This window comes from Urocitellus parryii, chromosome 6, assembly GCF_045843805.1.
Source record: "Urocitellus parryii isolate mUroPar1 chromosome 6, mUroPar1.hap1, whole genome shotgun sequence".
Lineage (NCBI taxonomy): Eukaryota > Metazoa > Chordata > Mammalia > Rodentia > Sciuridae > Urocitellus > Urocitellus parryii.
Genome location: NC_135536.1, coordinates 107,838,240 through 108,126,597, shown reverse-complemented (window position 1 = coordinate 108,126,597; position 288,358 = coordinate 107,838,240). Strand labels below are relative to the sequence as shown.

General features: G+C 40.2%; 4 protein-coding genes, 1 long non-coding RNA gene, 1 other non-coding gene and 1 pseudogene across 8 annotated transcripts in view; 2 read left to right on the top strand and 5 right to left on the bottom strand.

Annotated features, from left to right (window-relative positions):
• The window catches only part of Usp3 (ubiquitin specific peptidase 3), a 93,444-nt gene extending 80,047 nt beyond the window's left edge, over positions 1 to 13,397 (bottom strand). The window contains exon 1 of the mRNA XM_026384786.2: positions 13,105 to 13,397. Within this exon, the coding sequence (XP_026240571.1) occupies positions 13,105 to 13,195 (91 nt within the window). The 5' untranslated portion in view covers positions 13,196 to 13,397. The remainder of the gene's footprint in view (positions 1 to 13,104) is intronic.
• A 684-nt stretch (positions 13,398 to 14,081) lies between these two features.
• Positions 14,082 to 17,530, top strand: LOC144255258 (uncharacterized). Its single transcript, XR_013343690.1, has 2 exons — positions 14,082 to 14,135; positions 15,179 to 17,530. It is a non-coding gene; the product is annotated as an uncharacterized LOC144255258 (long non-coding RNA).
• Positions 17,531 to 48,804: 31,274 nt separating this feature from the next.
• On the bottom strand, positions 48,805 to 120,563 carry LOC113179992 (lysine--tRNA ligase pseudogene; annotated as a pseudogene).
• Trnav-cac (transfer RNA valine (anticodon CAC)) lies at positions 112,463 to 112,536 on the bottom strand. The gene has a single exon. It is a non-coding gene; the product is annotated as a tRNA-Val (tRNA).
• A 179-nt stretch (positions 120,564 to 120,742) lies between the features above and the next one.
• Positions 120,743 to 170,402, top strand: Ca12 (carbonic anhydrase 12). Of its 3 annotated transcripts, XM_026384897.2 has the most exons (11): positions 120,743 to 120,827; positions 125,267 to 125,287; positions 151,981 to 152,160; positions 153,004 to 153,149; positions 156,070 to 156,165; positions 157,015 to 157,078; positions 157,330 to 157,487; positions 158,992 to 159,132; positions 166,184 to 166,199; positions 169,551 to 169,638; positions 170,333 to 170,402. In XM_026384897.2, exons 1-11 carry the CDS (start codon positions 120,743 to 120,745, stop codon positions 170,400 to 170,402), a joined length of 1,065 nt encoding a protein of 354 aa, XP_026240682.2. The 3 variants fall into 3 exon arrangements, with proteins under 3 accessions (XP_026240682.2, XP_026240683.2, XP_026240684.1); XM_026384898.2 differs by lacking the exon at positions 166,184 to 166,199 and having other exon boundaries at positions 158,992 to 159,118; XM_026384899.2 differs by lacking the exons at positions 151,981 to 152,160; positions 166,184 to 166,199 and having other exon boundaries at positions 158,992 to 159,118.
• A 10,740-nt stretch (positions 170,403 to 181,142) lies between these two features.
• Positions 181,143 to 209,873, bottom strand: Aph1b (aph-1B gamma-secretase subunit). Its single transcript, XM_026384856.2, has 6 exons — positions 209,709 to 209,873; positions 208,043 to 208,213; positions 203,376 to 203,446; positions 202,195 to 202,317; positions 190,802 to 190,929; positions 181,143 to 183,711 (listed from the first exon to the last, which is right to left on the bottom strand). Exons 1-6 carry the CDS (start codon positions 209,819 to 209,821, stop codon positions 183,544 to 183,546), a joined length of 774 nt encoding a protein of 257 aa, XP_026240641.2. The 5' UTR covers positions 209,822 to 209,873; the 3' UTR covers positions 181,143 to 183,543.
• Positions 209,874 to 216,614: 6,741 nt separating this feature from the next.
• Positions 216,615 to 280,623, bottom strand: Rab8b (RAB8B, member RAS oncogene family). Its single transcript, XM_026384890.2, has 8 exons — positions 280,439 to 280,623; positions 232,560 to 232,620; positions 228,500 to 228,560; positions 226,226 to 226,303; positions 225,236 to 225,325; positions 223,849 to 223,914; positions 221,635 to 221,685; positions 216,615 to 220,860 (listed from the first exon to the last, which is right to left on the bottom strand). The coding sequence occupies exons 1-8, from the start codon at positions 280,560 to 280,562 to the stop codon at positions 220,768 to 220,770; spliced, it is 624 nt and encodes a 207-aa protein (XP_026240675.1). The 5' UTR covers positions 280,563 to 280,623; the 3' UTR covers positions 216,615 to 220,767.
• Positions 280,624 to 288,358: the final 7,735 nt, after the last annotated feature.

Below are 288,358 nucleotides of genomic sequence, written 5' to 3'. Positions count from 1 at the left end.
AAAATAGAGGACCCATTCAGGATACCTCGCTTTCAATTAATAGGAATTCCAGAAAGCAAAAAGAACAAATTAGAAATGTAAGTATGATGGGAAGAGCATGCTATCAAATTTGTAAGTAAAAATTTAAAAAGGAACAATGCCTTTATTGCTCTAAGGAGAAACTGTTTTCTAATATTCTGTATTCAGCCAAGCAATCAAGTACAAAGGTAGAATAAAAATGTCAGACTTGCAAGGGGTCGAAAATTTACCTTGATGGTAAGGGACCTAAATAATGAAATAATGAAATAAACTGAGAAAGACAGGGGACCCAGAAAAGGGAAGGCCTAATGCAACAGAAGAGTAAAGGGAATCACAGGATTAAAAACTGTCCAGTAAACAGAACAAGGTGGTGCAGGCCTGTAATCCCAGCGGCTCAAGGGGCTGAGGTAAAAGGATCATGGGTTCAAAGCAAGCCTCAGCAAAAGTGAAGCACTAAGCAACTCAGTGAGAGTCTGTCAGTGGTTGAGTGCCCAAGTTCAACACCTAGTACCAAAAAAAAAAAAAAGTCCAGTAGGCCTAGAGATCAGTTATTTCAAATGGGATCAGAGGACAGAGGGCTCTGGGAAGGAGGTCTTCAGGGAAAAAAAAAAAAAAGGATTACTTTTTTTTAAAAAAGTCTAAGACTGTGGATGTAGCTCAGGGGTAGAGTGTTTGCCTGTCATGTGCAAGACCCTGGGTTCCATCATTAGCACCACAAAAAAAAAAAAAAAAAAAAAAAAGAGGAGGAGGTGGTGGTGGTGGCTAGGGGGAAAAAAATGTCTAGGGCTGGGGATGTGGCTCAAGTGGTAACGTGCTCGCCTGGCATGCGTGGGGCGCTGGGTTCAATCCTTGACACCATATAAAAATAAAATAAAGATGTTGTGTCCACTGAAAACTTTAAAAAAATAATAAATATTAAAAAATTCTTTCTCTCTCTTTAAAAAAAAAAGAATTAGAATAGTAGTTCATCATTTGGGGCCAGGCATTTATTGAATTCCCTGTACTTCGAGGCTAATTTGCAGAGCTAATGGCATGTGTCCTCCACTAGCAAATGTAATTTCAAAGCTGGCCAAAATTTGTCATCTATATATTAACAGATCCAGATACCTACAGAGCCAGAAAAGAGAGGGCATCTGGTCCTGCTGACTTCCACATAGAGGCAAATTCTGATCCATAAGGCAGATCCTTCCACTGGCTCAAGCTTTTTACTCTATTTTTACATGGATTTTTAAAATCGGTTTTCAGCATCAAATGGAAACAACATATAGAAACGTGTGTGAAACAACATATTCTCCAAAACTGTGATATATGAAACAAATTTATTCCTCCTATCCAAACTCAAATTTGTCCAGTCCAACTTTGATGAAAAACACCTATTTTATGCTACATCTATTATATCAGTCTTCAGCTTACATATTGAACTGTGGCCCTACCACCAAACAAAGTGAAAAAAAAATAGTAAGAGGATGGATCAAAACTACTAAAGTCAAGCAGATTATTAAATCAGAGTCAAAATGGGCCACTTTTGCCTTTGGAAAATCAGACACAAATAGCTAGAAAAAAAATTACCAGGAGTTGATATTGTTTTAAAAATAACCTCACCTTTGATGCTGATTATATAGAGAATGAAAACAAAAGCCATGAATCACCTAAGTTCTGACATCTAGTATTTCCATTTATTTAACATAGTAAGATGTATGCAATTCCATGCTTTTGCTATCAACCCGAGTAAGCAATTTCACAGTTAAACAGTAATGGCACTTCAAAAGAAATTAATAAAAATCATAAATGTAAGCACCAAGCAACTATTATTTCAAAACAGCAGCAAATACATGCAACAACAAAAAATTATATATATTTTAAGGAAGCACTCCCTCCCATAAGTAAATAAAATAATTATGAGGTTTAGGAACCTCTTAATATCAGACTTTTCTCAGAGAACAATAGGTTTAATATCTTCATTTTGTAATTCTCTTTATAATTTCTTTTGATTGTGTAATAAAGATTAGCATTAAAGCACAACGTAGAAAAAATTCCATATTTGTAATTACTGATGGGCTAGGAAAATATTTTTTTGCATTACAATCCTTAATATACCACAATTTATCATGTCTCTGTATATAAGGTATTTTAACACCAAATTCACATATTCATACATGTATTTTGTATAATGATGAGGGTCTAGGAAACTATTCTTTTAAAATTTAGGACTATCTGTGAAGAAAAAGAATTGACAAAATACAATCTGTGTGTGTGTGTGTGTGTGTGTGTATAAATATATTTACATGCTGCCTAAAGAGTCAAATACCTAGTATTCCAGGAAATAGGCACCTGCAAATTCCAAAAGTTCTTTAATATTCAAAGGAAAAAATGTCTGAAAATACATATTTTTGAAATGAGCTCTAATACAACCACACACAAATAAAGCACTCAAAATGAATAAAAAGAAACTAATGTGTTTAAGCACTCAGAATTACATTTTCATGGCTGAATGTTGAGCTCTGGCAATTACTTCACACACACAAGATGAAGCTTTATCCTTTAGTTGTTGTAAAGCAATTTCTTAAAAATGATAAACAATCTCACTACTAACATCCAAAAAAACTCACATGGAATTGAGAGTTCATCTCAATTAAATTAAAGGACATTTTATTTAAAAAATTAAAATTTTCTAACAATAATACAAGCATTGACCCCATGGTCTCTAAGTTATATGGCATTTAAAAACAAATATTAGAATATTTTTCTAACATGTTATCACAGGGAAGTATGTCATAACTAGAAATGTCAACTTGATCTTCAAAAACTTTGATCAGAATATTAACATCCTAGCCAGGTGCAGTGGCACACTCCTGTAATCCCAGCATCTCCAGAGGCTGAGACAGGAGGATTTCAAATTCAAAGCTAGCCTCAGCAAAAGCAAGGTGCTAAACAACTCAGTGAGATCCTGCCTCTAAATGAAATACAAAATAGGGCTGGGAATATGGCTCAGTAGTCAAGTGCCCCTTAGTTCAATTCCTAGTACCAAAAAAAAAAAAAAAATTAACATCCCAATATTGTATAACAAATGTTCAAAACAAAGGAATGGAACAATAATGTATTATTAAAAAAAAAAAAAAACCTGTGCTTGGTCAGCAAGGACAAAGATTTAAAGGAGCTAAAAGAGTAAGTGTGTTATCCTGTTATCAGTCAAATTAAACCTGAAAGAATATGATAGTTAATTGTCAGCCTTCTCTTCCCGGTGATAAGATACAGTATAAGCAGTCCCTAAAATTAAAGGTCTTTAGGAGCAGTCACAGATAAACAGGCAAACAGATTTCTACAAGGAAGGCTACCTTAAACCCAGCTAAAACAAAGAAAAAATAAGACAGAACACCTGCCTTGGAGAATGAAAAATGGAGAACAGTTCATTGAATCAATTTCTCAATCCTAAAGTAGAGTACAAAGTTTCCAGAAAAAAAATCCAGTTGAATAATAATGTTTTAAAAGATATTTGGTGGGGGCTGGGGTTGTGGCTCAGTGGTAGAGTGTTCGCCTCACATGTTCAAGACCCTGGGTTCAATCCTTAGCATCACATAGAAATAAATAAGTGAAATAAAGGTATTGTGTCCAACTACAACTAAAAAATAAATATTTTTTTAAAAAGACATATGCTGGTTTATCTTAAAAAACTCAAAGGATCTTATAAAATTAAATTAGATAGCACTAATTGTGAAATCCTTAATTGTGAGACATATGCCTAACACAAACAAAAAGTAAACTTCACTTTTCAATGTCCATATTTGTGTGTGTGTGTATGTGTGTGTGTGTGTGTGTGTGTGTGTGTGTGTGTATACACTAAGGATTGAACTCAGGGGTACTCGATCATTGTGCCACATCCCAGCCATATTTGTATTTTATTTAGAGACAGGGTCTCACTGAGTTGCTTAGCGCCTCACCATTGCTGAGGCTGTCTTTGAACTCATGATCATCCTGTCTCAGCCTCCCATGCTGCTGGGATTACAGGCATGCGCCACCTCACCAAGCTTCCATGTTTAACTTCTACAGTAGTTTTCAAACTCTGAAATTGCCTTCCTAAACTCATCTGGATTTTATGCATCTGCAAATAGCACACATGTATACTTTTCCATATATCTTAAGAGGGAAATTTGTTTTAAGCTCTGCAACCTAAAAACTATAATTTACTTTTACAGGAAATACAACTGGAAAATCTTTTAGAATATAACTAAAGAGAATCAACAAAGTATGTTGCCTAAAAGCAGATTCAAATAACCTCTGAGCTACCAGAGGCAAAAGCAAAATTTTCTACCTTAAGAATTCTCTCCCTCCTCCACTCAACAGCAAACCACCTCCAAAAAGAATCTCCTTTACCAGAAATAAACTGAAAAAATGGGAGGGGAAGCTCAACTGAAACATATTTTAAATAACCAAAAGCTATCAGCCATGGCTTTGTTGAGGAGGCTGGCTTATTATGTTTGAACTAAAATAATGTGAATTTTGGCCTACATAAAATTAGATCTGAACCCAAATAAGCTGATGTTCAAAACAGTTTTCTTCCCTTTTATTTGTTCTAATTTGTCAGAACTTGAATCAATAATTTGGGTTATGGGAGTCAAATACCAAATTTTAAAAAGAGTTATTATTTTCAAGATATTTTAGAGTTATTTTCAATTTAAAATATATTTCAAGATATGGAATTTAAAAAGTATTTTCATGTCAAAAATATTCAGAGGAATTACTTCAAGTATGTTTCCCACCACTTTAAATCCTCTAAATTATCATTAAGTAGGCTGGGATTGTGGCTCAGCTGTAGCACACTTGCCTGGCATGTGTGAGGCACAGGGTTCAATTCTCAGCACTGCATATAAATAAATGTCTATCAACAACTAAAAAAAAAATTTAACATTAAATTACTTTAAATTATCATTAAGTTACTAAAAGACAAAGATCTTGCTTTTAAAAAGTCAGGTTAAAAGTTTAAATGGTATTTGAGTTTAAGCTTTGGGCTATCTTTAATACCCATGAGTATCTTGAGCATCTTAACCTTTGTCTTAGTTTCATAATCTATAAAACAGGAAAACCTACAAGGATGTGTAGTTAATTAAATTAGTCAGGATTAAATACTAGCAAACTGCTTTGAAGTTACTTCATGTTGTTCTCAATTCTCCTCCTACTCACTAACACTAACAGATGAGAAAACATCTGGAATTATTATAGATGATAATAGATGATAACATCTGCAGACTCACACAACAGTTAAAAAGATGATCCATTTACAAGGTTCTAAGCCAAAGTTCATTCAACAACCCCCAAAATTTTTAAGAAATGATTGCAATGAACAATTTTTAGGTGAATTTCCTTTTCAGCCTCAAAGATATCCATACTTACAGGGTACTACACAGAAATTTCACATCATCTTGAGAGGTCTTGGCACAAAACAATTGTAGGTAAAATAAACAAGTTGTTGCTGTCCTTAATGCTATTCTCAGCATTCTGAACTGCCAATCAAGGTAAGCTTCATCACAAGTATTCCTTCCAAAAAGTACTAGCCCCCACTGAGAATCTATCAAAGTACTTCCTTCTAAGCCATCTGTCCAGGAAAACTCCATTACAACACCTAGAATTCAGTTTTTTTTTCCTGTCTGAGGCTATGAATAAACATAAAACACTAAAGTAGATTACACTGTATATTATTTTCCACTTCAAACACTGAGAAGCTAAATCTATTCCAATGCCTAGGCTGAATGCAAAACCTGTATGTAATAGGTTGAAAACTGCAGCTTAACCAAAGACTATTTTTTTCTTCAAAAAAGAAAAAAAACATATAAAACATATTGAAAAAAACAGCTAGGGCTGGGTTTGTGGGTCAGCTGTAGAGCACTGGCCTAGCTCGTACAAGGCACGAGGTTTGATCCTCAGCACCACATAAAATTAAATAAAATATATCGTGTCAACTACTATATACATACACACACACACACACACACACACACACACACACGCATACATACATATATATGTAGAGAGAAAGCAGTTAAGGGGAAGTGTATATACATTATTCCCTGATGGAAAAGGGACTCAATTAAATTTTAAAACAGGAATTTAAATTACTAAGCTACAAACTACACATTGGTTTGCTTACTGAGCTGCAAACACTATACAAGCATAAGTTTTTCTACTTTTAGTTGGAAGAATCCAAAACTAATCTTTTACATTCCAGTAGAGAAGAAAATTGCATAAATTTCAATGAGGAAAAAGTAGCATGTTATATATAAGAGCTTAATGCTAATGGTGTAAAAACTAAGAATGATGAAAAGAAATTATTCTGAGGATAAATGAATAACAGGAAAAGAAATCAGACTTTTAATTCTCCCCTCAACTCCATTCTTCCTTCTGCTGAGGATGTTCTTTTTACAGTAAGTATACTACCTAGGAAATAATTTCTGATCAATGAACATATCAAAACTTCTTCACAAAAGCAATATGTGCTCTTTTTCTGGCTGGAACCATGGAGGGTGCTGAAAAAAAAGAAAAAGAAGGCTCCTGCTGTGCCAGCAGAAACCCTTTAGAAGCAGCAAAAAAATTTCACAGAGCTGAATGTAAAGCACCTGAGAAAGAAGTTTGCCCAAAAGATGCTTCAAAAGGCAAGAAGGAAGCTTATTTATGAAAAGCCAAGCATTACCACAAGGAATACAGGCAGATATACAGAATGGAGATTCAAATGACTAGGATGGCAAGAAAGCTGGCAACTTCCATGTACCTGCAGAATCCAAATTGGCATTTGTCATCGGGATCACAGGTGTCAATCATTTGAGTCCAAAAGTTTGTAAGGTGCTACAACTTCTTCACCTTTGTTGATCTTCATTGGCACCTTCGTTAAGCTCAACAAGGGTTTGATAAACATGCTGAGGATCATGGAACCAAATGTTACATGGGGGTACCCAAACCTGAAGTCAGTGAATGAGCTTATCTACAAGCGTGGATATGGCAAAAATCAGTAAGAAACGAAAAAAACACTTTGACTGCTCAATCTCTTGGTAAATACAGCATCATTTGCAAGGAGTATCTGATTCATAAGATCTACACTGTTGGAAAACAATTTAAATTTATTGTAGTAACATTACCAATGGTCATTTGGTTACAAACCAGCCAAAATTTACTGGCTAAGACACTGAGAGCTCAGGCTGGTGAAAACATTCTGGGGGGAAGCTCACTTGCCATTTATTTTCAACATAAACTTAAAAAGACTGTTGCAGCTATGATTTAAATGGGGGGAAAAAAAGCTTACCCAGCTGGCACAGTGGCATACACCTGTAAAATAACTTTCTGTGGCCCTTCAAATTATCTTCTCCAAGAAGAGAAGGAAAAAAACCAGCCATTTTGTAGAAGGTGGAGATGCTGGCAACAGGGAAGACCAGATTAGATCAGCAGGCTTATTACAAGGATGAATTAAGGTATCTACCATGGTATTTTTGTAATCTGATCAGTTAACAAAACAGTACTTGCTCTCAATGTTAAAAAAAAAAAAATGTTAAGCTCAATCCCTAGACTGCAGCCTCTTCAACAAATGGAGCACATTCTAAATGTGAGGTGTTTCTCAGCAATTATAAGTTATTGAGAGACTACCGGAATAGGCTGAGGCTACTTAAAGGTTCTGAGGGACAGAATAGGAAAGGAATACCACCCAAAAGTCAAGAAAGACAACTCCATTTCACTTAGGCTTTTCAAATATTCCAATAAAGTTTAAATTTTTCAAGAGAGAATGTAAAAATTAAATACCAATCTTCAGTATTAATGTGGGAAAAGTGTCACCAGTGCACTGATTTTAACTACCTAATCCTCATTTACAACTAAAATGTCCTCCTGCCTATCCATAAACACAGAATGTCAAAAGAATACAAATTTACTATAGTAACATTACCAATGGTGAAAGCATTCTTGGGGGAAGCTCATTCGCCATTTATTTTCAACATAAACTTAAAAGACTGTTGCAGCTATGATCTAAGTGGAAAAAAAAAAAAAAGTTCACCCAGCTGGCATGGTGGCATACACCTGTAATACCAGGTATTCAGGAGGATGAGGTAGGAAAATCTGCGGCCAGCCTTGGGAATTCAGTAAGACACTCTCTCAAAATAAAACGCACTGGGGTTATAGGTAGGTAATAGAGAACCCCTGGGTTCAATCCCCAGTAACTCCCCTAGTCCCCCCCCCCCAAAAAAAAAGAAAGTAAGTTCATCCAAGTAGACCAGGGGCATACGCCTGTAATCCTAAAAACTCGGAAGGTTGAGACAGGAGGATTGCAAGTTCGAGGACAGCCTGGGCAATGTAAGACCCTGTCTCAAAAAACAAAGAAAGGGCTGGGGGTGTACCTCAGTGGTAGAGCGTTCCTGGGTTTCAATCCCCAGTACCAAAGGTGGGGAGGGTCATCTGTTAAACATATGTTTGCAGAGTGTCCTATTAAGTGTAGGCACTTAATAACTAACACACCACGGAACATTACTTAAAAGCAGTAAATGTATTTGACCTAATGAACAAAATGATGGATCCCATCTAGGAAATTGAGTCCACTAGATAAACTGGAGTCTTCTTTAAATGTCAATTGTGATAGAATTATACAAAATAACCCATCACTCCATTAAGGTGAGTTCTTACCTTGATCACAAGTTGACCAGTTCATTACAAATTTATTACCACTGACAAACAACCAATAATCAGCATCTCATCCTACTGAATGGACCTTTTTAAAAATTTTTAGTTGCATATGAACCTAATAACTAATTTTTTTTAATGTGGTGCTGAGGATCAAATCCAGGGCCTTACACATGCAAGGCAAGTGCTCTACCACTGAGCCACAATCTCGGCCCCTGAATAAATCTTAAAATATATATATATATATATATATATATATATATATATATATATATGTGTGTGTGTGTGTGTGTGTGTGTATTTTTTTCCAATATCCACTCAAACTGCAAGACATTTACTTGATCTACACTTAAGTTTTCATGAGTAGAATAATAAGAAGACAAGTATGTACTGAAAACTTAAAGAGGCACCCTCAAATGTTCAGAGAATAAATCAAAGGAGATTGTTCATGCCTTTGTTATTAAAAAATATCTCCAGTTTAACCTGCTATTTAACCTAAACCTCTGAAGTCCAAATGCTTGGTCTTTGGCTTTCCTTAGTTATTAAAAGTTGTGGTCAGACCATTTTTTTTAAAAAGCAATTCATGTTTTTTCCCTGTCTTTTGCCACTGGCTAAACTCTTTTACCCACAAAAATAAGGAATGCCCAAGCTTCCAGCTTCTGAAAATAACATCTGGTATGTGCACCTAACAAAAAGCTTGAGAGAATGTCCTGTTTTTTTGTTTAAAACTTTTTCATTTAAAACAGAATACCTTTAGCAATGATTAGACATAAATCTTTTTTTACCTTATTAGGAAACTGCTAATTTCAACATTTACCTTAAACCACAACATGGATTTATCTTCAGAAGTTAGCTTCCTGTCTCTCTCCCAACTACATTAGACTATAATTTTTTTTGTTTTGTTTTTGGCTAACAAGGAACTATTAGACCCCATAATATGTTTCCCAGCTAATATGTTTCAAAAATTTAAAGATTCTACAAAGGCATAAATATTGCCAGCCTTAAGGATCTCTCTAATTTTTAAAGGTATTTTAATAAGCACAGGTATCATTAACTGTTAAAAACTTGTACACCAGTGGGTCCTCACGTTTGGTCCTGAACTCCTAAGAGTTTCCAAGACCCTTTCAGGGGATCCAGAAGGTTAAAACTATTTGCATGAACAATAATAAGAGATTACTCTTATTGTTTACTCTTGTTCTCTCAGGAGATGGAGTTTTCCCAGAGGCTATATGAACTGTAGTATCTGAGAAATAGAATGCAGAAACAGATATGAGACTCAATCAGCTCTTCTATTAAGCTAAACAAAAGGAGTTGCAAAAATTTAAATTAATTTCATTCTTTACTAATTTTTGCTTTGAAAAACACTTTACATAAACTGTAATTTATATTAACAGATACTGAATCTATTGTTACTTATAAGTAAATTAACAAAACAAATTTTTGCTTTAATTTCTAATAAAGCAATATCAATAGGTATAAGCCACACATGGGCCTTTAGGGTCTTAAAATTTTTTAAGACCATTAAGTGGTCCTGAGAACAAAAAATGTAAGAAGCACTGTCGTATACAATTATATAACACAACACACAGTGCCTTCCAGGGATAAGAAGCTCAAGTTAATTCTGAAATATAATTACTACTTACCACCCTAATCTTGTTGAGTTCTGTATCTCCTTGTAAAGCATAATTCAGCATAAAGCCAGTCTGTTCTGGGCTCCATTTAATGGGCTTTAGATATTTAATTACTCAGGGTCTTCTTTATAAAAATGTTCTAAGCTGCAATTCCACCTATTATCTGGACAGTGTAGAACAGTTTCTGGATGTTTTCACAAAAATTACTTTTTTTGTGAAAAACAGCAACCTGTGAAGTAAATGCAAAATAATACTTCCTCTCTTTTAACAGATGACACAACAAATCTGATACTCAAAGGAATCAGAACTACTTGTCCAAGAATGTATTGCTAGCTAGTAGGGCCTACGATGTTGGTCTTTTGCAATTTGCTTGGCTATCTCGCTCGGGTATAATTGCAAGCTCCCAAAGAAAACAAGGCAAGGGCATTACTTTTATTGTCCCAGAGCCAAAACAGGGATTTTTCCTCTCCTTAATAAGAATGTAATCAGACTTCAATATCCAGTCACAGCATTATTCAACACACTGACTACCCATTTGGTCCTCTACCAAAAAATAAATAAATAAAATTCAAGAGTGTTGGAGGAAAAAAAAAAAACAGAACACAACGCTCCAAGATGATCAGTTAAAGACTCCCAGATTTACCAATCATTTAATCATTGAAACAACAGGCAGGCAAGAACAAGATCAAGCTTAATACAATAACACTAGATTATATCAACAAATGAATGCCAACAGGCTAAAATGGGAAGCACAGATGGAAAGGGTTCAATTCACAATGTGGACAGAAGACAAAACCCACACAAGGTTGAGAAACTAGCTTAATTGGTTTATAAATCCAAGCAAGTGACTAGAATCACCTTTGCAAAGCAGTGTCGGAGGCAAATTTTCTTGCAAGATGCAAAAATGCCATTCTATCCCTTGGACAGAAATCACTCATCCTTTAATTTTAACATACTAGTTAATTCTTACCATCAGAATATGTCTCTCTGTTTTGCTCCTGCATCTCTATTCCACAATTAACTAGATTCCCTGATAGAGGCAAGACAGACTAACAACAGGATATTTGCCACTAGCATAATTCTTGTCTTTTTTTTTATATATGATTGTGTCAGTGAAGCCATTTTTAAGTTTGATGTGATTTTACCTATAAAAAGTCAAAAGTGTGCTAGCTGTCCACTTTGTATTGAGCAACAGTAATTGCTCCATTCCTTGGAAGGTATGTTTTCCTAGTATTTTATTTCCTTTTCCAAATCTCTTTTGGAAAAAAAAAAATTAAGTTCCAGAGCTATAGCTAATGTGCCACCAATCAATTTGAAAAGCAATGTGATACACCCTATTTTTTTTGTGTGCCACACTCAACATTTACTGTTGAAGATATATGTACAGGTTAAGAGTTAATTTATCCAAGTTTCTGCATTCTCAGGAAAGAACTACAATACTACACTGTGAAACCAATTAACTAGTTAATTTTTAAAGCCTGCATGTAGAAAAAGATGAGAGTTTACAACACAAGCAAAGCATCAAACGTCCGAGAGTTTCAAAAAACTGCATTTATTTCTATTCCTTAACCTAAAGTATGTTTTTCTTTGTAGCTACATTTTCCCAAATACATAATCATCCTTTAAGAAGCAATCTGCGAAGAAGAAACCTGCCAAAAGTGTTAAGCATTCTCTAACCTATCTTCCCAGTCCAACCCAAGAGAAGTGTCACACAGCTAAATCATACCATCGCTATTTCTATATTTCTTTAAACTCGAGATTTCTGAAGTGTACAATTCAAATGTTAACGCTACAACCCTGGTTAATAGTGATCATCTTAAAGCTAATAAACAAAGACTAGCGGCGGCACTAGGGCCCTACCAGGAAGTAATCAAAGCAGGGTGGCCGGTGCGATCCTAAGAAGTCGATAGAGCAGACAATGAGAGGGCACTAGGGGTTCGAAAGGGGCCCGCAGAGGGAGTTAGAAGCTTAAGCTACTCAAAAGCATTAAATAAACCTAGTAACTGTTTTACAAAAACTCGAACTCTAGAATCCAAACGCAATTCCAGACAACCCAAAATTGTGTCTTGAAACAATCTTAGGCAAACTCGAGCCACCCCTCCAAAAGCAGCTGTTGGGTCGAGCTTCGGAGCTCTAGAGCCTACAGCCTGTTTTCAAACTTCACCCTCCCAGGCTGATGAAAGATTCCGACCTCCGCCGCCCGAGCTTCTGAACGCCTCTCCAGGCTTCGGGTTGCCTGAGCCTGTGGGGAAGGGAAATAAAGCCCGGCCAAGGCAGGCGGCCGCGAAGGGCCCCGCGCGCCCCACAGCCCAGACAAAGCTGCGTCAAGAGAGCGGCTTTTTTTTTTATCCTGTCGGGTCCACTGAGGAAACCAAGTCGGGCTCCGCTACACGTGCGGCAGCCCGGCGGGGGCCGGACACCGCCTCCACAACCACCGCCCCCACAACTGCCGACCCCGCAGTACCCGCGAGCACAGCCCCCGAGCGCCTCAGGGCGGGGCAAGGGGCGCGAACGCCGGCCAGGGTCCCCGCCCGCCGCGGCCCCGACACGCTCGAGGCCCCCGCGGACTCCCGCCCCTCGCCGGCCTTTCCTTCGCCGGCCGGACCGTCGGGCCGCGAGAAACAAAGGAGCCGCCACTGCTCCCACCCGCGCCCGCTTCACCGCGTACCCCTCCTCAGCGCGTCGGGCCAGGCTCGCTCTCACCCGTCCCTAGGTCCGCACACCGGCTGCCTGCGGCCCTTAGACGGCAGGCCCGGCAGAGCCGGGGCCTCGGGTGCGCGGCCGGCCGGCTCGGGGCCGCACTCACCGCTGCAGCACCAGGACGACGGGGAGCCGTTGGGGAACTTGGCTGAGTCCGGAGCGATGCAGACGCTGGAACTGAGGTGCGGGCACTCCATGGCCACGAGGACCGTGGCAGGGAGGACAGAGGCTCCGGGGCCGAACGAGGCGGGGGCGGAGGGACTCTGGAGGCTCCGTCTGGGGTCGCTCCTCGCCGGGCGCTAGGCAGACAGCGGCTGCGTCCCGAGCCCTTGCGTCAAAGAAAGCAAGGGCTTCCGGGCGCCGGGTTTTCCCGCCCGCCTTCTCTCAGCACTCCGCTCCGAAGAACGTGGAATTCCGGGATCCGGGTTCTGCCGCCACCTCTAGACCCGAGGCTTCCGCCTTCCCGGGCAGGCCCCGCCCCCAAGGCCGGCTCCGCCCCCGTGCACTCCCACGGGTGGGGTCTCCGCGCGCTCTACCCGCATCTGATAGCTCCGGGTCCTGCAGCGCTTGGAAGTGACTTTCCCAATTCCGCTCCCCTGGGCGGCTGCGGCTTCCCTGACTCAGGGAAGGGGCTACCGGGCCCCGGCAGACAAGTCCGGTCCTCTGGTCTACCGGGTCCGGCGAAGGAGACTGATATTGCATGGCGTCGTTGGTCTGACTACAACGCGGCTTAGTGGTAGAAAAATCTGGCCACGCAACAGAGGGACAGAAAGAAAATACAAACCACTCGGGCAGACGGGCACCGTAACCCTCCCATTTTACCTAGCAAGAAACAAGCCCGGGAGATTAAGCCTGGCCCTGTGTTTGCGCCAGTGGGCTGCTTGGGTCCCAGAGCAATCTAATTCTGTCCTTTGAGACAGGTGTGGTTCTGAGCCGGTTCTGAGTTCTGCGCACACGGCCGTAGCTGGAAGATGAGTGGCTGGGCCTATTGGGGCACCTACGAACCTGGATTCAGACCTGGTCACCGTGATTAACTTTCAGCGTTACCACGAGCACGTCGTCCTGAACTTTACAAATCTCACCGCTGGAAATTTAAGTGAAATAAATGTAACCTGGTTTTCGAGGTCCCGCTACCAGGTGATAAAAAGGGAAGGGATCTAACATTGTTAGACACGCTGAACCGCTTCCCTGCCAGGCACTTTGCAATACAAAATACCTCATTTAAGCTTCGCTACACCCTACAACTGATGTTACGATTCTCTTTTTACCGCGGGGGACGTCGAGTCTATTAATTTGCTAATCCGTGCCGAGATTAGGTCCTCTGCTCTCTGGCCTATTTTAGAAAAGAGTTTATGGGAGGGCAAACCTCTAGGGGCTGCTTGGATTCGCCTTACACCGGAGCCGGAGGGGCGTGCGACTTAACTAGGGACAGTCTTAAGGACACCAGGGCTGTTACAAATATTGCCTCAGAAGTTTGGGCTCCTTGAAAACCCGTGAAAGGAGCCACAAGGCCAGAAGGCAAGCAAGGGGAGGGGGAAGACTGATGTAGCAATTCAATGGGCAGAGTGAGGGGGGGAAAGGAAGGTCCGGAAATGATTAACTGGACCGGGTAGTGGTTAGAGTGGGGCACCTCCCCGAAGTGCAATCTTGGAGCAGCCCAAGGTCACTCCCTTGGTCACTTCTCACTACTCCCTCAACCCCAGCAGTCCTCTGCTAATGGTGTCCACCTACCTGCAGCATCTTTGAGACCTTTCCCCCCCCTTTGTTTCTTCAAAGTTCCTTTGCCCTTTTCCAAATTATATTATTGAAGTTATTGCAGTGAGGAGTTGTGGAAAGTGCATAGGAAGCCAGGTAAGCAAGTGTTCAAATCTTAATTCTGCCATTATTTGGTGGCCAACCTTAGCAAGTGTTTTTAGTCTTTACCCCTCCCTCAACCTTTTTCTTAATCTGTAAAACTGGAAAAATAATACCTATCTGAAAAAGAAATTAAATCACGAGATTTGCTACCATGTAGTAGGTATTAAATATAGTTTTGTTTATAACAGCAGTTGTGGGATGCTTCCCACAGGATAAACAATAAACAATAATATCTAACCTTTGCTCAAGCTCTTCCACCTATCTCCTCCTACCAGTCTATTTATCTTTCAGGCTTGGCTCAACCAATCTTCTGTTTCTCTCAGGACATGTTCCCCATTTGGTATCTATAGCCCCTCATTTGGCCATGGAACAGTCTGACTCATGCTGTCTTATACTGGTATGTAATGTTACTTTTTTTCACCCTCTCAGAAACTGTTTCCTAATCCCCTAAACCTCAGTTTAAACATCATTTCCTCCAGGGAGGCCTTTTCTGACCCTGCTCCACCCCCAGGGTACCTCCCAGGGTGTGATGCCCTTGACTGCCCCCACACTGCCTTTATAAAACATTCTTCGTGCATGTAATTATTTGTTTAATGTCTGTCTTCCCCTTGGAGGTCCATAAGGGTAGCAAACAAGTCTGTCTGGTTTCCTGCTTTATTTCTAACAGTATGTAGAACATGGAAGGTGTCCAATAAATAAGGGTTCAATGAATGGAAGAGTGGGTGAGTGATGCTTTAGCAATATTTAGGAAGAAAGGAGTTTAGGAAGTGCCCATATATATATCAGGTATTTCCACCTTGAGAGTAATCTGTACATTTCAATTCTGAGTTTGTGATTTTAAAAGGATCAGACATGTTAAAGCATCTTGTAAGGTATAAACTGCTAAAACAGATATATTAGTATTATATATTATAGTATTATTGTCATCTCTCCATAACCAGAATAAAAATTCTGTGGAACAGAGGCCCTATTTTAGCCATCCTTGATTTTGGTCATCCCCTAAAGGGTAAACTCAGGCAGTCCAAAGAAGTCCAATGGAATCAGAGAAGGTTTCCTGGGGCTTTTGGTAGCCTGCCCTAAAACAGAGAACTTTCCTGTGTCTTTGAAAGTTTTCACAGTAAGAAAAATTTGAAGGGGGTGGGGAACCCCTCAGTGAGTAAATGTGTTAAACAGAGGAAGGCCATGGGGCACCCTGGGAAATCTGCCTTTTCATCCATGGATTCTGCAGCTGCATTTAATACAACGTTCGCTTTTTTGTTCTTGGCTGGCGTCCCTTTGGCACCCAAGAGCTCCGACTTACATACCAGCATGCCCAGATAGTGAGGAGGGAGCTTCCAGCTCCATTGCTTTGCACCGCTGTTTCCACCACCCCATACCCTACCCAGCCCCCTGGACATCTGCCGGGGCCACCCGCCCAAACACCTGCCAGAAGCAGTGGGCCTATTTTAAAAGTGTGCATTTTTTGCACAGGGGAGGAATGTGCAATTCCAACAGTACTATCAAATGATTCTCATATAAAGAATGTGTATATACATTGGAGTGGGAAGAAGTGAAAGAAGGGGATGTTCCCAATTGCATAAGAACTGTGATCAGGAAAAAGCTCAAGGTTGCTGCAACCTTCCAAAAATTTAGACTTGTGACTTATGGTAGAATCTGTGGTCCTCAAGAATTATAAAGCTCTGACTATCCCCATTCAGGTAAGACTGATTAGAAACACCCAGAGAGCTGGCTTAAATATTTACTATAGAGATTTTTCTAAGAGCAAAGCCTCCTTGGAAAACCAAAGTTAGATCAAGAGGAGGCTTCAAAGCATTGAAAAGTGTTGGGGGTGGAGGAGCATCAGCTCAAAAACTCTTCTATCACCAGGTTTCATTTTCCTAGCAGCACTGATCTGATATTTTCTTGCTTGTTTACTTATTTATCTATTATCCATCTCCTCGTGAGATTGGAGACCTTGCCAGTCTTGTTCGAAGCCTGATTGCCAACTCCTGGAATACAGCTTGATATATGCCAGGCCCTCAGTAACTATTTGTTGAATGACTAAATAAAAGGGGAACAGGGGAAACAGCTCAGAATCCACATCCTCAAGGCTCTGGGTTCAATCCCCAGACAGCAAACCCACTCACCCATCCCCAAAAAAAGGGGTGATGATAGGCATGGGTTTCAGCAGATGCACCCTCACTTTCTTACCCAAGAATATTGGTGATGTCATTCTTCTCACTTCTTTCCATTCACCCCTTTCACATTACCTCCCTGATCAAAATTCTTCACTGGGTCCCCTACATAGTCACCTGTCACCTCCCTTTTGCTAAAGTTTTTGTGTGTTTTTAAAAAAATTGTTCTAGCAGTACCTAAAATCATTCTCCTATTATACATAACGTTCTTCCTCACCACTCTGTGCCCTCCTCATCTGGTCCCCTTCTACCTAGACACCTCCTTCTCCTCCTTCATTAAACACAGTGCCTTTTCAGGGCAATCCTCCATCACTCACCCAAGCTGACTTCAAAGTCTTCCCTCACTACCACCCCCCACCGCCCCCACCTTCTGTCCCTGCAGTTTGTCACAGAGTGCTGTTATTTTCTGGTCACATTTTGGTCTCACTTGAGAGGTGTTTTTATTTTCATCCATGTTCTTGGTATTGAGTAAGCAACAGCAGATATTAAAACCAATTATATTTGTTGATAGAAGTTTTCGTTTCTTCTTTAATCCCTGGAAGATAGATAATACCACCTCCATTTTACTAAAATGGAGAGAACTAAAGCTTAAAGAGGGTTAAATAATTACATACATTTGTACAACTAGTAATTGTTCATTTATCAGAGAAGGCAAAGTTTTTATCCTTTCTGTACATGGTCATCTAAATGATTTTGCAGTATTATATGAAGTTACTGATGAGAAGGAGTCTTAGGAACCACAGGACACAGAAGAGCCTTCTGAGTGAATAATCATTATGTTTACTACCACTGTAATAATTATATCAACATCTTAATTTGTATTGCCTTTGTTTTCCTCTTTATCTCTGAGAGCCTCTTTTGTGAAGATGAGGTTTTCCTGTTTAAAGACCTCTTTGCAGATAAAATACTGATGGATTAAGCACCACAGAATGGCTCTAGCACCAAACATCCCCCAACAGGGAAGGAGTCACTGCTTTCCCTGGCCCCAGTCTTTCTATTTGCAACATCTGAGGTTTGAACTTAATAATCACTCTTACATGAGTGAGCACTCACAATCTGTGATAGCTCATGGCTACCTAGTGACACTAACAGAAGGAAGACCATCTCTCTGTGCTACGGCAGTGATCACTAACTATTCACCCCAAATCTGTTTTCTTTTCCTTTTGGGTTCACAAATAGTACTTTCTCAGCTTCCCTTGCAGTGAGGTGTTCCTGTCAATGGAATCTAAAGAAATCACAAGGTTCAGCCTTGAATAGCACTGTGAAGAGCCACCCATGACTCAAATATTTCAATGTCCAGTTTGGTTTATCAGCACATAGAGGAAAATATTAGGCTAGGCCCAGAAGGATATGGGTCTGCTAAGCTTCACTTATGCCCTTTCTGTGTTGCCTCTTCAATTCTTCGTTTATTTAATCAGCAGGTCTGTCTGCACTCTTATCATTTGCTAGTCACTGGTAAATGCTTAGAGCTATGTGGAATCCTCCTCTACAGACATTCCTCTGCCACTCACTATCAAGAGGAAAACCACTGTGGTTTTACTCATTTTCTCTTGATTGCTAATTGCCTGATTGGTATGTCCACACCTCTGAGTTTCCAAATGTTGTTTAGATTTGGGCCTTAAGCCTTTCAATGGTGTAAATGACATCCCATGTAAAGGGCCTGCTTGGTGCTTGGCATACAATAGACCTTCAATAAACATCTGTTTCCTTGAGACCTTAGCAGGTAGGAGAATTGATGTGGGAGGTCGGGGATGATGGCCTAATACCATTGGTTCTAGTATAGCTGGCACAGAAAGTTAGATTTTTGTCCTTTTAAAGGGATCTGGAGGGCTGGGGTTGTGGCTCAGTGGTATAGCACTCGTTTAGCATGTGTGAGGCACTGGGTTCAATCCCCAGCACCACATAAAAACTAAATAAACAAAAAAAAAGTTATTGTATCCATCTCAAACTAAAATAAATAAATAAATAAATAAATAAATAATGAAAAAAAATAAAGGGATCTGGACCAGGTCATTTGTTCACCTGATATCACTGATATGCTAAGCTTTGTGATATAAAAATGAGCAACACACAGCCTTATCCTCAAAGGGATGAAGAAAAAGGTACAAGACAGACACCAGCAAATAGGCAATTGCAACAGTGTGATAAGTGCTAGGAGGGGAAGTACAGGATGTTTCTTAGCCACAAACAAGGGACAGAAAACTAACCCAGGCTGGTGAGTGGGTGTTGGGGTGGAGGAAGTGTCAAATAAGACTTCCTGGAGGAAGTGGCAGATAGCTTGGGACCTGCTTGATACCCAGGTAAAGAGTGTGAAATCAGGGTAGAGAAGGGAGCATAGTATCTCAGGCAGAGGGAACAATTGCAAAGGCTCAGAGAAGATCTGAGACTGCTGATCCAGCTGGAGAGTTGGGTACAAGGAAACAGAAGGCTAAGAGATGAGGCTGGCAAATAGGCAGAAAAGACAGGGTTTATAACAAAGAACTGCCAACACAGAGAAATTTGGGTCCTCAGGACACTGGCATCTCAGGGTTACACTTTGCCAAGTCCTAGGAGAAGGGATGAAGGGGCAAAGATACAGGAAGAAGAAAGGAACTAATAATTATTAAGCATCTGTAAGGCATTCAGCTGCATTAGTCATCTGGGAAATTCAAATTAAAACCACAGTACAAACCTAGCCAGAAACAAACAAGCAGGGGTGAGAATGAAGATATGAATCCCCCCCCCCACGCACACACCCCATCTTGACCAGATCTCAGAACTGTTCTTGAGGAACTTACAGTCCACTGAGAGGAAAAGGCAAACAATTTTTTTTGGCGGGGGGGGGGGGGGGGGGGGGGCGGTGCTGGGGATTAAACCCAGAAGGCAAGCACTCTACCGACTGAGCTACATCCCCAGCCTCCAAACACATTTTAAGATATAGAATTGTGATGGAGAAAGGAATTCTAGGCATAGAGAACCCCAATTCTGCTGCCTCCTATTCTTTCTTAACCTTCATGTGACAATTTAGCTATCCAGAATATTTAGTTATCCAGAAAACAAATTTCACAAACATCTAGAACATACATTTTCATAGTCTGAACTCTAAAGTGATGTACTTTATGAACTGAAAAGAAGCAGGGTTTTGGGGCCAAGCAGGCTATGGTCCCATCTCTACTGCTGATCTGCTGTGTGACATTAGGCCAGCATCCTGGCCTCTCCTGAACATCTATGAAACTGGAATAATAAGAACTGCTTCCAAAACAGTGACATTCTTGCTCTGTTTCCTTTACCCAAATATTTATTGTTTGGAAAGAGAGAATGGGGATTCATGTGTTCTGACCAGAACAATTTTCTAAAGTTGGTAATGCCCATAATTATGCATTGGTATAATCACTCCAAAGGTTATAAGCATATTTTATAATTAAGCAATTAAGAAATCTCTGCTATGGCTGTCATGGTTATAAATATTTTCTGGCAGCAGCAGCAACAGGGGAAAAAAAGTATTTTGACATTTTATACCATCCAAAGAACAATGGCAAAAAGGTAAGGAAAGGAACTTGGAACCCTTTTGGCCATTCTCAGTTCCCTGTGGAGCACTGGGGTTTTCAGACTGGAGATGGAGGCCAGAAGCTGCAAAGATTCATGGAAAATGGCACTTCCTGAGAACCCTGTGGGGAGAGTCCTTAGAGAAGTGAGAGAGGGTCAGGAGTTTCACAGAGTATGAAACTTGCCCCAGAGGTGCTACATCACAAGTCCAGCATCACAGAGTCCTCCTGTTGGCTGCAGATACCATCATGCTCTTTGCCGGCTGGATGCTGTGCAAGGCCAAGGCAGACAAGACTTTTCTTCCATGCACTTTGGTTGGCCTTTTCCTGTCTGCAGAATGTGCAAGTTGGCTCTACCTGGTGAAGAGGTGCTGCAGATCGGGAAAGCACAGAACGCAGCAGTCAGTACAGCAAGTTCCCTCCATAAATAACCTCCAGATTCAAGCCAGTGAGCCCTCTGAAGGCAGTGGTAGCCCCAGGATAGAGTGCCTGGCACATATGAGGCACTCAGGGAATTACGTTACTCTGGTAAATAAATGTGTAAGCTATGAAAAGCTTACTGTAAAGCTGGCCCTGGAAGAATATAACAAAAAACCCAAGAGCTGCTGGCTCTGCAGAGGGAGCCCAGGTGGGAAAACAGAAGGGAAGAGGGAAATGACTTTTCACTGCACACCCTTTTGTTCCTTTTGGGTTTTGTACCATTGGTTTTCAAAAAGGAAATATTAAGCTGGGCTCAGTGGTACACTGCTGTAATCCTGGCTACTTGGGAGGCTGAGGCAGGAGGATCAGAAGTCCCAGGCCAGCCTGAGCCACTTAGCAAGACCCTGTATCAAAATAAAAAATAAAAAGGAATGGGTGGGGCTCTAGCTCAGTGGTAGAGCACTCTTGGGTCCCAAAAAAAATTTTTTTTTAATTAGAACAAGATGAAAGCCTAATGTAATTCCCTATTCAGGGAAGTTTGTACTTGAGTGGGAGGAAGAGAGAGCAGGTCTTTAGAGTTAAACCAACTTGAGTTTGACTCCCAGCTAATTCTGCTACTTACTAGCCCTGTGTCTGAAAGCAAGTTACCTACCTTCTCTGAGCCTCATGCTACCTAACTACAAGGAGGATAATGATCATCCATTACATTATGATGAAGGTGAAATGTGATAACATAGTTATGCTTACAGAGACCCACTGTGTGCCAGGCATTCCTCATAAGGTTTTCTGTCTGTGTATTGACTACCTCATCCTCAGGACAACCAAACAAGAGAGATACTGTTATTTTCCTTTTCTATATTTGACATATGAAGAAACTAAACTCCAGAGATATAACAAGGAACTTGCTTAGGGTCTCATAGCCAGGCAGGCTCTCTACCTTTTCTTGAAATAGTAGCATCCTCTCTTTTTCATTAGGGAATTCTTTAAAATGCAAGCATTCTCAAGGTCCAAAGAAATATCTTTTCTAGTGGTGGGCTTTTGGATGTGGTGACAGGATAGGAAGAACAATGCTGGTTAGGGAGGAGCAGGGAGGGAGGGAGAGAGGGAGAGGGCAAGCGAGAGAGTGAGTGCTAGCAATTGAGATTCCGTTCTAATGAAGTTAAATAAGAATTTTGCAATCAGAGAATGCAGTTGAATTGTAGCATACATGTAACTTTTCTGCTTTACCCTGTAGTTTAACTATTTTTAGAATTCTGAATTATATATTGGAGAGGACACCAGGAATTCTTCAGGACTTAGGACTTCTGAAAAACGCTTAATAGGGTGGAGCAAACTTTTAGGCAGAGTTGCTTCACCAACGCCCCTCAAATGGGTCCTGAGTCACTTCTATGCACATCATTGATTCTACAGTTATCCATAGAAGGTCTTTAAGTGTTTGACATCCTGATGTTAACTTGTCTATAAAGACACAACTGTTTTTTTCATAACCAAATTAATTTTTTAAAAATTCCAGTGAATTGAATGTTCCAGGCAATTGGTTCTCAATTTTATTGAGTTTTGACTGTATATGGAAAAAGAAAAAATCATTTTCATTTCCCTAAAAAAGAGTTTCAAGGTTAGAAATGAGCCTGAGGGGCTGGGTTTGTGGCTCAGTGGTGGAGAGCTTGCCTAAGCATGTGTGAGGTACTGGGGTAGATCCTCAGCACCACATAAGAATAAGTAAATAAAATAAAGGTATGTGTCCATTTATAATTAAAAAAATTGAGCCCAAATTTGTAAAGGGTGAGAACATTTGTTTTCTTTCCTGAGCTAAAAAGACTCTTCCTCATTGTGTCCCATTTCCCCTCCCCATACCCATCACCCATCACCCCTTCTACCTCAGAACTCTCAATGTTTTCTATAGACTTCCCATCAGGCCACACCCTCCTCAGACACCCTAACTGAGGCCCTGGGGCCTGTGTGCACATAGGGAGCTCCCAGCACTAGGACCCACCCTCTTCTTGGCGCTGCCCCTAAGCTATGTCCAGAGAAGGGAGAAAGTACATCAAGTCCTCACCCCTGCCTCCTACTGCAGATTTTCATACAAACTTGCCTATCTCTTTCTGCCTGTGCTCTACCAGAAGCTTTCAGCAGCTCCCCACTGCTCCCAGAAGAAAGCCAGGTCCTTCCCTATATCCCCATACTTGATCCTGACCAACCTGCTAGCCTGGCTTATCTCCACACTTATCTCCACACTGGTTGCTACAAGATCCTGACTCTCTTACTCTGGCTTCTGTCTCAAGCTGTTTCCTCTGCCATTTCCACTAAAACCTGGGAAATTCTCCCATCTACCAAGGCCCAGCACAAAGCCCATCTCCTAGAGAAATCCTTCCCTACACTCATCTCACTCATATTCTCTCTCTTTCCCTCCTTCCTCCTCTTCTCCCCTCCTTGCTTCTCTTCCCTCCCCTCCCTCTCTTCCTTCTCCCCTTGCCCCTTCTCCTTTCTCTCCTCCTCTCTCTCTCTCTTTGGATTATTTCCCAGTTTCAATCACATTCCCTTGAGGCTCTGCTTATACAGTCATGTGCAACATAATAATGTTTCAATCGGTGACAGGCCACAGATAAAACGGCAGTCCCATAAGATGATAATGGAGCTGAACAAATCCCATCGCCTAGTGCTACAGAGCTATCCTAAGATACAAGTGCAGGGTTGGGGCTGTGGCTCAGTGGTAGAGCGCTTGCCTAGCATGTGTGAGGCACTGGGTTGGATCCTCAGCCCCACATAAAAATAAACAAAGGCATTCTGTCCATTTACAACTACAAAAAAATTTTTTTAAAAAAAGATCCAAGTATGGGCTAGGGATGTGGCTCAGTGGTAGAGTGCTTGCCTCGCACATGTGGGATACTAGGTTTGATCCTCAGCACCACATAAAAATAAACAAAGATATTTCCCAATCACTCTGATATCTCATTTTAAAAAAAAGATCCAAGCGCAACTCAGTATTCTGATATACATTTATGCCAATCACATAAATGTATGAAACACAAAATTATGTACAATGCATATATTTGATGGTGACAACTGGTTGTGTTGCTGGCTTTTGTGTTTACTATATCATGCTTTTTACTGATATTTTAGAGTGATTTCTACTTTTAAAAAAATGTCTACTATAAAGCAGTGTGCTGTGTTTCGCTGGCAGCAGCCTCATACATCTCGTGTTTACCACATCTCTTGATTGCATCATTTTCTCTTCTGCTTGATTTAATCTCATGTTGTTTTGTTCATCCTAGGAGTTGTTTTGGTCCTAGGAGCAACAGGCTATACCATAAATCTAGGTGTGTGGTAGGCTATACCATCCAGGTTTGTGTGAGTCCACTCTTGGATGTTCACACAGGAATGAAATCACCTGATGACTCATTATTTCTCAGAACGTCCTCATCATTAAGTGACATATGACTATACCTTTGGGTACTTCTTTCAGTCTGCTTTGGAATAGTCTTCGTGTTCACATCACCCCCAAGTTAGAATATAAGAGCTATCCATTCCTTTTCCATGAGCATACATGCTATTGTGTTGGCCCCAGGGTTTTGCAACTAGAGTAAGTTCTCAGCAAAAGTTTGGCACTTGAATACAGCAACTTGATGGACAGAACTGAGTTTAAGAGCCCCTCTGCCTATTAATAACTATGTGACCTTGGACAAGTGAATTATCCTTTCTGAACCTCTTAGGTCAAAACTTACAAATAGAAGTTTATAATAACGCTTCCTCCATGGCATGTTGACAAATGAATGAGATATCATGCAGAATGTGTAATGTAACACTTGCCAGTCATATAGTAGTTCCCTGGCAAACTTGTGTCTCCAACTTCATACTACATACTTTTGGAGTTTTTCCATCTTTTTCCCTAGACCCCCTGGAGTTGGTATCTGGGGATAAGGACGCCAGAATATTAACTTTGAAAGACAAAAATGGGCCTGAGAATATTGTTCTGTGATAGAGCACTTGCCTACCATGCATGAGATCCTAGGTTTAATCCCTAGCACTGCAAAAGAAAAAGACAAAGATGACTTTCATGCAACCTAGTAGTAAAGATAGAAAAGATTCTAAAGAAAGTCAGTGAGAACCATACTGGCAACCCCAGGCCCTGGAGGAGGTGGGGGCTACTCCTTTCTCAACTAAAGAGGTCAGATCCTACCTAGGAAATCAGGCCCATTAGTCTCTGCAAGCTGAAGATTAGCACCTACTAGAGACCCTCACCAAAGCCATGGCCACACTGTACTGTAAGCCTGAGGCCCTGTGAGCTTGCTTGGAATATGGAGAAGAGGCATTTTCACTGGAACTTGGCCAGTGGGTCTCTAGCAGTGGGGGTGAAGGGTACAGAGGCCAAGATTCTAAGGGTCAGGGAGCTCCTCCTCTCATCAAGATACACTCTGTGCCAAACAGCCTTCTGCCCATACCTTGGTTTCCAGGAGCAACCATTCTGGGAAGAGGCAGGGGAATGGAGTGTGGGATGAAGAAGGCCGGCATATAGCTGGTATGCAGAATGATGTTCTTTTTGGAAGCTGTGATCTCTGGGCACTTATTAAATAGGCATTTGGATATTTTCAGTTTCCTGAGAAATTGGGTAGACCACCAACTTTCCTCAGAGCTGGGCTCCCTAAAATAAGTTGATCTACTTACTTCTCCACACCATCCCCATCAGCCTGTCCTAAATCTAGGTCTCTGTGATGGGGCATTATTGTGGGATTGAAACTGAGGGAGGAGTGGCTGCCATGGGAAGATTTGAATGTCATGTAGCCACCTTTCCCCTGGAGATGGGAACTTGGACTAGGACTTTGGCAAGTGAGTGATTCATGGAGATGATCTAGCTCAATCTGCCCTTTTACAAATAAGAAAACTGATACCTAAAAAGTCCAAGCCAGGAGGAAAACCCAAGTCTGCTCATCCCCAGGCCAGGGTTTTTATCCTGTCTTTCTATGACAGTCCCATGAAGACATTTTCCTGTGCTATGATGTCACCATATGGATATATCTGGATATAACTAGGAAACCTACTTGTCCTAATGTCAAATCAGAGCCTCACCTCACCTCTTGCCTGACCTGTAGCTTCTCATTCCTGTGGCTGGGGGAGGGGCAGGGCAGAAGGACTTGTGTAAGTGGTATCCAGACTCACACTTGGCTAGATCCTTTGGGTGGAGTTGGGGAAGGTCCAAGGTGTGAGGGCTCTGGGTTGATCGGCCTGTTTTTTGAGTGCTGGCCAGGTAGGCAGGCATTTGTTTCTTCCTGTCCTTCAGGATCTTTGTGCCTCTTTGTGTGCAATGAGCCACCCCTGTGAGGTAGCATCTGGCACCTGTCCAGAAAAAGGAGCAAACTGTGTGAAAACTAATGATAACTCACATGGGTTCCAAAAAATCAGAAGAAAGAAGGCTGGCACAGGTACAATCAATGAAAAGGCTAAAGAAGGGGAAATAGAAAGGATTAGTGAAACTCACAAGGGGAGACTCTCTCACTGTCATGAGATCCCTAACTGAACACTTACTCTGTACCAAGTACAGTTCTAAGTACTAGAGAAATCAGACCAAGAATGGTGCAAAAACCCTCAACATACCAAAATCCACAGATGGTCAAGGCCCATGTATAAAATAACATAGTATTTGCATATAATCTATGCACACACACCTTCTTGTGCACTTTAAATCATCCCTATATTTTTTATAATACCTAATACAATATAAATGTTATGTAAATAATTATTATACTGTATTGTTTAGGAAATAATGACAAGAAGAAAGTCTGTACATGTTCAGTACTTTTTTTTTTCCCCTGCCTGCAACTCCCATCCTAAACTGGAGACTAATGCTGAGCCTGGTCAAATTATGTACTCGTCCATCTGTCCTATCTGCTTGTCTGACTGTATTTGAGACTGTAATAATTTTGAAAGACTCAGCATATTGGCCATTTGCTACCCCTGCACTGGGTGATTTTATTCATTCTCTTTCTCTTCCCCAATTTCTGTCTCTTCTCCTTTTTCCTTCTCTCCCTCCTTTCTTTTCTTGAGTCAGATTTATTGTATCATACTTTACACACAATAAAAACCACTCCTTTTCTTGTATGTTTCTGAGTTTGACAAATGCATACAGTCATATGGCTACCACAGTAAGACACAGAACATTTCTATCACTCCAAAGAATCCCCACCGTACTTCCCTTTTGTAGTCTTGCCCTCCCTGCACCAGGCCTGGAAACCACATATGTGTGCTCTGTCCCTAGAGTTGTGCCTTTTCCAGGTTGCCCCATACACAATTAAGAAAAAAAAAATTTCCAAATATAATTGGTTGAATTTATGGATGTAGAGTCTATGAATATGGAAGGTTGACTATACTAGAAACAGCCAAGTTGGCATCTAGCAGAATGGTAAAGGAGAGGAAGCAAGAGCTATATCAAAGGGCTGGCCTCAGAAGACCTCTGGATCCATAATCCAGAGACTCCATGAAGTTGCTGTCAGGACTGGGACATTCTGGTAGCTCTGAGAACCTCCTGCTGCCAGACACCCAGACTTCCCAGTGTGGACAGCAGAGCTGTCACTGTGCTGTGCAGGCTTCACAAAGGGACTTTTTCACTCCAACAGAATGGCACTAACACCCCAAACTCCCATTTCTTTCCCTGGCTAGGGTCAACTTATAGATAGGAGAAAACTCACAAAGATGTTGCCCAAAATGTCTTCAATAAAGATTTATTTGGTCAGCACAAGAACTGCCTCAAGAGTCAGAGGAAGGAATATTCATTCACGCAACAAATGTTTACTGAGAATCTGCTAGGTAGCAAGCATAAAGGTCCTATGTACATGATATTTCTTCCTCCCCTTAGCCTTACATACATGTTATTAGACCACTAAAGAGATATGGGATCAGAAAAAAAAAAGGGGGATCAGAAATGTTAAGTTACTACCAGGTGTGGTGGCGTACACCTGTAATCCCAGCAGCTTGGGAGGCTGAGGCAGGTGGATTGCATGTTCACAGTCAGCCTCAGCAACTCAGCCAGGTCTTAGGTAACTTAGCAAGACCCTGTCTCAGAATAAAAACTAAAAAGGGCTGGAGATGTGGCTCAGTGATTTAGCACCCTGGGTTCAATCCCTGGTATCAAAAAATAAAACAAAAAAAGAAATGTTAAATTACTGACCTGGGGTCACACCTTTAAGTAAATAGTGAGAATGGGGAGGGTTGGGGCAGAGAGAGAGGGAGGAGGGCTCCAAACTCAGCTCCATCAGCCATGGGTAGCCTCTCTGCTCCCATTGCACATTGCAACACAGCAGAGGGTTCCAGACTTCCTGCCCACTGCCTTTGTAATCAGCAGACTTTGGGTCTGAGTCTTCTTGTTTATAAAAATAAAGTGCTTGAGAAATATGTTTCCCAAGTGTCCTCCCAGCATTGGATTCTTTGTCACAGTGTTTCCTCCTCTTGTCTTTGTAAAGGCTCTGCTGGCCCAATTCTCCCTGGTCACCAGCACAGAGTTCCACTGGGGACGCCAGTCTTGCCTGGCCTCGCCCCCTGGAGGACATCAGAGGTACTGCAGGAGCCCGGGGCTCTGGGGAGAGGCCTTGTAACTATCAGACCATGTCAACATAATCGCATGTTAAAGCCAACTTTAATTACCGCTTTCTCTTTTTTGAAAACATGGATCTAGAAAACATTCTCACAGCCCTTCCCACGCTCACCAGGGCATTGCTGCTGGAACACTTAATGACGGGGAGCATTTGTAGCCTGAAGACCTACTGGTTCTATGAGTCATATTTTGAAATTGGATTCTCTCATTTACTTCCTACACCTCAGTTTCTTTTAGGTCCTGTAAAGTCATTTATTGATCTAATGTTGACTTTGCAGGGCTGCCGAACCATGATCACAAAACAGTGTGTTTTTCTCTTAAGTTAATTATTTTTGTTAAAATTACCAATTTTTGGTTAGGTGATACATCCACAACATCCAAAAGCCACTGAAGGGTTTTCAGTAATTATCAAATGGCCCAACAATTCCACTCCTGGGTAGATACACAAAAGAATTGAAAAGAGGTGTTCAAATAAAAACAAGTATACGATGTTCAGAGCAGCACTATTCACAATAGCCAAAAGGTAGAAACAACCCAGATGTCATCATCTGATTACTAGATATACAATATGGGGTTCCTCCACACAATGGAATATTATTCAGTCATGAAAAGGAGTAAAGTTCCAACACACTCTACCAAATGGATGGACTTTGTAAACATTATACTAACTGAAAGAAGCCAGACAAAAAAGGCTACATATTATATCATTCCATTTATGTGAAATATCCAGAAGAGGCAAATCCAGAAAGAGAGAGCAAGTTAGTGGTTGCCAGGGCTTGGGGGTAAGAGGGACTAATAAGTAGGGGCTCTCCTTTTAGGTGATGAAAAGATCCTAAAATTAGGTAATGGTGGTGGTTGCCCCTGCAGGCTTCTCTTCTCCCAATTTTCCAGGTACAAAGTAGGCCCCAGTTGCTCATGGGTTCACCCATGACCATAACCTCTGGGTTCATGTCTAGAGCTCACCTAAGGACTCACTCATGGTGCCCTACTTAAAGCATGGCTCTCTGTAGGGCAGCAGGCCTTGAACCAGGCAGCCTCCCTCCTCTTGAAGCCCACCATATCCAGGAGGGATTATCTTGGAGTACCCCTCACTGGTTCTGTGTGCATGTGGGAGCACCCTCTCCATTCCTTGAGAGAGGAGGAAGAGGCCTCTTCTCCATGACCAACTCACTATCTCAATGACTCTCTGACTTCTGCTTATCACGTTAATGGGGCGGGGAGGGGCAGGGTCTAAGGAGCTTTACACTGTCTCTTTGTAAGTCCTCCCTAGATAGGTCTAGCCCCTCTCTTTAAATGTGAGAGTATTTATCATCCACAGGCTTCAGATAAAATTCTGAGACAACTGATAAGCATCCATTCAGCACCCTGTGTTCCATGTACATATGCATATGTAAATACATAAATCTGGGGATTGAACTCTAGGCCCCACGCTTGCTGGGCAAGCACTCTTACCACTGAACTACACCTCCAGTCCTTCTTTAATTGCAATTTTTTATTCTTTTTGAGACAGGGTCTTGCTAACTTGGCCAGGCTGGGCTTGAACTTGTGATCCTCCTGCTCGGCCTCCCTGTTAACTGGGATTACAGGCCTTCGCCACATCGTCTGGCAAAATGAGATTGTTTTGTAAAAGCAGTTTTCTGACAGGTTTCTCTTACTTAATATTCTATCGTGAGTATTTTCCCATGTTGTTAAATGTTCTTGAAAAAGATGGGGTATTTGTTTGTTTGTTTTTGTGGTGTTGGGGATCAAATTCAGGGCCCCAGGAATCCCAGGAAGTCACTCTACCACTGAGCTATATCCCCAGCCCAAAATGTGTGTGTGTGTGTGTGTGTTTTTAATGGTTATTTAAGATTTCATTGTATTAATGTTATAATCAATTTGATTATTTGTGGTTGGACATTTAAGTTATTTCCAATTTTTAGATGGCATTGTTGTTGATGTCTTTAATTATTAGACTATTAGGGATTTCTGATTGTTTTCTTAGGTTAATTTCCTAGAACTGGAAGAGTGTGAACTCTTTTAAGTCCCTTAATACACACTATAATGGTTTTGTAGGAAAGCAGCCCGTCAGGATGACTCCACCAGCAGAGCTTCAGAATGTACACCTCATGCCTCCTCGCCAGACTGAGTAGGTTATTTCATCTAAAGTGTTTTAAATGTTTGTCAATTTTATATGAAACATGATGTATCATTGTTTTAAAATTTTATGACTTCTTGGAGAAGCATTAAAATTTTCTGCATCATGTTACATGATTACAGAAAACTGCCCTTCTACCCTGCACAAGGCTGGGACACTGGGTCCATCTGGTTGTTGAAGAATTTGTGTAAGACTTGGGTAAACAAAGTCTTACTAGTGTGACAGTTGCCTGCTGTGGGAGAGAGCATAATGGCCTCTGAGAGATGTTCACATCTTATTTCTTGAAACTGTGTATGTTAGGTTCCAGGTGTTATGGTTTGGATCTTAAGTGGTCCCCAATTCAGCAGTGGTTAGGGGCAGACATGTTGGGAGGTGATTGGATCATGAGGGCTCTGACTTCATAAATGGATTCATTTATTTATGGATTCATAGCTTAACAGGCTAATGGGAGAAATGAGACTTAGTTGGAAGAAGTAGATTATGGGGAATGTGTGCTCTGACAGGGTATATCTTATCCTAGCCCCTTCCTCTCACTCTCTCTGTTTTCTGGCCACAAGGTGAGATTTTTTCCACCTTGCACCTGCCATAATGTTCTACCTCACCACAAGCCCAGAAACAACAGAGCTGAGTGACCAAGGAACTGAAACCAGTTATTTCCAATTTTTAAATCACATCCAATTTCCAATTTTTAAATTTCCAATTTTTTAAATTTGCCAAAACATTTTTTTCCCTATTTTAAGTTGATTTTTACCAGGTATTTTGTCACAGTGACAGAGAGCTGAGTAACATACGTGTCAAAGGGGTATTGGGATTGCAGGTAGAATTAAGTTCATTAATCAGATATCCTGAAAAATTGGGACACTGTTTTGGATTTTCTGGGTGGAACTGATGTAATCACAAAGGTACTTAAAGGTGGAAGAGGAAGCCCGGTGTAGTGATACGTGCCTATAATTCCAGCAACTCAGGAAACGGAGGCATGAGAATTGCAAGTTTGAAGCCAGCCTGGGCAACTTAGCAAGACTCTGTCTCAAAAATTGAAAAATGATTTGAGGATGAAACTTAGTGGTAGAGTGCCCCAGAGTTCAATCCCTAGTACTGGGGGAGGAGGAAATGGAAGGAGACAGATGAATAGAGTTAGAGAATATGTGACCACAGAAGAATGGTCAGGGAGATGCCTCATTGCTGGCTTTGAGGATGGAAAGGGCCATAAGTCAAGCCATGCAGTCAGCTTCTAGAAGCCAGAAATGGCAAGGAAACTATCTCCTAGAGCTTCCTGAAAGGGATGCAGCCTTGCCAACATCTTGGTTTTAGTCTGATAAGACCAGTGTTAGACTGTGTGTGTGTGTGTGTGTGTGTGTGTGTGTGTGTGCGCGCGCGCGTGCGTGTGTGTTTGCTGGGTATCAAATCCAGGACCTTGTGCATGATAGGCAAGTGCTCTCCTCCTATGCTACATCCGTAGAACTCAGACTTTTGACCTATGAAACAGAAAGATAATAAATTTGTGTTGCTTCAAGTTTATGACAATTTTGTTACAGCAGCAATCGGAAACAAATACACATATAGAGCATGCCAAACCTGCCTCTGCAGAGTGCTGGAGTTCCCTGCTTTACAAGAAAATAAGTTTCCCATTGTTTTCCATGCTTGTATTCTTGCCAGTGTCAAGCTGTGTGAACCAGAGGGATAATTTGAGGCCAGTTGGCCCTTCCTGCAAAGAGGGATAAGGGGCCTTTGGAGGAGTGTAGATAGATCTGAGAACTTCTGCCCACATATCCAATGCCCACACACCAGCCTTTAGAAATGTTTTTGTTTTCATGCTGTTTTATGCTAGAGGAAATGCACATTTCTGATTTACTTTACAGTGCCTGATTCTTTTACAGTCAAAGACAAAGGATTGCCATGGCTACTTTGAAATAAGCCAGTAAGGTTATAGTGGAGGGAGTATATATGGAGGGTTACAGTGGGATGTAGTAGAATTCAGAAAAGTATGGAAAAGAGGAACTGGTTTCTCTGCTTAACTTTGTCCATAACTCAGTGTGAGTCTTGCCCAAGTGACATTCTCCCTAGAACTCAGCTTACTTATCTAGAGAAGAAGGGCTTAGATAGAGATACTTGTCTTTGATTGTTTTATTGGTGTTTTGGTTGTTCTTTTCTTTTAGTCCTAAGCCCATCCTTTTATATTTTGCTTTTTGATAGTAGGGCTCTGGTTACCTTCGGTGAATGAGAGGCACTGGTAAGGAATAGAAAGTAGGAGAAGGGAAGAGGGGAGAAGAGATTTTCTTTCTGCTACCTATACGTTTCAAAGTCCCATCAATTACAGAGGACAGCCTAGGTTTTTTTTTAAACACTCAACACCAAGCCCCCACTGCACCTCCTCAGAGGCCAGAATACAAACACAAGGCTCCTAGGGACCACCTCTGCACACCTAGGTTCTTGTAACCCCACTTGTAGCATTTTGTTCCAGCACAAGGATGATAGCAACTCCCAGCAGCCACTACTCTGGGTTACCTCTGTGTTCTCTTTGTCCTCTCAGTCCTCCAATATCTATGTCACCACTTCTCTGCATTAATTTCGCTTGTTCATATTCCCAGGTATGACTTCTACTTTTCTAGTTGGACCTTGGTTGATACAACAGGCTATTTTTTCTTCATGATTTGTAAAAACTCTTGGCATATTAAGGAATATAGTCAATTATGATGTATGTTGCAGTGATTTTTATTAGTTTGCTTTTGGCCTTTGTTTATGTTTGTTCTTGTTCAGAAAATCTTTAAGTTTTACATACTCAAATTTATCAATATTTGCCTTATGTTTTCTGGATTTCATTGTATATACAGACCTTCATCCCAAGATTAAAAAAATAGTCAGTTATATTTTCTTCCCATAATTTCATGGTTTTATGTTTGACATTCATCTGGAAGTTATTTTGGAGTAAGAAGTGAGGTGGCCATATAATTTAAATGGGTTTCCCAAATGAAAAATGGTATTTAGCCAGTTCTGTCAATATCATGCACTGGAGAGCTCTTCCTTTCTCTTTTGACATGAAATGCCAATTTATTAAGTATTATATTCACATATATACTGGTTCTATTTCTGGATTTTTCCCCACTGGCTTATCAGTCAAAAATATTTTATTAGGCTAAAGCTATCATTCAGTTTTATGCACTTGTCCACAAAAATATCTCTATGTTTGAAGCAAGTAAATTTTAGAAGTCAAAATACTGTAAAGGAAAGGTGGAATTCTTATCTGTCTGAGAAATCAGGTATTGATTCAGAAGGAAACATCAATACTGATTTTTTTTAAAGTCAAGGCTTCCTGAAAATTTTTCATTTTGATAAAAAAATTTTAATGTCTGATTTCAAGGATAAGTCATATTCTGTTGAGTTTTGCTTGAATTAAAACATCAGTTTGAACTAACTTTGTGTTCAACCTCTTTGTTCTTTCTTTCTTTTTTAATATTTTTGGGGATACTGGGGATTGAACCCAGGGGCACTCCACCACTGATCTACATCCCCAACTACTTTTATATTTTTATTTTGAGACAGGTTCTCACTAAGTATTTGAGTCTGGCCTCCAACTTGCAGTCTTTCTGCCTCTGCCTCCTGAGTTGCTGGGCTTATAGGTCTATGCTGCTGCACCCACCTGGGTATTCCTTTTTTAATAGCATCCTGTTCTTGTTTCATGGATACATTATTTTCTGTTTTCTTCCTGGGAATTAACTATAGGATAATTCTTTTTTCTCTCCTCTCTGTGTCTCTGTTTTCTCTGAGTTCATTTGTTTTAGTTACTATCTTTGAGAGACTTTTGAGATTCTATCAATGAGAGACTTTTCTCAGTCACATTATTTTGGGTTATTTGTTTTTAATTAAAAGTGATACATCAAAAAACTGATAGGAAGTGTGTGTGTGTGTGTGTGTGTGTGTGTGTGTGTGTGTGTAAGAGAGAGAGAGAAAGAGAAGAAGAAAAAGGGAGAAAGGGTGAGAGAAAGGGAAAAAGTGAATAAATGAATGAATGCAGGTAAGGCTATTGATTGAAAGATTTTAAAGTTGGATAACTAGGTAGAAATCCCACTGTTTATTTAGGTGACCTTCAAGCATTAACTTCCCTAGACTTTTCCTTTGGGCAAGTTTCTTTTAAGAAGAAATATCTAGTCTCCCACATAGTGGGTTTATATCTGGTTACCTGCATCTTAGGAGTTAAGCTAGGAAAGGAAGCAGGAACTTGGGAGTGGCACTTGCACACAGGAATACTACAAAATGGGAAGATTGGCAGGTGTGTGTGTGTGTGTGTGTGTGTGTGTGTGTGTGTGTTGATATTAGATATTACAAAAATGCATTAAAATACTGCCAAGCAGAAAATCTAGGGCATAGTCAGTAAGTTTTTTAAGTAAGAGCCTCTGGATACATGAGGTACCACTGTATTTATAACTACTACTATGGGTGTGTGTTTGAAGAACAGACACAGTATGTACTCTTTGATACATCCTTCTCTGCTCAGCCATCTTTGGTTACTGTGTGCAACCACTTTATATGCTGAAAGAGTGTACTGTATAGAACTCAGCTGGAAGAAGTGGTGGTGGGGTTTGGAGGTGGAGGATGGAGTCCTTTGGGAAACAATTCTATTTATAGGAATCGTGGTCTGTTTCTCTACAACCTAAAGGATTATGTGCTGATGAGGATAATTTCATGACCAATTTGGCTTCTATAAAGATCTTCATTGTTCCTTTCTCATTGAGGATCATAAGTATAGAAACACTTTGCCTGGGAATGTTTTTATTCTTTAAGAAGATTCTATTTTAAATATGAAATGTACTTGCTTTAGATCCATGCTTCTGAATTTCCAAAGGAAGTTCTTTTTATAAATTAGCTGAATTCTCTGTGGGCTTGTGTTTATCAAGTCCTGTTTGCAAAGTATCTTGCAGTGGCATAAACATCACTTTAAAGCAGGAAGTTAGCTTTTAATCATTAGTTTAGAGTCAAGAGCTTCAGAAAATGAAAATGCTCCAGCTGGAAGAAAATTTGACGTAAGTCACAACAGGAAGTTAGGTGACTCTGGCTTTGCCTCTCCACTCAGAGCTTTTGGGCATGTACATTCATTTGTGCCTCTTAAATGCCTACTTTGGGCATGGCCTCATGTAACACTTTCGTGTACGTCAATCAAATGAACTCCTCAGTCAAAGTGCAAAGACTCTGTTAATATATAAACTTCCATGTGCAAAGAAAGGAAAGAGGCTTTATTTTCACAGCTATAAAACTGTGTGAATAAACCACCATTCATTTACTCATTCTGCTGGGGAGAGACCATACTTGGGTAGTTTCTATTTTTTTCTATTCCAAACAATGTTGCAACGAATAATCTTGTACACATCCAAGAATTTCACTAATACAGCGGTTCTAGAAGTGTGAACCGGAGGCCCAGGATCCCCGGAGGCCCAGGATCCCCGGATCCCTTTCAGGTAGTCCATGAAGTTTCACCATTTTCTCTCTCCTTCTGTCAAGTATATGCTGTGGTATTTTCCAGAGGCTGACTGACACACCCACAATGATCTGAAAAAGGGTATTAAAATACTCCTACCTCTTCTAATTATATGTGTGTTAAACTGGATTTTCCTTACCTACTTCAACCAAAACAATGTATCACAACATTTGAAAGCAAATAAGAGATTCCAGTTGTCTTCTCCTAAGCCAGACATTAAAGAGATTTGAAAAATGTTCAAAGCCACTGATCTCCCTAAATTTAGAAATTGAATCATTTTTCAAAAAAATGAATTTATTTTAAAATGGATTAATATACAAATGTTTAAAAAAATTCCAGCTTTAATTTCTAATGTATTAAATATTGATAGATATAATAAATGAAATTTTAGGAGGCTGTTGGTTTGGACTGAGCTCCTGTACTATGCCCAAGAAGAACCAAAGGAAAATGGAGTCACTCATGCTAAAATTTATATCACCAAGCCAAAACTAAGACGTTTGTCTGACCTTCTGAGAAAGAAGTGCCAAATCCCCAAACAGACCAATTTTAGGCAGCAGTTTAAGGAAGTCCCCTCTGTTTTAACTTTCACCAGGAAGGTAACTTTGAATGGACCAATCCAATTTTTGTTTTTCTTTCTGCTTTCTTCAGCCCTTTTCTGTCTATAAAGCCAATCTTCTCTGTTCAGCTCATCAGGGCAATGAAAATCAAAAGGAGATCAGTATAGAAGGAAGGGAACAAGGGGAGGGAAGAGGGGAGGGAAAAGGGAAATACTGGAATGGTATTATTCTATTGTTATATTGTGTGCATGTATGAATCCCACCATTATGTACAGCTATAATGTATGAATAAAAATATGGAAAAAAGACAAAACTGATAAAAATAAATAAATGTTGGATTGATGAATCAGATAAAAATTAAGATCTTTAAATTAAATTTGTTGTAATTTTGACAACAAAATTTGACTAATATAACCCATGTAAACATAAATTGTTTGGGATCTTTGATAATTTTTCAGAGTAGGAAAGAGTCCTGAAATCAAAATATTTGAGAAGCATGCCCTAGGGTACAGACCCAGGGGTGGAATTGCTAAGCTATGGGGTGGATGCATGGTCAGCTTTAGGTGATAAAACCACTGATGGTTAAGTTCAGTTTGATATCATTTACATAGAGCCACCTATAATACACAACTAAGCTAAGTACTTGTCACTTAATTGTTGAAAGGAATTAAAGAGAATTGAACAGAATCAAAACCCAACTGTTTTATAGTCCTATAAAACAACCCAGCAGATAAGGGCCATTGGCATCTTTAAACACAGCCCAGCCAAACCCTCAGTTTTCCCATGGCTGAGAGGAGGAGGGCACCGTGCCAGGGTCCATTCTGGTAGGCTGGGGTGTTTCCCTTTCAACTTTTTGCCCTGTGGGTCCATGCTGGTTTCTCACTCACTGCATGTGGTAAACAACTGGCTTTGAGTCAAGTCAAGAGTGTGAGTCTCTGAGGAGAGCCTGCCCCCACCACTCAGCCTGAGAATGAATGAGCATAAGTGGAGGAAGGGAAAAGAGGTAGGAGGGAGGGGAGCTCCCTCTATGGCTCCCCAGGAAGGAAAAACAAAACAAAACCCTATACTAATGATGTGAAATGAGCTGTGTGACTTGTGACACATAAGTCAGGATCTTGTCTTTGCAGAATAGGCCCCTGCTCTGAAAATAGCTGAGAACAGTCAAACCCAGAGAGGTGCCTCTGGGCATTCTAGGGGTGCAGCCTGACCTTGTACCTGGGATAAGAAGGGAAAGGAAAGGGCAGGAAGAAAGAGGAAAACCTAGCACTGTGTTAGATTATGCAGTTAGTTCTCATGACAAATCTGTAGCATAGATATTATTCCCATTTTACAGAAGGGTAAATTGAGGCCCAGAAGGATTAGGCAGCATAATTCAAGGGACATGACCTTTGGAGTCAGTTCTAAGTTCTAATATCACAGATATCATCCCCTATTACAAACACTATCCCCTAATGTCCGCATAACTGTGGGTAACACGTGTCCTAATTGGATATATTAGTTTCCACCTTACAGGAATTAAATCCAGTCAAAGAAAATGAAGCATGGAACGCACAACTCTGACGCACAGGAAGCGGATATTCACTGAACATGACTCCTCTTGCTCCTTGCCTAAAATTAAGCATCCGGGCAAGGTGACCAGGCCAAACCCCAAGTCATCTGGTAATCATACAGCTCAACCTTGTCCTCCTAGGGATGAAGTGAGTAGGATTCTAGTGCCTCCTACTGTCATTCATGGGGTTGAGTTTCTGCCTCTCCTTTGCCACTTGTGGACAGCTCAGCAGGGGACCAACTGGGTTAGGTGGGAAAGGAGGAGAAAATCATTTGCCTCTACATTCCTTGTCTCCTTTGCAAATAACAAGGTGCTACTTTGAATGGATCTGATTCCTGGGTTAATTTTTCAATTGGTTAAAACTCTGGGAAGAGTAGTGTGATTTCCACTCATACTCAGTGGACTGGAAGCCTTTTGAAAACAGAAATTGTTTCTTATTCTCAGTAAATAGAAAAAGTATATAGTATTTAACATGGATAAACAAGGCAGTGACTGTGAGAAACCCACAGAGCAACCAGCTAAAAGGGAAAGACCCCAACCTACCAGAAGGGGCTCAGTATTTCTCCCTTTTCTTCTCAGGCCCTGGAGAACTCTGGGTCTAGCTGGGCTGCCATTGAGGGGCTGATGCCTCTTATCTGCAAGGCTGCTTAGCACCTGCCCATTCAACCAGACTTGATTCAATTCAATTAGACTTAATTTCTTTCAACAACCAAGTTTTCAGAGGCTAGGCTGAGCAACTGTGTTCAAACTGCTAAAGCCCAGCTCCCCAGAGAACCTTGGAGTGACATGATTCCAGAAAGAGAGCCTAATGAATAGGTATTTTAACTGGGACAAGAGATGGGAGGAGTCAGAACTGCAGCCAAGTTTTGTCATAATTGAGGGGTTGAGTTTCTGCCTCTCATGCCGAGACCTCAGAGCTTTACCAGGGAGAGGGAGAATTCACATCTCACCCCAAACAGGCCAGGCCACCTAGAGCTGCTCCTCCAAGGTGCTCAGACACAGGTGTACTTATGCTGCTGTGGAGCTGAAACAGGAAAATTAAGGGGGGGGGGAAGCAAATCAAGGCAGGAAAAGAAAACAGTTAAAGCTGTTCCCTTAAGCCTTCTCTGTACTGAAAATTTCTAATTTTGATATTTTAGTTACTTTTTAAAACATACTCATCTATTTTCAGATCATAAGACAGTAGGGAAGAGAAAAAGGTATCAAGGAGTGCTGGTAAAAATAAAACGTTATGTAAATTGCAGGAGAAACTCTACATGTCAACTGGACCTTGTAAAGAGAGAGACAACCAGATGAAGAGAAAAGCTCCAGCAGAATTGAAGAATGTTTACATTCTTGCAACCACAAATGTGAAATGAGCTCAAAACCCAGTGGGAGTTTAACAAAATACTTAAGTTCAAAGTGAGGCCGCTCTGTGCATATTCCCCTCCTGGTTGCCCTGGCAATGAAACATCTGCCTTATAGTAATGAAATATTACTGAGAAAAACCCACAAGCAAAAGAGAGTTTCTGGACATATAAGCTTGTTATTCCTCCCACTGACATTGGTCTTATGAGTGTAGGAATCAAATAAAGTAGCTGCCTCTGCCTGTGATCATCCCTGTGTCACTCCGTCACACCACTGCCTGGCAGGACACCCCAGGAACCCAGGACTAGGAATCCCCAGAGCTTAACCTCCTGGAGGCTGCCTGAGGGGTTTGGCATTGGGGTCTTGCACTCAGGAGGGGTTAGCGAGAGTAGAACTGGAGTCCACTTGTTAGCTAGCTAATTAATTCTTGAGACCGTCATGGAGATGTCAAAATGAATAAGATGAGATTCGTGTTCTCCATGTGAGAAGAAAGTAGAGAGACATACATACAAGTAGTTGTACTATAGGACTAAGATGCCCAGTGGCTAGGGAGGCTCAGGCAGGAGGATCACAAGTTCAAAGCCAGCCTCAGCAACTCATTGAGACCCTAAGCAACTTAGTGAGACCCTGTCTCAAAATAGAACATAAAAAGAGCTGGGGATGGGCTGGAGTTGTGGCTCAGTAGGAGAGCACTCACCTATCACGTGCGGGGTGCTGGGTTTGATCCTCAGCACCACATAAAAATAAATAAATAAAATAAAGATATTGTGTCCAACTACAACTAAAAAAAATATTTAAAAAAAAGGGCTGGGGATGTGGCTCAGTGGTTAAGTGCCCCTGGGTTCAATCTCTAGTACCCTACCCTACCAAAAAAGAAGAATGAATTGAGGAAACAAAGTCCTGTGGGAAAAGGAATTCTTTTCCTCTTCATTATTCTTTTCTTATATAGGTCATTTTTTTAATAGAGAGAAACTTATAAAAATAATGAAAAGGAAAAATTTAAGTTTACTCCAAATCATACCAGATATAGAAAACCATCATTAACATTGACATTTATGGTATAACTTTTCAGATTTACTTCTTAATGAAAATATGTGCATGTGTTCAAAGCATATGTAAACCCTTTCTGTGTATAGATATATTTTTTCTGTAACAGAATTCTGCTATATATTGGATTTTATTTTTTGACACCTAACAATACACCATAAGCATTTTTTCAACTGACACAAATATTAGCATCAAGATATGTAATATCTGCATTGTATCTGTTATTTAACCTAAAATAATTTAGCCAAGCAAGGATGAGAGATGGGAAGGTGGTGTCCTCACTTGACATGAGGGGATTCCACCGGCAACCCTCTGCAGTTTGCAGAGCCAGTGCTGTGTGGATCCTGCTTGGGAAATCTATAGGGCAGATGCTGGCTGGCTGGCAGCCGATGGCTGATCTGGGATTAGCTTCCACTGGGGGGTTGTCAGAGCCCAGAATGCATTTCCATGATTCTCACCTCAGAGGAACAAGTTGCTTGGTGATTACATCAACATAAAGGTTTCAGCTGTGTTACATAATGGGAGCTCAGACTTTCCTTGAATGCTAATGAGGACCCACTGGGAGGCTGAGGAGGAGAAGGATGCTGGCAGAGTCCTGATACAGGAGATGAATCTAATTTTGTGTAAGACAACTGAGGGAAGAGAGGAAAGAGATCAGGAGATCAGTGAACAGGCTCTAGTCAAAGTCTGAAGAGAAAGTTTCCCTGCTTTCACAGCAGCTCAAGGATCTGGGTTCAGGTTCAGTCTTACCACTGATGAACTTGAATCAGCCACTTCACTTTCCTGAGCTTTTAATGGCCCATCATTAACATGGGCATAAAAAGACCCAAGGGGGGATGAAAACACTTATGGATCTTGATAGAGATGAAGTTGTATCTATAACATCGTGATTGTTTTAAATGCCACTGAATTTCATACTTTAGAATGGTTAATCCTATGGTGTGAATTTCACTTCAATTAAAAAACAAAACCACTCCAAGAGTGTCATGATGATTAAGGGACAACCCTGGTGGGCTGGTTCCCATTGCAACTCTCACATGGGCATATTTGAAACTAGCCTTATTCCCTTCCTTGCACTGGCCCCTCTAGGCCTGGATCGCTCCACAGACTTAGAGCCAACAACTTATTTGGACCCCCTGAATGTTTTCCACACTTGTAGTTGTATCAGTTATTAAAATCTCGGTCACTGTGTGGTTCATAATGTCAATGTCCTTTCTCCTGACACTCCTGCTGCTCTTCCGCGGAGTAGGCCTGTGCTTGGCCATAAGGGGTGCTTACAAGCAGGGTGTGAGACAAATGTTGTTGACGGCTGTGAGAAGCTGTGTTTCCTGGGGCTTCTCCTGCCTGTGTCATCACCATTTGGCCCCTGGCCATGGCCTCATCCTGGTGCTGATGCAGGGAGGGAAGGCCATGTGTCCCCATCTGTTTCTATCAGGGGCCCACTAAAGAGGCAATTTCCATGCAGGTCCTGTACAAGGTCCTCAGGCAGCAGTCAGCCTGGACCCCCCAATATGGAGGACCCCAGAGGGGCAGCCACATCTGTGTTAGGATTGGGGAGTGGAGGGAGTGAATGGGCTCTCGTCCCTCCTTTCAGAGCTGCTCTTGGTGCTAGCTCAACCAAGTGACCACACAGGAAGCCTGAAGTCTCTCACCTCCTGTCCCCACCACTCAGCTAATGTCTGTGCTTCCTTTTGTAGGTCCTTTCTCGCGTCCTTCCTGCTCTTAGTTCCCTAGCTGCTTAGAGGGGAAAGTCATTGTGATGAATTCCAATGTGGATTGGAACCTGCTTTCTCACTCACTCACCACTAGTTAAGAGACATATTTAAATTTACTCCCCATCTGGCTTTATGCTTGGTTCTTGATGGATTCCACACCAACATTTTCTTTCCCTGACTCAATGAGGACAGATGACATCTGTGGTTTACCGCTCCTCCCTCATTTGTCCCTGGTTTCTTATGTTCATTACACGATGGACTCTAGGAAAATAGTCATTGAGAAAAATAGATGGTGAAGAGAAGAGAGAGAGCAAAAAGAGATCATCTTCACCCTCAGGCTAGCTCTTGTCAGTGGAGAACACACCCCCAGCCCCTGAGACACTTACTTGCCAGCACTTCAGACATGCTGGCTCTTCTGGAGAGAGCTGTCATGGGAAGTCTGATGTGACAAAGTTGGTGCTCTGCACACAGGAGTGGAAAAGGCTGAGAGATGAGTCTCAAGCCCCCTGGCCTCCTCCCAGCTAAAGCTGTGTCTGCACCAAAATCACACTGCAGGAAATGGTCATGTCCTCTCTACCTGCAGGGACCTCCCCTGACTCTTTTCTGCATGAAGAGCAGGATCCTACCTGTGTCTCCAGGAAGCTTTTCCCACCTCTCTATGGATCTTATATATTGTGCCCAGGGCCCAGGAGATGTCTGATGCAGAAGGGCAGAGTGCTTCCTCTCTGTCCTGCAATAATGTCCCTGTGAGGGTCACGGTGTATGGCATGTAAATAAGCTATAAAGTAAAACATAACATTAAAAATAACACTTATCCGGCTGTGTTTCATTAGTTGCTTTCACCTGTACCTGAGCTATGAGTTCTTCAAAGACAAAGATGCTTTACTAAACATACAAACACACAAAATGTAGTATCAACACCTATCACACAATGCTGGACACAAAGTAGGCACTTGACAGACATGGAAGACAGGGGAGCTGCCTTTACACAGGCACATCCTGAGTGGGAAGGGAACACCTGGCTCTTCAGAGCAGCTTTGCCTGAGTTGAAGCCCCTGCTATAGATTCCTATGGTCTTGCTTGTCTTGGCCTACTCCTAATAACTCTTACTACCCACTCTACAGATCCCTGGAACCTCCCACTCTCAGCCAGCACTTGACCATGATCTCTTTCCTCAGTTTCTCCTGCCACCGGCCACCAGCTTCTCCAGCTGGACCTGTCATGGCTTCCCCAGCACTGACCACTGTATGACTGCCTTGGGTTTTCTTATTAAGTCACGCTGTGGGCCTAACGTTTGACCCAAAACTCAATAAATGGATGGATGGATATTAGATTTACAGAGAACATCAGCTCTGTGAACTGATGGGCCTGGGATAGGGGAAAGAACACAGGCAGACCTGCTTCTAATGCTGGCTCAGCCACTAACTAGCTGTATGACCATGACTAGTTACTGACCTTTGAATCTCAGTTCTCTCATCAGCTAAAACAACAACCATGGGTTACCGTGAAGAGTCAATAACATGACCCATATTAAACCTCTTGACCATGTGTCTGACACATGGCACATTCTCGAAAATTGCTTCTTTCCTTCCTTTCCTCTTTTCTGCAAAGATCTCTGCTGAATCTAAGTTTCCAACAGCCTTTGAAACCCATGCTCCCTTATTAAATTATAACTTAGGAAGGTCACTGCGCTGTAAGAAAGTTTATCTTTTTTTTTTTCCATGTCTTTTTTTTTTTTTATTGGTCGTTCATAACATTACATAGTTCTTAATACATCATATTACACGGTTTGATTCACGTGGATTATGAACTCCCCCTTTTACCCCGTATACAAATTGCTGTATCACATCAGTTTCCCTTCCATTGATTGACATATTGCCTTTCTAGTGTCTGATGTATTCTGATGTCTGTCCTATTCTCTACTATCCCCCCTCCCCTCCCCTTTGAAGATGAATAAGGATCCCAGATGACAGGGACAACCATTGTGCCCCACATTACCCTGGAAAAGATTTCTCATTCCCAGTTCAAATTCCAACAGATAAGGAAAGGGCATCAAAGACCATCAAAGTTTACAAATCACACTTGACAAAATGGAAACAATCGACAGGGAAGTCCTGAGTGAGTGAAAACCTAGGGAGGCCTGGGAATGACCCTGGGGCTCTGAGGGACAATGGCCTTAGAATAGAGTAGTCTGCAAACAACTGGGAGCAAATGGCCCAGCCAGGCTCTACCTGGGCTCTCTGATGCAGACTCCCTCAAGAACAGAAGGGAGGCATGGAGGGCAGCATGTGCCCTGGCCTTCTTCAGAGAGGTGAAATGTATTGATTTTGGAGATGCCAAACTGAGCAAAAAGAGCAGGGGAAGCAGTAGCGTCACCTTGCCATTAACAGAGCTGTGGTTCTAAGTGAGGTCTCAGGACCAGCAGCAGCAGCAGCAGCAAATCTGGGTTGCTAGAAATGCAGATTAGCAGATACCACCTTAATTAATAAGACTTTATGAATAAGAAACTCTGGGACTGCTGAGCAAACTGTATTTTAATAAGTCTACTGGGAGTTTTGATGCATCCTAAAAACTGAGATCCACTGAGGTGGTGGATACTTTTGTACATTGTTCTGAAACTCCTTCCCCATTATGACATGGTGGGAGGTGGCATGACACTGGAATGGACACAAACTTTATAGACAAGATTTGAATTCAAATGTTGTTTCTGCTCCTAAGTGGCAGTGGCACCTTGAATACACCCATCAATCTCTGGGAAAACTGATTTCCTTGAACATAAGAAATCTGCCTCTTGGGGTTGTGTTTAGGTTTGGAAAGAATGGAAAGGAAGCATTTTTCAGAGCGGCAAACACACCACAGGTACGCATCTCATTATCATCCTCATCACCCCCGTGACTATGAAGAAGTCAAGTGAGAATTGCAGGTGCATTTATGGAAAATCATCAGGCCTCTGAATGCTATTTGGTGCCATGGCTACATCCTCATTAAGCTAGGAAGAATGTGGGGATAACATTCCCTTTCCAAATTTGACAAGAAACCAATTCCCATCTACTTTGGATATCATAATTATGAGCATCATGTGTTCCCTCTCTTCCTCCTTTCCCTTTTCCTTTCACACAAGTCTCTTAAGCACACATTAGCACAGGGTAAATATTTGTTGAGTGTCAAATGAATGGATTACCTCAATTTGCCTTAATATGCCCTACTATTGTGCAATACAAAGAGCCAAAGAGGCCTTAAGCCTCCTGTGGTGAAATCACAGTAGCATGACCATAGCACACACCCAAGGGCTGACAGGAAATCTTGGGAAATCAGGCACTGTGGGGACTGAAAGAGACCAAGTTGGCTAGGACAGGTAAAATAAAGGTGGTTTTCCAAATTTACATTGTAGTGGCTAGTAGTACCTCCATCTCTGGCATTCCATGTGTTCCCTTCTGCCCTGTTTTCTAGATCAGCCTGTCCTTGCAAATCAGCCCGTTGTCCTATGTCCTCTGCAACACAGAGCAAACCGAATCAGAACACCCAAACTGGCCTGCCATTTTGCCTCTGGGAGGTGTCATTGTAACTATTGCTCTTCTAGTCAAAGGGCATTAATAAGGGAGCATGCGTTTCAAAGGCTCACAGAAATTTAGATTCAGCAGAGATCTTTCTGGCCAAAGGGCATTAATTCATTCAAACCTTTAGCTGCTACTTCTCCCTCCAGTTGCCAAAGTAGTCACCCTGTGGGCTCCCTGATTCCTATCTGACTTTTCTCCATTCATCTTCATCATCACATCACTGCCCACACCCTGCTTCACAGGGTCAAGTCCCACTGCCTTGCAGAGCATTCAAGGTCCTTTGCTATTGGGCTCAGCTTACATGTTCATCTTTATTGCTCATAGCCAGTGCTGCAGTCAAGGCTACTCCTTGCCTGCTAGTAGGCTTCTTTTCATTCTTCCTGGCCACTGTCCAAAAGGCTTTTCCTTCTATTGACTGCCTGGAGGACTGTGACACTTCTTTTTAGAACCTGCCCAAATTCAGTGGGCTCACCACCACCTGGTAGCTTCCTGAAGTCTTCATGGAGCCTGAAATTAATTCCCCTTTTCTCCTTTTTCTCCACTTACAACTTCCTAGTCTCCTTCCAGAATTGGATCTACTATCTCTTTTAAGCTTTCTAAAATATAATTTTTAACATAATTTCAGACTTAAACTTGTACTTGCAAAATAGTACAACAAATTCTAGTATATCTTTTACCCAGATTCTCTAAATTCTTTTGCCACATTTGCCTTAACCTTCTATTTTTCTATATATCTAGAGATATAATCTTATTTTTTTCTGAATGGCTTATATACAGATATTATTTCCCTCTACTCCTTCAGTATGTTTGTTTTCTAAAACCAAGGATATTTTCATATGTAATTACAGATAAGTATCAAAATTAGGAAGTTAACTTTGATACCAACTATTATCTAATCTATAGATCTTATCAAATTTCACAAACTGTCCCCCAAAAAGTCCTTTATAGAGAAAGAAAGGCTTAGGTCATGCATCATATTAAGTCATCATGTGCCTTTCATAGCCTTCTGTAATCTTTTTGTTTTCCTGACAGTTGAAATTTCTGAAACATCTATGCTGATATTTTATAGGAAACACCTAACTTTGTGTTTGATGTTTCCTTACGATGAGTTCATAATTTGTCAGGAGTGTCCCAGGTTGTCTTGGTGTGTTATAGTATGAGATATAAGATGTTGATTTATTCTGCTTTTCTTGATGTTAACATTGGTCACTAGGTGGGTTTGTTGACATGTCTGACTCCTCTCCTGGCCCAAGAGGCCCTTCTCAACATCAACAAGGACATACTGAAATCTTGGTACCTGAGTATTTAGGGACACAAGTAAGTAAAGAACAAACACCCGAACCCCTGCCATGTATCTGGTTTTGTGGTTGCTTCTCATTTGAGACTTACAGCAACCCTATAATTTAGAGGTTGCTATGCTCATTTTACAGGTGTGTTCAGTTAAGATGAGCAATTTGCCTAAAGGCACTTAACTGGTAAGTAGAAGAGCCGGATTCAAATCCAGATCTGACTGCTACTTCTCATAACACCAATAACCTGGAGCCAATAGATCTAGTCAACAACATTTGACTGTTTAAAAAATAAAACACACAGAGAAAAAGTTAATACCAAGATCACCAAAAAATTTAACACCCTCCTCTATCAGTGAAGTTGCTTTTTATTCATTTATCCCTTGAATAAATATTTAGTACTATGTATCAGATAGTGTTATATGTAATATGGATATAATGGTGAACAAACAGCTTACTTGCCAGCAGGATTCTGCAAGTCCCAGAAAATCCAACTAGAGTGGGTTAAACGATAAGAAAGCTAGTGGGAATGCAACTAGAATGGTTGGTTAACTCAGCAGCCCACAGAAATCATGGCTAAGGTTGGATTCTCTGAGATTCTCTCAGCTTTCCTTTAGGGGCTGCAAGATGTTTGTAAGTTTTAAGCAAGACAATGTCAAAGGAAACAAAGGGAACATTCCCATCATTGTCCCTTTATATGAGCAAAGAAAATCCTTCTAGTTGACTTCCCTTCTACCTTACAGAAGTACATCCCCACTTGGCAAGAGGAAGGGACTGTCCTGCCTGGCATAGAAAATCTGAATTTGCACCCCCACCACCCACTCAGACCACTTCTAGGCTCAAGCTTCCCCCAAACATTTGGTCATCAGAAGAGCAGGACAGTGGACAAAACTGCAACTTCTTCTTTTAAGAAGAAAAGAGGAGAAATGGCTGCTGAGTAGGTAACTGACAAGATTGGTTAAATTTCCTATCTACTAATTTACCAAATATTGAGATTCTTTGGCTTCTTAGAAACTCTTGTTTAGACAAATATAAGTCTTCCTCATTGCTATTCCTTACATTCATTACATTAAGTTCTGCTTATTTTATTTACTGTTAAGTCATTTAATGTTGCTCTATCATTTTATCTCTTGTCTCATTCTAAAATATGGTCTTCTTTCCATAAAATATGGTAGCCAAGTAAGGCTTTAAAAGTACTTAATAACTGGTACTAAAATGTAAACTCACCAGTGTCCCAGAGAGGGTTCTAGAGGCTGCTGGGCCAGGTATTTACCATTCACTTGCTAGATCAGGGAATGTCCTAGAGCAGCCCATTAGTAGAAGGGCGAGGAAGGCAGGGGAGGCCCAGGCCTTCCTGTGTACCAACAAGTATAGAAATACTTATTTTACTTATTTTTATAAGAGAAAAGACATATGGTTTATTTGGTAACAAGAAGTATAAATGAATTCTTAACTCCACTTCTCCTTTCCGGTGCTAACCTGAAGTGTTAATAGTCAAAGTAGAGCAACACACAACAACTCCCTTGCAGACCTTGATTTTTGCAGAATTGCAAAGATATCTGTACAACTTGCAGTAATTTTCTAAATGGATGTGCCAACTGTTGTGCTTTCCCCTATATCAATGGTTGCTTCATTCTCCTCCTCTTCTTGTCTTCAGGTTTCATGGAAGGATGCAGAAGTACTTTCTGGATGCTATGATCCCAGCCTGTGATCCAGACTCCAGTCAGTTGCATACGGTGGTGGTGGGGGGGCAGTGTTCCAGGGTGGTGCAGAAATCTTCAAGTACGTACATCGCTGGTGTCCCTAGTGTTGGTCTGTTTTCTAAAAGTTGTTGCTGCTGCATGGACTCATTCAGCTCACGTAGGACTGCATACTTCTTTCATAACAAATCATTCAACATGCTGAGTCAGATCCTCTTTAACCAAAGGGCTCATGCTCTTTGGTGATCACAGATAAATGTATGATTGATGCAAGTCACTTCCAGGAACTCCTGACAAGCCCATCAATGACACTAACTATTGTCTGAGGTGGAGGACATTCAAGACCTTTTGCCACATAGATAACATCAAGAATTCTGTAAGTTTCTTCAGTTTCCAAGAGGTTAATTTATGGCAGCTTCACTCCCGGGCTTAATTTAAGTCTTTTACCATGCTTAATCTCTGGAAGGGTAGAGTGAAGTCAGTGTTGTAGAACTGGACCCTCTGGGCCATGTAGGTGGGAGGCAACCTTTAACCACTGGTAATGTGACTCATTATTCCACTGAAACTGTCTTCTCTGTGGTTTCCAGGAGACTGTCATAGTCTGTGTAGAACTCACAGATGGTAAACTCAGGATTATGGGTCAAAACAATTCCTTCATTCTGGAAGTGGTGTCCAATGTCATAAACCTGGTCAATGCCATCAGCACATTATGGTAAAGTTCTGGGGGCAATTATCTTACATAAGTTCATGTCTTATTTTTTTGTGATAGAGAGGAAAAGCTTGGTCACAGCTCCCCCCTACACCAGGATGATGTTCATTTTATAAATTTTAATCTCTAGGAATCCCAGATCACCCAAGAAGCTTCTTACATCTATGATGACCTTACCATTGATGATATACTTCTGCCTCACAAAATCAATCAGGATCAAGTCCAGGTGGAGGTAACATAAGTAACCATGGAAAGAGCAGTATGATCTTGTAGGGAATGATCCTCAGCTCACCATTTTTGATTTTCTCAGGATTCTTCTGAATTTTAATCATGTCTCCTGATGTAATATTGTTATGAATGAATTCTTCTTCTGATCAATAATTCCTGGAATTCATGACTTGCAACTTGACCTGTCTCCTCTGCAGGTCATAGAAGATGAGCTTTCCCCCACAAGCTCTTTTGGCCTGCGTCCTCCCTGCCACCTTTAAGGCAATGTCAGCCAGGTAGTCCCCAGGCTGCAGGTAACTGTGCCCTTGGATGAAGTGAGTGAGCAAGATGTCTACATGGAACTGCGTGGGTCTCAGTCTTCCCTATTCAGCTGGTGGACAGCTTGACTGCAGATCTTGTAGCATTGATTCACACCCACACCACTCTCGGTGGTGGGGCTTGTGGCAGCAGCCTCGCCAGGATTGCAGCCATCCCGGCTTAACTATTTCTCAGTGAGCTTTTTCTGATTGGCCCCTTCTCAGCCACTTTCCTCTCAGCTCTCAGGTGTCTCTTTTGTTTATTCTTGCTCAGTTTCATTTTGCAGACATCTGCTTTCACTTTGGTCCTGGGCTGCTGCTGTCTTCCTGGACAGGCTCACCCAAAAGACTGAAAGTATTCATCTTAAGAACTAGTGTAACAGCACCCATATGATAGTTGGATAGTTGGATAGTTGGTCATTGGCTGTATCTTCAGGCTGACCATTCCTAGTGTAGGTATAATGACCACAGAACCATCTCTCCAGCTTCTGTTCTGTTGGGTAAGTGGGCTGCCTCTAGTTTTAACTGCGATATTAAGTTCAGTTCTAAGCATTTTTTGTGCACCTTTGTTTCTTTTTTGGGGGGGTACTGAGGAAGTGAACTCAGTACTGAGCCACATCCCCAGCCCTATTTTGTATTTTATTTAGAGACAGGGTCTCACTGAACTCATCATCCTCCTGCCTCAGCCTCCCAAGCCACTAGGATTATAGGCATGTGCCACCTTACCTGGCTTCATTTTTATATTTCATAAACTTATGTTTCCTGTTTTTATGTGTTTCCTTGGAACATACCTCTAAAGTATTTTCTAAGGTCAAAGGTTATTGTCAATTTTACCCTTTTACATGGTGATGTAAAAAGCATGTTATCATAGGTTCAGAAACATTCTTGTCCACATTTTCATAGACTACTGTTGCTGGAGAGCTAGGAGGCAGCATGGCCTAGTGGAGACAGGGTAGGCATTTAGGCATTGAGCAGGGAGAGCTATGTTCAGGTCTGAGCAGTGTTACCTGGGTAAGAAGTAGGGGCTTGACAGTCACCCAGCCTCTGTGAAGTTTCTAGCTATAAAATGGGAGAGAGGCCATTGCACATAACACCAGGCAAAGCAGTCATCAGTAACGTACATCTGTTCCTGACTTTGGCCTGAAGCCTTGGTCATCTTTGTTACACCCTCAGCTGGCCCATTTTTGCAGAAGGTGGACTGGGTAACAGGAGTTGAACAATGAACTATTAAATTGTGTTCTGGGCTGTGCACAGTGGCATATGCCTGTAATCCCAGTGATTTGGGAGGCTGAGACAGGAGGATCATAAGTTCAAGGCCAGCCTTAGCAATTTAGTAAGGCCCAACATAACTTAGCAATTTAGCAAGGCCTAGTCTCAAAATAAAAAATAAAATGGCTGGGAATGTGGCTCAGTGGTAAAGTACCCCTGCATTCAAATCCCCAGTACCCTTTGCCACCCCCCAAAAGTCTTCTACACCTTAGGAGGTGTGCATACTGCCACCTTCTGGTGTGAAGAGTTAGTGTAGAGATGATCCAGGGATCAAGCTACTTCTCATTGTGTCCCTGTGAGGATCTGCCCCAGGGTGATGCTGTAGGAGAAAGAGGGGGAGGTTCTCCCCACCCAGCCTGACAGCTTCTATCTAGATGATGTCCTCCTTCTGCTGATGAAATTCTGGAGACAGGAAGATACTGAGTTTCCAAAGCCTACTTGTAAATGATGGTATATTTTTGGCTCTGAAGACTGTGGAGGTGTTGGCAAGGATGTCTTTGCAAAACGAGGTGTCTTTATCAGTGTTTATTAAACCCTTCAGAGAGGTTGACTGTAGTGGTAAGTTAGTCCATAGATCTTTACAGCACCTAGCATGTGCCAGATACATGCTTTGATACACATCATTGAATTAGGGAGGGTTCCCACCTCTTTCTCATTGTCTAGAGGGGATATTTGTTGATAAGATCATCTATCTATTTATTTATTTACTTACTTATTTTTGTGGTACTGGGATTGAACCCAGGGGCACTCTGCCATTGAGTCACACCCTCAGAACCCCCCACTATTTTTAAATGTTTGAGACAGAGTCTTATTAAGTTGTCCAGGCTGGTCTTGAAAAATAATCTTCCTGCCTCAGCCTCCCCAGTTGCTGGAATTACAGGCATGTGCCACCATACCTGGTGAGATTAATTATTTTAAAATTGACATAGTTTCTTTTATTTATTTAATTGAGGACAAAAATTGTATCTAAACCGAACATTAAAAAATAGTTTAAAGCACAATATGCTGCCTCTCAAGTACTATAGCCATTTTTTTCTCAGTAGATTCCAGCCCTTGTACACTGGTATGAAGATTTTTACAGAGCTATAACCATAATACATATATTATCCTAAAATTCGTTATGTTTTACTTGTAATAAACATCTCTCTATGTTGCTACTTAATCTTCATAATTATCCTTATAGCTATGTTATGAGGCAAATGTATGACTGTATCAAAATCTTTGAAGCAATTCTCTTAAGTTTAGTTTTTTTCTATAATAGACACTGCTTATAATTAACTTCTTTATGCACATCTTTATTGCACTACTTCTCAATAATCATAAATATGGTTCTTCCTATGTGTTGCTATATTGTTTCCCAAAAGAACTATTATGAATTTACAATGCCACCAAAATTATGTCAGTTAGTTTGGTTGCAGCCCTGGTTGTCTTGAATATTGTTGCTGTAAAACATTTTTGAGAATTAATATTTTTAAATGGGATCCTGGATTTGCTTTCATCTGTATTTCTTTGAATACCAGTAGGCAGTTTCCTTTTCACACGTGCAGTATTTATAATTGCTCCTGCATGAGAACTCTGTTTATATTGTGGTTAAAAATGTGAATGGGACCCTTGTTGTACGTCTTTTCTTAAGAGACAGAAAAGCAATAGAAATTGCATTATTACAGCTCAGAGGGTCAGAATGGTACTTACTGTTTTATTCGTTGGGTTAACAATGCCTTCTGGAATCTTCCCAAGAAAGCCCCAATGTTCTAAGATCTAGAGTGCAAGTCTATTCTCCTTCCCAGAACTACTGAGAAAAGTGATTCTACAACACCCTTAGTGTGCTTGACTCAATAATGGAAATGACATGATTCCCCAGTATGTATGAGAGAGTTGGACAGCAGCCTAGGTTATAAAAATGCAAATTAAGATTATGTGATTGGAGAGTTAATTGGTTTCCTAGTGACTGAAGAATACAGAGTGTCCTTGAGTGTCTCAGTTGGAAGGGTCCTACCCACAAAAGGGAAATGACTTCCACTGAAGATCACACAGCAAACTAGAGGAGGGCTGGAACCCTGCCTCCAGATTCCCCTGAATCTTTCATCTGTCCTGAAGGTAAACGTGAATGAATCTACTATTTTCCCCTTTAAAGCTTCCTCTTCTCTGCAACCCTCCTACCCAACTCCCATACCCTGCCTCCTCCTAGCCTGGATGATACTAGAGCACCTCGGAAGACTTCCTGTGTTGAGAGTCTGTTTCCTTTTCCTAGGTTCAAAGTACTGTACCACAAAGTGTCTGTCCATTAGCTAAAATATTGTGTCAATGCACGAGTTTTTCTTTTGCAAGAAGACTGCAAGTGTTAGAAACATCCCATGAGGATGGAAGATCTTGAATTTTTGGTTCAATACCTCACTACTATTTTCTGGGATGATTAGATGAAAAAGGGAATTAACATTTGGTTAATTAGGTAGTGCCTACCACATAGTATGGTAACGGGCACTACCTAATGGAATTTCTTAAAAACACATGAAGTGACAAATTTGGAAATAGCTCCTAGAGTTTAACTAATTGATCAGCTCCCATGGCTATGATGTCATTATGTTATTGGTTTTGGAATAGCCAATCAACTTTGCAAACTATTCATATACATATTCCACTGAGGATACCTACACCCTCTGATGCTATTTGTAGGATTTTTATGCCAGTTTTGCTGCCCACAGATGTTCCAATCTGGATAAATGTCAGCAGCCTAGGGTCAAGTCTAGAAAGAAGCAGAAAGTCAGGTACAGTAGTGCATACCTATAATCTATTACTTGGAGGCTGAGGTAGGAAGAACACTTGAGCTCTTTTGAGATAAGTTTTGGTAACATAGTGACACTACGTCTCAGAAAATAAATTAAAAAAAATAAAGAAACCCATTTACATAGAATGCAGCAAAGCTAAGGAAAATAACATCTGGAAAAATTCCTTGGGGAAAAAGAAATAGAAGAATCCTAAAAACTGAGACAAAGATCGTAACTCAAGACAAGAGAAACAAGAGTCTTGGTGGGAGGGAGAATGTAAGGCCATAGGTCCTAGGGTGTTGACCAATTCCCAGGAAGGTTGGGGGAATCTGCAGGGTTTGGGGCACAGGGGTGGTACTTGTAGCAGAATCTCATTGGCTCTCTTGGTTTCTTTCTCTTTAAAATAGGCATACAAATAAGCTTCTCTGGTCATCTCTCAGTGGGGTTATGGGAATTGATTCAGTTAACTCATATGAACATGCTTTTATAAAATGTGAAATTCTATGAAAATGTCACAGAAGGACTATCAGTTAGTTACAGCAGTCCAGTCTAATTCATTATCCAGAATTTCAGCTACTCAACTTGTTCCTGGCTGTGTTTTATTGACAAGGCAGCATTTGATATCCATTGAGACTCTGCAAATTAAAGCCTGACTCAGAGTAAGCCCTTGGAATTCATGCCTCTCCTGACCCCTGACTTATTACCTTGACTTTTCTCTACCCTCAAAACAACTAGGATAGATTTCAGCTGCACAGCAAAAAAACAAACAAACAAACAAACAAAAAAAAAACAAATGAACAAACAAAATAAAACCCTTCTCATAGCAGTCTGCCCATCCTTTGAAAAACTTAGTTTTTAATCTTAAAAAAAAGTTTTGGGCTGAAAGTTCATTCATAAAAGGATATATCTAAGGCTGGGGTTGTGGCTCAGTGGTGGAGCGCCTTGCTTAGCAGGTGTGAGGCACTGGGTTCGATCTTCAACACCACATAAAAATAAATACAAAAGATAAAGAAGGTATTATGTCCATCTACAACTAAAAAATAAAATAAACTAAAACTAAAAACAAAAGAATATATGTAAAAGCTGGGTGAGGTGGAACAGGCCCATAGTCCCAGATACTCAGGAGGCTGAGGTAGGAGGATGGCAAGTTTGAAGCCAGACCTAGCATCTTAGTGAGACCCTTAGTAACTTAATGAGACCCTGTCTCAAAATAAAACATAAAGGACTGGAGAGTGGGTCAGTGGTACAGCATACACCACACACACACACACACACACACACACACACACACACACACACACAAAGTAAGAAGTATAATTTTAAAAAAGTAATAAAAACACCACACAATAAACTTCAGAAAAAACATTACTAGTGCCTGCAAAGCCCCATGTCTTTCCCTGATGCATTCCCTTTACTCTCCTATCTTCTACTTTGTATTAATTTTCATACATAAAATAATCCTTAATATTATTCTTAACATATATATATTATCCTTAACAACGTATTATTTAGCTTTTTCTGTCTCTGAACTTTTATAAAGGGGAGAATGTGGTAAGTATTCTTGTACAACTTAGGTGTTTTGTTTTTTTTTTGCATCTGCAATTTTCCTACATGGATGGATGCAGTTGTAGTTCATTCATTTTGAAGACATATAGTATTCCGTTGTGGGAATGTGCTATAAATTATTTATCCATCGCATAGTGAATGGGCATTTCAGCTACTTCCAGCTTGAGACAGTTATGATGTGTTTTTATGTCACCTGTTGTATTTGTATAAAAGTTAATGTTTATCTAGAAGTGGAATTACCGGATCATAAGGTATGCATGTCTTTAGTTTTATCAGATAAGGCCAACCGGTCCAAGTGGTTTAACAATCACCAATAGTATAGGAGAATTTCCATTGTTCTACTTTCCTGCCCTTACTTGACATTAGGCAATGCTTTATTTTAAAATTTCTGCCAACCTAGGAGGCCATGGACTTGTGTATCTCATTTTGGTTGTAGTTTGCACTTCCCTTTTATTAAGGAGGTTGGGCATCTTTTCATGTTTCTGGTCTTTTTGTGTTTCTTCATCTCTGAAATGTCTGTTTGTCTCTTTCCCATTTAAACAATAGGCTAATCTTATTGATTGGCAGCTCTTTAAAGATTCTAGGCACCAACTTTTTGCCAGTTTTATGCATTACAATTATCTTCTTTCTGTCTCTGGATTGTCTTCTCACTCTATACAATGTTTTTGTTGAACAGAGTTCTTTAGTGAAATTGACTTCAACCTTTTCCTTTATCTTCTTCTTTCACTTTTGGCGTCATGTTTAAGACATGATTTATCTTTTTCTTTGCCTGAGATTCTAAAGATCATTTTCTTCCAAATATTATGAGTGCCTGCAAAGCTGCCCTTTGAGGAGACATAAACAAAATTTGAAAAATTCCAAAAGTCTTTCTTAGGACTGTTCTGTCTGTTCCTAAATCTTTCCACAAAACAGTTTTGGAAGTCCGAGATTATTTCTATTCCAATGGGCCTCCTTTCCTCACAGAAAGCTTTGAGTTCTGCCAAATGCCAAGAGACAAAACTATTCAGCAATCCCGGACTGCACGTCCCTGCTTGGCACGGCAAGCGACCCCCAGGGGGCGCCCTCGCATCACACGTGCAATTCCCCACAGAGGCTGCATAGGGCGACCTGGACTCCCTGCAGGAGGCAGAGGCAGCATGATTGCAGCCAGGCCGGTGCCTCTGGCCCTCACTAGTCTCATCCTGCCACCGACCTGCTGAAGCTAGGGTCCCTCTTGTTTTTCTAGCCCTTTCAAATCTGCCCTCCCACCTCTAGCTCTGTGTCCATTCAAAGAATTCTCCTGATTCCTCCTTGTCTTTTGGGGAACCCTCCCTGACATTATTTTATAGGTCAGATGTTTCTAAGGTTTAAACCTACCCCAAACCACTGTGGCATACAGCTGATGTAACTATAAGGCTCCCCAAAGGATCAGAGCACCAGGGAATCAATCACAGATGGTATACAGATACACTAAGGAAGGGCAAGAGAGCTCTTTGCCTGTTTGGTGTTTGATTCTGCCTTTTCAATCACTTAACAGTTGGATTGTTTCCTCTTGCTTCCATTTTCTTTTAAGACTGAGTTAATATCATTGTCTTACAGTTTTTGTAAGGATAAAACAGGGAAGGTTCACCATGCCTGGAACATAACAGGGACCCACAAATATTGGTTTTCCTGTATCTTAGCTTGAGCTCCCCAGAAAACAGAGCCTGAAGTCAAGCTTCAGATCCAGTGCTTTTTTTGGTGGCATCATCTCAGGGAAGCAACAGTGAAGGGAAAGGAGACCAGAGGAAGGGAGGAAGAGAGACTAGATCCCAGGCTGTGCTGACCTTAGCAGGTTCCAAGGCCATGGGTATGGCATCCCTGGAGCAGAGGAGGGCACTTGACCTCCAGTGTCTTCCCACCACTTCTCTCGTTAGTCAGGGTTTTAACTGTGGTGTGTTAGTTCCCTGCATTCTGAGCTGTTACCCCTGCTCCCTGGAGGCCCTCTGGACAAGTCAAGGCCTCTGTGGGAAGGGCTGGCTCAGGCCTAGGTGGCCTGAGTTGCTGTGATTCCTGCTGCATGCAGTGGGAGGGGGGAAGCTATGTCACCCCCTGGCCCTTGTCCTCAGGGGAGGTTGAGGCAAATGCAGTATTAGCAGATGGAGTGATGGTGCTAGGGCCCTATGACCTCAGAAACAGCTTGAGCTACTGCTAGGACTCCTTTGTTAGAGAAAGCAGGGTGGGGCCTGGGGACAGGGCAGCCAAGTGGGCTAAGCAGATCTCTGGCAGTATATAAACTGAATCTCATACACTTCTCCCTTTCCTTGTGTTTATGCGAACTCTGATTCCCAGCACATCTAGCACTGGGCACATTCACATTCACTGAATATCAAAAGGGCACAGAAATGAATGAAGCATGCCTGGAGTCGATGATTTCATTCATGAAGCAAATATTGTATTTCAGAAGGATCGGGTGTTCTTAGGTCTTGTTCTGTGCTGGATGCTTTGGAAAGTTATGTTAATCAGGGCAAGTTAGTGAAGGGGTTAGGGTTTTTTTTTTGTTTGTTTTTTTTTTTTGTTTTTTTTTTTTTTTTTTGTAAAATACCAGATAGGATTTATGCTTTGTAGGCTACATGCAACTCTGTATTCCTCTTCTTTTCTTTACATACCTTTGAAAATGTAAAAAACGATTATCCTGCAAATCATAAAAAGCAGGTTGGATGCCCATGGGTTAGACTATTTTGAACCAACAAGATCCCCGTTGAAGTGGCTTAACATGTAAAAGGTTTATTCTTGCTCACATCATTGTCCAGTGCAGGTCAGTGGCTCTCCAGAGCAGCTTTAATCTGTGTGGTAACTTAGGGATACAGGATGCCTTCATCTTCTCAGGTCACCATCTATGCCATCTTGATTTTTTTTTTTTTTTGTACTGTAGATTGAACTCAGGGGCAGTTAACCACTGAGCCACATCCCCAGCCCTATTTTGTATTTTATTTAGAGACAGGATCTCACTGAGTTGCTTAGCACCTTAGCTGTGAACTCCCAATCTTCCTGCCTCAGCCTCCTGGGCCACTGGGATTACAGGCATGCACTATCATGCCCAGCTCCCAGCCCATTCTTTTTTTTTTTTATTCTTAGATTTATTTTCCAAAATGCAATTTATATGTTCTTATATGTAAAAGGCAACCTTAATTACAACATGAAATAACCATATTATTTGCTTTCTCCAAGTCACAAATACATAGAAATCTATTAAAAGTAATGTTAGATGTATGCTCTCTCTCTATTATGTGATTGCTCCTCTCTTTTAAAGGTACAGGCCTTAAGGACAAGATGGGCTCCTGGAGGCAAGTGTGGGGTGAACCCTATGGACTGACTGAACCCTGCTGTGGGCACTGACCCTGATCTGACCCCTGCCACTCAGCAGTGCACCTGGGGAACATCTAGCATGCCAAGTCTTCATCTAGAGAGATGCCCCACTTTGGCATTTTTGAAGTTCCTAATGGGGACTTAGAGCTCAGAATTGTGGCCACAGCAGAAGTTTTGGAAATGCTTCTCTGTTCTTCTCCATGTCTTGCATGTCTAGGAACTATCGCCAAATCCACTTCTCTTGATCCTCCTGGGACAGCATAGTGATCCAAGTTGAACTGGGGCAAATACTCGGTTCTCAAATTCAATAGATATGGAGGTATGTTAAGTCTGTCTAATGTCTGTAAGAATTTAGTTCAATACTTATGTCAGAATATTTTTCTGCTCTCTTTAAAAGGTTTATATAGAATAAGGAGAAACTATTCTAAAGGGCAGGGAAGGTTTTTCCACATCAAGGATTTGTACATCTGTCTGCAGGTTTTGTTTGGGGACTTCATGGTGCCTAGAATCTGAGCCCTGGAATGAGCAGTCAGAGACAAAGCATGCACAGAAACCCTCTTAACTGCAAAGCTTGCCTAGGCTATTTACTCTCTACATATATCTAAACAACATAAGAAGACCATGGATCTATAACTGAAGTATTAAGCCCCTGCAGATAGAAACAATTCTTAACCAATAGATTAAGCATTTAAATTATTAGTCAACAATAAAACAACAACAAAAGAAACATAACAAAAATATAAAAAGGAAACACATAGTTCTCTCAACCTTCCCTGTCTCTGTTCCTCACCAAAGGAACATTGATCTGGCTATAAAAATCCAAACAAAGGGGCTGGGGTTGTGGCTCAGCAGTAGAGTGCTTGCCTACCATGTGCAAGGCCCTGGGTTTGATCCTCAGCACCACATAAAAATAAATAAATAGAATAAAGGTATTAAAAAATCCAAACAACATTCTTTCTTCACTTTTTAGTTGGAAGTGACTGTGGAAATGGTGGTTCCCACTCTTATTTTTTATTTTGAGACATGGTCTTGCTAAGTTACTTAGGGCCTCACTAAGTTGCCGAGGCTGGCTTTGAACTTGAGATCCTCCTGCCTCAGTCTCCCGAGTTGCTGGGATTACAGATGTATACTATCAATACTGGTTTACACAACTATTTAAAGGATTATATCATATCTGTTATGTTTTCTTAGTTAGTATTCAAATAGCCTCACATTAACAGCAGAGAAGTTGAGCCAAAGTAGTTTCCTGTATGTCTGGGAAGAGGAAATAGCATACAAAAACACAGGAATGTCTTTCCCCCAGATTAAAGAAAAGTTAAGACATGGTCCTTGTCTTATAGGACCTAGTATCAAGCTGGGACAAAGGATGGGCATGAAGGAAACATCGAATAACAAAGAACAACTTCAAATTCTGTGTCAGAGTTCTGACAAAAGTCAAAACAAAAGACTATGAAATTCACAGGACCAAGAGACCAGACTGGGCCCACGTAGTTGGCTAAAACTTTATGGAGAAGATAGAACTGGAATTTGATTTTGAAGCACTGGCAAGACTTAGCCAGAGGGAGAAAGATGGGAAATGTTTTTCAGGTAGGGGAAGTGGCATAAATTGTCACAACTGGAGAAGACCAGGGCGTCCAAAGTGTTTGCACTGGTGGAGTTCAGGCACTGATCCATCCTAATGCCTGCTGGCCTGGCAGAAGATCTCAGTGGTTGGCTTTGGGAGAGGTTCTTCTGCAGGGACTGGGGTAGAGGTAGGGCTGTAAGGCAGGGTGGAGGAGACAGTTTCCTAGCATTTTACCCCATTCACTGCATGCTGAGGTGTCTCAGTGTTTTAACAACCAGAATGGCTTCATCAGTGCATGTAAGCTAAACATCTGCCCTGCATTGGAGACTTATGGCAACAGAGGATGGAAAGACAAGTTGGAATTAAATTGGGAAGGTCTCTGATTGCAACGGTGTTTGGAATATCCAAAACAGAGATTGACATTATTTATTTTCAGAGATAAAGCCTAGAGCACCCTATATAATAAATATCCAATAATGAATGGTTAAATACAAATAGTGCACCCATATGATGGAATTGTCTGTGATCATTAAGATCCAGTTTCTGAAGACTTTTAACAACATGGAATGATATGTACAAACTAGAGAAACTAGAACAAAAAACTAGAGAAGAAAACTAGAGTATAATGCCAATTTAGTAATAAAAATATAAAAATATTAAGACTAAAATAACATCAAACCTAGTGGTTATTTAAAAATTAATTTAAATTGACAAAAATAATATATATTTGTCATGTATGTTTTAAAATATATATAATTAGTATTTATTTTTGAATGGTAGTATTATATTGATTTTTCTTTTCATCATTAAATTTTCCTATGTTTTGAATTTTTATATAAGAAACCCATATGACTTATAATAATTACTCCCCAAAAGAAAGTTTAACATGTGGCATGTGGCACAGTGGTGGCTGTGACTATAATTTTCTCTTTCTTCTGTAGGTAAATTCCATTCTCATTTTGGCAGTGCCCAAGAACTGGGTACCTACATGAGTCAGTCCACAGTGGCTGAGCACCATCTATCCCTGGGATATTAGGCTCGGTTTGCCACTGAGCAGACAACTGGAAAGCCCACCTTATTTGTCATCCTATATAGGTGAACTTGTAATTCCAGCAACTCAACTCACAGAGTGAATACTGATCCAGAAAATTGTACAGCCACCCTGGGCTTGAGCCACTAAGCTGTGGGGTATCAAAGATTGGTCACAGAACAGTGAGAACCCATACAGACATGGCATCTCATTTCACAGACGGAAAACCAGAAAGAGGAAGGCACTTACCCAAGGTCACACAGTAACTATAAGTAGGGACTTGAACCTGGTCTTTGTCCTATGCTATGTCTTCATCTATCACAGTGTACCTTAGACAACTGACTTCCCTGGATTCTGTTCAAATCCCTCTTTTGCCTAGGTTCTATAAGTCAGTTGTGGTTTGGAATTAAATTCACAGGATCACTGCTATTTCTTGGCTCTTCAGTTTTGTGGCTCCCTAGGTCTTCTGACAAAATTCTGTCCTTCTTTAAATCCAATATGTAATGAAAACATTGGCCAAAATATCCTCTGAAAATAATCTGGCAGTTCCTTAGAAAGTTAAATGTATACCCACTAATTCTATTCCTGGGAAAATACCCAAGAGAATTGGGAAATATATGTCCACACAAAAACATGAACTCAAATGTTCAACAGCTTTACCCATATCAGCAAAAGAGTGGAAACAATGAAAATGTCCATCAGCTGATGACTGGATAAACAAAATGTGCTATATCTGTACAATGGGATATTTTTTGTTAATAATCAAAAGGAATGAAGAACCAGTTCTTGCTACAACATGGATGACCCTGGAAAACACCATGCTAAGTGATATAAGCCCATTACCAGAGACCACATCATATAATTCCATTTATATGAAATGCCCAGAGTAGGCAAATTCAGAGAGACAAAAGTAGATTAGTGGTTTCCAGAGACTTGGGCATAAGGAATGGGAGGTAATGGATGTAGGGTTATTTTATTGGGGGTAATGAACATGTTCTAGAATTAGATAGTGGTGATCATTGCATAATTGTGAATACACTAAAAAACACTATGTACACTTTACAATGTTATGGTATGTAAATTTAAATTATATCTTTCAAAAAGATTAGAAAGATTTTCTTGGGTTCTCTGATTAGAACCCAAGAAAAATGAAATTGGAGGAAATCTGAAATGAGAAAAGTGTTATAAGGTGAAGACCTATGATTCAACCAGACTTTTGGGTCTAAAAGAACATGTATAAGCAGGTCTTCTGGTATTCTCAAAACTGCCTTATGAAGTAGCTACTCAGGCCAGGCATGGTGGTACATGCCTATATCCCACTGATTGGGGAGACTGAGGTAGGAGAATTGAGAGCTTGAGGCCAGCCTCAGCAATTTAGTGAGACCCTCAGAGACTCTGTCCAAAACAAAACAAAACAAAACAAAACAAACAAACAAACAAACAAAAAAAAAACAGGAGTGGGGACTGATGTAGCTCAGGGGTGAAGCACCCCAGGGTTTAATCCCAAGTGCCCACCCCCCACCCCAAGTAGCTACTCAGGTAGTAACTAGAATCACCGCTCTTCTATTAACTAGAAACATGATCCTTAAATATCTTAAATCTTATCAATCCAATTTCTTCATTAACAAAGAAGGATAATAGAGTCTTTCTCACAGGTAATGGTATGTATGCTACCAAGTGCTCAATATTTAATAGGCTTTGATTTCCTCTTTCCATCTTTTCCCTAATCTCTGGAGCCACTGTACAATATTGAGGTGCTCGCATTCCCTAGTTGGGTCTGGAAACTTTTCTAAGTGCATATTTCCCAAACTTTAGCATTGCATGGGGATCATTTCTTTACCCTTTTTCTCAAACTCTGCAGGGTTGGTAGCGAGGACAAGCCTTCTCAAAATAAAATGTACATAGAATCACTTGAGGATCTTGTTGAAATACAAATTTTGATTCATAGGTCCTGGATGGAGGAGCATTTCTAAAAATCTCCCAAGTTACTATTTTTTTCTGGTCCTTGAAAATTCCTGAATAGCATGGTTCTAAGTCACTGGAAATATTAAGCAAGAATGTTATGTAGAACCTTCCTCAAACAGCAAATTTTGACATTATTCTGTGATGGCAAAACCAGACCTGGTTGTGAAATGGGATTATAAAAATGTTCTGGTAAGAAACCAATGCCTGCAGAAGGAGTCAGTTCCCCTCTCCTCTCTCAGCCTTTCTCCAGGAAGCCTAATTAACCATGAGTCCCTACCTTTTGAATTGTAAATAACTACCTTAGGAGTCTGACTACACCCTTTTGAAATGTAAAGATCCCTGTGAAAAGAGCCCTTCTTATCTGTTTCTGTAAGCAAGCTTTAGGTTAGAGACCTTGCACAAGACCTTCAGCTGTGTAGATTAGGATTTTTTTTTTTTTTTAAAGGGGAATAAAGCCCCAGTGATAGGATGAGTCTAAAATAAGCCAAATCACCTATCAATGTTTTGAGAAACTGTGGATCAGGGCTCAGAATCTGGAGTTTTGTTTTCCGCTGGCCCTGTTTGCATAAAACAAAGTTTGGAATTCTCTCTGAGTGCTGATTGCTGCTTCTCAACCAGTCTGTTTCCTGTAACAATTCTAAGGTAGACAGTGATGAAATAAATTAATACAATTTTCCAAGTATTTGTAAAATGCTTTGCAAAGAAGAGTCTGAAATACAGTCAAGGTTTTTTTTTTTTTTTTCCCTAAAGTCCATTTAGGCCACAGAAATATCAGTAGCCTTCCATGAGGATCTAGAGATGACATATGAGATTGTAACTAGAACTATAAAAATTAATAGGAACATATATATTTGTACAGAGTGTCAACATTTCCCAAGCATGGCTATTGCCTCTGGTGTCTCCTTTAATCTGCTTAGATTTAGGAAATAGGGAATTTAAGGGATGACTATCTTCATTTTTGTAGATGACAAAATTGAGGCTCAGGTGTTACAAGATCCTGGGCAACACACTCCTGCCTGTACCTGCCCTGTACCTGCCTGTACCTGTCATCCACCTGCCCCCCACCCCCCTCCCCCGAGCTTATCATGATGCCAGAGAGGATTCTATGTAACTATAGATCTCCCCACTGGCCCTGGGTACCTAAAGAAGGAAGCTTTGGGGACAAGGAGGCAAGAGAGAATTCCTGGTAAAGGGCTCCCTCAGATATGTACAATCAAAGCTGGTAATATTTCCACTCTTCCTCTTGGCCCCACCCCAAATCCAGGATTTTAAAATGTCACAATCTTTGCCTACACTAAAACAAGCATGTTTGGATTCCAAACAGCAATCTTACTATCTTCTTGGCCTTGTTTACAGGAAAGCAGGAGGGCTGAAGTTTGCCAGCCTTTAGCATATGGCCAGCGCCCTTTCATGGGGCATGTAGATGCCCATTTGATTAAAAACTCTCAGGCCTTTGCAGGGACATCAGAAACAAACTCTTTTCAGAGTTGGAGTTTTTGTGTTCTAACTCAGTCAGGCAAGCATTCATGAGCCTAAAGGTGTGATTTTCAGATTCAGAGCTCTCAACTGGAGCAGGTTTACATCCAGAGATCTGTGATGGGGCTGGGATTTTTAAAAGCTTCCCACACATTCTAATGTACAGCCAGGATTGCAGACTGCTGGACTGAGGTCAAGGATTTGACTAGATTCCACCTTCTTTTTTTTAAATATTTTTTTTAGTTGTAGTTGGACACAATATCTTTATTTGTTTTTATGTAGTGCTGAGGATCCATCCCAGTGACCCACACGTGCACGGCGGGCACTCTACCACTGAGCCCTAGCCCTAGCCCCTAGATTCCACCTTCTACCCAACCCCTACAGCCAGGTTCCTTCTACTCACTCTGTTCCATGTGTAAAGATTTATGCTCACCCTGAATTTAAAATGTCAAACGGATTCCCAGATGAAGCCATGCACATGAAATAAGGGCTGGAGAAGAGACTGGTTCATCTGTTGGCTCTATCACTTGCCATCAGAGAGACAGAGAGTGGTTATGGCACAGACCTGCTAGGCTTGTATCCTGCTCCTGCTGCTAACTGACCCTGGACATATTGCTAAGCCTTCCTAAGCTTTGATTTCCTGCTCTGTGAAATAGTAGTGCATACAGGCTTGGGAAGAGGGTGTGCCTGCAGAACACTAAGCATGTCTCCTTCAGGTTTTCATCCCAGGCACTGGCTTGCCTTACCCCGGTCCCTGCAGAGGAATATAAGGAGGTAATGCATGTCCAGTGCTGGGCAGAGTGCCTAGCATGCGTCAAGGTCTCAATGAATGTTAATGATTAGCAGGAGTTAGAACTAGTACTCATCTCTTAATTCTGCCAACCCCACTGTATTTTATTCTACTTGACCAAATTAAATTCCATCCATTTCTATGTAATTCAAGTCAACGATGCAATTCCATCTCTCAACTCCACTCCAACCCCACCTGGTCCTGGAAGCATTCCTAACCCATCAAAACAACTGAATTTCATTCATTTGAATTTCTTCTACATCTTTCTATTCAACAGATTTAACAACAAAATACAGGATGCCTGGTTAAATTTGAATTTTAGATAAAGGTTCAGCAATTATTTTAGTATAAATATGTACCATACTGTTTTCAAATTTAAATTTGAAATATTTTAAATTAAAAACTCAAATTAAAAAAAAGTATTTATCTGGCAACCTTACCCTAACTTCACCAGCTCAGAAAGAGTTGGCTGTGTGTTAAAATTGCTCCTTCCTTTGTGCTTACTTGACACTTTGTATTTTCAATATTTAACTTGTTAATGGTTTAATGTTTACAAATAGTTTGCAGATTGTTTAATATCTGTATCAAAATTTAGGGATATATAGGATATGGTGGCCCATCCCCATAATCTTAGCTACTTGGGAGGCTGAGGCAGGAGGATGGCAAGTAGGAGGTTGGCCTGGGCAACTTATGAGACCCTCCAAATAAAAAATAAAAAGGGCTGGGGTGCAGTTCAGGGGTAGAGTACCCCTGAGTTCAATTCCCAGTACCAGAGAGAGAGAAAAAAAGAGATAAAGTAAGAGTTAGGGGTAGGTTTGATGCACACCCACCAGTTGTGTGTGCCTCTTTCTCCTTGTGAAATGACCAGGTGGTGTCTCAGCTCCAGAGAAGGTTACAGTTGGTCTAAGCCAGATACAAGGAAAATCCCTTTGCTGCTCACTCACCTGGCACTAACCACTGAAATACAAGAGCTGGATTGTTGAGGGACTTCAAATAATGGTTTTCCTTGCTCTTTATTGAGGTATTTGCCCACTCTTTTGCTGCTGGACTGGGTTGTACCTGAGTGTGGTGTGAAAATGGGACTGTTATCCTGGGTAGAGACTGGAGAGCAGAAGGGAGGGAACCTGCGTCCTTGACAACATCAGAACCAAAAAGCCACTGCAGACCCTCTTCCTTCCACATTCGTGTTATGTTTTAATAAGACTTCTTATTGTTTAAGCTGTTTTGATGGTTTTCTATTCCTTGTAGCTGAAAGTAGTCTAGTTAATGTACCTCCTCTTACAGGTAAGATCACGCTGGCTTGCCCTGAGTTACACAGCTGGTAATCCACAGAAAAGGGTCTCAATGTCAGTCTGAGCCCAGGCTCAAGGTCATCCTTACTGTGCCTCATGCCCCCTTGCTAACCATCATCTTCCTTTGGGCCTCAAATTCCCACCGCTAAGCTTTCTCTTTGGATTAAGCTACTGCGATCCTTTATAAAAATGCAACTATATATGTGTCTTATTTTTGAATGTATACATTATATAAAGATGTGTTATAAATGGACAGATTTTCTTTTTATCCTGAGAGGTAGAAACTGACCCATTTCTATTACATTAAAAGGCTACCATAGGGCTAGAGTTGTGGATCAGTGGTAGAGCGCTTACTTAGCATGGGTGATGCACTGGGTTCGATTTCTAGCACCACATAAAAAATACTAAATAAAGATACATATGAACTGTATTTTTTTTAAAGGACACCATATTAATCTGCTAACACAGCTCACTTTTAGAGCTAAAAGAGGCAATTTTCTCCTTTAAAAAATAAGTTTGGGCTGGGGTTGTGGCTCAGTGGTAGAGCGCTCGCCTAGTACGTGTGAGGCCCCGGGTTCAATCCTCAGCACCACATATGAATAAAATAAATGTATTGTGTCTAACTACAACTAAAAAATAAATATTTTTTTTTAAAAAATAAGTTTGTTCCTAGAAGGTCAAAACAATTTTTTATTTTTTTGTACCTGGGATTGAACTCAGGGGTGTTTAACCACTGAGCCACATCCTAGCCCTTTTTAATTTTTTGTTCTTAATTTATTTTGAGAAAAGTTCCCACTAAGTTGCATAGGGTCTTGCTAGATTGCTGAGGCTGGCTTTGAACTTGTGATCCTCCTGCCCAAGTTGCTGGGATTATAGGTTTGTGACCCCATGCCTAGCTTGAAATGTTTTTAAAGCACACATTTTGATATTAAGTAGGAACTAAACAACAGATAGGTTTTTTTTTTTTTTTTTAAAGTCACAAGACATAGGGCTTAAAAGAGGTCTACATACTTTAAATTTGCTTGCAGGCCTTTCCTCCTAATTTGTCCTATTTTATCTTTCACATTAACTATAACTCTATCAAAACACAAATATTTATATTTATACTTTAATTTATATTTATAGTTATAAGTAGATGCAATCAATATCTTTATTTTATTTATTTATATGTGGTGCTAAAGATCGAAACTGGTGCCTCATATATGCTAGGTGAGTGCTCTACCACTGAGCCACAATCCCAGCATCAAAACACAAAGATTTTATCTTCTGAGAATTAAAGCACTTACTTGAAGAATCAATTTTTTTTCCTAATAAAAACCAGAGTGACATCAGGGATTGTAAATGTGATTAATGTAACTGAACTGTACACATAAAATAGTTAAAATGGCAAAATTTATATTTTTATATATAGTCTACCACAATTTTAAAAATTAATAGTGTAATATGCAAAATCCTTGACTTACACACTTTTACATGTATAAATTATACTGTATATGACTTACATATCAAAAAATACGTTAAAGAAGTATAACCAGCTATTGCATTTCTTAATGGAGTTTCCATTAAGAAAATGTTTTGAAAATGTTTTTTTCCATTTCCATTTAAGTCTGAAAAGGTGATTTCAGTGCTAAATAATCTCAGAGGCATTAGTAAAAGGTACTTATGTGTGATTACCCATTTACAAACATTTATGATAGCTATCACAGCCTTTATAATTACTTTTGAGGGGCAATGTCTTATTTTGAGACACACACACACACACACACACACACACACACACACACCCCAATACTGGGGATTGAATCCAGGAGCTCTCAACCACTGAGACACATATACAGCCCTTTTTAATATTTTATTTAGAGACAGGGTCTCACTGGGTAGCTTAGGCCTTGCTAAGTTGCTGAGGCTGGCTTTGAACTCACAATCCTTCTGCCTCAGTCTCCAGAGCCACTGGAATTACAGCTGTGTAGTGCCACGTCCAGCTCTTATTCTGATATAATTTCAAGGTCAAAAAATTGTGGCAAGCAATTTACATATTTTAAACTTATACATAACAAGACACACAGAGAGGAGAAATTCAGAGTCTAAATATTGTGGCACCAGGATAAAGTCTATTGTGTAAAATACACAAAAGTGTGAAATAAGAAATATGACCACTTTAATATGGTGGCAGTTCAACACACAGCTGCTTTGTCAGAAAATAATAAAAGAGATGTTCTGTAGAATGCCTGGTTTCTAACAGATAAGAAATTTGTGAAGTACAGCATTTTTACATGAGAAAGCCATTCAACATAGATGTGCACATACTTTACAACTAGAATACACTTAAAATATATGGGCTTTATACTGTTTCAAAAATATTCAATGTAAACTTCCACAATTATGTGATTTTGCAGCAAAACACATTTTCTCATATCAGGTTACAGGTGCTCTCTCCCCCGCAGTACCTGTAGTCAATTCCCAGGACATGCTCTTTTCCAGCCCCTTTCTTCCCTGTTTTTTTTTTTAATATTTATTTTTTTTAGTTTTAAGTAGACACAATATCTTTATTTTGCATTTATGTGGTGCTGAGGATGGAACTCAGTGCCTCAAGCATGCTAGGTGAGCGCTCTACCCCTGAGCCACAACCCCAGCCCCACTTCTTCCCTGTTTTTGCTCTTTTGGGCTTAGAGAAATGAAAACAAAATTGTTTTCTCCATGGTGGGTGGCAAGTCCTCTTGTATGCTGTATTTCTTTATCTCTCAGGTGGCAAAGAGCAAGGTCACCCCTGAAATACCAAATTGTCAGCAGATTCTGTGTGGATTGGGGGATGCCCATCATGCCCATTATGCCCATCACATCCACCTCTGACTTATGGGGTTGGACCAAGCTCATGCAGCATTCCTTGACACTGATTGGCCCACGTGGGATCAGACCCCATCTTCTATCCTTATCCCCTCTCCCAATCTCCTACTCGAAGCGCCACCTGGGATCATGCGCTCTCTCTTCAGGCACCACTGGGAATCACACAGTCTTGCTTCCTTCCAGGTCCCAATGATACCTTTCAAGAACTGGGACCAGAGAGGGTGGACTTGATCTCTTCCTTCTATCTCACTCAAATGCCCAATCCTCTATTCCACCTACTCCTCATCTCTTGCCAGCAAGCGCTATGGCTCTATGAAAGGTTGTCTTGGGGCAATTATCTTGGTACACTAAAATCTGTAGCCCCACACCACTGGATGAAATGACAAAGAATAGTCTCATTGTATATGAACTCTATTCCCCACAAAGTTAATCATTGAATCTATTCCGATGCATCTTGTAGAGATTGAGTGTGAAGTGGCAGAATTCAGGTGGTGGCAGAAATGCATTGCTGCTTCTGAGGAGATGATGCTGTCTATGCCTTTCAGAAAGTCTTTACGAGTGTAGATGGCCCAGTAGCTGGAGGGCTCTAAAAATGATCTAAGTTTCCAGCTGTGGACTCTCCTGGGCAATTCTGGAAAAGAGAAAATCTTCCATTATCATATGGTGCCATTAAAATACAAGGAGGCAGGTGCTACACTGGGGACATTCATGAACAGGAAGAGGGCAAGTCCACCTCTGATTGGCAGGGGTGGGATGGGCCTTGAAGCATCTGTTAGTGAGAGGGGAGGGAGCTTCCAGTGAGAGCAGAATGTTTGCAAAGATCCTGCATGAAAGGACAGGGCTGCTCACGGAAGAGATAAGTCTGTACAATGCCTGGGGCAGGGAGGGGGATTCTGGAAAGTGGGTTGCAGCCACTTGTGAGGGCTCTGAGTGCCCAGGTAAGAAGCAAGCAGCAACTTTATTGACTTAATGAGGCACTTTAAGTAGGAGAGTAACATAAAAGGATGTGATTTATTTTAGCTTTTTAAATATATTTCCTCTTATGGAAATATATTTTCCATAAGAGGAAATTCAATGCACTATGTATTTTTCAAGTTTCTACTTCTAACATTTGTTTTTTTAAATTATAGGGTATACAACACCATTCCAGAATAAAAATTCCCATGGGATTTTATATAACCAATAATTAAAAGTAGATACATTCTATGTGTAGCTATTTTAATATAGCAATATAGTATAAGTATATTTTCATTTCTATTAAATTATAAGCCCAGCTAAATAATTGTGAAGTTATGAGTAAATTGGCTAAGTTTATAGAAGAATATTGTCTAGGTCAACATGTTACTATTTTTATTTGCTTTAAATTGTTTTATTTTTATAATTTTTTATTTTTACATTATTTTAAATGTATGTTTAAATTGTTTTATTTGCTTTAAGTTATTTTATTTGTTTTCAATTGAGAAAATAACCTGTCTTTGAACAGTTTCACCTGGTACCTAATGACATGCATCTGTGCTTACTGGGCATAGACTATTTTTCCCACTTCTGCAGTAACATGGACAAATACTTCAGTAACTTTTGTGATTTTAGAAACAACATCCAGTTTTCAGAATAAAGTTATTTTCTTTGGTTTTCACAGCTCACCTGGAATATTATTTGGTTATATCTAAAACTACTTGTACTTCTCCCCCTTTTTCCTTTTTATTTTTATTTAGACAATTTCAAAATATGGATAAAAGTTGCAAAAATAACACAACAAACATTCCAATGAGATTCACCAGGTGTTATTATTACATTCCCTCTTGTGTGTATATACATATGCACATATACATATATTCACAAACACGTTTATAAATTATTTTCTGATCAACCATTTGAGAGTAAGTTCATATATCATAACTCTTCATCCCTAAATACTTTAGCATGTAAATTTATGAACAAGGATATTCTTTTACACAACCACAATATAATGATAAACTCAGCAACTTTCATATTAATATATATTTTAACATAAAATTATTCTAATAATATTTTTTAATCAAGTTTTTGATTTGCAATCCAGTCTTTAATTCAAGAGGACACATTTCATTTACTTTTCACATCTTTTTCTGTGTGCTGGGGATTTAACTCGGGGCACTTCCAAGCATGTGCTGTACCACTGAGCAACACCCACAATCCCTGTTTTTCATGTTTCTTTAATTCCATTAGTCTGGAAATATTCCTTAGCCTTTCTTTGCTTTTCATGATATTGACAATTTTAAAGTTTATAGTCCATTTGTTTTGTAGTATGTCACTTCCCCATTCCTACTTCCCAGTTTTTCAATGTGCTCTCTTCTTTGGAATTAGGAGTTAAAAATCTTTGAGCTCAAACTGGTTCCTCTACCAGTATGGCCATGAGGAAGGAAACAGTTCTAGGCCTCAGTTTTCTCATCTTTAAAATGAAGCAATGATTCTTAATATCATAAAATAATGTTTATGAAAGTGTTATGTGAACACTAATACCTCTATAAAAACTAGGGGCCATTATTACCATAAACTAAGCCCTCTGATGCATTAATAGCTTAATGAGTTAATGCTCCCAAATTACCAAGGCAGCCTGACAAACTGGGAACTACTGCTAAGTCAGAGAGACCTAGTCTCCCACTAATTACTTGTGTGACTTTGAGTAAAGTCGTTTAATCTCCCTGGTTCTTAGTTTCTTCGTGGGTAAGATGGGGCTCACTCTATCTACCCTGCAACTGTGTTATTTGTGACTGCTGAGCACAGGGCTTGCTGGATTGACCAGGGCTGAAGTGGGAGGAAGAAGGGGTGTTGAGCACTGACTGGCGTGAGAGGACCCAGGTGCAGTGATTCTCAGCCTAGGCTACTCATTAGAATGAGGTAGGAACTTAAAAAAAAAAAATCTCAATGCATAGCCTGCATCCCCGGCCGAGTTTATCAGAATCCCCTGGGGAGGGGGCAGGTAAGACCCAATATTAGTATATTTTAAAGCTCCCAGGGAGCTAACATACCTAATCACTGCTGTCCTTTTTCTCTCTTTGGGATCAATACCCCCCAAAAAGCTAAAGGTGGCAATTCTGGGACTGGGGCAAGGGAGTGAGAAGATACTTCAGGGTAGACTTCCAGATCCTTCAAATTTAAGCAGCTGTCCTTTGGGGCTGCCTGTTTCCTGAGTGTATTTAGGTCCAAGTTGTTAAGTGACATCATTTGAAAGCTAAAATGGTCAAATTATAGCATCACGTTGATACTCCCTCCCCTCACCATCCCCCTTACCAAGTACAAAGGATCTTATTTTTTAAAACTCTCCTTAATGATAGTTATATGCTGAAATGTTGTTGAAGCTGCCTGCTCAAAACATCAACAATATACTTAAATGTATAATAAGCACATTATGCATTTAACCTGGGGTTAGACAGAGACTTGTCATCCTGTGGATGTGCTGCACTGTCAGCGAGAGGCTTCCTGGTGACCACGTGGGCAACCTTCAGCATTCCTTCCACGTTGGGCTATTTCATAGCCCACATTTGAATAATTTGGGGTTGGAAATTACAATGAATTGTGTCTAGATTATGTTCTTGCTAGCTCATTTTTGAGAGAGTAATAATTTAATGCCTCTGCCTCCAAAGATGGAATTTGCTTTGCTTTGTCAAAGGAATGATAGGAGCTGCAAGAATCTTGGCTCCTAGGATCGCTCTCTTTTTCCTTGAGCAGTTGCCTTTGCTTTCTGGAGAGCTGCTTTTTTTCCAAGTGAATACCTACTTCACCTGCAATGAGGCATGGTAGGAGATCGTGGAATAAATAGCATAGGTGATTCTCAAATAGTCTAGGTGGCAGAACAATGGGAGGCATGGTGCTCTTTTGCTACTGTGGCTGCCTACTCTGTCCTAGGTGCTTTATGTGCATTGTTTCATCTGATCTGTCCTACACTCTGTATTGTCCCCACTTATTTCCAATAGTTAAACCAAGACCTAGATGATGCAAGTTAAGTTGTTCAAAGTGACACAGCAACTGGTAAGTATCAAGACCAAGATTGGAACTCAGGGCTGACTGAGTCCACTTTGAACACTCAGGGGCACTGTCATAGGAGGCCCTAGAGAAGTTAGTTGCCTTTGCCAGCTGCTAGAAGTTTAATAAAGCCAGTTTTAACAAATTTATCTTAAAATCCAGTATTACTTAAAGCACTCAGCTCTATGGTATCTTTCAATCACAGCATTCAGAAGCTGGAAATGACAGTGGAGCTGATCTACCTTGATGCTGTATTTAACTGGAGTTGAGACTCTTCAGATATTCACTGAGGATACATTGAGTGGTCAGAGTACAGTATTTTTTAAAGAAGGTTGTTGCAGGCTTCTTTTCTCTTTGCCTGTCACAAATCTACATTCCTCTCTGACACTTTGATTCTTCTTTTTTCTAACCTAATTCTAAAACCTTCCTTCAAGAGATGAACAGGGTTTTCAGGACCAGTGGCATCTGTGAGTGGGCATGGAGGACACAGGCGGTCACTCACTCTCAACCCTAGCTGGGGACCAGTTGCAGCCTGGTGAAATGCTGACTGCAGAGCATCTTTACCTCAGATATAAGAACATTCTGAGGCCAGGACTCCATGTGTAGGTAAAGGTATGGGATATTTGGAAAAGTCCCTCAAATGGAGGTCAGCCTGAGGCATCCCCAACAGCAGGGAAATTCAAGAAGACGTGTGTTCTGGTCCCACTCACCCTGAGAACCAGCTGTGAGCTGCTACAGAGCTCCAACCCCAGCACAACCCTGGTATACAGCTGGTGCTCAGTGAATTACCGTCATTGAAACTACCTCAGAGTCACATAAGGAATCCAGGCATGGGTTTTCAAGCATGTCTCCTTGTTTCAGACAAAGAACAGTATCAAACACCTAATCAGCAGATTCAGTTCTCAATGACGTTGAGCTGCTTTTCAAAAATCCAGCCTTTCCTTAAAGGAAGATTTCTTACCGTTGAAATGATCCAAAAAGGGCAATGTCCAGATATCAAAGGCATTTGTGCAAGAAGAGTTCCCCAAAGGCTTGGCAAGGCGATTCTCAGCCCTCTGCCTGTTAGAATCACCTGGTGAGATCTGAAAATGCCCCATGCTCTGGCCCCACCTGCCTGATTCACTCTGTCTCTGGTGAGCAGGACCACACATCAGTATTTTAAAACTCCCCAGATGATTCCAATGTGCCAAGGTTTGCCATCCACTGTTGGAATAAGTAGAGTCTCCCAGGGTGACTACTTTGGAAAGGACAGTGATAGTTTGGAGAGCTAAGTTCCCATGTAATTGATGAAAACTATCCATTTAACCACCTGTTGTCATTCTCATTTACCCCCACAGTGGGGCACAGCTGGGTTCATTTCATGGAGCTGATTTGATTCCTGTGCAGCCAGACCCTGCACCAGTTTTGGATGGTAATTCCTAGATGTCTCCAGCTTGTTACCCACTTTAAGGCAGAAAGGAGAAAAGAAACAGCAACAAGACACAGTCTTCCTGTCATTCTACTGGTTGGCCCCAAGCGCAATTCTCTTTGCCTCTCTGTCTTTGCTACTGGAGAAATCCAGGTGTCTGCCTGTGATATTGAGTAAGTTAATGTCTCTGGGCTTCAGCTGCCTCATCTGTAAAATGGTAATAATATTGACCCCATGGCAATGAAGAAAGGAACCAATGAAATGATGTCAATGAAACGCCTGGCCCAGAGCCTGCCCATGACTGATTCACTGATTTGCCAGGTCCTCCTACCATATAAATGACCCAAAGAGTTTATTTTCAAAGAGGAATATATAGGAGTCAATTCTATGTTAACTTGCATAGGAAAGGTGAAAGTTTTCCACTTCTTCACTGTTAACTGCTCAGATGTGAATATTGAGATCACACTTAGCGGCTTGATATGATAGTTAATGTCCCTCCAGTGGTGTTGTTCCAACATTACCCTCACAGAAGGGTCACATTTCATTACCATGACAGAAAGAAGAAGGTGTGACGGTCCTTTCAGTTTGAAGTCAGCTTTCTGTGTTCATGGGTTTTGTGTCCTTGGTCTCAACCAACTGGGGACTGAAAATATTTGGAAAAAGAAATTGTCTGTATTAATCATATACAGCCTGTATTTTCCCTTGTCATTATTCCATGAACAATATAGTATAACTATTTACATAGTATTTACATTGTATTAGACATTATAAGTAATCCAGAGATGATTTACTGTATATGGGAGGATTGTGTAAGTTATAAGCACACACTACACCATCTTATATGAGACTTGAGCAATTGTAGATTTGGGGGAGGTCCTAGAAACAATTCCCTGTGGATATGGAGGGATGACTATACCATCTTTCATGATCAAAAGGAACACTTCACATCTGTGTACTTTCAGGTTCTAACTGCTTTCAACTTGGTTACAATAGTGCTGAGAGGAAGACCCCCCCTCCACCACTTTAGTCCTAGTCAGATTCCTTAAATAAATAGATGCTTTCAAAGTATTTCCTGTATTCAATGCAGTAAACTTGGGGAAAGGGCAGGGGCCTTATTCCCATTTTAGAGATAAAGAAAGTGTGCTCTGAAATTCTTCAACTACTGGTTCTGATACATTGGCTGTGTTTCTGAGACAGTACAACTGATTCCATTGAACACAGAGGATCCACTCTTCCTGGAAGGGTTCCTGGGAGCCATGGGCACTGCATTAGACCTGTCCTGAAAGTGTGCAGTTTAGTGGAACTTGACCAGGGGAGTCAGTGTTTGCTCCAATTTGTCCTTCTGCTTAGGAATATTGCTCTTTCCAATCTGACTTCAGAGGTGAGGTTTTTTTTTTTTTTTTTTTTTTTTTTTTTTTTTTTTTTTTGGTACCAGGGATTGGTCTCAGGGGCACTTGACCACTGAACCTCATCCCCAGCCCTATTTTGTATTTTATTTAGAGACAGGGTCTCACTGAATTGCTTAGTGCCTTGCTTTTGCTGAGACTGGCTTTGAACTCATGTTCCTCCTGTCTCAGCTTCCTGAGCCCTGGGATTACAGGCGTGGGCCACTGCACCTGGCCTCAGTGGTGAGTTTCTAATGTAATTTTGTACTGGGAACATGCTCTAGAAGCAGCAGTCACTTTTGTTTGTCAGCCAGATGCAGGGGTTCTCCAAGGCCACAGCGCCGTCAGCTGGTGCCCTTGCAGGGCTGGTGATCAGAGTCCTACATAGACCGTCTTTCACATCTCAGACATTTTGGTCTGTGGGACCAAGCCAGAGCCCAGTGGCTGGAGCCTGTCCTCACTTGCTGGGCCAGAGCTAATACAGGAGCCTCATTGACTGGTATTCCCTTAACCACAATTTGAATTATGGGTCCTTGGTCACAGGCCTGGTGACTTCTGTAAGTCAGGTGTTGGAGGTGGAAAAGTGGAGAGGAGGGAGGCCGGGAGCTATTTTCATCTTGTCACAAGGGCTTAAAACACCAGCTTCTCTTGTGCCTTATTTAGATGAAAAGTCTTGACCTAAAAAAGGTCAAAACTGTGACTCAGTTGTGTTCCCAAGTTGTTCAAACTGCTCTGGGCTCCTGTCTGGAGCTATTCTTAATGCTGTCTTTAGAAAGTGTGAAGTGGACTTCACTTTTGGGCAACTGAAAGAGCTTTTTTTTTTTTTTTCCCCTTTCCTTTTAGCCAGGATGAAAAAGCACTTTTGTTTTGGGAGTCCAGCTAGCTGATTTTGTCCACTCTTATTTTTAAACCATAAGAGTAGGGGGTAGGCTTGCCCATTCGAAGAGAAGCATTTTTCCTAGCCTTCCAAAGAAGAAGTATGGAATTTGAGGCATATCAAGGTGAGCCCAGAGATCAGGTTCTACCTGGAAGGACCACACATGCCACCTGTATCAGGAATGTTCCCCCTTGGCAAAGGAGCCATGGGGAAGGGCTATGAATAGAGTAAACATGCTCATTTCAGACTCTTCATCACCAGGCTAGCCTGAGGGAAGACTAGAAAGCAGGGTGAGTTGGCCTCTGGTATCCTATGCTGCCCTTTTGGCCTCGGTGTCCTGTGCTGCCCTCCTATCACTGCAGGCCCACTGCTAAATACTGTCCATCACTGTTAAATACTGTCCATCCATGTCATCTATCCCAGATAGTTCCACATGCTTTAAAATGATCTCTTTATTTTGCCAAACTTATCTTTCTACATGATTGCTTTTTTTCCTTTGATATTTATTTATTTATTTTTTAATTGTAGGTGGACACAATACTTTTATTTTATTTTTATGTTGTGCTGAGGATTGAACCCAGTGCCCCACGCATGCCAGGCGAGCGCTCTACCTCTGAGCCACAACCTCAGCCCCCAATGATTGTTTTTTATTTGTATAAAACCCCCATCAGCTGGAGAAAAACATGTGTTTCTTGCTTGTCCCAGTGTCCAGACTACCTGGACTCAGCATCTAAGCAGGATGCACAGAGAAGAAGTGGCCTGGGGTTAGGGCTGATGGGTGGGTTCTGGGGCCTTAGGTTTAAATTCCACCCATGACCTCAGATGGACATCTTAATTTTCTTACCTAAAAACAAGGGTAATTAGTACCCACCTTTTAGTGTTTTTATGATGATTGAATGTGAAGTTGATTTCTGTGAAACTTTTAGAACAGTGCTTGGCAGGAAGCAGGCGCTCAGAAACACCACTAGTGCTTTATCTTTGTAAACCATGCTCAGATGCATCATCTAATTTGCACTTGATTCTTACAACATCCTCTCAAAGACAGAAAAATCATACCATTTTACAAATGAGGAAAGTCAGACCCAAAGGGATTTAATGTCTCACCTGAGGATGAAGACCTGGTTTTCTGACTCCAAGACCAGCACCCGTTCTGTTTTTCTGTGCTTCATGGACAAAAGTACTTTTAATATTAAACAGCAAAGGGGCTGGGATTGTGGCTTAGCAGTAGAGCACTCTCCTAGCACATGCTGAGGCACTGGGTTTGATCCTCAGCACCACATAAAAAATATAAATAAATAAAGCAAAGGTATAGTGTCCTACTACAACTAAAAAAAAAAAAAAATAAACAGCAAAGGCCCATTACAGTCAAGTCACAGGTTAATATTGTCATAAAATCTTGTCAAGGACCAAGTAAAATCAAGCAGAAGATTAGATGTGGACTTGGGGGTTGGGTCTCCCTGCCATGTTTGCAGTGCAGCAGGGTCAAGTATGGTAACCTGTCAGCACAGATGACCTCAGAAGTCCCCAAGGGCATCATCAGTCAGTGCTTTTTGGGGCTGGTGATTGGGAGGAGGGTAGGAAGAGAAGAAAAGAGATGGGGAGTTAGGGGACCTCTCCACCCACCTGCATTGAGAGAGTTTCTTACTAGAGTTTGGCTGCTCATTTAAAAAATAATAAATGTGGTTAAAGGCAGAATCCAGTATCCCAAACTGAAAATTAGTTCCAGAAATACAGAAGCAAATGCAGCCAGAACTCTGCCTGTCTGTGGAAACACTGATGGCAGAGCACCAATTCCTTCGTTCTATTCATCCCATTCCTTCCAACCACCCAACTGCCCATCCATGCAGTCATTCTTTCATCCAGAAAGTGTTAATTATGCTCTGATTCTCCGGACCACCCTCATGAGAGCTGCTTGTGGCTCCTCCAGTAGTCATAGCCACAGCCAAGAACAGTGGCCTTGGTGCTTCTGCTCAGGACAAACTGGCTATAAGCAGCAGCTTGGCCTTCTTGGTTCTCCTCTTTCCTCCCTTTTAACTTGGGCCAGTGTCCTCAGACATAACGAGGATGGTGATTTCTCAACGCATGGCTATTATTTTGTTTCCATATTCAGCCCACCTGAATGCCATACGTTTAATTTCAAGGCACTATTGCCCCATTTTTTTCTCTGCTTCTCAGAAACAGGTCCTCCTAGAGCTGCTTACTGGTTCTTTCCTGCTCCATACAGCTGAGTATGCCAATGTCCCTTCATCAAGAGAGCCCAGAGAGCAGCCTCCATGTTGGTCACTGTGTGACTTAGCTGTCTTTGAGTCTTGAGGCCTCTGGAGCATGAAACAGCCAGTTTTTTTTCCCAGTGACAATGAGTTGGGATTGGTGGGGAAATGGAGGCTGGGCAGGAAGCACATGGTACCTGGAGACAGGAGACCTGGGTTCTTCCTGCTTCTTGTCTTGACTCTGCCAGTAACTAACTTGCTCTCAAACTGCAGACAAGCAGCTTTACGGTTCTCTCCCTCCATTTCCTGATCTGTATCTAAGGAGGGGCAGAGGACCATCTGAGAAAATATGGATATCACACTTTAAAAGGTTGCAGTCCTATCTAAAAATTCTTGTTTATGGCTAACAGATTGATTTAGGGACCAAAAGAGAATCCTGGTGATTCAGAAGACTGACTCCAACCACTTGCTTAATGCTTTTATGTGACCATCAAATAAGATGAACCACCTCCATAATCTGGGACTGGATCCTGCCCAGGTAGTTCTAGAAAAGGTTGAGAGTTGGTCAGAAAGCAAGTTCACACAACTTACAGGGCAGGTACTTAGAGATGATATTGTTGTTGGTGTCTATGCTTATAAAAATGTGGCATGGTCTCAAAATCTCTGGCAACAGTTTCTAAAAAGCACCAGTGTGAGTATATTTATCTGTGTAGGTAGGTCTTTGTATGCTTCTGATCTTTCTGTGCATACATGTTTGTTTCTTCTTTTATCTATTTGTTTGCATTTTTTAATTTAAAAAGATTGTTTTTAGTTGTAGATGGACAAAACACCTTTTATTTATTTACCTTTATTGATTCTGAGGATGGAACCCAGTGCTTCACTCGTGCTAGGTGAGTGCTCTACCACTGAGCCACAACCCCAGTCCTTTGCATTTATTTTTAAATCACATTGTCTTTTTATTCTTATTTCCCCTGGTGGTTCTTCTTTAATCTGGTTATAACTAAAAAACAAGGTTAAAACAACTCAAGCTTCATTTTCATATAAATGCCCTATTCTTGTTTTAAAACTGGATGGAATAATTTATAAGTGGTAAAACTATCAAGTAATAAAGCCTACTTTTTTTTTTTACCAACATGATAGAGTTTTTACAATAAAGACTGTGAAACTACTTGTAGAAGATTCTCTTTCAGATCCTCAATGAGAATAAAATCTTCCTTTGAGGGCAGATTTTTAGAAATAGCCCCAAATGAGCTGGATCTGCCTCTGAGGCTTTAACATCCTCCTACCTTGACAAATACAGCTTCAGAACAAGATGCAATGGCAGGTTCAGACCAAGTTTCCTGTTCCTCAAAGTCCCAAGTCCAAATATGGCATCCTCTAAAATGGTTTTACTTCCCTTTCCCAGTAACTTGGGCCAGCTTCCTGGCTCCACTCCTTTGTACCCTCCCAAAGTGGCCTGCTCTGTCAGGTAGACTGGGGTGGCACTGCCCTTAGACCAGGGCACTAGGAGTACTTGCTGGTGGATTTTGGTTTTCCAGGCCTACTCTGGCCCTCCTCCAGTGCTACCTTAATCCCTGGGTAAGGAGTTCACAGGCTAAGTGACTTGTGCCTGTACCAGACCATTCTTAGAATACCAAAAAGTCTCAAATTCCCTGCTCAAGGGTCCCCGAATCCACTTTCAGGGCCCATGTGCCTCTCTTGCATCTCTCCAGTTGAGGGCAGACAGTGGTCCTGCTGTGCTTGTCCTTGTCCCAGGGCCACTGTTGGTGTGGGGGTGCACATGTAAGTTGGTGGAGACTAGTGGTTGAGGTGCGATCCCCCAAACTCCCTCATGGTGTGAGATGGACCTGAGAGTGAAGACAAAACAGGAAAAGTGGGGGGGGAACCAACTGATTGGGGCTCTTACCTGCTGCCATATTTGGACTTTGGACTTTGAGGAACAGGAAACTTGGTCTGAACCTGCCATTACATCTTGTTCTGAAGCTGTATTTGTCAAGGTAGGAGGATGGAACATATTTTATCTCATGTTACCTTAGACTGACTCATGACTTAAATATTGAGGTATATGGTCTGTGGCCTGCATTTGTTCTCTTTCCTTGCACATGGTAAGGTGGCCTTAGCTGGGGCAGGCCTGCTGCTCTGGCCTGGTATCTGCTCCTCAGCTCAGCCCTGCTGGAAGACCTCACTGTCCCTCATGTTTTCCTGTATCAGACCCAGGGCCATCCTCACTTACCACCCTTCTATCCTGGTTCCCAAGAGCTCTGGGAAAGGAATTCCAACAATTGGGAATCAAACCTGGTGAATCAGGCTGGGACTTAAGCTAGGCCATTGCCTGTTTGTTTCAAGACTTGGGAGGACATGGGAGCAGAGAGCTAGCTTCTTCTGAGGCCAGCCATGTATTCTTCAGGTGGCTATATGAGTGCTCTGGGCATGGCAGCTTGCTGGCTGGAAGAGGGGGATGGTGGTTGGAGTTCTACTAAAACTGGGAGCTGGTTTGACAGACCAGGAGTGAGAAGAGCCCAAGCCAGGGTAAGACCATACATGAGACTGGCCAAGCCCATCCTGGAGTCAGTACAGAGGATGGACTGGGCCCTGTACCACAACACTCAAAAGCCTGTCCTTCTTATCCTGCCTCCCAGAAGGTGTTTTTCCAAGCTCCTCTCTTGGAAGGAGACTCATCCAGGGAAGAGGGAAAGTGTGTGGGCTGCTGAGGCTTGTGGGTAGCAGCAGAGTTCAGACAGTGCCTTCTGAGGAGTGGGCTTGCTACTGCAGGATTCCTTCTGCTGGGTGCCCTGTTCTTTCCTGGATTCACTGTGGGCATTGGTGTGGGGAGTCTGCTGGCAGCCTGAGTGAAGAGGAGACCCAAGTTCTAGAGCAAGGTACAGCAGCAGAGGACAAACATGTGCAGGGTCCTGTTCATGTGCCAGCTCCTCCAACAGCTGTCCTGGCTGCCTGTCCCTTGCTAGAGTTCTTGCAACTTGTGGTTCTCCATTCACTCAGTCTATAGATGTGCACTGAGACCCTGTGTGGCAGGCCCCTCTGTGTTGTCCTCTGAGTGTTGAAGACAGTCTATGTTCTAGGGGCCCTGCAGACAGCAAGGATACAGATGCATATATAATCCACTTCAGGTAGGACATAGATGCAGGACTGGGGACAGACAGTGACCAAGGATGTTAGATGGGTGGAGGGTGAGGAGCGGTTAGAGAAGGCCTCACTGAAGAGATAACATTTGAACAGAGGCTCCAAGGAAGAGAAGGAGTCATGTGGATATTGGGCAAAGGGCCTGTGGGCATAGTGGAGTGAAATGGCAGAACCAAGGATGGGAGGTAGCTACGGCCCAGACCACAGAGGGCCTTATTGGCTGTGGTGAGGACTTTGGATGTCATTTATGGTGGTGGGACATTGTTGGCTGCTTGGAAGCAGGGCAGTCATATGACATATGTAGTTATTGGAATTGCTGTGTCGAAAATAGCCTGAGGGCCACATTGGAAGCCTGGAGATGCATCAGGAGGCTACAGAAACCCAGGCCAGTGAGTCCAGCCGTGTGGACGCAGGTGTTCTCAGGCAGCTTTAAGGAGTTCTTGCACTTCTAACATGCGCTAAGTGGTGTGTGTGTGTGTGTGTGTGTGTGTCTTTATTTTCATTAACCTCTAACTTGATTTTAGAGGGTGTAGCTAAATGCAGAGTGCTTGCCTACCATGCAGGAGGCCCTAGGTTCAATCCCTAATGCTGGGGATTGGGGAGATCCCTTTGATGATAAATGTAGGCAACCAAACACATTCATGTGAGCAATGCCTGTGACTTTGGCACAACTAGGAATCAAGATTTTTTAATATCACATTACATATAGTCTCTGCCAGGATCTAGAAATGTTTATATCCATCACAACTTTGGAGTTATAGTAGTTATATTTGCCACTAGATCTTTTATTTAATATGGTATTCATGAAGTACATTCATTAATATATCACAAATTTGTTCTTTAAAATATTTTAGGCACTATATTTCAATGTGATTGGTTTCCTTAAAAATCCTCTGTGTTTTATTTTATGCACTTAAAAATATTATTCTGATAAAGGGCCCCATAAGTTCCTGGCAAAAAAAGTGCTGGGAATTACATAGAAATAATATATGTGGTGAACTTTGGAAAGCAGTATGGAAATTCCTCAAAAGACTAGGAACAGATCCACCATGTGACCCAGCTATCCCACTCCTTGGTATGAATCTAAAAGAACTAAAATCAGTCTAACACAAGAATGCATGTATACCAATGTTTATGGCAGTTCAATTCACAATGATGGAGTTATGGAACCAGCCCAAGTGTCCTCCAGTAGAGGATTGGATAAAGAAAATGTATATATACAGAATGGAGTTTTACTCAACCATAAAGAGAAAAGAAAATATGTCATTTTCTGGCAAATGAATAGAACTTGAGAATATAATACTAAGTGAAATAAGCCAGACTCAGAAAGTCAAGGGTTGAATGTTCTCTCTTATATGTGGAAGCTAGAGAGAAGTAAGGAATTTTTAAAAGTGAGGGGGTGTGGAGCTGATGAACATAGAAAGGAGAACAGTGGAGCTGAGGAAGGGGATCAAGGGCAGGGGATAGGGAAAGGGGAAGAAGAAGGGAATGAAATCGACCAAACCATATTTTGTGCCTGAATGACTACGTCACAATGAATTTCACTTTAACATATAATTAACACACCAACTTAAAAAAAAAAAAAAAGAAAGAAAGAAAAGGGGGGTGAAAAAGAGTTTGGTTCTAGTTGTGTTTTGCAGCTAGACTAAGTGTGGAACAGGGGAGTAGAGAAGTCAGGGCTGCTGGATCTCTGCCTGAGCCAGTAGATGGAAAATGATGGTGTGGCAGATGAGGGGAGGCCAGGTTTAGGGGGCAGCAGTTGTAATATTCCACTTGGGGCATGCTGGTTATTGTAGAATGGGGAATATTTCTGTGCTGGGAAGAAGTCATTTATGTAAGGGTCTTGGCATATAGTGTGCACCCAGTGGTAGCTGTAATTAATAACATCCCAGGTCACACAGAAAGTGACAGTAATGAGAACTGAGGCAGGTCTCAAGAACATGGGTCCCGGAGACAGTTGTATCATAGGAATCTAGAGCTCAGAAGAAGGACTGGGGTGGGAGATTTGTTCTTGGGAAGCATTAGTCCCCAGGCTGTACTTAAAGCCAGAGGACCAGGTATGCCCATTTTCTGGATAACTGAGGCTCAGAACAATGAAACAAGTTACTTGCTATGGGCTGAGCCAATTCTTTTTTTTTAATACTTATTGTTTAGTTATAGGTGAACACAATGTCTTTATTTTACTTTACGTGGTGCTGAGGATGAAGCCCAGTGCCTCACGTATGCTAGGTGAGTGCTCTATCTCTGAGCCACAACCGCAGCCCACTGAGCCAGTTCCTTAAGCCTGGTCTTTGGTTACTAGTGTTCCTACTCTGCTTCACCAGGCTGAAGATCACCTAGCGTGGTGGGTAAGCCCCTCATATAAGGACCATTGCAAAGGGGAACTGTTTGAGAAGCAGCCCCACTTTATGACTAGCCCAGAAAGAAGAAGTACTTATACAATGTTTTCTTCTGTGTTGACAAGAGGGACAACTTTCTCCCAGTTCAGATCTCTGTGTGCCTGTGGCGCCCACGGGCATCTCACATTCAAGTTCCGGGTGGAAACTGAACAGCTCCAGCCACAACGCACTCTAGGCAGAGGTTACTGCACAAGGTGGTAATTTACCTGCTCAGCCAGCAATGTTCTCATATATGATCGCTCATATTGATGCGAAACCTCAAACACTGTTTACCAGAAACACAAGGGTGGTTAGTAATTTTGTCTCAGACATGGATGGCAGGAGCAGTCGTGACCATCATGACTGACTGGGCCTCAGTTTCCTTATCTCTTAACCAAACAGTTTCACCAGGGGAGAGGAACATCCCTGAGGCTCTAAAACGAGGTTTTACTTTTCCCTGAACTTGCGTCATCTTGTGTGGATGCCCAGCAATTCTGGGGAAGGTCATCAGCCAAGGAGTGGAAAGTTTTGGGCATCAGGGTTTCTGTTCCTGGCTTGCTGCTCTGCTCCAAAGCAAATCTTTCCATATTTTGGGGCTTCCATCTGTTTAAAACCCTGAATAAGGGAAAACTTTTAGAAGTGGCTGGAGAGGTGAATTTCATGATTACAGCACACTCAAAATACAACATAAAAAGCCCCAACAATCCTTTACTTGAATCACCATAGAAAAAGCATTTCTCAAATATTTTGTGTTATGCAGACCTTGGGCATTTGCATAAACATAAAATGTGATGTAGTGGAAAGAACATGGGCTTTGGAGGCAGGAGACCTGGCCCCAATCTTGTGCTGCCACTTTCTAGATATGATCCAGGTAAGTGACCCAGGTAAGTTACACCAGGTGCCTACTCTGTGCCAGGTGATTTACAGTAATGATCTCTTCCCAGTATGATAATCATTTCCCCTTTTATAAATGAGCACTCTTGAGTGCAGGTCCCTAGCTAGCATGTGTCAGGTCTGGGATTCAAACCTAGGCTACTTAGATGATTTCACAATCCCTTTTCTACAAATTGTGCTTCCCCTCACCTCTTCTAGAAGTGGTAAACCCTAACCCTAACCTCTAACATTTTCTCTGAGGACAAAGTGCATGTGAAGTATCTGGGAAATAATAGGTGCTCAATACACACTAGTTTCTTCTTATTTGAGAGCTAAAGGAAATAATATAGGCTGATAGCTCCAAAAAGATGATTTCCATCCTTTCATTCCTTTGCCTTTCTTCACATATTCTCACCAGCATTAGAGCCATTGAGAAATACCTGGCAGGAAATACCCCCAAACCCTTGCTCCCAGAGTCTACTCTGACTCCAGTAAGCTATAGCCATTTAGCTTTCCTCCCCTCCCCTCTGCAGGCTGAGCTCCACCCTCTGTTGTGCAGTCTGCACAGGGGTTTCTGCTGATCTGAGGAGCTCTCCCTATCTGCTAAGCACTTCCCTTACATCAGCCACTGCAGCCAGTGCATGGCTTGCATTTTCTTGTTTCATCCTTGGCACAAACCCTTGAGGAAGACATACTGGCAGCAAGGACATACTGGCATCTTAGAGAGGGGAAGTCACTTTCCTAAGGTCACACAATCTACAGTAGCAAAGTCAGGATTAGAAATCTGTTCTGCCTTGCTCCAAAATTCTCCATGCCTCTTAGAACTGAAAATTTCCCATCTGCTCCCAGTTGCTTCTTTACTCTCCTAACAACTTAGTAAAACAAATACAAGCCTAAAATAGATTATGTAAAAATGTAGATTCCTAGGCATTTGGGAGGACCTGGGGCTTTAAGTAAACAGCCATGGTCACAGGGAGAATTCTGTGTGTTACATGGCAAAGGCCACGTGGATAGTCACACCCTCTGACTTAGTAATTGTACCTCTGGATTTCTGCTAAGGCTATATTTAACATAAACAAAAACCTCCACAAGTATATTTATCACAAAGTTATTTCAATATCTAAAGTTTAAAAGCAACATAACAGTCCAAAATAAAGAAATGGCTGGTGAAGTACTATACATCGGCATGATGGAGCATTATGTAGCCATGAAAATGATGAATATTTCAACTATAGACAAATGGAGAAACATTGATGGACATAGTATATATGAATGAGTATAAAAAAGCAAAGTATAAAATACAAGTGCAATATAATTGGAACTAAGCAAAGAATGTTGGCATGTGGATTAAGTCCAGAAAGGAATTAGTGAAAACGGAAATAATAGTGTTAGGTTAGTGAAATTACAGATGTTTTTATTTTTTTAAAAAAGCAGTGGCTGGAATTAAAACAAACAAAAACAGTGCCTGATTGATTTTAAAAACTCAAAGACTAAGGAAAATGCGAAGTTGAAAGTATTCCAACTCTGGTTGTAGCTCCTATTGTTTCTCTCTCTTTCTCTCTGATTACATTTTCTTGTACCCCTTTCATGCTAGTTTTAGTTAAAAGCAAAGCAAAATAATTAATTTTCTTCCTAATGGCCTGTACCCATTTCTTTCAGATCATTTGGACTCTTTTAATAAGATTTTTCTTGTTCATTACCATTTTTATTTTGAAAAGTTTTAAGCATACAAAAAAATTCCAGAATATAATAAAATGGTCTGGTCATTTGTGTACTTTCTACTCAGTATAGAAAAATAAAACATTTAAAATACAGGAAAGGCCTCCTATGTGTACTCCAAACTGTTCCCATTCCTCCCTCTTTGTTGGTGGTTATAACTCTCCTAAATTTACTGTTCACCATGTTTTTCTACTCTCTCTCTCTCTCTCTCTCTCTCTCTCTCTCTCTCTCAGATTTATTCTTGTTTTGCATGATTCATTTTTTTCTATGATTTATACTATGCTTATCATATATATTCTTTTACAACTTGCTTGTTTTATTCAATATTGTTTGGGTGAGATTGATCCATGTTGATGCCAATAGTTCATCCATTTTTACTGCTGTTCACCATTCCATTCTGTGCTGCCTCTTGGTGTCTCCCCCACATATATCTTCTTAGCACTCATCCTCTCCCTCTCACAGGCCTGGCTCTACACTGCCTATACCCACACATCATTGTCTGAGGATGTTCTTTGACAGTTGGAGATGCTCTGTTGTCACCTGAGGGAGGCCAGGGCTGGGATTTAACAGTCCTCACCAAAGACTGGATGGGAGTTGCTCCCTGGAGAAGATAATTCTGAGGCATTGCTCTATAGCGCCTCCTCAGGTTTTCTAGTGGGATTAAGCTCCAGTTAGTTGCCCCCTTTGGTCATTTGCTTTATAATCACCTCAGGCCAGGTTCTCTAGAAAGAGATAATCATGAAAAATACCCGCCTAGTTAAAAACCAGAAATAACAACAAAGAAAAATGATTATCAATAGATAAGAAGTCCTGGTCGGGTGGTGCACACTTGTAATCTGAGCTTTTTGGGAGGTTGAAACAGGAGGATTCCAAGTTCAAAGCCAGCTTGGACAATTTAGTAAGATCTTGTCTCAAAATAAGAATAAAAAGGACTGGGAATTTAGTGCAGTAGTTGAGCACCTGCCTTGTATGTGCAAGGCCTTGGGTTCAATCCCCAGTACCACACATACACACACACACACACACACACACACACACACACGCCCACACACTCATGCACACAAGATAGGAAAAAGAAAGCACATAGCAAAATAATAGATTAAAAGCCAACCATATCACCCGGGCACAGTGGTGCATGCCAGTGGCTCAGGAGGCTGAGGCAAGAAGATCCAAATTCAAAGTCAGCCTCAGTAAAAGCAAGGTGCTAAGCAACTCATTGAGACCTTGACTCCAAATAAAATACAAAATAGAACTGGGGATGTGGCTCAGTGGTCGAGTGCCCCTGAGTTCAATCCCTGGTACCCCAAAAAAGCCAACCATATCAATAATCACAATAAGTGTAAATGAACTAAATTAAAGCAGATATTGCCATATTGAATTTTTAAAAGTCCAATTATGTGTCATCTACAAGAAATCCATTTTAAACAAAAAAACACAAATATGTTAGAAGTAAAGGGATGAGAAGATCTACAATGCTAATGCTGGTCAAAAGAAAACTGAAGCGGTTACATTAATATCAAGTAAAGCAGATTTTAGAGCAAAGAATATTACTATGGATAAAGAGGGTAATTTCATAATGACAAGGGGTCAACTCATCAAGAAGACATAATAATTCTAATTATTTGTACACCTCACAACTTATTCAAAATACATGAAGTTGGGGCTGGGATTGTGGCTCAGCAGTAGAGCGCTTGCCTAGCACAGGCGGGACCCAGGTTTGATCCTCAGCACCACATAAAAATAAAGGCATTGTGTTATGTCCATCTACACCTAAAAAATAAATATTAAAAAACCCCAAAATACCTGAAGTGAAAACTGATAGAAGTACAAGGAGTTATAGAAAAATCCACAATTATAGTTTGAGATTTTAAAATTCCTCTCTAAAGAACTAATAGAACAAAAATATAGATAATCAGGCCATGTAGATCCATTCATTTGGAACAGAAGGTACAGGAATGGGGCAAGTGACAATGAGTTAAGGCTCATGCAGGGCAAGATAATAGACCAAAACATGGGGACAGAGAAGATGAACTCTGGAGAATGAGGGAAAGGAAAAGTTTGGCAAACACAAAGTTCTCCTATTAATAACCGTAATTAGGTCAAAGATATCCAGTTTCCATGGTCTCAGTCATCCTTTTTATTTTATAAAAGCCATCTATACATTTTTTGCCATAGAACTGATCAGGAGCAGAACCTTTGGATTTGAAGTCAAACTGAGAGAACAGCCTGTGACTAAGAGGAGACTTGCTTTTGAGTCCAGTCCTAGAGACATGTCTGAGTGACTCAAGCATAGAAGGCTGAAATATAAAGAAGTGATATAATCCATCATAAATTAGGAGAATGACTAAGACCTTATCTGTCATTCACCTTCAAGGGACATTACCATGGAGGCACATCCGGATCATCATCGTCTCTTCAGCACATTCTGGCAACAACAGACAACCTGTTGCATGAAGTGTGGCCATCCTGTCAACTCAAACCGTTTTGAATCGGGTCCCCCCAAACCCAGGTTGGCTGGAATAAGGGTGGAGCGGGAGATCATGTTGAAGGGAGAGGGAACCAGTTAGAAAAGAGGCCCTTCTTTCAGAAGGGAGACAGAGATTCTTTAAATTTCTCCAATTTCTCCCCTTTCTGTCTGTTATTCCCAATCCAGGAGCATAATCTGGTCCTGAAAAACCAATCATTGGTGTGTGGACTTCTCTAAAAATGCGGAAACAAACCCTGATCAAAAGGGAATTTGGAGTCTTGAAGAAACATCAGCTTTGGAGTCTAGATGCATCTAGATTTAAATCCCAGCTCTAGCACTGAGAAGTTGTATAATAATATTAAGTCATTGAAATTCTCTAGATCTTGATTTTCCCTTTTGTAAAATGGGGATGATACTGATCTTGTAGGTGTGGTTGAGAGGACCAAGCCAAACCTTATACGTTGGAGTGTAATATTTCCCAGGCTATAACCTTGGGTATTTGCCCCCTAAATCTAATTTTTTTCCTGTAATTTAACTTTTTTTTTTCAGTATTGGAGATTGGGTCCAAGGCCTTTCATCACTGAAAGACACTCCCAGCCCTTTTTATTTTTTTATTTTGAGACAGAGTCTCACTAAGTTGCTAAAGCCAGCCTTCAGCTTGTAATCCTCCAGCCTCAGCCTCCCAGGTAGCTTGAATTTCAGGTGTGCACCACCACACTAGGCCATAATTTAAACATTGAACTCCTATTTTGACTCCTGGCTAGATTCAAATAACAACAACAACAACAAAATAGTCAATTCCAGGCAGATGCAGGCATTTGAATGTGTTTCCTGGTCATTTCAGTTTTAAGTTTGTTCAAGTCAGTCCTTCCTTTGTCTCCCTGGAGAGTTCTCAGCCTATGATTGCCTAATTGTCATTTCCATAGGAAGACAGACTCCTGCTCTTTTTATTCCCTAAAATATAAACCATCTTGACTAGCCTTTGGTCCAGAATATGCTGGCAGCTTCTGGAACATCCACATTCCTCATCTGTTATCTGATCATCAGGCTGAGTCTACACAAGTCCTTCTGCACCCGTCTTGTCCTTCTTGGAGACTTAGGCCCTCCTGGGCTTTGCTGTGATTTGGTAATTGCTCTCCAAATATCCTTCTATAAAATCTTGGTCTTCAGAGAGGCACTGTGGACCTTAAAGAGGTGGAGCCTAGTGGGAAGTCCTTAGGTCCTTGGATGTGTGTCCTTGAAGGGGATTGTGAGACTTTAGTCTCTCCATCTCCCTCTGTTCCGGGCTTGGAATGGGATGGCTTGCTCTGACACATACCCCTGCCATGATCAAAGTCCCAAAGCAATGGTGCTGCCTGATTTGGATTGAACCTCTAGAAATGCGAGCAAAAATTATATTCTCTTCATTTTATAGTCCTATCCATTATTTTGTTATGATGACGCAAAGGTGACTAATATTGTACTGTCTTCAAAACACTTTAAATTCATCTTTAAAAAAAGTTAATAAACCAGGTGTGATGGTACACATGTGTAATCCCAGCTACTTTGGAGGCAGAGGCAAGAGGATTGTAAATTCGAGATCCCCCTTGGCAACTCTGTGAGACCCCCTCTCAAAGTAAAAAATAAAAAGAGTGAGGGATATAGCTCATGATGTGCTGCATTCTGTAGGTCAGAAGATAAAAATCAAAGTACTGGCAGAGACAAGATTCCTTGGGAGCTTGTAGGGGAGGATCCTTTCTTGTCTCTCCCGGTTTTTAGTAGCCCCAGACGTTTGTTTGTGGTAGCCCTAGACATTTGTTTGTGTTTGTTACAAAACTTGCAGTGGGGAATGAGAAGAAGATGTTTTATGCTATAAAGTGCTTCATTAATGTAAGGGAGCTCTACTGGGTAATCTTGAGATCTGCTCAAGTCACTTCTTAAAAATAGTTTTAGTAAGATGTGATTTGTTTGCAGATGTAATTAAAAATGGGGTCAGACTGGAGGAGGATAGGCCTTCTACATGTAATAGGTAGAGACTGGGCTTTTCAAACTGGATTATTGCTCTTTTATTTTCTAGAGGCACTCAGCAGTGGGCCAACAGGTATGCAAAAGCCACAGGAAAATAACGTGTCTTTCTCTAGAGCAGGGTTTGGCAAACTTTTTTTTTTTTTTTTTTTTTTTTTTTTTAGAGAGAGAGAGAGAGAAAATGAATCTTTTTTTTTTTTTTTTTTTTTTTTTTTTTTTGTAGATGGACACAATACAATGCCTTTATTTTTATGTGGTGCTGAGAATCAAACCTGGGTCCTGCAATCCTAGGCGAGTGCTCTACCGCTGAGCCACAATTCCAGCCCCTGGAAAACTTTTTATAAGGGGACAGAAGCTAAAAATCCTAGCCTTTGCAGGTTTGATGGTTTCTGTAGCACCTATATGCACCATGGCCATGGCAGTGGGAAAGCAGCCACAACAATATCTAAGTGAATGAGCACAGCTGCATACCAATAAAACTTTATATATGAAGCCAGGTGCTAAGCTGGATTTAGTCTGCTGGCTGGAGCTTGCTGACTCCTTGAGCTACAGCACAAATTTTACTAGGTTTATGGGAAATGTTATTTTTGGAACCCAAGTGTTTACAAGTTCTCTTAAGGATCAACCTTTTCTTAACATTCAACCAGTACTGTTCTATAATTACATTTTGTGCAATATGTGCAGGCACATAAGCAAGGTGAAAAGTGGGTGCTGAAAGCAGCCAAGTAACAGGTGTAGTACTGGGGGGAGGAGTGCTCAGAGGGGCCCCCTTTTTTGGTAGTTTGCGTGACAGCACCCTATGTACTGATGACAGCCTTGATATATGTTAGTCAGATTTTTGTCACTTTAACAAAATACCTGAGATAATCAACTTAAAAGGAGGAAAGGTTTATTTTGGCTCATGACCAGAGATTTCAGTCCATAGTCCCTTGGCTCTGTTGCTTTCAGAACTGTGGTAAGGTTTCATGGCAGGGAGCATGTGGTAGAGTGAAGCTGCTCTCCTCATGGTGGCTGGGAAGAGGAAGAAAGAAGGGACTGAGGTCTCAATAACTCCTTTAAAGGCATGCCCCCAACCACCTAACTTCCTTCCTCTAGGCCCCGCCTCCTAAATACTCCACCACTTCATGGTGGCGCCACTTTAGGAGACTGAGTGGGTCTTTGGGGGACATTCAAGATCCAAACTCTAGAACATGCACCACTCTCCCATCTCACCTAACTCTAAAAGCTTTGCCTCCTTCTCAGGCTTCTGGGTGTCAGGTTTCTATTTCCAGGTGATGTGTGGCTTGTTCACCAGGTGATGGTCACTTCCTTCCTGTTGGTCACTGCTGGGCTTCTAGAAAATTCTTCCCCTTTTCCCACAAGGGTAGAGTCAGTCCTGTCTGACTCTAGGGCACTTCTCAGACAAGGCCAGCAGGGGTACAAGACCTGGCTGAGGCTTGAGGCAAACAAACCTTTTGAGTTACAGCTCAAAAGCAGAAACTTTCCCATCCGACACCAGCAATTTCTGTCCCCATGTGTCCTGACGGAAGCTAGTCTTTTAGGCGATTCATCAGTCACCATATCTGGCCAGAATTTGGCTCACTTCCCTGCTTCAGACTTCCCTTTCTAAGCAGAAGCTTCACACCTAATGACCCGAATGACTCTGTAACCCTAAGCTTTTCATCAAATGAGGATTTTAATGGAAGCAAATGCACAACTACTTACACTTTGAAAAAAAATGCAAAACTTGGAAGAATTTATCCATTTTTTCAGGGTAACTTTGAGCACCATAACCCCAGGCTCCTCAGTGCAAGGGCTCTGTCATTAGAGGTCCTTCATTAGAAACCTTTGAGAAGCCCTGAATCAAGTACTTTCCTCCTATTTAGCATGGATGCACAGACTTCTTAGAAAGCACACATCTAGCATCAAACACGATTGCCTGTGGCTAGTTTAAATGAGTTTCCCTTCTCTTTTTGAAACTCCGTCCTCATTTTCTCACTGACAGGTTTGGCTCACTGCTTTGAGGCGGCCAGGTTTAGAAAACTCTTAACTCCCTGCCATGTCTGCATGTTGGATCTCCTGAAAATGCCAGGGCTTATTTTCTCTTGGAAAGTCTGGACCTTAGAAGCCCAATATCTGATTTGTTCATTCGGGTCTTTGATATCGCACACCCAGAGCTCACCTTGCCCCTGCATGACGCAGTCCACGTTCTGCCTTCCCCAGGGAGGGAGGCTGCATCCTCAGAGGAAGGGGCTGACAGCAGGGACATCTGACCTCAACATCATTTCTCTCTCTCTCTCTCTCTCTCTCTCTCTCTCTCTCTCTCTCTCTCTCTCTCTTTCCAACCCCTGAACACAGAGAGTCTTTCTGGTCCCTGATTTGTCTGTTCTAAGTTGCTTTGATATTTTCCAACTGAATGTTGCCTTATTAATGTACAGTAAAAATGGAGGCATTCCAGTCTTAGGGTAACTTTTTTTTTTCTTGAACAAAACGTATAACAGACAAGGTTTTAGTATTAGAGGAAATTTTTTTTTTCTTTTCTTTTTTTTAAGGTGGGGAAGGCATTGGGTCTTCTGAATTCCACCTTGAGATCCTTTACTGACCCAAGGATGAACTCTGGGCCCAGGGTAACCAAATCTTCTGCCCTGAACTTCCCAGCTGATATGGCATTGACAGGCAGGAATAAACACAGAGGCTGCATCGCCCTTAGATCAGGGCAGTTGATGGCCTTGTCTTGTTTCCTCTGCTTTATAGGATCCTCTGCTCAGGTCTTCCTCTAGCTGGGTCCCTCCTCATGGAGTGAGAACAAGCAGCCTAGGAAGAGTCAAGGAGAGATCAAACTTTAGGACTCCGGGGCTCTTGAATTCTTGGCTTTCAGGGTTCCAAACCCCTTCCAGGGCTTTTTAAGAAGTCTTCCCCAAATTCATCCTCCCCAAGGTGGGCCGTGCAACTGATTTGCACACTTTCAAGAGGTAGCCAAAGACAGTCCTTTGATGGTGGGGACACATGAATGAAGCTTGGACAAGGTTGTCAGGCACACATGCATTCAAGGTTCTTTGTAATAAGAACCAGAAATAAGAACCAGGGGTATACAGGGAAGCATTAGGAGCTGTGGGCCAGGGAGTGCCCATTTAAACCCTTGGCTGACCTCCTGAAAATGGAAAAACAGATGGGAAGTATCCAGAGAAAATATAAGAATTGTGAAGTCAAGACATTTGCTAGAGTTTCTGATTTGGTGGGGAGACGTGTCTCCCAAACTATTGCATTGATAAAGTTTAGTTTCTATTTCATCTTAAAATTTAAATAAAATATTGGTGATTCCATAAACCAAAGTATCTGTTTTTAAAATGGTGATAATAGGTCCTCATGTTATTGTGAGAATGAGAATGTGCAGTGTCTAGTGGAGGGAGGCACTTAATACATGTTGATGGGATTGTTCTTTTCTTATTTTCCTCCAGCTGGTCCCTAAGATAATGTTCAAAGCTTAGCTTTTGCCTCCACTTGTCCTGAACTGTCTAGTGTGATATAGTTAATAAAAAACAGATACTGAGATGTTTTTAAATGTCAAGTTAAAACAAGTTAATAATTGCCCTCCCACAATAAGAGAGCCAACTGTAGTCCAGGATCAAAAGCATTTTTTTTTCTATTTTGGAGCTGCCAAATTCTCTTCAGGGTGCACATGAGGCAAATGTAAGGATGCACTGAGAATCTGAATGGCATCATTGTCACAGCCCATGCCAGACCCTGGCTGGGGTATCTATTCAGTTTGATGAGGACGTGATTTAATACAGTTTTGTCTGAAAAAAAAAAAGGAAGGGCTGAGAAACCAAGAGGATGAGCCAGGCAATCTGCTTAAATATCAAAACATGTTATCTGTGGATAGTACTCCAACATCAGGGAGGCTGTAAGGGATGTGGCTAGTGCTAGAAGTCCCAGTCATCATCTCTTACACGTGTATAGCTCTTTCTCTGCTGTTTGCAAAAGGCTGCCACAGACATGAGTTCACATTGTTCTGCTATGGAGACAGAGTGGTGCTTGTCCACACAGAACTCCCAGAGCCAACCCCCACACACACATTTTCCCCATCTCCCATTTTGAGAGCATTTAGAGGGAATGACATTGGCTTTGTGGGTAGGGCAGAGCACTGTGCTTTCAGGAAGCAGCTCATCAGTGGCCACTGGGATTCAGTGATACCACCTTCAGCAAGACCTCTAACGAGGGTGCAAGCCACAGATGCTTTCAGGAAAACAAAGTGTGGCCAAGCTCATGCCTCAACCCCGAACCCCTGGGTGCAGCCCTTTCCATCAAGACCCCACTAATGGGGAGGCTGTTGTGCCTGTACTCTGTGGGCACAGGGTTGGCCTCTCCTCTGCCTGCCCTGGAGGAATGGTTGTTCCTCACCCAGGTGGGCAGTAGGAGACTTGTGGTTTGAGCCACAGATGTCTGAAAGGGATCTCTGGTCTGCGGATCTGGTTGGACAGAACAGCTCTGAGTACATGGGTATATCTGAGAGCTTGGAGCCTGATGTTCAATGTTCTCGTTATGGGAAAGGAAAAAGTGCTGTTTGTCAGCTTTTGCTTCTTTTAGCAGCACATGAGACTATGGCTAGGAAATGCTGGGGTGGGGAAGGATTCTTCAGAAGGCCCATCAGTTCTGTGGGGCAGGAAGCACTTCAGGCTTAGTAGAGCTTAGGAATTACGATGAGGTGTTTTCTCAAAGGGCAACATACCCTCTCCTCTGTGGTCTGTTTCAGACTATCTTGCTGTTTCCTGGTAGAGGAGAAAATATACTGAGTACTCCTCTAAGGTGCTCATAGTTTTTTAACCCTCCTGGAAGACGGAACACATCCCCAAAGGAACCCAGGAAGAGTGTAGAACTTGGGGATCTAATACCCAGAATCACTGGGCCCTGGGCTGGATCAGGTGGACAGAGTCCACATCAGTAGGATAGAACAGGGATTCCAGGAATGTGAAGCTGAAGAGGGAGGAGGTGGATCAAGTGAACAGGAGCCAGGCAGAGCAAAAGCCATAGGAATCAGCAGGTTCCAGGTGAAGATGAAAGAGGGTTAAGGACTTATATTAGAAGTGACAGGGACACGTGGAGTTGGCTCTTCTTGACTGTGATCCCTTAGGTTCATCAGAATTAAAAGAGACAGGGAACTTCAGTTGTTTGTTCCTATGAGGACAATTGTACAAATCAAACTGAAAACCTCTATAGGGCCCAGGAGTGGTGTCACATACCTGTAGGCCCAGTGACTTGGGAGGCTTAGACAGGAGGATTGCAAGTTTAAGGCCAGCCTGGGCAAGTTAATGAGAACCTGTATCAAAATAAAAATTTATTTTGAGGCTATGCTGGGGATAGCTCAGTGGTAGAGTGCCCCTGGTTTCAATCTCTAATACCTACTCCCCCGCCACCCCCTAAAAAGGAAAATCCCATAGGGTTAAAAAAACACTTTGTCACATACTGGTGTCCATTTTTCCTTTCTAGTTGACCTCCACTGATTATCTTTTTGTATAACCTACATCTGTTTTCTTTAATACACTGTACTGTCCTAACTCTATGCCTGACTAGGCTGTTTGTTGCCAGTTGCTGTTTGTTGCTCATTGAACAGGCAAATTACCTAAGAGGTATAACCAGGAAAGATATGGGAAAATAGTTATCAGGGAAATGTGAATTCAAATAACAAGGAGGCATCATGGAATAGCTATGACATTCTAGCAGGTTAATAAAAATCCCAAACCAACTCACCAGTGCTGACATTGTTTTGACAAAACAGACACATCTATTGCTGGTGACATTGTAAATGGGCTAGGATGGTTAATTTTATGTGTTAATTTGACTGGACCAAGGAATCCCTCAGAGAGCTGGTAAAACTATTTATGGTTGTGTCTGTGAGGTATTCCTGGAAGAGATGAGCATTTGAATTGGAAGACTGAACAAGGAAGATCCACCCTTACCATGGTAGGTGGGCATCATCCAATCTGTTGAGAACACAGCTAGGGAAAATAAAAGGCAGAAGAAGGGTGAATTTGCTCTCTGCTTGAACTGGGACATCATGTCTTCCCTCAGACACTAGCACTCTTGGTTCTTTGGACTCTGGACTTAGATTGGAACTATACCATCAACTTTCCTGGGCCTCCAGATTGCAGATGGCAGATTGTGGGACTTCTCCAGAACAGCCAACCCCTCATGATAAACCTCTTTCTGTATATCTCTACATTCTATTGATTCTCTCTCTCTCTCTCTCTCTCTCTCTCTCTCTCTATATATATATATATATATATATATATATATATATATATATTTCATTTTATTAAAATTGTAGTTGGACACAATACCTTTATTTTATTTATTTTTATGTGGTGCTGAGGATTGAATTTAGGGCCTCAAACGTGCTAGGCGAGCACTCTACCACTGAGCCACATCCCCAACCCGAATAATATATATTTTAAAAAGTAGAAATACTCATGCCCTTTGACCTCCATCAACCCTACTTTGCAGAGCTGAGCTAAACAAAATGATACTAATGAAGAAAAGAGCTACATGCATAAAGATACCCTAACCCAGGAATTTTTAACTGTGAAAAGGCTGGAAATAGCTTATCTATCTTACAATGGGAGATACTAAAGGCGATCACACTCACGACAGATGGGAATTATGATGATGAAAACAGTTTGGCAAAAGGACATGCTTATAACACAATACTTAGGAGAACACAAAACTTATCATGACTACACCATAAAATCACATAAATGTATGAATGTGTAAAAAAAACTCAGAGAAAGGAAAATTAGAACTTATCAGGCTCTTGTTGTTTTTAGAATGTTGCTGATGTTAAAAAAAAAATAGAAAAAAATGCTATCCTTCCTTTGCAACCCCTGATTCAACTTATCCCTACCTGCTCTATAGTCCTCAGAATGTTATGCCTTGAGGATTATCTTTTTTTTTTTTAAAGAGAGAGAGAGAGAGAAATGAGAGAGAGAGATGAGAGAGATTTTTTTTAAATATTTATTTTTCAGTTTTTGGTGGACACAACATCTTTATTTTTATGTGGTGCTGAGGATCGAACCCAGTGCCCCGCGAATGCCAGGAGAGCGCGTTACTGCTTGAGCTACATCCCCAGCCCAAGGGTTATCATTTGTGTACTAGTTCTGGCTCCCTTTCCACCATAAACTCTTCAAGAGCAAGGACTGTTTTACTTGCTTTTGTCTCACCTCAGCATTTGTATTTACTGGAACATAGTAAATGTTCAACAATTATTTGTTAAGCAAATTAACCACTCCTGAGGATTATGTTAAGCTTAAAAATAAAACTCAACATGTTATTCTCTCTATCCTCTTATCTTCTGGCAAAGAGCACTTAGGTAAATAGATCTAAATTATCTTTAAAGCCTTCCTGGGAAGGAAAATCTACATTAAGAAAGCTAGCAGAGTACAGTTGCAGTCCTGCAGATGACACTTGAAAATTGACTGAGACTTTTGCTTTGCTTCCTAATGCAATAAATGCTTAAAAGTTGAAGCCATGCTGATATTTGCTACTAAGTCAGCTGAATCCTGGCGAGAAGGAAAACTATTCACCACTCCTATTGGCAGTCCCAAAGCTGCTATGCTTAAGTCAGGGCCTGTGTTTTATGAGCTTAAATGTCAGAGCTGGTAAGGAGACAGGAAATGTGATAACACAGTATGAACTTAAACCTTCCAGGGAGGGTTCAGGAACTCAATACTGAACTTTAAGTACTGAGCCCTTATTGCATGCCAGACACCCTGTGCATCAACTTGTTCTCCCATTTTACAGATAAAAACTTGAAATTCAGAGAGGTCATCTGACTCACTCAAGGTCAAATAGCTAGTGAGGGCTGGGTTAGGACTCCAAAGCAGCCAGGTTCCTAAGTATCCCTGCCCAGAGTGCTTTGTAACTGTCCATAGGCCTGTTTGGGTTGTGAGTCCGGGATCAAGAAGTCTCAGGTCCTTCCTTTTCCTTTTCCCTTTATTCTTACACAGACAGACATCAACCTTTCCTGCTGCCTGCAGCTTGGAGTGTTTTCACTTGGCTTACATTTTGCCCTTGCTTTCAGCCTGGGTCCCTAGCCCATGATTTTATTCAATGCTCTTTGAATCCACAGGGGTCATCAGTCATCTCCTCAATAAAATTACATTCTTTCATCAGTGACCTCCTGAGACCTGACTTCTAAAACATGTTTTCTTTAACTGAATACAATCTCACCTATGGGGATTAAGGTTCAGGGATTGATATGGTTTGAATATGTCCTCTCCAAAATTCAAATGTTGCCAATATAGTAATATTTAAAAAAACAACAACAAAACAGGACATTTAAGAGATAATCAGGCCATCAGGACTCCATCCTGAGAATGTGATTAGATGCTCCTATCAAAGGGTTTGACCCTTTTGTCTTATGCCACTGAGGATACAGCTTTCTTCCCCTCCAGAGAACACAGCATCCAAGTTGCCATCTTGGAAGCAGAGTCCGGTTCTCACCAGACACAGAGACTGTTGGCACCTTGATCTTGGACTTCCCAGCCTCCAGAACTGAGAGAAGTAATTTTTTTTTTCCTTTATAAGTTATCCAGTCTGTGGTATTCTGTTACAGCAGCATAAACAAACTAGTACAATAGCAGTTGTTTCAAATAGTTGCTTTCAAAATTATACTATTTTCTTTTTTTCTTGCAAGTGAAGCTCTTTTTCAAATTCCACTTTTAAAGTTTAACATTCTTTTACTCTGGATGTGTCCCCTTTCCCCTTATTATTTCATATATTTTGTCTGTGGCACAAAGCTGACATTCTTTCCCTCTCTTAATACAAGTCATAATAGTATCTAATTAACACCCCAGCTATCCTCAGGCAGTGGTGGAAACCTTTCCATCTGGTGTCCTGTTATAGCTGCCTCCCCTTTTGCTCATCTATGTTCTTCTTAGCTTTATTTTGTGCCCTTCGAATCACCTTCCTAAAACACAAAATTCCACGTTGACCAAAAATTAGTTTAGAAAATAGATGATGCTCTGTCTTCAACTCTAAAGTCCTGCTATCCCTCTTATCCAGAGCTGACACAGTTAAACATCAAGCAGTACCATATGCTCCCTACTGGGGAGACCTGGGTTTCATCATTCCCTCTGAAAGGTAGGTTAGTTTCCCCAGCTTCTTTATTTTTCCATTAAAAAAGGGAACTTTATCTAGGTTCAAAGGGAATTCAGACTTCTGCATTTGGAAGGGGCAATGGTTGAATGATAGATGCCTTTCTTTTTTTTAACCAATTGAGGGAAGTTGTGGAAATTGAGACTATCTTTTCTGAGTTTATTGTGCCTTTTATGTATTTTAAAATATTAATTAAATATTTTAATGTATGTGTGGGTAGTTAAATATGACCAGAGATTTTAAGCCCCTCCCACTAAGAGGCAAAATCTATTTTTCTATCCTTTGAATCTGTGTTAGCCTTGTGACATTCTTTGAACAGTATGTGCCTAAATTGACCCCCAGTGAGTTCAGGGACCCAGATCTTAAAAGAATCTATAGCTTCTGCCTTTGTTTATTGAAATTCTGTCCTGAATATGCTACACAGGAAGCCAGTGCGAGGCTGAGAGGCCACCTGGAGAACCAAGCTGCTCCAGCTGACACGCAGCACCAACTGCCAGCCATGAGTGAGACCATTTTAGATCTTCCAGCTCAGTTAAGCTCCAGCTGAAAGCAACCCGCACACATGAGCCCTGGCGAGACCAGCAGGACAAACACCCAGCCAGCGCACCCATATTGTGAGAAATAATAAATCATTTTGTTTTAAGCCATTGTTTTAGGGTTGGTTTGTTCTGCAGAATAGATAAGTGAAATAATGTGACATCCCCAAATCCCTGTGTCTCCCTGTATGTGTAAGTCCATATATTTGCATTTAAAAGAAAAAGTAGTTTCTTGGAGCTTAAAGCAATTACTTTCTTTGAATGTTCCACATAGACAGGGTGCAGAATAGAAATGGACTTTTTAAGGAGATAAATAGGGCACAGTCTGGAAATTTGCAATAGGCATATTAGGCAAGTAAAATGCCCACATATCAAAAGCATCTGCTGCCTCTTTTAGTACCTAACCAGTGGGTGAAAAGTATGCATCTTAAATCACTTTTATTATGAAATATTTTCAGCATACACAAAGGATAGAAAATAAATATCAAGTGACAGCATACCACTGCCTAGAAAAGGAAAGAATATTATAGATACAATGGAAGCCCCTCCTCGAACACATTTCCTTCCTTCCCAAAGGGAACCTCTATCCCTAGATGGTATTCCCATGCATATCTATGTTTAATATATAGTTTTGCAGCTTTACAATTTTATGTGAAGTGAATCATCTGTATGTACCAACATTTTGCTTTTTTTTTCTCAGTATCAGATTTTTGAGGTTTATCCATGTTGGTGCAGGAGGAAAAACACTGGAATCTGCTCTTGGGAAAGTGAAATGCTCACCCTCTGGGAGTCAATCACAGGAATCAGGATCATCCAAGGGAACAACAGAATCATTATGACCCATTTCACACTCACTCCAGAGCAGACACAAAGTCAGCTTCCCCTTATCTCTCTCTCCCCTCCCCTTCTCTCTCTCCCCTTCCTTAAATGTGTGCACATGAGCTCATTATACTGTAATGCTGTCTTACATTACAAAGCAGAAGTCAGAGTCTATATTGTATAGCTCAGTATTGTCCAACTGAAATGTAATGTGAGTCATATGTATAATTTTAAAATGTCCTATTCTAAAAAGTTTAGTCATGTTCTAAAAAGTGAAAAGAAATAGATAAATGAACTTTTATATTTTTCATTTGACCCAATATGTCTAAAATATTATCCATATGTATTACACATTCAACATGTAATCAGTATAAAATTATTAATGAGATTGTTTATTTTTTTCATTTGAAGTATTCAAAATCTGATATGTATCTTACTGTTATTATCCTCAAGTTAATTTGGATTAATCGCATGTCAAGAGCTCAGTAGTCACAGGTGACTGATAGCTACAATTTTAGCACAGAGGGCCTTAAAAATCTAACCTGAAAACATACACTGAGCAGATCTTGGCATCCAGTCTTCACATTGGTAATTGAACATTGTGAGGAGTTTGACACTTCTATGAGACTAGAAGGGTCTGTGCAGAGGTGTGTCCAGGGCTATTGGGATGGTTTAACTGAAGCAGCTCCTGCTGGGTTGGCTAGTCTGGCAGGAGGCTCCAGCACCATCAGCCTTTACATAATCTAGGGAAGGTCACTTAACCTTCTAAGCTCTGTGGGACTCAGTTTTTCTCTATATGAAAGTGAGGGTGAGCCCCCCCTGACGATATTGCTGGTTCCATCTTCCACTGCCAATCTGACTTGGGGTTAAGGATAGTGGCTGGTGTTCCACCGAGGGATGAGCTGCTATTTGTCTTCCTAACATAGAGAACCAGAGAGCTTTTCATTAGAAACAGACTCCTACATGGTCCTAGGGAGCCTGAGTGTAAACCTTTGTTCTTTGAGGAGGACCTTGACTCTGCCCAAGGCCAGACTGGCACCATAGAAGTCCACAGTCAGAAAGAACCACAAACCAACTCCCCTGCGTGGCATGGTCTAGGCAGCGCTTTATTTAGATAATCCACATAGAGATGCCACAGTTTGGTCTGGACATATGATTATATGGTTTTCATGCCATGTAGCCTTACAGGAAATCAAGAGTGCTGACAAAACCCGGGTTTACACCAAATTCACTGTGCCCTGACTCAGTTTCCCTTTTTATCAACAAGGTAGTATAATTAGTACTTATGATGTAGGTATAATGATTCTATCCTGGTTCCCGAGTCCTTTCTTAAAGAAACACAAAACTCTAAGGAAAGCTTTCTTCCTAACACAACAGTCAGGAGGAGCCACTTATCAGGGCATTCAGGTCCTAGGATCCTGGCAAATTGTCATTGGAAATAAACCTGAAATAACATGGTCCCATATCTTCTTGTATTATCTTTTTAAATAGACACAGCACCACCCAATGACCTCCTTTCCTGATGGGCATGGTGGTATGCATCTGCAGTCCCAGCAAATCCAAGGCTGAGGCAGGAGGATCACTTGAGCCCAGGAATGTGGGGCCAGCCTGGGGAACATAGCAAGACACTATCTCTTAAAACAAACAAACACAATACAAAAGTTAGTTTCTTTCTGAGAGCTCTGGAATATTTTTGGTTTGACTCTTCAGTGTCGTGAGATTTATTCTCAGGTGTTACTTTTAATTTCAAAAACGATTTATAACTCGATTTAATTTTAAAAGTTTCATACACACACGCGCGCGCACACACACACACACACACACACACACACCCCTAGAACAAATTCATATACTACAAAAGGGTATTTAATAAAAAGTAAATGTCTACCTCATTCTAGCCAAACATCAACACGTTCCCAGTTTGCTGAGTATCGTTTTAGAGCTATTCTATGCATAAAACATGTATTTTCAGACTTTTTTTTTTAAAAAAGATGTGCTGTTTAATTTTAAAGCTACTTTAACTCAAGACAAGGTAAAAAGGTAGGGAACTGTGGATTAAAAAAGAAAAGGGCCTGGGGGGGTATAATTGTTTTAAATGATGTGTTGATGTGTTGAATTTAAAAATATTTTGATGCGTTCCAATGCATGGAAAACAAGATGCTGTGAATCATTGTCTTGAATAAACTGTCCAATATGATTATATAGTTTTGTGTTCACCACGGCAGGATCACCTTAACAAGTTTACATAATAATAAACAGAAAACAGAAAGCTATCCAATAAACAGAAGAAAGTGGAGAGGGACAGGGAGGAGCAGAAAGCTGACAGCTTCAAGAACTGCCATTTAGAGAAAAGGTGTTGAGAAGGAAGAGATGAGGAGAGGTAGGTGAGTCAAACTCAAGGCTGGTGCTCTCCAACAGGATGCACACAACTATATCTGCACCATCCAACATGGCAGCTGTGAGTGCTCCTGACTCTTGAGTAACTAATGTGACTGAGGGGTTGAATTTTCTGTTTTTTTAATTAATTTATTTTTTTGTGGTACTTGGATTAAACCCAGCAGCAAAAGAGGGCAAGCTATGATGTGCAAATGCTTTCAAGTATTTTTTGTGGTACTTGGTTTAAACCCAGGGCTTTTGTAGTACTTGGATTAAACATGATAGGCAAGTAATCTACCACTGAGCTACATCCCAAACCCTGAGAGATTGAATTTTTAATTCATTTTGTTTTAATCAATTTAAATTTAATTGGTCATATGGGGTAGTGGTTGCCATTGTGGATAATGTCATTCTGGGCTTTGCTATGTCTTTGGGAGGCATCAGTGAGCAAGGAGGATAATGAAAAGGGAGAGAAGGTGAATAAAGGGTAAGTCAAAGCAGAAGAGGAAAGAAGGAAGGGACAGAGTAAGTTGCAAGCTGAGAGGCATGGATGACAGGAATGATTGTCGGAAGTGGGCCTGCTTCACTGGCAGGGAGCATCCCTCCACCTCTGGCATTATTCTGAGATCTTCTGCACAGGACGAACTGGGCAGGCCTTCTTCATGAAGAGCACTCACATGCTGACCCTGTAGGCCTGTAAAAGGGAGCTGTGGTTCCCAACCCCTAGGACTTGTCCTCCTCCTAACAGGTACAACAAAATCATTTAGTCCCAGAAAATTCACAGTTTCATACACCACTAGGTGTCACCATTAACCAAAATGAGTTCTTATTTTTTATTGTTTTTTAACCTGCACAATTTGGTGAAAGTTTCTTCTCTGAGTTTGTAGTTCATCTATTCAATTTATTTAGGTAATTTCTTTCACTTTGTCACATCAAAAGCAAGGAGATTTGTATTCTGAGAACCTCTCAACAGGGACTCTAATTTGTTTTTTCTTTCCAGTTAAAACTGTATTAAATACCACAAACATGTGCGTGCATGCACTTATTCTTTACTAAACATTTATCCTGTGCCAGGAAGGGGCCCCAGGTACCACTGAGTAAGTTACATGCTGCACAACTCCAGGAGGGCACTGTTCACAGAGACTTCAGTGTGAATAATGTTCACTGAAGCTTCGGTAAGACACAGCTGCTTTTTTTCTTTAATCTGCTCTGTTTTATCTCTTAGGAAGTTTTGTTATTATAAAACTTTCTTTTTAACTAGAAATTTTTAGGTGTACACACCACCAGTAGCTTCCCCATTCATAATTGTAAGGAAAACTTAAGTTTACTTCCTTTTCAGAAAAGAAATACCACCCCACTACACTGAGCATATTTTATGAATAAAGCTATGTACTAAACCAGCTAGAAAAATCAAGCCATGATCTTTTTCCTTGAGAAATTCAAGATGAGGCTTGGTCATACCCAAGATCCAAAATAATATCCTTAAGTTTTGCATATCTAAGCTTGACCTCTGAGGAAAAGTAGGAGGAGAGAAACGGAAGATGAATTTAGGAACCATGAACTAGGGAGTCTATCCTGACTAGACTTTCTTGGGGATGTACCAGTTAGGTTTTCCTATGTAATAAACCATCCTGAAGCATAGTAACTTAAAATGACAAACATTTATTATTTTTCTTGATTCATTGAGTCATTTGGAGGGTTCTTCAGATGTGGGTTGGAGTGACAGGTCTCTGTCAGCAGCTGTTGATTGACCTCACCCATTTTCCTGGAGATTGATAAGGTGGTTGGCTGAAGAAGACTTAGCTGGGATGGTTTATCTCTGCTCCATGTGATCTCTCATGCTCTAGCAGACTAACCCAGGCTTCACATGGTGGCCTCAGGGTACAAAAAAGCAGCAAAAGAAGGCAAGCTATGATATGCAAATGCTTTTAAATTTCTCTTGTCCCATTGGTCAAAACAAGTTACATGGCAAACCCTGGAGTCAGTGTGAAAGGTATTATCCAAGGATGTGGAGACAGGGAGGGCCAAACAAATTGGGGGCCATTGCTGCCTGCAACAATCTGCTAAAGAAAATTAATTTCTTCTTATTTTAATTTTTTTCAAAATGATAATAGTATTGTCCAAACCTACTGCTTAGGTATGCAAAAAGAATAAACAAAACTGCTATATATCATTTAAAGAAAATGAATAATATAAACATAATTAATTTTCCTTCAGTTTTCTCATTTACCTTTTTTCTGTCTCCTACACAACACAGATAACCTATTCATGGGGTAAATAGCAATATCACTTAGTAGAAATATCTATAAAAACTAAAGGTAAGCATTTCAACAGAAATTTCCATTTATTTTCATAATTTTCACTTGTAAATAGGCACATCTTATGGGCTGTATATAAAGATACCCACCTAAGGGTATAACTAGGAAGATTATTCAGGAGTAGAGGCCCCAAAATGTCCAAACAATGCTAACTTCTATAACTGCACCTATGTCTTAGACTTTTTAACATTTTTTCTGCACAAGGGATTGAACGCAGGGGTACTTAACCACTTGAGCCACATCCTCAGTCCTTTTTTATTTTTTATTTTTATTTTTTTTAATTTTGAGACAGGGTCTCACTAAATTGCTTAGGATCTCACTAAGTTGTTGAGCCTGGCTTTGAACTCAGGAACCTCCTATCTCAGCCTCTGGAGCTGCTAGGATTATAGATGTGCACCACTGCTCCCAGCTCCTATGTGTTAGAATTTGCAGATATATTTTGCCACACAGGGTCAAAGTTGTCGGTGTAGCACTTGAAATACTTAGTCAGACAAACAGAATGAATAGGAGACTTAAAAGACCTAATCAGATAAAGAGAGTGACTAGGAGATTACAGAGTGTATTCTCATTCCTATTTGCATGTTACTAATTATAATTGAAGATAACACCACTTCTGTGAAGTCCTACCCAATCTTACTAGAACCAAGATTACCCAAGGACAGTAATTCATTCTTAGTAATAACTTCTTTTTCCTACAATTTGTAATTGCTATCATTTAATTTAATGAATAAACATTTGCTGAGCAACTACCTATTAAGAACTGAATCAGAAATTGAGATATGGACAAAACACAGTTGGTCCTTGCTCTTCTGGAGGTCACCATCTGATGAACAGTTAAATAACAACAAAATATAAAGTAAATCTGACAGATAATTGCTCTGGGGAGCATTGTGGGGGAATGATTTATACCAATGAGATGAACTTGAGAAAACTTCACAAAGATGATAACTTTTGCTCTGAGCTTTGAAGAATGAGAAGGATTTCTTAATGGGAAGGAGTGGTAAGAGAAATTCCATGGAAAGGGAATCAAATGGTAAACAGAGGTTTAAAGTGCATAGCATGTTCAGGAAAGAGCACCCAGGGGAGTTTGAATGTAGAGTATGTTATGGGAAGTGGAAAAGGAAGTGAGGCCATCTTGTTGAGATCTTTTGAATACCATATTAAAGAGTTTACATAGTCTTCAAAGACCTTTGACTAAAGCATTCTCATGATTGTTACTATTTTAGAAATGTAACTCTGCTTCCCAGTGGCTCGGGAAGCTGAGAAAGAAGGATCACAATTTCAAAACCAGTCACAGCAACTTAGTGAGGCCCTGACCCTGTCTAAAAAAAAAAAAAAAAGGAGGCGGGGGCGGGGGCGAGGCATGGAGATTTTGCTCAGTGGTTAAGTGCCTCTGGGTTTAATCCCTGATACCAAAAAAAAAAAAAAAAAAAAAAAAAAAAAAAAAAAAAAAAAAAAAAAAAAGTTACTCTGGCTTTTGTTTTGGTTCCTGGCAAACTGGCAAGCCAACAGGGCTATAGGCTATTTCCCTCAACTCATTTTTTCTAGTGCCTCAGAAATGGGGCAGTTGGTGGTCTGAGGCCCCAGTGTGGTAATTGTGAGAAGCTTCTAGAAGGACAAGTGGTTTGGTCCCAGATATATGTGAATGTAACTGCAGACCACAGAGAGAAGAAGGCAAGTGTCACAGGTGGGAAAGCTTTAATCCGGGGCTCTTTTTCTCTCCCATATTACCATGTGCAGATTATAGGTCAGACCTATTCCACTGCAAGACAACAAAATCAGTAGTCCTGCACCAGCAGAAGATGGAGCTTGTGGGTACATTAGGGTAGGCATAATTTCTAAGTGGTATGGGAAGCAGATAATATGTGGACAGAACCTTATTTCTTCTAAAAACTGCTACTACTCAACATAGTACTGGAGGTCCTGGCCAATGTGATAAGGCAAGAAAAAGAAGCAATGAGAATAAGGATTCTCACAGATGACCTGGTCATCTGTATAGAATACTTTGCAGAATTAACAGAAAAAACTGATTATTCATGTTCTGCAATGATGTCAGGAACCAGACCTGACAATCAGTAGCCTACTTCTTCAAGCAATATTCAACTGGAAAACATAATATAAAATCAGCTAATTTTTACAAGTACCTAAAAGTCTAAAACTACAAAGTACCTAAAAGTCAACTTCACAAAATTCAAAATAAAAATTTGGAGAAAAATGATACTATCAAAGGACAAAAGACATGAATAAGCAAAGATACATGCCAGGAGGGTGGACAACATCTCTTAACATGTAGATACCAATTCTTCCAAAATTAACCTAAAATCTAAAACAATTTTAAGATACAAAAATATTTTGAGGGAATGAAGAAACATTCAAAATTTATATGGGAGAAAAAAACCCAGGGTCCACAATTAGTTGTCAGCTTTGAAAAAAAGAAATCAAGGAGGAAGTGCCCAAGTACACTTTGATACTACATAATAAAACACCATTGCACTGGGAAAGAAACAGATAAATGGAGCAAGGGTAATAAAGTACTCAGAAGTATACATGTGTGTGAGTTTATATGAGTGGGTGTGTATGCACCTAGTATAAGAAAAACAAATCAATGGGAAAAGATGGGTTGCTAAGTAGACAGTATAGGAAAAACTGGCTCACTACATGAGAAAAATGTTATGGGATCCCTACATAACACCATAAACTAAGATGAACTTCAGATCAGTTACAGATATAAATGTGAAAAGTGTCTCTACAAAAATACACATATATATGTATATACATATAATAAAAGTGTGTGTGTGTATATATATATATATATATATATATATATTATTAAGGAATTATTGATTTTTTGTGCAGTGATAATATTGTGATTATGTATAATAAGGATTATGTTTTAATAGGGAAGTGCAGTGGTCCTCAAAGTGTGGCCCTAGATCAGCAGCATCAGCATCAACTGAAAAAGGACTGGAAATGCACATAATCAGCCCCTCCAGATCTATTGAATCAGAAGCTCTGTAGTGGGCCCAGCCATTGATGTTTTTTGTTTTGTTTTGTTTTTTTAGTTGTAGATAGACACAATATCTTTATTTTTATGTGGTGCTAAGGATCAAACCCAATGCCTCACAGGTACCAGGCAAGCACTCTACCACTGAGCCACAACCCCAGCTCACCATTGGTGTTTGAATAAGCCCTTCAGAAGATTCTGGTGCATGCTAAAGTTTGAGAATTACCAAAATAGTGTGATGTCTTGAATCCAGGAAAGGGGTGCTGTGTTTACAGGGGTGTAGGTGAAGTGAGTTGATTGTTGCTGAAGCTACAGGTGAAACTTATGTGGAAGGTCAATATAGTGATACTCTCTACTTTTATATATGTTTGGAAGTTTTCCATTACTTTCAGTGCAGTGCTCCTAACTGCCCTCTCACCTCTCTTACCATCTGTCTCCCCTCCATTCCAAACTTTTGCTCCTGGCTTCAGAAATGGCTGAAGTCATTATTTTCTCCTTATTTTCTTTGTCAGCCTCAAGTTTGTAAATCTCAGGAGCTCCTTTTGCTTGTGCCCTCTCTCCATGACCTCTGCTGAAGTTTGGAAGTGGCTCTTTTCTTACCAACTAGTTACCACTCCTCTACGCTCACCTTCCTCGACTTGCTGTCCACTGTGCTTGCAGAACCCGTTGTAGAAGACCTTTTCTTTGCACATGTGCACATGTGATCTTCCTGGGCGAATTCTGGCACTATAGATGGATTCTTTCCTTTCCTTTTTAAATTAAAAAAAATGTGTAACTGTTTTAATTTGTAACATATTTGATGTTTTTAAAAATCCAAATAGCCAAATGTGGTGGCAGATGCCTGTAAATCCCAGTGGCTAAGGAGGCTGAGGTGAGAGGACTGTGAGGTCAAAGCCTGCCTCAGCAACTGCAAGACCCTAAGCAACTCAGTGAGACCCTGTCTCTAAATAAAACCCAAAATAGGGCTGGGGATGTGGCTCAGTGGTTGAGTGCTCCTGAGTTCAATCCCTGGTATCCCCTCCTCCAAAAAAAAATCCCCAACAAATAACACAGAAATGGAACAAGTAAAAATATCACTTTGTTTCCTTATCTCTACCATTAAACTCCTGCTCTAGCTAATTCCTTGGAGAGGTATGGGTTTTTTCCCCACTCTGGCCTCTGCCTCTGCCTCTTCCCTACTAGGGCACTTACAGTATGGAACTAGAAGACCATAGCTAAAGATTCTTCAGGCTGAAGGATGAAGAAAGGTAAAAGGAGAGGGGGAATGAAATAAGGAAGAAGAGAACAAATGCAGAGCCAGGAGTGCATGGGATGAAGATGGTTGGAAGCTGTTGCTAGTGGGTCAGGAATTAATTGTCCCTCATGGATGTCCAGTTCCCATGACTCCCAACCTTTTCCCTCAGTGAAATTCCCTGGATTCGCCATCATGGCTCTTGACTTCTTCTAGAAGCACTAGATCCAGAAGCTTCTTTAGAGAGCCCAGGGATGAAACACCATTCAGCGTGAAGATGGTGGACTTGCAATCCTCCTGTCACCAGCAACATGTGTACTCACTTCCTGTTGTTGTCCCCATCGAGCCCACAGTCTACCCAGGTTATACTTATTGGATACTTTGACCTTTTCCTTCACTGCCCATCTAGGAGTTCTCTGACCCTGAGGAAGTCACTTGAGAAATTTGACTCCCTTTTTTAAATCACGTATCTTCCCAGACTTCATTACTTCTTGAAACTTGATTAACTTACTCAGATAAGCTATTTTTTTTTCTATTTTTGTGGTGCTGGGGATTGAACCCAGGGCCTTGTACATGTGAGGCAAGCACTCTACCAACTGAGCTACATCCCCAGCTAGAAACTTGATTTAAGATTTGTTGACTTCAAATTACTAAGACTATGTAGAAATGTGGGAAAGTGTTTATAATCCAATGTCAGATTTTTTAGAAAGTAGTATACCTAAAATAGTATCTTTACTCCAAAATAACCAGATAATTTTTTTTTTACATAAACAATAAGAAGACTGGAATGTATAAGAATGAAGAGTTGTTATCAGATAGGATGGATCACTGGTATTTATTTATTTATTTTTACTTTAAACAAACAAACAAACAAAAACCCTCTCCTTGAGTTCAGTACTTAGCCCAGGAAAGAAAAATCCTTTCACATAACTTTGTTTCTAAAACTCCTTCAGCGGAGACACTTCCTTGTTCTAGTTCAACACTTCAAGTTTGTTTCCAGTCGGCCTACTGCCCAGCATCCGACTGCAGGTTAAAGGGTCACAAAATCATCATGTTGCAAATTCTCCTGCCCCAGGACCCATTTCCCTCCCCTTGTGTCTGAAAAATGGAAACAAATTACCAACTGAGCTACATCCACTGTTCTTCCTAACTCTTCTTTGTGCCTCCCCCCAGTTATTTCCCTCTTATGGGCTGCTACTTATATAAGGCCTGTTATGATGGGCTTTCTCTCATTCACTCTCTCTAAATTCATTCTCATTTCTTTCCTATGAACTGGGCCTGCATCATTTTATTTTTTCTCTCAGAGATGAAATGAGCCCAGGGAGCCTTGTTATCACAGACAGATCTGATGCCTCCTCCAACAACAGACAAACAACGCTAGTTACAAGCATTAGTAACCTTTTTAATTAGGGACTATGATGTCCTTCCTAAATATTGCAAAAGAATTTTACATGTTTTCACTGAGGTTAAGTAGTCCCCATCAAAAAGTGGAATGACTGAGGTAGTCCTCCTAATCCATTCCTCCAGTGAAAACAGAATTTGTACAGAGTCTAAGTTCTTGGGTTCTATTTCCTTCCTTCCTTCCTTCCTTCCTTCCTTCCTTCCTTCCTTCCTTCCTTCCTTTCTTCCTTTCTACCGGGATTGAACTCAAGGTTACTCGACCACTGAGCCACATTCCCAGGCCTATTTTGTATTTTATTTAGAGACAGGGTCTTGCTGAGTTGCTTAGCACCTTGCTTTTGCTGAGCCTGGCTTTGAACCCGAGATTCTCCTGTCTCAGCCTTCTGAGCCGCTGGGAGTACAGGCATGTGCCACTGCACCCGGTCTTGGTTCTATTTTCTGATTCTTGTAATGTTTGTTAAGAACTCTAACTATATCTTGCCATCATTTCTACCACCCAGAAAGTTCTGAATGGTAAAGAGAAATATATGATACAATCAAGTTTTGCATCTCAGTGTTAATAAACATAAGGAGTCCAGTCATAATCGCCACAAAGTGAGCCCCACACTCTTATTTCAAGTGGAGTAGATATATTAAGAATTAGCTCCGTAGAGCCAGGCACAGTGGCACATATCTATAATCCCAGCAGCTTAGGAGGCAGGAGGATGGCAAGTTTAATCAAAGAAGAAGAAGAAGGAGGAGGAGGAGGAGGAGGAGGAGGAGGAGGAGGAGGAAGGAGAAGGAGGAGAGAGAAAACTGATCTGGGGATGTGGCTCAGTGAACCCTGAGTTCAATTCCTACACACACACACACACACACAAACACACACACACACACAAAGTAATTAGTTCTATAGTTAAGATTTCCTTTTCCTTAATCATCTTTGTGGGCTTGCCATGCCACACCATGTTTCCTTGGGGACATGTCTTGAGTTCACCGACTGTGATGTCTTGGGTGAGAGAACTGTAAAAGCTTGGCTGCTCACCTGCTTGGCCAGCCACCAACCATAACTTAGCTCTTTCTCAGGACTTGAGAGGAAGATGGATCCCAGCCAGAAAATCAGTTTAACTTGATCCGTCTGAGGGGGAGTTTGCTGAGCTGGCCTTCACCTATCCATGCCACAAAGCCAGCAACTCGAACTGCACCACGCTCTCATCCCACTGAATTCTGTCAGGAACTGCAGCCTAAATAAGATCCCACTCAGTGCACCAACTCCAGCTGGAAGAGAAGTGGAAGAAGCACACTGAATGTTCCTGGTACCCGATAGCCAAGAGAGACGAATACAAGCTGAAACACAAGCAACTGCGGGTTGCTTGCCAGTTTTCTCTGAAAGCACCTGAAATAAAAGGTCAGCTTCTAAATTGCTGCAGTTGTAGAGAACTAGAGTGTCCAAGCAGGAGGAAATTGACAACCTATTCCAAGAAGATGTGGCATCTCTGAGCTTAGAATACCTCCCACTTCCAAATTTCAATGGACCAGACATTTCCCGTGGTACAGTGGTTTTGAATCTTTTTGTTTAGAAGCCATCTTACCTCAGTAAGGAGGCTAAGTTCGTGATGACAAAAGCCAAAATTCTTTGAGAGGCCACTGGGTAACTCAATACCTGGAAATCTTTGCTCATTCTCCCTTAGGATTCGTGGGAGTTGGTGAGGTTGCCCAAATCAGGGTTGGAACTATGGGGCAAAATAGCCCCCTTTCAGCTAGTCCAGGTCCCTTCTAGAGGGAACCATTCTTTACACAGTGCCTATTATTCACCACTATGCTAGATTCTTCACATGCCTAGCTTATTATATTTAGTCCTGCCTGTATACCTTTGAGGTATACTGACACTATGGCCCTTATCTCTTTGACCAGGAGGAAAGTGAGCCTTGGACAGGAAGTAACTTGTCCAAGATCACACAGGGTAGTGAGTGGTGTAGTTGAATTTCAAAATCCACATTCATGTAATGTACCATTTTGACCTATTTGACTCAGGGCAAAAGTCCGATTTTATTTTATTTTTTTTTTCCAGTACTGGGGATTAAACCCAGAAGCATTCTACCAGGCTCTTGCTAAGCTGCCCAAGTTAGCCTCGAATTTGTGATCCTCCTGCCTTAGCCTCCCGACTCCTCAGGATTACAGATGTGTACCACCATGCCCAGCCAGATTTGATTTTATGTTGGCCCTTGTGAGCTTGCTGAAATGTGGTCTATGATTACACACAGTAGTTTGAAAAACAGTGTTGAGAGGAATGAGCTTCAGACTGAGACCTAGACCAGGATCTGGACCAAACCCCTGAGGTTGGCGGAGAGTGGATGCAGCCAGCAGATGGGAAAGGAGAGATGTCTGCAAGAAACCTTAAGTTATTACAGCTTAATGATGTCTCCTAAGTAGTATCAGCTAACCATGGTCTTCCAAATAACTTACCTGGAAAGAGGTGAAGTGTATTGCTTCAGGTTTGTTTCCCTTAAAAATGCTTTCTCTGTATATAAAATTTCAAATTTGTATCACTTTTTATTGATCATGCTGAGAACTTTATGGAAGTCTGATGGAGAGCCCTTATTCCATACTCAACAGAAATTTGAGCTGAAGGATTCAGTGGACAAACAACAGGGACTAGGGTAACCATGGCAACTATGTCATGGCTAGACTGAGAACTCATGTCTCTTGTTGGAATCCAGTTTTTATTTTCTTAGATTAGCAAACCCAAGAGGAGATCAAACCAATTTTATTTCATTTCAAGCCCACTCTTGGATGTGATATTTTAACTTACATTGAGTGCTCTTATTTTTGACCCAAAGCACCTTCACATTTATGGCTCCAACCCCTGTGTGGAGTTAACCATTCCTTTTTTTTTTCTCTCTTTGCAGTACTGGGAATTGAACCCAGGGGTACTCTACCACTGAGCCATATCTCCAGCCCCTTTAATGTTTTGAGACAGTGTCTTGCTGTTGCTCGGGCTGGCCTGGAAATGATGACCCTTCTGCTTCAAACTTCCAAGTCACTGTGATTACAAGCCTCACCATTGCGCCCAGCTGAGGTTAGACATTCTTATTCAAGCTTACAGATCAGAAAACAGTGGTATGTTCAGGACAAGAGGCTTACTAATATCCCAGAGTTTGGCCAGGAGTCTACATTCTTTCCTGCAGGTCATACGGTCTTGCAACTGATCCTGCCTGACACTGAGCAGGGTGGTAGGGTTCACATAGAGGTGATGATTCCATGCCATCACTATAAAGGTGTAGAGCAGATGCAAATAAAACTACAACGCTGACTTCAAAGATGGACCTTGGCACCCAGATCAGTGGGTCCATATAAGTTTTGGCCGAGAGGTTGCCTCAGCACTAGGCAAAGGGTACACTTGGCCTTTTTCTTCCTTCTTCCCTCCCTCTCCTTCCTGCTCCCTTTCTCCCTCTCTTTGATACCCTCTTCCTCCTCTTTCCTAGGTCAAAGCAGAACTCATTAATATAACAAGGAGCTCAGTCTTCTCCTTTGCTGGAGAACTGTGTGGAATCAAGCTCTGAGTTCTCAGATTCTTTGTATCATATTTTGGCAGATGCTCCAGGCATAGATCAGAGTATAGGATCCCTCAATAACCCCAAGGGGCCTGGAGAAGACACAGCCTTGTCCCCTGCTGAGCATTATTTATTTGCCAGAATTGTCACATTATGCCTATGTTCAACAAATAAATGATCACAGAATCTATAAAATTGGAGAATACACATCTCAGATGAATTCAGTAATAAAACATCCCCATTTGAAATATTTTGGGGGGATGCTTGGGATTGGACCCAGGAGTGCTTTACCACTGGGCTACATCCCCATTCTTTTTTTTTTCTTTTTTTAACTTTTTATTTTGAGACAGAATTTCACTAAGTTAGTGAAGCTGACCTTGAATTTAGGAACCTTGGCTGTTGCTGAGATTACAGCTGCTCATTACCATACTCGGCCATTTAAAGCATTTGTAGGATAGGCATGGAAAGAGCCTTTCTGAGCCTTGGAGACAGAATCATCTGGGCTAAGAATCCAGTCTCTGCCATTCAAAAGCCCGTGAACCTGTGTTAGCAAAGTTTTATCTTCTCCAAGTCTCAGATTTTTCATACATAGAATAGTAAATCTAACACTGTCTCCACAGGTTACTGTGAGAGTGAAGGGTCATGCATGGCCAGGCAAACTGTAGATGCCCAATAAATGTTAGTTTTCCTCCCAGCAGTCCTGCCTTGCCTTTTCTTTTCTCTTCCCTTTCTCTTTCTTTCTTAGCAGTCCTTCCTTCGCTTCATACAAAGGCACATTCCCAACTGAGTGACACTATTTGAAGAGTTCATTCTTAAGAAATGAAATTCCCTCTATCTAAACTTTCTACTCAAAAGGCCAACAATTAGCTGATGAAAGGTGCAAATACCACCAACAGCACCATCTTTGGGAAAGAGGAGCCTGGCCTGGTTATGCATTTCAAAGGTTTTATAAAGTCATAGAATCTAATCTCACACTTGATGACGTCTTCTGTCACTGCCCCAGAACTGAATGGGGCCCTTTGGGTTATATATCAACCTTCCATTACACTTACTAAAATTATATAGTTATTCATGAGATTGTTTTATGCCCAATGCAGTGCCTAGCCCACAGAGGATGAATGAATGAATGGAGGAGCATAAGTGTTTCCACTTGCCTTATCTCCTTCCAGCCTTAGCTCAGTTCTGTCAGTGTCCACAGGCAGGGATTATCACCTGCTCTTTCCAGGTGAAGAAAGTGTGCCAGTCAGGGTCATACAGTGAGGAAGTGGTGGGCAAGGCACTTCAGCCCAGATCTCCTAACACCAAACCTGCATTCTTTCCTGGGTACTCCTCTGCCCTTTGACTCACCAGCCTCACCCTCCTATCTATTCAAATGGTAATATTCTAGAGGGGCACTGTGCCCTGGAGCCTGGGTGTGACACTTGATGGCCATTTACTACATTTTGTGTACAGAAGGTCCACTTTCCATTATAACTCATCTCATCAGGTAATGGGCTATTTATTGGCTGATAATAGCCCTGCCTGCTGAGGGCAGAGCAAGTTCTTACAAGTTCATCTACACAAGTTTCCAGGAGCAGGGAAAGGATCCCCAGAGTCTGGAACTTCAGCTGATTAGGTGTGTGTTGTTTGCTGGAGGGATCCTTGACATTCAGCTTGAATACTTTTTAAGTTTGACCATTACACCAATTTCTGTTGGCTTCCTGCCCTCCTCTTCTGATTACCTAAGAATATCTTTTTTCCTCTCCTTTTAAAGCTCATTCAAAGTACTTAGGGCAATTAGGTCTCAGTTTATATTCTTGATTCTTTTTTACTTGCTACCTACTCTTTTGATTTAGATATGCAGTAAACTTTTCATTCCTTTTTCTCTCCATAAACCCTAGTGCACAATCTAGCTTTACTGGCCTACTAAGTCTATCCCTTCCCCCTTTTTAACTCCCTCATCTTTGGTGATCCCTTAGAAGTGCACATTCAAGGTTAAGTAGAACTTAACATTTAGCCAGATACAATGGAAAAATACTTGGCATGGGAATAACAGCAGGTGTGGGCATAGGCCAGTTTACCACCTTGAACTAATTGTGAAATGTGTGGCAAATGATTTCACCCCAACAGTTTCAGTCTCTGCATCTCTGAACCTGCAGTGGCTCCTCCCCAGGCTCCTGGGTTCTCTAATCCATCTCATCTTCTAAACTGACTGCCCTTGAGGACAAATCAGACACTGAACAAGAACCACAAGCAAATACTCCTTTGCCACTCCAGAGCTTGCTCAAGGCTCTTTATCAGGCAGAAAAGGTCATCCTTAAGCCTCCTGTGGTCTGGAAGTACTTGTGACAAGATTCTTACTGTAACAACTTCCTTAAAGAGACTGCAGAGCTCTTTATTACTCACACAATAGCTGAGCCGATAGGAACAGAACAGTAACACCCCTTGAAATGTGGGTGGCATCTACTTCCTGGTGGTTGTCAGGAGAGAAGATATTCGCTCCCACCAAAATCATGTGAAAAAAGAGGCTTCGTAGGACACTACAGCCAGCCTAAGAGTCTGCTTAAGCTGAGGGTCAGAACGGACTTGAGATTGGTAAGGTCTGGTCTGGTTAGAGAAGAGGGTGGTCAAGAGAAGAGGGCGTAATGGGCCAGGTCACAAAGCCAGGGGTTATGTATCAGGACTGTGGTGGCATCTTTATGCAGCCAATGTGTTCTGAGCAATGTGTGTAGGAAGTAGGGTTGGGGTCCCTGAGTGGGATGGAAACCAAGCCCAGCATCAGGAGCAGAGCAGAGATAGTCAGAGGGTCTCAGGAAGCCAGTGGTAGGATTTGCAAGTGGCAGTAACAGCAGCAGGAAGATTTAGGAAGTATTGGGGACGGCAGGTTAATAAAACCTTTGACTTAGTGGCTGGCTGCATATGGACAAAATATAAAGGGGATCTGACTAGAAATATGAATGCACAAATTGCAAAGCATACAGAAATGTGAGAAAAGTGAACTTAGACACTAATTTGCCCCAAGATGCACAACATCTAGACACACATGATGCAGTGTTCTGTCACACAGTAGATGCTCAGGAAATAATGTAAGTCCTTTTCTTCCACTGCCACCCCAGAGATCAGCTTCTTAGTAAGGATGAATCGATGTCATGAACTAGCATGGGCCTTGTCTGTCCACCTTTTATTAGGATAAATTCTAATTGTTGAATGAAGCTGTTCACATATATCCCATTAAACTATTTTCTGATTCCCAATTTCTTTACCTTTAAGTTTTGAAGTTAAGAACCTAGTCGGGATGTTCTGTGCATGTCACAGAACTTCTGAATTGAATGCAGCCCGTTAGCTATCTTGTACAGTCCAGAACCTGTGGCCAGTCCAAACAGGAGCATGCTTGGAGCCCTGAAGACTTTGACTTAAATAGCATTGTGCCTCAGTGGTTTCTAAATAGGAGCAGTGACAGATGAAGGCCACGACCACTTAAGTGATCCCTAGACGCACCTCTTTGGATGGGACCGAGATAGGTAGGCGGATCTCGCCACGCCTGCAGGCAGCCGCCACCGAGAACTCACTCGCTCCCCCCAGGTCAGCAGTGGCTCTGAAGAGTGCTACGGAGGACAGCTGAAGTCAAGGCTGCAACTCACCTCGGACCTGCGGCCCCAGCCCAGGCTGGGCGTTCTTTTTCTCCTCGCACGATGACATCATGTGTTTGGGGTTGAGTCGCTCCATAAAAACGGCCGGGGGGAGCCAGGAGACCGAAAAGCAGACGTGCTAGCTCCCGGCTAAGGCGCGCGCGCGGTCCTGGTGCGCGCCCCGCTGGCTGCGAGCGCTGCGCGGTGCTGTCCGAAAGCAAGTGGCAGTCGCCAGCTGCCGACCGGGAGTCAGGAGCCACCGGCCAGGAGCAAAAGATGCCCCACCACAGCCTGCGTGCAGCGACTGTCCTCCTGCTGGTGATCTTGAATCAGCAGCCTTGCAGCCCAGCCCCGCTGAACGGTGAAGTTTATCTTTTTTCTTCCTCTCTCCCTTCCTTCTTTCTTTCCTTCTTTCCCTCTTTCCATTCCTTCTTTATACCCCACTCAGCCCCACCTGGACAGGATTTCCTGCGGGGCTCTTAATGATAAAGTAAAAATATTGCTGGGGGAGCCGGGAAAGCAGTGTATGGAATAACACATTTTAAAGAAAGGATGCCCAGTTTTCCTTTGCTGAGGTTGAATGGATCCAGAAGCACGTTGTCTTTCTAATGGTGCTTTTTTGCCATCTGATCTCTGGAGATGTGGCTTGGGAACTCGCTAAGCAGGGAGGAGAGACGGAACCAGGATTTAAAGTATCGCACCTCTAATCCACATGCAGACAGTAGAGAAGAGACTGGGCATCTGAGTGGTGTGAGCACCAGGAACTGTTTGCTACCGCTCTACTGCACAACCCTCAGACAGTAGTAGGGTTTTTGTTGTTATTTGTTTGTTATCTCCAAGTCAAGGGGATAACGCATCCCATTATTAAACATTGTTTTTCTCCAGGAGGATTCTATTATCTTGAATGTACAGTATGTGCACACACACATGCACACACACGTACACCTTATTTATAATTGTAATTAGGGTGCTTTACCTGGAAGTGCTGGAGGCTGAGGGTGCAGAATGGAATAGGAGGAGGTGGAGGTGGGTAGCAGGACCTGCAGTGTGGGCTCAAGTCCAAGGCCATGTTAATGAATCACTTGGAATAAGAAAAGGATAGCACTAAGCTCTTACCCCTCTCTCCATCAGCTGGATGAGCACTTTTCTGGGGAGTAGATGGTGACTTTTGTGAAAGAGTCCTGGGTAATGGATGAGAGCTCCTACCCTTGACAAAGTTTGTCCCAAATTGTGGAGACACTTGTGGGTATGACAGTTCCTGGACCCAGGCTGGGTTGGAACATTTGTAGAAGAACCAAGAGGGATTATAATGGCTGAAAATCAAATCTCCCTGGCTAAGTAGTGGTGATGGGAAATTGTCCTGCTCAGCAGCATCAAAGCTCCAAGCCTCCTTTCCTCTTGGAGGTCATTGTGCACATGGGGAAAGGCAAGGAGCTGGGCATGAGTAGCTGTGGGATTGCTCTAAAGTAACTTCTAATCTTCTGGCTGGCATGATCTGCTTAATATAATTTCCTTCATGTGGGAGAGACAGAATGAAGGAGAAAGGAATTACATAAAAGTGGAAATTAAGTTTTTTGAGGGATTGGGGAATTGAACCCAGGACCTTGTAAATGCTAGGTAAGCATTCTACCACTGAACTCTATCCTTGGTCCAGAAATTAATTTTTAAACTGCAAACTTTGACATATATTTTCCTCTCAAGGAAGCTGTTCTGAGACTGAAGTTCGCTAGAATTCTTTTCAGTCTCAAGTTGATTCAAGAGAGAAAGGCCATTCATTGGCCACCTTTCCTTTCTGAAAGCTCATTGCTTCCCTTATTTTGGGGAGCTGCTCCCTAGTCTCTTCCTTTTCTCTACCTCTCCTTTTCTCTCTCTTTCTTTCCTCCCCTTCTCCTTGGCCCCTCCCTCCTCATTCTCCAAGTTGAGGTGGGGGAAGTTTGCAGTAGAAATCCTGACCTCATCTCACACTGATTAGCCAGCCTACCTACCCCTAGACTCTGAGAACACAAGTTGGGTTTTTCCCCCCTGTTATTTATTGCTTTGCTATGTTGGCTTTTTGACTGCCTCAGGAGACAAGGTCAAAGTAACGTTCACTGAGGTGTATAGAACATCAGCATTAACACAAGGTTGGGGTAAAGGGGCTAGCTGAGTAATAGGGTCAAAGTGTGATCTGCTTTCTGTGGAGCATTGAAGCTTCCCTCAGTTGGCACTGAGGAATGTCAAAGAAAAACAGCTGGGGCCAGGGGAGGATGGGATCATGATCTCCAGGTTCTGGAGAAAACCTTGGAACTCTTGGTTGCTGTTGCTAAGGGGCATTTCAGTGAATTCTGGAGAGTCTGCTCTGCCTGAACCTGTTCCGGAGAGCTGGGAAGTCTTTGGCTGCTGGACGACAGATAATGGTTACTCATGGAAGGTTCTAGCACCCAGGACAGAAAACAGGCAGGTCCATGCACCCCTGCCCAAATCTTCATTTTCTCATGGCATCCCCTCCAGGGCATCTCCCTGCCTAGCACCAACAGGGTATGCAGGTTCTAACAGGCATTGGCTGAGCTGCCCAAGTCTCCTGGAAGAAACAGATGAACTTTTGAGGAGGAGAATGATTTTCCTCTGGAAAGGAACTACTCCCTCAGGAAGCCAGTGAAGCCTTGGCTTAATGTACCTTGTAGGGTCAGTTTAATATTGTTAAAATTCCTGCCCCTAAAGCTAGAGGTGGGAAACCTTTACTGAGAAAGGTTTCTCCGTAAAGCAAACACTTCCACGAATGTGGGTGCACTTTCAGAATGGCTTCCTAAGGTTGGATTGGAGCTGCTGATGAGTCAGGGTGGACCCTGGTCTCCACTGATGAACCCTACTGACTCTACTGACTCACCATTCTTACCTTCATTTTACAGTGAGGCTTCTCCCCTCCCTATGTCCCTCCTGACACTACCGTTTGTACCTGAGACACTGAGTCCTCAGGGTCAAGCAGGGCTTGTTCAGAGAGCAGAGGACAGGAATTGCTGCTGCTTTTCAACAAGTCCCCAGTCCTGTGTCAGAGGCTTTACAGTCCCTGATGTCCTCTATAATGTCTGTCTTGGAGTTTACCAGAGTATTATGTTGGTGCCTCATCTGAGAATGAGAGCTACAGTACTGGGGGAAACCTCAGCTTAGCAAGCTTTGGGGAGGAATAGTGGAAGATGTATTAAATCTGCGAGTTGATTTTGGGGCAGGTGCAATGCAACCTCCTGGCCGGTGCAGGGCTGCTCAGAGGCAGCAGATATTTTCTGGGGACATCCAGGATTGCTCTTTGGAAAGAGGATGAATGCCCCTCTTACTTGGGTTTTTACCTCTTGGACATCCATGTGCTCTGCCTGGCAAAGCAGCAATCATCTGGCTTCCTACCTCTGAAAACCATGATTGTATTTCAATGGTGGACCCTCAAACCAACAGTTAAGGAAAATTTTCCAAAAAAGAGGTCCAATGTCTTCTCTGGGTTGGTTCCAAGGTAATATTTCTCTCTTTTCAACATTTCAGTGAAAGGGCCAGTAGTAAACTTGGGGGTTATATACAAGTTTGGTTTTCCCATGGAGGCAAAGAAATAGAATAGGACAAGAACAACAAAGTCCTCTTTTAACTATTAAAAATCACCATTGGTTCCAGCAGAAAATGCCCCTGTGATAAATGACCAGATTGCATGCCAGTTAAGTTTTACTAGAAACAGAGAGAGAAAGGGGATGTGGGGTTCTTTCTTTTCCAGCGGTGCTCTCCCATCGCAGTTGGCGATGCTTGGAGAGAGGGGCCTAGAAGTTGCACCTCCCCTCATTGGACGTGTCCCCTGAGACACATGGGGATGCATCTCAGCTTGGGGCTCAGTCTTCTTCCAGAGCTGAAGAGGAAGGTGGGCAGGTAAGGAGATAGGCGCACAGCTCTGCAATGACTTTTTAAAAATACATTTTTTCATGTAGGAACGAAGGACCTGTATGTCGTAAAGGGTGTGGAGTGAGAGGTGGTAGGTGACTCTCTTTATGTTCCTGGCAGAACCACTCCTCCATGTTCTTACTGCCTCTGGGGATACTAACTCAGAGAAGGATGGTAGCTTTCTTAGAGGAAATGTCTCCCATCTCTGATTAGTGCTCTGCTTTTTGTGTGCTGGTGTGTTCTCCAGGGTATGTTGAGTGGGGGGAAAGCAAGATATAGAACAGAGCTTGCAGAAGGTAGATGTTTATGTGAGGGAAAGGGAGGGGGATATAAATACAGACATGTGTGGCAATCCTGTGTAAAGGCTCACAGTCCATTGATAAACCAGGTGTCCCATGGAAACAGGGAGCAAGGGTAGGGGAAGAGATTTTAATGAATGGACCCTCTGGCTGCTTTAGGTTTTTTGAGCCATGTGAAAGTATTACCTATTTGGACAATTACATTTTGGATTTTCTAAGATATCTGGGAGGCATTTATTCAGGAACCCATGAGGGATGGGGCTGTAGTTCAGTGGCAGGGCACTTGCCTATCTTGTATAAGGCACTGGGTTCAATCCTTAGCACCACGTAAAAATAAACAAATAAAATCAAGGCATGCTGTCCATCTACAACTATTAAAAAAAAAATTGAAAAAGAACACACGAGCCCTGCATGAATTCCCCGTCCTGAGCCCACAAGTGGAGTACAGTTGTTCTGAGAAGCTGTGGTTCTGACTTAAACTCAGAAGTCTTAAGTTTTGGGTATCCACCTCCTTTTCAATCTCACCCATTTCAAAACAAAATCTGTCATGTTTTCCCTAACTCCTTCAGTTCAGTTGTACTTACTTGTTTCCTTTTGTTCTTTGCAGGATCCAAGTGGACCTATGTTGGTAAGTAGAGATTTTTAAATATATATTTTTAAGGAGATGGTAGTATTTAATGCAAACCCAGAAACTTCATGCTTTTAGGGGATCAGAAAAGTTGTGCTGGTATTGTTGAGAGAAGGGATGAAGGAATCCCCGAGAGACGGTTCCACAAGAGGGTGACACACTGCGTTTCCCAACACGGATAGCCTGCTCTGTGCACTTGAGCTGGGAGCCACAGGGTTAAGGCTTCCAGATTCCTGCAGGGATTTCTACCAAACCTTTGGGTACCTCCAGACTGCAAGGGCACTGGGCAAGAGAGAAACTTGCCTCCTCATAGGACATTTTTCCTACAATAAACAAAGAATAAAGGACTCCTTTCTGAAAGTTTGGCTCAGGCCCTAGAACTTGAGCTATTAGTGTATCTGGAATTAACTTCCTGTTTCCATCTTCATAAGCAAGTGATGGATGAGGGGGTGATGGTTGGTCCTTGGTAGAGGAGGGATGCTGTCTTACATGGAGAGAGGAGCATTAGGTATGCCCCAGAGTTTCTGTGGTTCAATAGCATGTAGTCACTCTGGCAGGCCTGCAAGATAGGCAGCTCCAGGTTGGCTTGACCATGTCATTGCACTGAATTGTCATTGCAGTGAATGTTGTCATTGCTGGAGTGGGAATGGGAAGCCAGGCACCTGTTCCTCTGGCAAGTACAAGAAACTCAACAATAATGTTTTGTTAGGGACAGTGTCATAAAAGATACACAAGATATATTGTTCTGGAGACTGGAACTGACCACACTGGCCCAGGAGGCATTTGAAGCAGGCAGAGTTATGCTGCCAAAGTTAAAGCTATGAGATGCAATGGCTGTGGGGTGGCGACAGTCAGGGAAGTTGATTACAGCAGTGGACACATAGTCCAGGGAAAGCCCTAACCTTGATTTTCAAAGGTTAGCCTTAGGGTGTTCACTAGTCCAGGAGGTGTAGAAAAGTCACTGAACTGACCAAACAGCTACCTGGCTCTGGCACTATATAGCTCCATTATTGCTAATATCCCTAATGTTTTGATGTGCAAAGCACATTGCTGAATGAGTATGTAATTAAGGGGTAGGCTGTAGTCTGTAACTTGGAATTACTTATAGTTCACAGTTGAAAGCAGAATATAATAGGTAATAACAACATAATAAATAAATAGTTCGGTTCTCTGATTGCTCAGAGGGCTGAATAGTTAAGGAAGGCTTCCTGGAGGAACTGGTCTTTTCCCAAGGCCTTGGAAGATGGGGAGGATTCAATGAAGGTGGAGGAAGTTCTGTTGGTAGAGGTGAAAAGGACATCGAATGCGCAAAGGGAAGCCAGAGCAAGGTGGCACTTGAAGGAAGCACATGAACAGGGAAGGAAAGGGCTGGGTGAGAGACCTCACAAAGGAAGAATCAAATGAGTTGGGCTGTGGACCCCTCTGGTGGGCTGTGTCTGTATGCTGATGGTGGGAATGTTTGTGACCTACACAAAAAAGGATGGGTCCTGAATTCTGGGCCTTAAACAGTATGATCTTCTGTGAGTCATGTGAGCCTTACCTTCCTCTCTGAATCTGGTGCGGAGGGGAGTGGGCTATGTCTGTCTAGATCAGTGTTCATCAACTGTGGCTTGGGGTTACCTACATCAGAATCACCTGGAATGCTGTCCAAAAATGCATATTTTGGAGCCTCAGTCATGATAGGCTGGAGAGAGGGGGGGTGGGGGACTGCAAAAACTGCAGTCCCCAAGCGATTCTTATCTTATGAATGCTTTGTTAGAGGACCGCTGACCACATGTTCTCAAGATCTTTCTACCCCACCTCTTCTACTGGGAAATCCAAATCAAGTCTTTGCAGGGCTCCCTGCCTCTCTGTTACAGCCCCCCAGGCAGAATGAGATGTTTATAGGGAACAGAGAGTCACTGTTTCTAGGAGTGGGAGGAAAAGATTTGCTGCCACCTGTGACACAGTGTTCTTCCATGAGGGCTTCTCTATGCAACCCTATCAACTGGTCCAGAGCATTTCTTTCTGACCACTGGCCCTGGCCAGACCTCTGCCCTTCTGCCTTGTTCAATTAGAGCAGCTCTTTGTTGAGGAAGCAGAGGGCAGAGTCTGATGATGCCCGGACTTGCATAGGGTAAGCTCAAAAGCAATCTGGTTTTCATTAGTGAAATGGGTGCATGTGGTGTGGTCAGCCCTCAGAGGGACAAGTGGAAGAGGAAGATGGAGGATGGTTCAGGGGACAGACAGGTTGGGGCTGGTGGCAGGCCTGTGCTCCAAGTCATAGGTAAACAGAGGGCTCAGCATTGGTGCTGGAGGGCAGGGTTTCCAAGCAGCCAGGGCTGTGCTAAATGGGCAAGTCCAACCAAGTGCTACATGCTGGTTTTCCAGGGTACAGAACTCAGCTTCTGTGCAATGCACGTAGACAGTGCTGAGTCATCCTGCCTCCGGGCTTCCTGCTGCCTGGTGCACATGGTGGGGCTTCTGGAGGTGTGCGGAGAGAGAATTCTACCCCCATCCCCTGCATGTAGATCACCAGGCTGACACAGAAATGGCACCCCAAAGAGAGGAGGAGCTTCTGACAACGAAGATGGGGCAGCCCTGCCCAGAACTCCTCCTGGGTGACTGATACAGCATCTAAATATCTGCCGGGTTGAGATTTTCTCCATCATGAGAGAAAGAAAGACAAAAACCTGTGTTTCCCCAGTCAAACCAGTGCCAAGTCAATCCTGGGGAGCCCTGGTGGCTTCTCCTATTCCAAACTGTGACTGCAAGTCATGTTGTCACGTGAACTGAGGACAAACTCCAGCCTGCTAAAACGAACCTATGCTCCCAAACAGAATAGTAGGTGCTTAGTAGAGGTGACCCGAGGAGGTGCTGTTTATGTTCAGTTCCTTGATATGAGTGCTGGGTCAGGTTTGTGAAAATTCGTCAAACTGTTGGCTTATGATCCTTGCACTCATTTGTGTGTATATTAAATTCAATATAAGAGTTAAAAAGTTCCATCTAGCTGGGAGAGTCATCCTTACCCTTATAGGGTTTTGTTTGTTTGTTTTAGCCCTCCCTAAGGAGGGGGGAAATCCCAGTGTGTTTGAAACAACAGGGTAACAACAACAACAACAACAAAAGCCTACATTGGAGCTAATGACCCAAAACCAGCACATGAGCAGAGGACGAGCACTTCGCTTCACTCCTGATAGTAACCAACAATGCTCTTTGGATGTGGGTTGGTTCAGAAAGAAACAAATACCACTATCTGATATAGATATAGGGCAGGTAAGAAAAGACAAATTTTAAAGGTGATAGGATGGGAGAGGAACATGAATGCTGAGGCCTCTCCTGGATGGAGAGTGAGTCCCACCTCTCTAAGTCACCACCCCAAAGGGTATCCATGAGGCCAGCCACTCCATCCCATACAGAGAACTCTGGGAACATGGGGGCTTTGCTGGGGCAAGGGGCTGGCAGCTGGCTGCAGTTGCTCACAGGGGCTCCTGCCCAGCTTCTCGGCTATGATGGGACTGGCCTGGGCTCTAGCAGGACTCAGTGTGACCTAGACAATGCCATGTACTCACACTGCTGTCCCAGATCCACTCCTTGGCTCCTCTCCTAGACAAAAGAGTCTCCGTTGCAGTCTCCTTTGGCAACCAGTATGGGCACTGTTACTGGGCAGAGGCCTTCCAAGAAACTGAGGCAGTGCTGCGGCCCCCCTTCAAACTTCGATTCTTGTGATCATGTCAGAAAGATTTTAGACATGTCACCAGAATAATGCATATGAGTTTATTAGAAGGGATTGGAAAGGGGAAAAGGGGACACTCTGAAGGGAAAGAATGGATCTTCTCAGGAGAGAGATGGCTTGCCCCTCCTGCCTTCCATTTTTATTGAAGGTTCCAGGGACATTTCCAGAGCTTTCTGCCCAGGCCCACTTCTTGACTTTTTTTTCCTTTCCTTTTCTTTTTTTAAATACACAATGGCGGAATGCATTACAATTCTTATTACACATATAGAGCACAATTTTTCATAACTTTGTATATAAAGTATGTTCACACTAATTCATGTCTTTATACATGTACTTTGTTTTTTTTGCATTACAATTCTTATTACACATATATACCATAATTTTTCATATCTCTGTTGTATATAAAGTAGGTTGACACCCAATTCGTCTCTTCATACATGTACTTTGGATAATGATGTCCATCACATTCCACCATCCTTGCTAATCCCCTGCCTCCTCCCTTTCCCTCCCTCCCCTCTGCTCTATCTAGAATTCATCTATTCCTCCGATGTTCCCCCTCCATACCCCACTATGAGTCAGCCTCCTTATATCAGAGAAAACATTTGGATTTTTGAGATTGGCTAACTTCATTTAGCTTTATCTTCTCCAACGCCATCCATTTACCTGCAAATGCCATGATTTTATTCTCTTTTATTGCTGAGTAAAATGCTATTGCGTATATATGCCATATTTTTTTTAATCCATTGACTTTTGACTGACAGCAGGATGAAATCAGACTTTCAAGTCCCCACTGGTTATGATACCCATAGTCCCTTTGGCCCATCCTGACTGGAACCTGTTCTTATAGATTTCATGGTGAAAGAGAATTATCTTTATCTCCTTGAGTTCAGGAATCTGGTTTGGGTAAGGGTCACAAAAAGTGCCCTCCTTGAGGGTAACTTGGCGTTCTTGTTATCAGCATTTTGGGCCTGCATTTCTCCTGCAGATAACAGATAGTTTGCTGAGGAATGTGACACATATCCTGTCAACTTAAGCAAGAAAGGGCTGCAGGTAAATGTTTTTTAAAAGAGAAAGCATGTGGGAGTCACACAGTGGGTCTTGTTTATAGAATTATTCCCTTAGCATGTTCTCACTGCTCCCGCCTGTCTGTTCCCTATCAGACTTCATGGGGGCAGGCCTCCTGCTCACGTCCCTCAGGTCCTGCAGCCCCCACCTCCACTCACCTTTTGTCCTCCATCTAGTGGAATAAGTTGCTCCCAGTGAACTTGCCCTGTGCCTCTGGACACCCTTTATGACCCTTTCCCAAACACTAAAAGACTAGATGAAACACATGAAGGAGGCTAGGAGGTAAACTCTGCCTCCTGTCCTTTGCAGGGATCAACGCACTGTGTGACTTCACCTTCGAATTGCAGTGTAATGAGAAGGCCTTAGATCCAAAGGAAAAACTGAAAATGGCAGTTAGGGAGCACATGAGATTAAAGGATGGTTTAATGAAGGAGGGCTTTTCTCTTTCTCAAAGGTGAATATCAGCCAACTCAAAACACACCCGTGGCCTTCTCCCCTGCTCCCAGCTGCCATCCAGGAGATGAAAGAGACACCCATAGCACTCTTTGGAGAGCTGGAAAGGGTCAGACTTGTGTTTCATACTAGGGAACTGAATCCTTTATTCCTGTGTCTTGAGGATCTCCCTTGAGAGTTGTAATGTGACCTCCTATCATTTATTAAATGATAGGCTATAGTTCCAGTTACTTCGAATTCAAGTTGTAATATCCAGGATCTCTTTGCATCTGGCCTACCCATTTGTAATTATTTATCATCTTTCCTGAGTTGGGGTGTATGTGTGTTCTGGAGGATCTTGGCCTATAGCTGCTGAAATGCCTGCCTGTTAGTGTTCACAGTTAGCCTTGCCAGCTAAGGAAAAGAGATAGGAACTAGCACTTGTTCCTTAAGGCATATGTGGTGGCATGAGGGGTGGGCAGGAAACCAGGGGGGAAGAAGTGGGAGGTGTAGAGACTCCCAAAACAGGCAGACCACTATGGGACTATCTGCTAGACTGGTCTGAGCTTTGATTTCACTGAGCTCAGTTCCTCAGCTACAATTGGGGTTGTAGATGATTCTTAAAGTGTGGTCCCTGGACCAGCAGCTTCAGTTTCACCTGGGTCTCCATGTGTGGCTGTTAAAATGCAAATTCTCAGCCCCATCCTAGGTCTACCTACTAATCAGAAACTTTGCGGGTGGCCCAGTCATCATTTTAGCAAGAATGGGTGATGCTGGTGTGCACTCAAGTCTGAGAACCACCCTAGGTCTGTGGCAAGGATCAAATCAGATCACCCACAGAAAGAGGCCAACACAATGTTAATCGCCACTTTCCTTGCCTTCACGGCACAGAGCTATGGTGTAGATGAAATTGGCTAGTATGTGGGGAAAGGTCTCATAACCCTAGAGGACCAATCACAGGAGTGTTCTATTAATGTTAAGAAAGGTTTGGCTTCCTCACACTTTTCTGAACTGTTGAGTTTTCACAGCCAGAAGGAACTTCTTTTATAATGCTGAACAAATAGGGCATTTCCTTTCTGAGAATGAAAGGAATTGAACAAAACACCAGGGCTCCAAGCTCTTGTCCCAAGAGTGTCCCAGGCCAGAACATTCTCTCTAACTTTGTCCTTCACACCATGGTGAAGTTGGACCTAATCTCTCTGGTGCCTTCCTGGTATCTAGGGTCCAGGTATCTGACTATATGACCATGTCCATTTCAGCCATGTGACTGGCCTCCTAGAGGGCAGGCACCCCCTGTTTCCTGGTGCAGGCCGCAGGGGCTGACTCTTGGGTTAAGGTTCAGGAATGGAGGCTTGAGCCTGGGAAGGAAGCTTGGGCTGGCTATCAGGGCACTGAGCTGCTTAGACCTAGCCTCACACAAGGCCCTCAGCAGCCCAGCACAGGAAGAGAGAAGCCTGAAGTCTCCTGTGAACTCAGCCTAAAGAAAGCTTTAGAGCAAAGGGGCTAAATTCAGAGCAAGTGTGTGATGAAGGTGGCTTCAGGCAGGGACTAGGAAGTCTGGTTTCTAGGAGGAAGAGAAGGAATGAGATTGTTTTGGCAGGAGCCTACAGTCTCTGAGGGAACCAGAACCTTCTTTCCTTGTGGGTTACTGTGTTCTTTTACAAGGTAGCACCAGAGTTCAGATACAGAAACAAAAGTTAAGCTCTTCCAGGCCCATGCCATAGACCAAGGAGCCCATTTTATTGATTCTAAGATGCCTATTTTGGGGCATCTCTGAGATGGGATAGATCTTATAATCAATGACATCTAGAAGCAATGAACTATGGTAGCTGTTCCACAAACACTGAGAAGCATGGTGCAGATGCTTACAAACACACAGGGGCTGAAATGATTAATTAAGTCATGAAAACAATGAAGGCAAAGATGTGAAAATAATGGCTGATATGTACCATGTCCGGCAACATACAGGAACAGTGGGGAATCATATTAGATTTTTTAAATTTTTATTTTTTAAGTTGTCCCTGGACCTTTTTAAAAACTATTTATATGCAGTGCTGAAAATCAAACCCAGTGCCTCTTACATGCCAGGCAAGCACTCTTTCACTGAGCTGCAACCCCAGCCCTAGATTTTGAACTGTAGCTTTTCCTACCTCTTGGTCAATTCACAGTTCACATTTGCTTTTTAGTAATAATGGGTCAGTATTACAAATATTATAGCAAAGTAATTTAGGTGCTGTTCTTTTAGCTTACAAAACTATCCCTTTAAGGAGCAAGTTTTCCAATTATCTGTCAAGTATTTGATTTATGCCAACCAGGAAGGAACAAATACTAGCTGCCACCTCCTTGTGTCTATAAAGGTTGACTCAGAACTGGTATTATGCTAAATAAAATGGTTCGTTTAGCTGGCCTTAACTTTTAAAATGATTTTGCAATCCTTAGCATGTGACTAGATCAACTGCATGAACTCTGGGTGAAATTGAGGAGACCTGTCCAGCCCTCGTAAGGACACCTGCAGGTTCAGGGCAAGAGGTACATGCTGTCCCTCCTTCCAGGACACGAGGTTCAGGAAAACCTCAGGATGAGAGATTTACCTACCGCACATATGTGATGTTGGCAAAGGAGGCCTGGGGCTTTCGCAGGGTGGTCCTTCCTTGGTCATTCATCTTCTAGGAAGTGTATGAAAAGTAGACAAAGGAGAAAAGGTGTTCCTCAAGGTTGTAGAACAAAGACATTTTGTAAGGCAGTCAAAGTCAGTCATGCGAATGACTAGTTCCCTTTTTGGCTTTCACAACCAGGAGCAAATTGGTAGCTTCAACTTCAGTAAATGACTATTTTTGTATTTTTTAAAATAGATTAATATATGTGAAATAATTTAAAAGTTCTCATTTGTTATTAATCAAAAACATGTAAAATCAAGGGTTTTAGTTCACCTGAGATAATTGGTTCACATTCATTCCACAAATATTTATTGAGTGATTACTAAAAGCAAGTGTTGGGTTAAAGAAATAGGATGGTGTTAAGGAAATGATGAACAAGCCCTGGTCCCTTTCATTATGGGACTGAGAGTCTGGAGAGACAGCAAGTGAGCAGGGCTTTACAATACAGAGGAGAGAGACCTCACTAATGTTTTGGAGAAGGACTAGAGGAGGTTTCTGGAGGAGGGGATTCCAAACTGAGTTCTGAAGGACATGTCAGAGCTATCCAGACAAAGTGCAGGGAATAGAAAGCCATTTGGGACAAATGGACAACTAGGGCAGTGATCAGCCAGGAGGCTGGTACATGCTGGGGATTCCCCCAATGAGGAAGGAAGGGGCTCGGGAGATGGGTGAGAGCTAGAGCATGAGGAGCTCCTGAGCCAGCCGGGGAGGCAATAGAGAACTGCTGGAACATTCTAAGTAGATGACATGATGGCAAAGCATTATCTTGGCTGCAAGGTGGAGAAGGGGTTGAGTGTGAACTACTGGAGGAAGGAAATGCAGAGGGACACAGGGGAAGGGGGATAGTGGCTCTGAACCAATGGGAAGGGCAATAGGTGTCCTGATGTATTGGTATCATTTAGCCTGAAATATAGACAGCTAACACCATCATTGGCTCGTGCAGCCTGCCTGTGGGTGAGTGCCCATTTTCATCTGGGCTTCACAAAGAATTCAAATAGGCCTAGAAGGGCCCTGACTGGGGCTGGGGATGCCAATGTAGTGAGCCAAGTCCTGCCCCATTTAGAGATGAGGCCAGGAAAACTCAGAGTCACAGTGGCCCAAACAGAACACAAAGGGCAGAGCTAGAGCTCCGTCTCCTGATGCCACCTGATGCACTTCCCCAGGCATGTGGCAATGCTTATTTTACGCCAGGCATTGTGACCTCTACACAACACATCATGCCGCTGAGGAAATACAGGATTAAAAAAGTAAACAATGTAGATTTGTCAGAGACAAATTAACTCGCTTTTCTTCCCCTCATCAGGATAAAGGGCTTGGTGGTTAAAGAAAACACAATAGACTTAATACCCATTGACATAAACAAACATCTGATACAGCTCATTGTGACACACTCATGGGAAATGTGGATCAAAAAATCAGTGTAGCTGCTAGTGAAAAAAAAACAACAGTGGAATTCAGGCATTGTTACCGTCTCTAGCATACAACTGGGAGAGATGGCAGGATTCCTCTTGGAACAATCCTGAATCATGCCCTTTATGGCACATTAGCAATGAACAAACTGCAGGATGAAGGGTTGGCATAGGTGGGCACAGGTGGGGGACGTATAATTTTAGAAGGAAGGGTAAAGAGACAGGAATGTGGATCAAAGTGAGAGGGGCTGGCTTGTAGGGCCAGGAGTAGTGATGTGGTGAGCAAATTCTGTGCTGTGTGACTGAGTGAGGCCAGAGTGGGGCCGCAGAGGCTGTCGAGAGAAAAGGGCTTGCATGCCCACCTCCCCATTCACATGGGATCTACTTTGGTAGCCCCTCGGGCCCCTCAGATCTACATTCTTAGCTATGTCTCCCCCTCACACACTCACACCCCATCTTCTTAACTCCAAGTGAGCCTCTCAGCTGTTTTCTGGGTTACATGTATGTGTTTAGGTCTTACTGCTTGGAGCTGTACTCAGCAAAAGACTCCTCTGAGCTTCCTGTTGGCAGGTCCCCAAGAGTCTCCCACCCTTAAACCTTTCCCTGCAACTTGTCTGTTGGCAAGGTTAAAGTAGGGAAGACCCCCCCATGTCTAATTGTGAAGAGATGACCAGTCAGAAATCTTGTTATGCCTTGGAAAGAGGAATTGAGAACTGCATGAACTGAATACCATCCTTTCACATAACTGCCCTATGAAGCACAGCACTTATTGGGTCAATAACCAAGTGCTTGCTTAATGAATTTGTCAGATTATCGCTGGAGAATTTTCTCCCCTCAATAGCATGTTTTGTTTTGCTACATACACAGCAGTTCTAGGGATTCTGAGGGGCCCGAGGGGCTAGCAAGGAGCCACTTGTACCCTAAGAAGAGTTATCCAGAAGGAGGGTGTAACTGCCCAGCATGTGAGGTGACCCCCTCCCCACAGGGGCTGCACCAGCCTGAGGGAGGTCCTTGAGAAACATTTGTTGATGAAAGAGGAAAGAATGGTTTATTTCTCTATTAATTTTTGGCTCTGGACTCAGAGAAGGAACCAGGGAGAAGGTGACACTGATCTCAGTTGGTAGGATTTCAGAGAAACCAGTCTGAAACGAAATGCCACATCACCATGCATATCTTATTAGAAGTAAGAGGAGACACACAGGGAACCCTAGATTTATTTTTGGTGAAGTAAAAGGGACAATGTACTCTAAAAGGTTGGAAACCAGCCTCGAAAGAAAGAAAGAAAGAAAGAAAGAAAGAAAGAAAGAAAGAAAGAAAGAAAGAAAGAAAGAAAGAAAGAAAGAAAGAAAAGTGTGAATCAAGACAGTTCAGTTCAGAAAGGCCTGGGAACTGGCGTTATGAGAGTCTGTTTTACCTACACATTATTCTTATACTTTGACATTGATTCTGCGCAGCTGCCCTAGGTGATGACGGTTGTTGCCTCCACTAGTAAGTGAAGTTCTGAGAACCAAAGAAATGTGCCCAAGGTCACATAGCTAGCAGGTGGTAGAGCTGTGAGTGGCAGCTTGGCTGTATGATTCCAAGGCCCTTGACCTTCCTATTTCCCTTCACATCTTTCTGGAAAAAGACACTTAGAATTAGCCTAGATGAAGGTCTTCAGTATGAAAAGAATCACCAAGAAGCTAGTTTTTTCAAAACCCCAGAGTAGCTTTAAAAAAACAGTAATAGGGCTACAGGTTAATTATCAAAATGGACTTTTTTCCTCTCTCCGTCAGGGACTTGTGTATGTCAGGCAAGCACTTTACCACTTACCACTGAGCTATATCTCCAGCCCTTTTAAATTTTTATTTTGAAACTGGGTCTCACTAAACCACCCTGGTTGGCCTTGAACTTGTGATCCTCCTGCCTTAGCCTCCCAAGTAGCTGGGATTACAGGTGTGTGCACTGTGCCTGGCATGTGGAAGCTCTTAATTGAGGCATTGGTTGACATCAGGTTAAGGTTCACAGGCCAGTCCACATTCACTGTAGTTCAAACTCCAACCTGAGAACTGCAGAAAGTTTATTTCTTTGATCAGATCCCCTCTTTTCCTTATTTCCAGACTCCCCAGAGACTGTTTAAGGGAATGTTTATAAAATCACAAATCCCTCCATTGCTGATTCTTCTTCCAGCTCTAGACACTCACCCAGGTCTTATCTGTTGGTGCCTCTCACCACTTCATAACTCCTACCACTGTCCAGGCTGTGGACACTCCAAAGTGTGTTGAAAGTTGCTACAGTGGAGACTGAGAACTCTCATGAGCAGTATGGCTTTGGGCATGACATTCAATCTCTTTTTGGCTCAGTTATATCATCTATTAAATAAGTGCATAGTACCTATATCATAGGGTTATTATGCAGAAAAATAACTATAATAACTGTGGTCCATGGGCCAAGTCCAGCCTACCACTGTTCTTGTAAATAAAATTGCATTGGCCCACAGCTACACTCATTTGTTTACATCTTCTCTGTGGCTGCTTTTGTGCCACACTAGCTAGAATTAAACAGGGACAGAGACTAGATAGCTTGCAAAGACTCAAATGCTTACATTCTGGCCTTTTTAAAAATTTTTAGTTGTTGATGGTGCTTTATTTTTATTTATTCATTTATATGTGGTGCTGAGAATCGAACCCAGTGCCTCAGGCATGCTAGGCAAGCACTCTACTGCTGAGCTACAATCCCAGCCCACATTCTGGCCTTTTATAAAAAAAGTTAGCCAACCCTGATAAAGAAATATGCCCATCATACACTAAGTGCTCACTAAATGGCAGCTTTAAAGAAAAAATATCCCAAATTCCCTAGGCCTCGGAATTTAACAAAATTTGATTGATACAAGGTAACTACAACCTCAAAATGCAAACCAGATATATCTGTAATCAGTTTTTCCCCAGGGTGATGATCATATCCTGTTTTAGGCATCAGCCTTATTATTGTGGACTGGATTTGTTCTCTGTTCCTATAGTCAGAGTCCCACTCTTCTTTTCTGACAAAGATGATTGACAGTAAGAATATCCAATTCCTTCAAGAAAATCTCCTTTGAAAGTGGTATCTGGTCCCTTCTTCCACATGGACCAGGTGGGGCAACCACAATATGATAAAATCAGCCTGGAACTTCTGAGCCTCTACACCATGGACATTTGAGTATGTTTCTTGGTTGTGGGGGCTTCCCTGTGCATCATAGGATGTTTTGCACTATCCCTGGCCTCTACCCACTGTGTGCTAACAGCATCTCCCAGTTGCTGGGGCCAAAACTGTCTTCAGATATTGCCCATGTCCCCTAAGGGGCAAAATTGCCCCCAGTTGAAAACCACTTGACTTGGTTAAAATAACATCACAGGGGAGGCAACAACAATCTGGTCTAGCATAGTCAAAATTCATATTTTAAAAAAGTATTCTTTGTAAGGGCACAGACCTGATAAAGACATACCCAATTTTATCACTGGATCACTAAACAGAATGCCGGGCATCTGGGCCTGCAGTGTCAGGATTTGAAAATCCACAATTGGAGCTACATGTCCCCACAAATTCTGGGTAGCTGCCTGCCTTGAATCTATTTAACTAAAAAGGGGTTTTGAAGCTCTCCCTACCACCACACAGAAAGGGCCCCTCACCAAGATGTAGAATGTGCTTATGAGCCCCGGGCCCTGCCCTTGCCCATGCCAGCTTCCCAGCTTCATCATTTTCCCATCCAACTCCACCTCTGATGACTGGAAGAAGCTGTTGGTGGCTTTAAAATGATAGCTGATTCACTTTTCTTTCCCCCCATTCTCAGTGATTCTCTTCTGTGGGCTGGACATGGGGGTTCAGAGTCAAAGCCTTGCCTTCAGCAGGCTGATAGCTGAGGGGGAAGCAGACACATACACAGGTATTTCGATGGTGCAGATTAAGTGCTATGATAATGTTCACTGGTGCTGTGGAACACAGAGGGGATGGATGACTTCAATTTGGGGGTAAAAGTGTCTGTCAGCAAAGTCCTACCTGAAGGGCTAATTCTTTTAAGACAGAGGAGTTGGTAGGGCAAGGAGAACGTATGTTTATGTGTGGGAGTGGTATGTTATAGGGATGAGGATGTTATCCCATTGCCAGCAATAGAGGCCTTAAGAAGCAGGTGAGAAAGAACACAGAGCACAGGGAGAGGCCCAGGAGGGCAGCAGCCTGGTATTTGCAGGCTGGTGTCGGGGATGGTTTTCCATGGGTCTGTCCTGTTTCTTCAGTACATCTATGAGCAGAGGTGCTGACTGCTTTTGTTCCAGACTCTTTTCAAAGATTTCTTTTTCGTAGCAAACAACCTTGAAAGATAGAGATAAGATCTCTCTCCAAGGCAGAGAGCTGATTTGGTTATTGCCGGTATGATAAAGATGGTGTCTCCCTGGAGGACCAATGTTGGATGGGTTTGCTAGACTCCCCCTTTAAAAAACTGAGGTTTCCTAAGCTTCCAGTTCCTCTGCCATCATGCTGAGTGGTTGGAATATACAGGCATCACCTGGCCCTCATTATATCATTTTGGGGAACTGGGCCTTGGGAAACTGGCAAATCTTACTCTTGTGAATATTTAACTCTCTTTTGTCTCTGACCCAGGAGTCCCATGTCGTCTTCCAGTGTCCATGGAACTGTGGCAGACTCACTCATGAGGTTGCAAGTAGGATAAAATCTTTGACCATCTACAGTTTTTGACAGATGGTAGTGGGGAAAACAAAGCCTGCAGAAGTGGGTAGGGTCGTGAGGGTCTTGTGACCTGCACAATAGAGCTTGGGACTTATCTGAAAGCTTGAGGAGCTTCTCAAGAACTGTCAGTAAAGTAATGCCAGGATCTGGTGTGCATTGGTGTGGAGAATGGAGGACTGGAGGGGAGCCTGAAGCCATGGGCTAAGGAGGGGTGCAGTCAGCTGTGGGATTGAACAGGGGCTGTGCCTGTGGGGAGAAAGCATGGCCACATTTAAAGCAAAAATTCACATTGTCCTTGAGAGCATGTTTCTCTGATACAGGACTCAATCCAGATAACCTATTGCATTTATCTGTGGTGTTTCTTTTGACCTTTCATGCCCTTGACATTGCAAAGGATGTAGACTTTGTAGCAGATAGTGCTTAGATCTTGTAGAAGATCCCTCAGTTTTGGGTTTCTTAGGAAAAGCAGGTGGAATGCATTGACATGAATACCACAGAAGTAATAAGAAATATATCTTTCATGATGCACCACATCAGGAGGCACACAATTGTCCCACAATGGCACACAGTTGTCCCATTATTGGCGATAACCTTGTTTATACCGTTAAAATGTCTGCTGGGTTCTACCATCAAATGTTACCATTTTCCACTTTATAAATAATAGATTATCTGTGATAAGATCTTTTGAGACTGAGTATAGAAATTTGAATATTGATTATATATTAGATAACAGTATAATATTATTAAATTTCCTGACTGATAATTATATTGTAGTTATATCAGAAAATGTCCTTGTTCTCAGGAGATGTATGTTAAAGTATTTAAGTATGACAGGGCATCTTATTTGTAGCTCTATCTCACAAATCATTTAGAAATAACAAGAAGAACAGAGACAGGGGGAGGGGCAACAGGTGTACATGCAAATATGGCAAAGTGTTATGTTAATTGGTAATCATAGATGAAGAGTGCATGGGAATTCAGTGTGCTATTCTGATAAATTTTACATACATTTACATTTCTTCAAAATAAAAAAGTTTTAAAAAGACAACCTAAAAGGATAAATTTGTTAGGTCTCAGGACCTGGAAGTGGGGGATGAAAGAGAAGAGAATAGTGGACTGACTATGATTCTTTGCGGTAGTGCCTGGTCTCACCAGCTGAGATAGACCACTTGGAAGGAAGTGGAGGAAGTTTTCAAGGGAAGGTGGGGGAGGAAAAGATGGTGAGTTAAGTTATTTTTAAAAGATTATTTGTTTCCCTATCTGATTCTTCTATCAGCCATGTCTGATTTCAGGATTACCCCAATGGAGTCTCCAGAAGGCAAGAAAGAGGTCCTGAGCAGGGTTAGAGATGGTATTGGAGGTATAGGAGGGAATAATATCATCCCCAGGGAGTGTATGTGTGAGAAAATGAAAGGGCCAAGGATAAAACTCTGGGACAAAACCACTGCCCCCAACATTAAAAGACAGGTAGCCCCAGAGATGAGAAGAAAGAAGAAGGAGAAATGGGAGAACAACTCAGACAAAGCAGTGTCCCCAAAGGAGAGGAGAGGTTTTGTTCAGAAATTAAAATATGCCACTTAAAAAAATAAACAGAAAGATCAGAAGAGTAGAGGAAGGGGATCAGGGGAGGGGAGAGGGGAAGGAAAGGGGAGGTCCTGGGGAAATTAAATGGAGCAAATTATGTTATATGCATTTATGAAGATGCCACAATGAACTCTACTACTATGTATAAGTATAATGCATTAATAAAAAATTTTTTTAAAAGAAGAGGAAACAATAGGCTTGGAGGTAGATAGAGCACTAGGTCAAGGCTGCAAGGGAAATGGGGTAGAAGAGTCAATTTGGATTCAGTGGGAAGTGGGCATGGTGTAGGGTGAGATCTGAGTTGGAGGTGGTGCAGAAGTGAGCAAGGGCAGTTCTTGTAAGATGCGTGGTACAAACAGGGAGAAACCAGACCAAGAGTGAAAGGGGAAGCACTTGCTTAAGTAGACAGGTATTGAAAGTCCACAAGGAATAGTTCAAGGCCACATTCAATTTACATATCCAGATTGTTCCCTGGGTCTAAATGCCAGTCAAGCCTCACAGCCTCATACATTTGACAAAATGAGTGCTGAGAAGGTGGATGGGGAGAGGCAGCGAGGGAGGGAGAGGAGAGCAGTTAGTGGGGTGTCAGTACCCAGACAGCTGTACCCATGATGAGAAGCACCTGTGACATTTTCAAATCTCTCTGTGCCAGGGAAGCAAGCCTGTCACAAAGGTAGCCTCTGCCCACAGTATTTAGTCTCCCACCGGTTTCTTTTCAGTGCAGGGGAACATTGCAACACGGCCTTGTATGGAGTATGCCTTTATTATCATGATTATTATTATTTAAGTTTTCCCTTTCCACTGAGGAGTTTGTAACAAATAGCCGCATTGACCATAGCCTCTTGTTTTCTAGAAACCATATTCTTTCCTGCCGACTGCCTCTTGGATCCATTCATAGCTTATTTTCTTTCTTTCTTTCTTTCTTTCTTTCTTTTCTTTTCTCTTTCTTTTCTTTCTTTTTTCTTTCTTTTTTTTTTTTTTTTTTTTTTGGTACTGGGGATTGAACTCAGAAGCACTTAATCACTAAGCCACATCCCCAGGTCTTTTTATGTTTTATTTTGAGACAGGGTCTCACTAAGTTGCTTAGGGCCTTGCTAAGTTGCTGAGGCTGGCTTTGAACTCACAATCCTCCTGCCTCAGCCTCCTATAGGTATGTGCCACCACACCTGGCCACAGCTTATTTTCCAAAACCCAAATGGGAGAAACACCAATGTTTTATTTCAAACAGCAACTATTTTACAGAAAATTAATAGCAATTTAACCACAGATATTTAGATGACACTAAAATGCACCCCTAAGGATGGATAAGCAAATTGTGGTGTAGACTTAGAATGGTATATTATTCAGCCATAGAAAGGAATAAAGTAGAGATAAATGTTACCATAAAAATGAACCTTGAAAACTTGCTGTTAAGTGAAAGAAGTCAGCCACAAAAGGCCACAGACTATATGATTCCATTTACATAAAATATCCAGAGTAGGCAATCCCATGGAGACAGAAAGTATATTAGTGGTTGCCTGGGGCTGGGAAGAAGGAGAATGGGGAGTGACTATTTACTAGATTTAGAGATTTCTTTTGAGATGATGAAAATGTTCTGGAACTAAATAGTGGTGATGATTGCATAACAATTTGAATATACTCATTGTTACTAATGGCAGATTTTGTGTTTTATCTATTTTACCACAATAAAAAAAAATTAAAACAGCAGCCTTTCTCTGGCACAGAAGAGAAAAAGGCTCAGGCTCCAACCTCAAGGCCTTGGATTAGGTGAGGGCTTTGCATTCACCTGAGCATGCACACGTGACTCAGGCCTGCCTATTTTTCAGTGTCAGGCAATTACCACTTTAGCAACTTGTTTAACTTGTTAGTAGTTTATTGTTGTTGTTTTTTTTTTTAGTTCAAGAACCATTTGCTGAACCCTGGCTTGCTGGGCTCTGTTTCAGGAGGCAGTTAAACACAAATGAGTGAAGGAAGTTGCCCTTTTAGTGCAGTGCTTCAGCCCTCAGTGAATGTCAGAATCACCTGGCCTCTGTGTTCAATGACAGATGCTGGCAGCCATCCCCAGAGAGTCTGGTGCAGTAGGTCTGGGATGTGGCCCAAGAATCTACATTTCTAATAAGTTCCAAGGTGATGGTGGTGATGATGATGATGATGATGATGATAATGATGATGATGATGCTTGTCTGTAGACCACACTTTGAGAACAACTAGGCTACTGGAGTAGAAAGACAAAGTATTATTTTAATAAGGGTAGGTGCTACAAGGAAGGGGTACAGAGGGCTCTACAGAGCACAGAGGAGGGGAAGAACTCCTGCCTTAGGAGGTGAGAGGGTGTTTGAGGGAGATGTGAAGCACTCCGTGTGTCTGCAGAATGCAAGCAGGTTGGCTCTTTGGAATAGAAAGGAAAGATGGGAGCAGGCATGGCACAGTCCAGGAAGATGGCAGGGTTTCTCCCTGATGAAAAGACTCTAAGCAACAGGTCATAAGGATGTAGGAGGGTGGCCAAGATGGAGAGGCAAAAGCAAACAGATTGTGCCATTTATCTTTGGCAGCCTGGAAACCCACCCTCCTCCCTTTAAAAACCTTCCTTCCAGGAAGAACCTGACTGAGGCCTTGATGCCTGAGAGTGAATGATTGTGGAGCCTCCTCCCCCCTGGAGTACTCCCCCAGGGCTGGCAGGAGTTGATTGGCAGCACCAGACTCACAGCTCACTCCTTCCCCACTCCCCCAGCCTGTGCCACCAGCCCCCACCACCAAGGCTGAGCCAAAAATGATGCCAGAGTGGCTTGGGGGCATTTTTACAAAGCCCAAGTTGATTCCTTCTCCTCAAACTGACCCAAACAACAATTGGAATAATAAAAAGAAAACTTTGAGATAAAGCAGATTAAAGCATCTCTGAAAAGGAGTCTTTTTTTTTAAATTGATCTATATCATAAATACAAGGAAAAAGAACTAGGCAACTACGACTAGTCCAGCTTCAAGCTTTATTAATAATGAGCCCTCTAGCCCTGGCTGTCTGTTTGGGCCCAGGCCTGATTCACTTGTAGCATTAACAAAGGCAAAGCTCCCCAGCGTGATTCCTTGACCTCTGTTTGTAAATAATACGATCATAAGACCTCATCCATCAATTATTAACCCATCCTACTGGCAGCCTCCTTCCCTTCTGGGAAGGATCTTAGGCTTTGTGGCTGTGCCTTTCCGTCACTTATGGGGTGCGAAAACAGGCAGAGTTCAGCAGATTGTGGACTGGGGGGGATTAGAATCCAGCCAAGGTAGACATTATGGGAACTGCGCCGAATGGATTTTTATGAGAAGGTATATGTCTTTTAATCAATTTCAGAAGTGAACTGTAGAGCTGTAAAAGTATTTAAATGTATTTTTAAAGGTAACTTCTATATTCAAACAACATCCTGAGGATATATGGTTTTGAGATGGATTTAGAGAGACATGAAGGCTGTCTTGCCCTCTGAATAGGATCCTGTGGCTTAGTTGTGATCTCTGTGGTTCCAGCTATAGGACCAGGACTGATGGATGAGCCCCAGTAGCCCCAAAATAATCCCAGCAGGAGGGAGGTACCAGCCCCCCCCCCAAAAAAAAGATCTTCCCAACAGGTGTACATGAGCAGGTGCCAAATTATTCCTGCTCAACCCTATCATAGAGTAGGGACCCGCCTTGGCAAAGGGAAGCCAGATGGATCCCACATTCTTTCAGAGTCAGTGCTTCACATACACCTAGAATATAACAGCTTGCAGCAGGGCTCTGAGTCCCCTGGGCCCTCCATCTGGAATACGATTCCTCAGGTTTCATCCCATACTTTTAAGTCTCAGCCTCCTGTAGGAAGCCTTCCTGTATCACTTACCCAGCAGCAGTTTCTCCATATTCTTCAAAACAGTCTAGGTTTAATTTCTTCACAGCATTGGTTGTAGACTGTGATTATTTTCTTTGTGTATTGACTTAGTTATTTTCTTATTTGTTATTCATTAGCAGTCCATTCCCTTGGAATGTAAACTCCACAAGGACAGAGAGTATTTCTATTTTATTCTCCATCATATTCAGCACTGAGTACAGTACTTGACACATAGTAGGCCCATTTTTTGAAGAAATAAATGAATTAAGTCACAAATTAAATAGTACTCTAAAGTGACAAGTAAAGATTTTTTTATTTAAACTGTGGATACTCATTTTTATTGCAAACAATCTATTTTATTAAATGTGCATTCAAAGTTGCTACACAATCTTTGATCACTTTCATGTAAACACACACACCAGGACTTTTATTGTGGTCAGCTCTCTGTGCAAAACAAAATAATCCAAAGCTTTTGGGGGACTAGCCAAAACAAATTTTGGCTATTGGTTGGAAAAAAAAAAGGTATGCTGACATCTGGAATGCGTCACCTTTGCCACTATGGTTTTATCCTTCGGGCAAGTTTTAATCTGATTGCATTTCGGTAGCCAGCAGGAGCCGTGCCCTAGAGCCAGCTCCCAGACAACCGTCTGCCTTTAGCATTCACACAGGCACCTCAAGTGACCACCTCAGAGAGGGTGACTACCAAGAAATGTCAGGGGGCAGTAGGCAGCTCTGAGGAACCAATTTCAAAAGGATCCAAGGTCAACCTCAAAATTGAATGATGCTGAAAGCTGCATACTGTTGTTGGCCCAGACTCTGTCAGATCCTTCCAGGTCACAAACAATGTTTATTTTCATTAAAATTTTAATTATTCTTGAGCACTAGGATGTATAGTGAGAAACAGTAATAAAACTGTGCCAATAATTATATACTTCTTGTCTTCTAAGGAACTCTACATGTGTTTATTATTATAATACATGTTATAATATATACATGCCAGGATATAAATATAAGAAATTACTTAACCCATAATATTTTCATTTACCTCCTACCATGTCTGAAAACAGGTTATACAATAAATAAAAGTATCTTTCATTTAATTGCATAAATTATTTGCCCAGGGCAAGAATAAGGCTGTACATATGTACAGAATAAATACACTTACATTAGAGAGAAATGAAACAGGAAACTTTGTATAGAAAGAAACTTAAAAGACATATCAACCAGTCATCAAACATGAACCTTATTTGGATATTGATTCAAGCAAACTGTTAAAATATACTTGTGAGACAATCAGGGAAATTTGAACACTGGCTATCAGATGACATTGAGGAATTAACTTTTTTTAGATATGAAAATGATCTTATGGTTTTTAAAGACCTTTCCTCTTTAGTGATATGTAAGCATCAGTAGATTTTCTTCTAAATAACCTGGGGGAGGGGAAATGGATGGAGTAGGGACACACCTGAAACTAGACTAGTCATGAAAAGATGGGCACATGGGACCATTATACTACACCCTGGACTTTTGTACGTGCTTTGAAATTTTCTGATTAAACTTAAAAGAAAAAAAAACTTCTCTTTAGTTATTGATTGACCTTAATTTTATTTATTTATATGCTATGCTGAGAATCAAACCCAGTGCCTCACACATGCTAGGCAAATGCTTTGCCACTGAGCCACAACCCCAACCCTCTATGATTGGATTTTAAAACAAAACACAAGGTATGTTAAGAAAATGACCAAGTTGGAATGCATTTTTTGAAACACACCACTTTTTTAGTCTCTTTGTTATACTCTCACTGCAGACATCTAAGAATGTGAGAACGGGAGACTGCTTGTCTTCCATTAGCTGGTCCTTGTCTCTGATCACCTTTGCATTTGGCCAAGTCCCCACAGGTGATTGATTGGGTTTTTACTATATGGATTTCATTCCCAGGCAGCCTGCAGGGTTCTGGTATGCAGCATTCAACACATATTTATTGTCACCTTTAATACCTCTCTTGACTGGATCCCCATCCCACTTCTGTCTTCTCAGAGCTGCACTTCATTGATGGGTTCCTCATTTTCCTATAGTCAGCATTCCTTCTCTTCTCTTTTTTTGCCATCTGCATAGAATTATGCTCAGGTCCCTCCACTAAAAACAAAGCAAAACTTTCCCCATAACCACCCCCCCAACACACACCCCTCTTCCTTTTATGGCTAAATTTTTAAAATGAGCTTAGGAAAAACCTCCAAGTGGATTCCTTAAGTGTTTACTAAGTACACCATGTGTTTAGACATGGGGAGAGAAGGTGACAAAAAGCTCTTCAAAATGTGTAGACAGACTTTAGTCTGGAACAGGCTTATGTGCTGGTCTGGAGATAGTAGTCACAGGCGAATCAGACTAATGATGAGTCACTGTGTGACTGTATGAACCATGAGTAGGTCAAGAGGTTCAGCCAGGGAGGAGAGGGCCCTGGAGGCCCTTCAGCAGGACTTGAGCCGGACTGTAAAAAATGGATGAGCTTTGGAAATGTGCAGAAGAAAGAAGGCATTTCATGCAGATTTTAAGCATAAGAACCTTGGGGAAGGTTGATGGTCATAGCCTATCCCGAGTGAGGTTGGCAACACCAGCTGGAGAGGGGTGTAAGAGTCCTTGAAAACATTGACAGTTTGGGGCATTTTGAGGTCATGAAAAACACCTGGGGTGTTCTGCTTTGTCCTGTTGGGAGAAAGGCAGGACATACTGGGGAGAAAGGAAGTGTGTGGGTGGGTGGTGCCTCCAAAGCAGGACTATTGCAAGACTAATCTGGTTGTAACAGGAGAGAGCCTGGTGGTGTCACAATAAAGGTTGAGGCTGGGTCCCTTGCAGGAAGCAGCATGATGTGGCAAGGGTCTAACTCAGGATGGTGGTGATTGAAACCTGGGGCTCCATGACCAACTGAGGGCAAATCAGCCTGGCTGCAAGCGTTTGAGCATTGTAGGAGTGGGGTCCAGGACTCTGCTGAAGCACTGCACCATCAAACTGTAATCTGAGCTCTAACACAGTGACTGCTTGCAGTTTGTGGACCTTATTGAATCCTGAATTTTGCAAACCAACTATTAAATAGTTATAATGTTTGAAAAAATCCAAATGCTAATTAAATTTGATAACATTAAGGTATTAACTTTTTAAGGGTAATAATGGTATTCTAGTTTTGTTTAAACTCCTCGTGTTTTAGAAATATATAATGAGGACCAGAGATGTAGCTCAGTGGTAGAGGGCATGCCTCACATGGCCAAGGTCCTGGACTTAAACCCCTGTACCACCAAAATGAAAACAAAAAACATAATGAAATATGTGCAGGTGAAATCTATCTGAATTTGTTTCAGAGTTATCCAGGGAGATGAAGCAGGACAGGTTGTGAATTCTGCACTTTCAAAACTGGGAGATACAAACTCATTTCATCCTCTCTCTACTATTGTATACCTTTGAAAACTACTCTTTGTGTATGTGTGTGTGTGTGTGTTACTGAAGGTTGAACCCAGGGTGCTCTACCACTGAGCTATATTCCCCAGCCCTTTTTACTTTTTTAAAGTTCTGGATCTGGATAATGCAGGTCGCATGGCCTGGGATTTATAATCCCCACTCAGAAGTCACAAGAGCCATTTTGAATTGGGCCACGTTAATCTCTTGATACATTTCAAAACAGAAATTCTGTCCACTTCTTTTTGCCTAGAGCAGGAAAACCCATGAACTGGAAAGAAATAATCTCTTGATTTTATTTGGGTAAACAAACTGTGAGATACACATGATCTCCTTTATCATGATCATGGGATGAATCCAACCAACTGAAGAGGTGAAATCAAAATCCAAAGCAAAATCAAGTGTTTACAGTAGCTGGAAATAAATGCTGCCTTTAGAAGAGTCATTCCCAGCAGAGTGGCAGCAGAGCACTTGGCAAGAGTGTGAAAGCTGAGACTCAGTTGAAGAATTGCAGCCTGCAGTGTAGCTGCCAGCAAGGTCAGGGCTACTGTAACCACAAGTCACAATGGGCCCAACAGAGACTAGTGGGAATCAGGGGTCCAGCACAATCACCCTGGATGTTGGTTATCCTGGCGCCCACCCTGTGACAACCCTATTGCTCACTGCAAGCCACAAAGACAAGAGATTCGGGCTGGGGTTGTGGCTCAGTTGTAGAGTGCTTGCCTAGCACATGTGAGGCACTGGGTTTGATCCTCAGTACCACATAAAAAAGTAAAAAATAAAGTTATGTTTTAAAAAAATACAAGAGTTTTATCTGACAGAGTCCCCAGCTATTCAAGAAGAGGCCAGAAGCCATTGCCAGGAGCTGGATGGGGGTCCTCCCAGGCTACAGGGCAGAAACCAGACTTCATTTTAGGAGTGGTCCCAACTATAACCCATCCTCACATGGGTCAACTGGAAAGTTAGGAGGGTACATTGTGAACCTGAGCAAGTGATCCATGTCCTCCTCTTTTCTGAAATGGAAAATATATGGGGGATTAAGGTGGGTGCTTGCTTCCCCTGAAAAGGATCAAGCAGGAAAACATTCATGGAAATCCAGCTCAGTTAATATGTGAGGGCCTGCTCTGTGCCAGGCCTCATAGGAAATGCAGCTATGAATGAGACACAGCCCTCGCTTCTAAGGAGAGTGTGGGAGAGGGAGGACACACGTATCTAGATCTTCTTCATAAGTACTGTGCAGGACAAAGAAGCTGCGACCCAAGCAAGGCGACTCTGTTTCTAAGCCAAAGTCTGACTTTGGACGAATCATTTTATCTTAAATTTCCATCTATAAAATGTGGCAATTCTTATCTTCCTTATTCCACAGTTAAAGAGTTAAACGGATGAAACAGAACAACAATAATAAGGACAGCGATGATGAGGGAAAACAGCAGGAAGAAGCATAGAAAAGTCTCTTTAGACGCAGTGCTCTAAGCCCTTGACAGGTCCCTGAGGATGTGCTTGCCTGTGGACAGCAGCCAGGACAGGAGCAGGTTCCTAATGCAGATGCTGTCCCCTCCCCAGCCAGCCCCAGGAGCACCAGTGCCCTGCGCCCTCATTCCCAAAGCTGCACAGGTGCTGCCTTGGCCTGAGCAACCCTCTCAACTCGTTCTAACTCGCCTGGTGCAGAGGGTGAGGGTGCTTGGCTCTGATATTCTTGATAAACTTCAGAGCTTCTAGAACACATCGTCCAACCCTCCCATTTGTGACAAGGGCAGGGGAGGCTGCAGCAGGGAACACAACCTGCTCGAGGCTGCTCACCCAGGTGTGGGACAGCCAGTGCTGCAGGCTGCTTCTTTGGACACTCCAGGTCCAATATCGCATTGCTTCTCTTCCCAAGGAAACTTTCGTCTGGACACTGTTCTTTTTAAATCCTTAGTCTTTTCTACTCCTAAATACCTCATTTAGTCCTAACTTCTTATAAATTTAGGGCACGATTAAGAAAGATTCTTCCTTATAAGCGTTTCCCAAGCTCTGTGATTGGGAGAAATGATAACTGCTCATCGGACATGTGGTCCTGCTCACGACCTGGGTTTACAGAGAAGGAAATAAGCTGTCCTTGTTTTCCAGAAGCTCTTGTTTCGTCAGCACTAAAATACCCTCTTGATGAAAACCTTGGACTTCCACTCTGGGAAAAGAAAGTCCTAACCCAGTTCTCTTCAGTCAAGTGTACAAGAAAAAGTCATCTCAGTGCTACGTTTCTGTACTTCCTGAGTTTTCCCATTCATGCCTAGTTGGCAGCTTTTCTCTTCCTGGCTGTGGGCCCAGGCAGTGCTGTGAGCACAGGAAGGCTGATGGCCTCTCTTGGGAAGTCCTGCCACCCTGTGTCCTCTCCTGATGTTGGAGTTAGCATGATACCTCATGATGACTTCGCTCTTATGCCACTGAAGAGTTCAGTTTTGCTCCTAGCTGAGGAACTACCTTGCTCTACTTCCCCCCTGGAGTGAACACTTTTGGTATCCTCCAGCTTCTTTCTCACCCAGTTTGCTCTGTGGTTGTAGTTGAGTTACCGAGTCTGGGGTTTTGAGATCTTGAAATAAAAAACACATGAATGGATACTGGCACACACAAAACAGAAAACTGTTGTTTGGTTTCCTGTTGAAGTGTGTTATTCTCTATGGAAGTGTGTTCCTTCCCCCTAACCTAGTTCATACCCTTTCCTGTGCCCACATTCTGATGAATGGACCCCAGATGGCTTCATTCCCAGATCTGAGAAAACCCAACAGGGCACGATGGATTCTACCCTAACGAGCCATGACATGCCAATTATTTGCTTTTCTGGAGAAATCTCAGAATGAAAATCTGTTTAATTACCATGGGAGATAATCTTTTAAACACCAGATTTACATTCTTTAAAGATTTTCCCTGTGGGAGTAGGATAGTTTATCTGAACATAGAATGTTTATTTTCATTTCCAGAGAAGTGACTACTATCTGGTAGTTAGCAAGAAGCTTGAGCCCTGGAGGATTTTTGTGTTAAGTCTGTTCCTCATCACTGATAATTGTCAATTATATTGTAATAATTAGTTTGTAGTATTGTCATGTTACTCCGGAGGAGGAAACCCTGCACTTGGCTCCGTGGTTCCAGGCCTGTACTTGACATTTTTCAAGCGTCCCTCTCAGGTTGGAGTGTCTTCAAGGATTTCCTATCAGGAAGGTCACACCTGTAAATCCACATCCTACCTGGACCTGTGGTCAGTCAAATACCATTTTTTCCCAAACCTGGCACAGCTCAGCAGCTTCACTAAGTTTTTCCCCATTACAATGCCAGCTTGGATGAGCAGGGCTTCTCTGACGTTCAACCTGATGGCTCCAAGACCCAGAGCAGTTCCTGGCTCATAATAAATTCTCAATAAGCAGATGGTAAATTCCCGAAAGCCAACAGTCTTCACGTGGAGAGAATGTGTATTGTGTCAACATAAGAACTATGTGCAAAATAAAGCTGAGTTGGGGAAGCCCGAGACTCTGACATGGGCTGCTCTAGTTCTTCATTCCTCACATCACTTTTTTTTTTTAAAACATGTTACTGGGGATCAAACCCAGGGCCTTGTACATGATAAGCAAGCACTTTATCGTGAAGCAACATCTCCAGCCTCATTCCCCATTTCACTTTAATGGCAGGTGGTCTTGAGATGTTTGCTGTATCTGATTCTGTAGGCTGAGATCTCTGGGTCTTAAACAGCTTAGCTTTGGGGATCAAGAAAAGAGCCTGGAGTAATTGTATTAAACATGGGGTAAGAAGAAGAAGAAAAACGCTTTGTGGAAAACTAAATCTTGGGGTTGAATCTCTCTTTACAGGTCCTAATGGGGAGAAGAGCTGGTCCAAGAAGTACCCATTATGTGGGGGCCTGCTGCAATCCCCAATCGACCTGCATGGTGACATCCTCCAGTATGATGCCAGCCTTGTGCCTCTAGAGTTCCAAGGTTACAATGTGTCTGCCAATGAGCGGTTGAACCTGACCAATGATGGCCACTCAGGTGAGTGAGAGACCTTGGAGACCTGAAGGGATAGGTCTGAGCTTCCCTTGGCTCCTTGGCCTGCCCTTTTCCACCTGGCATGGAGGGACTCCACAGAGACATCCAGGAGATGGGACCTGGTAGGGGAGCCTTTGAGGTCTGCCTGGCTCACTCTCTCCAGGGGATGCTGGATTCAAGTGATTCTGACAAAAGAAGCACTTTTCTCAGAATGGGGGAGGAGACAGGCCTGAGCTTCTGGGTCCACTGGATATAGCAGGAGTGAATTTGGGGCCATTATGAACTGCTCAAGGGACCATACAGTTCTGTTGTAGGGGTGGGCATCCAGGCTTTAGAGTCAGACACACCTGAATTTGAACCCTGGCTTGACTATTTTTGAGCCATCAGATTCTGAGTAAGACTTAAACTTCCATGAGTTTTCATCTGGAAAATGGACATATTGATGAGTGCTGAGAAGACTAGAGATTAGGTGTGTCAAGGTCTGGCATATAATAAATGCTTCACAAATAGAAATTATTGTTGTTATATAAATCTAAAGCCTGGAAGGTGCCTCACTAAACGTTCTATCTTCATAGCCAGGTGTTGATATATAAAGAAACATCCATTACTGATCTAGAGTTAGTGCTTCCAGAATCACTTTCCAAGAGGAACCCTGAAGGTGCTGGAGTTGCTTTAGGGAATGGGGTGTTCTTGGGGAGGAGGCCAGTTTTCTGACCTGTAGGCTACATCTCTCTAGTCTGCACCTTGCTGCAGCCACTCACTCCATCCAGACCCGGGGCGGGGTCACCTATCTGACTGCTCTCTGGTGCTGGGTAGGGTTCTGAAGGCTGCCCCTCCTTTCCTCAGTGAGACTGATCCTGCGCTCAGACATGCACATCCAGGGCCTCCATTCCCACCGATACAGTGCCGCCCAGCTACACCTGCACTGGGGGAACCGCAATGACCCCCGTGGCTCTGAGCACACCATCAGTGGGAAGCCCTTTGCTGCTGAGGTGAGTGAATGACCAGTATGGAAGAGGCTGCTTGGTGGTGGGCGGGCTGGTCAGTGTATAGGTAAGTTAGGGGATGGGAGGCAGTCAGCGCCTGTGAGCAGCACTGGAAGGTACAACTGCTCCAGCCATGCTATAGTTATTCTGTTGGTATCCTGGTCCTCCTCCTGTGAACAAGCTGAGTTTGTCTCTCTTTTCCTTAGTGATCTTGCTGAGAAGGCCGGGCTTCCAAGATGGCACAGAGGGACATACTCCTTTTCTAAATGCCTTCCTCCTTTCTGTGCAGACGAAGAGCTCATCAGCTTGCCTGGCTGATGCATCCTGCTGCTAAATCATACTGGTGCATTCCTCCTCCAAACTTCACAGTCTTCTCCACATGTCAGGCTGTTTTGAAATGTCCTCCCTATCTCATTCTTTCTCTCTCTGGACATGGATTATGCTTGAGAACATGGGGACAGGTCCAGGGCCACTCTTCTGCTTGGCTACAAATCAAGGGATGATTGACACTGTAATATAGGACATCATAGCAATCAGAGACTCACAGAGGCTCATTTGGGATATCAGCATTTTGTTATGTCACCCTGAGGTGCTAAGCCAAAATGTCAAAGGAAAATGAGAAATAGCAGTTTTCCTGTATCACAAGTGGCAATGGGGTGAGGAAGGGAGGGGCACAGAGCTGCTCCATTTCAGAGCTCCTGTAGCACTAAGCTGGGGCTGGGGCTCCAAGTGTTTACAGAGAATTAAATACAAGGAGATCAATGCTTCTGATCAGCCAGATGAGCTCTTGGTAAATAACAGCAAGACCCTTCTCCTCTGCTGAACTGCTTAATCTCTCGGGCTAATTATAAGTCTGATTACAAGCATGGAGGGGATGTGATTCTGGTTGATCAGATGGCACTACTGGAGGTTCACATATTTCAGCACAGGCCCTTCCCTGAAGCTCAAGAACTGCAATTTCTTCCAGGCTAATTGCAAGGTTGAGGCTTCTTCTTCCCCCATGGGGAATAAAGAAGGAGTTAGGGTGCAGGTTGTGAGGGTTTGTGCATTTAGAAATATTTCCTGTTCTTGTATTTTTTGCTATTAAGCCATACCATCAGACCAAGAGCCTGGTGAAGATGAGCCATAGATGCCAATACTAGAGAAAAGACATCAGGGTGATCTTAAATGGCTGATTCTCTAGGAGAATCTTTGAAAGTAATGGTTCTTCTAGATGGAGACTATAAAAGAAGATTCTCAAACCCCTCAGCAGGAAAGTCCTTTGGGCCTGGATTAGTGTTCACTTCCTTCTGATTTAATCTGAACACATTTAGAAAAGTGCTCAGAGTCCAAGCTCAAAGGTGATTTGTAAAAGAAATAAAGACCCAGGGCTGGGGTTGTGGCTTAGTGGTAGAGCACTTGCCTAGCATGTGTGAGGCCTTGGGTTCCATCCTCAGCACCACATAAAAATAAATAAGTAAAATAAACATGTTGTGCCCAACTACAACTTTAAAATATATATATTTAAAGAAAGACCCAGGATGTTGGGGATTTAGCCACATAGAATTCCACTGTGTTTCTCAAGGCCATGGCAGGCCAACATGGCATGTGGGAAAGATGGTGAAGCAGGGAAACCCCCAAGAAATCCTAAACAGGGAACTCAAAGAAGAATTGATACAGTTTTTTTAAGATGAGAAAGGACCACTTAAAAAGTTCCAAATGGAGGCTGTGGATGTGGTTCAGTGGAAGAGTGCTTACTTTGTCCGTGTAAGGCCCTGAGTTCAATCCCTAGCACCACAACAAACAAACAAACAAAACCAAAAAATCAAAACAGCAATAAAGACAAAGAAATATTCCGAATGGGGGACTTTAAGCTGTATTCAATAAAATGTGCTTGAATTCTGTTTCTAAACACATACAATGGAAAATGAGATGAATGAAAAGAAAAAGAGATTAAATGTGTCATAGTCTCAAGGACAAAGATCAATAAAAATACATGTGCTGTGTATGCAGGACTATCTACTAGTAACAGTTTTTTGAAGCCCAGGTGACCAAACCTTAAGGATTAAAAGTCAACCTAAACATTGTCAGAATTTGTCACAGTATGGTCTTTTTTTTAATTAATTTTTTTAAATTAGAGCATCATAATTATACATAGTAATTGTATAACAATTTTAACAATGCCTAGGGCCTCACACATGCCTAGGCAAGCACTGTACTACTGAGCTACATCCCCAGCTTAGACTTAGACTTTTTAAACCCATGACTTCTCAAAAACTTACCTTTTGTTTACCTTAATAATGAAAAGTAATTTCTGCTCTGGAAAATAAATAAGTTTAGAACTTTACTTTGTGAAGATAGATGTCTATGTATATGGAGTAACTTTGCTTCGTGGCCTCTTAACATGTGGCTGATAAAAACCTTTATAAATGCCATGCTATGATTTTATCCACCTAACGGATAAATCTGCATGTCCTGTGCTGAATCAATTATGATTAAATTACAGCTAGAGTTTTCCTGCTCTATCTCATTGCTTCTAGATAAGGGCAGAGAGTCCAGGGCTGAGGCTAGGCAAGCCATAGGCTCCCAGAATAAGAAGGAAAAATCAGAAGGGGAAGAGATTCAAGTGCTCAAGTTTCTTTATGGCCCATATAAAAACCCATTCATTTATTCATTTATATATATTGCACATCTGGTATTTTCCTGGTGCCTTCTCAGATACCAGGAGTCCAATGAGTGAGTAAGAAACAGTCTGCCCTAGTGGGAATTGAAGTTTGGAGAGGACTGAGGGAAAAGGGAAAAGTGGGGATACCAAGAGGGGAGGGTTGGTTAGGGGAGAAGAGGGACAGGTATCTATCCTCCTAGTTGACTTCTAGTCTCCAGCAGAAGGGAAAGCTTCCTGTGAGAGCCACTCATCCCCTGACAGGCAGCTTCTCTCCCACTGCAGCTGCACATTGTCCATTATAACTCAGACCTGTACCCCAACGTCAGCTCTGCCAGTGACAAGTCAGAAGGCCTCGCTGTCCTAGCTGTCCTCATCGAGGTAAGAAATGTTTAAAAGGTTTTTATGAAATTTGTAGAGAGGACAAGTTTGAGATTTGACGTTTTGTTCTGTGCACACCTGAGGTAATAAGCTGATCCCTTATGCTCCCCCATGTTAGCCCCAGAGCATGAATAGTCCCTTTGAGTTCTTCCTTGGCCTAGAGGCAGCCCTTTCTGTGGTTGGAGAGGGGAAATGGACATGTCTTTTGTGACATTGGAAAAATAAGGCCCAGTCTCCAGCCTTGTTGCATGAGGCATGTAATTTGCTCAGCAAGGGAGAATCTGTGGGGAAGGGGGTCATTATGCTGCCCTGTCAGATGCTGAGTCCCTGACTTGTCCTCCAGTATCCAAACTCCATGCTATCTATATATGGACCCCAGAGTGAATTCTTTACTCGGAAAATGGGATCGTCTTCTGAATAGCTTGCGTATTCCCTAATGAGGCAGTATTACCTCAGTTCCCAAAGTGCTTACTTCTCTGACTTGGTTTTTGTGAACCCAGAACTCCCTTAAGTTCTGAGTTAGATGGACATGCTAGTTGTGGCCTCCAGGCTCATGTACAGATAATCGGATACCATGTACAGACACTCTGTACCCCATGCCATGGGACACTCAAGCCTGATGCCTTCAGTTGTAAATAGGAAATCCTTTGATATGACATGGCAGGACCATTACACTAACTCCCAACAGCCTCTGAACCATCCTAACTGTCCTAGTAGGATGGATTCTCAGAGAAGACCAGAGGGCAGGTGGCTACATATCATCAGCTCAGCCCTTCCGATAGCAATTGTCAATCCAGACTTAGCCTGTAGTAATCTGTCCTAGCAAAACCTGCATGATCTCTGTTGCAGATGGGCTCCTTCAATCCATCATATGACAAGATCTTCAGTCACCTTCAACATGTAAGGTACAAAGGTAAGGGGCCCTTGGATTCTTATCCCCTTTCTGCTCGAGAAGGATATAGTCACACTGTTTAAGAAAAACAATGGAAAGGAAGGGTTCCTCCTGTGTTTACCAGGGTAAGGGCTGCAGGTTGTTTAAAAGTGTATGACAATGCTTTTGGAAGAAAGGGGTGAGTTCACATTTCTAGGTGTAGTCACTCTGCTTAGCTGCACCTCTGCTGTGGGGAGGGAGGCTGACACTGTCTCCCCAATATGTCTCTCCAGGCCAACAAGTGCTCATCCCAGGTTTCAACATTGAAGAACTGCTTCCCGAGAGGCCTGCCGAGTACTACCGCTATGAAGGGTCCCTGACTACACCTCCTTGCCACCCCACTGTGCTCTGGACGGTTTTCCGAAATCCTGTGCAAATTTCCCAGGAGCAGGTAACTGCCTGAGCCAGAGTCCCCATGGTACCTTGGTCCCCACCACAAACCATATCACAATCAATGACTCTATTTCCTTGTTTAAGAGTTTCACTGGCAGCTATTCAAAACCTCTCCAAATATCACCGGTGCCTGAAAACACTGCAGAAATTATAGGCTGAGCTTCAGAGAGGTGCTACGAAGTCAAGCTAGGAAAATGAATGCTTGCCTCCACAGTTCTTTAAAAAAAGAGCTGAAAGGCTGCATTTGTTAATAAATTCCTTAGCAGCTGGGTGGTATTCACTTCCCAGGTCAGGGAGGAGCCTGGTTCTTTTAGAAGGCAAAATAGAGATGGCATCAAGTTAAATCATTTCACAAATGGGGTGTGCGATTGCAGTAATGAGTGAGGGTTGCTGCCCTCAAGAAGCTCCGTCTACTGCAAAGTGGGGTACAAAGTTCTTAGCAACCGTCTCTAAGCCTCTCATGTTATAGTGATAGAAATGAAGGTTAGAAGCTTGCTGGATCATCCACTGGTTAATGACAAAGCTGAGCTCCAAAGTCAGGTCTTCTGGGTTCAAAGTTATAGCTCATCCCTCTCTGCCACAACTTAAAAGCATGAAAAAGAAAATTGGCTCCCCCAGGAGCTGGAGCTACACACCTGCTCACCCTTACCTCAGCTTCATGGTCCCGTACAGCCCTCACTGTTGCTCCTAATCTTCACTACCAGCTTCTGAGCTGAGAACCTAGATAAATTGGCAGCAGGTAGGTGGATGGGAGCTAGGATGGTGAATCAGGAGGTGAAATTGTGGGGAAGCAGCAGCATGCTAACCCAAAAACTACCTTGGAAATTGATTATATAATCTCTGTGGGTATGTGAAAATGCCAGGAAGTCAGTTGTCAGATGACCTAGTAACCTCTTAGCTCTCTCCTTTTATTCTTCTGTGACTATTGGAACAAGCTCCAGACCCTTTGCTTTAAGAGCTGGGGTTTTGGCACACAACTATAATTTCAGCAACACAGGAGGCCAAGGCAGGAGGATTACAAGTTCAAAGCCAGCCTCAGCAACTTAGTGAGGCCCTAAACAACTTAGTGAAACCCTGTCTCAAAACAAAACTCAAAAAAGAGCTGAAGATGTGGCTCAGTGGTTAAGCACCCCTGAATTAAAAAAAAAAGAGTTGGGTTTCAGTTTGAGGGGAAGGGAGCCTCCGTGAGAAGCTAAGGAGCCCTCTGTCTCTCCAGCTTTCTCTCTGTGGGGACAGATTCTGGGTGTAACCAGGGCCCAGCAGCATGGCCCTTCCCTGGAGTCTCTGCAGCTGGAAAACGCCAGCACTGACCAGCATCCAGTTAACAAGACTCCTGTGGAAGCAGGAAGAAACAGTTCTCTGGCTTCCCCACTGCTTTCTAATGCCTCCTATTAAGCACCCCATGGACTGGTTCCAGAGGCTTCTCCCAGGGGCTCTCTTCAGGGAGGCCAGAGCAGGGAATATCACTCTGCCCATGGGTGCGTTTCTGCTCTTCCCCTCAGCTACTGGCTTTGGAGACGGCTTTGTATTTCACACAAGTGGATGACCCTTCACCAAGAGAAATGATCAACAACTTCCGTCGGGTCCAGAAGTTCGATGAGAGACTGGTGTACATCTCCTTTCGACAAGGTGAAGGAAGCAGTGTGTGTCTGGTGATAGAGCTCTGTTTCACACCAAGTTTGTCTCTGGCACTGATGCCCTTAGGAGATTGGCTAAGAGCACTCTGGCTGCCACAGAAACTGGGGTAATAGCTCTTTGAGGTGTTGCGGGTTACTAGTTACTGACCTAGGCCAGGATCTCCAGACACATCAATCAGGTCCCTGGCTAAGTCTGGAGGTCTCCCACAGTGGGGAAAGAGAGGTTCTTGGAGACATCTCTGTTCTGAAGAATGATCCCTGCTCTTAAGACTTACAATAGGACTCTTTTTACAGATGAGACTTGTAACTTCTCTTCCTAGGCCTTCTTGGCATCAAGGGCTGCATCCATCCTGCCCTAAGCCTAGCCAGGTGATTCCAGCACTACCAATGTCCAACAGCACTCTTTTGTAATATTGTGAGCATAACCATTTCCACGGCCATGAGCAACTCAAGGCCTAGTGTAGCAGGGCCCACTGGGCATCAAAGCATCCTCCCCACTCGGCCTGTTTGTCTAGTCTCCTTGGAGCTTGCATAAGCACAGGTATACATGTTCTAAACTGAACAAAGCTTAATAGTGTGGTTTATTCCTAAGGCAAATGGGGCTTTCTTTTAAATCTGTAACTTCCAGGTCAGCTCAGAGCTTCCTTCAACACTGCTGGAAGCTGGGGGTTAGGGAAGGTGATAAAGGAGCAGTAATCTCTTCTGGATACAGCATTCTCTTTTCCCATTCTTCTAAGTGGAATATATAGTATTTAAGCAAACAGGGTTGCTTCCCAAGGAGCAATAAAGAGGCAGTCCCTAAGGAGTTCATTTTCTCACTCTTGATTCTTGAGCTTCTCCCAGGGTGGAAATCTTTTGAGTGGTCAGAATCATGGAAGGTCTGTGGACATTCCACTTCATCTTTTATGTCACTCATGGACTGACTATTCATATTTAAAGATGACCCCATGAACTCACTTGCCAGAGAATCCATGCCCCTCATCTCTCCTGTGCACTTTTTTTTTGTTCCTTTCTTATGATGTGAGAACTATTGCCTCCTCAACATAGTTGTGTAGATGAAGATTGTGTTCAAGGCCCTTGTCAGAAAGCTTTAGAAAGATTCTCTCCTGAATTACCCACTCATAGTCAGAATGATGTCCTCTATTAGTTTTGTAATTAAGAACTGCCCAAAGATTCACATTCTGTGTTCTGCTCTACAGATACTACTAGTTAACTCCACTTTCCTCTTTTCCTTGGTTTCTCAGTCTGCAAACTGAATCTGTGAACAATGGCCCCTTGCTAAAAATTGAGAAGCTATAATATGATAACTATCAACTTCTTTTTCTAGGAAATGACCCCAATTTCCAGGATGCTTTCCTTTGTAATCTATTCTGGATACAGCATTCTCTTTTCCCATTCTTCTAAGTGGAATATATAGTATTTAAGGTTTAAAAGTACTCCAACTCTTAAATAAATTTAAAAAAACCCATAAACTTCTACTAGAGATAAGGGACTTTGCTGACATTGATTCAAGAATTCTACTCTCAGTTATGTTTTCCAAAATAGTCTGTACACATCGCTGGGAATGAGGTAATAAATACTTTCCCTGTAGTCAGGGGGGCTTGGTCCAAAGCCTCATCTCGTTTTCTGCCCCATGTATGATGTAGACAAATCATATCTCTTTTTCAGCCTTGGTTTCCTCAGTCACAATATGCCTTAGCCTTGGTTTCCTCAGTCACATAAGATGAAGTGATCTTTTCAGTTCTAATATGTTATGATTCTAAAAATGGACACTAACAACTACCAATCCTAACTTTATGTTGCAGGGACAAAGTTTGAGGGCAATTACAGAGGATCGGAAGAAACCGTGCAGGAATTTGATTATGACATCTAAAAGTAACCCCACTTGTAACAATGGACTGTGGCATTGGGAATAATTAGCCATCTTCTTAGACTGGCTAAGGTCTAAGCAGCTGCTTGTAGACTGGGCAGTGCAGGCAGGTCTATAGCAGAGCGCTTCTGTAGTTCTCTAAGTCTAGTTGGGGTAGTTTGACAGGGCTCTAAACAGAAGCTTGCAAACCAACTCCTAGCTTAGGACATCAAGATCAAAGCTCCAATACAGCTTTGCCACTGACCCTCTTGCATGGCTTGACCAGAAATGTTGCTTCCATAGCCAATCCTGGGCTCAGCCTTCTCTTTGGAATGAGAATCCATGGCAGTCCAAGGCAAACCTGTTCTGGAGGCTGATTATAGAAACTTGGCCTGAGTTCTCCTCTCCCTCTTACTTCCCAAAGCACTGATAGCAAACAGGGCTGCTTCCCAAGGAAGAATAAAGAGGCAGTACCCAAGGAGTGAAAACCCAAACTTCATCTGCCCAGGGATGCATGCATTCTCGAGGGCCTCTCATGCAACTTGGAGCAAGTCTCAGACTGATATTTGCTCTTTCAGGTTTATAGTGTGAGTCTGTCAAAACGAACCTTGAGCAATTTGGACTTATTTGCAGACTTTTAAACCACTGAGGCAAGTTTATAATGAAGAGTCTGCTTTATCAGGGTCTTCTCTGGAAGTTAACAAGAGTTATGGGGTCAGAAATTCTTCCAGGAGAAAAGTAGTGTAGAGGAAAACCCTAGGAGAGAAGGTGCAGAGAACTGGGCAGGATAGAAGGCGGCGGGAGGGAAATCTGGGGTTTAACAAATGGAGATACTTGTGACTGAATCATTTAACTTGACCCTGCTGTTTTCCTAGATTGTGCTCAGGAAAGGAGTTCAGGACCTGCTGTCCATCTCTAAGGAGTTTATAGTCTAGCCATACCTTAGCCTAGGCTTTTTCAACCTTGGCACTATTGACATTTTAGGTGAGATAATTCTTACTGTGGGGGTGTCCTGTATACTGTGGCATTAGCAGCATCCCTGGTCTCTATCCACTAGATGCCAGTAGCATCTCCCCATTTTATATTGTTATTTTTTTGGTACTGCGAATTGAATTCAGGGATGCTTTACCACTGAGCCACATGCCCAATCTTTATTTTTTATTTGAGACAGAATCTTGCTTAGGAGCCGTTCTGAGTTGCTAAGGCTAGCCTTGAACTTGCAATCCTCCTGCCTCAGACTCACAAGGCACTGGAATTACAGGTGTGTGTCATGGCACCCAGCACATCTTCCCCATCTGTGATAGCCAAAAAATGTCTCTAGACATTGTCAAGTTCTCCATGGGAAGTGGGGTAAAATGATCCAACTATAAACCACTGCTCCAGGTGTCCTTCAGTGGCTCCTTGGCCCAAACTGTTTTTTTTTTTCCACTCATGTCATAGGATTCTAGAGTTGTATATCACATACCCCGTTCTTTATTATATCATAGCATGAAATTTTCAGTTTAGTGATGGTTACCCCCTTGCAACAATAACATTGAAGTAACTAAAGAACAAGCAAACCCAAGAAAAGCCTTGTCTACCATCTTCCTTTAGAATTTGAGTGTATATCTTTTTTTTTCCTCTCTCTCTCTCTTTTGTTACCCAGGGGTGCTTAACCACTGAACCACATCCCAGGGAGTGAACCCAGGGGAGCTTAACCACTGAACCATATCCCCAGCCCTTTATCATTTTTTTTTAAAATTTTGAGACAGAGTCTCACTAAGTTGCTTAGAGCTTCACTAAATTACTAAAGCTGGCTTTGAACTTGTGATCCTCCTGCCTCAGCCTCCCAAGTTGCTGGGATTACAGGTGTGTGCCCCACACTCAGCTGTATATCCTTTATATATATAATTGAGTAAGGCCAAGAGAAGTAGAATGAGGAGAGAACTAGTCTCTTTAAGAGAAGTATACAACCCCCTTTATCAGGAATCCACAATCTCCTCATCATACCTCTTCTCCCTCTCTTTTGTGTAAGATTTTCTCTCTTGTAGGTTATTTCTGACTGCCTTGGTTAAAATTCTTACTTTTTTTAACTTTTAATTTTTTTGTGGTACTGGAGATTGAACCCAAGAATGTTCTACCACTGAGCTACATCCCCAGCCCTTTTTATTTTTTTGTTTTGAGATAGGGTCTTGCTAAGTTACTGAGGCTGGTCTTGAACTTGCAATCCTCCCATCTCAGACTCCTAGTCCTTGGGACTACAAGTGTATGCACTGTGCCTGGTTAAAGACTTACTCTAGATGGGAAGATGAAAGTCAAGCCGGGCCCTTTTTCAGCTCTTAGAATGTGCCTCTTCTAAGGAAGATTTGATCTTGTCCTCGAGGAGGGTTCCTGGAGAAGGGAATCATTCTGGGACCATTTCAGGTTACATGGAAGTCAGCTGCCTAAGTGAAGGCAGGGGAAAGATGACAGAGGCAGGTGCCCATCCTAGGGGCCAGGGCTTAGGGCTTTGGTCCCACTTTGGTTCCTTCAGACTGACCTCATCCCAGCCAGTGACACCAACTCTGGGTTTAGATGGTAAGAGGTTGTCAAACTTAAATGCTTTTTCCTAACATGTCAATGCAAGGGAAACTGGAGGGAAAAAAAAAAGGCCAAAGGGTTTCTATAATCATCCCTTTAGGGGGCCTGCTCTGAGCTTTGCATGTCACCTGCTTCAGAGCTAGAGCCAGCTGAGGTGCATCAAGACTAGAGCGCTAGACAGAGAAGGGGGAGGCCGCCTGGAGCGCTGGTCTGTAGAGCAGCATGATTAGACTCTGCTTGACCCCAAGGAACTGCATAGTTTTAGAAAACCTTAAAAGGAGAGAGAAATCTTACACAGCTAAGATGGCTAATTATCTAATCTTTTGAGACTAAAATTATGTGTGTTGTTGTTGACCTTGGGCTTCTTTAAGTTTATATTTATTAATAAAACTTATTAAATGGAAGAGTACCATCAACTCTTCCAAAGCATCCAAATAGTAACCAGAGGAGTTCCTATCATCAATTTCCTAGACCTGGATTGGAGGTGCTGCTTGGTTGGGATCAATCTGAGCAAAATGAGGGCCCAGTCCCTTCAACATGCCAAACGCTTCCTGAGCACAGCTCTGGTTGTGTACTAAGGGGGACAGAAAACCCCACTGTGCATGTCATTTTGCTTCTAACAACAAGCTTTTGGCACAGAGCAGACCGTTTTCAGGGACAACATCTGGATAAGGGATCAGGCAGAAGTTTGGATCCCCCCTTGGTGAGGATTCCAGCTGACTTTCCCACAATGGGTCCCTGGTGGAACCTGTCCTGCCCTTTCAGCCTCAGCTCCACCAAACTGTAGAGCCTCCCTTAACAGGACAGGGGCTCTCAAGTGCATACCCTATTCCTCTTATCTGGAGCAATTCTCTCCCTGCTTCATAAGACCAAGTTCCCAGAAGTTCTCCCCATTCTGCTAGAGGTGACTTATAGTCTCCTTCAGTGCAGCCTCAACATGATTCCTCTGTATTATGACACCTGGTACATAACAGAGTAATTATTTGTTACCATTCAGTAAAAACAAGAAGAGAGAGAGAGAGAGAGAGAGAGAGAGAGAGAGAGAGAGAGAGAGAGAGAAGAAAGAATACATATTATACACGCGTTGCAAGCTCCATAAGAGAGGGATGATTGATGTCTTACTCATTTTTTATTCTTGGCACTGGGCCTGGTGCTCATTATAAGCTTGCTGAAAGGATATAACTGGCCTGTCTTTCCCCTTTCCTCCTCAGTGATTTACACATAAGCCTGGCCAGTTGTCAGATTTTAGTTTTATTAAGGCTCATTTTGCTTTGTTTTCAATTTTCCAACAGTGTTAAAATCAACCCACAGATTTGAGAGAAACTAACGATCAGAACTTATGTCACATGTTGAAGGCCTGGGAGGAAGCTACCCAGTGATCCTGTCATGCTTTCTGCTGCTCTGACTTGATGGGACAAAACCCATCATTTCTTCAGCAAAGACTGCCTGGGCCACTAAAGATAGTCACAGGGCCAAGGGTTGACCTTGTATCCACCCCTGCTGCTCCGGGATTTAGGCCTGTGAGAGCAATGCAGCTTTTGTTCTGGGCCTGAATTCCTGCAATTGGGAGGGCAGAGCCCTCAGTCCCTTCCACAGTTGTGTAAAACCAATTCTCTTGTATAACCTGGTGGTGTCTTTTTGGCAGATTTCTTTGTAGAAATTATTTCTTTGCTGGGTTACACATGTTAATAAGGATAATTCCCATTTGTCCTCTGATGGTAGCAATGCTCTGTGGTTATTGAGGACATCTTCCTTGCTTTTCTTACCAAGAATTATCTGAAAAGAATACTAGCATTAGAGCCACTTGACTCTATGGTTTATAATAGAGCACAATTATAGTGGTTTTACCATCCTAAACTGGATTTCAGGTATTTAAATGATGGAACCCTGGGTAAACCTAAACTCTCCTGTCCTCTTATACAGGACTAGAGATTGCTAACCACCCATCTGTGTGTTATTACTACACAGCATGCCACCTATATAATCAGTCCATCCTTCTCAGTAATACTTTGAAAGGAAAACAAGTGTATTCCATAATCAAATAGCATTGCAAACAGAGCTAGAAAATACAACAGTGTTGTTCCAGGAACCCCAAGACATGTAAACAAGGTGTTTGTTCCTGGAGCTGGATTTATCTGTGTTTATACTTGAGGCTTCAGAAGACCTCAAAAGCAGTTAACCAGCATCCTCGGGCCAGCCAGATGCCAGTGGAAGAGGAAGCTGCCGAGCCAGCCAGAACAGGTAGTGAGGCCCTGGTGGTGAGCAGCCCCTGATCCTCTCCAGGTGTCTGCACCTTCCTGGATGAGGTGTGCGATGATCCAGTTCTGTATCCATGTGATTTCCTTTTGTGTGTCGCACTGCCCTATCTTGGCTCACCTTCACTCATTCACGTGAGTTGGCCAGCAGGTAGCTCTCCACCTTCGGACAGCAGTCTCCTCCTACTGCCAACTCAGGAGCCCTGCCATTGAGTTCTTATCCAGTGGCTCTCTCAGGCCACCTCTGTGAACCAGCTGTCTCTATTTTTCCCATCTGTCTCATTGTTCTTCAGGGGAACTGCCTGTTTTAGTCCCCATTTAGAAACATATCACTTCTTTGTTTATTTGAACAAAACTGTCTCTGACTTTGCGTGTTCTCTACAGCATCCCAGAGACTGGGCTACACCTGAGTCTTTGCTATAAACAGGCTTTGGCTTCTCTCTCTTGGCTCTAGTTCTCTAATTGCCCTGACAGTTCTCCCTGTGCTCTGGAAGTCCCATGAATTTTCCCTCTCTAGTCAGTAAATGCTTTGGCTCTACCTCCACCTGGACCCAAGTCCACAGAGTCCCACTTCCTTGCTGCCTCAATGGGCAAGGGCCACAGTCCAGACAAATCTTGCCCGAGGCTTCATGAGGAGGTGGAACTCTTAGGTCATACCTTCAGGGGTAATCCTTTTCCTTAACAGTTTGGTTCTTTGCTTGATTGAGCTGCTTTGTTTTGGATGCCTTTGAAAAGGCACCTGTCCCAATCTCTGGGGCTTTCCTTGTCTTCATGGCTGTTTATTCTCATTGCATTGTTTTTAAGGAAAGGCAATTTAGTCCCTGACAAGTGGTCATCCAGGAACAAAGAGCTCAGATTAGAGCACCTGATCAAATTATGCTGGTGTTTCTAGAGCCTAATTCAATCAAAAGCACTGCACAATGAATGGAGAGAAAGCCAGACTCTGTCCCCAAAGAAGCTACCAACTGGGGTCATGTGCTCTGGAGAAAAGTCCCATCCAGGGGCCTTGCTCTCCATTGACCTTGTTCAGCAAACTAAGACCACAGGATGAAGGCACCTCCTCTAGGCATGGATTGGGACTGCTCAGCTGTTTGAAGGCCTGTGTGGCTCTCAGGATGTTTGAGGTGACTGGGAAAGAGGCGACTTTAGAAACAGTTCAGTTTGGACAGACTGGCCAAGTGGTCAGGCTCACTAGTAATAGTCTTTATGTGGCAAGAGCTGGGTGGGCACCACAAACTTCTGGAGCTTTAGAAACAAGGGAAAAAGTGAATTTCACTGAAGGGCTTGTAAAAGAAACCACGGCCAGTTTTTCTTTTTTTTTCCTTAAGACCCCAAGGATCAAGGTCTCTGGTTACTTTTAAACAAACAAGCAAGTACTACCTCCCTGCCAAAAACCCCCCAACATACCCAAATACCAAGTTGCACTGTGCAGTGGCCATGGGCCAGGCAGGGGACAGAGCCTGTGATGTATAAACACCTACATCATGGAGGCTCCTGCCCCAAGCACCTCCCAAGCCACAGACTGTTACAGATTACAGGAAGAGGCCTAGGTAGGGAATCTGCCCATGGAGCCCTTCTCTCTGCCACTTGGGTGGCCATGAGCTGGTCATGGTAGCCTAGGAGCAGGGAGGACAGGACACTCTGTCCTTGGGAATAGCTCCCTGCATGCCTGCTCTGCTTACCCTAATAGCAGTCCAGAGCCACCTGGGAAAGCCAGATCAAGGACACACAGGGGCCAGCCTCACATCAGGGAGGCTTTACAGGCTCCATGTGAGATAGCAGGATAGTAGGGAAGGGGCATAAGCTGCTGGACCTTGGGGGATCAGCTAGACTCTGGCCAGAGGACAGGAGAAAGGAAGGAGTAAAATCTCCACCTGCAGCCTCAAGTCTGGTTCCCCAGGGTGTCAAATGCCCCAGAAGCATATTCCTGGTCCTCTGTTGGCATCTCACATTGGGCAGGACTGTCCTGAGGTTTCAGTGGCCATGGTGAACTTCATGGGAACAGGCTCTTCTGTGTGTCAGGCTGGGTGGCCACCATCTGCTTCCAGTGTGAGTTAGAACCAACACTCCTCCGCCAAACAGATACACACAAGTATCTGTTGAGATCAGACCACCACCAGAGAAGAGGGTTTATGTAAACAGAGACTTTCTTTAGATGGAGGACCTGATTGGAAGAAAGGGGAAGAGTTGTTAAGAACTTGGAAGCATCAGGCTGGGGGTGGCCCAGAGAAGACGTCATAACTGGGTTCCTCTGCTCACTCAAGAAGGTGGATTTATGTGAGACCCCCCCTGGGAGGTCCCCAGTAGGCCAACTGTGGAATTTTACCTTAGATGTCTGGGCACTAATTCAGACTCACTGAGGATTCCTACCTAACCCACCCCTTCTGTCCCCAGCAGTGACCTACTAGATCATAGTCCCCTGGTTGTGTGTAGAAGAGAAGGGAGGCAGGAATGGTAGAGGAGTTTGTCTAGTAGTACCAAACAAAACCAGAACCAAATCATGATAACAGAGTGGGTAGGGTGGGGGAGAAGGCTGGTGGCAGATTCCTGAGGAAAATGAGCAGGTACCATAGTAGACAACAGCCTGCCACAGAGGCTGATTCTCAGCCTTCCTCCTCTTCCCTCTTTGGCCACACCGTATTAAAAACTAGTCTTTCTCTAGCAAAGAAACTGTTGTGGTAAAGGAGCATGGGAAGGAAGAATCACCGTATGAATCTCTAGGTAGGCATTCCCTCTGCTCCCTCAGGCAGTCACCTGAGCCAAGGGTGACCACCCTTAGAAGGGTTGCAGAAGCCCTGCCTCACCAACAAAACAAAAGTTGAGTTTCTGTCAACACCTATCAGACCCAGCAGAGTTAGACTCTAATTTCTAATCTTTTCCTCCCCCTTTTAATTGGAAATCCTGTCGACCCAGGACTAAGTGTGGGTATGTGGCCGACCGGCCGTGCATGCTGCAGCTGGGTGACCCCTGTGATTCTCAGTGTGATCTGGGCCTGTGATATTTCCAGCTCTGCTTCTCTGTGCTGTTGCTCTGGCTCTGGACCCCTCTTCACTGAGTCTCACTTTCAAATCACTCTCTAATTCAAAAATGAACTGCCAATCATGTTCTTCTAATGAAAAACCTAATCATTCTACAGCATGTGTACAAAGAATCTACTTACGACCTTCATGGGAGGGAATGGTGGGAGGGCATTGCCTGAAAACAAATGTAAGCCCAATGTGGAGGTCAGATGACTGTCCATGTGACCTTGGCAATGGGCTTGATTGTTTGGGACCCCAAAGGAACTTGGGGATAAAACTGATTGATAGACATTCCAATGGGCCTCAACTCCAGGAAGCAAAGATGGAGTGAGTTCTTATTCTGTGGTCCAGGGTTTCTCAAAGTGTGGTTCATGTACCATGTGCATCAGAATCAGCTGGAGGTGCTTGGTAAAATGCAGATTCCTAGGCCCCGTGCCAAATAAATTAGATCTGGGTCTCTGAGAGTTGGGGGCTTTTATTTGTTTTTTTGTTTTTTAAATCTACATTTTGAACAAGCTTTCCAGATGATTCTTGTGCAGGTTTGAGAAACCCTGCTAGAAACCACTACATTGCAAATGGTTCCCTTTAAGTACTCCAGCCAGTCCCACTGAGGCCAGAGATGGGGAAGTTTTGTCTTTCTGAGAATGATTATGTAGCTGGGACATGATTACACTCATCTACTGTGGGATGAGATAAAGGGGAGGGAGGGATGTAACTTGTTGTCCACTGCCTCTTCACCAGGCATCATCCTTTCAGTGGCCTTGGCTGGCATTCTTGGCATCTGTATTGTCCTGGCAGTGTCCATTTGGCTTTTCAGAAGGAAGAAGAGGTGAGCTGGTTTGGATTTATATGTCCTTTATGATTGGTCCATCTGGGAAGACAGCCTTGCAGAAAGAAGAGCCCCTGTCATTTGAATCAACACAGCCTAGCAGGGCTGGTCCCACACATCCTTGCCCCAGCCTCCTTTGCAGCAGACACTGATTGTTCAAGGGTCACTGTGCTCAGATTTGGGGGTATACACCAATCTTGCTGCCATTGCTGATTAGCTGTGTGACCTTGGACAACAGGCTTGAGTTGGGTTTTGCCTAAACACAAGCAGCTATTCTTACTAAGACTTTTCCATCTGGTTTTCCTTCTATAAATCCAAAAAGAAAAAAATGAAGGAAAACCTCATGTCTCACATTAGTAATAAGTACTCTTGGTCCATAGTTTGTCTTTTCCTAAAACATAATTTATTCTTCCTGGTATGAAAGATAAAAAGGTTTCTAGGAATTATGAAGGAATAATGGGACTTCCTTAAAACTGCAGGTCTGACATTTAAAGACCAGTTGGAAAATGAAGAGGTTCCATTTTGGTTAATGCTTTATTTGGGGGCATTCTCTCCTAAGGCGAACAGAATTGGGAAAGATCCCAAATAGTAAAATCTGATTTCTAAAATTCCCTCATTGCATATATGAGTCAGACTGTTCTCTTTCTCCTTCCCCCCGATTTTTTAACAATACTTGTTTTTATTGTTCCAGTAGCAAAAAAGGTGACAACAAGGGAGTCATTTATAAACCAGCCATTAAGAAGGAGACTGAGGTCCATGCCTGAAATCCCTGGCACTCCCAGATGTCCAAGGAAGGAACTTGTTTTGGACACCACATACTTTGGCGTATGTTCTTTGGAGTTCAAGGTGTTCTTTGGAGCTCAACCTACAAACACCCCAGACCTTTTGGGGGCCTCCAATTGGGCTTGCCACTGCCTGGTGCCACTATCACTCCCATTGTGATCCATCGATGGGATGAGCTCTAGACCAGAAGGTGGGAACTTGGAACTGACTGCTCTGTGTGAGACGGCTGTGCTGTCTGGATTCTGGGTCACAAAACAAGCCTCCTGCTAGTGACCTATTACTAGTTGGAAAACACTTCCATCCGGGGTCTCACTTGGTATGCTCTCAAGTGTCCTGGAAATTTGTCTTATTCTCCCAGCTTCCAGGCTAGAATGTACACTCTCTGTTTAGGCATTGGTTTTGAAACTCAGTTTCTTTCCTTCCTCCTTTGGATTTCCTTCTGCTCAGATAAACCTTCAGTCTGACCTCACGGAAGAATTGAGACTGGAAGGATCAGGATGTCAGAAAGAAATGAAAACGAGATATACTGTGTGATGTAGTGGGGGAATTTTCATATTCCTGTTCCTTGGGTCAGAGACACTGATTGGACCTTAGAATACGGCAGTCTCAAGTTCCATTTCTTGGTGGGGATGAAAGGGTAACAGAAAGAAGAGAGAAAAAAGAGGGGGAGAAGTAATGGGAAGACAGACATGGTCTGGGAGAGTGAGTTTCTGTGAAGTCAGCACTGGAATCACAAGTCACCTCCCGGCCACCATGTGAGAAGGACTGAATGTTAAGTTCAACCTACACTCCCATCAGTGAGGCAGTTGTGTTTTATACTCTACAAGTTTTATAAATAAGTGTTCATTGAAAATGAGTTGCTTCCTGTCTCCTAGAGTAGATGTAAGTTCTGAGATGATCTGCTTTTGAACCTACAGAAAATAGGCAGAAGCAAAATGATTGTAGAAATTTGTCTCTTTTGCCCAGATATCTTTCTCCCACTTCTGTGACTCCCTTACTGCCAACCTGGAATCAGGGACTGTCTCTTCCTCTGACTTTGAAGGTTTCTAATCATGCTTAGTTGAAATATAGTTTCATGCTACAAGAGCAGGAAGCTATCTGTGCAGGGGCTAGCATGGTCCTGGTATTTAAGGACCAATATTAATGGAATGTTGCTAAGATTCTGCATTGTTCTTCCCCACCAAGTCACAAAGACTAAGAAGACAATTCTTTCCTCATTTTCCTCCCATGCAGATGGGATCCTTGTAACAGTCAGTTCCATGACTGAGAAGGAGCCTCAACCACTAGCCCCTGATAGCTAGTTTCCTGCTTGTAGTTCACAGGGAACTTTCTGGTTCACAGTCTCATTTTGACAGCATAGAATATCCTCTCTTGAAGCACAAGTTTCTTTATAATATCTTCCTCATTCTACTCCTCCCTCCGACTTGAAAAATTATTTTTGTCACTGCCATAACTTTTTATAATGACAGCAAGTCCTATGTCTTTGTAGCCTGTTTTGCTAGGCAAGTTTACAAGTGACCTCACGGGGACTCAGATGTGTGTCTGCGTGTGTGTGCACGTGAGCATGTGAGACTTATGACAGCCTTGGAACCAGGTGTGGTGTCCCAACCTTGCCATTAACATGCCTGTGCATTATCAAATGACAGAAAAGACAACCCTCATGACCAAGCAACATGAAATAGGTGATTTCTTGGCCTTGGTCCAAAATTGCCAATCAGAAACTAGTAAAAACCACTCCAAAGCAGCTGGATTGTCTTTCCAAAAAAACCCTCTGTATACATGAATGAGTTTTATGAGAGAACACAGAGATCATTGTACCTGGCACAAGGGCAGGCTGTTGAAAGGGAGACTCACTGGAAGGTGAAAATGGTGGCTTTTCTCCTTCCCTCTTCCCTGTCAGCATGGTCCAGGTACTCAGCCCTCATGGCTGAGATGAAACAAAGCCAGAAAAAATGCTCCAAGAATCAATGCTGTCAACTTCTTTGCTAATCCTGCAGGACTCCTGAAGATCCAGCTTTCCTCAGATTCTTACTCATTCCACTGACACGAGCTGTCACTGCAGGAAACCAGTGCTGTCGTGTGTGACGCACAGCTATCCTACCCTCACCACTTAACTCTGTTGAGTGGTGGGTGCCTGGGAGGCTCCAGTGGGTATTGTGTTAGGCACATGACAGGTGGAGCCCACAGAAACAAGGCACAGGCTGGGGGAGCGACACAGGGAAGTCCCTGGCTTCTCCAGTCTTTCCTTTGCCTCTCACTAAAGGGGGATCTCGAGCATCTTTGATTTGCCTCTTTAGTATCATCTGGTAAAAACCTGTATGAGTTGCTTTAAATACTAGAGTTTCTAGTATTTGCTGTGCTGACTCCCCTAATCTCATTTCAAGTTCAGATCCTAAATTCCACTCCCTTGTGGGACTCTATCAAGACCTCGTGACAGGCCCTTGGGAAGCACTGGGGTCTGTAGCACCCCTTAGTCCCTGTGCCTGGGACCACAGGCCACCGTGGTGATGGTCTGTTGAGCACTTCCATATTTATTGCCACAATGATTGTAATGCAGACATATCTGTAAGTATAAGAAATGATAAATAAAATGTTTTTCACATCAGACCAATTTTTGTTTTGGCTGGGGGAGGTGCAATTAAAAGCATTACTATTTGCAAAGTGCTTTGTAGCACCCTGTTATGGTGATGAGTAACAAATGAGAACAGTCATTGTCATTTGCATCCAGGTCTTAGAATCTGGCTCCAAAGAAAAATACACAGATGGACTTAATCACTGAGTTGAATATCGAGGCCTATGTGCAGCCCCTAGTTGCACAGCTGCTTAGTCAGCAAGGCTGGGAAATCCAGAGTAACTAGAGCCAGGCCCAGGGAGAGGGCGCTGTGCAAGCTGAGGCTTGAAGACAAGTCAGATTTGAACAGATGGGTAGAAAAAAGGGGGGGGGGTATTCTGAACCAAAGGATTGAATATAGGGAATAGGTCCCATATCTCTTCTTGCTTCTGAGAGTATTTTATACAGCAGGTGGATGGCTTCTCTTGGTTGCCTCTTTATTTTGAATCTGTTTGCAAAATATGCTGTCACCTGCCCTCCCCCACCATATAATTTTTTATCTAAACAAGATTTCATATCCTGGTTTGCTAAAATAGACAGTCCTGTGAAGGTTACAGGTAAGCACCATCACCGTATGAGTTATTCAGAAAAGTCTCCAATTTTCACTTTATCGGCCCTAGGATGGATATGGGTGAACTATGCAAGAGTCATTTGCTCCAGGAGGTGATACAGCAGCTGACCCAGCTTTGAAGTAGAAACATTATAAATCCTCCAGCTTCTAATGGTCTCTTTAGCTGGAACTCAGAGATTCTCTGGTTCTACCCTTCAGCATCCTAGGTGTCATAGCCATTTGCGAGGATCATGCTAGGCAGCAGAGAGACAGTCTACTGAAACGCAGGAGCCTTGGACTTGCTCCTATCCCAGTGGGGATGGGGTAGGGAAGGCATTTGAGTACTTGCTGTAGACTGCTCACCTCCTTTGAGGGTCTCCCTTCTTTATCCACAGCCTTCCCCCATTCCCTGAATGCAACACTCGTCTGAGTTGATGTCAGGCTGGCAAGAGCCATGAGTTGGCAGAACCAACTTGGGTCCTTCAGCTTGGTCATTATCTCATCTAAATGCAGCTAAAACAATCTCAAGCCCATAGCCCAAAAGAATGTGAGACACATGACATTTTAAACTTTCTAGTAGTCACACTAAAAAAGAGTAAAAGAAACCAGTGACATTAATTCTAATAACATTCTAAAAATTCAATAGATTTCAAACACTATAATCCCCACATGCAATTAATATTTTAATGAGACATTTTAATTTTGCAGTAGTAAGTTTTCAAAATCTGGTGTGTATTTTACACTTACAACACATCTCAATTCAGAGGCTAAATTTTCCTTGTAAATATTTGATCTGTACTTTGATTTCATCAATTTTACTGTTGAAAAGCAGAGTTGCTCCTAACATAAAGTTTTCCAAATTACTGAATCTATTATCAGCTTTTAAATTTAAATTGATTAAAATAAAATAAATTGAGCTTCTCAGTTTCACTAACCACGTTCCAAGTGCTCAATAGCCACTTGAGGCCAGTCCCCACCTTGATGAACTCTGCAGATGTGGACTGCTCAGCTCCTTTGAGACGCCCTTGAAGCCTAGGGGACTTCCACACAGAAATAAACCCTGGAGGAACATCTTGGGGTCGAGGAATGGGAATGGGAGATAGAAGACGAGGGACATCTAGGTGAAGGTGGAGACATGAAGGCAGGAAAATGAAGCCAAGATGAATGATTAGCATCAGACTCTGGACTCTTTCCTTCTCTCCTCCTATCTTGTACCCTGCCACAGGGGGCAGCTTCTTGACCTTCCTGGCCCTGACCACTGCCTAGGGTCCAGGTGCTCAGGAGTGTCAGCCCTGGGGCATTCCAGTGCTTTGGCCAGAATGTAGACTGCAGGCTCATGAACACCTGATTAACAGCAGAAGGAGCTTTCTGTAGCACCCTGGCCAGGTGCCAAAAATGTACCTCCCTCCCCTCTCTGCTCCACACGTTCTTTCCCACCTCTGGTCCCCTTGGAGCCCTGAGGTTCCCACACTGGCAAGGCATTTCTAGGCTTCTGTAGCCTGGCAGAATGAAGGGAACAGTTTCTGGCAAAGTCTGCTTTTGTAGCTAGCTCTGCTGGCCCCTTATGTTATGAACAGAGGACTTCCTTCAAGGTAGCAGAAGTCCCAGGGCTGTTCCCAGGAGGAAACCTGATCTCTGGGGCCACCTGCTGGGAGGTGGAGGCACCATCCTCAGTCTGCACTGAGGCCACCTCTGAGTAGCCATCCAAACTGGAGATGACCTGGCAAGGACACAACACCCTCAGGCTCAGATTCAACTGTCACAGGGTGTGGGTGGAAGGTGTGAGGCCCAGACAATGCTACAGGAGTCCCCCTTTCCACCCATGCCCCTTCATTACAGAATGACTCTGAGAGATAAAGGCCAAAGTACCTTGCGTACTGAATAAGGCACCATAAAAAAGTTATTGAAACCATTATGACTGTAGGTCAACAAGCAATTGGACAACGCCTCTCGTGTGGATACTCTTTACTGTTACAGTGCCCTTCACTCCATTATGCAACAACCCAGGAAAAGGCAAAGCATATTCAAAGTGAGAGACAAAAACTCTGGCTACTCAGGTCAAACTCACAGCTACTGCACCAGAATCTTTGGTGACAGGGCAAGGGCCACCTTCACAGCTCCAGTAACACAGAAACCTTCTTGTAATAGAATTCACTATGATTACCCCAATCATGCAGTAACCTCATAAAACCCCACAAGTCAGGGAAGGAACGTGATCTCTACTCACATGGCCAGCTATGACCTCTCAATATTGTAAGTCAAAGCCATTATTTCTGCTTGAGTTCATGCATTTCAAATATTAACTTTTAATTACCTGCAATGAAGACAACAAACACAGGGCCCATGGGTTCAAGGGTAAATGGAGACCTCTAAAGCAATTCTGTTTTGGTGATGAGAGTCAACCAGCCTTCTCTGGAAGAAGCAAAGAATTTTCTAGAGAAATAGGCAACATGACCAGTTAGTGCCTCTGCTGAAACTAGATATCCAGCAACAGGTCCTGTGTGTCTTGGTGTTTCTCCTTCCTCACCATCCAAATGCACAATCATTTGAAAAGTTTTTCTGAATATGATACATGGAGGACAGGGCAGCCACTAACAAGCAGAGCTCAGGGGCTTATCACTCCCTCCTAACCATTGGGTGAAATCTGAATTCATCTCCCTCCTATCCTTCAAAATAATTTCTAGCTGATTTTCTCATACCTCCTCATTTAAGAGCAAAGATTTAATGAACAACTTCCATCTGCTAAGGGCAGATTAAGTGGTGGGGACCCAAGATGAGTTAGGCAGGGTCCCTATATTCAATGAGTCTGTCTCCCTAGACAAACAGAAGCCACTAACCATAATATATAGCAGTGCGTATAGAATGCTATGCATCCATGAGCAAAAGAATGGCTAAACAAATTGTGATATATCCGTGGAATGGAATAATTCAGCAATAAAAGGTTGCAAATTTTGATATACACTAAAATAAGGATGAATCTCAGAAAATTATGTTGGGTAAAAAAACTAGACACAATAGCACATTTCATGTTATTTTAATATTAAAATTTTAAAAAAGTGAATTTATGGTGATGGGAGTGGGAATGGATGAAGGCTCTTGGAAAGTGGTATGACTTGACTGAAAAGGAACAGGTGGGAAACATCAGGGGGTGATTGGGGTGGGGGTGACACAGTTGAACATATTGGCCAAAACCCATCCATCCAAGCACAGATCATTTTATTGTATGTAAATTATTCCTTGAATTTAAAAAAGCATAAAGGTTTACAGTGGAGAAAACCACTTGCTTCTCTAATTCTAATGAAGTCAGGAAAGACTTCAGACAAGACGTGACATTTAAGCAGGACCTTGAGGAGAAACAGAATGTTTTCATCTGTGTTTTTCCTTATAGGGTTTTGTTATCAGGGTAACACTGGCTCACAGAATGAACTGAGTGCCATCGCTTCCATTTTTCAGAAGAGTTTTTGTAGAATTGGTATTGTTTCTTTTTAAATGTTTCTTAGAATTCTCCAGTGAAGTCTTCTAGGAGTTTTCTTTAGAAAAATTACAGGAGATTTCTGGTTAGCCCAACATATAAAGAGTTTAGAAGTCAGTACTCCCACCCTTACATGGAAAAAATATGCAAATCAATAATTTTATTGAACCCATCAGAGAACTATCATCTCAGGGCAAACTACCACCCTGAAATCTGGAGAGATGAGAATCATCCAGACAGCCACAATTGTAATTTTCTTACCTGGAACAGAAGCTGCTGGAGCCATAAACTAGTAAGGATTCTTCAATGTTAATTCTGACAAACCACTAGAGTTTGAGTATAGACTAGCCAGAAAATGAGATGTAGTGTCATTGTTGTAAAATACATCCAGGGGTTTCCCCACAACAAAGGCCTACGCTCTAAGGAAAAAAGACTTTACCAGAGCCCCATCCCACCTGGGGCAAAGGGATTTGTCCCAATTCCATTCCCTTTGGTCTTCCTGTCTCATCTAACCTGGCCTGGGGTGAGGGGATGACGGGGGATTGGAGGAGTGGGGGGAGGTTGAGACACTTAACCCAGGGATGTCAGCCTATTGAAAAACTGATATTTTGATTTTAGGATTACAGGACATGTTCCGTCCTCCACATCTCATTGCCACACTGACAGGGTTCCAGTATATAACAGTGGATTAGAGCCTACTGAGCTGCAAGATGCAGACTTTAAGCCCCAAGTGAAGTGGGGACATTAAAAACAAGAACAGTAGAGGGAGCCTTTGGCAGATACAACTTCAGCAAACATTAACTGTAGTTCAACTGCTGCCCAGTTTATCCTAAAATTAACACTAAAGGCTTAGTCAATTTCTAATATACAAAAGGTTATGTTATTTTCAGCAATAATTACAATGCGTGTTAAGAGGCAAGAAAAATCTGAAAAGATATAAGGCTATTCAGATTTTTTAATACTTGAGTGAGATTTGTGAATTTTTTTTAAAAAAGGAATTTTTTGTTTGATATTTTAAATTTATTGGCATTAAGTTGTCCATTCTATTCCCTGTTACTTAATAATACAGGATCTATAGTGATGTCTCCCTCTCAATCCTGATATCGGTGCTCTTTTTTCTCCTTATTGATCTGTTCAGTTTTATCAATGTTAACCAGACACTTAATTTTCTCTGTTGTTTCATTGCTATCTGATTTCTATTTTTATTATTTCTTCTCCTCTAGCTTTAGTTTTCTTTCACTAATTTCTTAAGGGGGAGCTTAAGTCATTAATTTTGAACATTTTTACTTATTTACTATAAGTATTCAAGGCTAAAAATCTCCCTCTTTAATCCCCTGCAAGGACTTCATTTCAGCCATTCTCCCCTGCACCATTTCCCACTTCCTACCATGCCCTTCCTATCCTATTGCAGCATGTTCTCAATATTCCATTACAGTTCGTATCATAAGGAGGAGAGAGAAACATCCTCATGTGTCTGCAAATCCTCCTCAGGCTATCATTCTTCCACAACTTCTCTGCTCTTGATGTGGCATCTCCATCTCTCTCAGTCTCTAGGGCCTACTCTGTTTGCGTGTTTTCCCTTTTCTCTATGCTGAAATTGCTTTTATCAAAGTCACCAGCATGTTTTCTGTATACAACAATCAATTCTCCCTCTTCTCATTACTCAGCAGCTTTTGACATCCTTTGCTACTGGCTCTTAGCCCATCACACTCCTCTGGTTTTCTTTCCTTTTTCATCAACTTTTCCCCCCTTTACAACCCTTGCTTGCAGTGCTTCAGGGCTCAGTCCTCGGCTACCACCTTTTCTTCTTGATCTATATCCACTACCCAAGTACCCTTCACCCATTCCTAAAATTTGAAGCATCTCCTGTATTCAAGGTATGCTATATTATTCACAATTCATAGTGCATTTTCCTCAAAATAATACTGTGTGTGGTTAATTAAATGCCCTTCAAGTACCAAGATCTCCACCATCATGTTCTTCTCCATCTTTTAAAGTGTCAGAGAAGTATGCATGAGCATTAGGAGTTATTTCTGATTTTGAAGAAGCCCTAAAAGAATGAATAGCTTTACTCTTAGGTAGAAGCAGGACTTATAGTGATCCACACTTAAGTGACAAGTACCACCATAAGGAAGGACCTAACTGGAGTTGAGAGTTTATTTTGGTCATCTGAGAACATATTAAATCCTCAATCCTATTTAGATTGGGATCATAAGCCAGTTGAATGGTTCTTCTATTCTGCAGTTTCAATGAGGTGAAAGTAAAATAGATACTTCTTTCCACTGAAGGTTTTTCACACTGAGGTCACAGAGAAACCTCCATTACAACAAAATGTCAAATAACAATTAAAGAGGGCCACAATTTTAATGTGGAAAGGGCCTGACACACAGGGGATGTGTGCCTCTTTCCCTGGCTTACTAGTTAAAAGAACAGAGCCCTTGGTTTTTGATGCAATCTTAGCCAGTAATATGGTCAACATAAACCTGAAGAGCCTCATTTCAATCCAGAGTGAACTGGCATCATATGACCTTGAGTTACAAGTCATCACAATACCCTACATATGCTAATGGTAAAGGCCAAGCTCCATGCCTTAGCTACAGTCTCCTCACCATGGGGAGGAAGAACAAAGGGACTCTATAGGCTACTCAGGACCACTGGGGAGAAGTAAAACTGCATTCTCCTCTTTACCTGACTCTGATCCTCAGCCATTATCACATGTTTTATAAATTCACTATTTTACAATTATTTAGGAGGTTTTTCAAAGTAAGATTTTAGGATCTTAGAATTATTCTCTATTTGTTTTAAGAAATCGCAAGAAATTTTCTGTACCAAAATATTTCTGAACATACAGAGATGAATTTTAAATTAAAGAACTTTAAAGAATTTTAAACTAAAGAACTTCTTTTTGAAAAAGTCTCAAGCATCTCCTGTATTCAAGGCATGCTATATTATTCACAATTCATAGTGCATTTGATCAGTTATAAACAACAGACTATATAGCCATGTTTAAAATGCTCAAAACCCAAATAGATCCTGAAGGAAAGACTACTCCAAAGAAGGGGAAACATGGGAAATGAGTAGTACCAAATGATCTTTTTATTATTCACTGAAAAATACAGGTCTGCAAAGAGTCTACTGCATTGTGTATGGAATGCAAGGTCGGATGTTGCAACTGTATAGGATGGAATGTATAACTTTTATAAACTGTTACATATTTTACACACAGACAGTCCCCAACTCTTCTAAAATTTACTAGAAGTAAAACCTCTTAGTAAATAAGAAATATAAACATTTGTAATCATAAGCAAAATGTTCTAAGCAAAGCACTTCAAAATATTTTTTTGTGACATCTACCTTGTCTACCTGGAAGTAGGAATGGTGGGTCCCAGAAGAAACTAAGTAAAAGCCAACACCCTTGAGGAATTCTTCCCAGGAAGCAGGCTGCTAGTACCCTAGACAGGTTGCCACCCTGGCTAGTTGGCAAAGCTTCAGTGTCACCCTGGGGCCCACACTGACTACTAAACCCTGTTTGGGGGCTGGGCTGAAGTAATTGGAAGGAGTACTAGTTACAAGGAATCTTCTGTCACAACTGCATACGTTGCATCCACTCTATAGATAAGAACACCTTGTTTTTCCGGTGTGAATCTGCCACTCTCAGCAGTCACTGGAATGTGCTTGAGAAGAAAATTAACACTGGGAACAGAAATCATTTTCTATGCATTCTGCAGATGATATCAGTACTTCCTTTCAGTCATGTTTTCAAGAAGCTTAAAAGGGCCATTGCTACTATAACACCTAGGCCAGGATCAAGGCAATTGGACATCTCTGGTTATGATTACTCAAATGAAATAAAAAGTATAACTTATATTAGAAAACAACAGAATCAGTATCAATTAATTACATGGCAAAATATTTAAGCACTGCAACAATATTCAAAATTCCAAGGTCAATGTTAACTGTCCACATTTTCCACCAAACAGAAAAATCCTGCATGGAGGAAAGCATGCAGCACCAACACCAACTCCTCTCCAGTTATTACCAGGACTCAGAAAGATCCGTATAGATAACAAATGCAAAAAAAAAAAAAAAAAAGGCGTTTCAATACAAACATAGCAACAGAGGAAGTCTACACCTCCCTCTAGGTTTCCTTGGCAGATGGCAAAGCAGCCTGTTTGAAACAAGTGCCTGAACTGACCTTGGCAATACTCACATTCTAAGAGAAATCAGGGTTACATCATTCCCTTATTCATAGGTAACCAAAGATTATTAAATAATTTCCTGAACTAAGGCAATAGTCTGACCATAAAAAACTTCTGAGTTTTTATTAAATGAGATGATACAATATTCCAGCTTCTTAATATTAAGTTATTGTTGTACAGAGAACTTGATCAAAGCCCAAATATGAATAATATTAAAATCTCAGATTTTAGATACAGGCAAATATTTTATCAGAGTATTCACTTAAGAGATATATATATAATTCAGGCTGGGGATGTAGCTCAGTTGTAGAGCACTTGCCTAGCATGCATGAGGCCATGGGTTCGGTCCTCAGTACCACAAGAGAGAGACAGACAGAAAAAGCAGCAGGAGAGAAAACAGGGAGGGAAAGAAAGAGGAAAAGGGACAGAGACCATGTTCTGCTAAGAATAAATTCCAATTCTATGGGCATCTTATTCCCCTTAACTCTGTACAGTAAAATTCACTGTTCAGTTACTAAGTCCTTGTCTCTTCTAGTCCAAGAATAATCTTGTATAAAGCTGGGAAAAAAAACCTGTGAACTCCAGCAGAAAATACTAGTACTGGTGCTAGTTACCTTTAGGGGAATAATTACAATTACTTATTAGGCTGGTAGAAGCTCTGCTCCTTTTTCATCTCTAGATTGACATATTCTAGTATTTTAAACACGGTGAGGTTTCACTGACAAAACTCTAGTCCACGAGTAAAGTTCTGGCCTCTGGAATGATGTACAGTTTGCTCAAAAAGCTGAATGCACTTCTATTTAAAACACGTTCATTATTTTTTCCCATCACGGTTCTATCACATTCGTTCATCTAGGGTGTCATATTGAACCCTTCATTGCTGTTTTTTTTTCTTTTTCTTTTTGGTGGTGGGGGGGACCTTCTTCTGCATATATAGGATTCACAGAAGTATCCTTTTAATGTATAAATTCCATTTCACACTATCAGCTCCCCAAAGACAAAAACTGGGGAAAATTTCCAGTTAGTATAATCATAATTCACTAGGATTTCCTCTCCATAAAGGAAATTTTAAAAATGTTATTTAGAAGCTGAACAAACACCTTGGATATTCTTCTAAAGAGAATGCTATATCACTGCTATCAAAACCCAGATACCTAATAAATCTAAAGATTATATGGATATGTAATAGCAAAAAATCTGGCAGTTTAAAATACATTTTTACAATTTTATACTATACCATTTGGGTAAAGGAGCTGTTTAGAATTGTTAATGACAACTTTGTCTGCCTGGATGCTGGCTGGCTAGATTCAGCTAAAAACAGTAACAGGAGCAAATGAAAAGTGTCCAAGAACATCCTTTTGGCTTATTTTCCTTGAGCTTTTGGTCACATTTCCACCAGCTCTAGGGAAGCCTGTCCCAGGGTACAGTTCTCAGTTCTCTGTTCAGTTGCTTAGGGATAAAACACGGGGCTTTACCTCACCTAATCCAGCACCTGGCACTCAGTAAACACTGCAGCTTTAAACTAAGAAAAGACTCAAAGACTTTGCACAATTCTTGATTTTGTACTTTCCAAGGAAATAAAAAATTAATCTTAAAACTGAATTTATACTTAAAAAATGCAGTGCCTCAAAAAAGCAAAATCTAGAATGGAAAAATTTCAGGAGAATATACCTTATTAATCTAATCTTACTTTGGCTAAATTATCATAGTAAGTCAGTGTAATTTATTATTGTATTGAGAAGCACAGTCTACCATGTTTTTTCTAAGATGGTATTAGTGAAATATATGTGAATGGTTCAGAGGTGATAGCCCTTTAGCCTTTTGTGAATTCATAACATAAAAAGATAAAGGCTAACTAGAATTTGACATTCAGAAATTTACTTGCTTAGCACAAGTTGAATCAGGAGACAGTTAAATATCAGAATCTCATTTACTTAGGATATTAAGAAGTGCTTTTCAGCCTTGCCACACATCAGAATTACTTGGAAGCTTTCAAAAATTACCAAATGCTCAGGCCAATTAAATCTGGAGTGGTGAGCCCGGAATCAGTATTCCTTCTGTTTCCCAGGTGTCTCTAACATGCAGACATCACGCAGACCACAGAGGCATCCTTTTGAGAGACCTGTTTCTTGAAAGCCAAGCAAATGGAATTCCTATCTAGATAGCTTTGCTTTTTCAAAATTCCACCAGAAAAGGGGATTTCTTTCTTTTTTACTCTTTTTAGAAAAAGGCACTGTTGTGCTTCCTCTAATGACACAGCCTGCTGTTGGTAGGAACTGATTGTCGGAGGTTATCTAGAGCGTTGGTGGTAAAGAAGAAAGTCCTTGTCTTGGCAGAGCAGGCAGAATTTCAGGCTTCGGCAGCTGCCTCCAGCAACAAAAAATGCCCACATGCCCATGAACACCATGATTATGTATGCTGACACCAGATTTATTCCATAGTGAGGACTTAGGAAGGTCTGCAAAGAAAAAATAAATCAACTTGGGTAATAATACAAGCTTATTAAACATGTGGAATAACCAAAGACAGGAAAATATGGAATATTCTCAAAAGCTAGACTGTGTTTCAGCAAACTACAATGCATGTCATGTGTTAAGAATCCACAAAAGCATCCAGAACCAACTAATTAAGAAAGACTTGTCTGTAGATCCTGTGCTTTGCTAGCTTCTACTGACAACCCTAGAAGATAGTCACTTGCCAAAACCTAATGGAATACTCAGTAGAAGACATATGTTATAATCTAGCCCAGGTTGGTATCCATTTCTGTGTTAATTGTCTATTACAATTTTCAAGAAAGTGAGGCAAGCCAGATTAGTATGAATCCTTAATATTTAAGGAAACATGTGGAAATTGAGTCTCTTTTACAGCTGGACAATTGCTATTGTACAAAAGTTTATTCATCTACAAAATACTGATAGGAGCCAGGCACCGTGGTGCATGCCTGTAATCCCATCAGATCGGGAGGCTGAGACAGGAGGATCTCAACTTCAAAGCCAACCTCAGCAATGGCAAGGCACCAAGCAACTCAGTGAGGTCCTGCCTCTAAATAAAATACAAAATAGGGCTGGAGATGTGGCTCAGTGGTTGATTTTAACCCCTGGTATGCTCCCTGACCCTGCCCCCCCCCAAAAAAAATATATTGATGGAAGTGTAGTTCACTGTAAAGAAGATATTTAGCATGCACAAGATCATGGGTTCAATATCAGCCCTAAAACAAAACTAAACAACAACCACCACAACAAAAACCTCTCATGGAGTGGCAAAAGGCACTGGGTCATGCATTAGTGAAGACCAGAGTCTTCATGCTAATGGAACTTATAGACTAGCCAGCGGGGCAGGTAATGAACAAAGAAGTTAATTACAAATCATGATGAATGCTAAGACAGAATAATTATAATTGTGATGATGTTAGGTATTAAGAACAGGCTTATATACTTAGGTTGGTCAAGGAAGGTCCTAAGAAAATAGCATTTAAACAAAGACATATGGGAGGAGAAGTGAGTTAACCCTCTGTAGGCCACAGGGAGGATCAGAGAAGGAGGCAAAGAGCTGGATACCATCAATAACTGAGAAGAGTCAGTATTAATGATGGTTAGGAATATGTAGGATCAGCAGATCAGGTCAGAGAGGAAGGCTGGGGTCAACTATGCAATGTTTTGGTAAGGAGCATTAATTTTGTCCTCAGTGCAATTGTGGATCATAGAGGGGATTCAGGTTGGGGTCCTGAAAGACTTTAGATTTTTTAAACTAAAGAGAATGAGTTAAATGAGGCTATGGTGAGAGAGAGAGAGAGAGAGAGAGAGAGAGAGAGAGAGAGAGAGAGAGAAGAAGAAGAGAAGAGAAGAGAAGAGAAGAGAAGAGAAGAGAGAAGAGAGAAGAGAGAAGAGAGAAGAGAGAAGAGAGAAGAGAGAAGAGAGAAGAGAGAAGAGAGAAGAGAGGAGGGGAGGGGAGGGGAGGGGAGGGGAGGGGAGGGGAGGGGAGAGGAGGGGAGAGGAGAGGAGAGGGAGGGAGACACTAGTTAGTAAGTTACTGCACTGAATGAGGAAAGTACAGGATGGTGACTTAAGATCAGGATAGTGTGATGGAGATGAGAAGATAATATGAACAGGCAGAAGTTGCTAATGGACTGAATGTGAGGGGAAGGAAGAATCCAAGATTGACTCTCACATTTCTGGGCTTTAGGTAATGGTGGTGACATTTAATCAAGTGTCAAAGACCTAAGGAAGATCAAACTTGAAAGAATTGGCAAAATACCAAGCTTGGAAAGATAGGTGGGAATCAAGTCCATTGAGGACATATTAAGAGTAACATCCCGTGAGATTTTGAAAGGCAAATGTCAGATAAGTGGTTGTATATATAAATATGGGGCTCAGAGGAGAGTCCTCAGCTAGAAAAAAAAATGTAGAAGCATAGCCTACAGAAGGAACTTGGCCACAGCCATGATCGTGATGATGCAGGGAGCTATGGTCTCTCCAAAGAGATGGTAAGAGGCAGGGCTTCAAGACTGTACCCTGAAATAGTGCAACATGTATAAATTATTTGTAAGAACAGGAGCCAGTAAAAGGGTCTGAGAAAGAGTAAACAGTGAGGTAAGAATAAGTCAGCATAGTGTGGAAGAGCAGAAGTGAAAGAGGGAAATGAGGGGGGTGGTCAACTCTTTTTAAAGGCTGCTGAGATGAAAAAAGAACAATGTTGAAAATGAAGGTTCTTTTTGACCTCAACAGGTACAGTTTTAAAAGGATTGTTGAGCAGAAGGCACAAGGGGCTGGAAGTTTGAATGGTGAAGAAGTGGAGACAGAATTTGTGGAGATCTGCTGTGATGATAAATAGGGAAAAGGCAGTACTGAGGAGTTTTATTTAAGACATGTCTGTGTGCTGATGAAGAGGGAAAGGCTGGCCATGGAGGACAGGGGCACAACCAAGGGTGGGAGGTCCTCCAGCAGGGGACAATGGAGCAGGGCTGGAGTCCAAGTGGAGGGACTGACCTTAGAAGGTGGGAGGGACAATTCCTCTGTTAGACCAGAGTTGAGCTGGGGGTATGGATTCCCATGTAGTCCCACCATATACACTTAAAGAAGGAGAGGATCTGACTCAGTTTGTTAACCTTTAACACAAGTGCTTCAAGTATCTTCAAGATGCCTGCACATTCCCTTGGCTAAGGCACTCATCGGCTCTGCCCAGGGAAATGCGCTGATTTTGCGGGCAGCACCTTATGCAGAAAGAATACTTTTCTCAAGAGGCATCTGTGGGCATGGCAGGCATTGAGCATTTCTGATTATTTTTTCAGAATAACTTTATACTCAAGTCCCATAATTTAATTTATATTGTAGAAGGCTAAACTTGTTTTGCTTTTTCTTTATAGTTTGTTTCTTTGAAAAACATTTTTGTCATTTAAACAATTTTTAAAAATTCATGATTGTTGTAGAAAAATAGAATATACAAATGAGAAAAATAAACAAATTTTAAAACTTGAAATTCAGCATGGTTAATGTTTTATTAAACAGAACCCCAAAAGTGAAACCATAAAGAAAGATTGATCAAGCTGGGTGTGGTAGCACAGCCTACACAGTAGTTCAAAAAGCTGAGCCAGAAGATCACAAGTTTGAGGCCAGCTTCGGCAACTTAGGAAGACCCTGTCTCAAAATAAAAAATCAAAAGGGCTGGGGATATAGCTTGTGGTAGAGTGCTTACCTAATATGTATGAGACCCCAGGTTCAATCCCCAGTACTACCAAAGAAAAAAAAAAGTGAAGACAAACCATGCCACAAAAGTTATTTGCAATATACACACCTGACAAAGGATTCTTTCATAGAAAATATAAGGAACTTCTAAATATAAAAAAAAGAAAAAGACAATCCAAAAGATAGGCAAAAAATTTCAACAAGTACTTCAGAAAAGGATTATCCAAATGACAACTAAACTTGATATTTTCAACCTCCTTAATCATCAGGAAATGCAAATTAAAGTTTAATGTGGTACCACTGCGTTCCCAGAATGAAAGTGAAAGTCATACCAAATGTTGGTGAGGAGGTAGAGGAATAGAAGCTTATAAGTTAATGGTAAAAGTTGATACAAATTGAGTGGTATGAACAGCTGACATATGTACACACTATGCCCCAACAATCCACTCCTAGGAATACACCACCCCGCCAAAAGTGTACACATATATCAAGGGACATTTACTGAAATGTTCATAGAAGTCTCTCTTCACAGTAGTTTAAACTGAAAACATCATAAATGCCTCTCTGCTGTAGAATGGATATTATGGTATAAAGAGCAGAATGCTGCAATGAATGAGCAATCTATAGTTATACAGTGAATATACAGCAAATTTATAATTATTAGTGACTGCATTATGAGTCTTATAATCATAATAGTAAGTAAAAGGAGTAAAGTAGAACACCAAATATTGTATGCTTCTGTTTACATGAAATACTAAAAGGCAGAACCTGGCTGTGGTGGCGTAAGCCAGGATTATGGGTACCCTTGGTAGGGGTAGTGATTGGAGGCACAAAGAGGCTCCTGAGGGGTTATAAGGTTTTGATTTTAATCTCGGTGCAAGTTACATAGTTATGTTCACTGTGAAAATTCTCCAAGATGTATACTTCTGATTTGTGTATGCCACACACACACACAAACACACACACACATACACCTATAGTGGACTTAATATACATAGTGTGCTATATGTGTGTTTATATATGTGTGTGTGTGTGTGTGTGTGTATATATTTTAAAATATTTTTAGTTGTAGATGATACAACACCTTTATTGTACTTCTTTATGTGGTGCTGAGGATCGAACTCAGTGCTTCACACATGCTAGGCAAGTGTTCTACCACTGAGCCCCAGCCCCAGCCCTATATATGTATGTATACACACAAATATACATAATATATATATTATTTTAGTGAAAAAATTACTTAAATGGTCTTTCTCTGAAATCCGTCATTCAGAGATAACTATTGTTAACATTTTGGTAAATAAACATTCGAACTCCCTGGGTTCTTTTTAAAACCATTAAATATGATAACATCCACCATTAATATTCAATCAATATTTATTGGTCACCTGTGTGCCAAGGATTGATAAAAAGACTGACATAGTAAGATCCCAATCTTGATGATCAAACTCTAGTTGAAGAGAGATGTAAAAACTGTATTAAATAAAATAATTCCAGCTAAGGACAAATGTTATTAAATAGCAGTGAATAAGGTCCAGTGATAGTGCCAAGTCTGGAATGTGCAGCTTTTCCAGGTGGGCTTTACAAAGAATGATCTAAGTTAGGGAGAAGACAAAGCCCTGTTGATAAGAACTGTGGAGAGCAGCAGGAGATTAAGTTTTGCAGCAGCAAGATTGATAAGAAGCTTAGGTCAAACAAAGAAGCCCTGGTTTATTCCATAGGCTTCTGCTACAGATAATGACTCTCTACACTTGGCTTCTAGGACATGTGGCTCTCCGGGGTTTCCTACTTCATCCTACCTCACTGCTTCTCCTTCTCAGTCTTCTTTATTGGCCCCTACTCTTTTTCCCAACCACACTGCTGGAACATCATGGGGCTCAGTCCTTCAGCATCTTCTCTTTTTTACTCCTAATTCTTGTAGTCATCTTTCTTAACTACTCTCCAGACTTTTTTGTATTCAATTGCTCACTTTGGATGTCCAATAGGCACCTCCAAAATAATGTTCCCCAAACAGAATTCCTGAATTCCCCTCTCAAACTCCCCCCTCTTAGATGATGGCAGCTTCATTGCTTCTGCTGTCGAGGCCCAAAACCTTGGAGACAACCTTGGCTCCTCCTTTTCCTCTCACATGCTTCAGCTACTCTATCAGGGAATATTGCTGGCTCTATTTTCAAAAACATGTCCAAAATCTGACCATTTTTCAATTCTCCACTCTTGTCTCACCCATCATTATCACTGCGCATTCTGCTGTGGCCACCTGGCTTCCACAAACATGCCAAGCATGTCCTTTAGTCCTAGGACCTTTGTACTGGCTGTTCAGTCCTGGATGCTCTCTCTCAGACAGCCACATGATCAACTCCCTCATCTCTACTTTGCTTTTTTTTTGTTTCCCCTCTTAAATGTGTCCTTCACTATAAAGCATACTCTGACCACCTAGTGAAGAGATGTGACATCACCACCTTACACCCTGGATCTCTTTGTTCTACTTTTCCTTTTGTCCAAATCACCAAATACCTTCTAACACACTGTATAGTTTCTTATTTATTATATTTATTGTTTATTTATATATTTATTGTTTATCTGAGTGGATACCAGCAGATGGGTCAGATTCATAAGAACATTTGCTTTCTCATATAACTTTCTTTCTGATTATAAAAGTGCTATGTTATAGAAATTTGGAACATGACAAAAACTATAAAGAATAAAAGAACCTATAATCCCAACACCAAAGATAGATATTGTTAATATTTTAATGTATTGTCTTTATCATCCTTATTTCCCACAAAGATTTGTCTTTACCTATTGCCATCATATTAAGGGTATGCCATCATATTAAGGGTAACCCTGCAGCACTGAAGGGTTTTAGGTGTATGGGGCGGTGGGGGTACAATATGATGGCATTGTAGAAGGATCTAAGGGCAAAGAGCCCAGTATAAGAAAATTTGATATAAACTCTAGGTGCATGGAGAGAAGAGAAACAGGAGGCAAGCATCATCAGGAGGAAGCTTGTGACACTTCAGTTGACAGGTAAAAAGGGTCTGGACAGGCAGTGTTAGGGGTCACACTGATAATAATGACAAATTGCATTAAAAGTGAGATTCAAAGTATTACATAGTATTCTTAAATAGATCTAGTCAAGTTTTTTTTTAACTTCACTTTGAAAAACTACTATAATGCCAATGAGAAGGAAGTTAAATCAATATTTTTGTTATTGATCAGAATGTGTGAACATGGTACAACCTTTATGGAGAGTAGTTTAGCAATTTTTATCAAGTATTTAAAAGATCTTCATGTGATTTGACTTTATAATTCCATACCCTGGAATCTAAACTACATATGGAAAAAGTTTTATGCAGACAGATGATGAAGATAACTATAGAGAAATATAAATGATTAACCAGTTAAACAAATTATAATTTTTACATAATGATATAAATTTGTATCTTAAAGGACTTGTAATCAGGTGGAAATTGCTCCAGGTGTGTTTGTTTATTTTTTTTAAAATGGTGCTGGGGATTGAACTCAAGGCCTTGTGCATGCAAGGCAAGTACTCTACCAACTGACATATATCCCTTGCCCCCAGATGTGCTTTATAATATAAGTATAAAGCAAGATTATTTCAGGTTTGACTATAACCATTAAAGGAAAGACACATGGAAATAATCTTTAGTGAAATCCACCAAAAAAAAAATAGTGTTTTTTTTTTTTTTCTGGAGTAAAACTTAGATGATTCATTCATTCACTTAAATTACTTTTTTGACTCCAAATTTTCCCATGAGTATGTACTTCATTTAAGAGAGGAATCTACCATTTTAGATATGTGGACTTGAATTCTAAAAAATGTTGTAAGTCAGTGGCAACACTCACCTGAGTAGATACCAGCAGATGGGTCAGGAGAACTAGAAGAAGAATGTACCACTTTTTCTTCTCACAAGCATCAAAAAATATAATGCCCCAGAACACGTGCAGCAATATGATAACCAGCGTCATGAAAGCTGAAAGACAGTCAACCATTAGTTTCCAGTCCTACAGACACCAAAGGCTGCTGAACATTCTTTCATTGTGCACAGGAATGCAAAAAAGAGAAGTGTGAGTCTGAACAGCTTTTCCCCAATTAGCCTGCAGCCCTACTTAAGAAAGACCTTTTTCAATTAAAAACAGTAACTTCTGTTGAGTCAAATCTTCTATTACTAAGGTAGGATTTCTCTTTAGAAGTTTTCTTAAAAGGTTAATGGGAGAATAAAATAATATTAGAATTATAATTATCTAAGATTATTTTTAAGCAACTGGCACTAAATTTGATCAGTGTCCACAGATTTTCTTGGGAATACAGCTTCTGTGTGTTATGTGTATCCTATGTTCTGGATAACATTCTTTTATTTAAAAGTGGAAAAATTTAACATATACTGCAAGTTTTAGCATTAAAAAAAGTTATATAAATTTCTTATCTGGTCACACAATAAAGAGATCATTAGCACCCACCAGGAGAAATCTAAGTCTGGCAATTCTCTTTCATACTGCTGGCAGATAAACAATCTAGCATTACCAATAAAGTAGAAAACATTCATTCTCTATTTCAACTCCAAGATCTATGCTATAAAACAGTTAGTTCTCAATCAATAGATCACCAGAACCTGAGGACTTACAAGAAGTGCAAAATACTGGAATCTACCACACACCTAATTTAGAAACAATGGTGCTAAGAGCCAATCAATTCCAGTTTAAATAGCCTTCCAGGTCATTCTGATACATGGCCAAGTTTGAGAACCACTGCTCTAGAGAAATTCTTACAAATATTCAAAGGAGATATACACACAAATATTTATACCAGCACCATTCGTAATAACAAAAAACGTTCATCATTGGGGCTGGGGATGTGGCTCAAGCGGTAGCGCGCTCGCCTGGCATGCGTGCGGCCCGGGTTCGATCCTCAGCACCACATACAAACAAAGATGTTGTGTCCACCAAGAAGTACCTGAATGGTGTATTCACACAATGGACTAATATATGTGATCTAAATATAAATTATCTCAAGAATATAATGTTGAATGAAAAAAATCTGTATAAAAATGCATAGTTTCATTTACTTGAAAAACATGCAAGACAATATTCAAAAGACATAACTGTTGCAATTGGAGGAAGGCAAGCTATTAAATTTGGTGTGACAGTGTCATCATTTTAGTAATTATGATAAATATTTTAACTCAAGTAGGAGCAGAGCAATAGTTTTTAAAACTTTAAGACTATAGAAAACTAAACTAAAATGACATATTTTAATTCCAGAGATGACTCTGGAAAGAGAATTTCTCCTGGAGATAGATCCTGTGATAGTGTTGAGATCACGACAATGCCCAGGAGTTAAGGTTTTAAAGTTTCTTACATCAGAAAGGTGGTAACTGGCACAAAAGCAAACCCTGAGTTTTAAAAATAATTATTATAAAGTACTCACGCTTTAAGGGTTCCTAAAACCTAGATGTCATGAATATTGGAACCAGCCAAGTATGCTCTTATGGTCAAGTCCTGCTTGGGAAATGCTCTCAGGAAAAACCTTCAGTCTATTCTGTAAAGCATTATTCTGTATGTTGTAGGCAAGTATCTTAAATACATCATTAGCCCTCAACTTGCTTCCAAATTTTCTGTATTTCTTAGTCCTTCTTGCTAAAAAGTCTTTGATAGGTTGACTTTGTCTCCAAAGTCCAGTACAGACATCTCAGACTAGCATTCAAGGCCCTGTACAATCTGGACCCAAATTCTGACAATATACCTCTACTAATGTATCTTCAAATACATCCTTAAAGTAGAAAACCAGAACCCTTCTTTTCTTTGACCACACTGTTTTTTTTTTTTTTAACAGATTTATCCTCTTGGCTACATACTCTACACCTCACCAATATCCTTCCCCATTTCACCACAACCAAATCTTACTTTTATTTAAGATCTAGCTCAAATGTAATTTCTTCAGTGGATTCTTCCCTGATATATACATTTCACAATTTTTAATAGTAGGTATTGAAACCAAATTTGCTTTACCACTGAGCTACAACCCCAGTCCCTTTTATTGTTTTTAAATATTTTTGAGACAGGATCTTGTTAAATTGCCCAGGGTGGCCTTGAACTTGCAATCCTCCTGCCTCAGCTTCCCAAGTTGCTGGGATTACAGGCATGTGCCATAGTGCCTGGCTTCCACTTTTTTTTTTTTTATCTGTACTCTACACATATTTACTGAGCACTTAGATAGTCTGGCCTGAATATTATACATAGATATTTGGTGTCAGACAATCCCCAGTTAGAATCATGCCAGCTCCATTGTGTATCTTTGGACAAGTTATTCAACTTCTCCATTTCCTTCATTTCTAAAGTGGGGATAATACCTCACAGAAAGCATAGTGCTTGGCAAACCACAGCTTTTCAATAAATGTTGACTACTCTGTGCTATGGTTAATGAATAAGCCAGGGTCCTTAGTGAGCCGTACTACAAGGTGGGAAAGTGAAGCAAAGCAGCAAGCAATTACCACATTTATCCAAATCTCCTGAGTATTTGGCTATGTATTAAAAATGCATTCTTTTTCATTCTTAAGATTTTTTTCCCTCTGACTTTGTATTACTCTTACATTTATTTTCTTCCTGTCCTCTTCCATTATCTGCATAGGTATTTATTCAGTGCTCAGTATGGGACAGGTCTGTGCTAAGCACTGCATCTTCCACAAAACAGTTTGTGGGAGCCTTGCCTCATCTTTCAGCTTACTGTTTTATTAACATAATATCTAAAGGAAATCTCTCACATATCAAAATATTATACATTTCTACCTGACTACTTATTTAATAGCCACCACTGGTTTCTGACTGACTTTGATTGGTCATCGTGAGCCCTTACCATCACAAGGTACTATGGCAGAATACTGAGAGTTATTGTTTATTCCCTCTGCAACTGTTAAGAGATCCAACAGACACTAAGACCTGGGTATTTGAACTACCCTGCCACATTCAGGTAGCTATAACTGCATATATGCTATTTTGATACTTCCATTAGCAAATGGAATTTATTTCAACCAGAAATGAAGGTTTTCTAGCAGCAAACCTCTCTAGAGAGCCTCCTAATGTTTTGGTTTTTTTTTTAGAGAGAGAGAGAGAGAGAACTTTTTTTTTTAATATTTATTTTTTAGTTTTCAGCGGACACACATCTTTGTATGTGGTGCTGAGGATCGAACCCAGGCCGCACACATGCCAGGCAAGCGCGCTACCGCTTGAGCCACATCCCTAGCCCAAAAGAGCCTCCTAATTTTTAAGCCTTTCTCATTAAAGTCCTAAAAGTCCTTTAACGATTAGCCTTAATATTTGCTTTGTTCCAATATTTTTCTTAGAAAAAAAACCCTCTCCAAATATAAGAATACCAAAGTTAGCTAATAGATTAATAAAAGGAGCTTCCAGAATTTCCAATATTTTAGAATATCCAGAAAGCTGAACAATTTTAGCAAGTACTGTACCTCTGTTTGTGACAACTGTAGCTGTTTAGTTTGACAATGGATTTCCTCTTCTAATAATCTTCTAAGGCTAAATCTCTAGGCAAACAATGTTTCAATCTAAACCTTTTTTTTTTTTTTTTTGGTACTAGAAATTTAATCCAGGGGCACTTTACCACTGAGCTATATCCCCAGTCTTTTTAAAAACTTATTTACTAATTTATTAGGTACAAGGGATTGAACCCAGAGGTGCTTTACCACTGAGTGACATCCCTAGCCCTTTTCATTTTTAAAGACAGGATCTAAGTTGTTTAGGGCCTAAGTTGCCAAGGCTGGCCTCGAACTTTCAATACTCCTGCCTCAACCTCTGGAGTCACTGGGATTATAGGCATGTGCCACCACACCTGGCTCGATCTAACCTATGTAAAAACAAAAAGTTTCACTGTTATCTTTAAGAGGTAACATTTAATATTGCCTCTTTTACTAACTTCTTTAATGAATAAACCCCAAATATTCCAGCATTCAGATCCCTAAGTACCATGTCCTTCTCTCATTCCTGATATAAACTTTTCTGTCCCTGTGAAAACAATGGCCTAAGACAGCAACTAATGCTAACTCTGGATTCCTGAGAGAACATAAACTACTGTAATCTGTAATCTAGGTCTCTCTTAATCACCTCAGTGTGTTTCTGACTACGTTAGAGAGACATAAGGGCTACTTATGGGTGGTGGCAGCAACAGAGACGTCTCAAAACCCAGCACTTGGCCCTTGCTGCCTAGAGGCAGGCTGTGAATACCAAGGGGCTTTTGGCTTCTTTTCTAAGGGTCTGAGGTTTCTGGGTTCTATGAAGTGGGAGCCTGCCCTCTACTCCTCCAGGTTATAGGAACACTCTGGATTTGAGAGAGATCTCCAGTCAAGTGTAAGCAGGAGTCAGGTCCCAGATATTGTTCAGTATTAAAATTCTCCAATATTAAATTTATTATCCATGTTTTGAGCAACTAACAAAAAATTATTATCCATTATTTAAAAAAATACATGTTAAAACCATCTCATATTATATGGCAGTAAGCAAGTTATGGTACTGTCCCTTTATACCAAAAAGATTATAAACAAGATGTCCCAAAAGCAACTTAAATGACTGCAGGTGTTTAAAATAGAACTCATCATTTCATATTTATGAAAACATTCCTGAGGCATGTTTATGAGCTGAATGGACTACCAAGGATATAATGTTATGTTTAAAGCCCCCCTAGCAATACTGAAGAATGTTGAAATAAATACTCTTCCCAAATTAACCCATCAATGTGATAGTGTGAACACTGGGAGGCCTCTTATTAGTCATGTAATCCAGTCCCCTCACATATGGAAAAAAATCAGTCCCACAGGGTCCACTTTGAATGCTTCCAATTTAGGAGCTTACTTCATTAAATAGCTACTGTGGTAAATGTTCTCAAATCTGCCTTCCTCTAACTCAGTAATTCTCAGCTAGGGTGATTATGACCCCAGAGGACATTTGGTAATGTGTTTACTGAACACTTTTACTCGTCACATCTGGAAATGGTATTGTCACATTTTTTTCTGATATCTAGTGGATAGAAGCCAAGGATGCTGTTAAAAGCCCTACACTATGCAAAAGACAGTTCCCCAATAAAAAATTATCTGGCCCCAAATGTCAATAGTATTGTAGTTGAGAAACTGCTCTAACTCCTGCTTTTTAATCATAGGAAAGCTTTTTGAAGAAATACAACTCTTTTTTTTCCATATGAGGCACACTAAAAAAATAATTGAAATTCCCTACATTAGTCAGCTACTGCCACAAAAAATGCACTAAGAAACCACATCAAGCCAGGTGTGTGGTGGTGCAAATCTGTAATCCCAGCAGCTTGGAAGGCTGAGGCAGGAGGATCATGAGTTCAAAGCCAGCCCCAGCAACTTAGTGAGGCCCTAAGTAACTTAGTGAGACCCTGTCTCAAATATTAAAAAGGGCTGAGGAGGTGACTCAATAGTTAAGAACCCTTGAGTTCAATCCTGGTGCCAATGAAAAGAAAGAAATCATGCCAAAGCTCATTGGCTAGAGCTGCAATTAGGAGCATGGGGTCCAAGGCAGTGCTTATGGCCATCAAGAGTACAACTCCCCAATGGGGGACCCACTCAGGCAGCAAGCAGTGATTGTGGGCTCTCAGGATTCTATTACTTTCTATTAATGCTTCATTGACTTCATGAAGTAAATTAGAACCTTTTAAACCTTATTGCTGGTCTAGAGTAGTTTCAATACCATCAGATTTACCTTTTCTTTAAATGCCTGCTCCAAATCAGCTCTCAAGTCTATCTATTCCTGGTGCCATTTATAAAGCAAAAGCAATCCTATAAAAACTTGGGTGAAGATTTAAATGAAACTGGTTATACCTTCTGCAGCTGGACTGCATATGGGTTATGATAAAAAGGAAGAATCAGGAATGAGTCCAAAAAAACAAATTGGCCTGAGCGACTAGTAGAGATTACATCAATGAGATGAGGAAGAATTCAGGGGTGCACCACATTAAAGTTGTTCAGACATCTCTGTCCTCCCAGATTTCTGGTGAAAAGTCAGCAGGATTTCAAATAGTTCCACAGAATGTAAAGAGAAAGTTCCACTAGAGAGGGAAAAGCAGCATATCACCTGAAACAATGGATTTCGGCCTCAAGAAAAATATTCATATGCAAGTCTTCTATGAGAACTTTAGAACCATAAAAAGGTGATAAAATCCAATCACTCTACCTCTTAAAGTCAATTAATTCCTCAAAATAATAGCCAAGATTTCCAAATATTTACCCATTCGAGAAAAGTCTGGTTCTTGGAAATTTGGCTAAATCTTGTTCCAGGATCATGTTGGAAAAACCTCAGAATACACCAATGAAATATGTTACACGCGAACAATTCCCCCAGATGTTATGCATTGCAGTGGCCTTGATGTGAACATTTTGACTCACAGCAGAGCTAAGGAGAGGTAGAAGAGTGAACTGGTGCACTGGTCCCAGGAATGAAGGGCATCCTTCATGAGAAGAGGGCATGGAACAGGTCAGGAAATTCTGGGATTCCCAGCACATAGCTTCTTATCATAGCCATGGAGCTATGTGGAATCAAGCTGAGGTTGCTGAGGTTATTTTTCACCATTATTGCTTCATTATATGAAGCAATAATGGTGAAAAATAAAGGCTCTTTTTCCCACTTTGAAATGATTAACACTGGATTTAGAAGACAAAAAATACATTCTTATGGGGCTAAATGAATATACCATTCTGGATGATTTTCCAAGTCTGACTTTTGTCCAATGCAAGCCATATTTACAGGGTAGTCTCTTGCTCATCACTGGCTATGAAAAAAATTCTCTTTGGAATTCAGTGAAGGAAAAGAAACAAAACCCCAAAATACCAAAAATTAAGGGCAGCATTGGATGAAAATAATAAGGACCATTTCACACATAGAGAAGAAATAAGGTCTATGGAGAATGGAGAAGTGGAGGCATTTGACTGACTTAGATAGCAGAGATCTGTCACTCATCCCTATGAGGAAAGAGACATCAGTATCTCACAAGGTGACCTGGATTATATCTACAAGAGCCATCGAGTATTACAGCTACAACCCAGGCCATTCTTTCTGCCAAGGATGGTGAAGCAACACAGATATACTTATTTACACACTGCATGAGACTGATGCCCATGATGTGCACACTTTATAAAGTATCACAGGCTATTAGAGTCTACAATAGGCCTAGGTGGTAACTGGGCTATGCACACACCTACTGTTACTCCCATGACAAGTATTTTCTCATTATGTATGGCCAAATGTTAAGTTCCATTTAACCTTGAACATGCATCTTTAAGGGATTCCCCAAAGATGGAGGAGTTGAAAAGGGGATGAAGTGGATTCAGTAGACCAGTAAAACTAGATTGTGAACTGGGATTCATGGAGAGTTAATATGTTTACTGTATAACTAAATCCAAAAAATCAGTTAATTAGTAAAGAGTGGACAGCAACTAAAAGGGAATCAAGAAAGTAAATTGAGACCTAATCACCCTAAGTGTGCTTCAGACAGTGGTAAAAGCAACCCTGGGTTCAATCCCCAGTACCAAAAATGTCATCAATAAAAAATGTGAATGAATAAAAAAAGGAACTCACCAGGTTTACTAACTGTGACTGTGCTTTGGCAAATGAAGGCAGGGCTCAACTGGCAGCTCTGCTGCAGACTGCTGGATTGGGCTCCTCACTGCAGGATGTACTCAGGTCTGCTCTATGTGTTTTCATTCAGGGGTCCATGCTAAGTGGACATTAACTATCAAAGGCATGTTCTCATGAAATGTGACCCATGTCCAAGAACTCAAGTCCAACCATGCAAGAACTTTTTAATGCTCTTACTTAATATTTATTGATTGACCAATTCAAGGCATGTGACTCAAAGTCAAGGGGCAAAAAAAATACATTTTGGCCACTATGAAGCCATGCAAGTATGTGGATGCATAATTTGATCACAAGAAATGAGAAACTGAAGGAAAAACTTGATCTCCAACAATCCTCTTAAGTTTTATTTTTATTCAAGCTCAATATTCCTTTTTTTCAATTACACTTTATAGGACAGTTTCTAGATCTTTCAGCATGCTGACCCTATTCTTCCATGTGAATTTTAGTACTTCAGCATTCCTGTTAAATCACAATGATTACAAGTCCACATGTGGTCTTACCAGTACTGATTTTGCCCAGTGAAAAGCTTTAGTGGCAAAAAAGTTTTAAAATTTATCTAGATAAGAACACTGTTCAGAAAATATAAAAGAAATGAAATGGTTTGGGAAGTTTAAAAACATCAGCTGTCCTTTTAAACTGAGTAATAAATTAAACATTTTTTCCCTTCTAAAGTACAAGGGAGATAATTCAGAGTAATATTCAAGAAATTATCCTCTAAATTCTGTTTTCTAATCTCAGGAACCAAATTTTCTACCTTGATAACATTCTTAGGCCACTTTGGAGTTTATAAAGCCCTTAAATATATTTTATCTAAATTAATTTAATTCTTAACAACTCTGAACTTGGCATTACTTTTGCCCTTTCTGAAAGATACTTCCTTTACCTAGTGAACAATGTCTTTCTCACTGCCAGGCCTAAAGGGAAGAGGCCTCTTCCCTCTGCCTGGAACATCCTTCCTGCACAACCCCCTTCCTTTACCTGCCTAGTTACCATTATCTTTAAGTAAATCTCAACTGCATGGCAGTCCATAAGCTGTGCCTAGCTTTCATTTTTCAGTAAATATTTATTGAGTGCCATCTAGAAACAAAGGACTCTACAAGGTACTGGCGATATAGCAGTGAACATAACAGTATAATCCTTGCGCTTACATGGCTTAGCATCCAACTGGAGAGAGAGACATTAAACAAATAATTACACCACTAGCTAATTAATCACAACAGTGGTAAAAGGGATAAAGGCAAAATACTATACTATACTATCTCTTCCTTATTGTAGCATTTATTATGCTTTATTATAATTAGCTATTTGTCTCTATTCACCAATATGGATGAAAGGTATGACTATCAACTATATTTTCATAGCTTGGTATAACTCCTACTGAATACAAATACCAAATAAATATTTATGGAGTAGTTAAATAATCAGACGGACTTGCTCCAACTTCTAAATTAATGAGCTAGGAAAAGACTTGAATTTGGGATTCTGATTCCAATACTTCCATCTCTATTCAGCATTTCCAAGAAATTACAATGATTCTAATAATTCAATGCTAGCTTACTACATAACTATAAATGAAAAAGACTTAACTCATACATATTATTTATAAACTATGCCTTTCTATAACAAAAACCTATGTATATACAGGTATTATATAATGTGTATCTTATTAATATACACTAATATAGATATACTAATGACCTCATATTCCTATTTATTTTGACTGTTACTTAGGCATTTATAATGGAATATGTTAAAAATATAAATTTACAAATTTAACTGCAAAATTAAAAATGAGCTTGTGTCTAAATAAATGGTTATAGCAGTAATTGCAAATAATATACAACAAAAATACAAATATACATATAATTTGGGGTTATGCTTAAATAAAAATCAATTTCTTAAATGTATAATTCAAAGTTTATGCTTCAGAGAATAACAATAAGAAATTCACTTATTATAAAATAATGGCTGTTCTTTCATTCTGTAGGTCATATTCACAGCATGGCCAGTCTATTATCCAAACCTGGCTAAAGACATTATCTTACTGAATATTGAATTTTTCTTTGAGTTCACAGAAATTACAAATACAACAACAGTGGTAAAAGGGATAAAGGCAAACGTGCTAGTAAATCTTTTCTTACACTCTTCCAAAAGAATAATTTTAAGTTGGACTTTTGAAAACCCGACTAGTTCATTGAAGGGAATTAGCACCATCTAGTGAAAGAAATTGGTAAAATTTGAAAATGAAAAGAAAATAGTTTCTGTAAGCAAGGTAACCAAGCTGTGTAAAAAATACATAAAACTAGAGTTTTATTAACTTATACTGAACTTTAACACACACCAGGTATTAATATTACATTTGTATAAATATAACCCTCAGCACAATCATTTAAAATTTTTCTAGAAATATTCCTGTTATCGAATATTTACAAGGAAGATAATTTGCTATGTTGAAGGTGCCATTAAATAAGTACGATTGATTAACACACTTCCTGGTCCTCTAACTTGCAATCAGAGTTAAAGATCCTTCACTTTCTTCTACAGATGTTGGAAAGTCAAAAACTTCTGAAACTGGGCAAATTAGTTTGGTTACTGCATATAGGATGAATTCACATGAAAATGTGTGTAAAGGGAAGACTAACCAGTTGCGGGTTGATGGCATTAATCTAGAGAGGAGATAACAAAGTCTGAACTGAAATGAAAACAAAGGGTCTAGGGAGAGTGGTGAAAGTTTACACTGGGTTTGGGGGTCATGACAACATGAAGAATGTCTCTTATGTAGCAATTTTTTAAAAAATTTGGTCATACCTCTTTATGTCTCTTTAACATCATCATCTTAAACATTTTTTACTTTTTTTTTTTTTTTGCCTTATTCTCCCTACTAGAGGACAAGCAGGGAGCTTTTACATAGAGGTTAATAATGATGGAATTAAAATAATGTGTGAGGGTCACTTATTTTAATTGTATAACTGCTGTAGAGATAACTAAAAACACAGTGGAGTTTTCCCCTCTATCTTTAAAAGTCTTCATGCAGAATTTAGGAGAAATATTAATTATGCATATTAGTAACTCAAATCTGCAATTGTTGCATCATGATGAAAATTTTTAGCTAGTGGTTGAAAAGAAATTTGAGTTAGTCCTTTTATACTGCATCTTTGGATAAAAATATCAATTCATTGGTTTTTCTTTTCCTCTTAATTTCAAGATTAAATTATACTGGCTATCTCCCAAATGCACTAAGATGTAAATTAAGTGAAGATTAGGACTTATAAAATTACAAATACCAAAAAGAACATATAGCCTATGGAAATTAACTTCTAATAAATACTTCAACTATACAGTAACATTGTTAGAATAACAAAATAAAACTACATTTTTTACAAGCTCAATTTCACTTAAAATTCTAAAACACTAACCAAAATTTTTATTTTCCTAGGTTCTTCACTTTATACTCTTTCTAAGAGTATTTTGCCTTGGTATTACATAAATTTCTATTCACTTGAATTCCTAAGCCTGCAAACTCCACTGAGGATGATCATTTACACTAGAAGGCTGACCATTCACAGCTATCAGATACATACCTGAATTAAGGAAAAACTGAGGAGAATCTCCATGAATGCCCACAATACCTGGCCCCAAGGAGTCAGACAGGGTATTCACAAAGGAAAACACTCCGCTCATGATTCCAAAGCCCAAGCCAGAAACTAAAAAGGAAGAAAAACACTGTTAAACCCTTTTCTTGCTATGATTTCTATTCAAATAAAAATTCTAAGAACTAGGGAATACTACTTTGCCAGAGCGGAAATGGTACATATGCTATTGTTGAAGCAGTGGCCAGCCAGCTCTGGAAAGGCATGTGCTTGCCTACATGATGAACAAAGAGAAATGGTAAGAGAAAGGGAAATGAACAGTGGGATGCAGCAGAGAAATGAAAAAAAAAAGGATAGAAAAAGATCTAGAAACACAGAAGAAATAGATGAGGCAGAGGAGGATATGATGCTAAAGTTCTGGCTTTGGTTTATGGTAACAGAATCTATTGAGTTAAATTTGATGGCTTAGAACCAGAATTGAACTTGAAGGGTGACTGTGCATGTAAGGCTTGATCCTGGGCTCAATTTAGAGACCTAAGCCCAATCTAAAAACATAATTCTGTAAGAATAATATGCGAAGATATGCCTAAAAAAAGATATGCCTGAATTAATATAAAGAGTCCTCCTAGTGCAGCTAAAGTCATGGTAAACAATCAGGGAAAGTGAAAGCTATATCACTATGAAATTGTTGGTTAACTAGAATATAGTATATATATATTAAAAACCTTTCAAACTTGATTAATATTTAATGAACATACAGAAAAAGGTAACCAGTAATCACTTTACTTCACATAAGGAACCAGGAAAGTTGTAAAAAAAACAAATAATATATGCCAATAAGTCAAGACAGTAATAAAATACTGCTTGAAACCTATTAAAGATACAAAAGATAAGATGAAGGTAGTGGGGTTCTTTTTGAACCGGGGATTGAACCCAGGGGTGCTTAACCACTGAGTCACATGTATTTTATTTAGAGACAGGGTCTCGATGAGTTGCTTAGGGCTTCACTAAGTTGTGAGGCTAGATTTGAACTCATGAACCTCGTGCCTCAGCCTCCTGAGCTGCTGAGATTACAGGTGGCATGTGCCTCTGTGCCCGGCAAGATAAAGAAAGTTTTCAAGCCAAGTCTGATTTTTTTTTTTTCTTAATGACATGGCATGGTTCTAACTTACCATAGGCCAGCAATCGCATGGAGGGTGCACTCTCATCTGGGTTTATGCTCTTCAAACCCTCACTGGCTTTTCTATAATAAAACCACACACATACATTTTTAAAAAAGAAGAAAAAGCAGTATGTCAGGAAAGTACACAAGACACTTCAAATCCAGATACTTCCTAAGACTCTGATCAGGTTATACTCTAAATCTAGAATCCATTCAAACAAAACCCAGCACATTTTCAATTAAGTAAAATCAGCTGCAATTTCTAACTTCTGCCTTTTTTCTAAATGCTCATATAAAAAAGAAAAACATAGGTAAATAAGTCATGAAGAAATTAATTTAATAAGAAAAATAGCAACACTATATTTCTAAGCTCAATAAATATCTCAATATCCATGGAATTTACCACTCTGAACTTTTTTTCTTTTCCCAAAGCACTGTCTTCTTCTCCAATTTATCTTTTATTAGGGCCACACTTACTGCCTCCTTCCCTTCTGTCTTGCACTCTGTAGAACCAAAACTTTTCTCCTTTTTCTTCCTTATCCTCCTCTATTCTCTCCTCCCTCCCTCCCTCCTTCTCTCTCTCTCTCTGCTGGGGATTGAACCCAGGGTCTCACACATGCTAAGCACATGCTAAGCACATGCTATACCAGTGAGCCATACCCTCAGGCCCCAGGCAATAATTTCTTAAAGAAGCTGCCTCTTCCAATGGTTGATTATCACTAGTCCTCCTTACTCTTAAATCCTATAATACTGATGATCTGAACTCTCATAGGGGTACTTAATTATATCTGATTCTAAAATATTTTACATGTATATTTTATATCTCCAATAGACTTCAGGAAAGAAAACAACCTAATACTTTTATTATATCCTATAGAATGAAATGTTACAGGAATAAGAGGTAAATAAATATTTGAATGAAAGGATAGAATACTGCTCAACAAGAAATGATCTTCAGAGTGATCATATGCTTCCTTTATAGCCAATCCGCAAACACATCATTGAGCCTCCACTTTCCACCTGATATGTACAGAATGCTAGCTGTGGCTGGTCAGCTCCACTACAGGCACTATTGCTACTCCTTTTTGGCCTGGAACTACGCAACAGTGTAAGATTCTGACTTAAAGAATATTTAAATTATGTATACTGAAACACATGTTTACTAAAGTAATAATGGAAATTTAACATTTTTGACTCATTTGTCAGCAAGTGTTGAAACAAAAAGGAGAGAGATGAACTCTAAAAACACAAAACTAACCAGAACATTCTTACTTTCTGGCATTGTGTTAATTTAAATTTCAAGGTATGTAAATTCATTATAGACTACATTAAGGCAATGCAGAATTCAGCCAAAATACTAATATGCATAAGAAAAGTGTCCTTTGCTTTTGTGGACTCAAAAGAATAAGCCAGAAATTTAAGTGACAGTTTTCCTATTTCTTTGGAGCAGTAACCAACTAAATTATCCAATTTTCCTAAATAAAATAAACTTACCTATTACAGGGATCCTGTTAAAAACTAACTAAAGCTTATGAGTCATATATAATAGTAATGATCTCCTTGAACAAAGTTATCAATAAAGTAAAATGAATAAATTTTGTAGAATTTGTTTTATAAAAAGATTCAGGAATAAAAAATATTTTTACTATTTGGTATGGCAAAATACTGCTATCACAAATACATGAAATATATAAGTTCAAAAGTTTAGTAAACTTTCTCAGTCTATTTTACAGGAGTGTTTGAGAGGGAATGTTTTGGCACTAATAGTTCTCAGTGTTAACAGTAGGAAGTGAAAAAGCACAAAACATGATCAGTTTCCATGTTCCTGACGCACAGAACACATGACTGTTGATGCAAGTAGTAGTGTTTTCAATTTAACATTTTACGGAAGTGAAAAATTCTTTGTTTGCATTTATTATTGTATTTCCAAGAATGGAAAAAAGATCCCATTTTTAAAAATATAAACTTTGAAAAATTACTGGTAAACCATACTCTCTTTGTTTGTTCTATTTTCAAATGTATATATAATAGAGGTATGCATCAAGGACTATGCACACAAATTAAATACACCATTTTAGAAATTAAAAAATATATATATACTGATGCCTCTTAAAGAAAACTGTAGCAGAGCTATGGATATAGTTAGCGGTAGAGCACAAAGACCTGGATTCAATAACTACCAAAAAACAAACAGTGGTACATGCTTATAATCCCAGCAACTTGGTAAGCTGAGGCAGGAGGATCACAAGTTTGAAGTCAGCCTCAGCAACTTAGCAAGGCCCTCAGCAACGTAATGAGACCCCATGTCAAAATGTAAAAAGAGCTGAGGATGTATGTAGCTCAATGGTAGAGCATGCCTGGGTTCAATCCCCAGAGAACCAGCAACAAAAACAAACACCAGTGTGAACTCTTCACAATTTAATCCTGGCACCAAATTCAGGGAGCAAAATTTAACTGAAGCACTCCTTTAAACTTAAAAAGTTCAAAACCTACTTTGGCACTGGAGAGCATTAAACAAAATATTCATTAAACCAAAGACCCCGTATTTGAATGTAGTAAAGCATAGAAGAGAGCAATTTAAATGTATCCATGTAAGTGTTAGTTATCATTAAAGTGTCACAAAATTCTCGAATTTGTTTTAACTACATAATATCCAACATTTCTAGAAATTTCTAGGAAATTTTTGTAGAATATTTCAAAGGTTTATTAAAGATCCATTTTGCAAATGCAAACAAAAGCACCTGTTGACATGTTTGTTCTACTACCTTTTTGGAAAATTTCCACAGGTCCTTTTACAGGAGTACATGTGGTTTCCTGAAGAGCCAATGGTGATGTTGATAGGAAAAACAAGTGCAATGTGAAGCTGAGTTGAGAACACAGTGCCCAGGCAAGCACACTACTTAGACCACACTGCACAATACTATGCTAGGTTCTGAGCATGGGTAAAAATCAAGCACTGACCAAAAGGGGCATGTCCACTGACCAAAAAATAAACTTGGAAGCCACAACCATGTCTTCTGAGATCCACATGAAGAAATGAGGAATGTTTAGTCTTGAAAGGGACATGATGACAATCATGTGGCAAAGATTTCATTTATTTGGTGAGTGGGGCAGAGGTCAGAAGGAGAGAGATTTTGGTTACCTCAGTAATATTCTACAGTGAAAATTAAAATCATAGCACAGTAGTAATAGCTATATGCCAAAAACATTCAACCACTGCCAGATGTTCATCCATTAGTAGTCCTGTGAAAATTAAATTTTTTTTCTTTCTTTTTGAGACAGGGTCTAACTATGCTGCTCAGGCTGGCCTTGATCTGCTGGGCTCAAGCAATTTTCCTAATTCAGCCTCACCTCCTGAGTAGCTGGAGCTATAGACACACACCACCACACATAGCTTTAAATGTTACTTTTGATATTTATTTATTGCTCTCCAACATTTCCAGGGACTAATTTCATGTTTAAACCTTTTCAATTTGTAATTTAAAGTGTTTTAGTATGAAAAGGAAATTCAATATCTAAAAGTAAAAAGTTAAAAATACAGAAGGCCTAGCATATTAGCAAGAACAAATTACTAGAAGCCTATTAAAAGAGATGTTAAAGTTCAGTCTGGGTTATATCTATGAAATTCATGGACAGCTGTAATTACCTCATTTGCAGAAATGGATACAAATGGCACATTTATTATTCTACCAAGTCTTACTATGTAACCAGGGCCAATCTCATGACTGCCTGAAAGAAAATATCATTCCAAGTTTAAGTTGTGTTTCAAATCAGAAGTTTCATATGAGGTCCTCATGGGTACCACAGATGACATACTCTGTGGCCCAAAAGAGGGAACTTGTGCCCAAGTTTATTTTTTTTTCCAAACTATAGAAAATACCATTAAACAAACCACTGCTGTGCCATAATATATTCAAAACAATGGAAGGCATAATCTCCATAAGAATTATCTTAGATGGTCGGAAAGAACACATAAATTCCAAGTTGGAAGCATTTTTGTTGTTTCAATGACTATTTCCCTAGGTTGCTTTTCTCCATGTTACTTCTTCTAATATACAATGTATTTTCTTGTTCATTTCTTGGCCCTTCTCCTCTTATGATAAACTCCATGAGGTCAGAGGTTTTTATAGTCATTGATGTATACCCAGTGCCTTGCATTGGCATTGACACTGTCTGGCATCAAATATATTCTCATGAATAATTTTTTGGAAGGGAGGCACAGTGGTGCACACCTATAATCCCACAGAGGCTGAGGCAGGAGGAACCAAGTTTATGGCCAGTCTCAGCAACTTAGGGAGACTATACCTTTAAAAAAAAAATTAAAAGGGCTGGGGATGTAGTTCCATGGTAAAGTGCCCCTGGGTTCAATCCCAAGTACCCTAAAAAAAATAAACAAGGCTGGGGATGTCGCTCAATGGTAAGTGCCCTTGGGTTCAATCTCCAGGACCCAAAAAAAAAAAAAAAGAAAAAAGAAAAGAAAGAGAGAAAAAGAAGATTATGTTTTAAAAGGAAGGAAGGAATCTACACAAGTTAAAGACTCAATATTTTCAGGCTGGAAATATCAAGAACTATGTAGTAAAGTACGGATCCTCAAATACTATAGGATTATTAATATTTCACATTACCAAATCATAATTCAAATCTAACTAGGGGAAAACGATACAGCAAACAACTTACTTTAAAAGTCTGTAATAAGCAAATCGGAACATTTCTTGGATAATGACTGAAACCAACACTCCGAAGATTAGCACATATTTCTGTGTTGGTCCATCTTTGTTCTCAGTAATGTGGCTTGCTATGAACCATAAAAGGGATGAAAGGAGTAGAGACACCAACCAGAAGAAAGCTCTGAAAATCAGGAAAAAAAATTATAAACATAAGGATTAATAATGATTTTAAATGGGGACCAGGAGCCTGACTGGGAAGGAATAGATATCCTGAATTTTAAATAAGAAATCCTCATAAAGCAGTACTCTGGATCAATTGTTCTTAATGGTGCATTGTCTGTGGTGAGACAAACATGTGATCTAAGAGGAAAGTGAGATTTGCCCAACAATTACTTGTTTCAGTGACCCTATTATGTGCAAGTGCATCTGCAAACTCTACTTACCAAAGACTACCTGACAGGAACCCTTGTTACTCTCTTTTCTTCCTAATGCTCTGCTCACTGATGTGTCAAAACCATAAAACATACAACTTTGTGATTATTGCAATTTTCATATCCTTCAAATCTGCCAGAAATTAAGGACTCAATGTTCAGATATCCGCAAAGATGTGTTTTCAAGGAGGGAAAAAAAGTCTACTCTCTATTAATAGAGTGACTGGTGAAAATCCAGAGGGTGAAAATCTAGATCAGTTATTTCCAAGTTTGGTTCTTACAACACTCGTGGGGATTTTAATGATCACAGCGAGCTTTACAAAAGGGGTTAACCCAAATCTCTTGTTTTTAAAATGACACATGTGATATAGCACATTCAATACAGTTGCAGGAGGCAACTGTAAATAAAATAAAGGAATCATTGGCTTTGCCAGTAAGATTTGTAGGGGAAGGCAGATGTGGCATGAACCAATGAGAGCCATCAGGCAGGTGAAAATGAGATTATGACCACGTTCACCACCAGAGTTTGGTATTTACCAAGCTCCCAAAAGGAGATGCATGATCAGGTGCTCCTGTGTTTTCATAAATTTCCAACCTTTGGCTGCACACACACCTGAATCACCTAGGGAGCTTTAGGGAAAAAAAGAAAAAAGAAGAAGAAGAAAAAGAGCCTGAGCTCGAATCCCACACCTTAGACATTCTGGTTCAGTGGATCTAAGGTCGGGAGTGGGCATCCGTATATTTTAAAGTCCCCAGGTGTCTCTAGTTGCTGAAGGGCGAGAACTACTGTGCTAGGCAGTAAAGACTATTTAACCGTCAGTGATTACAGATGCCTTTGAGAATTTGAGAAAATTGGAGACTACCTCTCCAGAAAAATTAAGGTGCCTATAGGAACTTATCCAATTTTTTTTTCTCATAATTTTAGTGGCTTCATAGCCCACTAAGGCCCACCCACGGATTTGCGATGCCTGCCATGCATCAGGGGGTTCTGAGACCCACAATGTGAACCCCTTCTTCAGAACCCGCAGCTGAGGTCTCCGGGCTCTGGGTTTTTTTTTTCCCCACAGGCCCAGGAGGAGGGCAAGGAGCCTCAGGGGTCCCGGGTCTTGGTTCCCTGGTCTCAACCCTCCTCCGATCCAAAACCTAGCAAGGTCAACTCTTTTGATGGGGACGCCGAGGGTCGCGGGTGCCCCAGGCGGGGGAGGGGGGCCCCAGCGTCTGGGTCTGCTAGCGCAACCGCCTCACCCGGCGATGAGGAAGATGACGCGCAACGGCTCGATGGCGATGGTGAAGACGTAGAGGGCAAGCGCAGGCCCGAAGGCAATGAAGGTGCAACCGAAGAACACGGCCGCCGTCATGGCGACCGCGGAAGCCAGCCTGGGGGCCCGGCAGGGACCCGAGAAGCGCCCGGCGCCGTCAGAGCTGGGGGCGGGGAGAGGGGCGGGGCCATGAGACATCCGGGCGCGGTCGGGGGCAGGGCGCGGGGCGGGGCCAAGAGGTATCCGGGCGCGGTCGGAGCCGGGGGCGGGGCCGCCAGGTGCCCAGGGCTTTCATATAATACAGCTACAGATATTTAATTCTTATGGTAAACCATGACCTTTGCCCATTTTTTTTATATTTATTTTTTAGTTTTTTTGGCGAACACAACATCTTTGTTTGTATGTGGTGCTGAGGATCGAACCCGGTCCGCATGCATGCCAGGCGAGCGTGCTACCGCTTGAGCCACATCCCCAGGCCCGACCTTTGCCCATTTTAAAGTTAGTTTTTCTACTTATTTCACTGCGTAGTTCTTCAGACATCATCTATATGTTTTGGTTGAAGCTGCCTCACTTTGGAAGTAAGCGAAGTAATGAATGATAACTAAAATGGTCTATAACAATGTCCTTATCCCACCCTCAATGCGCAGTACGATGTGGGGGAATCTGCGGTTATTGTATATTGATCATATTTTAGTTCAATTTTAGTCCCTAAGTCTATTTTAAAAACGAGAAGGCAATGAAAAAAAATGTGGTGAGCCTGCCCCTCTACATATAAAGACATCTTTACCTGATGTCTGTTGGAACAGAAATTAACTAGAAAACTAGTGAAGGTACCACTAAAATATCGTCTGCAGCACTCATTATTATTCACTAGAAAAACATTGTTTCAAACAGTCTCTGAATCATAATTCCATCTTACATTTATCTAATACATTGCTGTTTAAAAGTACTGGGCCAGGGGTGTAGCTTGGTGGTACAATGCCTGCCTATGTGTGAGACCCTGAGTTTGATCCCAGCACATACATACATACATACATACACACACACACACACACACACACACACACACACACATTCTAATAATATTTTTTTAAAAAATCACCTTTACAATGATTTCAAAAATCCTATTACAAATGAGAAGTTTAAGGCTAAGTAGCAGTGCTATTGACTCAAGTTTTTATAAACATATTGTTAAGTGTCCCCCAAAACTTGAAAACATAGGTACTAAGTGATGTTGGGAATTAAATCCTTAAAAGATGACTAGGAAAAAGAGAAGGCAGGCACCTACAATAGATATAGCTATAAAATGCTAAGAATTCTTCCAACTGTGCATATACTAGCGAGTGCAGTTAAATTTTGCATTCTGGTAATACTAATAGATCTATATTTATTCATTCAAAATATGTACTAAATATTACTAAGTATTAGACACAAATCTAGGTATTTGGAATATACCAATGAAACAGATGTGTTCCTGTCTCCATGGAGCTTAAAATCTAGTGGAGAATCCAGATAAGCAAGTATGGGATTCTACGAAAATATGCAGGGAGAGAGAAAGGCACACAGTCCAAACTCATGAGGTTTTTGCCAAAGAGAAAGGCATCCAGTCCAAACTCATGAGGTTTTGCCAAAGAAGGTAATGCCTTACTCATATTTATCTAATACATTACTGTTTAAAAGGTATCAGCTCAGGAGTTAGCAAAGATAAGAAAGAGGGAGGAGATGGAAGGATAAGTGGAATGTGGTCAAAAATGAAGAAAACATTCTGAGAATGGAAAACATTCTGGGAGTCAGAGAGTAGTTCAGAATGGCCTGGATGTGTGAGGAGAAAGACAAGAGGTAAGACTGGAAAGGCCAGTGGGGGGTGATCACAAAGGGCCTTGTAATCAGTTTTATGGGTTTTAGAGTTCACCTAAAGTGAGCTTTAATCAGGTGAGTAACAAAATCAGATCAGATATGGAAACTGAGATTCCAGATAGGAGGTGCTAGGTGTATTGTCAGGATGAGATAAAAAAAAGGTCTGAATCAGAGTAGTTACAGGAGTTTGGAGAAAACCAGAGAAATTTAAGAGAGAGTCAGGAATAGTGCATACAGAATTTAGTGACTAATTAGTTACATGAAGTGAGAGGAAAAAGTGAAGGAAAATGGATTCTAGAGATTTTTAGCTTAAAAGGTTGCTATGAAGATGGGAGGAGGAGAAAATATGGGAAAAAGACACAATAATAGGTACCATTTTGGATGCCCTGAGATTTAGATGCTTATACGATAGCATGTGGAGGTGTTCAGTAAGCAAACTGAATAGACAAGATCAGGCGAGATCTGGACTAAAAATCCAGAATTGAAACTTTGCATAATTCTTGGAAACTTAGGAGTGGATATAATCACCTCAAGTGTTGCCAGAAACCAATGTTTCAGGTACAAGAAGAGGAACCACAAAAGAAACTGAAAAGGAACAACTAGGAAGGTAGCAAGAAACTAGGAGCATGGTAGTGTCACTGAGGCAAAGGAGAAAAAAAAATTTCACAAAGGAGGATGTGGAGAGGTTAAGCAAGGTACTAGTGAAATGTGTCCACTGGATCTTGCTATAAGGAAGTCACTTGTGTATGTAACACACAAACAGGTAAAAAGCCATTCTGCAAAGTGTTCTTCAACTAGTATGTGGTAAGAAAGAGACATTTGGCTTCGGAGGAGAGGAGACAGGAAGCCAGTTAAGGGAGGACAGGAGATAGAGGGATACATTTAGTTTTATTAGTAACAAATGCTAGTTTTCATCCTGCTGGGCAGGATAAGGAGGGTTCATAGTAGTAGGACGGAGTGAAGCTACTGGCCCTGCAGGAGTTAATCTGAGGACCCAAGTCTCATTAAACACTGATTTTATTGATGGTACTGAATGAGAGTCTACAGGAAATAATACTTAGAAACCAGAGAACAAAGTAATAACCACACTTTTATAGAAAATTCAGCTTTAAAAATATTCACTATTTGTTTTTAATACAATGCAAGAAGAAGAAAATATGAGATAAAGATAAGGGAGGAAAAATTAGTCATAAGAATCAGAGAAACCATTACTTAACTACCTAATTCTTTCAATGAAGCCTTTTTTATAACTCAAGAAAGTCCATTGAACTTAAATTCCAAATTTATAAACCAAAAAAGAAAACTTCACTTAGATATCAGAGACAAATTGTAATTATGGTAGGGATATCAAGTAGTCTGCCTTGGAGAAATTGAATAGTGTTTCATAGAATATTAGGGCTGTGAATAGACTGGGGGTCATCCAATATAATTTTTAAAAAAGGCAAAGACAACAGATAAGGAAGAAACCTAGGAAAATGCAGGTGGGTCTCAATGTCTTGGTGCAGTTGGATCTGGTATAAAGAGGCCTTTATCAAAAATCAAGAATTCCAGGTTCCAGAATAAAGCACCCACCTGCATTTCCTAAGTTTTGTCCCTTTTATTACTTTTATAATTGTATTACTCAACCTTCTGTTATTGTGGAAAAATGCCTGATAAAATCAACTGAAAAGGAAGAAAGATATTGGCTCACAGTTTGAGGTTTCAGTTCATGTTTGGCCCAGTCACTTTGGGTCTCTAGTGAGGAAGTACATCATGGTACTGAAAACATGTGGCAGAAAAGGCTGCTCATCTCAATGCAGCCAGGAGGCAAAAAAAAAAAAAAAAAAAAAAAAAAGAAAGAAAGAAAGAAAGAAAGAAAGAAAGAAAAAAGAAAAAAAAGAAAGAGAAGGAAGGGGCTGGGAATAGATTGTGATCCCCAGTCTATTCACAGCCATCCTTGTCTTTCTCTACCTTCTTTCTTAGGGTTTCTGTCTCTTGCATCACCTTAAAAAAAAGTCAGTAATGAGTACTACTACTTGCAAGCTGAGGCTGAATTTACTATCCCCTTGAAGGGCACACCCACAATGACCAAACTCCTTTCACCAGGCCCTACTTCCTAAAGAACTCACCATCTTTCAATAACACCATCATTTGGAGACCAAGCCTTCAATACATGAGATTTTGGAGGACATTTAAGACCCAAAGCATAACAAAATTACTTTGTTTATTTATGGGGAGCAGTCTCATATATCCCTGGAGTTAATATTGGAAAACCTTTTTTTCCAGCACTGAGGGTGGAATTCAGGATCTCATGCATTGCTAGGCAATGTGTTCTATCACTGAGCTACCTTCCCAGTCCCGCACTTATTTTATTCTATTGAGGCAGGGTTGCCGCAGTCTGGCTGGGCACAATTCAGGAGCCACTTGTCAAAGGAAACGAACTTTATTTTTAGAACACAAACACCGCACCACACAGCTCTTCAGGAAAACCCTCAGAACCCAACTGCCACCACCGGCTTCCCACAAGCCTCTCAACCTTCCCCCCTCCTCCTGCTCTTGAGGCTGATTGGCTGGGTTGTGTGGGCAGAGCCAAAAAAGTCCCCCAATGGTCTGAAAGTCCTTGGTCTGAAAGGGCAGGGAAACAGCCCAATGAGCATCACCGCAGAGGAGCCAATCAGTTGGCAGCTAGAAGTTTGCTGGGGCCGCTGTGAGCCAATCATCAGCTGGCAGCTGAAAGTTTGCTGGCAGCTGGAAGTTTGCTGGTGCCCCTTCGGCTGTGGCTCTCAACACAGGGTCTTGCTAAGTTATCCAGGTTGGCCTTGAACTTGGAATCCTTCTGCCTTTGCCTCCCAAGTAAGCAAAATTTTGAGGACAAAAAATTGAAGGAGGAGAGAGGGCTTACTCAGTTTGAGTAATCTGTGTTAAAAAGATTAAAAGAAAATCCTCTTGTATTTAATAAAAATTACATATAAGACATTTAACACAGATTAATATAGTATGAAGTATTTAACAAAGTTTAAAACAGTCTAAATACCAGAATAAAACTTCTCTTTTTCTTGCTGCCCTAAACAAGGCATTTATGGATTTACTTCAAACCTTTCTTTAAATTAAAAAGTGAAGAAAAATACTTCTAAATTACCTTTAGTTCCTAAATTATATTTAGCTCACTTTGGTGGCATGTTGATTTTTAATGATTACTAAAGTTCACTGATTCAAGATTTATTAAACATTTACTATGTGCTGGGAGCCTTACTGGATGGACACTGTCCCCCCTCCCATACCATCTTCAGAATCTATAAGACTTGGAGACTGACTAACTGGGAATCTAGATAGATGATGGTAATATTTATTACCATGTAGAAGCAACAGGTCTCTCTTCATAGGATTGGAATTGCTGCTAGGAGTTGTTATGGAGCATAGAAGATAAAGTTGAATTTCAGTTTCAGAAATGTAGTTTGATATACCTGTAGTGGATTAAAGGGCAGATGTCCAGTAAGACATCTGGGCCTATAAAAAGAGGCTGGCACTAGAAATACACATTTTAAAGCTGAATTAACTCTCTATAGCTGAATGACCATAAACTTAGTGGAGTAAAGCAGCATAAATGTATTATAGTTCTGGAGATTTTAAATTCAGGATGAGTTTTACAGGCTAAGATCAAGGCACTGGGACAGGCTGGGCTTTACAGGGAAATCCTTTTCCTTACTTTTTCTAGATCCTAGAGGCTGTCCAGGCTCCTTGGCTCATGGCCCTGCATCCCTATGCTTCCATCATCACTTAACTATCTTCTAAGTCTGACATTTCCTGTTTCCCTCTTATAAGAATGGCCCCTAGGTTACACTGGGCCCACTTATATCATCCAGGATAATCTCTTGTCATTTCACATCTCAGGATCTTTAACTTGATCACATCTTCAAAGTACCTTTTGCTATATACAATATCAGTTACAGATTCCAGGGATTAGGGTATGAACATCATCTGTGGGGAGGGAAGGGCATTATTTGGCCTTCTTATAGGAGATATGAAAAAGGAAGAAATTACGTGGGAAGAGTGAGGATCAGAAGCATATTATCACTGAAGCTGCGAGAAGGGAACATTTTTAGGAGGGAACGGTATACTAGTCAAATGCTGCCAAGAAGTTAGCTAAGACAAGGGCTGAAAATTGTCCACTACTTCTATAACTAGGCTGTTGTAAACACGACATCAGTGAAGTGGTGGGGGCGGCAGCTAACCTGGAGTAGGTTAATAAAAAAAAAATGAAGATAGTAAATATAGACAATTCTTTGAAAAAGCCTAACTATAACAAGCCAATGAGAAAAAAGAATAGTAGGGCATGGGGCAATGGAGTAGGCTGGTCAATGACATTTAGATGCAGAGAAGAAAGGTATAAGACAGCTTAGGAGTTTTTAAGTATAAGAAAAGGGGGCTATTAGTTCCCTTAAAAGCAGGATAAGTTGGGAAGATGATTCAAGAGAAGAGAAAGAAAGAGGAGCCCAGGGAAGAAAGATCCCCTTTGCCACCAAGAGGAAGGAGTGGGATGAAGGTGGACCATAGTTCAGGGAGAGAGAGGAGGCTAAGTGCTTTGCAAAATGATGCTTTGCTCTGAGAGGGGGAGGTAAAAGATCTGCCTACCAGTAGGAAGCTTGACAAAATAGTGAAGGTTTAAAATAGTTGTGGGATGAAAACATGAACAAATGACAGAACACAGTTGGTATGATCAGACTGTGATTTTTCTCAGTGAAAACAAAACTACAGAAGTTACAAATTCTCTACAAATTTGCAAGGATTAAGAAGGGAAGCATGATCAGTTTATAGCTACAGGTTCTACAACAGAATGACTTCAGTATATCCTGAATTAAGAATGAGCTGAAGGTTTGGCAATTTTTCTAAATCTTTAAGCAACTCAATGATATATATAATTTGCTAAAATATCAAAACTAGCAAATTTACAGAATCATTTTAAAATGTGCAATCCACTTCAGTGAGCCATAAATATTTTCATTATGTAGTTTTTATTTTTAGACGAACATTATTATAAAAAAAAGTTCACCTGGAATAAAACCCATTTAAAAAAAAAACACACACACACATACACAGCATCAGTATCAGTACACAGTTAATGAATTGGCTTAAACAAGATTAACCACATGACAGGTCTACTTTATCTTCAGGAGCTTTTCACATTAAGCCATTGGAGCAAAGTTAAAATATGTTTAAACATATACAGTAGGATAATTCTATGAAAAAAATAGATCCCATTAAGGGCATGATTTTAGTCAAACAGTTTATGGTATTTGTTTTCAAAAGACTGCAGCATCAACTGCAAACAAAATAAAACCATCTGTAAGGCCATAGGAATAAACTATCATGATTAAATTCACATTTTTAAAAAAGGTAAGAAAATGAAAGAAGTTCTATCAGTTCTTGGCAATAAGAAATGCAGTTGCATACAGCACACACATTTCAATAAATGAAGCAAAAATCTAAAAATATCCCCAAAGTAACTGTTTGCTAATTTTCATTTCTGTATACTTTATTTCAATCTTTTTCATAGTGAACTTGACCCCTAATAATTTTACTAGTCTTAAAAAAAGACTAATCTTACTGTAAAATTTTGCTAGAATTTTAAATTTTATTAGCATACCTTATCTTTCTAGGTCCCACTATATTAGGGATTTCATTTTTAGACATTCCTCTCCACCCCTGGATATAAGAAGGAAAAAGGATTGTCTTTTATGTTAAAAAAAAAAATCTAAAACACCTGATTGCAGAAACAAGTGCTCAAAATTTGAGATAAGTATACCAACATAATGAAATGTGGCTTAAAATTTTTAGGCTTAGAAGCTCATCTTTAAAGATTAAAACTAAATTTATAAAGGAATCTAAGTCATACACTTGAAAAGAGGGCCTGCTTAAAATATATCACTTCCTGATCATAAGAAAACCTTATAAGCCTTAATACAGATTCTCAGCATTCAGAACTGGTAAAATGGAGTTAAAAATTCTTACTTAGAAACTTTTGCAAAAATGTATCTATATTGCACGGCTAAATTTATTAATGGACACAGGGTGATAATACTTTTTTTAACATTATTGGATATGAAATGTATGTTCTATTCTAAACTAAGCTATCATCTACTTTTTCTAGGAATACCTTCAGCTCAAAACAAAGCAAAACATGTAATCTAAAGTTGGATGCTTAAAGGCTGGGTCACCATTTCTCTACTGGGTATTAGAATACTAGTTAGCTAAATGAGGTATAATTAAAAAATAGTCCTTCAAAGAAAAGAGTAAAGTCTTCTGAAATTTTATAACAAAGACTGCACAAAAATGTTCATGTAAATAGTAAGAAACCCTGCAGCACCTACTAACCGATGCACAGGTAGATTATTTTATCATAATTTGTTGGAAGTAAAATATAGCTAAAATAAGTTCCCAGTGAAACATTTTACAATCAACTGATTTACATGCTACTTAGTTACAGCATATTTTCATTTTCTGATGCCCTCGGGCTCTATTTGAAAAGGTCTTCTAGTCCAATCATTGTCAAACTTAGCACATTGATAATAAAGTGCAGCCACTGAACCACTAATACTGCTGCAAAAATCTTTATGTACCTTATCATAAGACCACAAATATGTTCACAAAACAAAAACAAACAAACAAAAACCCCCTAGATTTCTTCAGTTTCAGCAGGGAACAGACAATTATCTGTTACTAAATTCATCTACAAATAGAAAAAATAATGCACTATATGTACATTATTAAGCAAAGTGGAACATTTATTGGGTCATTTTACCATGCAGAAAGTGAGTTTCCTATGGTCTTAGCTCAAATTATATACAATTTAGCAAAGCTAAATGTAAGAAAATAGCAAGGACAATTTATTTTTATATAACAGAGCATATACTCCCAGTTTGCTGCTACTTCAAAGAGCACTAATAGGCTCATCTAACTTTTACAGGCTCTTTCAAAAGGAAGTTCATGGAGACTAGTTATTAACCCAGAGAAGACAAAATAAGAATGAAGAAATACAACAAAAGCAAAGCATTCTGTTAAAAAATAATAATAAAAGCTAACCACAGAATATGTCAGTTTTGGTTTGCAGACAACCCCTGAGATAGAAACCAAAGTGTTAAGACACCAAATAGTCAGAGGTAAAAAACTAAGAGAATTACATTCATTCATGGTGTCATAGCACTTGCCTTTTAGAAATTATTTTGTTACCATCCAGAAAGCTTAACTGCTTGAATATCTTTTATTCAGAATATTAGTAAATATAAGATGCTTCTAAGAAATTGTTTTTTCTTTTTAAAAATGTATCTAAATTTGAAGATGGTAGACTTACAATCAACTTGCAATCATAGACTTATTGATTATACTGGGACACTAACAGGTAACTATTAACAACAAACAAAACAACTAAGGAGGCTGAAATTTGTCAACAGTAAGTTTAGAATATCACCAAAAATTGCTCTGGCATATTTGAAGCCACTAAATTATTTCTAAGTTTTCAAACATGGAATAAAGGCTGACTGGTCTAAGCACAGGAATGACATATCTTAATTTGAATCAGAATTCTCTGTGGTAACAAACAATCCAATCCATTTCCATTTCCAGTTTTCATTCTTAACTATCTAGCATTATAGCAGCCTTTATAGGCATAACAGGAAGAACAGTTATTAACAGAATTCAATTCCATAGTCTCCTCTTTATTATCCCCTCCTGTGTTAAGACACTGAAGGCTACAAAAGCAACAATGACATTATGATCTGAATTTGGCACATAAGTTAACATTAAAAACCATCTTATGTGATGGCTACATCTACAAAAGGAATACCAGTACCAGTGTTTGGTGAGAAAGGCAACTAAGCTTTTGGTTGGCTTTGGTCCAAATAACTAGACCAAGTTCTATAACAATGAACCTTAACAGATGGAGCTGGGTTCTACACATTCAACAACTGTTTTAAAAGTGAAGCCTTCATCATATTTTCTCTTAATGAAAAGGCAAAATTTTTCTGAGATGATGCACTAGGTATAATTACTTTTAACTTTTTAAAAACCCCAAAATAGAACCAAAAATCATTATTGTCACCATTACTAAGAACTATCTCTTAAATTTCTATTGACAAGTTCTTCTCTCTCCCTATAAGTATGCTTTCTGCCAACTATAATCTAAATCTAAGTTAATCTTGCAGACAGGGATTATGGTAGAAATTTGGTATTAACTAATAAGCTAAGGGGTAAACCTAAGAAAAAATATATTATATATATTCTGATGTGACACAACCACAGTTAGATGCTAAAATAAAGCCCTAAATTATGCATTTCTCTCCCTATGTAAAATCTCAGCTCAAAAAGATCACAAATAGAATCAGACAACAATGGTCAAATTTGTTACTAGTTTTAGATAACTAAGTAATTACAATAAGTCCAACATAGGAAAGAACAGCAAATACAAACCCCAGGAAAAATGAGATTATGGTGATTTCCAAATGCAGTTTCCATAAGATCAGGCAGAGGTAATGAATTTAAAAAGTGATTCATTCAGCTATCCAGACTCTGGCAAAAAGATCAAGAATGAAACAAAAGATCTTAACAATCTGAAGAAAGCTACTGTGGCTGCTGATGAACAAGTAGGCATTTTTATGACTTTCTAAAATAAATTTGATCATAATTTAATGATTCTTATTTAAGAAAATCACAAATCAAAGCCTTTAAACAATTACTACCAATACAATATTTGGCCCTATGAACCAGACCAAGTGTCCTTTAATTTTAGTCTGTCAACCTCTGCTTAATATTCTGTTGTATTTTAAACAACCCCAAATTTGTCTAGAACTTCATGCCACAAAAGTGTGCAAGTATGAGTCTAAGGTGTACAGTAATAAGAAAAGGCTAATACTGATGTGCAAAGTGAAAAAGAAAGATAGCAGCTTTTGCAACAGGCAATAAAAGAAAGAAAAAACCAGCAAGGTCCTGCATGTGTCTCCACTTCATTGCTTCCATGTATAATAAAAAGGAGCCTATTCTTTTGCTAGGCCACGAGGCTGGATCCACTTGGCATTCTGTGTCGGGAGGTCTAAGTTCAGTGGGTGCTCTCAGCAGCAGCCGGGCAGTGTGACTCTGAGGCCGGGTGACCTGTGCTTTCAGAAAAGCAGGAAAGGGCCTTCTAGGTATGCTGCAGTCTCTCAAAAAGAAAGAGTTCATCAAAGCAGCGAACAACGGAAGAAACTGGTCTTCTTGGATCGGTTTTCTGTTATTTTCACTGGTCCACCTGCCCCTGATGAATTGCTGTCATTCTAAAAAATAGAAGACAAAGTTACCAAGGAAATAAAAGTTTCATGTTTTTACCCCCAATTACTTAAAAATAAAAATAAACCATACTATGTGAAATGTACATTCTAGTGAAATGTGTACTCTACTAACTGAATTAGAAAGGGAACTAGTTAAGCTCCGGTGTCATCTTTTTCTTTGGAAATGGTGAATAAAAAGAGAAAAATGTTCTTGGGATAGCACTTCTATTTTAATAATATATTAGGTAGGAAAGTCAAATTTCCAATTCAAAGAAATTATAACCAATGGAGTATAACGTTTCAAGGATAGTGATAGAAACAATATTTAGATTCTAGTGTAGAAAAAATCCTGTTAGATATAAGAAAAGCTGGTAATATAAAGTGTACAATTAGAGTCAGGAATGGTTAAAACAAACTTTCAAGCCTTTCCTAATGATTAATCACTTAGATAGTTTCAAATTTAAGCAAACTTCAAAATCATAATATATAAATATCTGTCACATGAAGGTGAACTAGATAATTTTATGGGAAAAATATAATTTGTGCCATTAGTATTTTCATTATTCCAATCGAAATTCAATTAAAGACAGCTTCAGTGCAGGAATAAGGATCCTAAAGAAATGGAAAGAAATCAAAGTCCAACCAGATGAATGATGAATGATGATGTGAGTCAGGAAAAAGTGAGCTTAATGTGAATGTTATAATCATGCTCATCCTTATCATCAAATGCCAAATTAAAAAATCCACATAATAGAAATAGAAATTATAAGTGATACAAACCATTTTTCTGTTGAGTTTTGTCATTATATCTCGTGCAAGTGTAAAAAATGCCTAAAGGTAAAACAAAAAATTTCATTATTATATATTCATAATGTTTCAAAACAGAAATGGAATTTTGAAAAGTATTTCATTATAAATATATTACTTTAGAGTTTTTGAGAAAAGAGCATAATTGTAATCATAGTATGCACATTAATGTTCCATATTCTTTACAATTATATCACAAACATTTCAAACTGTCTTTCATTCATTCATTAAATATTTTTTTGCATGTAAGATCTGATACAAGTTATGAATAGCTTCCTCAGTACATCAAGAACAAGGCAGATGTGCTGATGTGCGAAGTAAAAAAAGAAAGATAGCAGCACCCCCACCTTCCCCAGAGCAGGTCACAGTGCCTGGTCTAAGGAGATGCAATTATTGTTTAATGAGAGAATGAATAATTATGCAGTACTCTAGCTCTAATATCTATCTTTGCAAAAATCTCTCTCTCTAATTTCTGACTGTTAACAGTATGTACAATCTTCTGTGTCTTATCAACTTATATTATCTATTGACCCATACCAAGTATTTTTTAAGCCTGTCATCACTTTTTGTTTCTGCAGTCAAGAACTCCTACAGTTTCTTCAATTGTTCCCCTGCTAAACGCACTGCTATGTCAGCCTCATTGTTTCCAGCCACTCCTGATCCCCAAAAACTGTTTAGGAAAAGTATTATTTGCAATCCAATTAAACAAAACTACTAGTGATACTCATGATCAGTATCTCAACGTCACAATGGTTACATATAAGTAAGTTTCTAAGAAAGCTCATCTTAGTGTTTTTTTTTTTTTTTTTTTTATGGTTGTAGATGGAGAGTGTGCCTTTATTTTGATATGTGGTGCTAAGGATTGAACCCAGGGCTTCACAGTTGCTAGTCAAGAGCTCTGTCACTGAGCTACGCTCCAGGCCTCATCTTAGTTTGTATGAGGCTAACCACACTAATTTAAAGCTTTGGGGAAATTGCTAACTTCTCTAGAACACCTGCCTGAATAAGCAGCTCAAGCAACTCTTCATTCTATACTTCCAAAACTCAATGCTCCCTCTAAGCCATAGCTGTGATCAGGGTGCAGGCACTAAAAGAGACCAGGCCTGCTTCATTAAGCCAGGGTACAGAGATCATCCTGTGTGAATGATCCTACAGGGCCATCACAGTGAGCAAGCTTTTCTGTTTCTACCATTCATGCTGAGCTAAGGTAAGAGACTGCCCTCTTTTCTTGTAGAGGGAAATCCTTTTGTGGCAAGCAGAAGGAAGCATTTTTCTGCTTAACTATGCTTGTATAAATAAATCAGTAGAGACTTCCTGTTTCCCAATACCCATTAGCCAACTTGAAAAGATGAGTGTGTTATTTAAAACAAAAAAAAAATGTTCTGATCAGTGTCCACTGGCAAACAAAATTATTTAAGTCTTGAGTTTTACCCTTCATGTTATGACAGTGAATAACCTAAGAAATTAAATGTTGAGGAGGCCAAACATCTGTATTATTAAGTGAATTATTTATTAACACATATTACATGTATTATTTTTTATGATCAGTTCCAAAAATTTTTTTTAAACAAAGAAAATATTGGTAATTCTGCCCTTGGTAAAGAAAACCTATTCTTAGAAGACTTTAAAAGATGTGATTTTCTTCAACAGCTAACTTAATAAAAATTCATTAAAGCTACTCTCTGACAAACTATCTTATTTTTACCTAATGTCATAATATTACAATGTATTGTGCTTAACCTACTTCACTGTGTACAAAAAGGGAATTTGTTCAATAAAATAGCAGTTTTATTCTCTCTTGGGATAATACAGACATGAAAGTAATTTAACTTGTCTGCTACAGGCTACTACAAGGTGACATGAATGATGACACATGAGCAAAAGACACCTCTTGGCCTGCTTATCCAGGATTTCCAGCTTCCCAAAGAATTACACTGAACTTAAACTGAACTTCTATTTCCTATTTGGTAAATTTTAATTGACAATCTTAAAAAAAAAATCTTTGTGAGGTCTGGACATTAGAAATTCAGCCACCCAAATACCATGTGAAAGTCACAGTGCACAATATGGAGATATGCTCACAAAAGCCTTTTTCACTTGGTCAGAAAACATCAAGGCTTTGAGAATCAATCACTTGAATGTGGGCACATAAAGCACTGGTGCCATTACCAAACATTTTCTTCTTACCTCTTCTACATTTGTACTGGATTTTGCACTGGTCTCCAAGAATTTAATCCCATAGTCAATTGCTAACTGAAAGGCAAACAGAAACCTTAAATCCAGTGAAAGTGACTTGAACATATTTATATTTTTTAGGTTTTTCAAAGTCCCCCAAATAGGTTATCAATTACAGAACTCCTGTTGTTCTCAAATTTCTTTGCTTTCTTCTATTTCATTTGAAATTTAATAATTTAACTTAATAGTAAATGTGGCATAACTTTCATTTAATATACAATGTCAGTACTTCTCTTTGTTCTACTAAACTTTTGGTTCTCTAATATACAGACAAGAAAAATTATGAGATGAATTCCCACTCTTAACATAACTTGGGATTCATTTATCCTTTATGTTTTCTACAAAGGTACAATTCTCCAAATCACTTTTTTTTAAAATTATTTTTTAAGTTGTTGATAGACATACATATATTCATTCATTCATTCATTCATTCATTCATTCGTTTATTTATTTATTTATACATGGTGCTAAGAATCAAACCCAATGCCTCACACACGTCAGGCAAGTGCGCTACTACTAAGCCCCAGCCCCAGCCCTCCAAGTCACTTTTAATTATTTTTAAATGAACTGGTTTATACTATTGATTTAGAAGAATTGTGAATTCTTCCATATTTCCATCTACTCTCAAAGAGTTCCTCAGTTCACTTACCACACTAAAATTAAGTGAATGTTTTTAGGGGAAAAGTGTGCAGTCAGATTAAAAAACAAAATGCATTTTGCATGTATCCCTGAAGAAAAAGGATAAAGCAAAATTCCAGGACTCAAAAAGGGAAACCTCTTAAGTTAATTTAGAAAATGCCATAGAATTAAAAAGCTACAAAATATAAATTTTTGCTTTATAGGACACTAAATAGAAAAGCCTACAAATGACATATCTATAGCTTGATCAGTTACAAAAAGTTTATTCATAATGGCCTAAATCCAGTGTATGATAGAATATTCTTAGAAAATAAAATAAACTGGAAAATGATTGTTGAAACTCTACTTATCCTTTTTTTCCCCCTCCAAATTGTTTTAACTTCAAAACTTGGTTTTTCACACAGATCTGGAAGAAACAGCCTGAACTCTAAGCTGCAGAAAATCTTAAAAAGGATCAATTTGTATCTCCCAGAAAACATTAGCAAATTCTTTAGGAGTGAGTCATGACGACACAGTATAAGGAGTTGGATCCTGAATACTAATTCACACCATTCAAGTATGGATTACATCTCTTTGTTGCTGACTCCATTCTAAAGAATTAAAACACATATTTTAAAAACTTAGATCAATAATTAAATAATATTAAGAAAATGAAGACTTAATGTAAGTAGATTCCAACTTTTATTCAATTCAAATTTACCTTCTCCCCTCTCTCTTTTGACACTTGTCTTTTGTCATTCATATCACATTTGTTACCAAGGATCATTCTTTCAACATCTGAAGAGGCATGCTGCAAGAAGAAAATAGTACACTATAAAAACAGCCTGAGAAAAATCACAGCTATTCAACAGGAAAATCCTAACCTGTCAGAAACACATCAATGTATTTAATAATAAGACAAATAATCTTTCATTCAACACAAGGCCTGATTCAGATGGGAGGAGGGGAATGCTACAGCTTAGAGCCTTGCAGAGCCTATATAAACTCCTTCCCCATAGGTTCCCAGTCATCATTCTCATGGCTTTTTGTACATAAAGACATGGGGTGGGAGTGGGCGGTAAGCGCGGGGAGGGGGGACCAAGCAAGACAGAAAAACATGATAGTGATCCAGTGGAGAAATATTTTGGATTCCGAACTATTTAAAAATTAAATTTATGTGGATTAATATAAACGTGAACAAAGTTATTTCAGAGTACGATTTCTGAAATGTCAAAAGTATTCTGGAATTAAGCCAAATTTCAAATACCTTCATTTAACATGGAGAAAATGAAGGGAAAAAGTTGCCAGAGTAAAAATATAGTTTAGCTAGTCACACAGCAGGTAGAATTGATAAAACTGGGAATTAAATGTCCTAATTCTGATTCTCCTTTTTAAAGGCTGTGCAAACACTGGCAAGTCACTTACTTCTGGCCTCAGTTTCTATATGAATAAAATGGGGACTAGGATAAAATTATTTCCAAGATCTGGCCCAAGTTTAAAATTCTGTGAAATTGCTCCTCTGTGTACAACCCACAGCAATCAGACTGGCAGCACCAGAGATCTTCATGGAGTGCAGAGAGAGGGACTAGCCTTCCTATGTCCTACATCTCTCTCAGCAGCCTGGCTGCCTTAGAGAAAGACAGAGGGGCCTTATATAGTAAGCACTCACCAGGATTCCTCTCCAGTATCATCATTCTCTTTCCATACATACCTCTTCAATGTTTCTTATCCAATTTTTAATGTTGTCAAAGGATTTTTCATTTGTGATGTCATACACCAGCATAATTCCCTATAAGAGGAAACAAAAGTCTTTATATAGTACTTCATATATTTAAGTTATAGTATATAATGTCAATGTACTCCTACCCTCCAGAAACCTTTTGTTCCTTTTTTCTTTAAAAAGGGATTCATAATGTATTTGAAAAGTACAGAGAAAAATAAATTCTTCCATTGCTTCACCATGTAAATAAATACTCTTTATCTTCATTGTTAACCTTTAATGAATTAGTGATTGTGGTAAAGGTAATACACCTCTTCTACCTGACCTCACATGATAACAATCAGCACAAACTGGAACTGAAGGCAAGTTTAAGTTAAAATAAAGGTAAATTAAAACGAGGAGGTAATCACTTCCATTCCAAGTAGAAATCATCTTGCTTCTTAGTTCTCCACTAAGAATGAGACTACACTGCTTTAAATTTTTTATATAGGTTAATCAAAATGTCATCATTTATTCTAAGTAAATTATCGACACTTAAAATATAATGTATTTGTTATGCAGGTGTAATGAAAGGCCCTGTCATCACATTTTTAAAGATCCCACATCTGGTATTTCTAAAAGGTTCATCTAACATTTGCAAGTTAACAAGTCCATAATCTATATCCTCAGACCACTTTTTGATTCTACATGCTAGATTTGCTCACCATTCAACAAATATTTAGTGAGCATCCACTATATGCCTAATACAATAATACTAGGTGCTAATAGCAATGAATAAGATAGTCAAGTTCCCTTCCTCTTGGGGATGGCTAGCAAAGAAAACAGACAATGAACCAATAATTATACAATTAATTATAATTTTGATAGCTGCTATGAAGAAGCATGAGGAGCTCTAAGCTCACAAGTCAGGGATGTAATCTTAAGCTGAATGAAAAGCTGGAATAGTGAGAGATTTCTCTGATAAAATGACATTAAAGCCAAGGTCTGAGGACTGAATAGACTTACACTGGGAACAAGGGGTTAGGGATAGGGTGAAGACAGGAAGCCCATGGATATCTGGGGCAAATAGCAGAAATAAAAATATCTCACTGGAATGGAAGGCCCAGAGCCCACTGGAGGGAAACAAAGACAGCTGGGCAACAATGCATAGATCTACTGAGAATAGGGCACAAGATGAGGCCAAAGATATAGACAGGGCTAGAAGTTCCTTAGGTACCATTGTCAAGACATCAGTCATTACATTATCTCCTTCAGTCACCACAAACTAAACTAAGTAAAATATCAGATTGTTTCAGTCCCCTCCTGAATCTTTTGTTGGGCTCTATGAGCTCAATTGTTCAACCTTCAAAGACTCTAAGCATATTGAATTTCATCATAATTCAAGGCTTCAACTTGGTTGGGCCCGGCTTGGGCCTAATTCATTTACTTAGCTATTTTTTGGGGGGTGTGGAGGGTGTGGGGGCGTTAGACCCAGCATTCTATCACTAAACTATACCTCTAGCCTCTGGCTTAGGCCTAAAAGCCAGAGATAAAGCCCTGATTTGGGCCTGAGGTTCTGATTTGGGTTCTTTGCTTCTAAGCTGCCTTATTCACCACTGTATTCCCAGCACCACACATGACTTGCCCAGAGTCAAGCAATATAAATGCACTGAAGAGACGAGACATTTTAGAGAGGAAAATAACCAAGTAATGAAGTTATGATAACATGGATAAGGCCAGAATATAGCAAAGAAAGACCTGGCAGTAAAGATTCACCAGATTCTAAGTCTCAAAGAGTCTTGGATCATTCAGTTACTTCCTGACAAGCTGGTATAATGTTGGTCAAGGAGACACCAGAGAAATGAGCCATAAGCAGGGGATTGGGGGGAAGAGGTTGTGAGAGATAAGGGATGATGGCAGCAGGGCTGAGTGACAAAGGGGTCAAGAAATAGACACTTAGTCACGGGGCCTGTGGTCTACTGAGATTGTCATGAGGTATTAATAAAAGGGAAAAAAATCTCAAAAATATATGAACACCTCAGAATGCAGAAGAATTCTAGAATATCTACAAGCTAATTGTCTGATTATTATGAAGACCAATGGCAAAATATAGTTATTAAACCTAACACATCACCCGAAAACCTTTTAAAATATCTTGTTTTCACATTTAAAAAAATTATTTTCTCTCACTGAATTAGATTCCAGCTTGACTCATATAATAAGAGTAAATGAATATTCATGTTTTACTTTCACCTCAAGAGTTATAAAACCCTAAAACACACTCACCATGGCTCCTCTATAGTATGCTGTTGTGATTGTTCGGAATCTTTCCTGACCTGCTGTGTCCCTAAAATTTGAAACAAAAGAGAGAACAGTTTCAAAAGTCATCACAGCATCACTGAGAAGAGGCCTCACACTGGAGGAGATGGAATTCTGGTTTTCTCATAGTGAAGTGGTCGCAAAGGAGAGGAGAATGAGACACAAAGAGAGCCCACTGTGCATCTGTGAGCTGGAGGCAGTGGCAGCCATAGGAGCCTGTCAGAAGCTCAAATGACTTGGAGGAAAACCTTGGACCCTGCTGATAAAAGCAGCAACAGAAAATACACAGGTCCTGCTAGGAACTGGCATAGTCAAACACATGTGGGAGGGAACAGGGAATAGTTTTCAATTCTTAGACTCTCAGAGGTAGCAATAATCCTTCTTATAAGTGATTAATGATTAAGGCATTTTCCTTTCTTGACTGAACGTGTGACTTCTGTACAAAGCAAACAACTGAACTGGATTTACTACTGTGTACATTCTACTTAGCAAACCATAATAAAATAGATCTCCCCCAAAATATTTTCAGCAGTGGAGTCCATGATTACATGGGAGCCTAAAGCTTAACACATCATTCTTGATGATGTTTTCAAAGACTTTCAAACATGAACACTTCAAAGTTATATAAGCTTTCACATATTCTTGTTTTTTGTCTGGTGGCACACCATTAAAATATATTCTGATGGGCCAGGGTATAGCTTGGTGGTAGAGTGCTTGCCTATTATATGCAGGGTCCTGTGGTTCAATGAATGCTCAGCACTGTGGTGGGACAGACAGATGACAGATAGACAGACAGACAGACACACACACACACACACAGTTATTAATTAGTAGTAATCCTATAAAAGAAGTCAAATTTTCTTAATATTTGTGAAATCAATATTCTCATATTTGCTACTTACAGCCAGAACTAATTTGTTCCCTGTGCTACTCAAACTAAATTGTACAATTTAATTGGAAGGGAGAAAGAGGCATTTGTGGAAATACATGAGGAACCAAGGGAAATATAGTAAATGAAAAACAATAAATACCTTAACATTTATATATACCTTACAAAACACTTTCACATTGTGCTCACATGATGCCCATTACAGCCTAGCATGTGTGAAAGTATTACATCATCCTCATTTGCAAAAGCGGATACAGGCTCAGGAAGGCTGGGGTCTCATCTCTGCCACTAAAAAAGCTTGAATAAGGCTCAAGCTTTTTTAGTGGCAGAGATGTACAGCACAAGTTTCACATCAATGCCTGATAAGCCCTATCTTGTCATTCTTTCGCTGATTAGATACACAGGGCACTTGTTTTGCATACAGCAAACAAATCATGGGGGCAAAAGATGTCAAGCACTTTTGAGCAGGTTAACCATATTTTCTTTACATACACTACTAATTTAGAAACAGCTTTGCAGTAAGGATGGAAAAGAAACCCTGCTACACTAAATGTAGGTTGTGAAGTCTGAATGGAGACTATTTTTCTGCTGAGAGTAATAATAGTTCAGGGCCATGATGTTTTGGCTACTATATTAGTTCATTTTGTATTACTATAACAAAATACCTAAGGCAGGTCATCTCATAAGGAAAAAGAGATTCATTGATTCATTAGGCTTGGGATATAGTTCAGTGGTAGAGAACTTGCCTAGCATGTATAAGGCCCCGGGTTTGATCCCCAGCACCACGAGACTGGGGGGGGGGGGGGGCGTCATGTGCGCAAGCCCAAGTGGGGTAGCTTTATTTAGCTCACAGTTTTGGAGGCTCAAAAAAACACTATCTCAGCTCTATTGATAGTCCCCTTAGCTGCATCATATCATGGAGGATGGTAGTAAAGGGAACACTTCAGGAGGAAGGGACTGTGCATCTCAAGACAGGAAAACAGAGTGAGTCAGGGGTCAGGCTCAGGATTTCCTGACAAATTGCTTTTGTGAGAACTCACTCCAGGAGACCAGTATTCCCTTTTTGTGGCCAATGCCCCAAGTAACCTAAGGTCCTCACACTAGGACCCACTTCTTAAAGGTTCCACATTTTCTCCCAGTCACACTGGGGAACAAGCTTCTGACACATGGATCCTTGGGAGACAAACTGCATCTAAACCACTGTAGCTATTCTATACTAAGTTCTAATCAGCTAATCATCCACGGACTCTGAGAAACATTCCTTATTGCTATGATCAGGACTGCCTAACACAGAATCAGAAATTCTTTTTATTGCCCTCTTTAAAAATTATTTTTATATCTTTAAAATATTTTTTCTTACTAAACATCAATAGAGGAAAAGGGCAGCCTATGGGAACCTTCACAGTATTTTCTAATGAAACATACGGGGAACCACTAGATTAGCCTACTACATGAATTTGACACCATGCTCCAGGACATTTGGATGGTTGTCCCAGCATTATCACTAACCCAGCAATATGCCACCTCAGATTAACTTAACCACTCCAAATCCTAGTCTCCTCCTCAATTAAAGAAGGGCTGGAGGTGTGCTTCAATAAAATATTCTAGTTCTATCCTAGTTTGGAGATTCAAAGGAGAAAAAGAAAAACTGAGGGGCATCTGGGTTGGTTCTACAGTTTAGCTATTGTGAATTGTACTACTATAAACATTGATGTGGCTGTGTCCTGTAGTATGCTGTTTTTAGTCTTTTGGGTATAGACAGAGGAGAAGGATAGCTGCGTCAAATAGTGGTTCCATTCCCAGTTTCCAAGGAATCTCCATCCTACTTTCCATATTGGCTGCACCAATTTGAGGTCCCACCAGCAGTGTATGAGTGTACCTTTTTCCCCACATCCTCGCCAACACTTATTGTTGTTTGTCTTCATAATAGCTGCCATTCTGACTGGAGTAAGATGATATCTTAAGGGTAGTTTTGATTTGCATTTCACTAATTTCTAGAGATGATAAACACTTTTTCATAAATTTGTTGATTGATTGTATATCCTCTTCTGAGAAGTGTTTGTTCAGGTCCTTGGCCCATTTACTGATTGGGTTGTTTTTTGGGTGCTTAGCTTTTTGAGTTCTTTATATACCCTAGAGATTGTGTTCTATCTGACGTGTGAGGCGTAAAAATAAAGCTGATATGTATTACAGGATGAAGTTATGAAGTCTGAAGTGTTTCAAAACCTGAAACTCAAAATGTTCCAAAATCTGAAATCCCAAATATCAAAAAAACAAAACAACAAAAAAACTTATATGTGCCAACATACAAATGTGAAATTCCACACATTAAGTTTTGTTTCATGTACAAAATTATTGAAAACATAGTATAAAATGAAACCTTTTGTAGGAGGTGGGGCCTAGTAGGAGGTCCTTGCATCATTGGGAGAATCCCTTAACAGGGATTGTGGGACCCTGGACACTTCCCTGTTCTTGCTTCCTGGCTCACAAAGTGATCGGTTTGCTTTTTATCATGTGCTCCCTGACATTGCCATCTGGTACCCTCTGGATGGCAACTAATGGGTCTGCCTGATCTTTGAATGCAATCTCCAAAACTGTGAGCCAAAATAAACCTTTGCTCTTTATAAGTTAATTGTCTCAGATATTTTAATATAGTGACATGAAGGTAATAAAGAAGGGAAGCAATAAGCCCAAAGTCCTTGATTTAGAGACACTGTGGCTAGAGCCTAGCTCTGTATTTTCTGTACAGGGTTTGTACTACTTAACCTTTTGCCTTATCTGATTTCATAGTTGTAATAACTGCAATGAATAAGTAAAATACATGTTTTAGGATTTAGTTTCCTCCTGCATAAAATTAGAGCTTGGAAAGAATGAGCTCCCAGATCTCTTCTGGCTATCAGAGTTAACTGTATCATGCTTCGCCTTCCCACTCTTACTGAAGATACCTTTGAAGGATGCTAAGTACTTACCCATTTCTCCTTGGTTCAATAAAGAAAAGATCTTTCGGCTATCATAAGATGCCTTTAAACCATTATAACTCACATTTTAATTCTCACTCTCAATTCCCAATTAAAATAGAAACTGTGTGTGTGTGTGTGTGTGTGTGTGTGTGTGTTTTCCCCCACCTCCGGTACTTACCATATCTGAAGCTTAATTTTCTTTCCATCTAGTTCTATCGTTCTGATTTTAAAATCAATTCCTGCCAGAAAAACAAAGAAGGATATGCTAAGTTTCTTCAAATCGAATCCAAGTCTTATTAGGAAGAGGACAAAGATTTCTATTGAAAAGAAAGCTCTCCAACGCACTGGAAAATGTGAGCACAGAGAGGGTGTGAATGGTATGTTTCCTCTGAATACAGGCTGAAGAAAGGAATGCTAATTACTCTGCAAAGAATTCCCACACATGTTAAATGCAACGTATTATATGCCTCATTATTTTGACACAAATGGACCACATTCTGCAAAGTTACATAATTTAAATAGAGAACATGCCATATTTTCTACTTCCTGAAATACATTTAATAGCAATGTTTCCTACCCCTCAACCCCCATCCTTTCCTAAAGAAGGCCATGGGACCTCTCTAAAATGTCTCTCTTCATCTTTTTTCATTTCTTTCTTTGGAACCTGCAACTAAGAAGAAACAAAACAAAACAGCCTATTTGATGGCAGGGGAGAGAAGCCGGCATTTTATACAGTTAGCAAGCATTTTATATACATTTTAATAAACGTCCCCATAGATTACTGCTTAGAAGTAAAAAGTCAGAATGGTTTTTAGCCCTGGCTGAACTTCAGAATTACTTGCAGAACTTAAACAAATAAACAAACACAAAAAGAAAAAAGAAAAAACAGAAAAATACCTCATGACTAGTGCCTCCTTCCCCAAATTCTGAGATTCTGTCTTAACATATTAAGAGTAGTTTTGATTTGTTACAATTATTTGCAATTTCTCTAATTGCAAATAATTGTAACAAATAATTTTGAGTCTTAGGCAATCATAGCAGCCAAGCTTTAGTCAAATCAGGTTTCATTAAGGCAAATGCCAAGTTTTAATCCATCAAGCTATCTCTGTACCTTGCTTCTGTTTTCTGTATGTCACTTCCCCCTTTATAGTCTCAGATTCTGTCTTAATATATTAAGGGTGGAACCTGGGCACTAGCATTTTTAAAACTTTCCAGATGATTTTTAACCTGAAGCCGGAGTTACGAAATGCTCAACAGAGCCTGATAGATGCCATGTGAAAGTCCTTTGGGGCTCTGACACTTCAAAAGTTCAACCCCTCCCTCACATACTTCCCCTCATTCTGGTAGCTCAAAACTTATTTATGGATTTCTACTACAAAAAAACCACACAGCCACAGCCTTTAACAATTATCAGCATGCTCTGTCATATTTTAGGAATTAGCTTTCCGAGCAGATCAACTGGTGAATACAATCCAGTAGCAATTTGCTAAATGCTTATCATCTGGCTACTCAGCTTTGTTTTAGATTTCTCTATTCTTTTGCATTCTGCACAGTGGTTTCTAAGACATTTTGAAAAAAAAATGTAAATTATGCGTCTTCTAGATTATTTTGAACATTAACTGCATTTGAGGTGAGGGCCTTCAATAGGTATGTTCCTTCATCTAGAGACTGAAAGTACCCAAAGAGGCTGCGTCTCAGCTCCAGCTTTAAATACCACAGGCTTAAACCAATCCTCCCCCCACTTCTTCTCTTAGTGGTACTTTTCCCTTAGAGAGCCTTTTTAGGTACTCTTGTAAATCCTGACAAAGACAAAAATCACACTCAGGCTAATCTAAAAAGTCACTTCTTAATCATTCTTTCCCCTACTGATAACCATGGACTAACAAATACAATCCGATACCCAATATCCCCAGGTTACATGGTTCACATTACTTCTAAGGTACCTCCCTCAGTACTGCAGTATCTGCAGTGGTGACAAAAATTTACTTCCACAGCATAAATGTTATTGCTAGAATCCCACAGAATTTATTGTTACCATCACTAATTTCAGACTGAATAAGCAATGATTTTTATTGTGATTCATCTTTTTTACATACCTCCAAATCTGGTGTAATAAAAGACCCTCCGAGAGACCTTCCTCTACCCTTACCTCCTTTTGGTGGCAACAAGAACAGTCCTCAACACATGGGAGGCACTCAAATAAATGTTTCTTAACACCATTTAACTGTACACTTAAAAACTTCCAAGTTCAAATTTTATGATATGTTTTTTCTTAAAGCATAAGTATTTTTTAAATTTTTTTTTTAGTTCTAGTTGTAGAGGGACACAATATCTTTATTTATTTTTATGTGGTGCTGAGGATCGAACCCAGTGCCTCATACGTTCAGGGCAAGCACTCTACCACTGAGCTACAGCCCCAGTCCATGATATGTGTTTTTTTAACCTTCTTAAATCAAACTAAATTTGGCCTGAAAAAGCCTCCTTTCCAGTCCTTGTATCTGAAACTGCAACCTAATTCAGTACTAAACAAACTGAAAAACCTAACTTAGGAATTTGCTTTGTAACAAATAATTGAGTCTCAGGCAATCATAACAGCCAATCTTTAGTCAAATCAGGTTTCATTAAGGCAAATGCCAAGTTTTAATCCATCAAGCTATCTCTGTACCTTGCTTCTGTTTTCTTTATGTCACTTCCCCTTTGTAGTCCCAGTTTCAATGAACCTGTCCCTGGTTCTAGGAGTTGCCAAATTCATGAACTGCTCTTTGCTCAATTAAACTCCATTAAGTTTAATTTGTCTAAAGTTTTTCTTTTAACAAAACCACCAAGAAAGGAGGAAATCATAACTTTCAACATATCTAGAGCATACCTGAAGAATAACTTAAAGGACAAATGTCCAACATTCATCATTAACATAGCTCATTCACATTTTAAATAAAAGATTATATATATATAAATCAAAATGCCTGTTCAAGTCAGACAAGGTGGTACACACCTGTAATTCCAGCTACTTGGGCGGCTGAGTAGAAGAATCACAAGTTCAAGGCCAGCTTAGGCAATTTAGTGAACTCTATCTCAAAATAATATAAAAGATCTGTAAATATATGTAACTCACTGATAAGAGTGCTTGCCTAGCATGTGCAAAGCCCTGGGTTGTTCAATCCCCAGTGCTGGAGGAAAAAGAAAAAAAGTATGTTCAGATTAACACTTACCTTATTCTGACTTATTAAAATGGTACTTCCAGGTCTTTAAAGGTTGATTTGCCCACAGTTGAGGAATCAAAGGCAACTACTTTACTACCTTCATTCAATGAAGTCATTTTGAGGTTCCCTTAATGTCTCACTCTCCATTTCAGAAACTTTCTCCTGACCTATTTTACTTATTTACTTTTATATTTGTTAAAAGTATTGCCTTTCTGTTATTTGAGGAATTTCTAAAAGATGGTAATATTTAACTATCTTCACACTAGTCAGAGCTTTAATATTTGTAAGTGTGAACTATGGCATTAAGATTTTTTTATTTATGCTGCTTTCAAGAGCTAGTCGACAAACAAGTGCTGTTGAGCACAAGTCAAGTTAGCAAATATGGAAGAAAGCAAACAGGAACCTAAAAGAGGTACCATTTTTACAATGAAGGAATTTCACTAAAAATGGAACATATTAAGATTATTGAAAAGCACTGAACTGGAAAGTCAAAAGTCTTAGATTATAGGTTAGGTTCCATCACTGACAATTTTGGGACAGATTATTTAACTGCTCTATACCTCTGTATCCTCATCCATAAAAAGGGATAAGAGGATCTAATTATATAAATTAGATGTGTGTGAACAGCTCTGGGAACTCTGAAATTCCATGTAGAATTCAGATTCTATTATCCTATAGCTCTTGGTCACTTTGTATGTGGATTATTGGTAATGGTTTCCCAGAACACTGTGCCAACCTCTTCCTGGTCTAATTCACCTACATGTCTCTGCCAGAGTAACTTTCAATAATCTCTGTAGTAGAGTCAGTACACATTAAAGAAGGTGAATTAAGGTGGTGAGATTTAACTTCCTGAGCCTGGCAATTTCAACCTTTCCCACTCAATGCACTGTTTTCCTGCACTGCATCATCAAATCTTTAATTTAGGCTTTTGGTTTCTCAGTGAGCTCCATACTTCCTTTCCTCTTCTTGAGTGATCACTTCACTTTGTAGCCTAAGGATGTCATTCCACCTATGCTGTTCTCTCCCTTCTCTCCTCAGCTCTTCACTCAGCCATGTCCATCCCTGCCTCAATACCTGGCTTTTACAGTGATTTAATCCTGTGTTAGTGAGGTTTGTTAACATATTGCTCTTCAATTTCTCTCAAATTAAGCAAGGCCATATTCTCTCTCTATTTTTTTAACATTTTTTTTTAGATGTAGGTAGACAAAATACCTTTATTTTATTTTATTTTTTTATATGGTGCTGAGGATCAAACCCATTGCCTCATGCATGCTAGGCAAGCGCTCTTCCTCTGAGCCACAATCTCAGCCCCTCAGCCATATTCTCTTTGAAAGTTAAGTTTAACACAGAAACATGTTTATAGTAGACATTTAAAGGTTAAATACATACTTAAATGAAGGTTAAATACTAATAAGTGTGAAGATGGCTAAAACAACCTTGGAAATACAGTTTTCTTAATATATTAAAGTAACAAGTTAGAATGCCGAGAAATCTTGTTCTAAGAAGAAAATAAGGATACACTATAATTGACTTAATAATATCTGTATTATTAATAATAAACATTAAGTTTAATATTTATAGAAAGGCAATTTTCTGAGGCTACTCTAGGGGTTAAAAGAATAATAAACAGTAAAATCATATCAATTAGGATGCTTTTAGCTTCGAATAACAGGAACCCCAAATCAAACTAGCTTGAGGTAATTTGCTGACTCATATAACAAGCTCAGTGGTGAATTTGGGTTCAGGGTGTAATCTAATAGTTTTGGCTCATTTATCTGTGTCTCTCTTAGGCTCTGTCCTCCTATCGGTATCAATTTTATTCTCTTACTGATAGCAGTTCTTGACCACAACAACAATACTAAGAAGAAAAGAGATCATTTTCCTGGGCCTCTCTCCTAAAAGTGAGAACATTCTTCCCCAAAGCCTCAAATGATTTTTCCTTCAACTCTCATTTCTTGATGTTAACCTTGGGAATGCCATGTTCTGTGGGGTAAAAGCTGAATTCCTGAACCAATCACTGCCACAGGGAGTTACCAAGATTGGATTAATCTAAATCTATTGCTAAATTTGGATTAATCAAGGCTATCCCTGAAGCTCAGTCATTCCCCCAATCCAAAAGTCTGCTAAAAACAGCAAGAATGGAAAGGCAGCTGGCATCAATCTATAATATTATTCAAATCTAATTAATAAAATTTTATATTCACAGCTATATGAAATGAACAAATCATAACAGTTTTCACTTCGACTCTGTCATGAATGTTATTACATTTAGCAATAAACTGTAGTATTTCTCTGAGGATAATTTTGTCTAGTGTCAGTCAAGAATCAGAAAATAATAAAAAAAAAAAAGATGATGAAGAACCCAAGCAGATGCATGACATCTTGTGCTACAGCCAGGAGAGTCCTCTAGCCCACCTGCTTGTCTCCCCACCCTGAATGATTAGAAACTGAAAAGTAGGTGACTGTCACGCAGAGAGTAGCAAGAACCACAGCTTGTCTTGGTAGTGAGGATACAATTTATTTTTAAGGAGTATATAACCTTAAAAAGAAACATTGCTTCTGAAAGGATTATATTTAGGGCTCTCAAAAAGCTCTTCACATTTCTATACCCCTTGAAAGATCACAATTTTTTGGCAGCACATAACATAATAATTCATGTTCAAAATGATAACCTTAAAAAGAAACATTGCTTCTGAAAGGATTATATTTAGGGTCAAAAAGTTCTTCACATTTCTATACCCCTTGAAAGATCACAATTTTTTGGCAGCACATAACACAATAATTCGTGTTCAAAATGATAGCCTTGAGTCATCCTGACTCATGGAGCAATCTGTGACCCACCAACCACGTGCAGCCAACCCAGCTGGCAACACAAAGTCAACATCCAAGTCAGGAAACAAGATTCCAAAGCAGTTTCTATGTTGCTCAAATATGCCCAACATTAATTTTTTGGTGATTTAAAGCAGACTTAGTTTCCTCAGTAATATTTATCTATTCAATAACACAGGAATCCAAATTGTAAGAAAACATTCCCAAACCCGTTTTCATTTTGAATTAAAAAACACATACATTCACTCTTTAAAATAGTTTTTTCATTTTTCTTTTTTGATACCTGGGGATTGAACCCAGGGGTGCTCAACCACTGAGCCACATCCTCAGCCCTTTTCTGTATAGTATTTATAGACAGGGTCTCATTGAGTTGCTTAGGGCCTTGCTAAGTTGTTGAGGCTGGCTTTGAACTCTCAATCCTCCTGCCTTAGCCTCCTGAGCCATTGGGATTACAAGGTGTGCATCACTAAACCTGGCACTAAAAGATTTTTATTTTATCTGAATTGATTCTTACACTAACTAGTTACTCGAAACCATTATATATTATTTATGTAAATAAGGCTGGAAAGAAAATATGAAAGAGAATCATAGAATTAAAGGCCTGGAAAGTACTTTAGAGATTGTTTAGTCTAATGTAGTCTTTTTTGTGGCTAAGAAAACTGAGGCTCAAATAGATGTGGCAATTTACCCAGATTCACAAATACTGGTACAAAAAGGGGTTACAATAAAATTTTGGCATTTAAAGATCACAGTTTCCCAAAGAGACACAAACAAGAATGTCCACGTCTTGCTGGGGATGCCTGTTCTTTAAAGGTCATAGGAAAACACTGGTAACAACTAAATTGTCGACCAATAGGAGAGTACCTTGTATATAAAGAGTATATAAAGAGTGGGGTAATGAACAAAAGCCACATCTATCAACATGGCTGAATTAAAAACAAAAACAAAAACATAATGTTAAGTGAAAAAAAAAAGACAGATATATATACAAACATTTCTTAAAAATGTAAAAAGTAACAAAAGCAAAGTCTATATCATTTTTATATTTCCATGTACATATATATGCCATATGTAATTAGAGTAGGATCATTTATATATATATATGTATATATATATATAGATATGTAATTGAAATATAAGATGTGTACAAGAATGACTATTAATAAGTTAAGGAAAACTCTGGAGAGAAAAAGATGAGGAGGTTTCACAGGAACTTTGGTTCTATCTATAATTTATTATTTCTAAAACCAATGGTGGGAGTGTTTGGGGAGTGTTTTGTATTAGCTATACTTTTATATGCCTGATGTTTTTCAAGTTTTTTTTTAAAGCAAATATAAGTTATCTGGAAAACTGGCCTATGGAGGCATACATACATTAATGGTAGTAGAAATATTAATCCAAACTTTAGTGATAAAAGGTGGTTTAGAAGATTTAGGGAGAGAAAAGCAGGCACTATTACCCTAGTTCAATACATAAAGAGGACCTGGGTGGGGGTGGTGAGTGACTATGTTGGAAGTTGCACTTTATCAGGAGATGGGGTGTGCAGGGGTTGGAGAGACAAAGTTCTTACTTTCTATTCAATGACAGAAGGAGGAAAACCCATCACTCCTTCCCTTTGAGGTGGGAGGAAGGGGAAGGGAGCTCTGCCCTGTACCTCTGAGAAGGAGGCAAAGTGGTACTTGAGGTCTGCATTTTCGGGGTGACCCACAGGCCAGGAGAGCTGGCAATGAAGCCTAGTGAAGGAATGGGGCAAGCACTTACCCAGAGAACTGCTTATCAGGTAATTCTCAGAAACCAGTGGTGCAGCTGGAGACAGCTGGAGGGAAGGGCCTAGCCAGCAGAATAGAGAGAAGGAAACTGAACCTGGCCCAAACCCACCGATGACAGAACTCACAGGAAAAAGGAGCTTGAATGAGTAGAACTCTGCTTTTTCACTTTACAAATTAAAAACCACTTAACATGGAGAAGCAACAGACAGACAAAACTCTTCTACACTAAATTCAAATTAGTCAACAGATGTAAATAACATAACCTTCTCCCAACCCAAAAAGAACAGAGAGGTTGCCCCTGGGTTTATGAATGTGTAAAAGGATACCATTGCTAGAGTGTGGGAAAGAGTATTTCTTTTGGCCTTGGGAACTCACTCAGGCTAGCCAGCTCTCCTGACCTTCGACACAAGCTGTGACTTGATGTATTTTGCCCTGTGGGTACTGTGGCTTAGGACAACACAGATTTCTGAGATTCTCTTGGTTCACTGGGAAAGTCTGCTGCTTGCCCAGGAAAGTCAAGTGTGGAGAAACAATAGAAACCATCAACTGAGCTCTTCTACACCTAGATTCCACTGAAGTTCTGTACAAAGTCCAACTCAGTTATAGTAATGAGAATCATGGGGGTGGGGAGAATCAGATTTGGGGGCCATTCAGCCTTACAAGATTTCAAGGCCAGGTTTACTAAGAGCATTGCATATATTTCAACATGAGTTATTAATCCCCTCTGACCCACTTTAAGAAGCAGAAATTTAACACTCTGATTTTACAGTTTAAAAGAAAGAAACATGTACTTTGTTTCAAAAGAACATTTGGAAACATCTGTGATCCCAGGCTATCAGAATATGGGTTATGTGTTTTGTTTATTTACATTTCTGAAATATTCCAGAAAGTTTCCCAGATACTGAAATTCACTTTAAAGAAATGCTACCTTCACTTCCTTACTCAAGATTTTTATTATTAACAATGAAGACACATTATAGATACATCTTGACAGTTTGGGAATTATCTCTGACACATTTTGCTTTTGTGTGTGTGTGTGTGTTATTTTAAACAAGGAGAATAATGAAATCTTAGGGTAGCTGACTTTAAGATAATTAGTTGAAATCTCAAATTAGAAAAATGGATTACCAAAGTATTAAAAAACGAGTCATAGACTGAAGCTTTAAACTGTTTTTTTTCCAAAATAAAGAAAAAACTCAGAGAAAGTGTGTAAGAATAAAAATAAAATTAGACATAATGCTAAGTAAAGTTAGCCAATCCCAAAACACCAAATGCCAAATGTTTTCTTTGATATAAGGAGGCTGATTCATAGTGGGGTAGGGAGAGGGAGCATGGGAGGAATAGACAAACACTAGATAGAGCAGAGGGGTTGGAGGGGAAGGGAGGGGCATGGGGTTATTAATGATGGTGGAATGTGATGATAATTATTATCCAAAGAACAGGTATGAAGACATGAATTGATGTGAATATACTTTGTATACAACTGGAGATATGAAAAATTGTGCTCTATATGTATAATAAGAATTGTAATGTATTCCACTGTCGTATATAAATAAAAATAAATAAATTAGATTGAAAGAGGAGGTTAAGATAGCGTTCTTTTGTAAATATACATTCTGAAAGTTTGAAAGTTGTTTTTACCAAATATCAATTTTGTTGCACATACTTAGAATGTTTAATTTTTTGTTTGTTTATATTAAAATGTATGGTCTGTTTTTTAGTTTGAAAATGATAAAGTCTAAAGTTAGAAAAGAAAAACACATTAAATGTAACTTTAGATAACATTTTAACAAGTGTGAATTGACTACTGGCAGTCAAATATGTCTCTTGGTGTATTTAAGTCCAATAGAGGAGGAAATGGAGAAATTTTTTTTAAGGTGGGCTAACAAGTTGTCTGCAAATATAACTTACCCTTAAAAAAGACACCTGATGTACCAAGAAGGACTAGAAGTTTTAAGATTTCTTTGATTTTTCTAGTCTATGAGTAGAAAATTGTAAATAAAACCTTCATTTATGGTAGAAATCAACAGTGATACACATTAACACTTCCTGATGAAAAAACTGAACGGCTTTACACTGTTTTAGAATTTCCTACTTGTTACTGAATTGGCATTCTTCATATGATAGCTATAGTCATAAGAGCTTATCATACCAACAAGAGATAACAAACTTATATAAATTAATTCTATAAATTAGGAAGGAATTACTAATTTTTCTTAGTCTATAAAAATGAATGACAAACAGAAAAACAGTAAAGTATGATTTTATTTATTTGTTTGTTTTCCAGTGCTGAGTATTGACCCCAGGCCTCCCACATGCACAGCAAGTGCTCTACTGCTGAGCTACACCCTTGGCCCCAGTTACATAGTTTTAAATGATGTCTAATACTTGAGAGTCTCACAGAACTTTAACCTATAGAATTAAAATCTAATCTAATTTAACCCTTAAAATATCCTTGGGAAATAAAGGGCAAAATAAATCATTATATACCAAATGGTAATGTATTAAGAAAGACAGAAATAGCAAATAAAGTAATAATATAGCTATATACATATGGTGAAACACCTAGGAAGCACTGAGAATTTTAAATCTGATTACAAGAGACAAAGTGGCCAAGTGAATGCATGACATGTTTCTTTTGCAAATCTTGCATTTTCAAAAGGAAATGTGTTTCAAGTGTTACTCAATCTGGAAGCAGCAATGAGCTTGAAGATTTTAGTGATTCTCAATGAGCACATGTTTAGCCATCAATAAGATCTCTGTTCACAAAGGGCTTTATTTGTGAACCAACCTTTCCTGGGGGATGAAAGTTCAGAAGGCCTCTGCAATTTTCATCCAGTCCCCACCGTTAATTCATGACCTTTTCAAGAACCAAACTGTTCCAAAATGAAACCAGTTGCATCTCCTCTGCTCTATCTATTGTTTCCAAGAAATCATACCTTCACAGCAGGAAAACCCCTCTAGTATGAGTCACCATCACCTTCCTAAATCTGGAATTTCCTTGTCTGTACTTTGGCAACTTAGAGTCAGGACTGTTTCAGTTAAGGTGAAAGGAAAACTGGAGTCCTTTGAAAAATGAACATAAAATTAAAAACAAATCCCTAATTTCACACACTGTTGCTATGGAAAAAAATCACACAGCCAAATCACTGGGAATTAATCACTGGAAAAAATTACAACTACATTCCAATGATGCTGCACCAAAACTGCCGTCTTCGGATCTTGCCTATTATTTACAATGTATCATATTTTCCATTTAGAGGTAAGTGAAAGCTTAAAAAAAAAGTGCATGTATATGTATGTATGTATGTGTATTTACTTTATATGTTTTTTATTTTTATATGATAGTGGAATGCATTACAATTCATATTACACATATAGAGCAAAAAAATTTCATATCTCTGGTTGTATACAAAGTATATTCACACTAATTCATGTCTTCATACATGTACTACATAGAATATTAACATATATGGAAAAAATCATATGTAAATAGAACTAAATTATCTAAAAACAAAAGATATCTTGTTCACTTTTAGAATAAGATCCTAAAAGATGAAACTTGTTATCCATGTACTACAAAGTGAATAAAAGAAGAGCGATCAGAGATTATAAAATGAAAAAACTTTAACTTCGAACTCACAGCGCTTTGAATCTACTTAACAAGGGCCTTTTCTTGATCAAAACCAACATCAACATCTCAAAAGTACAATAAAATCAAGCAGCACTTACAGCTCACTGCAGCCAGTGCAACAGATGGATAATTACAATGAGCTGTTGCTAATGAGATGGATTAAAACAAATGAGTATATATGCAAGTAAAGGATCAGACAAAAAATCAACAAAAATGGCACAGACAGCATATAATTTTTCCCAAAGAAAAGTGAAAAACTACTAATAATTCTATCACCTGATTTATAAGCACAATCCCCTATGATACAAGTTTATAAAGCTGACAACACTCTATAACCTCCATGCATACAGTAAACACTTCTATGATCCAATTATGTGTAATTATATATGTGGTCATTCATCTTAAAATAAAATTTTTTTTTAACTTAGTGGGAAGCTAAAGGATTCCCCCCCCCATTTTTTTGTACTGGGGATTGAACCCAGGGGTGCTTTGGCACTAAGTTACATCCTCAGCTTTTTTTTTTACTTTCAGATAGGGTCTCTTGTTAAGTTGCCCAGGATTGTCTGAAACTCGTGATTCTCCTGCCTCAGTCTCCCAAGTAGCTAGGATTGTATGTCCTGCTAGGTGCTAAAGGATTCTGTCTGCTATTACTTTCTTGGTTTACCTTTTAAAACAGAATACAATGTTACAACTGGGCTGATAAATCTAAGTTCCTATCTAATCTAAATTTCAGACCTAAGGATGAAATCTGGACCAATGATGGAGCTAGAACACATTACATTTTCTTTTGTCGCCTTTGTTCCCCAGCTACATTGCCTCTTTAAACTTTAAATACACAAAGAATGAGTAACAACTATATTCAAAGCATAAAATGAGGGGATTGTTGGGCATGGTGATGCATGCCTGTAATCCCAGCAGTGTGGAAGGCCAAGGTAGAAAGATCACAAGTTCAAAGCCAGCCTCAGAAATTTAGCAAGGCCCTAAGCAACTTACAAGACCTTGTCTCAAAATAAAAAATAAAAAAAGGTCTGGGGATGCAGCTTAGTGGTTAAGTGTTCCTGGGAAAAGAAGAGATTGAAACTACAGTTTTTCCTAAATCCTGGAGAAGTATGTTAAAAGTTATTCAATGTCTGTGAGCACCTGTCTTTCACAAGCAGGTTTTACAAAGTTAGAAAATATATTTTTTAAACAAGTCATCATTAGGTAGTTGCCCCAATTAAGAGGCATGTAAGATAAAAGACACATTTTTAAGTCCCTAGCCCGACCTTGGGACCCAGAGAGCAATGGCCTTATGTCCTACAACAGAATGCCTGGGAGTGAATAATCAAGAATCATGTCTTCTCTTAGGCAAATATAGGCACACTTCCTTAAAAAAGGCTTTGCCTTATCTCTCATATTTTATCCACCATGAAAAAAAAATGTTTTGAAGCTATTAAAAGGCATCCTTGATCATTACCAAGATTATATAGAAACTTGAAAAATATTTGCTATAATCTTATAAAAGTAGCAAAACATAAAATGTACGACGTCCAAAACTACGTAGAAATTCGCACATATGGAAAGTAACATGTAAAACAGTAGGGCAGTTTCTATGAGGGTAAATCCATGTGGGATGATTTTCAAAATTAGGAACTTAAAATTTTCATTTACTCTTGCATTATCTTTGCATTAAGCAAATTTGAAGAAAATATTAAGCATATTATAACTGAAATAGTACTCACCACAAGTACACTTCAAATTCTAGATTAAAATAGGTTTGGGGAATTACTGTTGCAAAAATTGTAGCACTGAATATAATATTTTCATGTGGGAGAGGTTCTAAAAGATACAACAACCAACCAATTCACACGCTCCATCTGAAAAAGAAGACTGTTATTTAGAGAGTTATTATTAGTTCGTGCTTTCATCATTATTGAGATTACATAGGGAAATTAAATGGCTGGAAGTTTAGCTAATAAAAGTGAAATAAGGAAAAAGAAATACAACTAATTAGGTCTTTTTGGATTTTAATGGCTACTCCAGCTCTGAGAAGTAAGGCTAGGGGTGAGGGGAGCCATTTTTGAGGGGAGCCATTTTTGAGGGAATATGTTAACTGGAGGCTTCAATCATTATCTACCAAATAGCCTGAATAGCCCAAATTTGTTCCTCATTCCCCAGTCCTAGTGTTCCAGTTTATTTGCTATCATCTGCAAGAGAATCTGTGGAAACAAAGAAAGGGATAAAGACATGTGAACTTTGCTTTTACATGGTGCATTTCTGAGGCATCTGCAGAAACAAACCCAGGCAGACAGGCAACATCTACAAATTTCATTTGTCCATGCTATCCCCTGTTCCTAATTAATGCAGATAATTCTGAATTTGCCATACTATAATTCATTAAATCATACTCAATTAATCTAATCAGCTGTAAAACAGGAAAGGGCAACAGTGCAAGCTTTAATAAAGGGAGCTCATTGGATTTAAAAAGCTGCTCAGCTGAGAATCATGATAAACTCCCACATAGATTAAGGGCAAAAGTGGCCTCAATAAATACTTTATTTTATATATTAACTCATCCTTCTACTCAAAAGGCCTATGTAACAGTGGAATTTTTAAAAATAGGTATATACACACTGTTTTAAAAGTAAATTCAGGGGTGCAGAGGATGAAGAATTCTGTAGAGAGAATCAGAATATTACCATATATAACTATAAGGAAAAAAAAACTCAAAGTGAGTACCAAGTAGAAAATTTCACCTCTGCAATGGAAAAGTTGGTGGTTTAAAATGTTAAATTCATCTACCCAGTTTGTGATTGATCCAAAGTGTTTCGGCAACACCCTAACTGTAACCCTAAGTTACTGATATGAAAAACAAAAACAAAACTATTCACTCACATGATCATTTTACAGACACACTATAATTTCAAGCAAGTCCCCAGGCAAGCCTGGGGCAGGATTTCCACATCTGATGCTCACAATTTAGTGTTCCCAGTTTGGCCTGCATAGTCATTAGGTCAGGAAATGCATAGGACAGTGATGCAAAGAAGTTACGAATCATGAAACACAATGACTGTGTATTTTTAACCACAAATGGTCTGTCAGCAGAATGAGGAGCATGAAGGAAAATGTCACTGGCCATTTTGGAAACAAAGGAAATCACAACATTGGACTGAAGTTTTTTCCATGAATAACTGAGATTAAAAAAAGAAAGCAGGAAAAACTAATGCAAATAATAATAACAACAATAATAGAGCTCATGTAAAAATAAATAAATAAATAAGGTTTTGCATGTTTAAAAAAAACTGATGTTTAATCCACTTCTGATAAGCAATCTACATTTGCAGGCCTCAAAGTTGAAGGTGGAGGTCCATATTATGAAATTATGACACTGAGGTTAGAAGTGTCATGTTTGAGCCTTTCTTCAGGAGTTTATGCATTTCTGTTTTCAAAATTTCTCAAAATTTCTGTTCAGTCAGAACATAAATCTGACTGAGGCATCCTCATTTATTTTCATAAAAGATACAGCTGAAGAGTGCTAACCATATATGATAAATAAGGTTTAGCTTATGCAAATTTAAGTCACATTTAATGAAAATCCAGTTGACTAAAGAAAAGCAGATATTAATATTTAATTGTTTTTCAGGTACTAGGGATTGAACCCAGGGGTGCTCTACCACTGAGCTACATTCCCATTGCCCCCCGCCAACACACACACACACACCCTGCTTTTCTGTGTGTGTGTATTTTAAGACAAGAGTCATGCTATGTTGGTTGCCAAGGCTGGTCTCAAACTTGCCATCCTCCTGACAAAAATTTAGTGGCCACCTCCATAAGCCTGACACTATGGTAGGCACCAAGGAATACAAAGATGAAAAGTTATGGGTAACAAGGATCACCTTGGCCAGAAGTCACTAACATAGCGTGAAAAGCTGACTTCATATTTGGGTTTTTGTTCAAGATAATATTCTAAGGTTTGTTCCTTAGGAGCATGAACAAACAACAGATGATAAGCCATCAGAAAACATGATTTCCTAAGACATGAAAGTGCTTTAATTTTACCATTTCCAAAAACAAACATATAATTACTACCCAAAAGCTGAGAGTAAACAAGTGGCATTTGTCTATCATAAATGGCAAGTACAACAATAGCAATTTTTCCTGTTGTTTAAAAATAAATTTGGCTTAAAATTTAAGACAGTAAAAGAAAAAAAAAATACTATGCCATCATCTTCACATTCCCTCCTAGCACTCCAGTAAATAAACTACAGTCTTGGTCAAGTTTGAAATTATCTTGGAATTATAAGGGCTTTGATGACTAGCTGAAAACTGAAATTATCTAATAAATTTATAAATAATGACAATATTAAAAACTCCATCAGTTTTAAGTTTTATAGTAGCAAAGTCTAGGGAGCTCAGCAAAACTCTGTAGATCAGCTGTAGAGTATTGGATCCTTGACTCCAAAGTCCTTTGTCTGATAAACATGATATCATATTTCGAGATTAGATTTATTGTGTGCTTACAATAGCCACCCTTATCCCAATAAATAATGTGAGACTCCAAGAGGTTAAGTAACTTGTCTAAGATGACATACTAATGGAATTGTACACCCTTACTCATGGGGGTAGGTTCAAGACACCAAGGGATGCCTGAAACCACAGATGGTATCAAATCCTATATACAGATGATCCTTGACTCATAATTGTCTGACTTTACGATAGTGCAAAATTGATATACATAGCCAGCAGAAACTGCACTTTGAATTTTGGTCTTTTCCCAGGCTAAGGATATGCAGTATGATACTCTTTCATGATGCTGAGCAGAGACAGTACATGGCAGCAAGTGGCAGATCCCAGTCAGTCACACTATCATGAGGTACTACTGTGCTGTGCATTGACAATATTTTTTAGATGTAGACATTCAATAAATTATGTAATATTCAACACTTTATTATAAAAAAGGCTTTATGTTGAATGATTCTGCCTAAATATAGGATAATATAAATGTTCTGAGCATGTTTAAGGTAGGCTAGACTAAGCCAGGATGTTTGATAGGTCAAGTGCATTCAATGCATTTCAACTTCCCCTATTTTTAACTTACAACAGGATGTAACCCCACTGTAAATCAAGAAGCATCTATATACTATGTTTTTCCTACACATACCTATGATAAAGTTTAGTAACAACAACTATTTAAAACTTTTGAATTGTTGGATGGGTGCCATGGTGCACACCTGTGATCCTAGCTATTCAGGATGCTACAGCAGGAAGATCAGAAGTTCAAAGTCAGCTTGGGCAAATTATTGAGACCCTATCTCAAAATTAAAAGGGCTGGAGATGTAGCTCATTGGTAGAGTGCTTGCCTACCATGAAGGAAGCCATAAGTTCAATCACCAGTACCACACACAAAAATATTAATAATAATAACTGTTAATTTCTATAATTTTCCATTTAATATTTTTGGGCCACTGTTACTATTGAGTAACTGAAACTGCAGGTAGTAAAACCATGGAAAGTAAAACTGAAGATAAGTGGCATACCTGGGGCTTTAACTCATATCTTCCTAGTTCTAATACCCAAGTTCCCTTAACTGGGCTAAGGATGAGCATTCTATGTCTCAAGTGACACTTAACAGGAGAATTACTCTAACAGTCCATCCTGAAGGTACCTGCATGAATTATAAAGGATTTGGAAAGAACCAGCTAAGCCTTGTCCTTAGTCATTTTCTAGATCATGAAAGTAAAATGGATCCAGTCTTGGTAGATCTGAAAATTATGTGTTAGTTCCTTAAATCTCTGAGTATGCTTAGCATAGCATTTTATTTTTAAAAAACTCTTACTTCTAGATTAATAAAAATGGATCTGATCATCCTGGTATCTCTTTTCAACTAGAATAGACTCCATCCATGCAGGTCTGTTTGAGTCAGAGTGCATCTCTCTCCCTGCAGGGCAAGACTCAAATTAAAGACATTCAGGAGACAGAACAAACAGACAATTTTCTACTCATGTGACTGAAATGCATCCCATATTAGCCTATGTGACAGGGATTTTAACATTCATGTTGCCCCAGGGAACGTGCTCTTAGTTCTACAGTAAAACTAGAAAGAACCAGAAATGTTTGGGAATGGTCAAATTCTTCTTGGCCATTTGAAGACACCTCTTAAATACACATAAATATCTTCCAAAATGAGATGAATGCTTACATAACTTTTTAAAATCTGTTTTATTTTCCAATTCTGAATTTACAATGAGAAATAAACTATGTTGGAAACAACTACAAATGCTCAGAAAACATTAGAAGATGTCCAGTTAGTAGACTGTGGTATAATACCAAGGTTCCCTGCACCACCTAAATAAAGCCTGATAGTTTATAATATATGTCTTTGTTTTGATCATCATAGACAACCCACAGATGGAGGTATAACAAGAATTATTAATACTTCTACTCAGAGAGACTGTGAGGCCAAGAACACAGTGCCATAGTGACTTGGCTAGGATTGTAACCTGGATCCAGTGATCCTGTTATCACACTGATTCAATAAGAGAATTTTGTTGGGTAATATAATGGATTGTTTTTATACCTATTTCTGAAACTGTACCTTAGAAAAAACAATATAAAAGACAAAAGAAAATTTTCTTCTTTAGAACAATGTCTTGGTGAGGTCTAATCAAAACACAAGAACCACTTCAAGTATTTATAACAGTAGGGGAAAATACATATTACATAGATATATATTATGTATATATATGTTGCACATTTTATACACACACACACACACACACACACACACACACACCTGTAAGGCTTTGACTTGTATATTTATATCTTTATTTTGAAATAAGCTTATTTTATTTATTTTGCAGTGCTGGGGATTGAACCCAGGACCTCACACATGCTAGGCAAGCAAAAACTCTTATCACTGAGCTACATCCCAATCTACAACAGAAGAAATTTCATGGAATGGCTTATACAAGCCATGAGGTAGCTGAGGGCCAAATTGAGGACAGTGGATTTAGCAAGAGCAAAAAGCCACTACAACCCCTAAGCCAGAGAGACAAACGGAGGAGATGGTATTTTTAGAGCTGAAGGCCTGCAGTTACTTAAAAAGAACATGGAACCATGGTAAGTCTGTCCAGTGGGAGCTGGAACAACACAAACAGGCTCTGCTGAAAAAGCCAGAAAAGGAAAAGAAGAAATACTCTGGTTTCTCCTTATCTCCTCTTGCTCAATCTCCAGCCAATGTCTCTGATCAGCTGAGCCTAGTCCAAAGTCAGCCACCCAGTAGTCTGGACAGGGGTAGGGGGTGGATTTGAGAGAAAATGACCAAAGATTACAGTGAACTCTCAGTTGCAGGAATCAAATATCAAGTGTTTGATTCTATTGGAAGCCACTAAGATTTGAGAGTTGTATTAACAGCATACAATGACTGACACTTCCATAAATAACAAGTAGATAAATGGAAAAATGAAATTAGTGGAGAATCAAAATGAGATAGTACTAAGAATTACTTTGAATAATTGCTTTGAGGAAAACATTTCTACCACTAATCTGTAAGCCCAGGGTGGAGGGCAAGTGCATACATATGACCCCTTCTCCCTTGCCCCAAACCATGCCCTGGTGATAAAGGAGAGGTATATTCAGGAACCTCTCTAGGAATGTGGTGGGATCCCCAGCTAGAGGTGGGAAGTAGCCCTAGCCGTGACTATACTGCAGCTTCAAAATCAACTGGGCAGTTTGGGACAGGATGATCTGGTGAACTCGAAGTGTCATATGCTAGCAAGCTAGGAGCCAGGCCTTCCAAAAAGGAAGTATGTCATTGAGTCAGTGATGTTGCCAATCCCCAAGCCAGAGAAGTACTGATAAAGCTCAAAGGTAGCCATAACACAGATAGTAAGTGGAAGCCTTTTGCTTATACTACTTCCATCACAGTACCAGCTTCCAACAAATACTCACAGCATCATTAGTTATTTATAATCCCGCCCTTCTCCCAAAGTAGTCTGTAAGTACTGGAAGATGTAGGGATTCATTTTAGTTTATGTAACTTTATAATTACTCACCTTAAAGTATAAGACTCCACCTGATATATTCAACCCTATCTTTCATGATTCCTTAGCACACCATCTGAGAAATGCCTCCTTCATTCTTTACTCTGTAGTATCCCTAAGGGATCTCTAAAGGGATGTAGGATTCTCCTTCTGTCTGGAATATTTTCCATCCTTCCCATCTGAATCCTGACAGTGATTTAAGACTCAATAACTATCTTCTGTCTGCCAGGTATACCAGTCTGCTCACTCTATAACCTAAATTCCTACAGAATTAGAATAAATATCACTAGATGTGGCATTTCATTATTTTTGTACTTTCATATAAGTTTTGCCTTCCCAATTAGAATTGGGCAGAGAACCTGACACTGTATGCAGCTGATTGAGTAGGTATCTGATGGATGTTTAAAAGGATGAATGAAAGAAAGCAGGGGACTTATTTTTTACTTACAGTACTTCTTTTGGAACCTTGTCCTGTTTGCCAAGTAAGTTACAGGCCCTCAACAAATACTTCTTGACATTGATTAACTACTTTGGAATACAATCAGGTTCACATAGCTCTAAATTGATCCCACTGGAATGCATATTCATCACTGGCAAAGGAAGTTACATATTTGGATAGCTTTAGGTGATAAAAATAAGAAAGTTCAAGACACACACAAAAATTAAAATATCTAAATTGTTAGAAAAAGTACAAATCACAAAACACGGTACTAAGCATACATAAAACATGTCTTCATTGAAGAATGAAAACAATGAAGTCTCTTTAGAGAAATGAAACTAAATGAAAAGTTTTGATACCACTGTCTCAATTCTAACCAAAATCACATTAATTTATACAGGTTTAAGGGTTTAGATAGATTTTTAAAAATCTATATGCAATGAAATAAATATCAATTCTGTAATTTTATTAGGAGGGATAATATAAATGCTATCACCAGTGAGGAAAAAGAACTGGCATTTCAGTGGCTTGGACAGCTTTACTATCTTCAAAAAACATGTTTTTTCTTAACACTTGGACAAAAATCACAAAACTGTAAGTTGCAGATGTCTCTATGCTATATGGGAACTTCTGCCATCGCTCCCAAAACCAGAATGGCTTCCAGGGACCATGCAAAAAGAGCAAAAAGCAGGCCAAAAAAGGAAAGAGACAATAAACTCATTACCCAAGAGACCTTAACAAAACACAGCCAGTAAAGCCCTCCATCAATAAAGGCTGGACAGTTCAAAGAACCAGTTTTCTTTCATGGAATTAAAAAAAAGGGGGGGGGATTTATCTAGCCAAAGCAATCTCTATAGAACTGACACTTTTTTTTTTTTAATGAGATGAATCGTCAGCTGCAAACTGAGTCAACAAATGTGGCTTTTGTTTATTCAAGTCACAGTGTGGAAATATTTTTTATATCATAACACCTTACAAATATACTTTCATAACTGAAACAAAAGTTTCATAAAATAGTACTTGACCCTGACTTTTGATCATGCAGTAGAACCTGTACTTTCCTTTCTGTTCTTTTGTTCTGGTCCATTCTCTTCCCCTCCATAAAAAGAAGAAAGAAAAAATTTGTCTGGACACATAAAATTGACTTCATGCCATAATCATAGGTTGCAACACACATTGAAAAATTTGGCCTAAAGAACATTCTGGAAGTCAACCAAAGGTCACATGCTATTTCTTTCTTTTGCTTTTTAAAATTCATTGATGATAAGCAAAGGTCACTCTACCTTTACTTTTCAATGGGGTGGGAAAGGAGGGAGAAAGAGGGAGACATGACAATTTCAGGGTCTTGCATATAGTAGGCACTAAAATATCTGTTCAAAATGAGACCCCTAAAAAGCATTACCTGCTATTTTGTGCATAAAGAAACACAGAATGGAGGAGAGAGGATAAGACTTAAAGGAGAAAAGGAGAATCTTGATAATGGGAATACTGCCTGGGCAATATGCCCAATGTTTTGAGCATAGTGTTGCCAAGGGTTCTGCTTCCTCCATCATCCAAGATGTGTTGAACCACAGGGCCTAAGGCTAAGAAGCAAAAAAGAGAAAGGCCCAGGGAAGGCAAGTTCAAAAGTTTGGTAACTGATCTTATTCCAAATGAATGAGACAGGACCATACCTTTTAAATGAAGGAATAACTGCCTATAAAACCAAGAACCCCAGCTTAAGTCAATCCAAAATAGCTACAGCATATACTGTACAAAGAACAAAATGTAGCCAAACAAAAGGAGCTTCAGATTAGATAACCTGAATAATGATATCAAACAATATCCCTCAAGATACTCTTCTGAAACCTTCCCAGCTCAATAGATAATGATGCTGATAGCTGTAATAGAATGGGCTCTTATTAATAAAAGCAACTATCATTTCTCAAGAGCCCACTTTGTGCCAGGCACTGTGCGAGGTACTTAATATACATTGTCACTATTGTCAAACCAAACAAGCCTTCGTGAGGGCTATTATCCCCCATTTTACTCAAGAGGGAAAGGCAGTTCAGATAGTACCTTGCTTATAATCAGACACCTAGAAAGTGGGGGTTGGGAAAATGAACTCAACTATGATAGTTTAAATTCTCATTTCCCATGGTACATTTATTTGCCAGCATAATGGGTATGAGCATAAAAATGGAAGTACTTAGAATAAGAGGGAGGGAGGTAAGAAGGAAAAAAGGAATTGATCCTTTTAAATAAGAAAGAAAATTTCAGAAAACAGCAGCTTTCCTTAAACTGGAATCTCAGCTTTAGCTCTGTAGTTCTTTCTCTTCTTTCCTCTTTCTCTCCCCTCTCCTCCCCTCCTCTCCGTTCCCTCCCTCCCTCCCTACCTTTCTGTGGTACTGGGGATTGAACCCAGGAGTGCCCTACCACTGAGCTACATCCCAGGCCCTTTTTTATTTTTTGACACAGGATCTCACTAAGTTCCTGAGGCTGGCCTTAAACATGTGATCTTCTTGCCTCAGCCTCCTAAATCACTGGGATTACAAACTTGCAGCACAGTGCCTGGTTTATCCTATTTTTAGTAGCAGTTATTAAGCTATGGAAAAGAAACTTCCGGTTAGGAAGAGGAATTTCAAAGTGAGAGTTTGCTTTTGATACAAATGTTTGATAGTGATACTAAGTTACACAAACATAATAATCTATCCCTCCCTCCCTCTTCTGAAAAACTGTCTATCAGATTTTATTTATTTTACTTAAGTTGTTCAGATTTTTAAATTTTCTTCAAATTAAAACAAAGTTCCTTTAGTAAAGGAACCAAATATTACTACAGACAATAATTTTACACAGGGAAAAAGCACTCATTCGCACACTGAGAGTCTTCAGAGAAACAAATCCTTCTAGAGCTTGGGGAAATCACTTAGACATATTCAAAATCATTAGTCCTTTGACCTTTCACTTGGTTTTAAATGGCCAAAAAGGATTTCAAACTTAGATAAGAATCCAGAACTGTTATACACAGTACCAACAAACAACAACCTTGGGTAAGGCAGGCATTCTCATTGATCCATCATACACAGTGAAATAAGTTTTTCATAAATGCCTAAATTGCTATTGAAATAAATATTGGAAAAATTAAGCCCCATACTCTATTCCACTTTCTTTTAATGTAAAAGATTTATTTTTACATCTTTTATACAACAGGAAAATAATCAGATGGAACAACCTCATTCCAATTACAGTAAGTCTTTACACCGATGGTTCTCATACATACTGTCTCTTTATCTGTCTCTGGGATGTATATTTCTGTTCCTTTCAGCTGACTAATTATAAATGATCTCTAACGATTTGCCTGACTATTTTCTCTAGAGGCAAAGAGAGCTACTGTAGGCAGAGATCATATAATGAAATGAAAAAAAAATCAGATTATGTGGAACTAAGAGAAATACAAATGTAATCAACCGCTGTAGTCAGAGCCCAACTTTTCCCTGGGAAAAATCTCCCATTGTAGTAGTAAGAGAAAATTGCATTGACACCACCTTACGACTAAAGAGGAAGGAATATTTTAGAAGTAAAAATTTTAAATCAGTAGAATCCAATGCTAAAAACTGGAATGAAATATTTATATGATCATTAAAAGAAGGGAGAAGTCAGAGCAGATAATACAGATAGAATATCATGCAGAAGAAAAACACAACCTGGGGCTGGGGATGTGGCTCAAGCGGTAGGGCGTGCGCCTGGCATGCATGCATCCCGGGTTCGATCCTCAGCACCACATACAAACAAAGATGTTGTGTCCGCCAAGAACTAAAAAATAAATATTAAAAAAAAAATCTCTCTCTCTAAAAAAAAAAAAAAAAACCACAACCTATGGCATTGTTTTAAAATGCTTTCACCGGGTGTGGTGGCATATACCTGTAATCCCAGCTACAGCTACTCGGGAGGTTGCATAAAGCTCTGGGTTCAATCCCCAGGCTGATTTTCATACAGACCCTCGGTTAGGGTAAATTTTTAAGGGAAAACATAATATGGTTCCTCTTTCTTCTGCATCTTCTGCTAATTTCCACTTCAACTTTCAGTAAAAAGGGTTATGAAAATAAAATTGACAATTCTGAAGCTGGCTAAAGTTATTTAAAATGAAAATTGTGAAGACCCAGGATATTTTTCAAAATAAACTAGAAAGAATTTTTGATAGTTCATTTCAATAAGAACTAAATACATCACAAAGGAACTCTAAATTTCTTAGAGGACCACAGGGAAATATGACAAAGGTATAATATTAGATCAGTTAAATTTTTACATAAATATTTTACTTTTTACTAGTTACAAACTTGATATTGGCCAGAAAGCAGTTTTTCACTTAATATCTTTGAAAACCAAGCAGGTATGTAAAAAAGTCCAAGACAACTTGCGGAATACTTTAATCAACAAAATAGATGTATAGAAATGGAGTTAAATCTACCATGAAAGTATTCACACCAAAGTGTGGAAAAGGGATGTATAGGAGGCAGGCAGGGCCCTAGGGCTGAATTAAGGCTGAATTTAGGTTCCTAGGGCCCCAGTTGGTGAGTAGGGACAAATATAGTAATTGGTCTCAAGTAGCAACAGCAGGTATCTCTTGAGTCTGAAATGAGAAAGGAGCTCAAAATCCTGTGGAGATTGAGGACTGTTTTCCCTATGATAATGCAGCAGAAAGCAGGAGGGAAGAGCTCTAAATACTCTATTCAATTGTAAAGACCCCAATAAACAAGAAAAATTAATACCACATGCATATTCCATAGAAAATATTTTTTCTTGTCTCTTTGGGGGGGAAAACACCATGATATGTGGTTTTAAAGTTAGGAGAAAAAAATAACACGATCTCTCAAAAGCAGAAATCCACCTCTAAGGGTTACGTAAGAAAAGAGAAATGTGAACTGCTGCAGAAACTGGAGGCAGGAGAACCGGCCCTGGTCACATCCATTGTCAGATGCAAAAGCTTTGTGAAGGGTTGGAAAAAGCACACCCATTTCCAAGGAATCTAACACCACTGCCAAATTATTTTCTAAACTGAAATTAAGCTCTTAGATAACTGCATAAGACTCTTGATTCTCCCAAACAGTAATATCTTGAAAGGAATGACCAATCTGAAGTTTTAAACACTGGAAATTTCTACAAAATTTTTTCAAGGTTAGTAGGCCATTTCTGTTTTGTTCTTGAGAGCAGATATGAGAATTGGAATGAATTTTTAAATGTAGAAATTTATTTGAAAGGCCAAATTGATTCATTTTATGTTTCAACACTCATATAAATCAAAGTAGTTAGAAAGCACTCATGTAAGTAATGGCATAATTTGGCGTGAACATACTTTATATACAGAGTTATGAAAAATTGTGCTGTGAATGGATAATTATGAATGTAATGCATTCCACTATTGTCAGGTATGTAAGAAATAAATAAAAAAGAAAGAAAGAAGGAAAGAGAGAGAGAGAGAGAGAGAGAGAGAGAGAGAGAGAGAGAAAGGAAGAAAGAAAGAAAAGGAAAGCACTCATGTAAGAATTTCCCATAACAGAAGGTTTTGTTTTTCATGGGTGTGTCCATATTACAACTTAATTTTATAACTTAAGTTTTTATCATTTTCATGAAAGCTGAATCATCTATAGTCTTTTTTGCACAGCATACTGAATTTAAAAGAGGTGTACATTCCATTCGGCATAAGCAGAGTAACTAAATAGACTTGATCAAGACATTCTTTAGACTGTACAGTAGATTTTCTGAGCACCTGGTACTGTATGGAAGACCATGATTTACTAACCATAATCAATTGACCTAAAGTCACAATATGACTGCTCCCCTTCATAACTTCTCTCCCTCCCTTCTAGATGCTTCTTCTACACATATACACCTGTTTGGGAAGTGAAGTAGTGTAAGAAGTACATTTATCCTTATCAGATTTTATAAGTCAGTCAGAAATTTTCTAGTACAACTTAGTTACGATTTCAGATTACCAGCTGGAATGAAGATATATAAAAATTTAATCTGTATACAGGATTGGATTATCCCTAGTTTTTTTTTTAAAGAATAGTCAGAATTTAGAGTGTTCTCTTTTGATTTTAAAGAGAAAGGAGTAAGGAAAAGAAAGAAAGGAGGGTAAGGATGAAAGGAGAGAGAACCTAGTCATTAAAACATGTTTTAGGGGCTGGAGATGTGGCTCAGCGGTAGCGCGCTCGCCCGGCGTGCGTGCGGCCCGGGTTCCATCCTCAGCACCACATACCAACAAAGATGTTGTGTCCGCCGAGAACTAAAAAATAAATATTAAAAAAAATTCTCTCTCTCTCTCTCTCCTCTCTCACTCTCTCTTTAAAAAAAAAAAAAAAAAACATGTTTTAGGTCTCTGCCAAAGTCTTAGAAAAACCTAACACAAACCACATAGTTATCTACCTAGATGACATGTGCTTCTGATTATATTCTGAAAATGTGCAAGCAAGCAAGGCAAAATTATACCATGGTTCTCATTTACATTTATCATTCCCTCACTAGGGGGCATATAATCATATATAGACATCTATGGATTATTAGATATGAATATGGGCCTTATAAGATCAGATTTAAAAGTTCTAGTATCTTTCTTTTCATTCACCAGTCATGAGATAATCCACTAGAGCTGTTTTAGTGAATGAGGAAATATTTGGGGGAAGTCCAGAAGCTATCTCCTGCCACATATGAAAATTTTATAATTTCCTTGGCAACCTTCTTCCCACAGTAAATCTCAGAGGTTACATTTCCTTTCCCCTGTTTGGTTATGAAATCACTTTGTACTTTACAACACTTTTCTTTGTTAGGATTCTCTGTATTTTTTCCTTGAATCAAAAGTGATGCCAAATCATCACTACCATATCTTAGCTTTTCTGATCCCAATCAGAATTTCCCTTAACCTAGCTGAAAGTGACATTTTCTAGTGCAAAAAAATTTCCAAGCAATATAGGGCTGGACTAGAATAAATATGAGTCACAACTAAACATGAACCGAAACAGAAAAATATGCTGGTGAAATCCCTCCCTTAACAACTTTATCTCACAACCCCAGATTTTTTTAAATGATAAACATGGTGACCTAGCCAACAACAACCTAGATAACAAGCTTTAGTTGTTGTTTGCTGTTTGCTGTGAACTAGTTTAGCATGCTCTGCTTTTTATGCACTAAGGATGCTTCTACCCCATATCACAAGGAAGGACATCGATGCACTGGGCAGGACTGAATGGTAATGAACTATAAACTAGGGACAATTCGATGGTCAGACAATACATAACAATATTAAGGAAAATGTGATGCTTGACTAAAAAGAAAAATAAATCCACCAAAACTATAACTGGATTTAACTGGAGATTGACTCTTTCCTATGGCCATCAAAGTCAAGGATATAATAGGGTTAAATAAGCCAGCCAATGAAAGCTATGGTGAGTATGTAGTCTGTGGTGGAATACATTTATAATCTCCCAACCTCCCAACACGTAAAGGGACAAGAATTCACAATCTGGCTGCAGTTTCAGGAACATCTGTGAAGCATTTCACCATGATCTCAGTAATTTCTATATACTTCTGATTTACAAAGGATATTCTATTATTCATTCCCCCAGAAAAAAAAAAAAGGAAAAGTTAGGCCATAGAAGCCAAAAATGAGATTTTAACACAAAACACTTACTTAAAGTTAATAAAAGCAGAGTTGGTCTTTCACTTCTATTGAGGTTTCTGCAGAGAATATACATGTCTCAAACAAACCACAGAGTCCTCCCCCAAACACTGTTCCTGCTTTTTACCTTTTGATATTGTAAGAGCTCTGGTGGGTCACTTACATGGTGATACCCTGTAGCAGAAGAGGTTACCACGGGCTGAGGTGAGCCCTGGTTCTTCAAAGCTAATTAGAAGCGTACCACACAGGACTGTGAGTATGCTGCTGGAGAATGCCTGCGGGGTAAGGTTAAGCATTCCTTCTCTTCCAGAGACAATTCAATTTCTCATCTTTTATTTGCCTACCAGTCATTCAACACAAAACCAGCATACAGCTTAGAAAAACTGGCCCACTGGTCACTGCCCATAGCTGCAGCTACCACCACTGCCTTCACTGCCAATGAACTACCCCACCCTTTTTCAGAAGAAAAGATAAGAGGCAGTGGCATGCTTGTCCTTCTCCTTTGAGGGTCTTCCATATCAGAAATCTTGCCACCTTTCCCAAGTCCAAAGTGATCTCAAGGGACTGTGGATGTAGAGCAGTAAGTAGTACAGCACATTCTTAGTGTGTACACACAAACACACACCCCAGGATGATCTCAGTGCTTGGGTGGAAAAAGATGAAAAATGATTCCACAGAAGGTCCTGGAAGTAGAAGTACTTTGAATGCTTCAAGCATATACCAGAAGGCCTAACCCTGTTAGTACCTTTCTCCCATTCAGGTTGGCTTCTAACACAATTCAAACTCAATATGAAAAGGTTTTGAGGGAGAGAGTAGAGGTAGACAAAGCAGGAAGGGAAACCAAATTCACAAATAGAAGCAACAAGCCTGTATATTGCACAAAGGTGGCCTTCCCAAAGACACGGAAAAAGTCTCATTATTCAGACCAGGCCAATGTTCACAGAGTGAGGACCACTCTGGAGAAAGTCAGAGGCAAAGAAATTATAGCCTTTACCTGGTAAGAAAGAAAATTTCTAGGGCATCTCCCTTTTGCTGAGCAGAAATCAGGATCAACTTTTCAACAAAGCCTTCACAGAATAATGCCAAATGAAACAATTTCTCAACTAAACCACCAAAATCACTGCAGGCCTGAATCCCACTCTCAGATGTCCAGAGTTATAACCTACAACCATTCCTAAGCAACTGTAATTTTAATTTTAGAATTATCAGGGGTGGGGGGAAATTCTAAGCTACCTGGGTAGCTCAGCAGTAGAGTACTTGCCTAGAATACCTTTAAAGGTCCCCTTCCCCAAAAGATGGATTTTATTTGGTCAAATTATTTCATCATTATCATCCTGAAATTCAATTCAGTCACAAATTTTTCGAGCACCAAATTCATACTAAGTACAGTGTTTGGCAATGAACCCAAAGATAAAACCAATTTCTGTCCTAAAGAAATATATCATGGGAGAGGGGGAGTTAGAGAAGTAGAAAAAGAGGACAGTTCCACTTACTAACACAGGAAGAACATAGCAAATGTCAGACAAAACACAAATACTGCAGGGCATGGAGTAGCACAGAGGAAAGAGAAATCATTTTCAGGTGGCAAGGGTTAGGAGAGCATGGGCAAGGTGAAGGCTCTGACATGGTGTTATAAAGAAAGTGACACATAAGGAGCATAAAGACTGGCAGGCAGGATGTCAACAAGCAGAAATGAGATATATTCAGTATAGCCATCATAGAAAACAACACAAAATTCCTAAAAATTTAAAAATAGGGGCTGGGAATGTTGCCCAGGGGTAGAGAGCTTGCCTGGCATGCGTAAGGCCCTGGGTTCAATTCCTAGCATCATTAAAAAAAAAAAAAAAAAAAACACACACACACTCTGTATGATCCAGCAATCCTACTATGCCTGTACTCCATGTTCACTGCAGCACTAGTAACAATCTAATAACAATCACCAACCTAAGTGCCCAACAACAGAGGAATGGATAAATAAAATATAGTCTATATACATCATGGAATATTATTCAGTCTTTGAAAAGGTAGGAAATTCTGTCATTTGCAACAACATAGGAGAACCTGGAAGATGTTAAGTAAAATAAGCCAGGCATAGAAAGACAAATACTGCATCAGGTTCTCACTCATACTGGAAGCTGAAAAAAAAAAAAAGTGAACTGACAGAAGTAGAGAGGAGGGTGGTTACTAGGGACTGTGGTTAATCTACAGAGATTGGGAAGATAATGGTGAAAGGAGACAAAATTTCAGTTAGATAGGAGAAATAAGTTCAAGAGATCTATTGTTCAGCATGGTGACTATAGTTAACAATATATTGTATTTTAAAAAAATTATCTTTTAGTTGTAGTTGGACACAATACCTTTAGTTCACTTATTTATTTTTATGTGGTGCTGAGGATGGAACCCAGGGTCTCACACGTGTTAGACGAGCACTCTACTGCTAAGCCACAACCCCAGCCCCTATATTGTATTCTTAAAAAATGTTAACAGAGTGGATATAAAGTATTCTTGCTAGAAAAAAGTATTCTTGCCACAAAAATGCTATGTGAGGTAATACATATTTTAATTACTAGATATATTCATCGTACAGTATATATGTGTCAAATTATCATGTTGTACATGGTAAATTCATGAAAATGGGGTATGTTCGTGGAGTCTGCCATTCTGGATATAGCAGTAATTTCTAGACTTTTTAATTCTGGAAATCAGTAAAATTTCTGTGGCAAGGGAGTGGTTATAGAGAAAATGAAAGAGGTTGAAAGTTGGGAAATTTGCTTGGGATGAAAAAGAAAAGCTGGAAATAGTCTTTCCTCCCTCAGAGAAATGAAATAGCAAGAATTCCATTGAGGTTTATATATATATATATATATATATATATATATATATATATATACGCAAATGATAATAAAATGACGACCTCTATTATCACCATCATTTTATAAGTAAATAAGCATTTTAATTCCAAAAATGTTGGAAGCACTTCATCTCAGAGACATAAAACTGGCATTTCTTGTCAAATGAGGGCCTTTACAGTGCAACTGTAGCCTACCCAACACAGGTGGTTAGGGTCCCTGGGTTAAAGGACTCCTGTATGGAACAGAAGATACAGCTGAAGTCACACTAATGGGGTTTGGAATGATAGACCAGTGACAATATATTCAATTAAGCCAAGAGGGAAATAAGACTTTTAAGGGAAGGGGTGAATAATCAATGGCAATCAGAATCATGATCTAAAATGAACTTGCCACTTAAGAGGACACTATAAAGGCACCGTAAGAGGTTTTGAGAGCTTAAACTAGGGTGATACAGAGAAAAATGGAAAGAACTTGTCAGCAAATTGTATGTAGAGATTCAGGAAGAGTCAAACATGACTGAAAAGAATATGTATGGTAGGGCTGAGGCTGTAGCTCAGTGGTAGAGCTCTTGCCTTGCATGTGTGAGGCACTGAGTTTGATCCTCAGCACCACATAAAAATAAATAAATATATTGTGTCCATCTACAACTAAAAAAACATTTTAAAAAATATGTATGGTAGAGTTAAAAGATGCATGAAAATTCATAAAATGGTACTAGATAGGAGGTGGAAATGAATGCATTTTGGGGTGGGCTAATCAGGGAGGAACTTAGAAGAGGGACGGAATATGAGATTGAGAGTTGGGGAGTGACATGTGGAAGGCATGGAATGGGGCAAGTTTACTTCCTTTATCCACTATAAGATTTCTGAACTCCTAATACCTGCCAAGCACTGAACTAGCTGCTAGGAATCCAATGAAGCACAATAACAGATCTGGTATCTGCACTCATGGAGTTGACAATATGGCAGGGAGAGACAAACATTAATGCAATAATCACACAGATGGGCATGATTACAAATTGTATGAAAGTGTATAATTTCCAAAGGAGAAAAAAGAAAAATGCAGCGAACAGACACTTGGAAAATGACTTTAATTAAAAGGCAAAGTGAGACGACCAATGGAAACAGAAGGCAGTTAGGACAGTAGGAAGTAAACTGGAGCAAATAATTCCTGAAAGCCCATAGGATAGGTAATAAACAGTGCCAACTGCTGCTGAGAGGTCAAAAAGGACCAGGACTAAGAAGGTTCCACTAAATACTATTCAACAAGGAGGACATAAGGACCTAAGTGCAGTCCTGAGGCAGATGGAACAGGATTTTAAGGAGTTAATGAATGAGATGGTAGGAAAGTGCAAGTGACAAGACCTCTTTCAAGAAGTTAAACAACAAAGAAATGGAGCTGGGGAAATGGGTGACTTGAGGGAGAAGCAAGTTTACAGAACTGCCTTATTAGAATAGGGACAATTTCAGAAATCAGGACAGAAGACTTAAGAGAGAAAGAGATAAGACAGAAGATACAGGAGAGAGGAGGAACAATTGCCAGAGCTGGGTCCCAAGAGAATAGGGAAGAATTACATCAAGAACATCAACAAACAAGTTAGCAATGGCTCTTCAAACAGACAAATAGAACAGGGAAGGTGAAAATTCCCAGAAATTAGAGATAGCAAGAAAGGATACTAAAGAAGCAATTGTTACAGGGGTAGAAACTCTCTTCAGGAAAATTGAGGAAAGGAGAGTCATTTGCTATGAATTGAGTGAGACATGAACATCTGGGGCTTAAGGAGGCTGCCACTGGCTAATTGTACAATCACTCAACAAACATTTACTGAATGTTTCTATGCTTTCTATGCACCAAGAGCTGCACATTTATGCACAAGCATAAAAGAAGTTAGCTGGCATTTATTACTATAGATAAAACATGGGGTCAAAAGGAAACAGGCTGATTTTATTGCTGTCACATCTAGAAAAAGACCATAGCAATAACAGGTGATAATTACACATCCTTTGAAGCTTATGTACATGCTAATGGATGAGCTATCACTACTGCAGGAGCCCAATATTCATTCCTCAGGATTAAATTAAAGATAGTGCATTTATTTCATGAACAGATACTGTGTGCCTGAGCATCAGATAATTGAGCTCTAAGAATGTTCCAGTCCCAATGTGTGATGGATTCTGAAGGCTTCTGCTCTTTCTACCATTCTAGCACATTTCATTGGTTCTGAGTATTAAATGAACCCATCAACACAAAATTTTATGCGTCATTAGAAAATAAAACTCTCAGCATCTGAACATTTTAACTTTTCTAGATACATCCTAATTTTAAGGAATGGGCTAAACCAAAGAGTTCCAGGCCATGGTTTTTCAGTGCCACTAAATCTCAAAATGATCTCTTTCTTAAAACCAATGCAGCTTTTAAAACTGTAAGTCAAATGGGTTACTTCCCTGCATGGAACCCTTTCAACTATAATCAGAATAAAATCTATCCTCTTATATTGCTCTTAAGGTCCTTCATAACCTGGTCCCTGCCACCTCCTGTGCCATCTACCTACCTATCTATGTTTAGTGTTCAAAAACACTTTTAAGCTCTCACCTCAGTTTCCTGGCCCAAAATAAGTACTGTAAAAAACCAAACACAATTTGGGTTTTATGTCTACCATGTATAGTGTAGTAATTATATACTAAATATCACAAGGGAGAAAATTGTACTTCATGATCATGTTGGCATGTTTATTTCCCTAACTATCTTGATAAGACAATTTAGTGATTAAAATGAAATTAATAGCACATATTAATACTGTACAAGTATGATTAATGACTTTTTGAGATAAAAATCATCATCTTGATTATTAGGTAAAGAAAAACCTATTAACTTTGAAGTTGGACAAATTTACTGCATTAAAATCAGCTACAGCAATTTAGGATTCAAAGTATTGTTCAAATTCATGTATGCAAACAAAGTCATTAAAATTCAGGAGACTTCACTCAGAAACTCACTGCACTTAAAATTCAGAGCCCTAACAGAGGGCATTGAGCTGAAATATTTAAATTGAAACATTTGTCCCTTCTGGACAGGGCATTCTACACTGCTTTTGTTTTCACCCAAAGGAGGAACTGAAGATGCCCTGTAAGTACACAGCAGTTGGAATACCAAGAAAAACTTGTTCCTTAAAGTGTGCTGCTGTGCTACACCTGAGGTCAAGGCCACTTTACCCAGCTGGGGTCAGGGGCCCTCACCTTCACTTTGGGGCTGAGTTTAAAAAATATTTCTAATTATAGCTTTATAAAATGCATGTGATTCTAAGCTTTCTTAAGAATTAATTTTCTATAGAAGAAAGACCAGTAGAGTAGAGTAAGGGGATTGAGGGGGAGAAGGGACAGATGAGAAAAGGGAGGAACAGTGTAATAAAACTAACCAAAACTTTCTGGCCTAGGATTGTGGTTCAGTGGTAGAGTGCTTGCCTCGAATGTATATGAGATACTGGGTTTGATCTTCACCACATAAAAATAAATAAATAAAATAAAGATATTGTGTTCATCTATAACTAAAAAATATTTTTAAAAAAACTAACCAAACTTTCCTATAAGCATAATATACCACAGTGAATTTCACATTTATGTATACTCATAAGGCATCAATTTACCTATAAATAGAAGACAGATCAGTAGAGTAAAGGGAAGGGAGAAGGAGAGAAGGGAAGGGAAAGGTATAAGTATCAGGGACTGAACTGGAGCAAATTATAGTCCATGCTTGTATAATTATTATGTATTATGAAGAACTATAATGAAAAAAAGTATCTTAGGAAAAAAAAAAGAACTAATTCTAGAACTCCAAAACACACCCCATTAGGTAATCAATATTTTTTTTAAATGGAACTCACCCTAATAAGTGCTTCAAAGACTCCCTAGATAAAACAAAAAACTTTAACAATTTAGTGAGTTTGACCACATCCTCGGACCTATGTTAAATGCGCTACTATATTTCTTCATTAAACTGCCTCACACCAATTCTTTGCGGAGAAAAGGGAACTGAGACCAAGGGGGTTAAAGAACTCTGTGGGTAAAGAGTAGTGCCACAGCTCAACCTGCACTGCCTCCTGGAAGATAACAAATCTCTTCTCTCTCTTTTCTTTTCTTCTCTTTCCCTCCTTTCTTCTTTCAAAAAAATACTTCTGAGTCATGTTAGAGCAGAAAGACAATGGTTAAAATCCCAGACTCTAAAAGCAGACTGAATTCAAATTTGGATTGTTTCTACCACTTATAAGCTATATGACCTTGAGAAATTATTCAACTACTTTGTGCCTCAATTACCTCATTTTGAAAAATGAGGATAATAACAAAATACAACTAAAACACACTAAGGGTATTTAAATAGGTCAATCCACAAGAAATGTTAATGCCTAGAACAATATTCGGTATATCATAAGCATTATAATGTCAGCTCTTATATAAAGCAAAAGGAAAACTTTGCCAAACAGGGTTTTACAAACAAAAGCTAGAGTAGATAAAATTTCACCCTAGAAAAAAGGAGAAGCTACTGTGAAGTTGAAACTTAACTCACAAAGGAAGGAAGCTCACAATTAAGGTAGCTATTCCTAGCAAATCAGTCTAAGGCCAACAACATACAAGCATATCAAACCAATGGCCCCAAGTGGAAAGATAATGCAGCTTTCTGATATAATTAGTTTTCTTTATGCAAAAAAATTGAATTTGCAATAAAACTATGTCCTTTCCTGCCTTCATTCTGGTGTGTACATGTTTGATTGCTTCCTGAGGAACTGGATTCGAGTCCAAGAGACAACCCCAAACCACAAGTCCACTGACCTCCAGGGGCCAATAGGCAACATGATGCATTTTAGCATTAGCTATTGCTGGGGCCTGTCCAGAGGGACTTGTTCATCTTCCCATTCAACATAGTTCTGAAAGGTTTGTTGGTCAGCTTATACTGTTCTTCCAGACCACCAAGAGGGATCACACCTATGATTACGTGCCCAATACACTGAGTCCCTCAGAAGATTTTTCTGATAAGTGCAGGCTGCTATAGACAGAAAACAGCCCAGATCTGAAGTGTGAGGCTCAAGTCTTGGTTTCTCTACCTACTTACAAGACTGATTAAGCCAATTATCCTCTTAAAACTTGAGATTCCTTTTCTAGAATAATAATCTCTTTCCATGTTCAGGGTAGTTTACATAAAAGAATATAAATGCAAGCACTTTATATGCAGAAAAAGTCCAGGTGAAGGGAAGGGACAATTAATATTGTCTTACCAACATCCCAACTGGTCTCCCAGCCTAAGATCCCTAGGTGACTCCCTAACACTCTCGATAAAGCCAGGCTCTGAACAAGGTTTAAAAGCCCCTCATAATCTGCCATCTAATAACCCTTCAGATCTGCCTCTTATTACATCCCCCAGATTTCATTTGAGCCTTCAGCCAAATGGGATATGGGAGTTCCTCCAAGGGCCGAATCGCAGGAGCCCCGAGCCCACAATTCTTCTTCTTCACACTCTCCCATTCTACCAGCTCAGTCCTCCTTCAGGTTCTGATTTGAGCATTCATGTAATTTCCTCCTAAAAGCTCTCCCCAAACTCTCTTCTGTGCTTTCAAAGTATCATATATTTATCCTTGTAGCTTTTCTCATCACTGTGCTAAAATGACCTCTCAAATTTTTGAGAGGCTGCTATAGACAGAGAGCAGCCCTTTCCTCTCAAAATTTTTTTTTTAATATTTATTTATTTATTTATTTTTATTTCTCGGCAGACACAACATCTTCGTTGGTATATGGTGCTGAGGATCGAACCCGGGCCGCACGCATGCCAGGCGAGCGCACTACCGCTGAGCCACATCCCCAGCCCCTCCTCTCAAAATTTTGCAGACCAAAAAATGTTACCAGATGAGTGAATTTAGTGAAAATGCTAATGACTTAAGTGTCTGGCATGAGTAGTTCATGAACAAACCACTACAATTCTTCCTAACTAACTTGGTAAGCAATGAAAGTTCTTGCAGATCTAGTTCAAATCTTACCCCACTCCCAGCTGCTCCTTTTCAACCCCAAAGAAAATGGCCAATCAAGGACCAGAGATGTGCTTGGACCTAGATATCCTAGTTCAATCCTTTCCTTTTCTCCTACAAAATGTTGTCTGTATCCAACTAAACCATTAGCATCTTTTCATTGCCAGAGAACTGAAGGCAGATGAAGTATAAAAGAGACTTGAAATCAGAAAACTAATGCTCAATATCAGGGTCCGTGTCACCATGGGCAACTGCCCCTGAGCCTCAGGGCTTCTTATCTGTCAAATGGAAACTGAGCACCAGCTAAAGAGATCCTGTTGTCTCAGATTATTTTTCACCTACCATGCCATGCTTAAGTGTAAAGAAAATGAGAGTATTTTAAAAGGCTTTATACAAAGAACTCCTTTCAACATTCAAATAGTTATTTTTAGGGTTACATTCAGCTTTATCACTAAAACCAAGACATTTTAAGGACGGGATTCAAAAACATTAAGCAATCTCTTCAATACTACAAAAATTTTCACCAATTTCCAAGAGTAACACAGGTTTGTCTGAATTAACTACTACTACTTCTTCCTTTTGTCTACATGACATCCAAACACACTGGTGAAAAGAACCCTTGTACACAAGCACCTGCAGAAGAATGAAAATGAAAAACTGTTTTCCTTTTCAGACACTGATTTCATAGACTGAGTATCATGAAGCTAGCACTCACCTTTTATGATGAGAAAACAGGCCAGTCTAATGTCTTCAGGAGGAGATTGTGCCCTGACAGGCTGGAAAGATGCACCAATTGTTTTTCACAGTACTGTGTGATTTATTTTACAATAACTAAGAGATGATATGAACAAAAATTGTGGCAAGTCATACAATAATTTCACAGTATAAATTACCTTATTTATTTTTAAATACTTTCATTGGTTTTGGTATAATTATAGATGAAAGTGGAATTTGTTGTTACAAAAATGTACATGCACACAACATAACAATATAATTTGGTCAACTTCATTCCCCAGTACCTTCTTCACCTCTTCCCTCCCCTTGGTCCCCTTCTTCTACCCTACTGGTCTCTCTTCTATTTTCATGAGATTACCAACCCTCCCCTAAACCCCCATTTTTTCTCTCTAGATTCCACTTATGAAAGAATACGTGACCCTTGCCTTTCTGAATTTGGCTTATTTCACTTAATGTTCTCGAGTTCCATCCATTTTCCTGCATATGATATAATTTCATTCTTCTTTATGGCTAAAACTCTCTTATGTAAATATACTACACTTTCCTTATTTATTCATCTACTGACAGAAAACTAGCTGGGTAAAATGGTGGTTCTTTTGAGGAACCTCCATACTGATTTCCAAAATGGATATACTAGTCTATACTCCCAACAGTGTAAAAGTTCCTTTTCTTCTACCTCCTCTCTAAACTTTACTATTGTTTGTATTCATGATGGATGCCATTCTAACTGGAGAGATAAAATTTCAGTCTAGTTTTGATTTGCATTTTCCTGATTGCTAAAAATGCTGAAGCTGGGCTTGGTAATGCTCCCCTGTAATCTTAGTGACTCAGGGGACTGAGGCAAGAGGATTATAAGTTCAAGGCTGGCCTCAGCAACTCAGCAAGATCCTCAGCAACCTAGTGAGACCCTGTCTTAAAATTTAAAAAACATAAAGGGCTGGGGATGTGGTTCAATGGTAAAACGCCCCAGGTTCAATCCCCAGCAACCCCTTAACACACACACAAAAAATGTTAAACATTTTTTTTCACATATTTGTTGGTCATTTGTATTTTTTCTTTTGGGAATTGTCAGTTTAGTTCAAATTTTCATCTATTGATTGTGTTACCTGATTTTTTCTGGTGGTAAGAAGTTTTTGAGTTCACAAATTTAAAATGTAATAGTTTATCAAAGTTGAAGGGTAAAGGTTTAAGACACCACTACTGGCAGTATATATGTATGTTTTTCAATTTAATTGTAGTGGATTTCATTTTCATGAAAAGTTATTAAAATTAAAATTTCATGCTTCCATAAAATTAGAAAATTTCAAAATAATATATGTAGTCAAAACAGGAAATGTACAAACTCATATTATTCTGTTTGTGGGCAATACCCTAGTCTGTAGCTTACTGCTCATTACCAGTTGTGATGAAGACAAGCACCAATTTTTACCACATAGTTCTCTATACAATATAAAAGAATGATAGCAGTCATAGTCACTATTAATTCTCTATTTTAGGCAGAAGCTTCTAACTTTTTACTGAATAGATTACTCCAGCTGCTAACAAAAGCAAAAGAGACTGAACAAATAGCCAAAGAAATGGATGGGGTGGGGATCAGAATATTGTTTTCACAATTTTCTTCTCAACCCAATCACTTCTCCCCAAATCCTGGGTAGGAATGAATTGCTAATGGTTAGTGAAATGAGAAAGAAGTCTGAGCCATTTCAAAAACAGAACAGTTAACACTCAATAAAGAATTGTTTTCCATTCTGTATCAAGATTTTATTTAGAGACTTTTAGAAAAGAAGAAAGTAAAAAAAAAATTCTTTTTGAAAACCATAAACAGGCTACCCCATGCAAACTCACAGCAATAAACAAATTTCAGAAGAGTTAGTCACTGACACCTCACAATGCAAGTGTTTTGTTTTGTAATGGATTTTATGTATTTTTGTGTATATGTGTATGAAGAAATTATTTTGTAATGCCTATTCCAGATAAACATACATTGCATAGAGTCATAAGAATCGAGCCTACCATATAACTTTAAGCAGCTCACCCTCTATTTCACATCAAAATTTGATAATACATCCTCAGAGGTTGCCCCTCCACTCTATATACCAGGAAAATATCCACAATTTATTAAGACAATTACTGCCAAGTTCTTTGCCAAAATATGTGAAATTACTATGTGATATGGAAAGCCCTGCCAATACCAGCTCTGCCAGCAGAAAGCTGTGCAACTTTACACATTGCCTAATAGCTCTGTGGTTGGTTTTTTACCATGATGAGGTGGGATTCCACACCTAACACAGCTTTTGCAAATGCTTTGAAGTTCTGAAATGCTGTCAAAAGCTGCCAAGCAGCACTGTGGTCTACCTTAAGGACAGTAAGCCTAAATTTGATGAACATGATATCAGACAGAGCTTTAGCATTTACCCTGGGTGCTAAGAACTAAAATCCTGGGCTGAGGAAGATGAGAGCTTCCTGGAAAATGTCCAAAGGTTCAGCAACTGGTAAATATCAAAGTGCCTAATTAAACATGCTACATGCTCTAGGTAGGACAGCAAGAAAACATTTCATCACAGCCAACAGGGCTGCTGTGCAAGACTGCTTCTAAACATTTCCACCACTTCATGTGGCTTTCCAAAGGAAGTCCGGAGTAACTAAAAAAAAAAAAAAAAAAAGCAGATTTATTTCTTCCTCTAAAGACAACCAGGCACCTAAATCCTTTCAGGTTTTTACTAATTCAAAGAAAAACCTTCAAACATAAAAACCCATCTCTTGACACAGTATGTCCAATAATTATTCACTAAAAATATTGCTAATACTGAAATGTAGCCATAACATGTTGGAGGGCACATCGCTACCTGTTTTATTTAGAAAACAGCATATGTCTGGTGTGTTGCCATCTCTGTGGCAAATGTTAAAAATCCACCACAGCCATCAGTCTTGCTGCTCAGATATGACCTCAGACCCTGCAGAAGATGGCATTCCAGGCAACCACTACTAACCCACCAGTACTGGCATTTTTCACCCCAGATTTGCACTATTTCTCAACACACTATGCTGAAGCCTATCCATCCTAGCCCTGGTATTCCTCAACTTACTGTGTCAAAACAGCAAATTGCATCTTTTAAAAAAATCATTTTGTGATAATTTCAAGATTAAAGTGAAACTTTCATTTAAACCATAAAATGATAAATTCTTCCTACAATAAGTGTAGAAAACATAACTTCACGTCAGTTTTACTCTAGATACATGCTGTTCTAGTGAGAGATATGCAAATGGTTCTATATAATAAATGTTTATATGCATTTTTTTAAAAAAAAGAATTTGGCTGTATTGAACCCAAACACCCAGTCTAATTCTAATCCACTCAGTACCCTGTCACTCAAATAAGTGCTGGGCAGAACACAGACACAAACACAGCTCCATCTGCTAATTAAAAATGGGCATGAAACTGTTAACAGGCATCTGTTGCATTGTTTGAAGCTAATGGGCAGAGACAAAGCTGAAATGGCTCTTCTAATGCAAACCCAGTGATTTCACTCATTTTCTATTTGGTATTTATGTTAGTGGGGGGTTGAAAGCAGGGTGTTCAAATAATAGCTTATTATGCAGACTGAAAGATAAGTGAAATATCTTTTATATTGTTAAACAACACTTTAAAAGAGATTATAGAAAGATATACAGCATTTTATGCTGGGGGAGATGACACTCTTGTGTTAAAAATTCAAATTAAACACTTTTAATTCAGACATCACCTAATCATCTCTAACACCATAAAAGAATAACAACAAACTCAGGCAATGCTTTACAGCTCTTACTGTGCTCTCACAATTCTCTCACAATTCACATCTATCCTTTCACTCGTCCAACTGTGCAATCACTTCATACAGGCCTTGGAAATTTAAAAGTTAAATAAGACTTGATTCTTACCTTAGACAACTCACAGCAAACCTGAAAAGTAATACAGTATTCTTACACCCTACTGAACATGAAGGAACCAAGGCTCTAGAAGGACAACCCACTTACCAAAGGCCTTGAAGTTAGGAGAAGCATATGCCAGGATAGGAACTCAGATCTGACTCTAGACCCATAGTTAATTTAACATGTTGGGCGGGGGATGTGGCTCAAGTGGTAGCGCGCTCGCCTGGCATGCGTGCGGCCTGGGTTCGATCCTCAGCACCACATACAAACAAAGATGTTGTGTCCACCAATAACTAAAAAATAAATCTTAAGATTCTTTCTCTCTCTCTTTCTTTCTCTCTCTCTCTCTCTCTCTCTCTCTCTCTCTCTCTCTCATCTTTCTCTCTCTCTTTAAAAGAAAAAAAATTTTAACATGCTATCTCCCTAACACCAACCACAAACCAACCACCAACAACTTCACTGCCTGGAAAATGAAAATAATTTAGGACTTCTCCTTATATACACCATCTCTGATTAAAGTATCAATTTTAAAGTACCTAATCATCACAGATCCTTGACCATCATGCCTGGTTTGTAAGCTGGCAGCTCACAACTTCATGTAGCCACAGACATGTCTGTTTGGCCCTTACACTATTTTGTTGTTTAACTGCCCATAATTTTGGGGTTTTATGAGAGATTTTTAGCCTATCTTGAAATATGAGAAGACTTTCCAGCATGGTGATGGTAAAACTGCAGCTGAAATGCAGACATTGGATTCCCTATACCTTACTGCCTCCCATTCAGGGCCCAATCACCTTATTCATAGCTCCTCCCTGGCCTATTTGAGTTTGCACCCCTGACCTAAGAAACAGTCTACAATCCTACCCTAAAGTTCCCTTTTGTTTTCCCATGGCTATTTACATTTCAGAAGCTTGGTGATCTCACACTTTACAATATTATTCACTACCTAAAATCTACTTCCCCAACCCCCCTCCAACCCTCTTCTTATCTTACTATGAAAATTCATTCCTGCAAAATTTTCCCAAGTAACAACTCTAACACCCATGGGAAAGCTGATCCCAGAGCAGAGCTGTGCGCAGGCTGGCAGAACTAGACCAGCACCAGCTCAGGCCATGCTAGCAGCTCTCTGGTCTTCCCATTCTGGCTCCATGGTTCTTTTCAGATCAGTTATGGGATTCAATTCAAAACTCAACTGCTAAATTTTTCCTTGTCTTCAAAGGTTAGACTTATTTCCCTCTAAAACAACATCTAAAACTATTCTCCTCCAGCTTTTCTAAGTGGATCCAAACAATGTTGCAGTTGTTGCCAAGAGAACCCCCTCCCTGACTTGCTGTTTGTAGAACAGATGGTGAAGCTCTTTATTAAAGGACACTTATTCCTAAGACAGATCCACATCTAAATCCAAGACTCAGTTTCCCTGTGCCCATCCTTAATTTGTAGAAAGCTTTTTCATTCACTAGCACATTAATTAAGGAGATAAATTTAACCCTTCACACCCAGTATTAAATGCCACTTTTTCTGAACTAGTGCTGCTATTGAAGTTATCACTTAGATGAGAAATCTACTGACAGCTCAGAAAGAACACAATGACATTAAAACAAGGCTTTATGCACAAAATGTTCAATCTGAACTTGCATGTTCCTTGCATATTTTTCTTTAAGAAGCTGAAACCAAAGAAAACAACTATGAAAATTAAAATCAACTTGCTGTACATATCTGGATTAATGTTGATCTCATCTTGGATAAAAATGTAAATATGACAGAGTTTGTTTTTTAGTCAATAAATCTTGATAAAAGCTTTGAAATGCTACCAATCAAAAAACACTTTTTAATTTTAAGCAAAAGTCAACAAACTTTTTTTTTTAATAAAGGACCAGTTAGTAAATATTTTTGAGCTTTCTGGTATACATTTGGCCTCTGTTGCATATTCTTCATTGTTTTGTTTTATTTCTTAAATAATCTTTAAAAATGTAAAAACCAGCTGGGTGTAGTGGTGCACACCTAAATCCCAGAGACTTGGAAGGCTGAGGCAGGAGGATCACAAGTTCAGGATCAACCTCAGCAATTTGTCAAGGCCCTAAGGACTTAGTGAGACCCTGTCTCAAAATAAAAAATAAAAAGGGCTGGGGAGGGCTGGAGTTGTGGCTCAGCGGTAGAGTGCTCGCCTAGTATGTGCAAGACCCTGGGTTCGATCCTCAGCATCACATAAAAACAAACAAATAAAATAAAGGTATTGTGTCCAACTACTACTAAAATATAAATATTTTTAAAAGGAGGCGGGGGCTGGGGAAAAATTAAAAAGTGGCTCAGTGGTTAGGCATCCCTGGGTTCAATCCCCAGTACTGGAAAAAAAAAAAAAAAAAAGTAAAAACTATTCTTAGCTTGTGGACTACACAGAAAGAGGCTGCAGGCCACATATGGCCCATGGGCTATTATGTATTAACCCTGATTTTAAGAAAAGGGAACTCAAGAAAAATATGCAATGTCACAGAATAAAATGTCTAAAAGTGTTCTAACAAGACTAAGCTGCAACAATTACCAACATGTGGCTATTAATTATTTCATTAGTTATTTTGATCACGGAAGAAATTTTTTATGGCAGAACGTACTTTGATCTTCTAAGCTGAAACTACAAACATAGAAAGAAAGGGCAAAGAACAGCTACAAATGCTAAGTTACCCCACTATAAACTCTTATAGGGATCAGAGCCATTTAATGGACATTGACTATTTCCCTAAGCAGACACGGTTAATGAAAGTGGAAACATCTGGGTTAGGGTTGTGGCTCAGTAGTAGAGTGCTTGCCTAGCATGTGTGAGGTACTGAGTTCTATTCTCAGCACCGAATATAAATAAATAAATAAAATAATGATCCATCAACACCTAAAAAAAATATTTTTAAAAAAAGTGGAAGCATCCTAACTTCCTCACACAGGCAAGCGTGCAAAATCTAATTCTTCCCGGAAAAGGTGGTGACTTGAATTTATGGAGATGATCATACAGATCAGAAATAACAGCAGCTCATTGTGAAAAGTGACAGACTCAGATTTGGAGTTTTACTGAAGGCTTCGCTACAACCAGCTATGTAATTTTGAGAACATCAACTAAACATTCATTTTCTCATTTATAAAATTAGGGTGGGGCACAAAGAAGATAATTTCTAAGACTCTGCTGTCAAAGTATGACTATTCTAAATAATGAAACCACTCAGGAAATACCTAACAGGAAGAAGGGGGTAGGGCAGGGGAGAGACAGCAAAGGGAAGAAGTTTAGATTGTCCTGTTAGAGGACAGGGCTGAGTTATTTGTTCTACCAGCATCTTGTTTCACATAGGGTCATTTTAAGATATCAATATGTATCTGTATCAATATTAAAAGGCAGCCACATCCCATAGGACATATATGATTAATCGTATTACCATTCCTGATTGCCTTAATGTTATATTTTACAATATAGTAATGTTAATAATGGTTATATAAAGGACGTTTTTTTGGAACCAATCAATCACGAATTTTTTTAAATTTTCAAATATCTGAACTGAAAGGTCAGTTGGTCTTGAACACTGTGCCTATAATCTCTTCAAGTGGATAAAACAACCCATACTCCATGTTTAACAACTATTACCTGAATGATATATACTGGAAGATCCCCAACAAGTCAGATAAAAGAAATCATTGACCACAGCAAAGCACAGAAAGGAAATGAAAGAGACAGAGAATGGTAAGAACTTAAGAGAAGGGAGAAGAAGAAAGTATCTATAAGACAACTATATCTGGAACCAAAATGATAATGGTCTCCTTCCTTTTGATGACAGAACTCCTATCACAACAGTGTCTGAAGATGGCAGGCTCCCATTTTTAAAAACTACACAAACTTTGAACAGGCAAAATTAAGACTTAAAAGTATCTTCATGGGAAGAAAACAGATATGTGTACATATCTACCAAAACATACACGCAAACCCCAGGCATTAAGAAATGAGTATTTCCTGTGATGTAGAGTTTATCAAGTTATGTCAGTAATGCTAAAGCAGACCTTTGTCAAAACCCTTTCACAGAAAACCCCAGAAATTTACACATGTAGGTACAATATGACTGGAGAGGAGATGGGCCACCAACTGTCACCTCAACATTTCAGATCATTTAAAGATAGGGTAAAGGCTTAGGGGAAGTAACTTTGCCTCTAAAGAGGTGAACACCACAGTGATGAATCTAGTGGAATTTTTCACTAGAACGGTGTTAACATTCAGCTTATTTTCCTAGCTTAATTTCAATGGCAAAGCATTAGGTTTCAGGTACATAAATTCTCCTGCTGTTTGAAGGTAGTGTGCTACCACTTCCTGTTGGAGCTCTGAGGCTAAATAAGAGGCATGGGATTTTCCCCTCCTCCTCCAGGTCAACTGAAGAAGACACAGCTCACAGCTTCTGTTTACCACATCCACCACACAAGCTCCCCCATGAGATTCACCCCATTTAATGTCTACCTCCTATTCTAAACTGCTACAGGATGCTGGTTTTCATTTCTTAATAGCTGCAACCATCCAAAGAAGCTCAGAAGCTCATTTCAATCATATATATATATATATATAATATTATATTATATATATGCCACACAAGAAAAATTTGAATCCTCAAAATATATATGCATACATATTTACACATATTTATAATTATATTGGGTTATTGGGTGCTGAGGATTGAATCTAGGGCCCTCATGCCTGCTAATCATATGCTGTACCACTGAGCTAAACAACCCCAGCACAAAAAAGTAAGAGTTAAAAGCTACTATTTTGCTGGTATGGTGGCGCATGCCTGTAATCCCAGAAGCTAGGGAGGCTGAGGCAGGAGGATCATGAGTTCAAAGCCAGCCTCAGCAAAAAGCAAGGTGCTAGGCAACTCAATGAGACCCTTTCTCTAAATACAAACTAGGACTGGGGATGTGGCTCAGTAGTCGGGTACACCTAAGTTCAAGGCCTGTACCCAAAAATAAAAATTTTTTTAAAAAAGCTACTATTTTAAAAGGAGCAGATGCCCTTACACAAAATGGGGGACAAAAATTAAGGGGAGGGGGAGAAAACTAATGAAATTATTATGAACAAGCAAAAAAAAAATTCAAGGAACTTAACAGAAATATCATCAGTGAGACTTACTCACTTTCAAGGCAAGATATTTCTAGGAGTGTCCCACATAGAATGGGCAAAGGGTACCCACTAGTTAGAAATTGTCCTTTACCAACTGTATTGCAATATGCACTCAACAGTGAAAAAAAGTTATTTGGAGTTTTGAAATTAGTACCAATGTCAAAATTAATGCCTTTTGTTGCTGTACCAGCTCCTACCAAATCTCTTAGGAATATACTTGAGAGATGACATTTAAAGTCTGCTTCCTCAGAAAAGAAAAAGTCCCACTCAAGACTGACTGCCAAGAACTTGCAACTTAAACTTCCCTAAGCCCAGACATCATAACACTCAGGAGATTTTAGACCATGCAATCTGTATGAAAGCAATCAGAATAACAAATGAGAGTCTTTTCCAATACTTGAAAAGTACTCTATACCCATGCATTCTTTTTTTGAAATGATGAATTATCCTTAAAACTCACAAATATTTAAACACATTTATTACCAAGCAGTAGTTCTCTATTATTTCTCAACCCAGAAATGCATGGTGAAATATGAAAGATGTGTTAATAAACTACTATTAGAGGCCAGGCACATCATACAGGCAACCAAAAGCTAAGATTCTTAAGGTACTTACTTAACTCTACTTAATTTAAGGGAAATGATGTTAAGGTCATTTCCACATTCAGCTTAAACCAGTTTTGATTTGTTCTTCAGTTTATAGTAAGTTAGAGATCTTGTTACCTCAACATGTCTTTCACTACAAATGGATGAAGGACAGCTCCCAGTCAACATTAGAAAAAACTCTTGAATCAACTGGAAGTAATTGGGGGGTATATCATATGTTGTGATTCATTTAACAAGTAATAATCAGAACCAAAACAAAATACACAGGCATGCAGGAAGAATTTTAGATCAGTTCCTTGGTTTAAAAGTTAAATATTCAAGTCCCATTCCTCAGGAGATGGTAGTAAAGAGGTGAACCATATTTTCCTGACCACATCATTCATAAAAGTCACCAACAACTTTAACAAACTCAGAACAATTTAATGCTCCATTGACATTATTCTATCATTAGTCATTTTTGTTTTCTCCTTGATCCAAGAGAAGTAAAGAGAAAATCATAACCAATGCTCCCAGATATTGGGAAATGTCCTATGCCCCACTGCTTTCCATTTCCTCTCCCTTTTCCATCTTCTCTGATCAACCTCTTTACAACATATGTTGCTTCCCCTTTTCTTTTTCTCACACCCAGCTCTCCTTTACTTTCTCCACCAAGTATTCGCCTGCCGTCCACTGGTTCCCGGAACCCTTCTCCCACCTGCAATTTTCTTCTGCCCTCTCTCACGGCATCTACGTCCGGATTTCTTATGGCCAATGTCCCCTCATCTTTCACCTCCCGATCATTCATTTCCCTCAGTTCCCTTCCAATTAACTGCCTGGTCTCACTTCTCTTGTCCCTAGTGTCCTCTGTTCCTTTACTTCACGTCCCTCTCATTCTTCCCCCTTCACGTTTCCTTCCTCTTTGCTGTCTTTTAATCCATTTTCATATATACTATCCCCTCTTCTCTCTCCCTGAGATTTCCTGTGTTCCCCCACTTTGTCCCTCTGGGATCCCTCCTTGTCAACCTCAGCCCCTGAACCCTCTCGTTTCCCCAATAGCCCTTGTTTCTCCGGTTTCCCCTTCCTTTGCCCCCTCCACACCCCCGCCTCACGTCCCCGCCCGCCCCTCTCCCTCAAGCCTTCGCCCTCACTCACAGCCCTCGCCTCCCTACGGTTCCTGAGGTCTCCTCTCCTAGGCTTCCAAGCCCTCGCTCGCCCTCTCCCAGGCCCCCAAGTACCCGCCCCCCATTTCTCACTCCCAGTCCCGGGCCGCGGCCCCTCCCTCACCGATGGTGGAGATGAACGTAGTGTTGAAGGCGTCCTCGGAGAAGCGGAACAGAAGGCAGGTCTTGCCCACGCCCGAGTCGCCGATCAGCAGCAGCTTGAACAGATAATCGTACGTCTTCGCCATCTTCTCGCTCCGGCCCTCTGACCCGAGAGCGAGAGAAGGCGGTGGAGAGAGGCCGGGAGGGGGCCGCGGCTAGGGGGCGTGCCCGCCGAGCCGCCGCTCGCTCCGCCCTGCACCCCACCCCACCCACCCCCAGAAGGACTGCGCGCCCCGCCCCGTGGCCAATCCGTGGAGTCTTCGTCATCACCGCCCGCGTCCCGGGGCTTCATGGGACTGGTAGTGCCTTTGGGAAACCTCGGGCGTGCCCGGTGCGGACAGTCCAGACCGCCACAGCAGACGATCTGTTCTGGGTGGTGTGATCTGTGGACTAGGCATTTCCACCCTAGCAGGGAAGGGAGGATTCATTTTGAACTCTGCTTATCGCGCCGTCGGAACTTAACTTGGTTGTTTCTTTGTTTGCCTTCCAAATCCAGGACTTAGGAATCCGAGTCCCGCAGCTCCCGCATTTCTTCCGCTGGGACCCCGGAGCCAGGATGCTTTCTTAGAGTGACTGTGGCGCAGCTTGCAAAGTATTATCCGTCTTCGTCAATTCCTGACCAGCACCACTGCTTAAGCACCCTCCCGCAGTCCCCCAGTCACAGCTGGAAAACAATGATAACCATGCTAACTTGAACTCTATTCATGCCGCGGAAACCATGGCCAAAAGTGATGACTGTTTTAAAGGATTTGCTACGCAGACTGCCCCCATCTTTCTGCGGGAGGATGGATTTAAATTTTAGAAATCTGGGAAGGCTGTGCTACAGTTTTGTGCCCTATAAAATAACAAGCATCATCGGAGGCGGGAACTTTGGCTATGGGAATTTAAAGAATAAGATTTGGATTTTACAGACAGTACTATCTCCTAGGTGCATATATGATATTTATAGGACCAATGTAATTCTATATCATGTACACTCAGAAGAATGGGAAGTTATACTCCATATATGTATAATATGTCAAAATGCATTCTATTTTCATGTATGAATAATTACAACAAATTTTTTAAATTTTGGATTTTAGGCTTGGTTCAGTCGCTTTAACCACTCTGACAAGTCACTGGGGGTTCTTCTGTAAACCTCGGTTTTCTCATCTATAAAATGGATATAGAACAAGCTATTACATAGGGTTGTAGTGAGAATTACATACCTAATGTGAAAGCACTTTGAAAACCATTAGGCACTGTAGAAGTGTTAGTGATGTTTATATTCAGCATCCTTCAGTAGGCTTTCAAAGAGTGACAATGAATGGAGAAAATAGCATTGTTATACTCAGTTTAATCCTTTATTATTTATTGTCTTAGACTAATTATTTTGTAGGTGTATTATTCAGTACTCTTTTATTTGCTAGTGGTAGAAACCCAATCAGATCAAGCTCCTATGAAAGGAGACTTTACTGGTTCCTGTGATGTAGAGGAGTAGCTTAGGAGACCAGGAGCCCCATTTCCATCAAGAACCTCCTCTTATCCCTTTTCAGTTTTAATGTCTTAATATGTCAAATACCAACAGCTAAAACCCATATGTTAAAAAAAAAACATGATAAAAACTCTTTGGAGTCCTAGAAACTTTTTAAGAAAATAAAGGGGTCCTGAAACCAAAATATGAGAGAACCACTGACCCAGACATTTACCTTAGATATAAGGAAACACCTGGAAAATTAGAAGTTAGTAAAGGAACCAGTGGACTCAACCATTGGTGCAGTAAGAAAAAATAATTGGATAATTAATTGAACAAATCAACAGGCTCTGCTAAGACACATCTTGAGTACCTTGTGATTTCATGTACAATGCCACTGATGTTAATCCTATTGTGACAGAAAATTTAATATTGGACTAATATTGGCCTTTATCTTCTATATGGATAGAAGATGAAAATCAACCACTTACACTTATTGATCATACTGTTCCCAGAGGGCATCAGCTGCTGTTGCTGCTGCTGCTGCTGCTGGTATTAACTGGATATCTAATTTCTGGAGCCCACTTGATGAGAACAAAACTCTAATGAGGTCAAAGTCATAGTAATGAGGAAGGATTGAGCTCCCTAATGAGGAAGGATTATGCTCTTTGGCACAAACAGAGCTTCTTTGCCCCAACTAGTCCTTAGGCAAACCTTCCAAGTAGGCTTCAGCCAAGGTCAGAGGAAGTGTGGACAGCTTAGTTCTTTCTATTCCTTCATCCTCCTTCCTGAAAAAAGAAAGAGAAAAAAATCTTCAAAGATTAATGGAATCTTCTTTTTAAAAGTGTATATTTATTAAAATAACTTTTTCAGTCCCACCATCTGCATTCAACTATTGTCATTTTCTTTCTGTAGGAATAAGAACACATTGATATGTAAAGAACTTCAGTTAGAGAAGCTAGAGTGGGAATTTTAAAGTCCCCAAATTTCCCTAGGGGAATTTTGTATATTTATGGGAATTAGAAAAAATAATTCTATCTTATTTTCACTTCCTCAGCTTTTCTCTAGTCCCAAATGTATATAATATTGGGACTTTCTAGTTGGTAAGTTTGTGTACCACTGCTAAACCATTCCATCATTTTGATCTATTGATGCTATTTCAAGAAATATCATATTTTTCTTTTATGCAGTATTCATTTCATATTTTGTGAAATAACATATTTGAGACCAGATTCTTGGTGGTAGTGACTGAGTACTATAGGGTCAAGGCATCTTGCTCAAAGGTTTAAACATTTGTAGAGCTGAGGGTTTCACAGGTAACAGGTTCCTAATTGCTGTTGTTCTCCAAGTGGTATTAGCAGACTCTTGTCTAAAACTCCATGTTACAATGCTCTGAGGAAAACACATTGATACTTTTTGCCAGTTGCCCAAACCCAACCTATAAATGCTATATCACTATAGAGTATTAGGCAGACCAGACATTTAATTTGACTAAGAAAATACTTATTAAAGCAAATGTAGAGTTACCATTCTGCATGACAGCTCAACTACATAAATCTAGTATCCAAGTGTGGATTTTGTTAGACCAGCATTCTTGATTTTAGGAAACTACTCTTAACCCACAGGTAACTGTAAAACATGGTACTTCACTCTTCTAGCCACAGAGGTTAGCATCTCGCTTTGGCTGGATCAAACTGAATTCTTTCTTGTGATCTTTCTAATGAGAAGGGATGATGGGGCTGTAAGGAGGTCTGTCTGGTATGAAGTCTTATGTGAGCTTTACACTGGTTTTGATCAGAGCTTTAGTTCTTCATTGTTCTGTATTATCTTGTTCCTGCCCTCCTCTATACCTACTTCATCCTCATGCTAACTTTCCTCCTGATAGCAAGCAAGACTGCAATGTTGTATGGTTCCAAAGGTGATATTTACCTCCTACAGTAGTTATTCATCTTGGGAGTAAAGACACCTGAGAATCTACAAACATATTCTTAAGGGTCTATGTGTTCTCTATGCAAGTTTTCTAAATTATTTTAAGAATTTTTAAACTGGTCTAAATTAAATTTCTTTATTACACCTGAGTGCTAGAAATGTCTCCTTTATTGCTTAAGTGAAATTAAGTGTTGGTGAGATTTCACACACACACACACACACACACACACACACACTTGTCAAGGGTGGGAAAAACAGGGATCAGTCATCATTGGGACTTTACCTCCATTTAATAGTGTTGTAGTAGAGCATGGGTGCTTAACTGGTCCTGAAAAAATAAAAGCAAAGCAACCTATGGCCATCAGTTTGCACCATCAGTGTTGACACTTCTGCCCACCCACTCTTGAGTGCTGGACCTCTGCCATCTGTTGAGCACAGCTGTCTCTCTCGAATGCTGCAAAAATGTCCTTCCTGGTATTTATCTTCACTGACTGATGACTCAACTATCAAATAGTTATCTTTTATTATTGAATAGTTTGTATACTTCTTTGTATCTTTTATTATTGAATAGTTTGTATACTTCTTTGTCTTTTCTCTTAAAACTTGAGCCCTTTGAGGAAAGAGAAGTTGCTAAATTCTTACTGCATCTCCAGCATGCCTAGCAGGATGCTTTATACATAGTAGGTACTCAGTTGAGTTGTTGAATGAATGAATAAATATATAACCATAATGCTAGCAATCTAGCTGATTTTAAAACATTTAGGACATTCTGGTTTATTATTTGCCATAAGATCTATTTACTTTGGGCCTTGCCAAGACCTTTCTGTTTATACTCCACCTTGTATTTATATGTTATTAATTCTGTAAGCACACTATTCATTGTTGTGTTTAATAAATAAGTGTGATTATATATTGTGTTTCTAGTTTGTCAAGATCACATTGAATGATAAGCCCTTAAAAATACCAATTTCTTTTATCACCTGTGTGTCATCTAAAAACATGCTATTTTTTTAGTGATATTCTTATGGCATAATTCTATAATTATCTTCATCAGAGAAGGACAAACTGTACTCTTCCACCCACTGATTTTCTGAGCAATCATTGGATGAATAATGTCCACTCAAACAAATATTCATTAAGCTTACATTATGAAATCAGCTCAGCAAGGCCCCCTGGAGGATACAAAGAGATCTACCATGTGGTCCCTGCCCTATATTTGCTCCCAGCTAATTGAGAAGAGAGCAGGTAAGTGAAAAGTTCAATGATAAATGAGAGGCAGATATTTGGACGATACACACTGCATTTACTACAATAGATCAAGTGCCCATTCTGATTTGTTGACTTTTTAAAAATTTTCTTTACTTACAGATGGACACGTTACCTTTATTTATTTATTTTTATGTGGAGCTAAGGATCAAACCCAGGGCCTCACACTTGCTAGGCAAGTGCTCTACCATTGAGTTACAACCCCAGCCCCCTGATGGATTGACTTTTAATTCAGATTGCTGAGGCACCCATCCTGATTGGTTGAATCTTCATTTTGATTATTTGGACATCCATTCTGGTAGGCCAGACTTCCACTCTGATCACATGCTCATTTGAAACTGATTTTTACATATTTTTGCATATGGTCATGGATGCAAAAGTTAAATTAAAAATGAGATACTATTTTTAAAATGCTGCATGAAAGTATATTATCTGCTTGACAAGTCTTTACAGACCCTGCTTCTTATAACAAAGTCAGCATGGTGTAGATGAGATGAGAGGACATTATTCATCCCTCAGTCCTGAGTTAAGGAACATGATTGAAAGGGAGGCCATCTTTGTCTTAGGCCCCTAGAATATGGGCAAGAGACAAGACCAATGGCCAGATGAAGGCAAAACATTTTTCTTGGGTGTTAGGAGTGGATCTTAATTGCCTCAAATAAAAAAGAAATCACCCAAGTTGCAATTATTCTGCTGACTACATACATGTTTTATAGGGTCCAGCCCACAGAAGAGGTACAGCTTATCATACCTAGAGCATAGGCTTCAATATTCTACTCTACTGAAGGTTGGCTTAGAAAAAAATCCATTCTAGGAACCACCATTTTTGACCCAGCTATCCCACTCCTTGGTCTATACCCAAAGGACTTAAAAACAGCATACTACAGGGACACAGCCACATCAATGTTTATTGCAGCACAATTCACAATAGCTAAATTGTGGAACCAACCTAGATGCCTATCAGTAGATGAATGGATAAAGAAAATGTGGTATTTATACACAATGGAATATTATTCAACAATAAAAGAGAATAAAATCATGACATTTGCAGGTAAATGGATGGAGTTGGAGAATATAATGCTAAGTGAAGTTAGCCAATCCCAAAAAACCAAATGCCGAATGTTTTCTCTAATATAAGGAGGCTGATTCACAGTGGGGTTGGGAGGGGACGCATGTGAAGATTACATGAACTCTAGCTACAGCAAAGGGGAGGGAGGGGAAGGGAGGGGGCAAGAGTTGTAAAAAGATGGTGGAATGAGATGGACATTGTTTCCCTAAGTACATGTATGAAGACACGAATGGTGTGAATACACTTTATTTACAACCAGAGATATTAAAAATGTGCTCTATATGTGTAATATGAATTGTAATGTTTTCTGCTGTCATATATAACAAATTAGAATAAAAATAAAAGAAAAGCTTATTCTAAAGGTTTTTCTAAAATTCTAAAGCCTCATTGTTTCTTTCTTTGGTAATAAAGTTTCTGACATAAAATGTAGGAAATTTCATTCCTTTTATTAACCCAAACATTGCTATTTTACCAAATTTTGTGTCAAATGAGGCATATGTAAGTAATGTAAGTAAGTACCATGCATTTTAGGCAGAGCTTCTTGTAAACTTGAATTATGAAAGAAGTCATTTCCTCCTCCTCTTCCTTCTTCTTCTTCTTGGTACATGGGGATTGAACCCAAGACTTCACACATTCTGGTAAGTGCTCTATCACTTAGCTGTATTTCCAGCCTGATATAGTCTTTGGGGGCCAACTTTAAAATGGACTTTGATCCAGTAGTGAAGTTCAGATGTATGGAAACTCATAATCAGCATCATCACAGATATTGGGATGCTTATAGTAATAAACAAAAGACTACTTTATGACTTAAATAAATAATAAAATGCTTATTCTCATATTGAAAGAATCAGATATAGGCCAATAACAGGTGACACTTAATCCTGTAGTTCAGATGATATGCCTGGTACCTGGTTTCTCTATTGCAGTTTCTTAATGGTTTTCATAGTTTCAACAGGCAAGCCCCATGTGGTTGCAAAATATCTTCCTGAAATTCCTGGGCTTTGTGCTTCCAGATTCAAGCAAAGAAGAACACAGAGGACCTTCTTCCCCAAGAGTTCAAATAAATGCCCTGAAACTGAGTTCTTTGAGTGCCTTTCCCTAAACTAATCAAGGGCCCAAGAGAGTAGTCTCGGTCAACTGTATTAAACCACTGGAACTGGGTGTGAGGTCAGTTTCACCCTGAGTGCATGATTCTGTTAGAAATAGAGAAAACAAGAAGGAGACAAGATTGAACACTATCACCTGTGTTTTAGTGAAATGCACAGTGATATTTGTATCAAGTACTACTAAGTTGTTGGTTAGTTGGAATTTCTGGAGAAATCACAGACCTGAATCCAGAACAATTGTGACTTGTCACTCTTTTAATCAAATGGATTGACATTTTAACTAAGAAGGAAATATGGTCTCCTTGATGAGAGATGGTTGGACCAAAGCCAGAATTAGCATAGGCACTTGGACATGGGGTCCTTTTTCTATTCCACCTCAGCAACCAGCTAAGGTTAAAGGTCAAGTCAAACAATTTGGCCACCTCTGATTTCTCTATTAGGCTCTGACAAGTCTGTCCTGGGACTTTGTAATAGAAAAATTATAGAACGAAGCATTGTGTGACCTTGCTCTGTAATCTTAAACAAACACAATGACCTTTCTGTGCCTCAGTTTCCTCATCTGAGGGGGCTGGATCAGATAATCTCTTTTTTTAATGTGAATTTCTTTAATTTTTAAAAATATACACAGGAGAAGCCATGTGTTTTACATAGAAATACACACATCAACAAAGCATTTCTTATAGTTTTCCAAAACTCTCATTATATCAGTCCAAAATTTATAAATTAAATATATCAGAATTTTTTAAGTTAAATGAAATCCCTGAAACTACTAGATATGCTCAACTTTTTCCAAAATCAAATGAACAGAGAACGAGTATGGTGTATGTTGAGTTTATTGTTTATTGCCTATAATCTATAAGATGCAACTTTATCGTGCCTTTGCAAACAGGATACATCTCAGATAACCTCTTTCCATCAATAAAAATCCTTTAGGTTCTTGCATCTATGGCCACCCAAACAAGGGGGTAGTAAATCAAGATTTATTAGCAGCCACAGAGGCTTTCAGGTCCCATGCAGGGTGCAATGCTGGGAAAGGAGCTCAAGATACCTAGTTCCTTG

Bases quoted from the DNA above. Each gene is read 5' to 3' on its own strand.
- Ca12 (XM_026384897.2), top strand. From the start codon at position 120,743: ATGCCCCACCACAGCCTGCGTGCAGCGACTGTCCTCCTGCTGGTGATC. The intron at 125,288-151,980 runs GTAAGTAGAGAT...CTCTCTTTACAG, and splicing joins ATCCAAGTGGACCTATGTTG to GTCCTAATGGGGAGAAGAGC. The intron at 169,639-170,332 runs GTGAGCTGGTTT...TTGTTCCAGTAG, and splicing joins CTTTTCAGAAGGAAGAAGAG to CAAAAAAGGTGACAACAAGG.
- Rab8b (XM_026384890.2), bottom strand. From the start codon at position 280,562: ATGGCGAAGACGTACGATTATCTGTTCAAGCTGCTGCTGATCGGCGAC. The intron at 225,326-226,225 runs GTATGTATGGAA...TTCTTCTTGCAG, and splicing joins GGATAAGAAACATTGAAGAG to CATGCCTCTTCAGATGTTGA. The intron at 220,861-221,634 runs GTTTGTATCACT...TCTATTTTTTAG, and splicing joins CAAAACTCAACAGAAAAATG to AATGACAGCAATTCATCAGG.
- Aph1b (XM_026384856.2), bottom strand. From the start codon at position 209,821: ATGACGGCGGCCGTGTTCTTCGGTTGCACCTTCATTGCCTTCGGGCCT. The intron at 208,214-209,708 runs GTGAGGCGGTTG...CCTGATTTTCAG, and splicing joins GTCATCTTCCTCATCGCCGG to AGCTTTCTTCTGGTTGGTGT. The intron at 190,930-202,194 runs GTATGTATCTGA...ACTGTCTTTCAG, and splicing joins TCAGTTTTTCCTTAATTCAG to CTTTCATGACGCTGGTTATC.